The sequence below is a fragment of the Somniosus microcephalus genome, chromosome 2 (assembly GCF_052327205.1).
Source record: "Somniosus microcephalus isolate GS21.2 chromosome 2, FLI_Smic_1.0, whole genome shotgun sequence".
Lineage (NCBI taxonomy): Eukaryota > Metazoa > Chordata > Chondrichthyes > Squaliformes > Somniosidae > Somniosus > Somniosus microcephalus.
In genome coordinates, this window is record NC_140988.1 from 221,332,123 (window position 1) to 221,620,480 (window position 288,358).

The following is a 288,358-nucleotide window of genomic DNA, read 5'->3' on the forward strand; positions in this document are numbered from 1 at the left end:
TCTCATTCTTCTGAACTCCAATGAGTAGAGGCCCAACCTACTCAACCTTTCCTCATACATCAACCCCCTCATCACTGGAATCAACCGAGTGAACCTTCTCTGAACTGCCTCGAGAGCAAGTATATCTTTTCTTAAATATGGAAACCAAAACTGCACGCAGTATTCCAGGTGTGGCCTCACCAATACCCTGTATAACTGCAGAAAGACTTCCCTGTTTTTATACTCCATCCCCCTTGCAATAAAAGCCAAGATTCCATTGGCCTTCCTGATCACCTGCTGCACCTGCATACTAACTTTTTGTGTTTCATGCACCAGGACCCCCAGATCCCTTTGTACTGTAGCATTTTGCAGTTTCTCTCCATTTAGATAATAACTTGCTCTTTGATTTTTTCTGCCAAAGTGCATAACCTCACACTTTCCAACATTGTATTGCATCTGCCAAATCTCTGCCCACTCACGTAGCCTGTCTATGTCCTTTTGCAGGTTTTTTATGTCCACCTCACTCACTGCTTTCCCTCCCATCTTTGTATCATTGGCAAACTTGGATATGTTGCACTCGGTCCCTTCCTCCAAATCGTTAATATAGATTGTAAAGAGTTGGGGTCCCAGCACTGACCCCTGCGGAACACCACTAGTTACTGATTGCCAGCCTGAGAACGAACCATTTATCCCAACTCTTTGTTTTCTGTTAGATAGCCAATCTTCCACCCATGCCAGTATATTACCCCCAATCCCGTGATTTTTTATCTTGATCAGTAATCTTTCATATATTCAAGACAGAGTTTGATAGATTTTTGAATATTAAAGGAATCAAGGGATATGGGGATAGTGCAGGAAAGTGGAGATGAGGTAGAAGATTAGCCAAGATATTATGTATAGTGGAGCAGGCTCGAAGGCCCAAATGGACAACCGCTGCTCCTATTTCTTATGTTCAACTATTCACTGTATTTAGTAATGACTTAGATGATGTAAGGGGTGGTGTGTGGGTCAGCTTCACCTCTGACTTATGAGCGGTTCGAATCGCTCCCACTCCCTTGGTTCTAGACCTGGGACTTATTTGGGTGTTGTGATGAAAAGTGCAGCAGACAACTGAATCTTGGTGAATGAAATAAGATCTTTATTTGAGAAAGAAAATATACAACACAATAGTCTTAATGCTCTAAATTGGGGGAACACTTCGGAATATACGAGGGAAAATAACAATAGACAGAATACTTCACCCCTCCCAATCCCACTTCACTAGCTAAGTTGGGCTCCAGAGGATCAGGGGTGATGCTCACCAAAACGACTTCCTTTGACAGTTGTAGAGGTTCGCAATTTTGGGGTTCTCTAGATGTGTCGGTTGGGGCCTGCCGTACCCCGGATGCGGTAGAGGACTTCACCTGCGTGGCTGGTCAGTCTTCACGTGTCCGCTGTTGCGGTCGGGTGCGTATTGGATCTATCAGGTGAGTACCAATTTCTTTTGGTTAGAAGTAGGGTTTAGAGTCTTTTCAGTAAAATCTTACCGAGGGGTAACTCAGGATAGTTTGTAGAGTGGATAAACTTGCGGATCTTCGGTTCTCTTCCAAGTTGGGTTTTGTTGGTCGTGGTGGCCCAATATTACCCGGTTGCTGGTAATATTTGGTTGTTTGTTTCATGGGGCCCTGGTCTACCGCGAGGTCTCTGATGGTGTGTTACTTCTTCGAGAGGGAGAACTGCTTCGAGATGCTTCTTCTTGGATTGGGCTGAACTTGATGACTTGAATTGAGATGAACGATGAACTGAACTTCCTCCAGCACTGCTTTCTTGAACTCTTTTCTTCCACTGTTTGCCCCCTTCCCACCATTTTGAACTCCTTGAAGTGACTGCTGTAAAAACAGGCCTTCAATTATACTGTTTGAGGCCTGCTAATCTGCTCTGTCTCATTGTTAGTTTTGGCGGGCTCGTTAACATTGATGGGTTAAAAATTGTTTAATAGGTTTCGGGATGGTCCCATCGATCTTAATTGGTTTAGGATTGTGTGAAGTGGTTTCGGGATGGTCCCATCGATTCTTAAGTGTTTTTAAGTGATTGTTAAACCTCTTGTTTAATTGCAGTAACATTTGTCTTTTCCTGTGGGGGCCAAGGTTCTTTTGTTGGTTGGTGGCATGTTCTGCATTATGTATACTTTGGCTGGTTCTGTAATTTTGGGCGGGAACTGCTCTTCTGTTGGCCTATTGTCATTATGTAAAATGACTGAGACAGTCCAGATAGTCCTCAGACAGCTTGGCTAATGCCAATACCCAAAACTGTCCATTTACAGAGGCCAATCCCAATTCCTTTGTTGCAGCCCCCTTTTCTTCCACAGGCTCAAACATGCTTTTAAAATAAAAACCAAAATCCTGGGGTCCTTGATTTTTAAATCTCCCTTTGGCCCAATATTCTTATACCATTCTGACATGGTTTATTAATAGTCCAAAAATCTCTTCTTTAGGATAATCTTCTTGGTTTTGGGGAATCTGTTGAATTTTGCGAACCTTACAATGATGGGCTAGAAAGGCACATATCCAAATATGTTAATGACACAAAGATTGGCGGTATTGTAAGCAGTGTAGACGAAAGCATAAAATTACAAAGAGGTATTGAAAAGTGAAGTAAATGGGCAAAACTGTGGCAAATTGATTTCAATGTAGGCAAATATGAGGTCATCCACTTTGGAACTAAAAAGGATTGAACAGGGTACTTTCTAAATGGTGAAAATCTAAACCCAGGACGGAATAGCCTGTTTCTGTGTTGTATATTCTATGTAATTCTATGCATGAATTGATTCCATCTGCAAGGATTTAAAGTCTTGATGGGAAGAGAATGTTCACAGTCTAATAATTCCATTTACGTTAATTTTAAGTACTAAGCAGGTTTCCTGCTTTTAGAGCCCAGGGCTAGGCACTAAAGTGAAGCAGTTACCCAAAACCAGAAAACATATTATTGGGGAACCTTTGGCAATCATGTTTCAGACAGCATGGACACTACTGATGGAAAGATTTAATTACACTTGGCAGAAAGTACATTTCCCCAGCTGAAATTATCTGAAGTCAAGTGCGCCGGCTAAGTCTCGCAGGGAAGGCCAGAAGAGCCAAACTGACACTGTAAAAAACGCAGCTCAAAAGGTTATATTAGACCACAGCATTGAAAGAACAGCAGGAGGAATCTGGGGACAGATGGTATTAACTAAGATGTGCATACACGTCAAACCCAGAGAATGAGCGAAAACCAAATCAACAGCTTCAAAAAAGCTAACAATTCGAAAACAACCCTGTGTTTATGCCTATGACATGCAGTTAGACTGAAAGTACTGCGGAACTGCTGGGGAGGGTTTAAATTAGCTTGGCAGGGGGGTGGGAATCTGAGCGTAAATTCAGAAGGGCAAGAAGCAAAGCTGGAAATGGAAGGTAGTAAATTAGTAAGTGAGTTTGGAAGGCAAAGGAAACAAAGGCTAGAAAATAGACAACAAAGGGGCTTGGCAGTGCTTAATGGTATATACTTGTAAGGGGTTTTTGCTAGGTCTCTCTCTCTGGTGAGGCCTCTCTCTCTTTTGCACAGTAATTTACCGAGTGGTTCGACCCACTCACCCCTTAGGTTCTGTACACTGGACTTTGAGGCAGGAACTACAATGCAGAGAATACTCTGTAGACCAAGTTTAATGAAACAAAGTGAAATTTTATTGCATAAAGGAAAAATTGAATGTAAGCCAATAAGGTACATGGGAGGGAAAAACAAATCATAATACAGTACTAACCAATATATCTACAGGCATATTATACTTGACATGGTTCACCATGAAATAGGGAAACACACGGAACATCGAGGGACAACAGCTCATTGTTAATTATCCCCTAAAATGTCCACCCCCTAAACCTAGCTAGATTAGATTATGAGGGGCCAGAAACATGCTCACCAGTCCCAGTTAGAAAATAGAGGTTTTTGAAGTCTGCGTTTTGGTCCTCTCAGGCACCCTGTCTCCACGTGGTCAGCGGAACGCAGCGGGCTGCGACACACTCTTTTCTCCCTCGAGGTGATGGACACGGACAGGCTGGATGTTAGCAGGCCTGGAGATCGGCGTGGAGAGAGACCAACTGTTTGGCCATTTTCATATAGGTTTCCTCTTGGAGGGTCGCCGTCTTTTCATCTCGTCAAATGGCCCGGGGTTTGTCGATGATCTCCCGATAGCTACCCCGGGTCTGGGCGCTGACTCGATCATCCCTCTCGAACCTCTCTCTCCAACCTCCCTCTCAAACATCTAACTCGATCATCTCCCGATAGCTACCCCGGGTCTGCAGTTATACTTCTCATCGAGGCCCTTATCTCCCGCCATATCATTTTTTAAAAAGTACTTTTGGGATGGCCAGTAACTGCCATTACTGGTCTGGAATGACCTTGTATTGTCTTTAATGGGTCTTGAAGTTCCCCTTTGAATTTGAGGCTGTTTCCCTTTGTCTGGGTAAACATTTTGATGGCCTTTATCTACAGGCCGATCTGATTTGATCTGCATCCAATCCATATGTATGGGGTTCTGTCTGGTTTCGCATTCTCCGAAATTGCATTCCAGAACTTACTGTGGGCTGAATCCACAAAAGCTGTCTGTGGACTACAGGTACCATTTTAAAATGTCCCAAAAAGCTTGTCATGGGGTCTGGTGGCCATTTTGTGTGCCCCTTTTTCTGGGCTTCTTTTAAAACAGTCTTTAAAATTAAGACCTTTTCTGCCAATAGAACCTTATAGGACAATGTTCAATTTTGCGAATCATACAGTCCACCCTGATGTTACTATAACTTGCTTGAAGTATCATAATTCAGGGTGAGCAAAGTTTTCTGACTCTCCATAATCAAACCATCCCCTGTAATTACCTATCTATGACCCCATGATACATGCACTTCCCATTTCAGAAAACCCACAGTGTACATTAAGTATCTGTAGATGGCAATACATTGGAGTTAAAATCTGACACACATATTTTCACATGTTACCTTTTATTAATAACAACACACATAATAAACTTCAATAAAAATAATAAAGAAAGAAAATACACACAAAATCACACGTGAATACTATCAAAAATAGAGGAGGGAGGGAAACTCTAGCTCTATACATAGCAGCAAAATTTAAATGGTGTCTCCTCGTCTACCCACACATAATGCTCCCTCCACTCTCCTCTGTTCTCATACTTCTGGAAACGTTTGTCCCTCTTACACTGTACAAAGAGTAAATAAATCACAATAAAAATCTGACATACTACGAGGATGTGGGAGGCTATCCTAATCCATGAAGGGACTTCTATATTAGTGAACAGGTCCCACCACTGTGGGGTCACTACATCTAATATGTCTGCCCCTATTTCTAATGTCTTCTGCTCCAGCATGTAAAAATGTTTCTGTGAAACGGCAACGGCTTTTAGTATCTTGGTGAGGTGTTCAGGGAGAGGGGGAATGATGTAGCCAAAATGTGCAACGAATCGTTGCAGATTGGTGAAATTTTCTTTGACAGTAAGGTGAACAGTGGAAGGTTCAGGAATAGGGACAATTCGCTCTTGGGCCACTTGAACTTCTGCCTTGGGTTTGAAGCAGAAACTGCTGTCACAGACCGGACACCAGCCGTGCTGTCCATGTTGGTAGTGGGGCACTGCAGTGGTGACACAGTATCACAGAATCACAGAATCACAGAATCTACAGTGCAGATAGAGGCCATTTCGGCCCATCGAGCCTGCACTGACACATATCCCACCCTATCCCCGTAACCCCACGTATTTAATCCCCTAACACTAAGGGTCAATTTATCATAGCCAAATCAACCTAACCTGCACATCTTTGGACTGTGGGAGGAAACCGGAGCACCCGGAGGAAACCCACGCAGACACAGGGAGAATGTGCAAACTCCACACAGACAGTCGCCCGAGGCCAGATTTGAACCCGGGTCCCTGGTGCTGTGAGGCAACAGTGCTAACCACTATGTCCCACCTCCTATATATGCCACCTGCGGGGGCACATGGCTTTGTGCCATTGACTCCATGGTGCAATTTATAGGCTTCGCGCTAGCAGTTCTGAACCCGCACTGTGGTTTCGAATAGGCATTCAAGTGCTGGGGACACAGGATGATGTGTGCTCCCCGGCTCCGGCACCCCGAGAGGTTGGTACCCGTCATTGCATGCTCCCATCGAATGACGTAAGGTGGGACTACTGTGTAGCGAATGTGTGCACCCCCCTGAATGACTCCAATGTTCTCCACCCTGTATACAGGGGCGGGTTTAGCTGTCTTTCCCATAACCAGCATTCTTACCACTATACCCATAATGGTGTGATTAGACCATGCACTGTCCACTGGGACTGGGTAGGCCTCTGAAGCTAGTCTGAGCTGGCACGGACTTAATGCGTTCTCAAAAGGGTGGAGGGCTGCGAGGTGCTTATTGCTGATCCAGGAGGGGGGCAAACCTTGTTTTAAATCCTCCAGATTACTGCGGCCCTCGTCCAGTAACCATGCCCCGTACAGCACGCACGTCTCATTCTGCGCAGCCTGATCTGACGCATTCCGATCCTCTCTGATGAGAGCATTTACCGTTTTAGCATGTTTCTCCAGCTCAGCTATGATTTCTTTTAAGTGTAGTTTCATGGCCTGGTCCTCATGTAACTCAGAACCCACTACCTTATTCCCATCCGTCAGTATTTTTCTTAACTGCGCTTTTAAACCATTGATCTGGCTTTGCAGCTCCACGTCATCCAGAGTGTTGATGACGGAAGTCCCTGTGTTAAAGGCGGTAAAAATATCATTGACTGTGCCCCTTCTTTGTCTCCCTACCCTGTCCAAGACCTCATGTGGTGGTACAATCTGACTCTTTCGACATCGGCAAAGTCGAACTCATAAAATTGTCTGAACATACTTGTTAACAGGACCTGGTACAATTGCTCCGTTTCCTTGGGGCACCACTCTGGCAATCACACCTCGGTGAGGTTTAAAATCACCGAGGCTACCGCATAGTGCACCCCTTGGTACAGCACCTGACCTGTGGGTACCAATACCAGTCCATTCCCCGGGTACCTTGGTAGTGGCAGGGCACCCTTCCTTGCGGGCTTTGGCTACCGGAATTGTGGGCAGGGGCTTGCGGGGGCAGGTGATGAGCTCAGTGGCATTCGCCGAGATTGGAGAGTATGGGACTCCGCACGCCCGCGTGCTGACGTCCCACCTCATCCCTTTCCCAGCATCCTGCCACTGTCTCTGGAAAAAGATGGAGACGCCTGTGGGGCAGACACGTTCTGAACCCCACATGCAGATGTAAATCCCCTCATCTTGTTCCCACCACTTGTCCCAACAGACACTCAATCCCGCATGAGTCCCCGTAATAGTCCGATGGGTATCCGAAGCCACAACTACTTCACGTGGAATCATTTTTTTGGATTCCTTCAGGAAGTCTATGTGACTTGCCTTTGGGCTTATGAGGCATACCATGCCTTTTGCCTTAGCCAGGGCCATTCTTAGGTCTTCTACCGCCTTCTGGCAGGGGCCGTGGTCTGCGCTTTCAAACCCCTGCTCAATGGCCAGCCTGTAAGCTGCCTTAACATCAACTACTTTCTCCTCCTGCACTCTTAGCTGTTGTGCGAGGCGGGCGCTTTGCTCACATACTCTTGCTTCATTAATTTTTGCCTCAGTAAACTGGCATTCCAGGTACTCTACTTTAGCCTGATGTTGGCTGGCTACAGTTTGGCGTTCCTGATTCAGCGCACGAAGTGCTGCGATCAGCTTTTCCCCACCCATGGCCTTTTCCTCTATTTCTGATGCCTGGGTTTTGATCTTGGCTGCCTGCGCTGCAACGACTCTGTCCAAAATCTGGACTTGTCTTTTGTAGCACATCAACCACACTGCCTTCTCTACTGACCTTTTATGTTCTTTACTCTCTGTCCACCTGACGGCTACGTCTAACGGACACCCATCCAGTAAGGGATCGGAAATCCACTGCTTAGTGACATTTACCTTACCAAAAACATAATCCGCTATCCTCTCATCCATAATATTTCGTCCATTTAAACCTGGGTCTAATACATTGCAAACCTGCTGCCAATGCCCTGCTGTGGTCGCCATTTTCTGTAAGGGGTTTTTGCTAGGTCTCTCTCTCTGGTGAGACCTCTCTCTCTTTTGCACAGTAATTTACCGAGTGGTTCGACCCACTCACCCCTTAGGTTCTGTACACTGGACTTTGAGGCAGGAACTACAATGCAGAGAATACTCTGTAGACCAAGTTCAATGAACAAAGTGAAATTTTATTGCATAAAGGAAAAATTGAATGCAAGCCAATAAGGTACATGGGAGGGAAAAACAAATCATAATACAGTACTAACCAATATATCTACAGGCATATTATACTTTACACAATTCACCATGAAATAGGGAAACACACGGAACATCGAGGGACAACAACTAATTGTTAATTATCCCCTGAAATGTCCACCCCCTAAACCTAGCTAGATTAGATTATGAGGGGCCAGAAACATGCTCACCAGTCCCAGTTAGAAAATAGAGGTTTTTGAAGTCTGCGTTTTGGTCCTCTCAGGCGTCCTGTCTCCACGTGGTCAGCGGAACGCAGCGGGCTGTGACACACTCTTTTCTCCCTCAAGGTGATGGACACGGACAGGCTGGATGTTAGCAGGCCTGGACGTCGGCGTGGAGAGAGACCAACTGTTTGACCATTTTCATATAGGTTTCCTCTTGGAGGGTCGCCGTCTTTTCGTCTCGTCAAATGGCCCGGGGTTTGTCAATGATCTCCCGATAGCTACCCCGGGTCTGGGCGCTGACTCAATCTTCCCTCTCGAATCTCTCTCTCCAACCTCCCTCTCGAACATCCAACTCGATCATCTCCCGATAGCTACTCCGGGTCTCCAGTTATACTTCTCATCGAGGCCCTTATCTCCCGCCATATCAAGGTTAGTCTTTGTTTAACTTTTGGCGGGCTTGTAGCACAGAGGGGTAGTCATTGGGGCAGTAATTCCTCCCCAAACGCGTGAGTACGGAAGGGGTACTCACGCGTCTGGCCGGAGGAAATGCCGGTTTTCAGCATGCACAGCGCATGCGCTGAAAACCGGCATTTCCTCTCCTCTAACCCAAGAGGTGAAGAGGCTAGCGCGTGCGCTGTAGGGGGCAGCACGTGCGTCTTGGATTTCCTCTGTTTTGGGGGATTTGCGCATGTCTAAAGGCCTCCGGTCTTTACGCTTGTAAAAAGCACACGTAAGTATTTATTTTTACAGGTAAGTGGTGTTTTAGTGTAAGTTAGAATTTTTTTTCCACAGGTTTATTATTTTAAAGAATCTGCAATAAGGTAAATTTAGTTTTAGGCCCGTTTTATTAAAAATTTATTTTTTTCAAAAAAAAAATTGTTTAAATTATTTTTTTAAACTTATTTATACTTAACTAGCTGAAGTGCCCGGCGGTGCCGAGGCTTTTTCGAGGGCATGTTGTTGTTGGAAGAGAGAGAGAGAGCGACTGGGGGGAAGAGAGAGAGTGACTGGGGGGAAGAGAGCGAGCGACTGGGGGGAAGAGAGAGAACGACTGGGGGGAAAGAGAGAGAGCGACTGGGGGGAAGAGAGAGAGCGACGGGGGGAAAGAGAGAGAGCGACTGGGGGAAAGAGAGAGAGCGACTGGGGGAAGAGAGGGCGGGGAGGGCAGGGAGGCGGAGGGAGGGCAGGGAGAGGGAGGGCGGGGGGGAGGGGAGGGGAGGGGGGTAGGGGAGGGGGGAGGAGAGGGAGGAGGAGGGGAGAAGGGGGGAGGGAGTGGGGGAGAGAAGGGGGGTGAGGAGGGGGGAGGGAGTGGGGAGAGAAGGGGGAGCAAAGGGGCGTGAGAAGGGGAGAGAAGGGGGGAGCGGGGGAGAGAAGGGGGGAAGGGGGGGAGAGAAGGGGGGGAGGGGGGAGAGGGGGAGAGAGACAGAGGGAAGGAGAGAGAGAGGGCGAGTGGCCCGCGGCCGCAAATGGAGCCAAGCCCCGAGAACAGGCATGAGCCGGCTTGAGGCTGAGAGACGGCCACGCCCGGTTGCCGGGGTAACCCTTCCCCCCCTTCCGAGCCCCCGTCCTCCCGAGCACCGGCCGCGCTGCCCTGCCCCGCCCCCCACTCCTGAGAGCCCCGCCCGCCCCGCACTCCCGAGAGCCCCGCTCTCCGAGCCCCAGCCACCCCGCCCCGCACTCCCGAGAGCCCCGCTCTCCGAGCCCCACCCCGCACTCCCGAGAGCCCAGCTGTCCGAGCCCCGGCCGCCCCGCCCCGCACTCCCGAGAGCCCCGCTCTCCAAGCCCCGCCCCCCCGGCCGAGCCGGCTTGAAGTCCGCCAATTGCGGCTTTGAGAGACGGCCGGCGGGCTCGGTTGCCGGGGTAACCCTTCCCGCTCACCAAGCCCCGCCCGAGATCCGCACTCCCGAGAGCCCCGCCCCCCCGCCCGAGCCGAGCGGGGAATCGAGAGAGACGCCGCGTCTCAGCTGCTCCTGCTGCGCGCGCACCCTGACCCTCGTGGCTGACGCCGTTGCCCCGGGTAACGTGACACCGGGGGCGGGGGCAGGGGCGGGGGGGTTGAGGAGCTTAGCAGAAGCCGTGGGACAATTACCTAGCTCGGGCCTGGCTGGGCAAAAAAGGCCCAGGCTTTGAGGCCTAACAAAAATGGGGAAAGGGAGGAAAAAGAATCTTCAGGTTAGAGAAAATATTTACAAATGAATGAAGTTTTTTTTAAAACAACTTAATAAAAGCAATTTTATTTTGCTGGCAATGTATATTTGAAAAGAAAGACGCAGAAAGTATGAAAAAGAATGGAAGCAAGATGGCGGCTACTCACCTCGGTTCAGAACGATAAGGCCCGCCCACACACGCATCGATTGGTCGACCGTCAGGTCACCAAAGCATAGGATTGGTCAATCGTCCCGTCACTCGACCGTAGGAGGGCCCGGCCGCATGCGCCAGCAACCCGGCGTACGATTGGTCGACCTCGAGGTCACTCTGTCGCTAATGAGCGGATAATGAGATGCTAATGAGCGGAATGTTGAAGGTTTTTCAGCTACCACGGGTGCGATTTTCATCCGGCTGAAACGTAAATACGCTTACCAGCGTTTCGGAAAGGTAAGCTTTCTTTCGACGTAACGCACGCGTAGGTACGCTCTGTAACTTTCGAGCGCATAGCCGGACAGACGCACACCCGAGGACAGACAGAAGGACAGACAGAAGGACAGACAGAAGGACAGACAGATCGACTCCTTTATATATATAGACTAGCTGGAGTGCCCGGCGGTGCCGAGGCTTTTTCGAGGGCATGTTGCTGTTGGAAGAGAGAGAGAGCACGACTGGGGGGGCGGTGGGGGAAGAGAGAGAGAGAGAGAGCGACGGGGAGGGAAGAGAGAGAGCGACTGGGGGGGGAAGAGAGAGCGACTGGGGGGAAGAGAGAGAGCAACTGGGGGGAAGGGGGGGAAGGGGAGGGGAGGGAAGTGGGGAAGATGGGGGGAAGGGGAGGGGGGAAGAGGGGGGAAGGGGAGGGGTGGGGGTGGAAGGGGAGGGGAGGGAAGGGGAGGGGAGGGGGGGAAGGGGAGGGGGAAGGGGAGGGGGGAAGGGGGAAGGGGAGGGGGAAGGGGGGAAGGGGAGGGGGAAGGGGGGAAGGGGAGGGGAGGGAAGGGGGGAAGGGGAGGGGGGAGGGGAGGGAGGGGGAGAGTACCCGCGCCCCCCGATCTCCCAAGCCCCGCCCCCTCCAATCACCCGAGCCCCGCCCCCGTTCTCCCGAGCCCCGCCCCCGATCTCCCGAGCCCCGCCCCCCTGATCTCCCGAGCCCCGCCCCCCCCGATCTCCCGAACCCCGCCCCCCTGATCTCCCGCGCCCCGCCCCCCCCAGATCTCCCGATTTCCCGCCCCCCCGATCTCCCGATCCCCGCCCCCCCCGATCCCTGCCCCCCCGATCTCCCGAGCCTCGCCCCCCCGATCTCCCGAGCCCCGCCCCCCCCCGATCTCCCGCGCCCCGCCCCCCCCGATTTCCCTTGCCCCGACCCCCCGATCTCCCGAGCCCCGCCCCCGATCTCCCTAGCCCCGCCCCCCGATCTCCCTATCTCCGCCCCCCCGATCTCCCGAGGTCCCGCCCCGCAATCTCCCGATGTCCCACCCCGCGATCTCCCTATGTCCCGCCCCCCGATCTCCCGCCCCCCGATCTCCCGATGTCCCGCCTCCCGATGTTGCGAGCCCCGCCCCCCCCGATGTCCCGAGCCCTGCCCTCCCGAGCACTGGCATCCCGCTCTCCGGAGCCCCGCCCTCCCGCTCTCCGGAGTCCCGACCTCCCGAGCAGGCTTCAAGACAGCCGATTGCGGCTGTGAGAGACGGCCAGCGGGCCCGGTTGCCGGGGTAACCCTTCTCACTCTCCAAGCCGATTGCGGCTGTGGGAGATGGCCGGCAGGCCCGGTTGCCGGGGTAACCCTTGCCGCTCTCTAAGCCCCGCCCAAGATCTGCACTCCCGAGAGCCCCGCCCCCCTGCCCGAGCTGAGCGGGGAACAGAGAGAGACGCCGCGTCTGAGCTGCTCCTGCTGCGCGCGCACCCTGTATGTCCCATGACCCTCGTGGCTGATGCCGTTGCCCCGGGTAACGTGACACCGCGTGGGGGGGGGGAGCTTAGCAGAAGCCGTGGGACAATTACCTAGCTCGGGCGTGGCTGGGCAGGAGTGGCCCAGGCTTTGAGCCTAGGCTCTGTGGCCTTACAAAAACGGGGAAAGGTAGGAAAAAGAATGTTCAGGTAAGAGAAAATATTTACAAATTAATGAAGTTTTTTTAAAAACAATTTAATAAAAGCAATTTTTTTTTGCTGGAAATGTATATTTGAAAAGAAAGACGCAGAAAGCGGGAAAAAGAATGGAAGCAAGATGGCGGCTACTCACCTCGGTTCAGAACGATAAGGCCCGCCCACACATGCACCGATTGGTCCACCGTCAGGTCACCGATGCGTAGGATTGGTCAATCGTCCCATCAGTCGGCTGTAGGAGGGCCCGCCCGCACGTGCCAGGAACCCGGCATACGATTGGTCGACCTCGAAGTCACTCTGTCGCTAATGAGCGGATAATGAGATGCTAATGAGTGGAATTTTGACCGTTTTTCAGATACCGCGGGCGCAATTTTTGTCCGGCCGAAACGTAAATACGCTTACCATCGTTTTGGAACAGTGAGCTTTCTTTCGACGTAACCCGCGCGTAGGTACGCTCTGTAACTTTCGAACGCATAGCCGGACAGACGCACACCCGAGGACAGACAGAAGGACAGACAGAAGGACAGACAGAAGGACAGACAGACAGAAAGAACGATCCATTTATATATATAGATAGATTTAATGATTGGGATGTTTTTTAAATTTTTATTTAAAGTTTAAATAGTGTTTTGGGCCCCCGTAGCTTTCATGAGTTTGACAGTTCTTACTCTCAAACTCATGAATGGACCTTCCCCTCCCCTGATTGGATGTACAGTGCTCACCTGATCCCAGTCGGCACATTGCACTAACTACGCCGCTGGATCAGGTAAGCACTGCGCGCTGACATCTAAACCGGGCCTGTCACAGGAAATGCAAGCAGGCCCGGGCTTCAGATGTCAGCGCGCAGGGTGAGTGCAGATCGGGGGCTTGCACGCGCGACAAGCCCCCGACACCAAGTTCTGGGCCATTGTGTTTAAAGTACTTTTGGGATGGCCGGTAACTGCCATCTCTGGTCTGGAATGACCTTGTATTGTCTTTAATGGGTCTTGAAGTTCCCCTTTGAATTTGAGGCTGTTTCCCTTTGTCTGGGTAAACATTTTGATGGCCTTTATCTACAGGCCGATCTGATTGGATCTGCATCCAATCCATATGTATGGGGTTCTGTCTGGTTTCGCATTCTTTGAAATTGCATTCCAGAACTTACTGTGGGCTGAATCCACAAAAGCTGTCTGTGGGCTGCAGGAACCATTTTAAAATGTCCCAAAAAGCTGGTCACGGGGTCTGGTGGCCATTTTGTGTGCCCCTTTTTCTGGGCTTCTTTTAAAACAGTCTTTAAAATTAAGGCCTTTTCTGCCAATAGACCCTTATAGGGCAATGTTAAATTTTGCGAATCCTACAACTTCAATGCAAGGAGTCTAGTGAATAAGGCAGGTGAGCTGAGGGCACAGAGAGACACATGGAAGTATGATATTTTAGCTATTCCTGAGACATGGCTGAAAGAAGGACAGGAATGGCAGCTCAACATTCCTGGTTACAGGGTTTCAGATGAGATAGGGAGGTGGATAAATGGAGGGGGGGGGGTCACAATATTGATTAAAGAAACAGCTGTGAGGAGGGATGATATGTTAGAAGGATCATCAAATGAGGCCATATGGGTTGTGTTAGATCCGTGTGCTAATGGAGACATGGAATGCAGGAGTTGATTTAACAAGTGTTTACTGAACAAAGTCTGGAGGTGAACTAACAACACAAGACGCTACACAGGCTTATATACCCGAGTGGTCACTACTGGTACCACAGTATACAGGGGCTTCAAAAACATAGTTCCTCTTAAAGGTACATACACTACAATTCCTCCCCTTTTAGATAAATAGTACATAACATTTTAAGTAATCATTAAATAACATTTTTACAAGAACAATAATATACACATTTGCTGAAGTTAATCAATTGCAAATTCAGTCTCTCTGGAGGCTTCCTGACTCGGTCCGGATAACGCCTCGGTGGTGTAGTAGGTTCTTTTGACAAGGTCGATTCGGCTTCAATGCTAGTGTCGGGTTCATCCGGTTCCAGTATCACCGGATTGGAGGTAGATACTATGGGTATCTCTGCTTCATCACTAGGCGTATAGAGTTGTGGTGTAGGTTGTCCTTTTTTGGATGACTCTATGATCTGGTCAGCATGGCGCCTTATTATGTTTTCTCCAATGTCCATGGTATACATCAGCAGTCCTAGTCGTGTGCAAATAGTTCCAGGCTGCCATTTCTCGGTACGGTAGTCCTGGGCCAAAACTGGTTGACCTATCTGGAAGGTTCTAGTTGGCTTTTCATTCATGCATTGAAATTGCCGGTTCTCTACGTCCCTTCTGACGTTTGGCTTGACCAAATCCAGCCGGCATCTTAGTCTTCTATTGAAAAACATCATGGCGGGGGTTTGGTTTGTAACCACATGTGTTGCATTCCTGTACGCAAACAAGAAGTTATCTACCTTATGTTGTAGATTTAGGTCTTCATTACCCATGGCCTTTATGGCCTTCTTGAAGGTCTGGACAAACCTTTCAGCCAATCCATTGGTGGCGGGATGGTATGGGGCGGACGTGTAGTGCTTAACCCCATTGTTTTTTAAGAACTTCCTGAATTCTTCGGATACAAATTGCAGTCCATTATCAGAACAGATCTGTTCAGGCAGCTCATTCCTGGCGAATATGGTCCTTAATACTGTGATGGTTTTTTCTGTGGTGGTGGAGGACATCTTTATTACCTCCGGCCACTTGGAGTGTGCATCCACCGCGATTAAGAACATTGAGTGTATAAATGGACCAGCAAAGTCGATATGTACCCTTTGCCATGGAGATGAGGGCCACTCCCATGGATGTAGAGGGGCTTGTGGTGGGGCGTTTTGGACCTTCTGGCATCCTAGACAGCTCTTGGTCATTTCTTCGGTGTCTCCATCGATACCTGGCCACCACACAAATGCTCTGGCTAAGATCTTCATTTTCACTCCACCCAGATGCCCCTCGTGAAGCTCCTTTAGCACTCTATCCTTGAGTTTGGGTGGAATCACCACTCTGGATCCACACATCAAGGTTCCTCGGCACACTGACAGCTGTTCTCTTCTTTGCGAGAATGCTGGCAACAGTGGTTCGCCATGTGCTGGCCATCCCTTCACTGTTAAATCGTAGACTCGTGAGAGAGTCGGGTCATTTTGCGTTTCCTTTTCAATGGTAGAATTTGTCACCGGTAGACATTCCACTATGGTCGAGTGGAATATCTCCACTGGGTCCACTGTAGGCGCCTCTTCCTCCGTTGGCAACGGTAGGCGCGATAACCCGTCAGCATTCCCATGCTGTTTTGTTCCTTTGTACTCTATGTCATATTGGTGTGCCCCTAGGAAAAGGGACCACCTCTGTAGCCTTTGCGCTGTCATAATGGGAACGCCCTTTTTAGGGTTGAATATGGAGACGAGGGATTGATGGTCAGTCAACAAGGTAAACTTTTGTCCGTGTAGGTAATGGTTGAATTTCTTCACCCCCCACACCAGACTGAGTGCCTCCCTGTCGACCTGGGCATAGTTACGCTCAGCTGAGTTCAATGAGCGTGACGCAAAAGCTATCTGCCGCTCCGAGCCATCAGGGAATCTATGCGATAATACCGCTCCCACGCCGTAAGGGGATGCATCGCACGCCAGTCTGATTGGCAGTGATGGGTTGTAATGAGCCAACACTTCCCTGGACGTGATCAAGCCTTTGCATTTATGGAAGGCACGTTTACACTCTTTGCTCCATTTCCAAACTACTCCCGTTTGTAGCAGTGCGTTACGCGGGTGCAGAACCGTCGACAAGTTTGGTAAAAATTTATGATAGTAATTTACTAATCCCAGGAACAACCTTAATTATGAGACATTTTCAGGCGCTGGGGCCTTTACGACCGCTTCAAGTTTTTCAGGTGACTTATGCAACCCTTCTTCGTTAATGACATAGCCACAATATGATATTTGTTTCTGGACAAATTCGCATTTGGGGCGATTTGCTCGTAGGCCCCATTCTCTCAGCCTTGTGAGCACCTGCTCCAAGTTGGCAAGGTGCTCGTTGTCGTTTTCTCCTGTTACAAGGATGTCGTCTAGGTAGCATTGAGTCCCCGGAATCCCTTGCAGGACTTGCTCCATAGCTCTTTGCCAGATAGCCGGAGCTGATGCCACTCCGAAAACCAGTCGATTGTACTGCTACAGGCCTTTGTGTGTGTTTATCGTGAGATACTTTTTAGAGGCCTCCTCAACCTCCATCTGTAGATATGCCTGTGCTAAGTCAATTTTGGTGAAACGTTTCCCTCCGGATAGTGAGGCGAAAATATCTTCTATCCTCGGAAGAGGATACTGTACCGTGTGAAGAACCGGGTTTACAGTCACCTTGAAGTCCCCACAGATGCGAACTTTTCTCTGTTCTTCAGATTTATCATTATTCAACGTTTTCTTCATGACCGGGACAATGGGTGTTGCCCACTCGCTCCAATCTACCTTGGCTAGCACGCCTGCCTTTTCCAAACTCTCCAGCTCTGCCTCGACGGCTGGATGAATTGCATATGGCACCGGCCTTGCCTTAAAAAACTTGGGAATTGCCACATCTTCCACTTTTATTGAGGCGGTGGCGCCTTTCAGGGTTCCTAGTTCCTGTTGATACACTTCTTTGGCGTTAGCCAAGATTTCTTTTAATCGTCCAGGTATGACGTCATCATCGTTTTTTTTCTTAATGGTCACTGTCAGTGCCTGAATGGAGTGCCAGTCTAAACGTATCTTTCTGATCCATTCACGTCCCAACAATGGTGGACCACCATCTTGCAGAACGTATAAATACAACTTCTGTATTTCCTTGCCGTTGTATACAACAGGCACCCTTATTTTCCCTCTGGGGTATACTTTCTGCCCCGTATATGTCTTCAAGACAATGGATGTGACTTTCAAAGGTATATGCGGAAATAGCCGCTCGTAATCCCGTCGACTCATGACGGTCAGAGCTGATCCTGTATCTAGCTCCATTTTGACTGGGGACCCCGCTATCATGATGGTAACCCAAATGGTCTGGTAATCTTCTTTGGCAATTACATTATGTAATTTGAGACAGCTTAGTCTCTTGTTTCCGGAGTCGCTATCGCTCTTCTGGTCTTCGGAGCTACTGTCCGTCATCATTTGTACCTTTCTGTACTTTTCCTTATTGACCTTTTTACTGTCAGCGGATTTCTTTCCAGATCTGCATACATGTGCAATGTGTCCCATCTTTCCGCATTGCCTGCATGCTTTGTCCTTGAACCAGCAGTCCTTCTGGTCATGGGTGGATCTGCCGCAGCGATAACATCTCTCGAAACCTTGTGTCATTTCATGGGTGCCGAAGTCCTGTGGCTTTTGCTGTATCTCTGCAGCTCCTCTTGCTGCTGCTTCGTATGATACAGCCACACTGAAAGCCTTGTCCAGTGTCAAATCTTTCTCAGAAAGTAGTCTTTTCTGTGTTCCTTTGCTTAGGAAACCACAGACGAATTTGTCTCGTAGAGAATCTGCCAGTCCTGCCCCGAATTGGCAGTGCTTTGTCAGCTTTCGTAATTCGGTGAGGTAATCAGCGTTACTTTCATTCTTGTGCTGATTCCTCCTGAAGAATTTGAATCGTTCCGCTATCAGCGGTGTTGGGTTTAAGTGCTCCTGTAAGGTATCAACAATCTCCTTTAAATTCTTGTCCATCGGTTTAGCTGGAGTGATCAAGTTTCGTAACAGCCCGTATGTCCTTGCGCCCATCAGATTTAGAAGTACCAATGCCTTTTTATCATCCGCTACTTCATTCGCCTTACAATATACCTCCACTCTTTCCACATATGTGGTCCAATCTTCTATATCACTATCGAAAGCAGTAATATTGCCAGTCTTTGGCATCTTGAAAATCTAAAATGGCGCTTCCCGTGCTTTTCTTTCTTCCCCACCGAGTTAAGATGGCGCCTCCTGCGCTTTCCCACCGCTGCCGCTGCTGCCAACGCTGTTCTCTGCGGTTCCTGTTGTGACCTGTAGCTTTTCGCGGTATTTCTATTTTTTTTTATATATCGCTTCAATAGTTTCTCCGTTACTTGGAGAACCGTTCCCGTCATGGAGCGGACCCTCTGGGACTTTCCCCTCCCTCTGCTTGGTCTGAACGCTGACCTGCTTTGGAGCACCGGCCGCGTCCTGAGTGCTCCACCCTCTCTCTCTCTTTGATTCTGCTTCCCGACTCGCTGCCCAGCCCCATTGCAGAGCCACCCGATTGAGCTCTAGCCCGCCACAGCCCAGGAAGGATCAGTGCACTACCTGCCACCAGCCCGTTTAGCTGGGGAAACCACAGACTGGAGACCAAGCCTGGCCCTCATTTTCGAGTTATTTTTTTTTCCTTGCTTCTGGCTTCGACCTTCGTCTGAGGAATCGATCCCCTTGAGGTGCTGCCGAATTGCAGGTAAGTTCGTTTCTAACTCGTCGCCACTGTTAGATCCGTGTGTTAATGGAGACACGGAATGCAGGAGTTGATTTAACAAGTGTTTACTGAACAAAGTCTGGAGATTAACTAACAACACAAGACGCTACACAGTCTTATATACCCGAGTTGTCACTACTGGTACTACAGTATACAGGGACTTCAAAACCATAGTTCCTCTTAAAGGTACATACACTACAGGTTGAACTGAGGAACAAAAATGGGGCAATCATACTGTCAGAGGGAGATAGAAGAGCAAATATGTAGGCAGGTTTCTGAGAGATGCAAAACAACTAAGGCAATAATAATAGGGGATTTCAAATACCCTAATATTAACTGGGATAGAATCAGTGTAAAAGGTATAGAGGGCGCAGAGTTCTTAAAATGAATTCAGGAATTTTGTTTTAGCCAGTACGTAGAAAGCCCAACAAGAGAAGGGGCGATTCTGGACTGAGTTTTAGGGAATGAAGCTGGGTAGGTTGAAGTGTGCACGAAACAGATATGGAGACTAAATACTGCAGAAAGTCTCTAGGAGTATAGAAAGTGCAGGGGTGAAATTAAAAAGGAAATTAGGAAAGCAAAGAGAGGGCATGAAAAAATATTGGCAAGTAAAATCAAGGAAAACCCAAAGATGTTTTATAAGTACCTAAAGAGCAAAAGGATAACTAAGGAAACAGTAGGGCTTTTTTGGACACCAAAAAAGTAATCAATGCTAGAAGCGGAAAATGTGGGTATGGCTCTTAATGAATACTTTGCGTCTGTCTTCACAAAAGAGAGGGACAATGCAAACGTTGCAGTTAAGGAGGAAGAGTGTGAAATATTAGATGATATAAACATAGTGAGAGAGAAAATATGAAGGAGTTTAGCATCTTTGAAAGTAGATAAATCACCAGGCCCGGATGAAATATATCCCAAGTTGCTAAGAGAAGCAAGGGAGGAAATAGTGGAGGTCTGAGCATCATTTTCCAATCCTCTCTGGCTGCAGGCGTGGTGCCGGAGGACTGGAGGACTGATAATGTGTGTATGAGGAGAGATTGTGTCGATTGGGCTTATACTCACTGGAGTTTAGAAGATTGAGAGGGGATCTCATCGAAACCTATAAAATTCTGTCAGGCCTAGACAGACTAGATGCAGGAAGGATGTTTCTGATGGCCGGGGAGTCCAGAACCAGGGGTCACAGTCTAAGGATAAGGGGTAAGCCATTTAGGACTGAAATGATGAGGAATTTCTTCACCCAGAGAGTGGTGAACCTGTGGAATTCTCTGCCACAGAGGGCGGTGGAGGCCAGTTCATTAAGTATATTCAAGAAAGAGTTGGATATATTTCTTAAGGCTAAAGGGATCAAGGGATATGAGGAGAAGGCAGGGACAGGGTACTGAATTTGGGTGATCAGCCATGATCTCATTGAATGGCGGAGCAGGCTCGAAGGGCCGAATGGCCTACTCCTGCTCCTATCTTCTATGTTTCTATGTTTCTATGTTCTATCATTGTTTAAAAAGGAGGAAAGGAATAGACCGAGTAATTACAAGCCCTTCAGTTAACCCTCGGTGGTGGGCAAATTACTGGAAAAAATTGCGGTCAACTATATTAATCGTCATTTAGAAAGGCACGAGTTAATCAAGGAATGTAAGCATGGACTTATTAAGAGAATGTCGTGTCTGACTAACTTGATTGAATTTTTTGAGGAGGTAACAAGGAGAGTTATGAGGGCAGCGCATTTGATGTAGTCGACATGGATTTTAGTAAGGATTTTGACAAGGTCCCACATGGCAGACCGGTCAGAAAGGTAAAAGCCCATGGGGTCCAAGGGAAAGTGGCAAGTTGGATCCAAAATTGGCTCAGTGGTAGGAAGCAAAGGGTAATGTTCGACAGGTGTTTTTGTGACTGGAAGACTGTTTCCAGTGGGGTTTCTGCAGGGCTCTGTACTAGGTCCCTTGCTTTTTGTGGTATTTTTCAGTGATTTAGACTTCAATGTAGGGGGCATGATTAAAAAGTTTGCAGAGGATACAAGAATTGGCAGTGTGGTTGATAGTGAGGAAAATAGCAGTAAACTGCAGGAAAATATTTTATTTCTGCCACCTTCGCCTCTGTGCCCACTTCTTTGGCCAGAAGTCTTCCCCCCACACGGCTGACCCTTTCTCCCGCTTTCAGAATTCTCGTTCTACCTGGACCCCTCCCTCTGGCCTCTTACCCTCTCTAGATCTTTTCATTGCAAACTGCAAACATCGGCCGTCTCCATTTCTCTGCACCCCTCACTCACTCCAACCTACCTCCCTCTGAACTTGCTGCGCTCCATTCTCTCAGATCCAACCCTGACATTGTCATTAAACCTGCTGACAAGGGTAGTGCTGTTGTTGCTTGGTGAACTGACCTCTACCTAGCGGAAGCTGAACGCCAACTCTCCAACACCTCCTCCTACCTCCAGCTGGACCATGACCCCACTACCGAACATCAAGCCACCATTTCCAAGACTGTCACTGACCTCATCTCCTCTGGAGATCTTCCCCCCATGGCCGCCAACCTCATAGTCTCCCAACCCCGCACAGTGTTGAGATACCGCGGCAAACGTGGGAGTCGAGACCAGAGCTAGTAAAACAGAACAGCTTTTTATTTCAGCCTCATGGCAAAACAGGAACTGGAAGAGCCCGCGCCTGACTTAAATACTCCCCAGACAGGAAGTGCTCCCGGCAGCCTGTCCCTGTGGGAAACAAGTTGCTGGAGGAAAGGGCCCCCGGTTGGGGGCGTCTGCTTAAACTGTCCGTACCGCCGTGAGCGGATTGTGTCCAGTGGTGGCGTGTCGCCACAGAGCTCCCCCCAGAATCCGCTTAGGAGGAGTGGACGAGTCGTGACGGTGGTCTGATGGTTCTGCCGCAGTGGCTCTGCGTGATCGCCGGTCTAGTTGGCGGGGCCTGGCGGTTCGCCGCCGGCTGTGCTGGCTTGCTGGCGGGACGGCCTCTAGTTGGAGGCCGGGCCATGGGGACCTGTTCCCCTGGTTCTGTGTGTGCTGGTTTGAGCCGGTCGATGGAGACTGTCTCGACCCTGTCGCCGAGTCGCAGCTTGAAGACCTTGTCCCCGGTTTGTAGTACTTCGTACGGTCCGTCGTACGGGGGTCGCAGGGGTCCATGGTGCGCGTCGTGTCGCATGAAGACGAAGCGCGCCTGCTGTAAATTTGGCGGAACGTGAGGTGCGAGTTCGCCGTGTCGGTTGACCGGAAGTGGGGCGAACTGCTGAGCGGAAGAGAAAAAGTTGAGCCGCTGCTGGTCGGCCGACCAAGGCGTGGTAGCCTCCGGAAGGAATTCGCCTGGGACGCGCAGCGGTTGTCCGTAGACTAACTCCGCTGCCGAGGACTGGAGCACTTCTTTGACCGCGGTGCGTAGGCCTAGTAGTACTGTCCTGCAGGCCGGTGCGGAGTGAGGCCTTGAGTGACCGGTGGAAGCGTTCACAAAGCCCGTTGGCCTGCGGGTGGTACGCCGTGGTTCGGTGGAGCGTCACACCGAGGTTGCGTGCTGTGGCCATCCAGAGTTCGGAGGTGAACTGGGCGCCTCTGTCGGAAGTTATGTCAGCCGGTACGCCGAACCTCGCTACCCAGGTGTTAACGAATGCCCTGGCGATGTCGGCTGTGGTGGTCGAGGTCAGCAGCACTGCCTCAGGCCAGCGTGTGTAGCGGTCGACCATCGTGAGGAGATAAGTCTGGCCTTGCGATGGCGGCAGGGGCCCGACGATGTCGACGTGTACGTGGTCAAAGCGGCGGCTGGGTACCTCGAAGTCTCCCAGGGGTGCTTTTGTATGCCGTTGTACCTTAGCCCGTTGGCAGGTGAGGCAGGAGGTGGCCCAAGTCCGAACATCTCTGCTGAGGCCACGCCAGACGAAACGCTGGGAGAAGAGTTTGATAGACGCGCGGGAACCCGGGTGGGAGAGCCCATGGAGCGCGTCGAAGACGCGGTGGCGCCAGGTTTCAGGGACGATCGGCCTGGGTTGGCTGAGTGTGATGTCGCAAGTAACTGCCGTGGCTTCGGGCCCGTGCGCGAACTTGGCTAGGCGTAGCCCTGGCAGGCTGGTAGCCGCCGAGAGGAGGTCTGGGTCCGTGAGCTGGGCCGCTGCTAGTTGCGCGTAGTCGACCGCGAGGTGATTCGCGCAGATGGCGGGACGGGAAAGGCAGTCGGCGACAACGTTGTCTCTACCGGAGACGTGCTGGATTTCCGTGGTAAACTCGGACACGGCCGCGAGCTGGCATTGCTGCCGAGCGGACCAGGGTTTGGTGTGCTTGGCCATCGCATATGTGAGTGGCTTGTGGTCCACGTACGCGGTGAAGGGGCGGCCTTCCAAGAGGAACCTGAAATGGCGGACCGACAGGTGGAGCGCGAGAAGCTCGTGGTCGAAAGTGGAGTATTTGACCTCCGGGGGGCGCAGTTGGCGGCTGTAGAAGGAAAGTGGCTGCCACGCGCCATTAACCCACTGCTCGAACACGGCCCCAACCGCGTGGTCGGAGGCGTCGGTGGTGAGCACAACCCGGGCGTCAGCCCTCGGGTGCGCGAGCAGAGTGGCGTCGGCGAGCGCGTTTTTGGTGGCATCGAAGGCGGCTGATGTGTCAGTGGTCCAGGCTATGGCCATCTTGCTGGATTTACCTCAGAGGGAGTCGTATAGGGGCTTCATGAGGGCTGCAGCTCTGGGGATGAACCTGTTGTAGAAGTTCACCATCCCGAGGAACTCCTGGAGGCCCTTGATGGTTGTGGGGTGGGGGAACTGCGGAACTCCTGGAGGCCCTTGATGGTTGTGGGGTGGGGGAACTGCTGGACGGCCTGCACCTTGTTGGGCAGGGGGATGGCCCCAGCAGGGGTGATGTGGTGACCGAGAAAATCGATCTTGGTTAGGCCGAATTGGCACTTCGCCGGGCTGAGGATGAGCCCGTGTTGGGCTAGGCGCCCGAACAGGACGCGAAGGTGTTCGAGGTGTTCCTGTTTGGAGGAGCTGGCCATGAGAATGTCATCTAGATAGACGAATAGGAAGTTCAGGTCCCGCAGGACCGAGTCCATAAGGCGCTGGAAAGCCTGGGCTGCATTCTTGAGGCCGAAGGGCATCCTGAGGAACTCGAACAGGCCGAATGGGGTGATGACGGCCGTTTTGGGGATGTGCGCGGGGTGTACGGGGACTTGGTGGTAACCACGCACCAGGTCGACTTTGGAAAAGACGGTTCGTCCGGCCAGTCGGGCCGAGAAGTCCTGGATGTGAGGCACCGGGTATCGGTCGGGGGTGGTGGCGTCATTAAGGCGGCGGTAGTCCCCACAAGGGCGCCAGCCTCTGCCGGGCTTAGGGGCGATGTGGAGGGGCGAGGCCCAGGGGCTGCTGGAGCGGCGGATGATGCCGAGTTGTTCCATGGTGGTGAACTCGGCCCGCGCGATTTCCAGCTTGGCCGGATTGAGCCTGCGGGCGTGGGCAGAAACTGGAGGGCCGGTGGTGGGGATATAGTGCTCCACCCCGTGTTTGGCGGCTTTGGCCGAAAAGGTCGGGTTGGTGAGGGCGGGAAACTCGGCTAGGAGTGCCGAGTAGTCGTCCACGGCCCTGGCGAGGCAGTCGGTCGTCAGGCCGGCCGAACGGTCCGGGTTAAAGGCGCCGGGGATGGTGGCCATAGTGTTGACGTCGACGAGGCGGTGCCTCGGAATGTCGACAAGGAGGCCGTGGGCGCATAGGAAGTCGGCGCCGACGAGTGGGCAGAGGACCTCGGCGGTGAGGAACTCCCAGCGGTAGCGGCGGCCCGCGAGGTCGAGCGTGACCATGCGGGTGCCATATGTGCGGATGTCCGAGCCATTGGCGGCGGCCAGCGTGATACCTTGTGTGCCGCGTTGGATTTCGAGGGCGGAGGCGGGGGTGATGCTGTGCTGGGCCCCTGTGTCGCACAGAAATCGGCGGTTGGTTCTGTTGTCAGTGACGTACAGTAGAGGCCCCTTTTGCCCCACGGCCATCGCGGGGGCCGGTGCGGGGGGGGAATTGAAGGTACACGGTGGCGTGCAGCGTTGGGCCTTAGTGCCAAAACGGGTGTGGTAGTAACAGTGGCCCGGAGTGGTAGGGCGGGCGGGCCTGGTGGGCCGGGGAGACCGCGTGGTCGTTGCCGCGAGGTCGGGCGTGACGTCGCGCGCGGACTGTGCAGAGAGCAGCCGGTCGGCCTTTCCTGCTATGTCATTCAGGTCCGTGGAGCCGGACTCCACAATGAGTGGGCGGATGCTGGCGGGAAGCTGCCGAATGAAAAGCGTGTGAAAGAGGGCGCCGGGGGGCTTGTCGTCCGCGAGGGACAGCATGTGGGAAAGCAGGTCTGATGGTGAAGCGTCACCGAGACCGGGGAGGTCAAGGAGTTGGCAGTGGCGCTGGTAAGAGGACGTTTGAAATTTTTTAAGGAGCGCAGCCTTCAGATGTTCGTACTTGCCAGTCTGTGGTGGGTCCTGCAGCGCTGCCCAAACTTTGGGGACGGTAGCGTACGTGAGCGAGGAGACGAGGTAGTCGTACTTCGTGGTGTCACCTGTGATGCCTTTCAGCCGGAATCTGGACTCGGCTTGAACGAACCAGGCTTCGGCCAAGTTTTCCCAAAAGTCTGGTAATTTAACCGTGACTGCGTTTGTATCCGCCATGCTAGCTTAGGATTTGTCCTGAGCGTCGGGGTCACCAGTGTTGAGATACCGCGGCAAACGTGGGAGTCGAGACCAGAGCTAGTAAAACAGAACAGCTTTTTATTTCAGCCTCATGGCAAAACAGGAACGAAAGAGCCCGCGCCTGACTTAAATACTCCCCAGACAGGAAGTGCTCCCGGCAGCCTGTCCCTGTGGGAAACAAGTTGCTGGAGGAAAGGGCCCCCGGTTGGGGGCATTTGCTTAAACTGTCCGTACCGCTGTGAGCGGATTGTGTCCAGTGGTGGCGTGTCGCCACAACAGCCCACTTCTACCTCCTTCCCAAGATCCACAAACAGGACTGCCCCAGTAGACCTGTCGTTTCAGCCTGTTCTTGCCCCATGGAACTTATCTCTTCCTATCTTGACTCTATCTTTTCTCCCCTTGTCCTGTCTCTTCCCACCGACATCCGCGACTCTTCCGACGCCCTCCGCCACTTTAACAGTTTCCAGTTCCCCGTCCCCAACCGCCTACTTTTCACTACGGATGTCCAATCCCTCTACACCTCCATCCCCCACTGGGATGGCCTGAGGGCACTCCACTTCTTCCTTGAACAGAGACCCAACAAGTCCCCATCCACCACCACCTTCCTCCGCCTGGCTGAACTTGTTCTCACATTGAACAACTTCTCCTTTGACTCCACTCATTTCCTCCAAATCAAAGGTGTTGCTATTGGTACCCGCATGGGTCCTAGCTATGCCTGCCTTTTCGTGGGATATGTGGAACACTCTTTGTTCCAGTCCTACTCGGGTCCCCTCCCTCACGTCTTTTTCTGGTACATTGATGACTGTATCAGTGCCATTTCCTGCTCTCGCCCTGAACCAGAAAGTTTCATTCACTTTGCTTCCAATTTCCACCCTTCCTTCACCTTCACAGGGTCCATCTCCGACTCTTCCCTTCCTTTCATCGACTTCTCCGTCTCCATCTCTGGGGATAGGTTATTGACAAACATGCACTACAAGCCCAATGACTCCCACAGCTACCTGGACTACACTTTCTCCCACCCCGCCTCCTGTAAGGACTCTATTCCATTCTCCCAGTTTCTCCATCTCCGCCGCATCTGCTCCGATGATACCACCTTCCATACCAGTACTTCCGACATGTTTTCCTTTTTCCTCAATGGAGGATTCCCCTCTACTGTGGTTGACACGGCCCTCAACCATGTCCGTTCTATCTCCCGCATTTCTGCCCTCACCCCTGCCCCTCCCACCCGGAACCACGATAGAGTTCCCCTTGTCCTCACCTTTCACCCCACCAGCCTCCACATTCAACGGATCATCCTCCGTCATTTCCACCACCTCCAGCGTGATCCCACCCCACCAAACGCATCTTCACCTCACCTCCCCTTTCAGCACTCCGTAGGGACCGCTACCTCTGCGACACCCTAGTCCACTCCTCTACCACCCCCAGCACCCCTTCCCCTTCGCTCGGCACCTTCCTGTGCAAGTGCAGGAGATGCAACACATGCCCTTATACCTCCGCGCTTCCCACTGTCCAGGGCCCCAAACACCCCTTCCAGGTGAAACAGCAATTTACTTGTACTTCTTGCAATTTAGTATACTGTATTCGCTGCTCACGATGTGGTCTCCTCTACACTGGGGAGACCAAACGCAGATTGGGTGCCCACTTTGCGGAACACCTCCGTTCACTCCGTAAGGGGGACCCCGAGCTTCCGGTGGCCTGTCACTTTAATTCACCGCTCCATTCCCACTCAGACCTCACCATCCTCGGCCTCTTGCATTGTTCCACGGAAGCTCAGCATAAGATCGAGGAACAGCATCTCATCTTTCGATTAGGCACTCTACAGCCCTCTGGACTCAACATAGAGTTCAACAATTTCAGATCATATCCTCGGTCCCTATCACATATATATATATACTAGCTCAAGTGCCCGGCGGTGCCGAGGGATTTTTGAGGGCATGTTGTTGTTGGAAGAGAGAGAGAGAGAGCGACTGGGGGAACAGAGAGCACGACTGGGGGAAGAGAGAGCGCGACTGGGGGAAAGAAAGAGAGCAACTGGGGGAAGAGAGAGAGCGACTGGGTGGAAGAGAGAGAGCGCGACTGGGGAAGAGACAGCGTGACTGGGGGGAAGGGGGGAAGGGGGAGGAGGGGGGGTAAAGGGGAGGCGAGGGGGGAGGAGGGGGAGGGGGGGTGGAGGGGGTGGGAGGGAGGAGGAGGGGGGAGGAGGAGGAGGAGGGGAGGAGGAGGGGAGGGGGGAGGAGGGGAGGGGAGGAAGGAGGGGAGGGGAGGAGGAGGGGGGAGGAAGGGGGGAGGAAGGGGAGGGGGGAGGGGGAGGAGGGAGGGGGAGGAGGGGGGAAGGGGAGGGGGGGAGGGGGGAGGGGGAAGGGGGGAGGAGGAGAGGGGAGGGAGAGGGAGGGGGAGGGGAGGGGGAGGGAAGGGGGAGAGGAGGGGGGGAGGGGGGGGTGGGGGAAGGAGGGGGGGAGAAAGGGAGGGGGAGCCAGCAGACCCTCTCCCCTCTGCCGGTGATGGGGGGGAAGGGGGAAGGAGGGGGAGAGGGGGGAAGGGGGTAGGAGGGGGAGGAGGGGGGCGTCCCCGAGCCCCGCCCCCCGATCTCCCGATGTCCCGCCCCCCAATCTCCCGATGTCCCGCCCCCCGATCTCCCGATGTCCCGCCCCCCCGATCTCCCGATGTCCCGAGCCCCGCCCCCCAATGTCCCGAGCCCCGCCCCCCCACCCTCCTGAGGCCCGATCTCACGAGGCCCGATCTCCCGAGCCCCGCCCCCCGATCTCCCGAGCTCCGATCTCCCAAGGCCCGATCTCCGATCTCACGAGCCCCGCCCCCCCCAGCCCCGATCTGCCGAACCCCAAGCCCCACCCCCCACCCGAGCCGGCTTCAAGAGCAGAGAGAGAGGCGCCACCACGCAACCTACCGCATGAGGCCGGGCCGGACTCAAGTCGCGCGCGCTGACTCCTGCCCCACCCGCCTTTACTAAGATGGCGGCGGTGGCGACGCTCGGCTCAGGCCCGCCCCCTCCAGCCTTCACAAAGATGGCGGCGATCGCGAGCTGCTTGTTGAGCGCGCCGGGTGGTGCCTAGCTCGGGCGTGGCTGGGCAACAGAGGCCCAGGCTTACAGGCCTGGAAAAATGGTGAAAGGTAGGAAAATTCTAGATGTTAGAGAAAAGATTTACAAATTAATTAACTTTTTTTAAAAACAATTTGTGTTTTAAAAGCAACTTTTTTTTTGCTGGAAATGTAGATTTGAAAAGAAACACGCAGAAAGTGGGAAAAAGAAATGAAAAGTTTGGAATCAAGATGGCGGCGACTCACCTCGGTTCAGAATGATAAGGCCCGCCCACACACGCACTGATTGGTCAACTGTCAGGTCACTGAACTGTAGGATTGGTCAATCATCACGTCACTCAACTGTAGGATGGCCCGCCAGCACACACAATGAACCCACCCCCACTCGATGCAAATGAGCGGATAATGAGAGGAATTTTGAACGTTTTTTGGATACCGTTGGCACAATTTTTGTCCGACCGTTGGCACAATTTTTGTCTGAGCAAAAAGTAAATACACTTACAAGAGTCCCCTAATGATGAGCTTTCTTTTGATATAACATATGTGTAGGTACGCTCTATAACTTTTGATTGTATAGCGGGCCAGAGAGACAGACAGAGAGACAGACAGAGAGACAGACAGAGAGACAGACAGATAGACATATCCTTTTATATATATAGATTTTATTTTATTTTATCCACACTTTTTGTTTGGCCTTTTTTTCTTCCCTCCCACATGGCAGCTGTCCTTCATTCTGCCAGCGCAATTCACACTTCATCTGGAGCCATCCTTTGTTCCTTAACCTGTCCCATTACCACCTCCTCTTGCCTCGAATATCTCTTAATGTCTCTCAATGTCTCTTAATCTCTCCTGCTTTTTATCCTATCACTGACCTTCCCTTTTGTTCTTTCATCACTTCCCCCTTTTCCCAGCCCCTAAACTTGCTTTCCATTTCCTGCTTTTTTCCAGTTTTGACGAAAGGTCTTCGACCTGAAACATTAACTCTGTTTCTCTCTCCACAGATGCTGCCTGGCCTGCTGAGTATTTCCAGCATTTTCTGTTGTTATTTTGGATAGGTTGGGGTTGTTTTCTTTGGTACAGAGGAGGCTGAGGGGAGACTTAATTGAGATGTATAAAATTATAAGCGGCCTAGATAGAGTGGATAGGAAGGACCTATTTCCCTTAGCAAACAGGTCAATAACCAGGGGGTATAGATTTAAAGTGTTTGTTTGAAGGATTAACAGCGTGTTGAGGAGAAATGTTGTCACCTAGAGGGTGGTATGGGTCTGGAACTCATTGTCTGAAAGGATGATAGAGGCAGAAACCCTTTTGGATATACACTTGAAGTGCCATAACCTACAGGGCTACAGACCAAAAGCTGGAAAGTGGGATTAAGCTAGATAGCTCTTTTTCAGCCGGCATAGACATGATGGGCCAAATGGCCTCCTCTATGCCATAAATTTCTATGATTCTATGATTTAAAAGCAGCCTGCATCTCTGAAAGGGGAGGTGCGATTTTCCAGTACTATATTTTTCTGTGCTTAAATGTGAAGAATGCAGTCAGAGTCAATACTGCAAGGACCCCACGGTTTCAGGCCAACACTGTGGATGTCCTTATGAAGGAGGTCAATAAGACAAAGGAGGTTCTGTTTCCATCTGATGGGAGAATGGTGCCAAGGCAAATCTCTATTTCTAAATATTTAATTGCTAAGTGACATTCATTTGGGATGTAAATAAATGTTTAACATCACTGTGTCCTAATATGCTTGACAGCCATGCATTTTGGCCACAAACATTAACACCTCTAGCAGAGTGAGTGAACAAAAAGTAAATTACCATTTAAAAGATTATGTAGACAATACCAAAACACTACTATATAATCTGACTATCCTAATGTAAGTAGAGTACAAGCTGTCAGAAAGCCAAGTAAACAGCAAACAATGGTTTCGGTATATCCATTGAGCTGATACAACCCAGAGAATTGCTGACTGTAAAATATACACCATGGCAAAATCAGCAGAACCTATACATCTCCCATAGGGGATAGTTTCAAGGTCACCAGCAATTTCCTTTATTGGAACTACATGGCTTAAGAAGTAAAACAATACCAAGGCTAGTTTATAATTGGATCTATGGTTGCACTGTTTACACATATTCAGAATCTATTGTTTTATCTCTGTGGCATAGTCGAAAAGGTTTTGTTTAATTGAAACCTCACTGGAACATAATTTCTTCACCACATTAGATATTGTAGTCTTTCTTGTACAGGACTGTCGTTACTGTAGAAACCAGATCTAATAAGTTGTGCAGTGGCATGATTACCATAGAAATACTTTATTTTCCTTCACTCTTAAATCCCTGGACAGTAATTGTGATTGCTCACATTTGCTGACTTGTGCTTCCATTGTATTTGATGAAACATTTAGTGGGACACCCACAAACACTGTAAATAGCTTGAGTGTATCTGAAAAATGAAGCACTAATTAAGAAGCGACAACTCAAAAAAGCATTATCATTTCTAATTCCTACAGCGATAATATATAAGCTGTAAAAAAATTAACCTTGCTGTTTGTGGATTCTCCAATTTAATTGAGAATGCATTAGAGAATTTTTTCTATTTACCTGAGGTTGAATGTAAAAATTTCAACATAATATGCAAAACCATTCTTTATTGCTTTAAGCAAAGGTTTTAGTGATCTCTTTCTCAAAGTAAATTGCTATTGTAATTGCGGAAGGCCAAGGGAACAGCATTAAAATTGTACAGTTTATACGCTTGTTTGTACTGAACACTGTGTTTGTGGCCTCTGTACTAACATTGCATAAATTTAACATGATTCACGGAGAGCTCAATGAATTTGAGCTATAGCTCTGCACAAGTTTTTATGACCTATTGACTTGAGGGTGTGATGCCTACACCGTATTTTATGGGAATAATCAATCATTGCATAGCATACAATCATTAGTGACTATCACCTCTAGCAAAGGGAAATACATGGGCCTATTTTATATAGCTTAATAACAACTCAGCTAAACCTTTTTCTTAGCCTATTGAATACAAATATCACATTATATCTGACCATAACGAACATCAAGCCATCGTTTCTCAGACTGTCACTGACCTCATCTCCTCTGAAGATCTTCACCCAGCATCCCCCCTCCCCCGCACCACCTCCAACCTCATAGTCCCCCAAACTCACACAGCCCTCTTTTACTTCCTTCCCGAGATCCACAAACAGGACTGTTTTACAGGACCGGTAAACCTATCGTTTCAGCTTGTTCCTTCCCCATGGAACTTGTTTTTCTTATCTCAACACTATTTTTTCTCCCCTTCTCCAGCCTTTTCATACCTACATCCGTGACTCTTCCAAAGCGTCCGCCATTTTAACCATTTTCAGTTTCCTGTCTTCTTTTCGCCATGGACGTCCAGTCTCTCTACACTTCCATCCCCCACCAGGAAAGCCTGCGTGTCCTCTGCTTCTTCCTTGAATGAGGGCCCAACTAATTCCCATCCACTACCACCCTCCTCCGCCTGGCTGAACTTGTTCTTACATTGATCAACTTCTCCTTTGACTCCACTCAATCCCTCCAAATAAAAGATGTTGCTATGGGAACCCATATGGGTCCTAGCTATGCCTGCCTTTTCGTGAGATCTATGGAATATTCTTTGTTCCAGTCTTGCACAGGTACCCTCATTAACCTCTTTTGGTAACTGTGTCAGTGCCACTTCCTGCTCCTGCCCTGAACTGGAAAATGTCATCAACTTTGCTTTTAGCTTCCACCCCTCCCTTATCTTCACATGATCCATCTCTGACTCTTCCCTTCCTCTATCTTCATTTTTGGTGGTAGACTGTCTATCAATGTCTGCTACAAGCCCACCGACTCCCACAGCTACCTTGATTATACTTCCTCCCACCCTGCTTTCTGAAAGGACACTATTCCATCTCCCAGTTTCTCGGTCTCTGTCGCATCTATTTTGACGATGTCACCTTCCATACCAGAGCTTCCAAAATGTCTTCTTTTTCCTCAACCGAGAAGTCGCCTCCACTGTGGCTGACGGAATGCTTAACTGTGTCCATCCCATTTCTTGCACTTCCACCCTCACTCTTCTCCTCCATTTGAGAACCATGATAGGATCCTTCTTGTCCACACGTTCCACCCTATCAGCCTCCTCAATGGATCATCCTCTGCCATTTCCACTAACTCCAGCGCGATGCCACCATGAAACACATCTTCCTCTCCCCTCCCCTTTCAGCATTCCAAGGGAACTATTCCCTCCGTGACACCCTGGTCCACTCTTCCATCACCCCAACACCTGCTCCGCTTCCCAAGGCACTACCCGTGCAAGCGCAGGAGATGCAGCACATGCCCTTTTACCTCCTCCCTTCCCACCATCCATAGCCCCAAACACTCCTTTCAGGTGAAACAGCAATTTACTTGTACTTCTTCCAACTTAGTACACTGTATTCACTGCTCACAATGTGGTTTCCACTACACTGGGGAGATTGTTTTGTTGAACACCTCCATTTAGTCCACAAGTATGACCCTGAGCTTCTGCTCACATGCCAATTTAATTCTCCATCCCAGTCCAATTCTGACCTCTCTGTCCTAGGCCTCCTACACTGTACCAATGAACCTTAGCGAAATCTTGGGGAACAGCACCTCATCTTACTAGTAGGCACTTTACAGCCTTCCTGCCTTAACATTGAATTTAACAACTTTAGAACTTAACCACCATTCCCATTTTCTCTCAAACAACAGGTGCTGGTGGTGGGAGTGGAGCAGGTTTGGACTGCTGCTTAGGGTGGGATCCTCAATAAGTACACGGCTTGTGGGGTAGTTGTGGCTCCTGGGGTCTAGCTGCCTTTTTTACGACATACTCCCTGGCCACGGGAGCCTTCCTACCTTTGCTATGCTTCCTGCCTCCTCCTCTGTGTAGGGGGTGGCGTGTGGTGGTGTTTGGCACGTGCGCCCAGTCAGTTATGCCGCTGACTGTTTATGAATGGTTCGAATCGCTCCCACGCCCCTGGGTTCTAGTCACCGGACTTAGGTACAAGGCGACGGTACAGAGAAGACTCAAGTAGACAGGTGGTTGGATGTAAACAAAAACCAAGATTTTATTGAAGAGGAAAAACTGATACAATCTTATGGAAAATTACTAGTGTACACTTCTACAGGCAAAATACACCAAAGAATAACTATACTTATACAGGGAATGGGGAACACACGGCACATCGAGGCAAAACAACTATCTTAACAATCCCTTTATCCTTATCCCACCCCCTATACCTAACTAGGTTCAGCTATGAGGGGTCAGAAATTCATGCTCACCAATCAAAAGGTTTGTTGGACTCAAAATAAGGGTTGGGTTCGGGGTTCGCTCTTGGTGCTCTCTGGAGCCTGCCATCGTCACGTGGTCTCCAGGCACTGCAAGGGCATTGTCCAGGTTCGAGTACCCCAAAGTTAAAGTCTCTGTTTGGGTAGTTTACCTTGCAGGGATGATTCCTCGTCGCCAGCCGACATATTGAGTTGTTGTGCAGATATTCGAAGGTCGGCTGAGGCTGAAGGCCCGATAATTCGAAGCCTCCCCTCAGTTCGTCTCCTCAGTTGGTCTTCTTCAGCCGGTCTTCCTCAGGTAGCCTTCCCTCCAGTGGTCTTCCCTCCTCCCTTCGTCGCGTCCGCCTGACCCAGTGCCGGGGCGATTCCAGATGGAGTGGGGAAAGGCACGACCAAAGGCCAAGGGGTAAGCGCGGGACGGGGAAAGAGCGGCAGCCACGAGGGCGAGGGGCCGAAGAGCAGAGAGAGCAGCAGCACCAGCATACTGATTGCTACCCGGGGGCCGTCAATTATACCTTTTTCAAAAACCCTTATCTGCACGCCAAATCAGGTTAGTTCTTTGTCTTAATCTTGGCGGGCTATTTTAAATAATGGTAGCAATCCATACTAACTGGTTTTAGATGGCTGGTAATTGCGTCTACCGGCCACATAATCGACTTGTATTTTCATGAAAGTTCCTTGATGGGCCTGCCCAGCCTCGATGGCTCTGTTAATCTGTTTGCGATTATATATGTAGACTGCTTGATGGCCTTAACTATAGGCCTAAACTGAACTTAGATTTGTCTCCAATTCGGCCTAATGCATAATTCAGAGTCCTGTCTGGTTTCAAAATACAAAGCCTCTCTTCACAGAAACCTGCAGCTTGAGTTTTGATCCACAAACTATCTGCATTGCAGAGTCCATTTTAAAATCTCACAGGCTTTCTACCATGAGGCACGGATGTCATCTTGGGTACCCGTTTTGATTTAAAATGTCCACGCAGGGTCCCGTTTATTAATAACAGCCTTCGGGGAAATGCAGAAATTTTGCAAATCTTACACTCCCCCCTGTGATACTAAAACTTGCTTGAAGTATTATACTTTAAAGGTGAGCCAAATTTTTCTGACCCTCCATAGTCAACCTTCCCCTGTAATTATCTATCTAATACACCCACGACACATGCACTTCCCATTCCGCGAAAATGTAGTGTACATCAGCATACAGAGAGTAAAATTACAGACTTTACACACACATCCAAGCATGGAGGGGGTCCAACACACCTGCACCACTTGGTACACACATCTTTATTAAACCACGTCGCAAAAAGACAACAGAAGAAAAACCTTTATTAAAAATAACAAACACAAAGAAACGACAATCCTTTACTTATAATACAAGGAAAAGACTTAAATCTCCCTCCACCTTTACATAATGTTCTTTCCAAATCCTTTGGTTTCGGAATTCTGACCACCGGCCTTTTCCCTTACACTGGATACAAACTAAATACAACACTATCCCTAACTGGCAAACCACGAGAATGTGGGAAGCCAGTCTGAGTCCCGAAGGGACCTCTATGTTACTGAAAATGTTCCACCAGGGTGGAGTCACAATATCCAATATCTTAGTCCCTATCTCTACTGTTTTCTGTTCGAATGTATAAAAATGTTTCTGCGAAACTATAACGGCTTTGAGTATTTTGGTCAGATGTTCAGGGAGAGGGGGAATTTTGTAGCCAAAGTGCGCTACGTACTTTTGCAAATCCGTAAAATTCTCCTTCACAGTGAGGTGAACAGTGGAGGGTTCAGGAGTGGAGACAATTCGCTCCTGGGCCACTTGAACTTCTGCCTCGGGTTTAAAACAGAAACTGCTGTCACTAACCGGACACCAACTATGCTGTCCATGCTGGTAGTGGGACACGCCGGTGGTGACGCAATATGTCCCACCTCCTATATATGCTACCTGCAGGGGAACATGGCCTTGTGCCATTGCCTCCATGGTACAATTTATAGGTTTCACACCAGCAGCTCTGAACCCACACTGTAGTTTTGAATAGGCATTCAAGTGCTGGCGACACAGGATTATGTGTGCTCCCCGGCTCCGGCACCCTGAGAGGTCAGTACCTGTCATAGCGTGCTCCCACTTAATGACGTACGGCGGGACCGCTGTGAAACGAATGTGTGCACCCCCTTGAATGACTCCAATGTTCTCAACCCTTTATACCGGTGCGGGTCGGGCTGTCCTACCCATGACCGGCATCCTAACTACTACTCCCATGATTGTGTGGTTGGACCGCCCACAATCCACGGGGACTGGATAGGCTTCGGAGGCTAGCCGGAGTTGGCGCGAGCTCAATGCATTCTCAAAAGGGTGGAGGGCTGCGAAGTGCTTGTTGCTAATCCAGGAGGGGACCAAACCTTGTTTTAAATCCTCCAGACTACTGCGGCCCTCACCCAATAACCATGCCCCATATAACACGCACACCTCATTCTGCGTAACCTGGTCAGAAGGATTTCTGTCCTCCCTTATGAGAGCATTCACCATCTTTGCGTGCTTTTGCAACTCGGCTATGATCTCCTTTAAATGTACTGTCATAGCCTGGTCCTCATGCAACTCCGAGCCCACTACCTTGTTCTCATCCAGTAATATCACTTTTAACTGTGTTTTTAAACCGTTTATCTGGGTCTACAGCTCTATCCAAGCTGTTGATGACAGAGACCCAGTATTTAACGCAGTAAAAACATCATTCCACACACCCATTCATTGTCTCCCTGCATTACCCAAAAATTCTCGGTGTGTGGTGTAGAGTTCGGTCTTGTCCACGTGGGCAAAATCGAACTTGTAAAACTTCTTGAACATGTCCTTTAATAGGGCCTGGTATAACTGTTCTGTTTCTTTGGGGCACCACTCCGGTAAATGTATCTCCGTGAGATTTAAAATCACGGAGGCTACCGCGTAGTGTACCCCCTGGTACAGCATCTGATCAGTGGGGACTAGTACCAACCCATTCCCTGGTCCCTTGGTGGCGGTGGGGCAATCTTCCCTGGATAACCCCGCCACCTGTGCCGTGGGCAGGGGCTTACCAGGGTGGGTTACCAGCTCAGCGGTGTTGACTGAGATCGGGGAGAATGGAACTGCGCACAGCTTCAGGCTGGTATCCCACCTCATCCCATCCCCGGCGTCTTGCCACTGCCGGTGGAAAATGATAGCTATGCCTGCGGGGCAGACCTTGTCTGACCCCCACATACAGATGTAAATTCCTTGATCCGGCTCCCACCACTTGTCCCAACACATGCTTAGTCCTCCATGTGTCCCGGTGATCGTCCGATGGGTGTTGTCCCCCAACCGTTCCCACTCGACTTCAGGGTTCCTCATGTCCTTGCTCAACTTTCTGAGCCACCACCACCTATCCAGTGGAATGTGTCCTTTACACATCAAATATATTTGCTTTCCAACAGTGGCTCTGACCCTCGTGGTAACGACTCGTACCCTGTGGCACAGGAGGGAGGCCTCCCCGTATGTGAATCCGGTTTGGCTGGAGTACTGAGACGAGTTGGACCCTAGCCATCCTGGCCACCTCCCATCGTGGAAGTAAACGGTAGCTTCCTCCGCATCCAGTTCACCGATCCCATGGATTTCTAGGGGCGCCTTGTCTCCCGAACACCCATAGATGTGGGAGTCCTGGACGTCGCCCCTCCTCTCCACACTCATCCCGATCAGGGCGACTAGGATCACGATCCATTCCATCCCAAAAATCTTTCTGCAAAAAGATGTAAAAACATGCAGCCAGGTCCTCAAGAGATTCTCTGGCTCGGTGAAGCATGGTCGGGATCTGCAACGTCGACCCAAATATACACTCGTAACAGACTACTTACATAAAACTACCAATCACCTTATTTAACTTAAATTATAAACACCCAAACTTAAGCTAAATAATTACACTTTACTTAACCTTAACTTAAACTAAGCTATATACATCCGCCGCCCATCTCCGGGCGGCCAGGCTAATCGCTGGTCGGACTGAGGCTCGCCACTACCCCCGGTGTGACCGCACCGTCCTTCGCTGTTGGTCCCTCGCAGCCCGTGGCTGCTGGCTGAGGACCTGTGTCCTTGGACCTCTCCCTGGCTCGAGGGGCGGCCCTTGGTAACTGGAGGGCTGGTGACCATGGTTTTCTCGGCTGGAGCGTCCGTGGGGACCATCTAGGGGCTTTGACGGGTGGGGCTTTCTTGGCCGCTGGGCCTTTTAACCGAACTGCTGCTCCCCCAGGCTTGACCCCTCCCGAACCTGGGCTGGGGGCAGGTAACTTTTCACAGCCTGCTGCTGCGAGCTGAGAGTCTCTGCCCCCAGGTCCATGGCTGGGTCCGGGGCAGGGTTTTCTGTTAGATCCGTGTATTTTTGATGTAGTGTGTGCTTCAATAACTAGACACGAGACTGCAGGAACAATCAACAGGTATTTACTGGATGAGGGTTACTCTAAAACTAACGTACAGATCCCTACTCAGGGATTATATACAGGTGTGGTTACTGCTGGTACTACAGTATACAGGAGCTGTAAAAAGTAGTTCTCCCCTTAAAGGTACATACACTACAATTCCTCCCCTTTTAGATTGACAGTACCATAACATTCATTTAACAATTAACACTATTAACATGCACATTAACTGAAAATAGTCCATTTATAAATTCAGTCTTTGGGGCGGCTTCCTGATCCTTTCTGGATAGCGCCTTTCCTGAGTGTCTTGTTCTTGGTGCGGAGGCCCCCTGTCGTCAATTGGTTCATCAGCTTCCGATGCTACTGTTTCTGGGGTAGATGCTACCTGTATGTCGGGTTCATCACCAGGTGCGCGAGACATGGGGTTGACTCGTTCCTGTGACTCTAGGATCTGGTCGACATGGCGGCTCACAATGTTCTCCCCAACATCCACTGTGTACATTAATGGCCCCTGCCGTGTGCATATCGTTCCTGGTTGCAGTTTCTCTGTTCAGTAGTCGCAGGCCAAGACTGGTTGCCCTATATTGAAGCTCCTTGTTGGCTTCTCATTGATGTGCTGGAATTGCTTATTCTCAACATCTCTTCGTACATTTGGTCTGAGCAAATCCAGACGAGATCTCAACCTTCGGTTAAAGAACATCATGGCCAGGGTCTGGTTGGTGACTGCATGTGTCGCATTTCTGTAGGCTAACAGGAAATTGTCCACCTTATGCTGCAGTGGAATGTCGTCATCGCACATGGCCTTTACTGCTTTTTTAAAGGTTTGTACGAACCTCTCAGCCAATCCATTTGTGGCTGGATGATACGGGGCGAATGTGTAATGCCTTACCCCATTCCTTTTCATGAATCTTCGAAACTCTTCGGACACAAACTGTGGTCCGTTATCAGAGCAAATCTGCTCTGGCAAGCCGTTCCTGGCAAATATGGTCCATAGGACTGCAATAGTTTTCTCCGTGGTGGTGGACGACATTTTGATCACCTCAGGCCATTTCTGTTAGATCCGTGATTCTGAGAGTATGATGTTTTTCAATAACCACACGGATGCTGTAACTTAACAATCAACAGGTATTTACTGGTGTAGGGTAGTCTCAAGACTGGGGTACAGAGGCATGCTCAAGGCTTATATACAGGTGTGGTCACTGCCGGTACTACAGTATACAGGAGCTGTAAAAGTAGTTCTCTCTTAAAGGTACATACACTACAAATCCTCCCCTTTTAGATTAGTAGTACCCATAATATTCAAATAACAATTAACACTTTAACATGTACATTAAACAACAATAGTCCATTTTATAGATTCAGTCTTTGGGGCGGCTTCCTGATCCTTTCAGGATAGCGCCTTTCCTGAGGTTCTTGTTCTTGGTGCGGAGGCGATTCTGGCCCCTTTTCGCCGGTTAGTTCATCGGTTTCCACTGCTACTGGTTTGGATGTAGATGCTACCGGTATGTCGGGTTCATCCCCAGGTACTCGAGACATGGGGTTGACTCGTTCCTGTGACGCTAAGATCTGATCGACGTGGCATCTCACAATGTTCTCCCCGACATCCACTGTGTACCTTAATGGCCCCTGCCTTGTGCATATCGTTCCGGGTTGCCATTTCTCTGTTCGGTAGTCACGGACCAAGACTGGTTGTCCTACATTGAAGCTCCTTGTCGGCTTCTCATTGATGTGCTGGAATTGTTTATCCTCAACATTTCTTCGCACATTTGGTCTGAGCAAATCCAGACGAGATCTCAACCTTCGGTTAAAGAACATCATGGCCGGGGTCTGGTTGGTGACTGCATGTGTCGCATTTCTGTAGGCTAATAGGAAATTGTCCACCTTATGCTTTAGTGGAATTTCATCATTGCACATGGCCTTTATCACCTTTTTAAAGGTTTGTACGAACCTCTCAGCCAATCCATTTGTGGCTGGATGATACGGGGCGGATGCGTAATGCCTGACCCCATTCCTTCTCATAAATTTCCAAAACTCTTCGGACACAAACTGTGGTCCATTATCAGAGCAAATCTGCTCTGGCAAGCCGTTCCTGGCAACTATGGTCCGCAGGACTGCAATCGTTTTCTCTGTAGTGGTTGAGGACATTTTTATCACCTCAGGCCATTTTGAGTGAGCATCCACTGCTATTAAGAACATTGAGTCCATGAATGGACCAGCAAAATCAATGTGCACCCATTGCCATGGAGAGGTGGGCCACTCCCATGGGTGTAGAGGGGCATGTGGTGGTGCATTTTGGACCTTCTGGCATCCTGAGCAGCTCTTGGTTAGGTCCTCAATTTTTTGATCGATCCCCGGCCACCACACATAAGCCCTAGCAAGGCTTATCATTTTCACCCCTCCCAGATGACCTTCATGAAGCTCATTTAGCACTCTCTCCCTTAACTTGGGTGGAATCACCACTCGGGATCCACACATCACTGTCCCCTGGCATACTGACAGCTGTTCTCTTCTGGATGAGAATTCTGGCAACAGTGAGTCGCCATGTGTTGGCCATCCCCTCACCATCAAATCATATACCCGAGACAATGTTGGATCACTGCGGGTCTCCTTCTCTATATCCGCGTTCGTTACTAGCAATCATTCAATTATTGACGAATAAAATATCTCGATAGGGTCCACTGCTGGTGCTTCCTCCACAGTAGGCAATGGCAGGTGTGATAGCCCATCAGCGTTTCCATGTTGTTTCGTGCCTTTATATTCTATTTCATATTGATTCACCCCTAGAAACAGGGACCATCTTTGTAACCATTGTGCAGTCATCACTGGAACGCCCTTCTTAGGATTAAAGATGGAGACAAGTGGTTGGTGGTCAGTCAGCAAGGTGAACTTCTGCCCATGCAGATAGTGGTTGAATTTTTTTACTTCCCATACTAGGCTGAGGGCCTCCCTGTCAATCTGGGCGTAGTTGCGCTCAGCTGAGGTTAGTGACCGAGACGCAAAGGCTACTGGCCTCTCCAACCCGTCTGGGAATTTGTGTGACAGCACCGCTCCAATACCATAGGGTGATGCATCACATGCCAAACGAATTGGTAGTGCTGGTTGAAATGGGCCAACACCTCTTTTGATGTGATCAATTCTTTACACTTCTGGAAAGCTCGTCTATGTTCATCATTCCACTTCCATGGTACCCCTGTTTGCAGTAGGGTGTACAGTGGGTGTAATACCGTGGACAAATTTGGTAAGAACTTATGGTAGTAGTTTACCAGCCCAAGGAACGACCTCAATTGTGACACATTTTCCGGTGCTGGAGCCTTGACTACTGCCTCAATCTTTTCAGGGGACTTATGTAACCTCTCTTCATCGATGACGTGGCCACAATACGAGATCTGCTTCTGGAAAAACTCGCACTTGTGGCGATTAGCTCGTAGCCCATATTCCTTTAATCTGGTGAGCACCTTCTCCAAGTTGGCGAGGTGATCACTTTCATTTTCGCCCGTGACCAGGATGTCATCCAAATAACACTGGGTCCCTGGAATCCCTTGCAGGACTTGATCCATCGCCCTTTGCCAAATAGCCGGAGCCGCTGCTACCCCGAACACCAGCCAGTTGTATTGATGGAGACCTTTAAGAGTGTTAATCGTAAGGTATTGTTTTGAGGCTTCTTCTACCTCCATTTGCAAGTACGCCTGGGCTAGATCAATTTTGGTGAAGCGTTTACCTCCAGATAGCGAGGCGAAAATATCCTCAATTCGTGGAAGCGGATATTGTACCGTGTGAAGGACTGGGTTCACTGTCACCTTAAAATCCCCACAGATGCGGATCTTCTTTGGTTCCCCAGGCGTATTACTCAATGACCTCATAATTACAGGAACGATGGGTGTAGCCCACTCGCTCCAGTCTACTTTGAACAGTACTCCTGAACGTTCCAACCCTTCCAGCTCTGCTTCGACAGCTGGTCTGATCGCATAAGGCACTGGTCTGACCTTAAGAAACTTTGGGCTTGCATTTTCCTCTATTTTAATCATTGCTGTTATGCCTTTTAGTGTTCCGAGTCCCTCCTGGAACACTTCTTTTACGTCAGTTAGCATTTTTGACAGTCGTCCAGGTGTGACATCATCATCCTTTTTGGCCTCAACCTTCAGTGCCTGTATGGAATGCCAATCTAATTGTATCTTCCGGATCCATTCACGTCCTAGTAGTGGTGGTCCTCCATCTGGCAATACATATATGTCCATTTTAGGTATTTCCTGGCCTTTATATATCACTTTCACCCTTATTTTTCCTTTGGGGTAGACTTTTTGCCCCGTGTACGTCTCTGTAGCTTTCAAGGGTATATGTGAAAATAGCCGCTTGTAGTCCCTTTGGTTTATGACTGTTAGGGCTGATGCTGTGTCCAATTCCATTTTCACTTGGACTCCGTCTACCTTGAGTGTAACCCAGATAGTCTGGTGATCCTTCATTTTGATTACCTTATGTAGTTTCAGACAACCCAGCTCCTTGCTTCTGGAGTCTGTGTCACTTTTCTGTTCGTCTGAACTACTGTCCATCACCTTGTGTACATTTTTGTACTTCTCCTGTGGAGATTTCTTACTGTTGGTTTTCTTCCCAGACCTGCAGACTCTTGCTATGTGTCCTGCTTTTCCACACTGTCTGCACACTTGGTCCTTGAACCAGCAATCCTTCTGGTTGTGTGTTGTTCTGCCGCAGCGATAGCACTTCCCTGTCCCATAGGACATTATATTGGTGCCATATTCTTGCAGTCTCCGTTGTATCTCTGCAGTGCCCCTTGCGGCTGCTTCGTGTGATACTGCCATACTGAAAGCCTTGTCCAGCGTAAGATCCTTTTCTGATAGAAGCCGTTTCTCGCTTCCTTCACTTTGCAGCCCACACACAAACTTGTCCCTTAACGTATCTGCCAATCCCGCTCCAAACTGGCAGTGTTTTGATAGCTTGCGCAGTTCCGTTATGTACTCAGCATTGCTTTCGTCTTTGTGTTGGTTCCTTTTATGGAACTTAAATCGTTCTGCTATCAGCAGCGGTGTGGGGTTTAAGTGGTCTTGTAGGATTTCTACGATGCTTTCGAAATTCTTGTTCACAGGCTTCTCTGGGGTTATTAGGTTTCGCAGTAACCCATAAGTTTTTGCACCCATGGAATTTAACAAAACCAGTGCTTTCCTAGCATCTGGCACTTCATTCGACCTGCAGTACACCTCCATACATTCCACATATGTTGCCCAATCTTCGACTTCATTGTCGAACGTAGAGATACTGCCATATTCGGCATCCCTGGGTGTGATTTAACTGTCAAAAATGGTGTCTCCCGCGCTTCCCCTTCTACTCCGCAGGCACAAAATGGCGTCTCCCGCGCTTTCCTTCCTTCCCGCGCTCACCCTTCTTCTCCGCTGCGGCTTCTAAAAATGGCGTCTCCCACGCTCTTCCTTCTTCTCCGTGGCTCAATGGCGTCTCCCGCGCTCTCCCTTCTTCTCCCCGTGGACACTGTGCAGCCCTTGAGCCCTGGCTGTGCTCTGCGCGTTCTTTTTTTTTTTTTTGTTCGCCTTTCCCATTTCCGCCGCTCGGTCCTGAACCCGGCTGCTGTTTCACCCTCTCTCTCTCCGTTTTGTTTTCCCTCGACGCCGCTCGGTTTTCAACCCCCCGGCTGCGCCCTGTGCGCTTCACCCTTTGTCTTACCCCGTCGACGCTGCTCGGCTTTCTCTCCGCCGTCGGTCGGCTCACGCCGCCGCTGTCCAGGAAGGGTCTGCGCTGTATCTGTCGTCAGTCTATTGCTGATCGTCGTGGCTGGGGAACCAAGCCTCACTCTCCACAGCCTCCGCTGCGATGTTCACTCTCTGCCGGATGACTGGGCGGTTGATCGTGGTCGACACCCGTGCTTCTGGCCTCGACTTTCTTCCACCGGCCTCCCGGAGCGAATCCTCGAAGGGAAATGCAGAGTTGCAGGTGGATTCGAATCGACACTCGTTGCCACTGTTAGATCCGTGATTCTGAGAGTATGATGTTTTTCAATAACCACACGGATGCTGTAACTTAACAATCAACAGGTATTTACTGGAGTAGGGTAGTCTCAAGACTGGGGTACAGAGGCATGCTCAAGGCTTATATACAGGTGTGGTCACTGCCGGTACTACAGTATACAGGAGCTGTAAAAGTAGTTCTCTCTTAAAGGTAGATACACTACAATTTTGAGTGCGCATCCACGGCGATTAGAAACATTGAGTCCATGAATGGACCAGCAAAATCAATATGCACCCATTGCTATGGAGATGAGGGCCACTCCCATGGGTGTAGAGGGGCATGTGGTGGTGCATTTTGGAACTTCTGGCATCCTGAGCAGCTCTTTGTCAGGTCCTCGATTTGCTGATCGATCCCCGGCGACCACACATAAGCCCTAGCAAGGCTTTTCATTTTTACCCCTCCCAGATGGCCTTCCTGAAGTTCATTGAGCACTCTCTCCCTTAACTTGGGTGGAATTACCACTCGGGATCCACACATCAAGGTACCCTGGCATACTGACAGCTGTTCTCTTCTGGATGAGAATGCTGGCAACAGTGAGTCGCCATGTGTTGGCCATCACTTCACCGTCAAGTCATATACCTGAGACAGTGTTGGGTCATTTCGGGTCTCCTTCTCTATATCAGCGTTAGTTACTGGCAAGCGTTCAATTATAGTCGAATGAAATATTTCGACAGGGTCCACTGCTGGTGTTTCCTCCGCAGTAGGCAGTGGCAGGCGTGATAGCCCATCAGCGTTTCCATGCTGTTTCGTGCCCCTATACTCGATTTCATATTGGTTCACCCCTAGAAAAAGCGACCATCTTTGTAGCCGTTGCGCAGTCATCACCGACACGCCCTTCTTTGGATTAAAGATGGAGACAAGTGGTTGGTGGTCCGTCAGCAAGGTTAACTTCTGCCCGTGCAGATAGTGGTTGAACTTTTTCACTCCCCACACTAGGCTGAGGGCCCCCCTGTCAATCTGGGCGTAGTTACGCTCGGCTGAGGTTAGTGACCGAGACGCAAAGGCTACCGGCCTCTCCGAGCCGTCCGGGAAAATGTACGACAGCACCGCTCCAATGCCATAGGGTGATGCATCACATGCCAACCGAATTGGTAGTGCTGGGTTGAAATGAGCCAACACCTCTTTTGATGTGATCAATTCTTTGCACTTCTGGAAAGCTCGTTTACATTCGTCATTCCACTTCCATGGTACCCCCGTTTGCAGTAGGGTGTTCAGTGGGTGTAGTAATGTAGACAAATTCGGCAAGAATTTATGGTAGTAGTTCACCAGCCCGAGGAACGACCTCAGTTGTGACACATTTTCCGGTGCTGGAGCCTTGACTACTGCCTCAATCTTTTCAGGGGACTTATGTAACCCCTCTTCATCAATAACGTGGCCACAATACGAGATCTGCTTCTGAAAAAACTCGCATTTGTGGCAATTAGCTCGGAGCCCATATTCCTTCAATCTAGTGAGCACCTGCTCCAGGTTGGCAAGGTGAGCACTGTCATTTTCGCCCGTGACCAGGATGTCGTCCAAATAACACTGGGTCCCTGGAATCCCTTGCAGGACTTGATCCATTGCCCTTTGCCAAATAGCCGGAGCTGACGCTACCCCGAACACCAGCCGGTTGTATTGGTAGAGACCTTTATGAGTGTTGATCGTGAGGTACTGTTTCGAGGCTTCTTCTACCTCCATTTGCAGGTACGCCTGGGCCAGATCAATCTTAGTGAAGTGTTTCCCTCCAGATAGCGAGGTGAAAATATCTTCAATCCGCGGAAGCGGATATTGACCGTGTGAAGGACTGGGTTCACTGCCACCTTAAAGTCCCCACAGATGCGAACTTTCTTTGGTTCCCCAGGCGTGTTACTCAACGACCTCTTCATTACAGGAACGATGGGTGTGGTCCACTCGCTCCAGTCCACTTTGGTCAGTACTCCTGAACATTCCAAACCTTCCAGCTCTGCTTCGATGGCTGGGCAGATCGCATAAGACACCGGTCTGGCCTTAAAAATTTTTGGGCTTGCATTTTCCTCTATTTTGATCGTCGCTGTTATGCCTTTTAGTGTTCCAAGTCCCTCCTAGAACACTTCTTTTGCGTCAGTTAGCATTTTTGAGAGTCGTCCAGGTGTGGCGTCGTCATCCTTCTTGGCATCTACAGTCAGTGCTTGTATGGAATGCCAATCTAGCTGTATCTTCCAGATCCATTCACATCCTAGTCGTGGTGGTCCTCCATCTGGCAATACATATAGGTCCATTTTTGGTGTATCCTTACCGTTATATACAATGTTCACCCTTATTTTTCCTTTGGGGTAGACTTTTTGCCCCGTGTACATCTTCAAGACAATCTCTGTATCTCTCAAGGGTATTTGTGAGAATAGCCGCTTGTAGTCCCTTCGGTTTATGACTGTTAGGGCTGAACCTGTGTCCAATTCCATTTTCACTTGGACTCCAGCTATCTTGAGCGTGACCCAGATAGTTTGATGATCCTCCATTTGGATCACCTTATATATTTTCAGACAGCCCAGCTCCTTGCTTCCGGAGTCTGTATCACTTTTCTGTTCGTCTGAACTACTCTCCGTCACCTTATGTACCTTCTTGTACTTCTCCTGTGGAGATTGCTTGCTGCTGGTTTTCTTTCCCGACCTGCAGAATCTTGCTATGTGTCCTACTTTTCCACACTGTCTGCACACTTTGTCCTTAAACCAGCAATCATTATGGTCATGTGTTGTTCTGCCGCAGCGATAACACTTCACTGTTCCGTATGACATTTCATTTGTGCCATATTCTTGCGGTCTCCATTGTATCTCTGCTGCGCCCCGTGCGGCTGTTTCGTGTGATACTGCCATGCTGAAATCCTTTTCCAGCGTAAGGTCCTTTTCAGATAAAAGCCATTTCTGGGTTCCTTCACTTTGAAGCCCACAGTGTGGAGATGCCGGAGTTGGACTGGGGTGGACAAATGTAAGAAATCACACAACACCAGGTTATAGTCCAACAGCTTTATTTGAAATCACAAGCTTTCGGAGCACTGCTCCTTCTTCAGGTGAAGTGGAGAAATGCATAAAGACACAGCTTATATAGTCAGAGAATCATGTCAGATGTTTACAGGTAACCTTTCCAACTGCCATTTATCACACCTCGGCAGAGAGATAATCACAGCAGTCAAAGGTGTGAATGGTGTCCAAATAGGTCAGTCAGGGAAACATTACATCAAAGAACAATGAGGTGGGGTCACAAGGGGTCAAATATTGCAGATGCTGGGGTCTGTGTGAAAAACAAAAAAACAGACAAAAAACATTTTTTTTTTGACTGGAAATCACAGCAGGTCCAGCCGCATCTGTGTAGAGAGAACAAGCCAATGTCGACTCGAGTCTGGATGACCCTGCATCAGGTGGGGTTACATGTAGCGTGACATGAACCCAAGATCTCGGTTAAGGCTGTCCTCATGGGTGCGGAACTTGGCTATCAGTTTCTGCTTGACGATTTTGCGTTGTCATGTGTCTCGAAGGCCACCTTGGAGAATGCTTACCCGAAGATCGGAGGCTGAATGTCCTTGACTGCTGAAGTGTTCCCCGACTGGGAGGGAACACTCCTGCCTGGTGATTGTTGCGCGGTGTCCGTTCATCCGTTGTCGCAGTGTCTGCATGGTCTCGCCGATGTACCATGCTCCGGGGCATCCTTTCCTGCAACGTATGAGGTAGACAACGTTGGCCGAGTCACATGAGTATGTACCATGTACCTGGTGGGTGGTGTCCTCACGTGTGATGATGATATCTGTGTTGATGATCTGGCATGTCTTGCAGAGGTTGCTGTGGCAGGGTTGTGTGGTGTCGTGGTCGCTTGTGTTTGGGTAAAGACCAGTTCTTTACCCAAACACACGGAACAGCCATGGGGACCAAATTCGCACCCCAATACGCAAACATCTTCATGCACAAGTTCGAGCAAGACTTCTTCGCTGCACAGGACCTCCAACCAACGCTATACACCAGATACATCGACGACATTTTCTTCCTATGGACCCACGGCGAAGAATCACTGAAAAGACTACACGATAACATCAACAAGTTCCATCCCACCATCAAACTCACCATGGACTACTCCTCAGAATCAGTCTCATTCCTGGACACACGAATCTCCATCAAAGACGGACACCTCAGCACTTCACTCTACCGCAAGCCCACGGACAACCTCACGATGCTTCACTTCTCCAGCTTCCACCCTAACCACGTTAAAGAAGCCATCCCCTATGGACAAGCCCTGCGAATACACAGGATCTGCTCAGACGAGGAGGAACGCGATGGACACCTACAGACACTGAAAGACGCCCTTGTAAGAACGGGATATGATGCTCGACTCGTCGATCGACAGTTCCGACGGGCCACAGCGAAAAATCGCATAGACCTCCTCAGAAGACAAACACGGGACACAACCAACAGAGTACCCTTCGTCGTCCAGTACTTCCCCGGAGCGGAGAAACTACGCCATGTTCTTCGCAGCCTTCAACATGTCATCGATGACGATGAACACCTCGCTAAGGCCACCCCCACGCCTCCACTACTCGCTTTCAAACAGCCGCCTAACCTCAAACAGACCATCGTTCGCAGCAAATTACCCAGCTTCCAGGAGAACAGCGACCACGACACCACACAACCCTGCCACAGCAACCTCTGCAAGACATGCCAGATCATCAACACAGATACCATCATCACACGTGAGGACACCACCCACCAGGTACATGGTACATACTCATGTGACTCGGCCAACGTTGTCTACCTCATACGTTGCAGGAAAGGATGCCCCGGAGCATGGTACATCGGCGAGACCATGCAGACACTGCGACAACGGATGAACGGACACCGCGCAACAATCACCAGGCAGGAGTGTTCCCTCCCAGTCGGGGAACACTTCAGCAGTCAAGGACATTCAGCCTCCGATCTTCGGGTAAGCATTCTCCAAGGTGGCCTTCGAGACACATGACAACGCAAAATCGTCGAGCAGAAACTGATAGCCAAGTTCCGCACCCATGAGGATGGCCTTAACCGAGATCTTGGGTTCATGTCACGCTACATGTAACCCCACCTGATGCAGGGTCATCCAGACTCGAGTCGACATTGGCTTGTTCTCTCTACACAGATGCGGCTGGACCTGCTGTGATTTCCAGTCAAAAAAAAATGTTTTTTGTCTGTTTTTTTGTTTTTCATACAGACCCCAGCATCTGCAATATTTGACCCCTTGTGACCCCACCTCATTGTTCTTTGATGTAATGTTTCCCTGACTGACCTATTTGGACACCATTCACACCTTTGACTGCTGTGATTATCTCTCTGCCGAGGTGTGATAAATGGCAGTTGGAAAGGTTACCTGTAAACATCTGACATGATTCTCTGACTATATAAGCTGTGTCTTTATGCATTTCTCCACTTCACCTGAAGAAGGAGCAGCGCTCCGAAAGCTTGTGATTTCAAATAAAGCTGTTGGACTATAACCTGGTGTTGTGTGATTTCTTACATTTGAAGCCCACACACAAACTTGTCCCTTAAGGTATCTGCCAGTCCCGCTCCAAACTGGCAGTGTTTCGATAGCTTATGCAGTTCCGTTAAATACTCAGCATTACTTTCATCTTTATGCTGGTTCCTTTTGTGAAAGTTAATTCTTTCTGCTATCAGCAGCGGTGTGTGGTTTAAGTGGTTCTGTAGGGTTGACACTATGTTTCCAAAATCCTTGTCCACTGGCTGTTCTGGGGTTACTAGGTTTCGCAGTAAGCCATACGTTTTTGCACCCATGGAATTCAACAATACCAGCGCTTTCCTCTCATCTGGCACTTCATTCGCCTTGCAGTACACTTCTATGCGTTCGACATATGTCGTCCAATCTTCGACTTCATTGTCGAATGCTGTGATACTGCCACTCTTCGACATCCCTGGGTGTGGTTAGACTGGCTCAAAATGGCGTTTTCCCGCGCTTCCCTTCTTCTCCGCTGCGGCTCAAAATGGCGTTTTCCCGCGCTCTCCCTTCTTCTCCGCTGTGGCTCAAAATGGTGTTTTCCCGCGCTCTCCCTTCTTCTCTGCTGTGGCTCAAAATGGCGTCTCCCGTGCTCTCCCTTCTTCTCCGCTGCGGCTGCTCGGCCCTTGAACACTGGCTGCGCTCTGCACGTTTCCCTTTCTTCCCCGCTGACGCTGCTCGTCCCTTGAACACCGGCTGCGCTCTGCGCGTTTTCTTTCACGCCTCTCTCTCTTCTCCTGTCGACGCCGTTTGGTCCTGAACACTGGCTGCGCCCTGTGCGCTCTACCCTCTCTCTTCTCCCGCTGATGCCGTCGGTCCTGAACACCGGCTGCGCCCTGTGCGCACTACCCACTCTCTTCTCCCGTAGACGCTGCTCAGCCTTTTCTGTGCCGTCGGTCAGCTCTAGCCGCTGCTGTCCGGGAAGGGCCTGCGCCGTACCTGTTGCCAGCCCGTTTCGCTGGACCACCGTGACTGGAGAACCAAGCCCAGCTCTCAACAACCTCCCATGCGATGCTCAATCTCTGCTGGATGACTGGGCGGTTGCTTGTGGTCGACGCCCGTGCTTCTGGCCTCAACTTTCTTCCACTGTTCTCCAGGAGCGAATCCCTGGGAGGTAATGCAGAGTTGCAGGTAAGTTCGAATCTGCCTCGTCGTCACTGTTAGGTCCGTGTATTTTTGATGTAGTGTGTCCTTCAATAACTAGACACGAGACTGCAGGAACAATCAACAGGTATTTACTGGATGAGGGTTACTCTAAAACTAACGTACAGATCCCTGCTCAGGGTTTATATACAGGTGTGGTCACTGCCGGTACTAGTGTATACAGGAGCTGTAAAAAGTAGTTCTCCCCTTAAAGGTACATACACTACATTTCGACCTCAGGTCCCTCCCTCTCTACACCTGGGTTAGGGGCGGGGTATTCGCCCCCAGGTCCTTCCCCTTCGCCTGGATCCCAGACGAGTGGGGGAGTGTCCCAATCGATGGGCGGGATGGTCCCTCCCTTCAAGCAAGCCACAGCGCCTGCCTGTGCAGCCTGTGAACTCGCTCCTGCTGCAGGCTGAAGATCTTTATCCTCAGACCCTTTTCCAACTGGCTGCTTTCCCCTTTCAGGTGTAAACAGCTTACACTGGTTGATATAACCAGCAGCCTGTTTTAGAACCTCGTCCACTGCCCCGAACGGGCCTTCTAGGGATTCCCCATTCTCTTTCCCCACCGGGACGGTCTTACAGACGGTATCTTGAGCCCGGACCCTCTTTAGGTCCAGGGCCAAAACTAACCCCCGTGTGCCTCCCTTGTCCCGGACTGCGGCTTCCGGGCCTGCCCGATAGGGGTCCCGGGTCTCTCCTTCCCCAGCCTTATCTATGGCCCTTTCTCCAGCGCGCACAGTCAGACCGAGGAATTTCACCTCCTGCTGGCCGATCTGCGCCTTCTTGGGATTTACCTTGAAACCCTTCTGTCCTAACAGCTCCAGCAGTTCGGCCAATAACGGGCCATGCTCCTCTTTCGAATCAGTGAACAGCAGCAGGTCATCCACATATTGAACCAACTGTCTGGGCTAGCTAAAATCCTTCAAACTGTCGGCCATGCACTGATGGAAAATGCTGGGGCTGTTGTGGAAGCCCTGTGGCAAACAGTTCCACGTGTACTGTTGCCCTTTAAACAGGGATGGACCAAAACCCATTTGAAATATCCAGCACTGTGAAAGTTGTCGCGGATGCTGGAATACTCCCGATGAGGTCGGCAACTGCTGCTACTGTGGGTGTGCAGGCTGGGATGTTGCTATTGAGCACCCAATAGTCCACCGTGGCCCTTCAGGAATTGTCCGGCTTTCTGACCGGCCATAACGGAGAATTCACGTGGGTAGCTATCGGTCTCAGAACACCCTGCTGTACTAACGAGGACATGGCTGCTTCCATGTCCGGCTCTGCTTCCCTGGGGAAGTTATACTTGTTCTGTGGTCGGGCCATGGGGTCCCCGTCTACGCTGACCTCAAACCCTGTGACCCTCCCGCAGTCGTGCTGGTGAGTGGCAAATGTGGCCAGGTGGGCCTGCACAAATACCTGGAACTCTGGTGGGGTGTTGTTGACCATGAGCCCGAGGTTATAATCCTCTTTGGGCTTCATGGTGCAGAGGGTCCCCTTCCCTTCCTTTCCCAGGATTACTACAACTTCTCCGTTCTTTACTTTTCCTGCCCCCCAAAGGCAGTGATTCCTCAAATCCACCAGGATCCCGTGGCCTACAATAAAGTCGGCTCCCAGGACCCCTCTTACATCCTCCACGTCCCATTTCATCAGGATACACGTCCACTTGGAGCGGAGCGGTCCTATCCGAATGGAGAGTGGGATGGAAACCGAGCCAGCCTGTTCCCTACCCGTGAACCCCGATAGACTGTATGGGACCCCGCTGGAGAGAGGTGAGGTGATGGGGTTAGCTGAGGAGATCACGGTGCGCGATGCCCCCGTGTCCAACAGATAGGTCCCTGTCACCTTCTCCACCTCCATCTCCAAAAGGGGTCTTCTCCACTCATCATATCGGAGCGAACACAGATAAACAGGCTGCACTGGCTCTAGTCATGGCTGTGGCTTGGATGGGGCTGATGGGGTAAGAGCACCGGTGGCGGCTGCTACTCTCCCCTGGCCAGTCAGTAAGGCCCTCATGGCGTCCAAACGTGACTCGATCTCTGCGGAAGGGATCCCTTTCCCCGCCTTTTGGGCTGGGGCTGTGAGATGCTTTCCCTTGTATCCTTCCAAGGGTTTTTGCACTCCTTCCGCCAGTGACCATCCTTTCCACACCCATAACAATTGGTCTTTGTGTTGGGGGGGTTACTCCCTTCCTGGTGCCACTCTTTCCTACTCTGCACTCCTGGTTTTATCTCATGCAACTTCCCCCTGGGTGGGTGTGCATCGGTTCCCCTGCCGTTTTTGTAGGCTAGGGTTAGCTGCCGAATTACCGTGAACTCTGTGGTCTGGGGATCTTTGGGGTCGAAGCAGTTTTCTGCCTTGGCCCGGACCTGTGGCAAGCTGTTCGCCACCAGGCAACAGAGCCAATGCGTCAGGGAATCCCTGTTCAGGAACATCCGGCCTGGCTTCCCCAGGAAGCTTTCCGGTACACCGGCCATAGCCGGTCCGCAAAAGCCTGCGGGGTTTCCCCAGAAAGCTGGATCATCTTCGCCACGCGGGAGAAGGTACTTCCCTCATCCATCCCCATGGCCTCTAGAACTGCATCTCTAAGCTCCTCATACCCGCTCTGCCCCCTTTTACACTCGTCAGAGAGGGATTGGAGGAGATTACTCTCTAGGGTGAATAGCAGCATCTTTGCCTTCTCAGCGTCATCGCAGTCGTTGACGCTGGCGGTCTGCTCTATTTCCCTGAAGTGGATCGAGGGGTCTCCCTTGACGGAAAGCTTTGAGATATGGTTGACCATAACCCTGAGCTGTTGGGTGTTAAAGGGTAATACGAACTGGTTTTGGAGGAGTCCATCATTGTCGCCATTGGCGGGTGGGCCGAACCTCCGATGCCGCACTGGGCACATCGGTCCCGACTCCGGCCTCTCGGGCGGGAGTTGCTCTACCTCCGCCTCCACCTCTGGCTCTGCTTCGGGTTCCACCCCCGGTTCCACCACCCCTTGCTGCCAAACCTCACTGAAACTTGACACTACGGGTGGTAGCCGTGAGGTCTCCTCTCTCTCAACCGGGTCGTCTCTAGGCACCACCAGTGACGTTGGAACTGTCCTCCCCTCATTCCCCAGAAAATCTACCTGGCCTGCCTTTGGGCTTATGAGGCATACCATGCCTTTTGCCTTCTGGAAGGCCCGGCTCAGATTTTCTATCCTCTCTCTACAGGGGCCGTGGTCTGCCTCCTCAAACCCCTGTTCACTTGCTAGCTTGTAAGCGGCTTTTACCTCCTGTACTTTCTCTTCCTGTTCCCTAATCTGCCTTGCCAAGCGGGCATTTTTCTCCCGCAACCTTAACTCATTTCCCTTAGCCTCGGTGACTTGGCACCGTAGGTATTCCAACTGGGCCTTGTTTTCTCCTACTAAATGTTCTCTCTCTTGGTTCAAAGCCTGCAAAGCTACTAATAACTTCTCCCCTGCGAGAGCCTTATCCTGGATCTCCAGGGCTGACTCCCTTAACTCAACTGCCTGTGCTGCAACGAGCCTGCCCAAGAGCTGGACCTGCTTTTTAAAGCACATCAGCCAAACTGCCTTCTCTAAGGACTCCTTGTGTTCCTTTCCCTCTGTCGACTTAGCTGCTGCATCTATCGGATGCCCAGCCCTTAACAGAGTGGTGATCCACTTCTTAGTGATATTCACCTTGCTAAACACAGAATCAGAAATCCTCTCCTCCATCACGGTTCGCTCATCCGAACCACTGTCCACTGCATCGCAACCTTGTTGCCAGTGTCCTGCCACGGTCGCCATTTCTGTAGGGGGTGGCGTGTGGTGGTGTTTGGCGCGTGCGCCCAGTCACTTATGCCACTGACTGTCTATTAGCGGTTCAAATCGCTCCCACTCCCCTGGGTTCTAGACACCGGGCTTAGGTGCAAGGCGGCGGTACAGAGACAACTCGAGTAGACAGTAAGATTCGAAATTTTTCATTATATAATCACACGAGACAACAGGATTAATAACACAGCTTTATTGACCAAAAGAAGCTTGTACAGATAAAACCTTTGATAAAAGGGCACACAAAATGGCCGCCGGACCTCGTGATCAGTTTCTTGGACCATTTGATTTCTATTACTGCAAGCCAGACAGGCTTGTGGATTGAGAACAGTAAGCCCGCGAAAGCCAGTATTGGGAAAACGAAACTCAGGGAAATGGGCATATATATTCAATTGGATTCTAAGTACAAGACAGTTTCAGGCAAACAGGATGGGGCCCATCAAGATATGGGCAGACAATGCATGAACACTTAAACCCATTTAATGTACAAAGGAAAAACCATTTAACAGCCATCAAGGGAAATCTCCAGACCGATCAATATGCGAACCGAGTTACGGTGACAAAGTAAAAGACATTATTGGCCAGGAAGGCCAGTTAAAGCTATCACCGGCTCCCGTTACAAGACAAAGCGCCCCTGCAGAGATTTCTGCCCGCCAAAATTATTACAAAGACTGGACTATGATCTGGCGGGAGATAAGGCTGGCCCAAAAGGGTATAACTATGGATTTTGAAAAGTCCATCAGCGCCTCTTCTACCTCGGTAGCTTCGGAATTCGATCAGGATGTTTCGGACGGACATTTCGGAAAGGACAACGTGGTCGGTGTTCAGCCAGACAAGGCTCAGCCACGACGAGAAGACAACGAGGGTGGCCCGGGTACCGTTGTCGGGAGATCATCGACGACCCAGGCCGAAGAAGAAGACACCCTCGGGAAAACCGACGATCCAGGCCGGAGGGAAAGGACATTCCGGGCCTAGCACTTCCGTGCCTCAACATCCCATTCTCGAGGTGTTTTCCTGTTCCATGAATCCAAATCCACAACAGACTTAGTGGATTTCAGCCATGACGAGCGCTCACCGAGGCTGTGTCCACTGCCTCATCGCCTGAGAGAGAGAGAGAAAAACAAGCTGCACCAGAAGTTTCCAAATCCACGTGACGACGGAAAGCTGTGCCAAAAAGGCTGCGAACCCCTCCTTTTTGCGAGTTTGAAAGTGGTGAGCATGATCCCGAGTTCCTCAAGTCGAAACTTAGTTTAGGTATAAGGGGAGGGAGAGGGTAAGGGTAATCGTAGTGTGTTTCCCCTTTTTCGATGTGCCGTGTGTTTCCCATTTCCATGGAATCAAGTTTATTGATATGTGCATGCTTGTAGTCGCTTTGATTTGTGCTTATGATATGTATTTTGTAATGCTGAAAACTGTTTAATAATAAAAGCATCCATTTCGTGCTATTCAACCTGGTCTATTGAGTCTTTCTCTGCACTACAGTTCCCTGCACCTAAGTCCAAGGTCTAGAACCGTAGGGAAGAGTGGGTCGAACCACTCAAGGGTAATTATTGCACGAAGCCTGGTAGGAGACCAGAACGAGCAATAGAAACCCCCTACAGAAATGGCGACCGCGGCAGGACCTTGGCAGCAGGAATGTAGCGTGTTAGATCAAGATTTAAATAAACAAAATGTGATGGATGAGAGGATAGCGGATTATGTTTTTGGGAAGGTAAACCTTACAAAACAATGGATATCTGACCTATTAAGGGATAGGCACCCGCTACACGCAGCCATCAAGTGGACAAAAGGCAAAGAGCACAAAAGATCTGTAGAAAAGGCGGTCTGGCTGATGTGTTACAAGAAGCAAGTCCAGCTTTTGGACCAGGTCGTTGTAGCACAGACAGCCCAGATCAAAGGGCAGCTCACAGAAGTAGAGGAAAAGGTTGCGGGAGGTCAGAAGCTGATTCAATCGCTTAACGCACTGAATCAGGAACGCAAATCCGCAACCCACCGCCATGAGACCCGGATAGAGTATTTGGAATGTCAGGTCATTGAGGCCAAGGCCAGTGAAGGTAGAATGAGAGAGAGATGTTTCCGCCTAGCCAAGCAGGTAGCGACACAGGAGGAAAGTATCTTGGGGGCCAGGGCAGCATATAAGATGGCCATGCAGGATAGGTCTGAGAACACCAACCATAGCGCTTGCCACCGGGAGCTAGAGGACCTGAGAATGGCCCTAGCCAATGCAAATGGATTGGTGTGTCTCATAAACCCGCCAGCGAGCCAGCTACTGTTAGCCAAGGAATCCAAAAGACCGATTCCACAAGAGACAGTTAGGGTACCAACCCCCGAGCCCTCAGCACCTCCTGCCTATGATGAGTCTTGGACTCCGGGGAAGGAAACGGAGGAGTCAGACACAGGGGTTCTTGAGGCAGAGCAACCCCAGGTAGCAGAGTCAGGACCGGCACCGGTGTGGCCCACGCGACACCGGAGGCTCGGTCCGGACCAAGCGAATGGCGATGATGGACCCCTTGTGAATCAGATCATAATGCCCCATAGCGCATGACAGCTAAGGGAAATGATCAGTGACATCCCAAAACTCTCCGAGTCAGGAGATCCCTCAGTGCATTTTCGGGACGTGGAGCAAACCGCAGCAGTTAATGACTGCGACGGGGCCGAAATGTTCAAAATGCTGCTGTTCTCCCTGGACAGCTCACTCCTCCAATGTCTCCCTGACGAGAGCAAGAGAGGGCGAAAAACGTACGAGGAGATATGGAATGAGATCCTGGAGGTTATAGGGGAGGGTGATGGAAGTCCGTTCCTCCGATTGGAAAGGACGATACAGCTAGCGGGAGAACCCCCACGGGTTTTCGCCGGAAGGTTGTGGCCAGTGTACCGGCGCAGCTGCCCGGGAGGACCGGACTGGGACGCGCTAGATGATGACCAAAGGGCTCATTGGCTCCGGTGTCTGGTCGCCAATTGCTTGCCGTCGGTGAGGGAGCAGGCCAAAGCATGGTTTGACCCCACTAATCCCCGCTCCATGGAGGAAATAGTACTTGATCAGCTCACGATAGGTTACAGGAACAACAAGAGTAGGAGTGTGCCTTCCTCAAAGGGAAAGGTACATGAGGTGAGGCCTGCAGCTCCTGCTAAAAAGGAATGGCATCAGGAGGGGAATCGCGCCCCCCAAGCCAAGAGCAGTTGCTACGGGTGTGGAAAGGAGGGTCATTGGTGCTGGGACTGTAGAAATCCGTGGAAGGATAATAGAGGGAAATTTCCAGCAGTCCAAGCCCAAGCCCAGACCGCTGCCCCAGCACCAGCCCAAAACCAAACCGTAGCTCCTGCCCCAGCACCGACCCAAAGCCAAACTGTAGCCCCTGCCCCAGCACCAGGTGCTGGTGCAGTTGTGGATCCCGCCGCGATTGAGTCGATTTTACAGACAATACGGTCCCTAATGACCTCGCAGGGGAAGGTGGCAGTTGTCAACAACCCTGTTGCTCCCCCAGCCCCAACCGCAGCGCCCCAATGACTGAAGCCCGCGCAGCCCGTCTACCTGTGTCCGCTCCGTTATGACGCGTGGAGAAGACCCGTTGTGGAGATGGAGGTGGAGAAGGAAAAGGGTAGTTGCCTGTTGGATACGGGAGCATCATGCACCGTGATCCACACAGCTAAGCCTTTTGCCTCACCTCTATCTACCCAGGCTCCAGTCTCAGTAGCGGGTTTCACAGGCAGAGAACAGGCTGGCGCGTACTCCATCCCGCTCTCCATTCATTTGGGAGCACTCCACACCACATGGACGTGTATCCTATTGAAGTGGAATGAGGGGGGTGGGAAAGGCACCCTCGGGGCTGACTTCTTGGTGGAACACGGGATCCTTGTGGACCTTAGAAATCACTGTCTCTGGGGAGCCGAGAATGGATTAGGTAAGGTAGTTGTGATCCCAGGGAAGGGAGAAAAAGGGGCCCTGTGCACCATGAAGCCGTCAGGGGGTTACGACCTCGAGCTTCTGGTCGCGGACGTCCCAACGGACTTGCAAGCGTTTGTGTCGGACAACCTGACCGCGTTTGCCACCCACAAGCACGACTGTGGGAGGGTCACTGGGTTTGAGGTCAGCGTAGACGGGGACCCCATGATCCGGCCCCAAAAGCAGTATAACTTCCCCAAGGAAGCAGGACCCGACATGGAGACAGCAATATCTTCCTTGGTGCAGCAGGGCGTATTGAGACAAATAGCCACTCACGTGAACTCCCCATTATGGCCGGTAAAGAAGCCGGACAATTCATGGAGGGCCACGGTGGACTATAGAGCCCTCAACAGTAACATCCCAGCCTACGCGCCCACGGTAGCAGCAGTTGCCGACCTAATAGGGAGTATTCCAGCCTCCGCGACCACGTTCACAGTGTTGGATATCTCGAACGGTTTTTGGTCCATTCCGTTGCGGCGGGAGGATCAGTACAAGTTTGCCTTTACTTTTAAAGGGCAACAGTACACTTGGAACTGCTTGCCGCAGGGTTTTCACAACAGCCCCAGCATTTTCCATCAATGTATGGCGGGAAGTTTAAAAGAATTTAGCCAGCCCAATCAGATAGTGCAGTATGTGGACGACTTACTCCTGTTCACGGACTCAAGGGAGGAGCACGGCCCACTATTAGCCGAATTATTGGAGCTGCTGGAAAGGAAGGGTTTTAAAGTAAACCCAAAGAAAGCACAGATCGGCCTGCAGGAGGTGAAATTCCTGGGTCTGGCCATCCGTGCCGGGGAAAGGGCCATAGATAAGGCTAGACGGGAATCGGTGCAAGATCTACCGATCCCTAACACAGTAACGGGTGTAAGGTCCTTTTTGGGGTTGACCGGGTACTGCAGGGATTTCATCGATGACTATGCAGCCACAGCAGCCCCGCTACTCCGACTCTTACACAAGGGAGTCGAGTGGTCTTGGGATGAGGGGTGTCAGGCAGCATTCGAGAAGTTGAAAAGGGATCTGCAGACCGCGCCAGCCTTAGGGGCCATAGATGGGGGAGAGGAGTTCTTCCTGGAAGTAGCCGCTAGTGGGGATAGCCTGAGCGCCGTGCTGCTCCAGGAGCGACACGGCAAGCTGAGACCAGTGGTCTATTCCTCCAGGGTACTCACGGATGTGGAGAGGAGTTTTTCCAATTGCGAACGGCATCTCCTGGCCATGCATTGGGCTGTGAACAGATCAGTGATCTTCACAGGAACCTCTCCCATCACCCTCCTCACCCATCACACCCCCACAAAGATGCTTCTGGATGGAAGGATTAAGGATGGGACTGTAAGCAGCGCCCGGATTGCGCGCTGGACCCTCCTCCTTTCCCAGATGGATCTCAAAGTTAAAGGTCTCTGCGAGCCGAAGCTCGCAGCCAACATGGTATATCCCGGAACAGCCCATCGGTGTTCCGTCGAAGGGGTATGGGAGGTTAACATAGGTTTACGGGCCGGGATACACCCCACAGGCCACGAGATCTATGTAGACGGTTCCAGCACGGTATCTGCTGGCGAACGACTCACAGGGTGTGGAGTTTATGACCCTGCGGCAAACATTGCCTTAGCAATTAAGCTCCCCAGCACGATGAGCGCACAGCAAGCTGAACTGTCCACGGTGGCGTACGTGGTCACCCACCCCGAAATCTTCCCTACCCCATACACTATTTGCTCGGACAGCATGTTCACGTGTAATTCGTGTACGGAATACCTCGCCATCTGGTCCCGCCGCGGATATACCTCCGCGGACGGACGGCCTTTAACAGTTAAGCCCTTGCTGGAAAAGATCCTGGCAGCTGTGGGGGAGGAAGGGGAGGTGTTCATCCACAAGGTGAAGGCTCATTCCACCACAGAACCCCGCAGTCAGGGCAACCAGCAGGCGGATGCGCTAGCCAGGGAGGGTGCCCGCAACGGCATTCTCTGGGACCCCTATGGACCCGGACCCGTGGCGGCGATCCAAGGCGGGGAGGGGACTCCAGGGAACACAGGGGTGACACCGCCCCTAGACCTAAAAACCGTCCAAACCCTGGATCCCGCCCTCAAAACGGTCCTAAAAGCCATTGTTGAGGGCAAGCAGGTAGAGGGTCCGTACAGTACGGCAGCCCTCTCAGTCAAGGAAGGCATGCTGTTCCGAGAGGAGCAGTGGGTTGTGCCGCAGCAGCACCGGAGGGAATTCCTTCAACTGGCCCATGAGGGTCCAGGGGCAGGACACCCCGGGCCTGAGGTTACTTGGCAACGGGTAGAGCAGGCGGGATGGTGGCCGGGACTTAGAGACGATGTCCGCGAGTTCTGTGCGAGCTGTCTTGTGTGCGCTGCAAACAACCCAGACCCCCAGAAAAGGAAGGTGCCCATGGGACACATCAGGAGGGTAGAGGGACCGTGGCAGTCGATTCAGGTCGACTACATAGGGCCCCTGCCCGCCGCCCAGGTCGGGTATAAGTATTGCCTTGTTCTGGTGGACGTGTTCACCAAATGGGTAGAAGCTTTCCCGTGCAGAACAGCTACGGCACTGGGTACTGCCAAGATCTTGATCCGGGAAGTGTTCTCACGGTGGGGACTCCCCCGTTTTGTTGAGTCCGATCAAGGGAGTCAGTTCACCGGTCAAGTGATGCAGAACGCCCTCATGCTCTTGGGCATTGAAGGGAAGTGGCACGTAGCTTACAATTCCCAGTCGTCCGGGATTGTTGAGCGCATGAACCAGACCCTCAAGGAAAAGCTGAGGAAAGAGACAATGGGCTCGCCCCAGAAATGGGCGGAGGTCCTGCCTTTAGTCCTCATGGGGATCCGAGCCAACCAGTCCAAAAGTACGGGATACTCCCCGCACGAATTAATGACTGGGAGGATCATGCGAACACCCACCCATTTACTAGCCCCGGTGCTCACTGAGGGCCAACTCCAAGAGGTGAAACGAGACAAGTTCGTCCAGACCCTTTTGGAGCGCCTGAAACAGATTTATGGGCAGGCGGCTGGGAACATAGGGAGACAGCATCAGGGCAATCGACTGTTGCTGGAACCTCGTAAGCAACAAGAGTGGGAAGTCGGAGACCAGGTCATGGTTAGGAACTATGCCCGGGTGGGGAGTTTTGAACCACTGTACATGGGGCCTTACAGCATTGTAGACAAGGCCAGCCCCATGGTTTATGCAGTGAAGGTGCCCCGACGTACAAAATGGTTTCACATTAACCAGTGCAAACTGTTTAAGGTGGGTGCACAAGGGCCAACAACAGTGGCCAGGTCTGAGGACAAAAATCCCCAGCCTGCGACAGAGTCACAGACCACACAGGCTGGAACAGTGGCCTGCGTGAAGGGAGGAGTCATCCCATTGGAGTGGGAGGTCTCCCCTCTGATTTGGGATTCGGACGGGGAGGAGGCCGAACAGCTCGACCCCGCCCTTGACCCGATCACGGAGGAGGATGAGTCAGAGGGCGAAGATTCCGCCCTCGACTCAAGCTCAGGGGAGGTAGGGATTGGGGGAGGAGACTCACAACCTGTAGGGACAGGTGAGGTAGAGTCGGATACCACAAATCCCGGCCCCGGGGGGGCGGAGCCAGAGGGAAGGGAGCCGGAGCCGGCAGCTGTGGTGGGACCACAGGCTGTGACGGTGAAAGTCCCAACCCCCGGTCCGTCAGCCCTGGGAGCCTCACCCAAGGCAGCCCCTCGTAGGTCGACTCGAAAGCCCCAGCCCAGAAAGCAATGGTCCAACTCTCCCTATCTTCCCCAACCTCGATACAGAGCAGCCCGAGAGAGGCACGATTCCCATTCAGCAGAGACAGGCTGCGGGGGATCAAAGCCAAAGGTCAGTGCAGCCCCGCCACAGGAAGCGGCGCGCTGCAGCCCTCACAGGAATTAGGTAGGCCGCCCGAAAGAGGGCGGCGCTGTATATAGGTTTAGGTGATGATGTTCAAGTATAATTCATTTTAATGTCAGTCTCGGATGGGAAAAGTTTGCAATGACGGAATGTTTATAGAATAGTTTTCAAAGTCTGCCCAGTATGTGTGGTTGTTTGGAAGCAGGGTCAAGGGACCCGCGCGTCCGTTTAATTAAGCCAGCACTTGTCGGGAGCCTGGCTACATCATCTTGTCGATTACAGGAACCAGGGATACAATGGAAAGGATTCTCGTAGGGATGGCGGTGATCGGGTGCGGGCTGGCCTACCGGGGCCGCACCAAGGACGTCATCGTGTTCGGGTGTTCCGGGGACACAGCCCCCATCGCGACGGATGGGACGGGGAAGCGAGAGGTTGAGGAAACCGCCACCTACTTCCACCAAGGGAGATGGCCAGGATGGCTGGGGACAAATTCTACGGAATACTCCAGCAATTTCGGTTTCGCCTACCAAGAGACTTCATTAATGTGCCCTCGGGTGAGGATCCTTGCACCCAGAGTCAGCGTTACAGTGGGAAAGAAGATCTGTTTGGTGTGTAATGGAACGTACCACTAAGTCGATGCTGGTGGTTACGAAAGCTGGGAAAGGACATGAAAAACTCTACTATCGAGTGGGAGCGACTGGGTAACAATACCCATCGGACAATTACGGGGACTCACGGACAGTTACGTGTGTGTTGGGACAAATGGTGGGAACCAGATGAAGGAATATATGTCTGTATGTGGGGTTCGAAGCGCGTCGGCCCCAAGGGCGTATCCATCTTTTTCCAGAGGCAGTGGCAGGACGAAGGAAAGGGGATGAGATGGGATGTCAGCACTCGGGCGTGCGGAGCCCCATACTCCCCGATTCCGGTAAACGCCACTGAACTCATCACCCGCCCATGCAAGCCCCTGCCCACAATCCCGGTAGCATTAGCCCAGAAGGAAGGGTGCCCCACCACCACAAAGGGACCCGGGAACGGGTTACTATTGGTACCCACCGGTCAGGTGCTGTACCAAGGGATACACTACGCGGTGGCCTCAGTGATTTTAAACCTCACTGAGGTACGATTGCCGGAGTGGTGTCCCAGAGAGACGGAACAGTTGTACCAGGTACTGTTAACCCGAATGTTCAGACAATTTTACGAGTTTGACTTTGCCGACATCGACAAGGCCAAGTTATACACCACACCACAGGAAGTTTTGGATCGGGTAGGGAGGCAAAGAAGGGGTACTGTAAATGACATTTTCACTGCTTTTAACACCGGAACATCTGTTGTCAACGCTCTAGACAACGTGGAGCTGCAGACACTGATCAATGGTTTAAAAACCCAGTTGAGGAACATACTGACAAGCGAAAATAAGGTAGTGGGTTCTGAGCTGCATTAAGACCAAGCCATGACACTACACTTAAAGGAAATAATTGCCGAGCTGGAGAAGCACGCTAGGACAGTAAATGCGCTCATTAAGGAGGATCGGAATGCGTCCGATCAGGCTGCGCAGAACGAGGCTTGTGTGCTATACGGAGCGTGGTTACTGGGCGAGGGCCGCAGTAATCTGGAGGATTTAAAACAAGGTTTGGTCCCGTCCTGGATCAGCAACAAGCACTTGCAAGCGCTCCACCCTTTCGAGAACGCATTAAGTCCGTGCCAGCTCAGACTAGCCGCAGAGGCGTACCCAGTCCCAGTGGACTGCGGACGCTCGAATCACACTATCATGGGAATCGTAATAAGGATGCCGGTGTTGGGTCCCGCAGCTAGGCCCGCCCCGGTATACAGGGTGGAGAACATTGGAGTCATTCAGGGGGGTGCGCACATTCGTTACGCAGTGGTTCCGCCTTATGTCATCAGATGGGAGCGTACGATGACAGGCACCGACCTCTCGGGGTGTCGTAGCCGGGGAGCACACATCATCCTGTGCCCCCAACATTTGAATGCCTTTTTGAAACCACAGTGTGGGTTCAGAGCCGCTAGCACGAAGCCAATAAATTGCACCATGGAGGCAATGGCAAAGGACCATGTGCCCCCGCAGGTGGCATACATCGGAGGTGGGACATACTGTGTCACCACTGCAGCGCCTCACTACCACCATGGACAGCACGAGGGGTGTCCGGTCAGTGACAGCAGTTTCTGTTTCAAACCCAGGGCTGAAGTTCAAGTGGCACAACAACGGATTGTCCCCATTCCTGCACCCTCCACCGTTCATCTCACTGTAAAAGAGAATTTCAAGGACTTGAAGCGAATCGTCGCGCATTTTGGTTATGTCATTCCCCCTCTCCCCGAACACCTCACCAAGATTTTAAAAGCCGTTATAGTTTCACAGAAGCATTTCTACACACTGGAGCAGAAGACAATAGAGATAGGGAAAGACATATTGGACATAGTCACCCCACCATGGTGGGACCTGTTCACCAATATAGAAATCCCGGCCTGGATTAGAATAGCATCCCGCATCCTAGTAGTGTGTCAGGTTTTAATTGTAATATTTTTATTGTTCGTGCATTGCAAGAGAGGCAAACGCCTCCAGAGGCACGAGAACACAGGAGAATGGAGAGAACGCTATGTACGAGTGGGGGAGGAGGACACCCCTGTGTAAACAGCTAGCGTTAAAGTTATAAGCGTCCCTCCATTTTTAGATTTTCAGATACTGCAGGGTTTAAGTGTGTGAATATTGTAATGTTACAGCCGTTTGGTGAAGTTTGTTTTTTTGATTAATAAAAGGTGTATACAGGTGGCGCAAGGAGCATTGGGCCGTTCACATCTGAAAGATTTAGTGTGTTATAGTTTAAGGTAATACTGCCTATAATTGTCCAATTGTACACAAGGTAATTTTCTGAAATGGGAACTGCATGTGTCATGGGGGTCATGGATAGTTAAATACCGGGAATGTTTGGACGTGAGGAATCGGGAAAAATTTGCTCACCAAGGATTATTGATACTGTAAGCAAGCTATCAGTATCACAGGGGGTCTGTAAGATTCGAAATTTTTCATTATATAATCACACGAGACAACAGGATTAATAACACAGCTTTATTGACCAAAAGAAGCTTGTACAGATAAAACCTTTGATAAAAGGGCACACAAAATGGCCACCGGACCTCGTGATCAGTTTCTTGGATCATTTGATTTCTGTTACTGCAAGCCAGACAGGCTTGTGGATTGAGAACAGTAAGCCCGCGAAAGCCAGTATCGGGAAACCGAAACTCAGGGAAATAGGCATACATATTCAATTGGATTCTAAGTACAAGACAGTTTCAGGCAAACAGGATGGGGCCCATCAAGATATGGGCGGACAATGCATGAACACTTAAACCCATTTAATGTACAAAGGAAAAACCGTTTAACAGCCATCAAGGGAAATCTCCAGACCGATCAATATGCGAACCGAGTTACGGTGACAAAGTAAAAGACATTATTGGCCAGGAAGGCCAGTTAAAGTTATCACCAGCTCCCGTTACAAGACAAAGCGCCCCTGCAGAGATTTCTGCCCGCCAAAATTATTACAAAGACTGGAGTATGATCTGGCGGGAGATAAGGCTGGCCCAAAAGGGTATAACTATGGATTTTGAAAAGTCCATCAGCGCCTCTTCTACCTCGGTAGCTTCGGAATTCGATCAGGACGTTTCGGACGGACATTTCGGAAAGGACAACGTGGTCGGTGTTCAGCCAGACAAGGCTCGGCCACGACGAGAAGACGACAAGGGTGGCCCGGGTACCGTTGTCGGGAGATCACGACGACCCAGGCCGAAGAAGAAGACACCCTCGGGAAAACCGACGATCCAGGCCGGAGGGAAAGGACATTCCGGGCCTAGCACTTCCGTGCCTCAACATCCCATTCTCGAGGTGTTTTCCTGTTCCATGAATCCAAATCCACAACAGACTTAGTGGATTTCAGCCATGACGAGCGCTCACCGAGGCTGTGTCCACTGCCTCATCGCCTGAGAGAGAGAGAGAAAAACAAGCTGCGCCAGAAGTTTCCAAATCCACGTGACGACAGAAAGCTGTGCCAAAAAGGCTGCGAACCCCTCCTTTTCGCGAGTTTGAAAGTGGTGAGCATGATCCCGAGTTCCTCAAGTTGAAACTTAGTTTAGGCATAAGGGGAGGGAGAGGTTAAGGGTAATCGTAATGTGTTTCCCCTTTTTCGATGTGCCGTGTGTTTCCCATTTCCATGGAATCAAGTTTATAGATATGTGCATGCTTGTAGTCGCTTTGATTTGTGCTTATGATATGTATTTTGTAATGCTGCAAACTGTTTAATAATAAAAGCATCCATTTCATGCTATTTAACCTGGTCTATTGAGTCTTTCTCTGCACTAAAGTTCCCTGCACCTAAGTCCAAGGTCTAGAACCGTAGGGAAGAGTGGGTCGAACCACTCAAGGGTAATTATTGCATGAAGCCAGGTAGGAGACCAGAACGAGCAAGAGAAACCCCCTACAAGACAGGTGGTTGGATGTAAACAAAAACCAAGATTTTATTGAAGAGGAAAAACTGATACAATCTTATGGAAAATTACTAGTGTACACTTCTACAGGCAAAATACACGAAAGAATAATTATACTTATAGAGGGAATGGGGAACACACAGCACATTGAGGAAAAACAACAATCTTAACAATCCCCTTATCCTTATCCCACCCCCTATACCTAACTAGGTTCAGCTATGAGGGGTCAGAACTTCATGCTCACCAATCAAAACTTTTGTTGGACTCAAAACAGCGGTGGGGTTTGGGGTTCGCTCTGGGTGCTCTCTGGAGCCTGCCGTCATCACGTGGTCTCCGTGCGCTGCAAGGGCGTTGTCCAGGTTCGAGTACCCCAAAGTTAAAGTCTCCGTTTGGGTACTTTACCTTGCAGGGATGATTCTTCGTCACCAGCCGACAGTTTGAGTTGGTGTGCAGATATTGGAAGGTCGGCTGAGGCTGAAGGCCCGATAATTCGAAGCCTCCCCTCAGTTCGTCTCCTCAGTTGGTCTTCTTCAGGCGGTCTTCCTCAGGTGGCCTTCCCTCCGGTGGTCTTCCCTCCTCCCCTCGTCGCGTCCCGCCTCGCCTGGCCTGAATTGTCCATGTCCGCCCGACCCGGTGCCGGGGCGATTCCAGATGGAGTGGGGAAAGGCACGAGCAAAGGCCAGGGTGTAAGCGCGGGATGGGGAAAGAGTGGCAGCCACGAGGGCGAGGGGCTGAAGAGCAGAGAGAGCAGCAACACCAGCACACCGATTGCTACCCGGGGGCCTTCAATTATACCTTTTTCGAAAACCCTTATCTGCACGCCAAATCAGGTTAGTTCTTTTTCTTAAACTTGGCGGGCTATTTTAAATAATGGTAGCAATCAATACTAACTGGTTTTAGATGGCCGGTAATCGCGTCTACCGGCCCGATAATCGACTTGTATTGTCATGAATTTTCCTTGATGGGCCTGCCCAGCCTCGATGGCTCTGTTAATCTGTTTGCGATTATATATGTAGACTGCTTGATGGCCTTAACTATAGGCCTAAACTGAATTTAGATTTGTCTCCAATTTGGTCTAATGCAGCATTCAGAGTCCTGTTTGGTTTCAAAATACAAAGTCTCTCTACACAGAAACCTGCAGCTTGGGTTTCGATCCACAAGCTCTCTGCATTGCAGAGTCCATTTTGAAATCTCACAGGCTTTCTGCCACGAGGCACAGATGCCATCTTGGGTACCTTTTTTGATTTAAAATGTTGACGCAGGGTCCCGTTTATTAATAACAGCCTTCGGGGAAATGCAGAAATATTGCAAATCTTACATCTGCTATTCTGCTGTAATCATTTAAATATCTGGATCTCATTATCATCTCATTTTACCTTGCTTCATCATCACTTTCATCATTTAATCATTCCTACCATCCACCCTAACCCAGATCTCTCTCTTTTGTTCTTTTCCTGCCTCCTTTTCCTTGGCTTTGAACTTGCTAAAACGCTGTGTTTTTTAAAATTTGTTTATGGGATATGGGTGTGAGTGGCAAGACCAGCATTTATTGCCCATCCCTAATTGCCCTTGAGGAGGTGGTGGGGAGCCGACTTCTTGAACTGCTGCAGTCTGTGTGGTGAAGGTACTCCAACAGTGCTGGAGTTCCTGGATTTTGACCCAGCGACGATGAAGGTTGGGCGATATACTTCCAAGTCAGGATGGTGTGTGACTGTAAGATTTGCAAAATTGAATATTGTATTATAAGGGTCGAATGGCAGAAGAGGCCATGATTTTAAAGACTGTTTTAAAAGAAGCCCAGAAAAAGGGGCATTAAAAATGGCCGCCAGACCCTGTGACCAACTTATTGGGACATTTTAAAATGGTTCCTGCAGTCCTCAGACAGCTTTGTGGATTCAACCCACAGTAAGTTCTGGAATCCGTTTCTGAGAAAACGAAACCAGACATGAACACATATACATAAAGATTGGATGCAGATCCAGTCAGATCGGCCTGTAGATAAAGGCCATCTAAATGTTTACCCAGACAAAGGAAAACAGCTACACATTCATGAGAAGAGCATCAAGGACCCATTAAGGACATCAACAGGGCATTAAAAACAATGAAGGTCATTCCAGACCAGAGATAGCCCTTTACCAGCCATCCCGAATGTACTTTAAATATAATAACTATCCCATTGTGCAACCAGCCCACCAAAATTAAAACAAAAGACTAACCTGATTTAGTGGGAGATAAGGTCTCGATTGAGAAGTATAACTGGGAGACACCCGGGGTAGAGGGAAAAAAATAAACAAGACATGTAGCTGTAATGTATATACCTTTAAGGGGGGAACTACTTTTTACAGCTCATGTATAATGTAGTACCGGCAGTGACCACACCTGTATAAAGCACTGAGTAGTAATCTGTACAGTTCAGTTCCAGAGTGAGCCACATTGAGTAAACACCTGTTGTACCGTTCTCCTGCAGTCTGTGTCTTACTACTGACGGACACAACATTGGCGGCGAGGCAAATTCGATCATACCTGCAACTCTGCATCACCTCCCAGGGATTCGTTCCGGGAGTCCAGTACATTGGAGGTCAAGGCCAGAGAAACGGGCGTCGACCACGGGCAACCGCCCAGTCATCCAGCAGAGACTCGAGAATTGCTGGGGAGGCTGTTGAGAGCCAGGCTTGGCTTTCCATTCACGGTGGTCCAGCGAAACGGGCTGGCAACAGGTAGTGCGCAGACCCTTCCTGGGCAGCGGCGGGCGGGAGCCCGACCGAGCGGCACAGCAAAGGGCCGAGCAGCGTCGACGGGAGAGAGAGAGAGAGGGCAGAGCGCACAGGGCGCAGCCAGTGTTCAGGGGCCGAGCAGCATCAAGGAGAGGGAGAGAGACACGCAGAAACCCGCGAGGCACCGCCATTGCCACGAGGACCGCCGAGAGTGGCGTTGGCAGCAGCGCAGGAGAAGCGCGCGAAACCTACAGGGCGCCGCCATTGCCACGAGGACCGCCGAGAGCGGCATTGGCAGCAGCGCAGGAGAAGCGTGTGAAACCTACAGGGCGCCGCCATTGCCACGAGGACCGCCGAGAGCGGCGTTGGCAGCAGCGGGGGAGGAAGGAAAGTGCGGTAGACGTCATTTTAAGCCATTTTAAACCACACCCAAAATGCTGAAGAGTGGCAGTATCACTGCATTTGAAAATTAAGTCGAAAATTGGACTACATATGTCGAACGAATAGAAGTATACTGCAAGGCAAATGAGGTGTCAGATGACAAGAAAGCACCGGTATTGTTAAATTTAATGGGTGCAAAGACATATGGTTTATTACGAAATCTAGTAACCCCAGCAAAGCCAGTGGAAAAGAGTTTTGGAGACATAGTGATGTTACTACAGGAACATTTAAATCCCACACCGCTGCTGATAGCAGAAAGATTCAAGTTTCACAAACGGAACCAGCATAAGGACGAAAGCAATGCTGAATATTTAACAGAACTGCACAAACTATCGAAACACTGCCAGTTTGGAACGGGACTGGCAGATACCTTAAGGGACAAGTTTGTGTGTGGGCTTCAAAGTGAAGGAACCCAGAAACGGCTTTTATCTGAAAAGGACCTTGCGCTGGACAAGGCTTTCAGCATTGTGATATCATATGAAGCAGCAGCACGGGGCGCTGCAGAGATACAACAGAGACCGCAAGAATATGGCACAAACGAAATGTCATACAGAACAGAGAAGTGCTATCGCTGCGGCAGAACAACACACGACCACAATGATTGCTGGTTCAAAGACAAAGTGTGCAGACAGTGTGGAAAAGTAGGACACATAGCACGAGTCTGCAGATCGGAAAAGAAAACCAGCAATAAGAAATCTCCAAAAGAAAAGTACAAGAAGGTACATAAGGTGACGGAGAATAGTTCAGATGAACAAAAGAGTGATACCGACTCCGAAAGCAGGGAGCTGAGTTGTCTGAAACTACATAATGAGATCAAAACGGAGGATCACCGAACCATTTGGGTCACTCTCAAGATAGCAGGAGTCCAAGTAAAAATGGAATTGGACACAGGATCAGCCCTAACAGTCATAAACTGACGGGACTACGAGCGGCTATTCTCACACATACCCTTGAGAGACACAAAAATGATTTTGAAGACGTACACGGGGCAAAAAGTCTACCCCAAAGGAAAAATAAGGGTGACCGTTATATATAACGGTAAGGAACTACCAAAACTAGACCTGTATGTATTGCCAGATGGAGGACCACCATTACTGGGACGTGAATGGATCCGGAAAATACAGCTGGATTGGCATTCCATACAAGCACTGACTGTGGCTGTCAAAAAGGATGACGACGTCACACCTGGGCGACTGTCAAAGATTCTAACCGACGCGCAAGAAGTGTTCCAGCAAGGACTCGGAACACTGAAAGGCATGACAGCAACAATTAAAATTGAAGAAAACGCAGGCCCAAAATTTTTTAAGGCCAGACCGGTGCGATCTGCCCAGCTGCCGAAGCAGAGCTGGAGAGTTTGGAATGTTCAGGAGTACTGTCCAAGGTAGACTGGAGCGAGTGGGCTACACCCATCGTCCCTGTGATGAAAAAGTCGTTGAGCAGCACACCTGGGGAACCAAGGAAGGTTCGCATCTGTGGTGACTTTAAGGTAACATTGAACCCAGTCCTTCACACCGCGCAATATCCACTTCCGCGGATTGAAGATATTTTCGCCTCGCTATCTGGAGGGAAACGCTTCACTAAGATTGATCTGGCCCAGGCGTATCTGCAAATGGAGGTAGAAGATGCATCAAAAAAAGACTTCACAATCAACACCCATAAAGGTCTCTACCAATACAACCGGCTGGTATTCGGGGTAGCATCAGCTCCGGCTATTTGGCAAAGGGCAATGGAACAAGTCCTGCAAGGGATCCCAGGGACCCAGTGTTATTTGGAAGACATCCTGGTCACGGACAAAAATGACAGTGATCACCTCGCCAACCTGAAACAGGTGCTCACTAGATTGAAGGAATATGGGCTCCGAGCTAACCACCCCAAATGCGAGTTTTAAAAAAAACAGATCTTGTATTGTGGCCACGTTATCGATAAAGAGGTGTTACATAAGTCCCCAGAAAAGATTGAGGCAGTAGTCAAGGCTCCAGGACCGGAAAACGTGTCACAACTGAGGTCGTTCCTCAGGCTGGTAAACTACTACCATAAGTTCTTGCCAAATTTGTCTACAATACTGCACCCACTGAACACCCTACTGCAAACTGGAGTGCCATGGAAGTGGAGTGATGAATGTAAACGAGCTTTCCAGAAGAGCAAAACACTAATCACATCGAAAGAGGTATTGGCCCATTTCAACCCAGCACTACCAATTCGGTTGGCATGTGATGCGTTACCCTACGGCATTGGAGCAGTGCTGTCGCACAAATTCTCTGGCGGCTCAGAGAGGCCAATAGCCTTTGCGTCACGATCACTAACCTCAGCCGAGCGTAACTACGCCCAGATTGATAGGGAGGCCCTCAGCCTAGTGTGGGGAGTGAAAAAGTTCAATCACTATCTGCATGGGCAGAAATTCACCTTGCTGACTGGCCACCAGCCTCTTGTCTCCATTTTTAATCCGAAGAAGGGCGTTCCGGTGATGACTGCGCAACGACTACAAAGATTGTCACTCTTTCTAGGGGAGCACCACTATGAGATTGAATATAAGGGCACGAAACAGCATGGAAATGCTGATGGGCTATCACGCCTGCCACTGCCTACTGCGGAGGAAGCACCAGCAGTGGATCCTGTCGAAATATTTCATTCGACTATAGTTGAATACCTACAGGTAACTAACGCTCGTATAGAGAAGGAGACCCGAAATGACCCGACACTGTCTCGGGTATAAGATTTGACGGTGAAGGGATGGCCAGCACATGGCGACTCACTGTTGCCAGCATTCTCGACAAGAAAATAACAGCTGTCAGTGTGCCGGGGGACCTTGATGTGTGGATCCCGAGTGGAAATTCCACCCAAGTTAAGGGATAGAGTGCTCAATGAGCTTCATGAGGGTCATCTGGGAGGGGTAAAAATGAAAAGCCTTGCCTGGGCTTATGTGTGGTGTCTGGGAATCGATAACCAAATCGAGGACCTGACCAAGAGCTGCTCAGGATGCCAGAAAGTCCAAAATGCACCACCACATGCCCCTCTACACCCATGGGAGTGGCCCTCATCTCCATGGCAACGGGTGCATATTGATTTTGCTGGTCCATTCATGGACTCAATGTTTTTAATAGCCGTGGATGCGCACTCGAAATGGCCTGAGGTCATCAAAATGTCCTCCACAACCACGGAGAAAATTATTGCAGTCCTACGGACCATTTTTGCCAGGAACGGCTTGCCAGAACAGATTTGCTCCGACATCGGACCACAGTTTGTGTCCGAAGAGTTCCAGAGGTTTATGAAGAAGAATGGGGTAAGGCATTACACATCCGCCCCGTATCATCCAGCCACAAATGGATTGGCTGAGAGGTTCGTACAAACCTTTAAGAAGGCAATAAAGGCTATGTACAATGACAACATTCCGCTGCAGCATAAGGTGGACAATTTCCTGTTCGTCTACCGGAATGCAACACATGCAGTCACCAACCAGGCCCCGGCCATGATATTCTTTAACCAAAGGTCAAGATCTCGCCTGGATTTGCTCAGACCAAACGTACGAAGAGATGTTGAGAGCAAGCAATTCCAGCACATCCATGAGAAGCCAACAAGGAGCTTCAAAGTAGGGCAACCAGTCTTGGCCCGCGACTACCGAAAAGAAAAATGGCAGCCAGGAATGATATGCACACGGCAGGGCCCACTAATGTACACAGTGGACGTTGTGGAGAACATCGTGCGATGCCATGCTGACCAGATCCTAGAGTCACAGGAACAAGTCAACCCCATGCCTCGCCCATATGTACCTGGGAGGAACCCGATGTACAGGTCGAATCTACCCCAGAAACAGTAGCATCGGAAGCTGATGACCCAACCGACGACAGGGTGCCAGAATTGCCTCCGCACCAAGAGCGAGACACTCGGGAAAGGCGCTATCCAGAAAGGATCAGAAAGCCTCCCCAAAGACTGAATATATAAATGGACTATTTTCAGCTAACGTTGTATGTTAAAAGTGTTAATTGTAATTAGTTTGATATTTAATTGTTAAATGAGTGTTATGGTACTGTTAATCTAAAAGGGGAGGAATTGTAATGTATTAACCTTTAAGGGGGGGACTAGTTTTTACAGCTCATGTATGCTGTAGTACCGGCAGTGACCACAACTGTATATAGCACTGAGTAGTAAGCTGTACAGTTCAGTTCCAGAGTGAGCCACGTTGAGTAAACACCTGTTGTACCGTTCTCCTGCAGTCTGTGTCTTACTACTGACGGACACACCAGTAGCTTCTTGAACATGACAGAGAGGTGCTGCTTTGAGGAGATCAGCGTGGCTCCATCATCGGAGAGAAAGAAGAAGAAAACAAGGCAGCCATCAAGAAGGTAGTCCAGATCCTGGCCCGGGGTAATAGTCGGGAGGTCATCAACCAACCCCGGACCGTTGAAGAGACAATAAAAACCTACAGACGAAACCTTTTAAAATGGGGGCCAGCCCGAGGCTCCTCTAACTGGGGTTGAGCAGACAATCCCCGACCCCGCCGACATCCAGGCCAGCCAGCGTCCAGCCGTCCCTGACCTCCACCTCAGGAGAGAGGTGTGGCGCAGCTCGCTGGGGCTCCACGAACCACGTGGAGACAGGACGCCTGAAAGGATTGATGTGCCTCAATAATCCCGAGACTCGATGTTAGCGAAACAAAACAAGGCTTTTATTAACTTAGAAGATAACACGCAGTGGAGAGAGGTTTCTTCCCTGGAGGTCTGCAGTACTGGCTGTGAGGCCAGACTGAGCTGGCTTACATAGAGGCCAGGTATGGGCGGAGCCCTACACACAACACATTCCATACATTCCAATACACAATACAATGGTGAGGAGAAACCTGAAACCAACCACAGTCACAGGCAATACAATGGTAAGGGGGAACCTGAAACCAACCACAGTCACAGGCAGTGATGAATGGAATATTTCATCACATTCACCCCTTCTATAGATTTAGTCTGTTTGGGGGTTTGGTAGTCCTCTGCGACCGACGTGGCTGTTGTGGTGTCGCGGGTGCCAGCTGGGTGTCCCCGGTGGCCTCCTGGGTCTCTGCCGGGGGTGCCGCCAGGGTTGTTGAAGGGGTAGTTGGTGGGGGTGCCGTTGGTCGATGTTCTTCCGGGGATGATGAAAGAGTAGTGGGTGGGTAAGAGTTGCTGTGGTCGTTGTTGCTGCTATTGCCGTGGTTGTTGTCGTTACCGGCTGGGGCGACGTCTTTTATTGACACGGTGTCCTCCCTTCCGTCGGCGTGCCGCACATACGCGTATTGGGGGTTGGCGTGGAGTAGGTGCACTGGCTCCACGAGAGGGTCCGTCTTATGGCCCCTCACATGCCTTCGCACGAGTACCGGACCCGGGGTGGAGAGCCATGACGGCATGGATATGCCTGAGGTGGATTTCCGGGGGAAGCTAAACATTCGTTCATGAGGCGTGGCATTAGTGGCAGTACACAATAGCGACCGTATCAAATGGAGCACATCTGAGAGGACTTCCTGCCAGCGGGAGATCGGGAGGCCCTTGGTCCTTAGAGCTAGAGTGACTGCTTTCCATACTGTCCCGTTCTCTCGCTCCACTTGACCGTTACCCCGGGGGTTGTAGCTGGTGGTACGTCTCGTGGCGATACCCCTGGACAGCATGTACTGGCGTAGCTCTTCACTCATGAAGGACGCCCCCCTATCCGTGTGGATGTAGCTCGGCATACCGAACAGGCAGAACAGGCTGTTGAGGCATTTAATGACCGTGGCGCTGGTCATGTCTGGGCAGGGGAAGGCGAATGGGAACCGGGAGTATTCGTCCACAATGTTCAGGAAGTAAACATTGCGGTCGACGGACGGGAGGGGGCCCTTGAAATCTAAGCTGAGCCGCTCAAAGGGCCGTGTAGCTTTGATTAAGTGGGCTCTATCAGGGTGGTAGAACCGAGGCTTGCAATCAGCGCAAGTGCGGCAGTTCCTGGTCAGAGACCGAACTTCCTCAATCGAGTAGGGTAAGTTGCGGGACTTTATGAAGTGGAACAGCCGCGTGACCCCTGGGTGGCAGAGGTCGTTGTGGAGGGTCTGTAGCCGATCCCCGGTGGCGCTGGCACACATCCCTCGTGAGAGGGCATCTGGGGATTCGTTAAGGGCCCCTGGCCGGTAAATGATGTCATACTCGAAGGTGGAGAGCTCAATCCGCCACCTAAGAATCTTATCATTTTTGATCTTCCCCCTCTGTTTATTATTGAACATAAACGCTACCGACCGCTGGTCGGTAAGTAGGGTGAAGCGTTTGCCGGCTAGGTAGTGGCGCCAGTGGCGCACTGCCTCCACGATGGCTTGGGCCTCCTTTTCCACGGAGGAGTGTCTGATCTCGGGCCCTTGGAGGGTCCTCGAGAAGAAAGCTACGGGCCGCCCCGCCTGGTTGAGGGTGGCCGCCAAGGCAAAGTCAGACGCATCACTTTCCACTTGAAATGGAGTGTTCTCGTCCACTGCCTGTAGCGTGGCCTGCTCAATATCCTGCTTAATGCTTTTGAAGGCGGCGTGGGCCTCAGCAGAGAGCGGAAAAGAGGATGCTTTCAAGAGGGGGCGGGCTTTGTCGGAGTAGTTGGGGACCCATTGGGAATAATAAGAAAATAACCCCAGGCACCTTTTCAGGGCTTTGGGAGTGTTGGGCAGGGGCAGCTCCCGTAGGGGGCGCAATCGGTCGGGGTCTGGTCCGATTTCCCCATTCTCCACCATGCTGCCTAGTATGCAGAGGCGCGTGGTGTTGAAAACGCACTTGTCCTCGTTGTAGGTGAGGTTGAGTTTTTGTGCGGTTTTCAGGAACTTCTCGAGGTTCGAGTCGTGATCCTGCTGGTTGTGACCGCAGATGGTGACGTTGTCGAGGTAGGGGAAGGTTGCCTGCAAGTGGTGGTCATCGACCATGCGATCCATCTCCCTCTGGAAGACCGAGACCCCATTCGTCACCCCAAAGGGGACTCTGAGGAATTGGTAGAGGCGTCCGTTTGCCTCGAAGGCAGTGTACGGGCGGTCCTCTGGTCTGATAGGGAGCTGGTGGTACGCTGGCTTGAGGTCGATGGTGGAGAACACCCGGTATTGGGCGATTTGGTTCACCATTTCTGATATGCGGGTAGCGGGTAGGCGTCTAGTTGGGTGTACCTGTTGATCGTTTGGCTATAGTCGATCACCATCCGTTTCTTCTCGCTACCCCTTACCACCACCACTTGGGCGCGCCACGGGCTATTGCTGCATTCAATAATGCGCTCTTTCAGGAGCCTGTCTACCTCGGTTGCGATAAACCGCCTGTCCTCCCAGCTGTACCTCCTGCTTTTGGTCGCTATTGGCCGGCAGTTAGGGGTAAGGTTCGCGAATAGCGAAGGCGGCTTTACCTTCAGGGTAGCCAGGCCGCACACTGTGAGGGGCGGCTGGGACCCACCGTACTTGAGCGTGATGCTTTGGTGGTTGCACTGGAAATCCAGGCCCAAGATCACGCTCGCGCATAGATTCTTCATGATTAATACTTTAAAATTATCGTATACAGTCCCGTTAACGGACAATTGTACCGTGCAGTAACCCAGAATGGTCGATGTCTGGGTTTTATCAGCCATAGAGATGGTACCCCGAGTAGGGACCACCTTTAGGGAGAGTTGTCGTGCCAGTTCCGGGTGGATAAAACTCTCCGTGCTTCCACTGTCAATTAAACATTTAACCCCGCACCCGTTTACCTCGATGTCCACCATTGATTTGGATAGCGGGTGGGGCCTGGTCTGGTCCACTGTGACCGATGCCACTGTAGGGCCCTGATCGAGACAAGATGGCATCCGCGCTGTCTGCTCACAAGATGGCGGACCCCACGAGGCCGGGCAAGATGGCGTCCAAGATGGCCGCTCCCACGGCGCACACGCGGCGGTGGCGGGTTTTGGTTTTCCAGCGGGGTTCCCTCTGCACACCTTCCCAAAGTGCCCCTTCTTACCGCACTTAAAGCAGGTGGTGCCTTTCACCGGGCACAGGTTTCTGGTGTGCTTTGGCTGCCCGCAGAAGTAGCAGTTGGGTCCCCGACGCGTCGCGGCTGTCGTAGGGCTTCTGGGGGGAGAGCGGGGCCCCGACGGTGTCGAGCTGCCGGGCGGGGAAGATGCCTTCCATGATGGTGGCGCCCTTGGTGCACACGTGGCGGCGTGGATGGCGTGGGCTGAAGAGTAGGCGTCTGAGTTTCTCTGGGCCACATCCAGGGATCGCGCGGTGTCCGCAGCCTGTTTCAGGTCCAATCCCGTTTTTTTCCAGCAGTCTTTGCCGGATGTAAGTGGAGCTGAGGCCTGTGATAAAGGCATCGCGAACAAGCTCGTCGGTGTACACTGCGGCTTTTACATCTCGGCACTTGCAGTCTTTGCCAAGCATTTTCAGGGTGCCTAGGAACTCCTCCACCGATTCCCCAGGTCGCTGTGCGCGAGTGGCGAGCAGATGCCTAGCATACACCTCATTCGTAGGCAGCTGGTAATGCGCCTTTAAGATGTCGCAGGCGGCCAGGTACGTGTCGGCGTCTTGGATGAGGGGGTAAACCCGGTGGCTTACCCAATTCCGCAGAATTCCGAGTTTCATACTCGCAGCGTCCGTAGCGTCTTTGACGGCTGCGGAATTGTCCAGGAAGAATTCCATACACATAAACCAGTGTCCGAAGCGTGCTGATGCGTCCGGAGCATGCTGATCCAAATCCAAACGTTCGTGTTTCAGGAGTTGATCCATTGTGTTGAAAAATAAGTTAATACAATTGATGTGCCTCAATAATCCCGAGACTCGATGTTAGCGAAACAAAACAAGGCTTTTATTAACTTAGAATATAACACGCAGTGGAGAGAGGTATCTTCCCTGGAGGTCTGCAGTACTGGCTGTGAGGCCAGACTGAGCTGGCTTACATAGAGGCCAGGTATGGGCGGAGCCCTACACACAACACATTTCATACATTCCAATACACAATACAATGGTGAGGAGAAACCTGAAACCAACCACAGTCACAGGCAATACAATGGTAAGGGGGATCCTGAAACCAACCACAGTCACAGGCAGTGATGAATGGAATATTTCATCACAAGGATCAAAACGCAAGACTTCAAAACTCTATACATTTCCAATTGGGCTGGTGAGCATGTTTCTGGCCCTTCACAATCAGATCTAGATAGGGTTAAGGGGGTGGGCATTTTGGGTATAATTGACATGAGTTGTTGTCCCTCGATTTTCTGTGTGTTTCCCCATTTCTTGATGAATCTTGTAAAGTATAAAATGCCTGTATCCATTGTAGCTAGTACTGTATTGTTATGATTTGTTTTTCCCTCCCATGTACCCTCTTATTTGTTTGCATTTGATTTGTTTTTCATTATGCAATAAAATATCATTTCGTTTTCATTAAACCTGGTCTATAAGAGTATTCTCTACATTGTAGTTCCTGCACCTAACCCAGTGTCTAGAATCTAAGGGGCGAGTGGGTCAAGCCACTCAAGGTTTTACTGTGCAAAAGTGAGAGAGAGAGAGAGAGAGAGGCCTCTGGGAGAGAGAAACCTCTGCGATCTGCGAATCTCTAGAGAGAGAAAACCCCTTAAAGAAAATGGTGACCGCGGCAGGGCACTGGCAGCAGGATTGCAATGGTTTAGACCCAGGTTTGAATGGGCGAAATGTTATGGATGAGAGGATAGCGGATTATGTCTTTGGCAAGGTAAATCTCACTAAGCAGTGGATTTCCGATCTCTTACTGGATGGATGTTCAGTGGACGCAGCCATCAGGTGGACAGAGAGCAAAGAGCATAAAAAGTCAGTGGAGAAGGCAGTGTGGCTGATGTGTTACAAGAAACAAGTCCAGGCTCTGGACAGAGTCGTTGCAGCACAGGCAGCCAGGATCACAACCTAGGCAGCAGAGATAGAGGAAAAGGCCATGGGTGGGGAAAAACTTATCACAGCGCTTCACTCGCTGAATCAGAAATGCCAAGTGGTAGCCAGCCAACATCAGGCTAGAATAGAGTATCTGGAATGCCAGGTTACTGAGGCAAAGACTCAGGAAGCGAGACCATGGGAGAAAAACGCCCACCTCGCACAACAGCTAAGAGCGCAGGAGGAGAGAGTAGTGGAGGTGAAGGCAGCTTACAAGCTGGCCCTCGAGCACGGGTTTGAGAGCACAGACCACGGCCCCTGCCAAAGAACCATAGAGGACCTGAGAATGGCCCTGGTTAAGGCAAAAGACATGGTCTGCCTCGTAAGCCCAAATGCCGGTCACATGGACTTTTTACAGGAATCCCCAAAACCGATTCCATACGAAGCAGTTGTAGCACCAGCCATCGAGCCCTCAGCACCGCCGAGCTACAGCGAGGCTTGGCCCGAAAAAGGGGGGGTGGTAAATGAGGAGGTAGCCGAGGTGGACCAGGAGGAGGAACAGCCCCTGGTAGCAAAGCCGGAGCCGGCACCAATGTGTCCTGCTCAGCACCAGAGGTTCGGTCCCAACGCCGACAATGGCGATGCCGGACCCCACCTGAACCAGCTCGTGGTGCCCTACGGTGCCCAACAATTAAGATCCATGGTGAGCCACCTCCCCAGGCTCACAGTAAAGGGAGATCCGTCAGTTCATTTCAGGGAGATAGAGGAGACAGCCACCATTAATGATTGTGATGATCCGGAACAGGCAAAGATGCTGCTCTTCTCCCTGGATAGCATAATCCTTCAGTGCCTCTCAGACGATAGTAAGAGGGGATGAAAAGGGTATACGGATCTCAGGGATGAGGTCTTGGAAGTTATGGGAGTGGACGATGGTAATCCGTTCCAATGGGTGGAAGGGACTGTGCAGCTAGCTGGAGAACCCCCGCGGGTTTTCGCAGAAAGGCTGTGGCCAGTGTATCGACGCAGTTGTCCGGGCATGCCTGAATGGGTTGCAATGAACGCCGAACAGCGGGTTCATTGGCTCCGTTGCCTGGTTGCCAACAGCTTGCCACAGATACAGGCCCTAGCCAAATCTTGGTTTGACCCCCAAGGTCCCAGTGTCACGGAGGAAACAGTGCTCTGCCAGCTCACCGTAGCATACAAGAATTGTAGAGGTCAGGAGACACCTCCCTCTAAGGGAAAGGTGCATGAGGCAAAACCCGCAGCCCCAAGTAAGAAGGAGTGGCGTCAGGAGGGGAATCGCCCTACCCAAGCCAAGCTCAATTGCTACGGGTGTGGGAAGGATGGACATTGGCGCAAGGACTGTAAAAATCCGTGGAAGGATAATAAGGGAAGATCTCCTGCAGCCCAAGCCCAAGCCGCAGCTCCTGTCCCAGCAAAGGGGGCCGGTGCGGCTATGGATCCCGCTGTGATTGAATCAATTTTAGAGACAATGCGGTCTCTTATGATCATGCAGGGGAAGATAGCTGTCAGCACTGGCCTTGTCGCTCCCGCAGCCCCAACCGCTGCACCCAAATGACTAGAACTGGCGCAGCCCATTTACTTGTGTGCGCTGCGATATGATGTATGGAGGCGACCCCTCATGGAGATGGAGGTGGAAGAGGTGAAGGGGATCTATCTGTTGGATACGGGGGCATCATGCACAGTGATCCATGCAGACAACCCCGTCACCTCACCTCTATCCACCGGGGTTCCATATATTCTGTCAGGCTTCACAGGCATGGAACAGGCTGGCACACATTCCATTCCCCTCTCCATTCATTTAGGACCACTCCGCACCAAGTGGAGGTGTATACTGATGAAGTGGGAGGTGGAGGGTGGAAAGGGGATCCTCGGGTCCGATTTCTTGGCAGAACACGGGATCCTCGTGGACCTAAGAAATCATTGTCTTTGGGGAGCGAGTAAGGGTAAACCGGGCGAAGTAGTCGTCATCCCAGGGAAGGGAGAAAGAGGGACCCTGTGTACCGTGAAGCCAAAAGAGGGCTACGACCTCGAGCTCATGGTCGCAAGCATCAGACAAGATCTGCAGGCATTCGTGTCAGACCACCTGACCACGTTTGCCACTCACAAGCACGATTGCGGGAGGGTCACCGGGTTTGAGGTCAGAGTAGACGGAGACCCCATGGCCCGACCCCAAAAACAGTACAACATCCCCAAGGAAGCGGAGCCCGACATGGAGACAGCAATGTCTTCACTGGTGCAGCAGGGTGTGTTGAAACCGATAGCCACCCATGTAAACTCTCCTTTGTGGCCGGTGAGGAAGCCGGACGATTCATGGAGAGCCACGGTGGACTACAGAGTCCTCAATAGTAACATCCCAGCCTGCGCGCCGACAGTAGCAGCAGTTGCAGACCTGACAGTGAGTATCCCAGCCTCCGCGACCACGTTCACGGTGCTGGATTTTTCCAACGAGTTTTGATCCATCCCTTTAAGGAGGGAGGACCAGTACAAGTTTGCCTTTACCTTTAAAGGGCAACAGTACACCTGGAACTGCTTGCCACAGGGTTTCCACAACAGCCCCAGCATTTTCCACCAGTGCATGGCAGGGAGTTTAAAAGAGTTCAGCCAGCCCAATCAGCTAGTGCAGTATGTGGACGACCTGCTCCTGTTCACAGGTTCCAGAGAGGAGCACGGCCCACTATTAGCCGAGTTATTGGAGCTGTTAGGCAGAAAGGGTTTTAAGGTAAACCCAAAGAAGGCACGGATCGGCCAGCAGGAAGTAAAATTCCTGGGTCTGACCATCCGCGCTGGCGAGAGAGCCATAGACAAAGCCAGACGGGAATCGGTGCAAGATCTACCGGTCCCCACCACCGTGGCACAGGAGTGGGAAATTGGAGACAAGGTCATGGTGGGGAGCTGCGACTATTGGATCCGTGTGTTAATGGAGACACGGAATGCAGGAGTTGGTTTAACAAGTCTTTACTGAATGGAGACAACTTGGACACTGAAACTACAGAAGCCTGCTAGGGCCTTTTATACAGGGGTGGTCACTGCCGGTACTGCAGTCTGAGACCAGTTATTCTCTTAAAGGGACATACACAATCCCTCCCCTTTTAGATAAACAATACATAACATTCATTTAACAACTAAATAATAAATAATTACAATTACAATTACGGTTGCTAGATACATTGGTTGAAGTTAAGCAATTATAAGTTCAGTCTTTGAGGAGGCTTCCTGATTCTGTCTGGATAACGCCTCTTTGGGATATCAGGTTCTTCTGGCAAGGTTGAGTCGGGATCAATGTCGTTGTTTGGTTCGTCTGCTTCCAATATCACCGATTCGGCGGTAGATGCAATTGGTACTTCGGTTTCATCGCCAGGTGTATCAGATCATGGTGTGGAGTTGACGTTTTTCAGTGACTCTAGAATCTGGTCAGCATGGCGTCTTACAATGCTCTCTCCAACATCCACGGTATACATTAGAGTTCCTTGCCATGTACAGATCGTTCCTGGCTGCCATTTCTCTGTGCGGTAGTCCCGGGCTAAAACTGGTTGACCTATCTTAAAACTCCTGGTCGGCCTTTCATTCATATTCTGAAACTGCCTGTTCTCCACATCTCTTCTGACGTTTGGCTTAACCAAATCCAAGCGGCATCGTAGTCTTCGATTGAAGAACATCATGGCTGGAGTTTGGTTGGTAACCGCATGTGTCGCGGTTAGCCACCTTGTGTTGTAGGGGTATATCTTCATTACACATTGCCTTGATAGCCTTCTTGAATGTTTGAACAAACCTCTCGGCCAATCCATTAGTGGCTGGATGATATGGGGCGGATGTGCAATGCTTAACACCATTGTTCTTTAAGAACCTCCGGAACTCTTCAGACACTAACTGTGGTCCATTGTCAGAGCAAATCTGTTCAGGCAGCCCATTCCTGGCGAATATGGTTCGTAAGACTGTGATAGTTTTTTCTGTGGTGGTTGAGGACATTTTTATTACCTCTGGCCACTTTGAATGTGCATCCACCGCAATTAAAAATATCGAGTCCATAAAGGGACCAGCAAAATCAATGTGCACCCTTTGCCATGGAGATGAGGGCCACTCCCATGGATGTAGAGGGGCTTGTCGTGGGGCGTTTTGGACCTTCTGGCATCCTGTACAGCTCTTGGTCATCTCTTCGATTTCTCTATCGATTCCCGGCCACCAAACAAACGCTCTGGCTAAGTTCTTCATTTTTACCCCTCCCAGATGACCCTCATGAAGCTCATTGAGCACTCTATCCTTCAATTTGGGTGGAATTACTACACTGGATCCACACATCAAGGTTCCTCTGCACACTGACAGCTGTTCTCTTCTCGGCGAGAATGCTGGCAGCAGTGGTTCGCCATGTGCTGGCCATCCCTTCACCGTTAAATCATAGACCCAGGAGAGTGTCGGGACATTTCGTGTTTCCTTTTCTATGTTTGCATTCGTCACAGGGAGACATTCGACTATAGTCGAGTGGAATAACTCCACTGGATCCACTGCCAGTTCTTCCACCGTCGGCAATGGTAGGCGCGACAATCCATCAGCATTCCCATGCTGTTTAGTTCCTTTGTACTCGATGTCATATTGGTGTGCCCCTAGGAAAAGGGACCACCTCTGTAGCCGTTGTGCCGTCATTATTGGTACGCCCTTCTGAGGGTTGAAAATGGAGACAAGAGGTTGATGATCAGTTAGTGGAGTAAATTTCTGACCGTGCAGGTAGTGATTGAACTTCTTCACCCCCCACACCAGGCTGAGGGCCTCTCTGTCAATCTGGGCGTAGTTACACTCGGCTGAAGTTAACAAGCGTGACGCAAAAGCTATCGGCCTCTCTGAACCATCAAGGAGTTTATGTGACAGTACCGCCCCAATGCCGTAGGGAGACACATCACACGCCAATCTTATCGGTAGTGATGGGTTGTAGTGAGCCAATACTTCTCTTGAATTGATTAGGTCCTTACTCTTCTGAAAGGCCCGCTTACATTCATCGCACCATTTCCATGCTACTCCCGTTCGTAGTAGGGCGTTCAGTGGATGCAGAATTGTGGACAAATTCGGCAAAAACTTATGATAGTAATTCACCAATCCGAGGAATGACCTCAGTTGCGACACATTATCAGGCGCTGGAGCCTTAACTACCACTTCAATTTTGTCAGGGGACTTATGCAACCCCTCTTCATCAATCACGTGGCCACAATATGGTATGTTTCTTAAAAAACTCGCACTTGGGGCGATTGCCTCGTAGCCCATGTTCACATAGTCTAGTGAGCACCTGCTCTAGGTTGGCAAGGTGTTCACTGTCATCTTCACCTGTCACTAGGATCTCGTCCAAGTAACACTGAGTCCCCGGAATCCCTAGCAGGACTTGTTCCATCGCTCTTTGCCATATCGCCGGAGCTGATGCTACTCCGAATACCAGTCGATTATACTGGTAAACACCTTTGTGAGTGTTTATCATGAGATACTTCCTAGAGGATTCTTCAACCTCCATCTGCAAATATGCTTGTGCTAGGTCAATTTTTGTAAAACACTTCCCTCCAGGTAGTGAGGCGAAGATATCTTCTATCCTTGGAAGAGGATATTGTACTGTGTGAAGGACTGGGTTCACCGTCACCTTGAAATCCCCACAGATGCGAACCTTCCTTGGCTCCTCAGATTATTGTTTAACTTTTTCTTCATGACAGGAACGATGGGTGTCGCCCACTCGCTCCAGTCTACCTTAGATAACACGCCTGCATTCTCCAGATTCTCCAGCTCTGCCTCGACGGCTGGGCGAATTGCATATGGTACCGGTCTTGCTTTGAAAAACTTGAGAATTGCATTCTCCTCTATTTTTATCGAGGCGGTTACGCCTTTAAGGGTGCCCAGTTCTTATTGAAATACCTCTTTGGCGTCAGCTAAGATTGTTGACAATCGTCCAGGCGTGATGTCGTCATCCTTTTTACCAGCCACCGTCAGTGCCTGAATGGAGTGCCAGCCTAAACTTATCTTTCTGATCCATTCACGTCCCAATAACGGTGGTCCACCATCTTGCAGAATGTAGAGATACAATCTCCGTATTTTCTTGTCGTTGTATTCGACAGGCATACTTATTTTTCCTCTGGGGTATATTTTTTGCCCCGTATACGTCCTCAAGACAATGGATGTCTCTCTCAAGGGTATGTGTGAGAATAGCCGCTCATAGTCTCGTCGATTCATGATGGTTAGAGCTGATCCTGTATCCAATTCCATTTTGACTTGGGACCCTGCTATCGTGAGGGTGACCCAAATGGTTTGGTGATCCTCTTTTGCGATTACGTTGTGAAGTTTGAGACAGCTTAGTCTCTTGTTCCCGGATTCACTATCGATCATCTGGTCTTCGGAACTACTGTCCGTCATCTTTTGTACTTGCCTGTACGGTTCCTTAGTAGCCTTTTTGTTGTCGTTGGTCTTCTTCCCAGACCTGCAAACTCGTGCAATGTGTCCCATCTTTCCGCATTGCCTGCATATTTTGTCCTTGGACCAGCAGTCCTTCTGGTCATGTTTTGTTCTGCCGCAGCGATAACATTTTGCAAATCCCCGTGTCATTTCGTGGGTGCCGTATTCCTGTGGTTTTTGTTGTATTTCCGCAGCTCCCCTTGCTGCTGCTTCGTACGATACTGCCACGCTGAAAGCCTTATCTAGCGTCAGCTCTTTCTCTGAGAGTAACCTCTTCTGGGTTCCTTCACTCAGGAGTCCACAGACAATTTTGTCCCGTAAGATATCTGCCAGTCCTGCTCCGAACTGGCAGTGCTTTGATAGCTTGCGTAGTTTCGTAAGGTAATCAGCATTGCTCTCATTTTTATGCTGATTTCTCCTGTGGAATTTAAATCTTTCTGCTATCAGCAGCGGTGTAGGATTTAGGTGTTCCTGTAGGATAGCAACAATTTCGTTAAAACTCTTCGCCTTCGGTTTGGCTGGAGTAATCAGGTCCCGCAATAGGCCGTACGTTCTTTTGTCCATTAAATTTAGCAATACCGATGCCTTTTTCTCATGGCTATTTCGTTTGCCTCACAATATACCTCGACTCTTTCCACATACATGGTCCAGTCTTCTATTGCATTATCGAAGGCAGTCATATCGCCAGTCTTTGGCATCTTAAAAATCTAAAATGGTGCCTCCCGCGCTTTTCCTTCGTCCCCGATGGATCAAAATGGCGCCTCCCGCGCTTTTCCTTCTTCCCTGCCGAGTTAAGATGGCGCCTCCCGCGCTTTCCCGCCGCTGCCGCTGCTGCCAACGCTGTTCTCCGCGGTATTTTTATTTTTCTATCGCGCTTCAATATTTGCTCTGTTAATTGAAGAACTGTTCCCGTCGTGGAGCGGACCCTCTGGGACACTTCCCTCCCTCTTCTTAGGTCCGAACGCTGCCCGGCTTCGAAGCACCGGCTGCGCCCTGTGTGCTCCACCCTCTCTCTCTCTCTTTGCTTCCCGACTCGCTGCCCGGCCCCGTTGCAGAGCCACCCGATCGAGCTCTAGCCCGCCGCGGCACAGGAAGGATCAGTGCACTACCTGCCACCAGCCCGATTAGCTGGGAAACCACAGACTGGAGAACGAAGCCTGGCTCTTGAGTCTCTCCTGCAAGTTTTCAATCCGATGATTTGGAGGGCGGTTGCCCACGGTCGACGCCCGTTTCTCGAGTTTCTTTGGATTATTTTTTTTTCTTTCTTCTGGCTTCGACCTTCAATAATGTCGTCTGAGGTGCTGCCGAGTTGCAGGTAGGTTCGTTTCTTACTCATTGCCAGTATTGGATCCGTGTATTAATGGAGACACGGAATGCAGGATTTGGTTCAACAAGTCTTTACTGAATGGAGACAACCTGGAAACTGAAACTACAGAAGCCTGCTAGGGCCTTTTATACAGGGGTGTTCACTGCCGGTACTGCAGTCTGAGACCAGTTATTCCCTTAAAGGGACATACACAACAGCGACCAAGAGGGGAACCTAGAACCACTGTACGTGGGGCCCTACAGGATTGTAGACAAAGCCAGCCCCATGGTGTACGCAGTGAAGTTGCCCCGGTGCACTAAATGGTTTCACATCAATCACTGCAAATTGTTTAAGCCGGGAGCAAACCAACCAGCAACTGAAGCCAGGTCTGAGGGTGAAAATCCTCAGCCTGAGGCGTGCAACAAGTCACAGACCACACAGGCTGGTACCGCAGCTTGCTTGAAGGGAGAAGCTGTCCCGCACAGCTGGGAGGTTTCCCCTATGGCCTGGGACTCGGACGAGGAGGAGCCCGAAGATCAAGGCCCTCCCCCTTATCCGAACGCCATCGGGGGGGAACCCGAACAGGAGGGGGAGCCCGAACAGCTAGACCCCACCCTTGGTACGATTCTGGAGGAGGTGGAGTCAGAGGACAGAGATCCCGCCCTCGACTCAAGCTTAGGGGAGGTAGAAATTGGTGGCGGAGATCCTCCACCTGTAAGGACAGGTGAGGAGGAATCATCTGCCACAGACCCAAATCCCAAAGGGGCGGAGCCTGAGGGAGGGGAGCTGAAGCCGGCGGTCGTGGAGGTGTCACGGGCTGTGAGGGCTAAAGTCCCAACCGAAAGTCCACTCACGATGGGAGCCACGCCCAAAGTACTCCTCCGCAGGTCGTCTCGAATGCCTCAGCCAAAGAAACCTTGGCCCGATCCCCCCAACTTCAGTAAACGCTGACTTGGGAAATCCTTAGCAGAACGCAGTCCCCAACCGACAGCGAAAGGCTGCGGGGAACCCAAGCCACAGGTCACTACAGCCCCGCCACAGGGAACGGTGAGCTGCAGTCCAAACAGGGATTAGGCAAGCCGCCCGGGGACGGGCGGCGCTGTACATCATTTTAGTTAAGTTTAAGTTTAATTAAGTTTAAGGTGTGTACATATTAAAGTGATTAATGTTGTAAGTAGTCTTGGAACCTGCCCAGTATGTGTGTTTGCTTGGATCGAGGTCGAAAGACCCGATCATGTCTTCACCGAGGCCAGAATCTCTCGGGAGCCTGGCTGTATTGTTTAATTTGTTACAAGAACCAAGAGGATGATGAAGGAAATGCTCGTCGCACTCACGGTGATCGGGTGTGGCTTGGCATAACGGGGCCGCACCAAGGACTCCACGGTCTACGGGTGCTCGGGAGTCACAGCCCCCATTGCGACCGATGGGATGGGCACCCGGGCCGTTGAGGAGTTAGCCACCTAGTTCCATGACGGAATGTGGCCAGGATGGCTGGGGTCGAACTCTACGGAATACTCCAGCCGGTTTGGTTTTAAGTACCGAGAGACTTCTTTGATGTGTCCCCGAGTAAGGATCATCGGACCCAGAGTCAGCTTTACCATCGGGAAAAGGATTTGTTTGAAATGCCTCGGACATGTTCCTTTGGATCGCTGGTGGTGGTTGTGCAAGCTGAGCAAAACCATGAAGAACTCTACGGTCGAGTGGGAGAGACTGGGTGACAATACCCTTCGGACTATTGCGGGGACTCATGGGGGATTGAGTATCTGTTGGGACAAATGGTGGGAACCAGATGAGGGGATTTACATCTGTATGTGGGGTTCAGAACGCGCCTGCCCCACAGGCGTCTCCATCTTTTTCCAAAGACAGTGGCAGGATGCTGGACAAGGGATGAGGTGGGACGTCAGCACACGGGCGTGCGGAGTCCCATACTCTCAGATCCCAGTAAATGCCACCGAGCTCATTACCCGCCCATGCAAGCCCCTACCCATGATTCCGGTAGGCAAAACCCGCAAGGAAGGGTGCCCCACCACTACCAAGGGACCCGGGAACGGATTGGTGTTAGTACCCACAGGTCAGGTGCTGTACCAAGGGGTGCAATACGCGGTGGCCTCGGTGATTTTAAACCTCACCGAGGTGCGATTGCCAGAGTGGTGCCCAAAGGAAACGGAGCAATTGTATCAGGTCCTATTAACAAACATGTTGTTTACAATTTTATGAATTCGACTTTGCCAATGTCGACAGAGCCGAATTGTACACCACACCACATGAGGCCTTGGACAGGATAGGGAGACAAAGAAGGGGTACAGTAAATGATATTTTTACCGCTTTTAACACAGGGACTTCCGTCATCAACACTCTGGATGATGTGGAGCTGCAGACCCAGGTCAATGGTTTAAAAACACAGTTAAGAAAGATACTGACTGATGAGAATAAGGTAGTGGGTTCTGAGTTACATGAGGACCAGGCCATGACACTACACTTAAAAGAAATAATAGCTGAGCTGGAGAAACACGCTAAAATGGTAAATGCTCTCATCAGGGAGGATCGGAATGCGTCCGATCAGGCTGCGCAGAACGAAGCGTGTGTGCTGTACGGGGCGTGGTTACTGGGCGAGGGCCGCAGTAATCTGGAGGATTTAAAACAAGGATTAGTCCCCTCCTGGATCAGCAAAAAGCACCTCGCAGCCCTCCACCCTTTTGAGAGCGCATTGAGTCCGTGCCAGCTCAGACTAGCTTCAGAGGCCTACTCAGTCCCAGTGGACTGTGGACGGTCTAATCACACCATTATGGGTATAGTGGTAAGAATGCCGGTTATGGGTAAGACAGCTAAACCCGCCCCGGTATACAGGGTGCAGAACATTGGAGTCATTCAGGGGGGTGCACACATTCGCTACACAGCGGTCCCACCTTAGGTCATTCGATGGGAGCATGCAATGATGGGTACCGACCTCTCGGGGTGCCGGAGCCGGGGAGCACACATCATCCTGTGTCCCCAGCACTTGAATGCCTATTCGAAACCACAGTGCGGGTTCAGAACTGTTGGCGCGAAGCCTATAAATTGCACCATGGAGGCAATGGCACAAGGCCATGTGCCCCCGCAGGTGGCATATATAGGAGGTGGGACATACTATGTCACCACTGCAGCGCCCCACTACCAACATGGACAGTACGGCTGGTGTCCGGTGAGTGACAGCAGTTTCTGCTTCAAACCCAGGGCAGAAGTTCAAATGGCCCAAGAGCGAATCGTCCCCATCCCTGAACCTTCCACTGTTCACATCACTGTTAAAGAGAATTTCACCGACCTGCAACAATTTGTTGCACATTTTGGATATATCATTCCCCCTCTCCCTGAACACCTCACCAAGATATTAAAGGCTGTTGTTGTTTCACAGAAACATTTTTACACACTGGAGCAGAAGACGTTAGAAATAGGGGCAGACATATTGGATATAGTAACCCCACTCTGGTGGGACCTGTTCACTAATATAGAAGTCCCTTCTTGGATCAGGATAGCCTCTCACATCCTGGTAGTGTGTCAAGTTTTTATTCTGATTTATTTACTGTTTGTACACTGTAAAAAGGTAAAACATTCACCGAAGTACGAGAACAGGGGAGAATGGAGGGAGCATTATGTGCGGGTAGAAGAAGAGACACCCGTTTAGATTTATGCTGCTATGTATAAGGTTAAAGATTTTCCCTCCCTCCTCTATGTTGATTAATATTCGTGTGCGATTTTGTGTATCTTGCTCTTTATTGTTGAAGTTTATTAAGTAAGTTGTGATTATTAAAGATAATAAGGTGTATGAACCAGGTGGTGTAGGGGTATTAGGCCCCCCTCCACACCTGGAAGAATGTGTTTCAAAGTTTAAACCCAATGTATTGCCATCCATAGATGCTTTATGTGCACTGTAGGTTTTCTGAAATGGGAAATGCATGTGTCGTGGGATCATGGATAGGTAAATGCAGGGGATGGTTTGATTGTGGAGAGTCAGAAAATTTTGTTCACCCAGAATTATGATACTTCAAGCAAGTTATAGTATCATCAGGGCGGACTGTAAGATTTGCTAAATTGAATATTGTATTATAAGGTTCGAATGGCAGAAGAGGCCATGATTTTAAAGACTGTTTTAAAAGAAGCCCAGAAAAAGGGGCATTAAAAATGGCCGCCAGACCCCGTGACCAACTTATTGGGACATTTTAAAATGGTTCCTGCAGTCCTCAGACAGCTTTGTGGATTCAACCCACAGTAAGTTCTGGAATCCGTTTCTGAGAAAACGAAACCAGACATGAACACATACAAATATAGATTGGATGCAGATCCAGTCAGATCGGCCTGTAGATAAAGGCCATCTAAATGTTTACCCAGACAAAGGAAAACAGCTACACATTCATGAGAAGAGCATCAAGGGCCCGTTAAGGACATCACCAGGACATTAAAAACAATGAAGGTCATTCCAGACCAGAGATGGCCCTTTACCGGCCATCCCGAATGTACTTTAAATATAATAACTACCCCGTTGTGCAACCAGCCCGCCAAAATTAAAACAAAAGACTAACCTGATTTAGCGGGAGATAAGGTCTCGATTGAGAAGTATAACTGGGAGACACCCGGGGTAGAGGGAAAAAAAGAAAGAAGACACGTAGCTTCTTGAACTTGACAGAGAGGTGCTGCTTTGAGGAGATCAGCGTGGCTCCATCATCGGAGAGGAAGGAGAAAACAAGGCAGCCATCAAGAAGGTAGTCCGGATCCTGGCCCGGGGTAATTGTCGGGAGGTCATCGACCAACCCCGGACCGTTGAAGAGACAATAAAAACCTACAGAAGAAACCTTTTAAAATGGGGGCCAGCCCGAGGCTCCTCTAACCGGGGTCGAGCAGACGATCCCCGACCCTGTCGACATCCAGGCCAGCCAGCGTCCAGCTGTCCCCGACCTCCACCTCAGGAGAGAGGTGTGGTGCAGCTCGCTGGGGCTCCACGAACCACGTGGAGACAGGACGCCTGAAAGGATCAAAACGCAAGACTTCAAAACTCTATGGCCTAGAAATTCAGTTGGTTGCGCCAGCCGGTAGCGCCTTAGGAGGGGTAGATGTCGGGCGCTAGGCGGCTAGCGGCCGGGCGCAGCGCGATCTGCGCTTCGCCCCAACTTCACTAGAGATTTAGCGGCGGCGCAAAGTCTTTGCACGCGCTCAGCTGCGCGCGCAGATCATGACGTCATTTCCTCGTGCAACTCCCTTTGTGCGCCCCCAACCGGAAATTCAGTCGCGACGCCCCATTGTGCGCCTGGCGCCCCTAGCGACTGTTAGAGTGGAACGGTGCTCAGTCGATGCGGGGCGCGGGGGGCGCAAATTAAAGGGCACTCCTCCTGCACTATAAAAGGCTGCCATTTCGCAGCACTCCTTCTTGAGAAACGGATCTTTGGAGAGAGACCAAGGTAGATAGCTTTCTGCTTTGGCCCAACACTCGGACAGGTACTTGTGGCTTCAGGCCACAGCTTTCCACTTGTCTTTGCCTTCATTGACATCTCATTGTTTGCCAGCATATTATGGGGGCTGCAATGGGTGTAAACGCTGGCTTTCTCAATTACATCCAAAGGGCTCACAGATGCCGTGAGAGAGTGGCAGACCTGGCTAGACGGAGAGGGGGCAACAGGCATCGGGAAAGGAGGCCTTACCCACCCAGGGTATACCGCCAGCAGTTCTTCTATCTCAACATGTCTGAGGAGCAGTGTGTTCGGAGGCTGCGATTCAGAAGGGAGGTGGTCACAGAGATCTGCCACCTGCTTGGCGGTGATCTGATGCAACAGCTGAGGAGCAGGACGTCTCTGTCGGTGGCAGTGAAGGTGACGGTGGCTCTCAACATCTATGCCACCGGCTCCTTCCAATCCGCTACTGGGGACATTGCCAACATCTCCCAGTTCGCCGTGCATTGCTGCATCCGCCAGGTGACCAATGCCCTTTTCAAAAGGAGACGTCAGTTCATCTCCTTCTCCATGGCCCTTGCCAAGCAGCAACAGCGTGCAATGGGCTTTGCAGCATTCGCGGGCTTCCCCATGGTGCAGGGCGCCATTGACTGCACGCATGTGGCTTTGCGGGCACCTCTGGAGAATGCCGAGGATTACCGCAACCGGAAGGGCTACCATTCGCTGAACGTCCAGCTGGTGTGTGACCACAGGCAGCTCATCCTAGCTGTCAATGCTCGCTTTCCAGGCAGCAGCCACGATGCCTTCATCCTGCGACAGACTTCTGTGGCAGACATGTTCCAGGCACAGCCTCACCCACGAGGATGGCTTATCGGGGACAAAGGCTATCCTTTGTGTACCTGGCTGATGACCCCGCTCCGTGCGCCCAGCACCCCTGCTGAAGAGGGATACAATGAGAGCCATCAAGCGACCAGGAACATCATCGAACAAACAATCGGCGTCCTGAAGCAACGGTTCCGCTGTCTGGATCGTTCTGGTGGAGCCCTACAGTATTCGCTGGACCGAGTCTCCCATTTCGTGGTCGTTTGCTGCATGCTGCACAACCTGGCTATCCGCAGGACTCAGGCACTGCCACCAGAGATTGGAGGACCACCTCAGGAGGAGGAGGAGGAGGAGGAGGAGGAGGACCAGCACAGGAGGGAGGCAGAAAGTGCAAGGGCCGCCCGTCGCTGGCTTATTGAACGTCGGTTCTAGGCCCCCTCTCAGGGAATGGCTTGTGCCAATGTCAGCAGATGAATGTAGCTGCTCCACAAGCCCTCAGCCGAGCAGGGCAACCAGGACTTAACCAAAAAACCATGCACACTGCAATTTAACAACAATAATTTATTGCAAACCTCTGCCCTTCCCACATTACATCCTCATGTGGAGAAGCCCCCTCCAAAAACACAAAACTACCAGTCTCGGCCTTACAAAAAGAAAGAAAGACACCAGTCTCGGCCTTACAAAAACACAACTGCACCAGTCTCGGCCTTACAAAAAGAAAGAAAGACACCAGTCTCGGCCTTACAAAAACACAACTGCACCAGTCTCGGCCTTACAAAAAGAAAGAAAGACACCAGTCTCGGCCTTACAAAAACACAACTGCACCAGTCTCGGCCTTACAAAAACACAACTGCACCAGTCTCGGCCTTACAAAAAGCACCAGGCATTTGTGCATTCCTTCTACTTTTTGCCCTGCAAGGGCGATGCCTTTCGCATCCTTGCCTGGCCCCTGCCCGCCCTGCAGCTCCTCCTCAATGGGAGGCCAGTGGCTGCAGCAAGGCTGGGGGAAGGCTGCTGAGGGGCAGATGGCGAGACGGCAGATGCCCTTGGGGGTCGGCCTGCACCAGCTCTGGCCTTGGAGTGGCCGGCTGCTGACTGCTCCAACTTTGGCTGGGCGGCAGCAGTCTGTCCAGCGGCTTGTGGCAGCTGCAATGGCGGAGTGGCAGTGTCAGCTGCAGGAATGGTGCCAACCTGGCAGATCGCAGGTGCTCGCTGGTCGCCTGAGACATTGGCACTCGCACGGGCCAGCACTGCAGCATGCGCAGCAAACAGCTGAAGAACAGACTGCTGGGCTGCTGCTGCGCGGTGAGTGCCCTGGCGATGCCTGGCTAATCCAGCGAGGGTGGCAGCAGTTAGTGCCCGTGTGGCCCTGTTCTGTGTCCGCATGACAACAGCCAGTGAATGGACGGCACGACTGAGCACTTGGCTCGACGCCGCCTGTTCTGCCGCGAAGTCCTGTAGACTCCTGGCCTGTGCTGCTCCAAATTGCTGCACACTCCTTGACAAAGCCTCAATGGAGTCAGGCATCCTTGCCACTGCAGCCATGAGCTCATTGTGCCTGCGCTCAGCCTGGACGGCCATTTACTCCAGGAGCCGCACCTCCTCTGCGCTGACCGTCGCAGGACTGGAGGCCGCACTCACCCTCTGGGGAGAAGTCCGCCGAGCTTCCCCACCCCTCCCGCGTTGCTGCAGGCCGCTGGGCCCCGGAGCTTCACTCTCCTCCGACCCTTCCCCCCGGCTCCCCTCCAGGGAAGACGTGTCCCCTACATTGTCATGGGCTGGCGCGGCTGAGGGTGGCACTGATGGGCCGGCTTCCTCTTCCTCCTCCTCGTTTTCCGAAGCACTGACAGTGGCAGCTTGAGGGCCCGCCTCCTCACCTGGCGATTCACCATCTGAAAGCAGGAAGGCACAAGAGTAGCTTTAGAGTGAGGACAGGGCGGCAGCGAGGGAGGCATGAGTGGTGCCATTCACTGCATTGGTCGGACAGTGGCAAAGGATGCTGATCTGAGGCGCAAGTGGAACGAGCGAGGTCAAAAAGGTGATGCCCTTACCATTGGTGCCCAGAACAGGGTCGGCATCTCCACTGGCGACGGGTCCAATCAGCCGGCCTGCCATAATGCGCTCCACACGCTGGTCGAGGTCGGAGAGCTCTTTAACGTCAGGGCGGCCTCCCCCAGTGTCAATTCGTTTCCGCCGGTTGTGCGCCACCTTGGCCTGCAAGAGAAAGGACGGCCTCTAAGTACAGTGTGAAGCCCTGATCTTGTCTGCACTGCCTCCCATGGTGGACTGGCCCTGACAGTGTGAAGCCCTGATCTTGTCTGCACTGCCTCCCATGGTCGAATAGCTTGTACAGTGTGAAGCCCTGATCTTGTCTGCAATGCCTCCCATGGTCGAATAGCTTGTACAGTGTGTAAAGTGCTGAATGTGCAAGTGATTTTCATGACAGTCCCATAGCTGCTGGATGAGGGCTGGCCATTAGGGCTTTCAGGTCCCTTTGCCCATAAAGTGAGGTGCACATGCAGGGATGAGGAGGACACTGGAAAGGGTACTCACCCTGACAACCCGAGTGAGGTCGTTGAACTTCTTCCGGCATTGCACAGGAGTCCTGGCAACCACGCTGTTGGAAGACACCCTGTTTGAGACCTCCCTCCAGGCTTTCCGGTAGGCGCTGGGCAGCGGCCTCTTGCCACCTTCTGGGAACAGAACATGGCGCCTGCGCTCCACTCCGCCAACCAGCAGCCTCAGGTCCCCGTCGCTGAAGCACTGCGCTCTCTCCCTGGCCTTCTCCATAGCCCTGGGCGTTGTGCAGGTGAAGCTGAAGTGGTCAGGCCTAGGTTGAGGGCTGCAGTGTGCAGGGCGTGGCAGGCAAACAAATCCACCCTCCCCCTTTAAGAGCTAACCGGCGCCAGAGTGTCTGCCGGCAATCAGCAACTCGCCGCACCGGCGCTGCGCCCGGCCTCGGGGGTATCGCTCAGCACCGCCGCCTTAGCGCCTAAAGATAGTCGTGCATCGCCTGTTTTAGCGCAGCAGCAACCTCTTGGGGCGATGCAACTGAATATCGGCAAAGGGGGCGCGACTTTGCGCCGGGCGCAAACTTTAGCGGCCGCCCGACTTTACCGCCCCAAAAGTGGCTATACTGAATTTCTAGGCCTATACGTTTCCAATTGGGCTGGTGAGCATGTTTCTGGCCTTTCACAATCAGAGCTAGATAGGGTTAAGGGGGTGGGCATTTTGGGTATAATTAACATGAGTTGTTGTCCCTCGATGTTCCGTGTGTTTCCCCATTTCTTGATGAATCTTGTAAAGTATAAAATGCTTGTATCCACTGTAGCTGGTACTGTATTGTTATGATTTGTTTTTCCCTCCCATGTACCCTCTTATTTGCTTGCATTTGATTTGTTTTTGCTTATGCAATAAAATATCATTTCGTTTTCATTAAACCTGGTCTATAAGATTATTTTCTACATTTTAGTTCCTGCACCTAAGTCTGGTGTCTAGAACCTAAGGGGCGAGTGGGTCAAGGTTTTACTGTGCAAAAGTGAGAGAGAGAGAGGCCTCTGAGAGAGAGAAACCTCTGCGATCTGTGAATCTCCAGAGAGAGAAAACCCCTTACAGACTTGGAGGGGAACTTGGAGGTGGTGCTGTTCCCATATGCCTGCTGTCCTTGTCCTTCAAAGTGGCAGAGGTTGCACATTTGGAAGGGGCTGCCAAAGTGACCTTGGCGAGTTGCTGCAGTGCATCTTGTTGATGATACACACTGCAGCCACAGTACGCCGGTTGTGGAAGGAATGGATGTTTAAGGTGGTGGATGGGGTGCCAATCAAGTATGCTGCTTTGTCCTGGATGGTGTCGAGCTTCTTCAGTGTTGTTGGAGCTGCACTCATCCAGGCAAGTGGAAAGTATTGTATCACACTCCTTACTTGTGCCTTGTAGATGGTGGAAATGCTTTGGGGAGTCATGAGGTGAGACACTCACTGCAGAATACCTAGCCTCTAACTTTTGTAAATCCATATTGACTTTGTCCGATCCTGTCACTGTTTTCGAAGTGCTCTGCTATTACATCTTTTATAATGGACTCTAGCAGAACCAGGCCTGGTTAGTACCTGGAGGGGTGACCATCAGGGAAGACCAGGTGCAGAAGGTCACGGAAGGAGCCCCGAGGAGGGGCGGTTGGTGAGAATGTCATGGAAGGGGGAGCGGCTGGTGAGCAGGCCCGGGCGTTGGGCTGAAGATTGTCGGACAGGAGGAATGGTGGAAATGGAATGGCGGCGCGCACCGACGCAGCGGCTTTGCTTCTCCCAGTCATGGGAGCTTGCAAGATCACATTTCGTTGTTCATGTACTTGTGCAATGACAATAAAGTTGAATTATTATTATTTTCTCTCTACCACCTTTTTTAAATAGTGGGGTTATATTAGCTACCCTCCAATCCATGGGAACTGTGCCAGAGTCTATAGAATTTTGCAAAATGACCAGCAATGCATCAACTATTTCTAGGGCCACTTCCTTAAGTAACCTAGGATGTAAATTATCAGGCCATGGGGATTTATCAGCCTTCAATCCTGTCAATTTCCCTAACACCATTTCCCTACAAATACTGATTTCATTCAGTTCCTCCCTCTCATTAGACCCTATGTTCCCTGACATCTCTGGGAGGTTATTTGTGTCCTCCTTTGTGAAGACAGAACCAAAATATGTATTTAATTGGTCAGCCATTTCTTTGTTCCCCATTATAATTCCCCTGATTCTGACTGCAAGGGACCTACGCTTGACTTCACCCATTTTTTTCTCTTCACATATCTATAAGAGCTTTTACAGTCAGTTTTTATATTCCCTGAACGCTTACTCTCATACTCTATTTTCCCCCTCTTAATTAATCCTTATGTCCTCCTTTGCTGAATCCTAAACTGCTCCCAATCCTCAGGCTTGCTGGTTTTTCTGGCCAATTTATATGTCCTCTCCTTGGATCTTATGCTATCCCTAATTTCCCTTGTTAGCCATGCTTGAGCCAACTTTTTTGTTTTATTTTTATGCCAGACAGGGATGAACAAATTTTGTAGTTCATCCATGGATCTTTAAATGTTTGCCATTGCCTATTCTCCGTCAACCCTTTAAGTAACGTTCCCCAATCCATCCTAGCCAACTCGCACCTCATACCATTGTAGCTTCCTTTATTTAAATTTAGGACCCTAGGCCTAGAAATTCATTGACGCCACTTTTGGGGCGCTAAAGTGGGGCGTCCGCTAAAGTTTGCGGCCGCCACCAAATCTAAGCCACTTCTCCGATATTCATTAGCTTCGCCCTACTAGTTCGGGCGAGCGCTAAAACTGCTGCTGGACGCCTCTCTTTGGGCGCTAAGCCGGAGGTGGTGATCGATAGCGCCGAGGCCGGGCGCAGCACAGGTGCGGCCATCTCGTGATTGACAGCAGACACCCTGGCGCCGGCCAGCTCTTAAGGGGGAAGGGTCGACTGTGTCTGCTGCCACGCCCTGGATAGTGGAGCCCTCCAGCTAGGCCTGAACACTGCTGCTGGACCCAAATAGCGCCTGAAGACATGGAGAAGGCCCGTGAACGTGCGCAGCGCTTCTCAGAGCGTGATCTGAGTGTGCTGCTTGCTGCTGTGGAGAAGAGGCGCCATGTTTTGTACCCGGACAATGGCAAGAAGGCGACGGTCCGCGTCTACAGGAGAGCCTGGAGGCATGTCGCCAGCAAGCTGTCAGCCAACAGCGACATCCCCAGGACCGGTGCCCAATGCCGCAAAAAGTTAAATGACCTCACACGCATTGTCAGGGTGAGTACCCTTTCCAATGACCTCCTCATCCTTGCATGTGCACCTCACATTATGGGCAAAGGGACCTGAAAGCTCTAATGGCCAGCCTTCATCCAGCAGCTATGGGACAGGCATGAGCATCAATTGCACATTCTGCAGTTAACACACTGGCCAGGCTATTCCACCATGGGAGGCAGTGCACACCAGATCATGGCGACACACTGGCCAGGCTATTCCACCATGGGAGACAGTGCACACCAGATCATGGCGACACACTGGCCAGGCTATTCCACCATGGGAGGCAGTGCACACCAGATCATGGCGACACACTGGCCAGGCTATTCCACCATGGGAGGCAGTGCACACCAGATCACGGCGACACACTGTACTTAGAGGCCGTCCTTTCTCTTGCAGGCCAAGCTGGCGGATAATCGCAAGAGCCGGACTGCAACCGGGGGAGGACGACCCCATATCCAGCCACTCACCGACCTGCAACATCGCGTGGAGCGCCTTATGGGTGGCCGGGTGATTAGGCCCGTTGCATGTGGAGATGCCGGCCCTGTTCTGGGCAGCAATGGTAAGGACATCACCTTTTGCACCTCTCTCGTCCCACTTGTGCATCAGATCTACATCCTTTGCCACTGTCCGACCAATGCGCTGAATGCCACCACTCATGCATCCCGCACTGACGCCCGCTCCTCACTCTAAAGCTACTCTTGTGCCTTCCTGCTTTCAGATGGTCAAGAGGAGGTCCCTCAACTTGCCAGTGACAGACCCTCCGAGGAGGAGCAGGAGGAGGAGCAAGAGGAAGGCGGCCCATCAGGGGAACCCTCAGCTGCGGCCACCCAGGCCAATGTAGGGGACACGTCTTCCCTGGAGGGCAGCGTGGCGGAAGTGTCGAAGGGGAGGGGAGCTCCTGGGACCTGCGTGCTGCAGAAAGGCGGGAGGGGGGTGGAAGCTCGGCGGCCTTCTCCCCAGAGGGGGGATGCGTCAGAGGGGAGTCCAATTGCTGGGCCCAGCGGCCTCCAGCAACGCAGGAAGGGTCGGCCAGCTCGGCGGCCTTCTCCCCAGAGGGAGAGTCCGGCCTCCAGTCAGGAGATGGTCTTCGCCGAGGAGATGGAACGCCTCGAAGACTTGTCCACGGACTCGGAGCGCCGGCACACGGAGCTCATGGCGGCAGTGGCACGGTTGCCTGAGTCCATCGATTCCCTCTCTCGGAGTGTGGCCGAGTTCGGGCCCTTAGAGGCCACCAGTCGGGCGGAATACCGAGCAGATCTGTCAGCGACTGGCCAGGTGATCAGTGGTGCCGTCCAGTCACTGGCTGCTCTGCTGCGGTCAGTGAACAGGTCAACACGGGCACTCACTGCTGCCACACTCGCTGTGTCAGCCAGGCATCGCCAGGGTACCCGGCGCGCTGCAGCAGCACAGCGGTCTGTCCCTCGGCAGATTGGTGCGCATGCTGCAGTGCTGGCCCGGGCGAGTGCCAGTGTCTCAGGCGACCAGCGAGCGCCTGCCATCCGCCAGCTTGCCGCCATTCCTCCAGCCGCCACTGCCACTCCCCCAGTGGAGCTGCCAGGAGCTGCTGCAGTGACTGATGCTGGCCAGCCACAGCTGCAGCAATCAACAGCCGCCCGCTCGACGGCCAGACCTCGACTAGGCCGACCCCCAAGGGCATCTGCCGTCACGACATGTGCCCCTCAGGAGCCTGCCCCCAGCCTTGCAGCAGCCAATGGCCTTAATTTGAGGAGGAGCAGCAGGGCGGGCAGGGGCCACCCAAAGATGGCCAAGACATCGCCCTAGCGGGCCAAATAGTCGAATGTGTGGCCATTTGTGTTTGTTTCTTGAGGCCGAGAATTGGATGTTTGTTTTTTGAAGGCCGATGATGTGATGTTTGTTTTGGACGAAGGCCGAGAATGACGGCCATTTTAGTTGCCCTATTTTGTTAACCCTCTCCAGGTTGTGGGAGCGAGTAATATGTTTGAGTGTTTTTTGGGGGTTTCGTCTGTTTTTGGTTTTCATGTGGGAAGGGCCCAGAGTTTGTACAATAAAGCATTTTATTTATTCACATTGTCCATGTTTGATCTTTGAAGTGTTTGTTGCCTTAACCGGCTGAGGGCTTGCGGAGCGGCTGCAATCATGTTCTATCATTGGCACAAGCCATTCCCTGACAGGGGGCCTAGAAGTGACGTTCAATAAGCCGCCGACGGGCGGCCCTTGGACCTTGTGCGTCCCTCCTGGGCTGGTACTCCTCGTCCTCATCGTCCTCATGCTCCTCCTGCTCCTCCTCCTGAGGTGGTGGTCCAACGTGAGGTGGCAGTGCCTGAGTCCTGCGGATAGCCAGGTTGTGCAGCATGCAGCAAACGACGACGAATTGGGAGACTCGATCCTGCGAATACTGGAGGGCTCCCCCGGAGCAATCGAGACAGCGGAACCGTTGCTTGAGCACGCCGATTGTTTGTTCTATGAGGTTCCTCGTCGCTTGATGGCTCTCGTTGTATGCCTCTTCAGCAGGGGTCGTGGGCGCGCGGAGCGGGGTCATGAGCCAGGTACACAAAGGGTAGCGTTTGTCCCCGATAAGCCATCCTCTTGGGGGAGGCTGTGCCTGGAACATGTCAGCCACAGTTGTCTGTCGCAGGATAAAGGCATCATGGCTGCTGCCTGGAAAGCGGGCATTGACAGCTAGGATGCGCTGCCTGTGGTCACACACCAGCTGTACATTGAAGGAATAGTAACCCTTCCGGTTGCGGTACTCCTCGGCATGCTCAAGAGGTGCCCGCAAAGCCACATGCGTGCAGTCAATGGCGCCCTGCACCATGGGGAAGCCCGCTATTCTTGCAAACCCCACTGCACGCTGCTGCTGCTTGTCCAGGGTCATGGGGAAGGAGATGAATTGATGTCTCCTTCTGAAAAGGGCTTCGGTCACCTGGCGGATGCAGCAATGCACGGCGAACTGGGAGATGTTAGCGATGTCCCCAGTAGCGGATTGGAAGGAGCCGGAGGCATAGAAGTTGAGAGCCACCGTCACCTTCACTGCCACCGACAGAGACGCCCTGCGCATCAGCTGTGGCTGCAGATCTCTCTGAAGCAGCCGGCAGATGTCTGCAACCACCTCCCTTCGGAATCGCAGCCTCCTAACACACATCGCGGCAGACATGGTCAGATAGGAGGTCTGCTGGCGGTATACCCTGCGTGGGTAAGGCCTCAGTTGGCGACGCCTGTTGCCCCCTCTGCGTCTAGCCAGGGCTGCCACTCTCTCACGGCGTCTGTAAGCCCTTCTGGCATAAGGCTGAAATTCAGCGTTGCCACCCAATGCAGCCCCCATTATATGCTGGCAAACACTGAGCTCTGAATGAAGGCAAAGATAATTGGTAAGCTCTGGCCTGAGCCAAAAATACCTGTCCAAGTGTTGGTCCAAACCAGTAAACTCTCCTCCTTGGTCTCTGTCCAAAAAACCGTTGCTCAAGAGTGAATGCTGCAAAATGGCTGGCCTTTATACTGCTGGGTAAGTGCCCTTTAATTAGCGCCCCCCGCGGCCCGGCTGGCCTGTGTACCGTTCCACTTCACAGTCGCTCGGGTCGCCCGGCGCACAATGGGCCGGCGCGAGTGAAGTTCCGGTTTGGGGCGTACAAAGGGCGTTGCACTATTAAATGACGTCATGATCTGCGCGCGCAGCAGGGCGCGCGCTAAGACTTTGCGCCGGCGCTAAATGTGTCCTGAAGTTGGGGAGAGGCGCAGATCGCGCTGCGCCCGGGCGATAAGCGCCTAGTGCTCGAGATCTACTCCTCCTAAGGCGCTAACGGCTGGCGCGCCCAACTGAATTTCTAGGCCCTAGTCTCTGAGTCAACGACTTCACTCTCCATCTTAATGAAGAATTCTATCATATTATGATCGCTCCTCCCCAAGGGGCCTCGTACAGCAAGATTGCTGGTCAATCCTTTCTCATTACACAATACCCAGTCTAAGATGGCCTGATCTCGAGTTGGTTCCTCGACATATTGGTCTAGGAAACCATCCCGTATACACTCTAGGAATTCCTCCTCCACAGTATTGTTACTAATTTGGTTAGCCCAATCTATATGTAGATTAAAGTCACCCATGATAACTGTTGTGCCCTTATTGCATGCATCTCTAATTTTTTGTTTAATGCCATCCCCAAACTCAGCATTACTGTTTGAGGGTCTGTATATAACTCCCACTAACGTTTTCTGCCCCTTGGTATTTCTCAGCTCTACCCATACAGATTCCACATCATCAGAGCTAATATCCTTCCTTACTATTGTGTTAATCTCCTCTTTAACCAGCAATGCTACCACACCTTCTTTTCATTTTTGCCTGTTCTTCCTGAATATTGAGGGCAGTTGGGGCCTCGATTTAACATCTCACCCAAAAGACATCACCTCTGACTTTCAGCACTCCCTCGGTACTGCACTCAAGTTTCAGCCTAGATTCAGTGCTAAATCCTCTGGACTGGGGTTTGAACTGACAGTCTTCTGACTCAAAGGCAAGAGTCTACCACTGAGCCAAGGCTGATATTTTCTGTCATTGTCTTGGGTGAAGTGATGATATACAATACAGATAAATATGGGTGCTGTTCCACACAATCGGCAATAGTTTTAATCATTATCCAGCGTAGAGTCCATGGCCCTGATATTCCACAGGAGTTCCTCCAGTTTCCTGCTGTAACACTTGGCGGGAGTCCAGCAGATCCTCGAAAGAACTGATGTAAATGGCCATTTGTAGCCACTTTCACTGTTTCCCTGGAGTTTCACTGGACCCTGCTGGAGCTACAGTGGGAGACCAGGAGAATGTCTGCGGCATTTCAGGCCCCAGGTATTATACATGAGACACAGACCACTGTAACTGTCGAGTAGTTTGCCATCACTCACTGCCAAGGCTCACACATAAAGAACGGTCACTTGAGTGTGGTTCTGGGAGGATCCTTGTGAAATCATACTTCAAGAGATGAGAGAAGGAAAGGGATGAAACAAGCAAAAAAATTTAAAAAATAAATTTACTAGCTAAAAATGAACTTATTAAAAAAAGGTAGAAGTGTCAGCTTGGCTCAGTTGCTAGCACTCACATTACTGAGTTAGAAGTTAAGGGCCAAAGCCCCACCGCAGGGTTTAAAGCATGTAATCTGTGCTAAAATTTCAACTATATTTTGAGGGAGTGCTGCAGATATGCTGTCTTTTATTTGAGACATTAAATGAAAGCCCCATCTGTCTGTTCGAAAAAGAAAAGAAAGACTTGCATTTATATAGCGCCTTTCACAACCACCAGGCGTCCCAATGCGCTTTATTGCCAATGAAGTACTTTTTGAAGTGTAGTCACTGTTGTAATGTAGGAAACGTGGCAGCCAGTATGTGTGTAGCAAGCTCCCACAAACAGCAATGTAATAATGAGCAGATAATCTATTTTAGTGATGTTGATTGAGGGATAAATATTGGCCAGAACACCAGGGAGAACTCCCCTGCTCTTCTTCGTAATAGTGCCGTGGGATCTTTTACATCCACCTGAGAGCAGACGGGGCCTCGGTTTAACGTCTCATCCAAATGACGGCACCTCCAACAGTGCAGCACTCCCTCAGTCCCGCACTGGAGGGTCAGCCGACATTTTTGTGCTTAAGTCTCTGGAGCGGGACTTGAACCCACAGCCTTCTGACTCAGTGGTGAGGATGCTACCAACTGAGACACAGTTAAATGTGAAGGTTTTCATGGAATTATTGAAAGAAAAATAGGTTTTCCTAATGCCCTGACCAACATTCCTTCTTCTCACCAACACCACCAAAACCAAATTAGCTGGTCATTCATCTCAACGATGTTTGTGGGACCTTGCTGTGTGCAAAGTTCCTCTTTTGCTTGCCTTCATTACAACAGTGACTAAAGTAATTCATTGGCTGTGAAGTGCTTTGGTACTTCCTGAGGATGTGAAATGTGCCATTTAAATGCAAGTTCTTTCTTTACATTGTAGGTGCTTATCATGTGGTATTGTCTGCAATTCAAAATCCTAGTGCTGATCAAAAACATTTATGCAATATCTTTCGTATTATTCAGAGATAAATTCCAGAGTACCTGATTGGGCCAATGTTGCTTCCTACCTAGTAGATGCTTGTGGTTTTTTGTGTTTCTATCTCAGTGGGTAATTTTGCTTTTACTTAAAGATTTCTAACATAAACCTCTGCCTACTGTTTGTGACTCATAATGGATTAATCCGATAAATGAAATTTCTATTTGGAGCTCATGACTCCAGTTGTTCGTGATGTAATGTTAAAAATGGAGAACATTTCTTGGATCTTAAATTATGCTTTGGTTATTCTGGGCAGGCAAATAATGCAAAAAATCTGCATTTCAGAGTTTTAGCTTTTACAGTTTTAGGTTTTATGATAGTAATGAAACACAATTCTTTTATCCAATACTTTCTGATTGTTTATGCAGTAGAGTTGTAAATCTGTCTCTCATGAAACAATTACATTTTTCAATTATTATGCTTAGTTAATAAAAACTGTAGTATTTCTTGGTGTTATACCAGCCACCAATAATATTAAAGGACATAGAGACCGCAAAGTTCGACACCTTAGCGGCGGCTGTTAAGGCCAGTTTCAGCAAAAAAATGGTGGCTGTCTCGCTTCTGCCCACTTCCAGTGTGGGCCGCAGCGGCCACCATTTTGGGCAGGTCAGTAGCGCAGCCATTGCCTGCGTTCGCCAAAAGAATGCTAATGATGCACATCGTGACATCATTCAGCATGCAACACTAATTTGACACATGACCTGCTATTTTGGACGTTGCTGCTCGACTGCACACCCTCTCCAAAATATGCATTCAGCTGCACGAGGGACCAGCCTTCAGTGGTATTTAAAGCGATCATCAACAACTTTCAAGTGACTTGTTTTTTGATTTCTACTAGCTCTGTGTAAGTTTGTGCAACTGTTTGGAGCTTTCTACGGTTATTTAAAATTGGTGAAGTGACAGGGAGTGGTGCTGCAAGTGGAGAAGGCTTTGCGTCTGAATTCAAGAGTTCTGCTCAGACCACTTGCAGACCACCCAGTCATGGGGGCTATACTTACAATACCCCTCGCACTGCAGCATGACAGGGAAATGGAGCAAAGAAGAGGACAAGCTGCTCGCAGAGCGATGAGGAGGAGGGGGAAAATGGCTCTCAGCAGGAGGACTTACCCACCAAGGGTGTTCCGAGAGCACTTTTCCTACCTGCACTTAAGCCAGCTTGCTGTCCATCGCTGCATCCGAGAGGTCACAGAAGCTCAGTATTCCAGGAGAAGGGACTTCATTGTCTTCTCTCTAAAGAGAGAAAAGCAGGAGGAGCGCACATGCGGGTTTGCCAGGATATCAGGCTTCTCCATGGTACAGGGCGCTATCGACTGCATACACGTAGCATTGCGGCACTGCATATCAATCCTGAGATGTAACGCAACCGCAAAGATTACCACTCACTTAAAGTGCAGTTGCTGTGTGACCTCACCCAGCACATCATGATGGTGAACGCCAAGTATCCTGGCAGAGTCATGATGCATTCACCCTGTGCCAGTCCGGTGTGCCAGCAACCTTCCAGCCAACACGTTGAACCTGAGGATGGCTGCTCAGAGACAAGGGCTATTCACTCTACACCTGGATGCCACACTGCCATGAGAATTGTCATCGAGCAGACCATCGGGGTGCTAAAGCAACAGTTCCGCTGCATTGACCGCTCTGGAGGAGTCCCTCCAGTACACGCCCATTTTGTGGTGGTCTGCTGCATCCTCCACAACTTGGCCTTCATGTGGGCGCAGCCCTTGCCACCACGAGTTCCATGACCACCTCAGGAGGAGGAGGAAGAGGAGGAGGAAGGGAGGAGGCAGGTAGCAGATCTCCATTCTGAACGGACTGTCCGTGAGCGCCTCATCAGACTCCGGTTCCAATGAATAAAACCCCAGAACCCCATTGCTCACCACATCCCCACCTTACCATCCCTCTGTCATGGAAGATCACAGCATCGTCTTGGGCACAAAGCTGAAATGAGAGCCACCACAAAACAAACATGCAAACATAATTTAGAAATGATTCAATGCAATACGACATAACAAAGTCAACTAATCACCCTTGTGCAGTCCTTAGTATCTGATTTTCATATTCCTCTGCGTATTCTAGTGCTACCCCAGTAGCTGCAGCATGGCTGGTGGAAGGCTGCTGACTTTCAGTTGGTGAGACTGCAGATGGCCCTGCACGGCGACCTCGAGCAGCTCTGAGCCTAGAAGGCCCGGCTGCAGACTGCATCATCTCGGCATGGGCAGCAGCAATCTGGGCTGGTCGGCTGACAGGCAGCAGCAAGGGCGCAAGGGTGCAAGGGAACTGGTGGAGTGGCAGTGGTGGGAGGACAATTGCTGTCATCCTGAGAAAGGACAGCAGGTTTGTGCTCCACGGAACCACTGCCACTCCCCCAGGGCGATGCCTCAGCATTCCTAGCCATCTGTTGGAGCACAGATTGCTGGACTGCTGTGAAACCTTGCAAGCCCCTTTCAACACTCGTAAACCCAGCCATAATGGCAGCTGTCTGAGCCTACATGAGAGCAGTCTGAGCTTCCACTGCAGCACTCACTCTTTGTGTCACCTCCGCTTGTGCTGCAATGGAAGCTGCGACATCGCCCATCACACCCAGTATCGTGGTTGGGTCCACAAGTGCTTCAATGGAGTTGCCCATCACTTCCATCCTGGATATCATGGGCTCCAAGCTCTGTGCAAAGGCCCGTGCAATGCTAGAGCCAGACTCCGACAAGAGGCTGTCTGGCAGGCCTGCCATTGCACCAAGCATTTCTATGTGCATGCTCATCACCCTTCTTCTGAAGGCTGCCCCATCAAAGTCCTCATCTGAGTCCTGTGCAACAGAACTCTTGAATGAATTCACCCTCCGGCGAGCTGACACCCAAGCTATCCTTTCCCCCTGTCCTGGCTGTAGCCCACTCATGCCCAGTGGCTCACCACATGCAGATCCCGCCTCTATACTACCCTCTAAAGTTCGTGCAGCGCCTTTTTCTGAGCTGGTGCCTGGGAGTGTCAGATCGAGTGATGGTGGCTCTTCTTCTCCATCGCTCTTCTCTTCTGCTTGGTCATCATAATATAGTCAAGCAGAGTCAGCATGGTTTTATGAAAGGGAAATCATGTTTGACAAATTTGCTGGCGTTCTTTGAGGATGTAACGAGCAGGGTGGATAAAGGGGAACGTGTAGATGTCATGTATTTGGAATTCCAGAAGGCATTCGATAAGGTGCCACATAAAATGTTACTACACAAGATAAGAGCTCACGGGGCTGGAGGTAATACATTAGCATGAATAGAGGATTGGCTAACTAACAGAAAACAGAGAGTCGAGAAAAATGGGTAATGTTCCGGTTGGCAAACTGTAATTAGTTTGTCCCTGCATCTAATCTGTCTAGTCCTGTTAGAATTTTATAAGTTTCAATGAGATCCCCTCTCATTCTTCTAAACTCCAGCAAGTATAAGCCCAATCGACCCAATCTCTCTTCATACGTCATTCCTGCCATAGAAACATAGAAGATAGGAGCAGGAGTAGGCCATTCGGGCCCTCGAGCCTGTTTCATCATTTAATGAGATCATGGCTGATCATCCAAATTCAGTGCCCTGTCCCTGCTTTCTCCCCATATCCCTTGATCGCTTTAGCCTTAAGAAATATATCTAACTCCTTCTTGAATATATTTAATGAATTGGCTTCAACTGCCTTCTGTGGTAGAGAATTCCATAAGTTCATCACTCTCTGGGTGAAGAAATCTCTCCTCATCTCAGTCCTAAATGGCTTACCCCTTATCTTGAGATTGTGACCCTTGGTTCTGGATGCCCCCGCCATCAGGAACATCCTTCCTGCATCTAGTCTGTCTAGTCCTGTTAGAATTTTATAAGTTTCAATGAGATCCCCTCACATTCTTCTAAACTCCAGTGAATATAAGCCCAATCGACCCAATCTCTCCTCATACGTCATTTCTGCCATCCCAGGTATCAGTCTGGTGAATCTTCGCTGCACTCCCTCCATGGCAAGAACATCCTTCCTCAGATAAGGCAACCAAAACTGCACACAATACTCAAGGTGTGGTCTCACCAAGGCCCTGTACAACTGCAGCAAGACATCCTTGCTCCTGTACTCGAATCCTCTCGCTATGAAGGCCAACATACCATTTGCCTTCTTAACCACCTGCTGCACCTGCATGCTTACTTTCAGCGACTGGTGAACAAGGACACCCAGGTCTCGTTGCACTTCCCCTTCTCCCAATCTATTGCATTTCAAATAATAATCTGCCTTCCTGTTTTTGCCACCAAAGTGGATAACCTCGCATTTATCCACATTATACTGCAACTGCCATGCATCTGCCCAATCACCCAACCTGTCCAAATCATACTGGAGTTTCTCTGCATCCTCCTCACAGCAGACATACCCACCCAGCTTTGTGTCAACTGCAAATTTGGAGATATTACATCTAGTTTCCTCATCTAGATCACTAATATATATTGTGAATAGCTGGGGTCCTAGCACCGATCCCTGCGGTACCCCACTAGTCACTGCCTGCCACTCAGAAAAAGACCCGTTTATTCCAACTCTTTGCTTCCTGTCTGCCAACCAGTTCTATATCCAAGTCAGTACCTTGCCCCCAATCTCATGTGCATTAAATTTGCATGCCAATCTACGATACGGGACCTTATCGAAAGCCTTCTGAAAGTAGAAATACACCACATCCACAGGTTCTCTCTTATCTATTCCACCAGTTACATCCTCAAAAAATTCCAGTAGATTAGTCAAGCATGATTTACCTTTTGTAAATCCATGTTGATTTGTCCGATCTTGTCACTGTTTTCCAAGTGCTCTGCTATTACGTCTTTTATAATGGACTCTAACATTTTCCCCACTACTGATGTCAGACTTACCGGTCTATAATTCCCCATTTTCTCTCTACCACCTTTTGTAAATAGTGGGGTTACATTAGCTACCCTCCAATCCATGGGAACTGTTCCAGAATCTATAGAATTTTGGAAGATGATCAGCAATGCGTCTACTATTTCTAGGGCCACTTCCTTAAGTACCCTAGGATGTAGATTATCTGGCCCTGCGGAATTATTGGACTTCAATCCCGTCAATTTCCCAAACACCAATTCCCTACAAATACTGATTTCATTCAGTTCCTCCCTCTCATTAGACCCTATGTTCCCTGACATCTCTGGGAGGTTATTTGTGTCCTCCTTTGTGAAGACAGAACCAAAATATGTATTTAATTGGTCAGCCATTTCTTTGTTCCCCATTATAATTCCCCTGATTCTGACTGCAAGGGACCTACGCTTGACTTCACCCATTTTTTTCTCTTCACATATCTATAAGAGCTTTTACAGTCAGTTTTTATATTCCATGCAAGCTTACTCTCATATTCTATTTTGCCCTTCTTAATTAATCCCTTTATCCTCCTTTGTTAAATCCTAAACTGCTCCCAATCCTCAGGTTTACTGCTTTTTCTGGTCAATTTATATGTCCTCTCCTTAGATCTTATGCTATCCCTAATTTCCCTTGTTAGCCACAGTTGAGTCACCTTTTTTGTTTTATTTTTATGCCAAACTGGGATGCACAAATTATGTAGTTGCATTGGAAGCAGTTCAAAGAATGTTCAGTAGGTTGATTCCTGAGATGAAGGGGTTGTCTTATGAAGAAAGGTTAAGCAGGTTGAGCCTATACTCATTGGAGTTTAGAAGAATGAGAGGTGATCTTATTGAAACATATAAGATGCTGAGGGAGCTTGACAATGTAGGTGCAGAGAGGATGTTTCCTCTCATGGGGGAATCTAGAAATAGGGGGCACAGTTTCAGAATAAAGGGTCGCCCATTTAAAACGGAGATGAGGAGGATTTTTTTCTCTCAGAGTGTCGTGAATCTGTGGAATTCTCTACCCCAGAGAGCTGTGGAGGCTGGGTCATTGAATATGTTTAAGGTGGAGATAGATAGATTTTTGAACAATAAGGGAGTCAAGGGTTAGGGGGAGCAGTCAGGGAGGTGGCGCTGAGGCCAAGATCAGATCAGCCATGATCTTATTGAATGGCGGAGCAGACTCAAGGGGCCAAATGGCCTACTCCTGCTCCTATTTCTTATGTTCTTATGTTCTTATATTCTTATTCACTCACCTTGATCACTCGTGTGAGGTTATTAAACTTCTTGCAGCACTGGATCCAGATCCTGGGGGCAACATTGGTGGCACTGACGGCTTGGGCTATCTCCTCCCACTGCCTTCTGGCCTTTTGTATGGAGTGCCTCCTATCCTCCTGTGGGTAGAGAACCTATCTTCACTGGAGGCCTTGGTCCCCCAGGACCAAGGCCTCAGTGCTGCATCTGAGAAGTGCCTTGCCCTTTCTCTTCCCTGCTGTGACATGGCTGCATCCACAATGACAATGAGGTGCTTCTGCAACATAACATCTCCCCTTTAAGAAGTGCAGAGAGCCTAGGCAAAATTTTATTTGCCAGTAGACTGCACCCAATTCCACCCCACCCCCCACCCCACCCCGAGCGCTGAGCCAACCAGCAGTGCGTTCATTGCTGAACTCAGCGCTCCAATCATTATAATGAGCAGGCAGCATGAATTTTGCGTGCTGCTTGCACACTTTGATCAAGCGCGGGCAGATTGTGTTTCATGATCCCCGTGCCCAATTTCAGGACAAATCAAATTTTACTCCCAGATGATTTATTCTAATTGATGAATTTAACATGATAGACTAGAAATTGCTATTGGTGCTGTAATCAAGGGTTAACTTGAGATTTTTAAGTGTTACAAGGTAAGCTGTTTAATGCTCGATTTTACTGATAATAGCGTGCTGAAGCGTGAGCTTTAATGCTGCACAGCAGGTCATTTAATGTGAAATCACATTAATTAATGGAAAGTGGCACTTATTAAGTGCAATGATCAGTTATATAAGTCTTGAAATGGTGCAGAGGAGCACAGGCCAGCTGCTACTGCAGCAATTTTGCTGAGGAATGCAGAAATCTAGGTAGTGGAGAGCCAGATCCACAGATAAGACTCCCCAAAGCATTTCCACCATCTACCAGGCACAAGTAAGGATTGTGATGGAATACTCTCCACTTGCCTGGATGAGTGCAGCTCCAACAACACTCAAGAAGCTCGACAGCATCCAGGACAAAGCAGCCCGCTTGATTAGCACCCCTTCTACCACCTTAAACATTCACTCCCTCCACCACCGGCATACCGTGGCTGCAGTGTGTACCATCTACAAGATGCACTGCAGCAACTCACCAAGGCTTCTTCCGCAGCACCTCCCAAAACCTCAACCTCTTCCACCTAGAAGGACAAGGGCAGCAGATGCATGGGAACATCACCACCTCCAAGTTCCCCTCCAAGTCACACACCATCCTGACTTGGAAGTATATCGCCGATCCTTCATCGTCGCTTGGTCAAAATCCTGGAACTCCCTCCCTAACAGCACTGTGAGAGTACCTTCACCACACGGACTGCAGCGGATCAAGAAGGCGGCTCACCACCACCTTCTTAACGGCAGTTAAGGATGGGCAATAAATGTTGGCCTTGCCAGTGATGCCCACATCCCATAAACAAATTTAAAAAAAACTGCTTAGTGTTTTCAGAATTTTCTGTTTTTATTTCTGATTTCCAGCCTCTTTAGTAATTTGCTTTAGTTTTATGTGCTCAAAGCTTCTGCTCCGCCTCTGTAACTTCGGTAGAAATCCCAGTTCCGCAGGTCTTCCACCGGCACAATGGGAGAATCCTCAAGGAATTTCCTGGCGCTGGAATGGGGCTTGAACTCACATTTTTCTAACTCAGAGCCCCACTGCAGGACTTCAGCACATAATCTAGGCTGACACTTTGAATAAGGTGTAAAACTAAGGCCCCATCTGCTGAGGTGGATGTGAAAGATCTCATGGCACTATTCAAACAAGAGCAGGGGAGTTTCCTCAGTGTCCTGGCCAACATTTATCCCTCGACCAACATCAGTGAAACAGATTATTTGGTCATTCATCTCCTTGCTGTGCTCAAATTGGCTGCCACGTTTGCCCACTAAACATCAGTGACTACACTCCAAAAGTAATTCAGCGGCTATGAAGTGCTTTGGAACATCCTGGGGTCATGAAAGGCTTTTTCTAAGGGCAAGTGTGCTACCAACTGAGCCAATCAGACAGTAATAATGCATAAACAACACATTGCTGGAGTTGACAGAAATCAACAGGCTGAGACTTTTCTTTAAGCAAAAACAAAACGTGTCTTATTTTAATCACTCTCCACGAGGTCTGAAGGCTCAGCCCCGTGCAGGGGCTATGACGTCATCATGCAACCGACGTCATGATGTCATCACGTTCCTGACGCTCTTAAAGGGACCCTGCACCAATAATCCAACCCAGCATGTACATATCACAACATTGCTATACAAGGTGAATTATGTTTAGGTACATATAACAGCATTGGCTATACATTGTGTTATTGTCCCTATGTGGTCTCCGCCATATACGTCCCCCCAGAATTCACTAGTACTGGCAGTGTCAGTCGTTGGGGGGACTGGATCATACGGTTGGAACGGCTCCTCAATTCCGGGGTGGGGACCGGGGTTTCGTCGGAGGGACCTCGGGCGCTCGGTGGTGGATTGAGTGTGTGGAAACCGGAGGACGGCCCCGTCTCGGGGGCTGTGCCAACTCAACGGGTCAGTCCAGATCCAGGTGGGCCGGCTTAAGACAGTCCACGGAAATGCAGTCCGGCTTACCGCCGACATCCACGACGAAGGTCTGGTCCCCGGTTTCCAGGACGCGGAATGGTCCATCGTAGGGTGGCTGAAGACGTCCCGGGTGGGCGTCGTGGCGGACGAAAACGTACACCGCCGCACGAAGGTCGAGCGGGATGTGGGACTGCGGGAGGCCGTGCTGCGATGTGGGCACCGGAGCGAAAACCTTGGCGTTGTCCAGAAGGTCGGACCGCTGATGGGCTGCGGACCAAGGCTCCGTTGTGTTGGGGACGAAATCCCCAGGAACCCGCAGCGGCTGCCCGTAGACGAGCTCAGTGGATGAGGATAGGAGGTCCTCCTTAGGAGCGGTCCTGAGTCCCAGCATGACCCACGGGAGTCTGTCGATCCAGCCGTCGTCCCGGAGTCTGGCTCGGAGCGCGACCTTCATGGAGCGATGAAACCATTCGCACAGCCCGTTAGCCTAAGGGTGGTAAGCTGTGGTGCGGTGGAGTTTTAACCCGAGGCCTCGGGCGACAGCGTTCCAGAGCTCTGATGTGAACTGGGGCCCCCGGTCGGAGAAAAGGTCAGATGGGGCGCCGAACCGGGCGACCCAAGTGCTGATGAACGCCCGAGCCACATCGGCGGCCGTCGTTGAAGACAGCGGGACGGCTTCCGGCCATCGGGTGGTTCTGTCGACCATTGTGAGGAGGTGGGTGAACCCGCGAAAGGGCGGCAGGGGCCCCACCTGGTCCACGTTAACGTGGTCGAACCGCCTCTCGGGCACCGCGAAAGGCGCCAACGGGGCCTTAGTATGGCGATGTACATTCGAGCGTTGGCATACCATGCAGGTGCTGGCCCAGTCGCGAACGTCTTTCCTGAGCCCGTGCCAGACGAACTTGGCCGCTACCAGCTTCTGTGACGGCTTCCTGCCCAGGTGGGAAATGTAATGTATGTACCTTTAAGGGGGAGAACTACTTTTTACAGCTCCTGTATCCTTTAGTACCGGCAGTGACCACACCTGTATATAAAACCTGAGTAGTGATCTGTACAGTCAGTTGCAGTTTGAATCCTCATTCAGTAAACACCTGTTGGTCATTCCCTGCAGTCTGTTGTCTGATTATTGAAGGACACAACATTAAGATACACGGATATAACATTGCCGACGACGCAGATTCGAACCTACCTGCAACTCTGCATCACCTCCCAGGGATTCGCTCCTGGAGAACAGTGGAAGGAGGTCGAGTCCAGAAGCACGGGCGTCGACCACGGGCAACCGCCCAGTCATCCAGCGGAGATTTGAGCATCACAGGGGAGGCTGTCGAGAGCCAGGCTTGGCTTTCCAGTCATGGTGGTCCAGCAAAACGGGCTGGCAACAGGTACTGCGCAGACACTTCCTGGACTGCGGCAGCTAGAGCCGACCGAGCAGCACAGAAAAAGGCCGAGCAGTGTCTGTAAAGTATGTGACTATACTTAATACAATAATGAGGAGACAGCTTGGAAGGTTCAACTTAGGTCTTTACTTCATACCAACAGGCGGGAACTGAGGGGAGATCAGTACCCACAGTACTATTTATACCCCTATGGCCAGGAGTGGTACTACGGTATCACTACGCCCTACAAAGTAGTGCTGCCCTGGCCATAGGTTTAAAGTAACATACATATTACATACACAACATTCCTCCCCTTTTAATTAAAACGTACCCGTGCAATTAAATCAACAGATGCACCATAACTAGGGCTAATAACATTTGGTAACACAACATACATAACATATTTACATCAGAGTTGTCTACCTATATATATATATAAAAAGAAACATGTTATAGATTCAGTCTCTGAGGAGGCCTCCTGTCTCCACTAGGATAACGTCTTTCTCTAGTCAGTCTCGGTGTAGGCGGCGGTACTTCCGTCACCACTTCATCGCTGGAGTCGTCGGTGTCTGATGGCACATCCTGTGCCGTGGAGCTCACTGGAGTGATGAACTCCTCGCAATCCTGAGACTTCTGTAGCGACGAGCTGGGCCGTGATTCCGCTGGAACAATGTGCTGAGACGTTTGAGGTAGTGAATCAGTTGGGTTTCTGGACTCCACAAGTTGATCAGCATGCCGTCTGATTATGCCGTCCCCTGTATCCACTGTGTACATCAAGGGTCCCTGGCGGGCCTTTATCGTACCAGACCGCCACTTTTCATTTCTATAATCACGGGCCTACACTTGCTGCCCCACCTCGAAGCTCCGTGTCTGTCTGTCAGGAGCCCTACGAAATACTCGGTTTTCCACATCTCTCCGGATGTTTGGTCTGAGCAATTCAAGGCGCGACCTTCTATTAAAGAACATGACGGCGGGGGCCTGGTTGGTCACCGTATGTGCAGCATTACGGTACGCGAATAGGAAATTGTCCACCTTGTGTTGTAGTGGCAACCTTTCCTCCCCCCATCGCCTTGATGGCCTTTTTAAAAGTCTGTACAAATCGTTCTGCCAGCCCATTTGTAGCCGGATGATATGGTGCGGACGTATAATGTCGCACTCCATTCCTTTTTAGGAATGCTTGAAATTCTTCTGCCACAAATTGTGGCCCATTGTCCGAACAGACTTGCTCGGGCACCCCGTTTCGGGCAAAAATGGTCCTTAAGGCTGCGACCGTCTTTTCGGCTGTCGTTGATGACATCTTTATGACCTCCGGCCATTTTGAGTGGGCGTCCACTACAATAAGGAACATCGCATCCAGGAAGGGCCCAGCGAAGTCCACGTGGGTCCTTTGCCACGGCGTTGAGGGCCACTCCCACGGATGTAGTGGGGCTTGGGGTGGTACGTTCTGTACCATCTGGCACCCTTGGCATGCTTTTGCTACTTCCTCGATGTCCCTGTCAATGCCGGGCCACCAGACGTAGGCTCTGGCGAGGCTTTTCATTTTGACACCCCCCAGATGACCTTCGTGTAAGTCCCGCAACACTTTATGTTGTAATTTTTGAGGGACCACCACCCTGGCTCCGCACATCAATGTGCCCTGGCAGACAGACAACTGGTCTTTCCTTGCCGAAAACGCCGGCAATGATGCGTCACCCTGCGCCGGCCAGCCTTTCACAGTCAATTCGTAAACCCTTGCCAGTGTCGGGTCGTTCTGTGTTTCCCGCTCGATACATTGGCTGGTGATGGGCAAGTGTTCCATAACAGCCGTATGATATATTTCCACGGGGTCCTGTACTATCTCTTCGATCTCGGCAGGCAATGGTAGCCGCGACAGGCCATCCGCATTGCCATGCTGTTTGGTACCCTTATATTCGATAAGGTACTGGTGTGCTCCTAAGAACAGTGACCATCTCTGTAGCCTTTGGGCCGTCATCAGGGGCACCCCTTTTGTTGGATTAAATATGGACACCAACGGTTGATGATCCGTCAGTAGTGTGAAACGTTGCCCATGTAGATAGTGGTGGAATTTTTTTACACCCCACACCAGACTGAGGGCCTCCCTGTCGATTTGCGCGTAGTTTCTTTCAGCTGTAGTTAACGACCTTGAGGCAAATGCTATTGGCCTCTCCGTCCCATTGGGAAATTTGTGTGACAACACTGCCCCTATACCATACGGGGCGGCGTCACATGCCAACCTCATTGGCATTTTTGGGTCAAAGTGTGCGAGCACTTCCTTTGATGTAATGAGTTGTTTACCCTTTTTAAAAGCAGCCTCACACATTTCGTCCCAATTCCAGGAGACACCCTTTTGCAGCAATGAATTTAGTGGATGTAAAATGGACGATAAGTTCGGGAGGAACTTATGGTAATAGTTTATAAGGCCTAAGAATGATCGTAACTGAGATACATTCTCAGGGGGCGGGGCCTTCACTACTGCCTCGATCTTTTCCGGGGACTTATGCAGGCCTTCCTTATCTATAATGTGACCACAGTATGAGATACGTTCCTGGAAAAACTCACATTTCTGCTTGTTCGCCCTGAGTCCGTATTGTTGCAACCGTAGAAGTACTCGCTCCAGGTTAGCGAGGTGGTCGTTATCCGTTTGTCCTGTCACCAGGATGTCATCCAGGTAGCACTGCGTTCCTGGAATGCCCTGTAGGACCTGTTCCATGGTCCTCTGCCATATTGCTGGGGCGGACGCCACACCAAATACCAGGCGATTGTACTGGTACAATCCCTTGTGTGTGTTAATCGTTAGGAGCTTTTTCGAGTCCTGCTCCACCTCCATCTGTAAATAAGCTTGACAAAGGTCAATCTTCGTAAAGTGTCTACCCCCAGCTAACGATGCGAATATGTCCTCTATCCGCGGCAGCGGATACTGTACCGTGTGCAGGACTGGGTTAATAGTTATCTTAAAATCCCCGCAAATGCGAACCTTCTTTGGTTCCCCCGGCGTGTTATTTGCAGATTTCTTTATAACTAGGATGATGGGCGTGGCCCACTCACTCCACTCAATCTTTGTAAGGACACCTGCACTCTCTAAGGCATCCAGTTCTGCTTCCACAGCTGGCCGAATGGCGTAAGGCACCGGTCTGGCCTTACAAAACTTGGGGTTTGCGTCTTGAGCAATAGTTATTTTTGCTCTAATGTCCTTTAAGGTCCCCAGCCCTTGTTGGAACACCTCTGGTGTTTTTGCCAATATTTTCGACAGCCTGCTTGTAATGGTTGTATCATCCTTGGTGGTTTCTACTTTTATCTCGTGTATCGACTTCCAGTCGAAATGGATTTTTCTTATCCATTCCCTACCCAAAAGTGGTGGTCCACCATTTGGTAGGACGTATAAATAAAGTCCTGGCACTTTTCTGCCATTGTATTTAACTGTTACTTGCATTTTTTCCTTCGGGTAAACTTTTTGTCCCGTATATGGTTTTAATTTGATTTCGGTATCCTTTAAGGGAATGCGTTTGAACAGCCTGTTATAATCTTGTTCATTAATTACTGATAGGGCTGAACCCGTGTCCAGCTCCATATTAACTTCAACGCCTGCTACCTTCATTTTAACCCACATTGTGCTGTGGTCCTCCGTTTTGTCTACACCATATAACTTGAGACATCCCAGACCTTTAGGCTCTGCTTTTGTGCCTTCCTGTGACTCGTCTGAGCTACTGTCAGATATCTTATGTATTTTTGTCCTTGCCTTGGTACTGCTCGGATTGCCCCCACTATTGGGTTTCGTACCAGACCGACAAACTTTCGCTATATGCCCCTTTTTCCCACACTGCCGGCATATTTTATCACGAAACCAACAATTAATTTGGTCGTGGGTGGTTTTGCCACAACAGTAGCATTTACCTTTGTGAAATATCACCTCATGGGTGTCATAGCCGGTTGTGTTTTGTCGTATTTGAGCAGCACCCTGTGCTGCTGCTTCATGTGCCGATGCTATTTCCATCGCCTGATCTAGGCTGAGCTGTTTCTTGGCCAGCAACCGTTTTCGTGTACTCTCATTTAACATGCCACAGACAAATCTGTCTCTGATTGCTTCCGCCAAAAAGGCTCCAAACTGGCAATGTTTGGACAACCGTCTGAGCTCAGTCAAATAGGCTGCCTGCGACTCATCATTCCTTTGGTCATGTCTGTAGAAGCGGTACCTTTCCGCTATAAATGGTGGCTTAGGGTTTAAATGTTCCTTTAACGTATCAACAATTTGGGCATACGTTTTGTCTGCTGGCTTTTCTGGAGTAAGAAGATTCCTCAGCAGACCGTATGTTTTTGCCCCCATAGAATTTAATAAGGTTGCTGCCTTTTCGTCATCTTTCGCCTTGTTTGCTACGCAATAAAGTTCATGCCTTTCGACATATGCGTCCCATTCTTCTGTGTCCGCAACAAATTCTGACAACCAAGCTTCTCTGGACATTTTAAAACTGAAGAGGTTTTCCCACCTTTTTCCACTAGATGGCATTTGTTTTTATTTTAAACTGCTGAAGAGAAAAACTTTTCCCCCTTTGTCCACTAGATGGCGCTGTTTTTTTTAAAATGTTAAACTGCTGAAGAGAAAAACTTTTCCCCTTTGTCCACTAGATGGCGCTTTTCCCGCCTTTTCTCCCTCTGCTGTCAACGACCTCTCCTCCAGTGTCGTAATTTTTTTTTTTTCTTGCAGCTCCCGTTATTGCCACCGCCGCTATTACAACGACCTTCCCCTCTCGTGGCCCGCTAGTCCTCGTGGCTCCGTTTGTTCCCCAGATCGCCTGCCCGTTCTGGCCCTTGCAGCTCGCGTTCCCCGGGAAGGATTGCAGTTTACCTGGCCCTGGGTGGACTTTTGCCCCGTGTCTGGAGCGCCCGTTCAGCCTCTTCTCTCAGCTGCTGCAGCCTCCGCTGGAAACCTCTCTCTCTCGCTCCGTTGCTGCCGCTCCTCCCGAACTGGGCGGCCTCCTTCGGTCGACACTGGACTCCGCAGGCTGGCTGGTAAGAAGCTTCTCTCCTTCTCTCTCCGTACTGCTACCGATCCTTTGTTGCACCGTGTACTGGTGAGTTCGAACGTAACTCGTCGCCAGTGTAAAGTATGTGACTATACTTAATACAATAATGAGGAGGCAGCTTGGAAGGTTCAACTTAGGTCTTTACTTCATACCAACAGGCGGGAACTGAGGGGAGATCAGTACCCACAGTACTATTTATACCCCTATGGCCAGGAGTGGTGCTACGGTATCACTACGCCCTACAAAGTAGTGCTGCCCTGGCCATAGGTTTAAAGTAACATACATATTACATACACAACAGCGTCGACGGGGGAGAGAGAGCAGGCAGAGCGCACAGGGCACAGCCAGTGTTCAGGACCGAGCGGCGTCAATGGGGAGAGAGATGAGAGGGAGCAGAGCGCAGCCGGTGTTCAAGGGCCGAGCAGCGTCAACGGGGGAGAGAGGCGTGCAGGAAAACACGAGGCGCTGCCATTGCCACGAGGACCACAGAGAGCGGCATTGGCAGCAGCGCAGGAGCAGCGCACAAAACCCACAGGGCGTCGCCATTTGCCACGAGGACCGCTGAGAGCGTCGTTGGCAGCAGCGCGGGACACGCCATTTTAAGCCGCAGCGGGGAAGAAAGGAAAGCGCGGGAGACGCAATTTTAATTCACAGCGGAGAAGAAAGGAAAGCGCGGGAGACGCCATTTTAAGCCTGTCTAACCACACCCAAAAATGCCGAAGAGTGGCAGTATCACAGCGTTCGACAATGAAGTCGAAGATTGGACGACATATGTCAAATGCATAGAAGTATACTGCAAGGTGAATGAAGAGCCAAATGACAAGAAAGCGCTGGTATTGTTGAATTCAATGGGTGCAAAAATGTATGGCTTACTACAAAATCTAGTAACCCCAGAGAAGCCAGTAGAAAAGGACTTTGAAAACATAGTGTCAATCCTACAGGACCACTTAAACCCCACAACGCTGCTGATAGCAGAAAGATTTAAGTTTCACAAAAGGAACCAGCATAAAGATGAAAGTAATGCTGAGTATTTAACGGAACTGTGCAAGCTATTGAAACACTGTCAGTTTGGAACGGGATTAGCAGATACTTTAAGGGACAAGTTTGTGTGTGGGCTTCAAAGTGAAGGAACCCAGAAACAGCATCTATCAGAAAAGGATCTTACGCTGGATAAGGCTTTCAGCATTGCAGTTTCACACGAAGCAGCAGCATGGGGCGCTGCAGAGATACAATGTAGACCGCAAGAATATGGCACAAATGAAATGTCATACGGAACAGTGAAGTGCTATCGCTGCGGCAGAACAACACATGACCATAATGATTGCTGGTTCAAGGACAAAGTGTGCAGACAGTGTAGAAAAGTAGAACACATAGCAAGAGTCTGCAGGTCAGGAAAGAAAACCAGCAGCAAGAAATCTCCACAGGAGAAGTACAAGAAGGTACATAAGGTGACGGAGAGTAGTTCAGACGAACAGAAGAGTGATACAGACTCCGGAAGCAAGGAGCTGGGTTATCTGAAACTACATAAAGTGATCAAAACGGAGGATCACCAAACTATCTGGGTCACGCTCAAGATAGCAGGAGTCCAAGTGAAAATGGAATTGGACACAGGATCAGCCCTAACAGTCATAAACCGAAGGGACGACAAGCGGTTATTCTCACATATACCCTTGAGAGATACAAAGATTGTCTTGAAGACGTACACAGGGCAAAAAGTCTACCCCAAAGGAAAAATAAGGGTGAACGTTATATATAACGGCGAGGAAACACCAAAAATGGATCTATATGTATTGCCAGATGGAGGACCACCACTACTAGGATGTGAATGGATCCAGAAGATACAGCTAGATTGGCATTCCATACAAGCACTGACTGTAGATGCCAAAAAGGATGACGAAGTCACACCTGGACAGCTGTCAAAAATGCTAACTGACGCGCAAGAAGTGTTCCAGCAGGGACTCGGAACACTAAAAGGCATAACAGCGACGATCAAAATAGAGGAAAATGCAAGCCCAAAGTTTTTTAAGGCCAGACCGGTACCTTATGCGATCCGCCCAGCCATCGAAGCAGAGCTGGAATGTTTGGAACGTTCAGGAGTACTGTCCAAAGTGGACTGGAGCGAGTGGGCTACACCCATCGTTCCTGTAATGAAGAGGTAGTTGAGTAATTTGCCTGGGGAGCCAAAGAAGGTTCGCATCTGTGGGGACTTTAAGGTGACAGTGAACCCAGTCCTTCACATTGTACAATATCCGCTTCTGCGGATTGAAGATATTTTCGCCTCGCTATCTGGAGGGAAACGCTTCACTAAGATTGATCTGGCCCAGGCATACCTGCAAATGGAGGTAGAAGAAGCCTCGAAACAGTACCTCACAATCAACACCCATAAAGGTCTCTACCAATACAACCGGCTGGTGTTCGGGGTAGCATCAGCTCCAACTATTTGGCAAAGGGCAATGGAACAAGTCCTGCAAGGAATTCCAGGGACCCAGTGTTATTTGGACGACATCCGGTCACGGGCAAAAATGAAAGTGATCACCTCGCCAACCTGGAGCAGGTGCTCACTAGATTGAAGGAATATGGGCTCTGAGCTAATCGCCACAAATGCGAGTTTTTCCAGAAGCAGATCTCATATTGTGGCCACGTTATTGATAAAGAGGGGTTACATAAGTCCCCTGAAAAGATTCAGGCAGTAGTCAAGGCTCCAGCACCGGAAAATGTGTCACAACTGAGGTCGTTCCTCGGGCTGGTGAACTACTACCATAAGTTCTTGCCAAATTTGTCTACCGTACTACACCCACTGAACACCCTACTGCAAACGGGGGTACCATGGAGGTGGAATGACAAATGTAAATGAGCTTTCCAGAAGTGCAAAGAATTGATCACATCAAAAGAGGTGTTGGCTCATTTCAACCCAGCACTACCAATTCGGTTGGTGTGTGATGCATCACCCTATGGCATTGGAGCGGTGCTGTCGCACAAGTTCCCGGACAGCTCAGAGAGGCCGGTAGCCTTTGCGTCTCGGTCACTAACCTCAGCCGAGCGTAACTACGCCCAGATTGACAGGGAGGCCCTCAGCCTAGTGTGGGGAGTGAAAAAGTTCAACCACTATCTGCACGGGCAGAAGTTCACCTTGCTGACTGACCACCAACCACTTGTCTCCATCTTTAATCCAAAGAAGGGCGTTCCGGTGATGACTGCGCAACGGCTACAAAGATGGTCCCTTTTTCTAGGGGCGAACCAATATGAAATTGAGTATAAGGGCACGAAACAGCATGGAAACGCTGATGGGCTATCACGCCTGCCACTGCCTACTGCGGAGGAAGCACCAGCAGTGGACCCTGTCGAAATGTTTTATTCGACTATAATTGAACGCTTGCCAGTAACTAACGCTGGTATAGAGAAGGAGACCCGAAATGACCCGACACTGTCTCGGGTATATGACTTGACGGTGAAGGGATGGCCAACACATGGCGACTCACTGTTGCCAGTATTCTCATCCAGAAGAGAACAGCTGTCAGTATGCCAGGGGACCTTGATGTGTGGATCCCGAGTGGTAATTCCACCCAATTTAAGGGAGAGAGTGCTAAATGAGCTTCACGAAGGCCATCTGGGAGGGGTGAAAATGAAAAGCCTTGCTAGGGCTTATGTGTGGTGGCCGGGGATCGATCAGCAAATTGAGGACCTGACAAAGAGCTGCTCAGGATGCCAGAAGGTCCAAAATGCACCACCACATGCCCCTCTACACCAATGGGAGTGGTCCTCATCTCCATGGCAATGGGTGCATATTGATTTTGCTGGTCCATTCATGGACTCAATGTTTTTAATAGCCGTGGGTGCGCACTCGTAATGGCCTGAGGTGATCAAAATGTCCTCCACCACCATGGAGAAAACTATTGCAGTCCTACGGACCATTTTTGCCAGGAACAGCTTGCCAGAGCAGATTTGCTCTGATAACGGACCACAGTTTGTGTCCGAAGAGTTTCGAAGATTTATGAAAAGGAATGGGGTAAGGCATTACACATCCGCCCCGTATCATCCAGACACAAATGGATTGGCTGAGAGGTTCGTACAAACCTTTAAAAAAGCAGTAAAGGCCATGTGCGATGACGGCATTCCACTGCAGCATAAGGTGGACAATTTCCTGTTAGCCTACAGAAATGCGACACATGCAGTCACCAACCAGGCCCCGGCCATGATGTTCTTTAACCGAAGGTTGAGATCTCGTCTGGATTTGCTCAGACCAAATGTACGAAGAGATGTTGAGAGTAAGCAATTCCAGCACATCAATGAGAAGCCGACAAGGAGCTTTAATGTAGGGCAACCAGTCTTGGCCCGCGACTACCGAACAGAGAAATGGCAACCAGGAACGATATGCACACGGCAGGGGTCACTAATGTACACAGTGGATGTTGGGGAGAACATTGTGAGACGCCATGCTGACCAGATCCGAGAGTCACAGGAATGAGTCAACCCCATGTCTTGGCCATACGTACCTGGTGAGGAACCCGACGTACAGGTCGCATCTACCTCAGAAACAATAGCATTGGAAGCTGATGAATCAACTGACGACAGGGTGTTAGAATCGCCTCTGCACCAAGAGCGAGACACTCGGGAAAGGCGTTATCCAGAAAGAATCAGGAAGCCTCCCCAAAGACTGAATTTATCAATAGACTATTTTCAGTTAATGTTGCATGTTAAAAGTGTTAATTGTAATTAGTTTGATATTTAATTGTTAAATGAGTGTTATGGTACTGTTAATCTAAAAGGGGAGGAATTGTAATGTATGTACCTTTAAGGGGGAGAACTACTTTTTACAGCTCCTGTATCCTGTAGTATCGGCAGTGATCACACCTGTGCATAAACCCTGAGTAGTGATCTGTACAGTCAGTTGCAGTTTGAACCCTCATTCAGTAAACACCTGTTGATCGTTCCCTGCAGTCTGTTGTTTGATTATTGAAGGACACAACATTAAGATACACGGATATAACAGGAAAGATTATGTACGGCGTCAAATACTTGCCGTCTCCACCCTTCAGGCACGACGGGACGTGGCTACCCAATGGAGACGTCACACAGGAGTGTGGTGCCGGCAGCATTGAACGCGATGCCTGCTAGTTGAAGGCCCATGACCGCCGTTCTGTAGGCCTGGACATCCGGGTCAGAGGCCTGGTCGGCCACCATGTGGGTGTAGTCGATGCCGAGGTGCACGGTGCTGGTGACGGCTCGGGAGAGACAGTTGGCGACGGGGTTGTCTTTCTCAGCCAAATGCTGGGTGTCCATTGTAAACTCCGAAATGAAGGCCAACTGGCGTTGCTGACGGGCCGACCATGGCTCGGAGGCTTTGGCCATGGTGAAGGTCAACGGCTTGTGGTCCACAAATGCCGTGAACGGGCTGGCCTCCAGCAGGAAACGGAAGTGTCGGACGGCGAGGTAGAGGCTGAGAAGCTCGCGATCAAAGGTGCTGTACTTCCGCTCATTGGGGCGGAGCTGCCGGCTGAAGAAGGCGAGCAGCTGCCAGGTGCCATTGACCCACTATTCACGGACGGCGCCGACCGCATAGTCCGAGACGTCGGTGGTGAGAGCGATCGGCGCATCGGGCAATGGATGCGCTAGCATGGTCGCGTCAGCCAGAGCCCTTTTCATGTCTGTGAAAGAATTGGCCATCTGATCAGACCAGTTGATGGCGAGTTTGTCGGGCTTGCCTTTGACGGCCTCGTAAAGGGGCCACATAAGCTGGGCTGCTCGGGGGACGAAACGGTGGTAAAAGTTCACCATGCCCAAAAACTCCTGCAGGGCCTTCACGGTGAGGGGTCGCGGGAAGTCCATCATGGCCTCTGATGTAAGAAAAAGGAGACTTACCATCAAGTAACTTTAAAGTAAGCTTTAAGTAACTTATAAACACACTATATACAAGAGAGGTCTTTACCATGCCTCTGGTAGAAGCCTCTTACAATACTGAACAGACCAGTATTTATACCAGTCCAACAGGAAGTGACATGACAGGAAGTGAGGTATGTACACAGTTCATAGTTCATAGTTCACAGGAAGTGATGACATAACTTCCCGGAAGTTATTATTTTTATCACATTCTTCCCTCCTGCAGGTTTAGGAGGCTGTGGTCTACCTTTTGGTCCGCAGCCGCCGAACAAGGAAGAGTCGCACCCGTTTGGATTCCCGTCGTTGAGGGTCGCTGGTCCGCTTACATGCGGTTGGCCATTGGCCAGAGTCCGTGTGGCCTGGATTGCCCTGTGAAGGGTCGGGGAGATCATGGCTTCGAGTACGAGCCCCAATAGGTTCAAAGTCAGACTGCCTCTGTTCAGAGGGAGGTGCAGAGCTGGTCTGTGGCGGATCAGTACTTTCATGCGCGGTACTGGGAGGGTCGCAACCTTGAGCACGGGGTTCTACCGGCACCAAGCTAGTTGGTGTCCGATCAGGATCCTGGAGAGGGGTACCCGATAGGTCCCAAGAGTTTCCTGGTGAAATGCCATCACCCGATGTCCCACTAGGTCCTGGTGGGCAGGGAGCCAGATCCCGTAATGATACGGTAGATTCTCGGCCGTCGGAATATCGTATGTTTGCATAGGTGGGGTTGGCATCGGTTAGTTCGACCTCATCTACAAGAGGGTCATTTTTAGACGTCCGAACGTATCTTCGGAGTAATACAGGTCCAGGAGTAGTTAGCCATGACGGGAGTGATGTCCCATGAGATGAGCGACGCTGGAATCCAAAGAACCGCTCATGAGGTGTAGTATTTGTGGCTGTAGAAAGCAGGGACCGTATAGAGTGCAATGCATCCGGAAGCACTGTTTCCCATTGCTGGTCTGGTAGGCCCCGAGATCTTAAAGCGAGACGTACGGAATTCCAGATGATACCGTTATACCTCTCTACCTGCCCATTTCCGATGGGATGGTATGGTGTTGTTTTGCTTGTAGCAATTCCCCGTTCTGAGAGGTAGTCCTTGAGTTCCCTTGACATAAAGGATGGACCCCGATCTGAGTGAATATAAGCCGGCATGCCACAGAGAGAAAATACCTGCTCAAGGCAGCAGATTACTGTGGACGCCAGCATACTGGAGCAGGGGAAGGCAAACGGAAAACGTGAATATTCGTCGATCATGGTGAGCAAATATGTGTTCCGAGTTGAAGAGGGCACTGGGCCCTTAAAATCGATGCTAAGTCGTTGCATCGGTTGGGTTGCATGTATGAGTATACCATCTGAGGGGCGGAAGAACTGAGGTTTTAATTCCGCACAAAGCCGGCATTCTGAGCATATTTTCTTTACATCTCCAGTGGAAAAAGGGAGATTCCGTGATCGTACGAAATGTAGCATGTGCGTAACGCCAGGATGACACAAACCATTGTGGACATCCATGAGAGTGGAGGATGACATAGTGGAGCAGAATGCCCGTGTGAGGGTGTCCGGGGCCACATTCTCCTTGCCAGGCCGATAGAGAATGGTATAACCAAAAGAGGCCAGTTCCATCCTCCAAAGTTGTATTTTATTATTCTTAATTTTGGTTCGTTTTCGATTATCGAGCATGAAGGCGACTGATCGTTGGTCCGTGATCAATGTAAAGTGCTGGCGAGCTAGAAAATGGTTCCACTTCCGTACTGCCTCTATGATGGCTGTGGCTTCTTTCTCAACCGGAGGATAATGTAGCTCGGCACCTTGTAAGGTCCTGGACATAAATGCTACAGGACGACCTTCCTGATTCAGAGTAGCCGAGATTGCCACCTCCGAGGCATCACATTCAACCACGAAAGGGAGATTCTCATCAATGGAGTGAAGAGCCGCTTTCTCCAACTGTTTTTTGAGAAGGTTAAAGGCTGCAACAGCCGCTGTTCCCAGTGGAAATGATCTAGCATGCAGCAAGGGTTGGATTTTGTCCGAAAAATGAGGAATCCATTTAGCGTAGTATGCAAACAGACCGAGAGCCCGACGTAAAGAAGCCGGATTCTTAGGTGACGGGAGCTCTTGGAGCGGGCGAAGTCTTTCTGGGTCTGGCTTAATGATACCATTGCCTACGCAGTAGCCAAGGATGTTGATGGTCGGTTGCGACTCAACAGATTTGGATTCATTCAGGGTCAAATTACGGTGATGGAGGGCATCCCGAAATTTTTGGAGGTTGGAGTTGTGTTCCTGTTGATCGTGACCTGCAATGGTAATGTTATCAAGATAGGGAAAAGTGTCCCTTAGGTTTTCCTGCTGAACCAGGCCATCCATTGCCCGTTGAAAGACAGCCACTCCATTAGTAACCCCGAATGGGAGGCGACGAAATTGGTACAGCCGTCCATTAGCCTCAAAGGCTGTGTACTGCTTATCTGAGACCTTCAAGGGTAACTGATGATAGGCACTTTTTAAATCGTAAGTTGAGAACACTTTGTATTCGGCCAGTTTATTAACCATATCATCAATGCGTGGCAATGGGTAGGCGTCCAAGTCGGTATATTGATTGATGGTTTGCGAATAATCGATGCATAGTCGCCGTTTGTGAGGTTTTAGAGGGTTCTTGACAATGACGACTTGAGCCCGCCAGGGCGACGAACATGGTTCAATGATATCCTCTGCTAGAAGTCGAGAGATTTCAGCCGCAATAAAAGATTGGTCTTCCTGATTAAAGCGCCGCGATTTCGTTATTATCGGTTGGCATTGAGGCGGAATACTGGCAAATAATGAGGGTTCATCAAGTGAAGCTGCTGACAATGCACAAAATGGTAATTTAGACGGTATATTAGAAATAGTAAGTCCGGGTTTGGATCCACCAAACTCAATGGTGAGTTTCTTATGCTGTTTTTGGAAGTCCAGCCCTAAGAGGAGATCACTACATAAGTCCTTGAGCACTGAAAGTCGGGTGGAGGGATACATACGACCATGAAGTGTCATATCAACAACACAAAAGCCGGAGATTCTGGTATTAAGTGATGACTGGGCCATCGCAATTGCCTGGTCCGATGGGAAGACATGTAGTTTCAATTTCGCAACAATCTGTTCCTTAATGAAACTATCAGTACTTCCTGAGTCAATTAAGGCATCTAAGGTATGCCCTTTAATTGAAATTTTTGTGGCTGCTTGAGACAGGTTCTGTGGGCAAGCAGCTGTAATTGGTGTCGTTGCACAGAGAGTGGCTAAAACTCTCGGTGTGCTTCTTCGGGAGAGAGCTCGAGAGAAAGCTTGATAGGTCCTAGCTGGAGCATCTTGATAGGCCCTAATTGGGGCAGTTCGGTAGGCCTTAGCTGGATTGGCCCTCGTAGAGGCCCTTGATAGGCAAACTTTAGCAAAGTGTCCTTTTTTCCCGCAATAACTGCAGATTGCATTGCGAGCAGGGCAGGTTTTCCTAGGGTGAAAAGCATCTCCACAAAAGAAGCATTCCTTCTTAGATTGCCAAGAGGCTGCTAAAGTGGGGTCGTCCTCCTCTTCTTCATCAGAATTATCAGAATTAGATTCCCCCATGATAGGGTTCACCTGAGACCGCTTGAATTGTCTGGTTGCAGCTACAGCAGCAGATCGAGATCTGGGCAGCTGATAGAGGTCTGCATTTCTCTTTGCCAAATCCAGTGAACAAGCTAGGTCAAAAGCTTTTTGTAGCTCAAGTGTTTTACTTTCTAGTAGACGCTGGCGTATAAATGGAGAGGCAATCCCGCAGATGAAAGCATCACGAATCATTTCTTGGCGGTACAGCTCAGCTGAGGCTGCCTGAAAGTTACAATCTACGCTGAGCCTGCGAAGTTCTTGCAGGAATTCGTCAATTGATTCCCCTGGCCCTTGTCGGGCTGTGGCCAGTAGATGTCTAGCATAGACCTCATTTGGGGTCTTCGCATACAGTTTCTTAAGTGCCCGAATCACCTCTTCGTAATTATCCCATTCATCAACATATTCGAACACTTTTGGGGTCACATAATTGACAAGTATCTTCAATTTAGCAGGAGCATCCACTTTACATTCATCCAGAAAATTCTCAAAAGTACGATACCAATGCTTCCATACCCTGCCAGCTGCTGGTGTATTCGGGTCCAAGTCCAGACGAATAGGTCTAAGGATTTTCTCCATGATGGGTGGTTCCCTGGATCCTTAACTTCTGAGTTTGTCTGAAGGTCTAGTATTTGTCAGTGTAAATACTAAGTTACTTAAATTGATGTAAGAAAAAGGAGACTTACCATCAAGTAACTTTAAAGTAAGCTTTAAGTAACTTATAAACACACTATATACAAGAGAGGTCTTTACCATGCCTCTGGTAGAAGCCTCTTACAATACTGAACAGACCAGTATTTATACCAGTCCAACAGGAAGTGACATGACAGGAAGTGAGGTATGTACACAGTTCATAGTTCATAGTTCACAGGAAGTGATGACATAACTTCCCGGAAGTTATTATTTTTATCACAGCCTCCACTTTCGATGGGAGTGGCACCGTCCCGTCCTTCATGATGCGGTGCCCGAGAAAGTCGATTGAGGACAGCCCGAACTGGCACTTGGCCGGGTTGACGATTAGGCCGTGTTGGCTGAGTCATTCGAAAAGAGTCCGGAGGTGAGACACATGTTCCGTCCTGGAGGCGCTGGCGATGAGGATGTCGTCCAGGTATACGAACAGGAACGTCAGGTCCTGTAACATGGTGTCCATTAGGCGTTGAAAAGCCTGTCCGGCATTTTTGAGGCAGAATGGCATGCAGAGAAATTTGAATAGCCCGAACGGGGTGATCACCGCGGTTTTCGGGACGCCCTGTGGCCGGACGGGGTCCTGGTGATAACCCCGGACAAGGTCCACTTTCGAGAATACCACTTTCCCGGCCAGGCGGGCGGAAAAGTCCTGGATATGTGAAATCGGATAGCGGTCGGGGGTCGTCGCGTCATTGAGGCGCCGGTAGTCTCCGCACGGGCGCCACCTGCCGCCTGGTTTCGGGGCGATGTGGAGGGGCGAAGCCCATGGACTGTTCGACCGGCGGATGATGCTGAGGCGCTCCATGGTGTCAAACTCGGCTTTGGCGATAGCGAGCTTCCCCGGGTCGAGGCGCCGAGTGCAGGCATAGACGGGCGGACCGGTGGTCGAAATGTGGTGTTCTACCCTGTGTTTAATGGCAGCGGACGAGAACATGGGTTTCATAAGGTCCGGGAACTGGGCGAGGAGGCGGGAAAACTCGTCGGAGGCTGAGAGTGCGCTGGACAACTGTGTCGTGCTGGACCCGCGGACGGAACATGGGAGCAAGCTGAAGGTTTCCGCGTTGATGAGACATCGGTTCTTGACGTCCACCAAAAGGCCATTGGCGCAGAGGAAGTCAGCGCCGAGAAGGGGGGTGGTCACTTTTGCTGTGACAAAGTACCAGGTGAACCATTGCCCACCAAAACAAAGCGCCACGTTCCGTTTCCCGAAGGTGCGGATGGAACTGCCGTTGGCAGCTTCGAGGAAGGGGCCATGGTTTCCCCCTTGAAAGCCTATGGTTGACGCGGGCAGGATGCTTACCTGGGCGCCCGTGTCGCCAAGGAAACGACGTCCGGAGTCGGTGTCTGTAATAAACAACAAACTGCCTGAACGGCTGACAGCCATAGCATCCGTCGACTGGTCTTTAGTGTGCTTCGACGCGGGAAAATTGCATGGGGGCCGGCACTTCCTGGCTTTGGGGCCGAACTGCGCATGATAAAAGCAGAGGCTTGAGGGTTGCCGCCGTTGGGCTGTATCAGTGGGGGCAGGGCTCCGCGTAGCCACGCAGTACTGTTGCCTGGTGGAGAAAAATTTGTCGGCCTCCTTGGCCAGGTCGCGAAAATCGGTAGAGGAAGAGTTGGCTAACGCCGACCGTACCTGACCTGGCAGCTGTTGGAGGAACAGTTCCTTGAACAGGAAGCACGGCGTGTGTGTGCCCAGGAGGGCCAGCATGTGGTCCATCAGCTCCGGGTAGAGAGAAAAGCCGGCGTGCGCGTTCGGCTTCGGTGAGTCCGAAAGTTCGTAAGAGGTGCGCCTTCAGCGTTTCGTATTTGTTGAGCTCCGGGGGGTTTTCGAGCAGGTTCACGATTCTGGCTGCGGTGGAGCTGCCAAGAGCAGAGACGACGTAGTGGTACCTTGTGCCGTCCGCGGTGATGTCCCGGATCACAAATTGAGCCTCGGCGAACCAAGCAGCAGCCTGTTGTTCCCAAAACTCGGGTAATTTAACGGAAATGGCGTTCGCCGCCATTTCAGATGAGGTCTTTGGAATCGTCCAAAAGAGCAGCGGGGTCACCAATGTTGGAGTCGACAGAAATCAACAGGCTGAGACTTTTCTTTAAGCAAAGGCAAAACGTGTCTTACTTTAATCACTCTCCACGAGGTCTGAAGGCTCAGCCCCGTGCAGGGGCTATGACGTCATCACGCAACCAACGTCATGACATCATCATGTTCCCAACGCTCTTAAAGGGACCCTGCACCAATAACATAACCCAGCATGTACATTTCACAACATTGCTATACAAGGTGAATTATGTTTTGGAACATATAACAGCATTGGCTATACATTGTGTTATTGTCCCTATGTGGTCTCCGCCACAACATAAAGAAACTACTGCAGATGCTGGAAACCTGAAATAAAAACAGAAAATGCTGGAGATACTCAGCAGGTCAGGCAGCATCTGTGAAGAGAAAAACAAAGTTAACGTTTCAGGTCGATGAACTTTCGGCAGAACTGGAAAAAAGCAGGAAATGGAACAGATTTTTAAGCAAGGGTAGGGGCTGGGAAATGGGGGCGGGGATGAAGGTACAAAAGGGAAGGTCTGTGATAGGATGGAAGTCAGGAGAAGTTAAGAGACATTAAGATATATTCAAGGCAAAAGGAGATGGTAATGGGACAGGTCAAGAAACAATGGATGGCTCTAGATGAAGTGTAAATTTCACTGGCAGAATGAAAGACAGCTGCCATATGGGAGAGAACAGAAGGCACAAACAAAAAGTGTGGATAAAAAATATATATATATATGATCAGGGCCAGGTTATGATCTGAAATTGTTGAACTCTATGTTGAGTCCAGAAGGCTGTAAAGTGCCGAATCGAAAGATGAGGTGCTGTTCCTCGAGCTTACGCTGAGCTTCCATGGAACATAGAAACATAGAAGAGAGGAGCAGGAGTAGGCCATTCGGCCCCTCGAGCCTACTCCGCCATTCAATGAGATCATGGCTGATCATCCAAATTCAGTACCCTGTTCCTGCCTTCTCCCCATATTCCTTGATCCCTTTAGCCTTAAGAAATATATCTAACTCCTTCTTGAATATATTTAATGAATTGGCCTCTACTGCCTTCTTTGGTAGAGAATTCCACAGGGTGAAGAAATTCATCTCAGTCCTAAATGGCTTACCCCTTAGCTTTAGACTGTGACCCCTGGTTCTGGACTCCCCGACCATCGGGAACATCCTTCCTGCATCTAGTCTGTCTAGTCCTGTTAGAATTTTATAAGTTTCAATGAGATCCCCTCTCATTCTTCTAAACTCCAGCGAGTACGAGCCCAATCGACCCAATCTCTCCTCATACGTCATTCCTGCCATCCCAGGTATCAGCCTGGTGAATCATTGTTGCACTCCTTCCATGGCAAGCACATCCTTCCTCAGATAAGGCGACCAAAACTGCACACAATACTCAAGATGTGGACTCACCAAGGCCCTGTACAACTGCAGCAAGACATCCTTGTTCCTGTACTCGAACCCTCTCTCTACGAAGGCCAACATACCATTTGCCTTCTTAGCTGCCTGCTGCACCTGCATGCTTACCTTCAGCGACTGGTGCACAAGGACGCCCAGGTCTCGTTGCACTTCCCCTTCTCCCAATCTATTGCCATTCAGATAATAATCTGCCTTCCTGTTTTTGCCACCAAAGTGGATAACCTCGCATTTACCCACGTTATATTGCATCTGCCATGCTTCTGCCCAATCACCCAGCCTGTCCAAATCATACTGGAGTTTCTCGGCATTCTCCTCAAAGCACACACGCCCACCCAGCTTTGTGTCATCTGCAAACTTGGAGATATTACATCTAGGAACAATGCAAGAGGCCGAGGATGGTGAGGTCTGAGTGGGGGTGGAGTGCTGAATTAAAGTGACAGGCGACCGGAAACTCAGGGTCCCCCTTAAGGACTGAACAGAAGTGTTTCCGCAAAGCGGTCACCCAATCTGCATTTGGTGTCCCCAATGTAGAGGAGACCACATCGTGAGCAGCGAATACAGTATACTAAATTGCACGAAGTACAAGCAAATCGCTGTTTCACCTGGAAGGGGTGTTTGGGACCATGGACAGTGGGAAGGGGGGAGGTATAAGGACATGTGTTGCATCTCCTGCGCTTGCACGGGAAGGTGCTGGGCAAAGGGAAAGGGGTGTTGGAGGTGAGAGAGGAGTGGACTAGGGTGTCACGGAGGGAGTGGTCCCTCCGGAATACTGAAAGGGGAGGTGAGGGGAAGATGCGTTTGGTGGTGGGATCAAGCTGGAGGTGGCGGAAATGGCGGAGAATGATCAGTTGAATGTGGAGGCTGGTGGGGTGAAAGGTAAGGACAAGGGGAATTCTATTGTGGTTCCGGGAGGGAGGGGCAGGGGTGAGGGCAGAAGTGCGGGAGATAGAACAGACACGGTCAAGGGCCGTGTCAACCACTGTAGAGTGGAATCCTCAGTTGAGGAAAAAGGAAGACATGTAGGAAGCACTGGTATGGAAGGTGGCATCATTAGAGCAGATGCGGCAGAGACAGAGAAACTGGTAGAATGGAATAGAGTCCTTACAGGAGGCGGGGTAGGAGGAAATGTAGTCCAGGTAGCTGTGGGAGTCAGTGGGTTTGTAGTGAATGTTTGTCAATAACCTATCCCCAGAGATGGAGACGGAGAAGTCGAGGAAGGGAAGCGAAGAGTCGGAGATGGACCATGTAAAGATGAGGGAAGGGTGAAAATTGGAAGCAAAGTGAATGAAATTATCTAGTTCAGGGCGAGAGCAGGAAACGGCACCGATACAGTCATCAATGTACCAGAAAAAGAGGTGAGGGAGGGGACTCGAGTAGGACTGGAACAAAGAGTGTTCCACATACCCCATGAAAAGGCAGGCATAGCTAATAATAATGCATGCTCTGCTGAAACCATATGAAATGCATTTGGTCAGAATTGCAATTAATTGTGGTTCAGAGTTTTGCTGGATTACCTTCAGGCTGGGTTCCAGAAGAAATTTCTCAGAGCTTTTTCTTCTTACCTGCGGTTGGGCTGCGTCCCTTAGGAGCCTAAGTGTATCACATAGAGCCCATGGTGAGCCTAATTATATATGGCCAATGGAGCAGATAGACTTGAATGACCTTTTCTCATAAGAACACGGCATTAATTCCAAGTGCAGACAACATGGGGGAGAAATTCAATATCGCGCCGTTTGGGGTGCTACTTTTGGCGGTGCGCAAAGGTTAGCGCTTGGCGCTAATTATCACCTCCAACAGCAAACTTGGCTTTTATCGCCCCTGAATGTGATTGGAGCGCTAAATCAGGCGCTACACACCTCTCTTAAGGCGCTAAGGCCGAGTAGCGAGGCGCTACCTCACAGCGCTGGCGAAGCTCATGTGATTTCAGTCTGCAATGGAACAGACACACTGGCACCATCCAATTCTTAAAGAGGAGTTCTGACGAATGGCCATCGACCTGAAACGTTAAATCTGTTTCTCTCTTCACAGATGCTGCTTGAGCTGCTGAGTTCCTCCTGCATTTTCTGTTTTTATCTTAAAGGGGAGGGTTGATCTTGCTCTCCATCCACATCCTGCTCATTGCAGCCTTGAATCTCAGCCTGAATCTTGGCCTGGAGAGACCTGTACATCAAATCTGCTGGAAATAACAATGGAGAGAACCAGGGGCTCACAGTGCAGACCCCATAGTCTCTTCTAAATCGATACAAGGAAGGGCAAATCAAAACCAACCTGCAAAGTGCTGCTCAGTACCCAAAACTCATTCACACAGCGTTGAATCTCTCCAGAAGTCTCTCTCTCTCTCTCAGAATGTGTGGTGCAAAAATGTCACCGACAAAAAAAGGCAGGAAGTGGTCGCCTTTAAATAGCGCCCCCATAGTCCCTTTCTGACAGCATAACGCTCCCCTCAACCTGTCGTTGCTAGCGGCAGGCAGTAAGGCAGAGGGCGCCACTTAATTTCCGGTCCGAGGTGCTAACGGGGCGTTGCGCACTCTACTGACGTCACGATCTGCCGGCGCAGGAGATCGTGGCGGTATTGTTTAGCACCACCGCAAAATGTCCGGTCAATTTCGCGAGAGGCGCAGATACCCCTGCGCCCGGGCGCTAGTTGCTTTGCGCCCCACTTAACGCCCTCTTAAGGCGTTAACGGGTGGCGCTACCAACTGAATTTTTCCCCACATATGTTATGTCTGTTTTAAAGGGGAAGATGTTTGCAGTGAGAGAAGCTGGGCTAGAGCCACGTAAGCCAATCTGCGGCCAATTTTCCACCGGATTGCGGCAGTAACTCATGATGCTAAGTGGCCCAATTTCTAGGCTAATATTTTTTTAATGTTTGATTCAGCATTTTTTCTCATCATTTTTGTATTTCAGTAACTAATATACAGAGTAAGGGTTTTCTTACAATTCCTGGGTTATGTAATGAATAATTAGATAATGGACAGAAAGTGCTTACAGTAACAGATTTCTTCAAGTCTAACTTCTTCCTAATATCCGTGCCTTTGTGGTACAGCAGATAACGTTAAGCCTTTCAATGATTTGTCCCATGCCTACTGCACCTGGTGCGAATGGGAGTCATATAGGCCAGAGCAGGTAAGGATGCCAGATTCACATTAGAGGGCCCCGACAACAGACCGGCTGTCCTGCTGAAGACTTGTGCTCCAGAACTAGCTGCGCCTCTAGCCAAGCTTTTCCAGTACAACTACAATACTGGCATCTATCCGACAATGTGGAAAACTGCCCAGGTATGTCCTGTTGACAAAAAGCAGGACAAATCCAATCAGGCCAATTACAGCCCCATCAGTCTAATCTCAATCAGCAGCAAAGTGATGGAAGGTGTCGCCGACAGTGCTTTCAAGCAACACTTACTCACCAGTAACCTGCTCACTGATGCCCAGTTTGGGTTCTGCCAGGACCACTCGGCTCCAGACCTCATTACAGCCTTGGTCCAAACATGGACAAAAGAACTGAATTCCAGAGGTGAGGTGAGAGTGACGGCCCTTGACATCAAGGCAGCATTTGACCGAGTGTGGCATCAAGGAGCCCTAGTAAAACTGAAGTCAATGGGAATCGGGGGGAAAAGTCTCCACTGGCTGGAGTCATACCTAGCACAAAGGAAGATGGTTGTGGTGGTTGAAGGTCAATCATCACAGCCCCAGGACATCGCTGCAGGAGTTCCTCAGGGCAGTGTCCTAGGCCCAAACATCTTCAGCTGCTTCATCAATGACCTTCCCTCGATCATAAGATCAGAAGTGGGGATGTTCACTGATTACTGCACAGTGTTCAGTGCCATTTGCAACTCCTCAGATAATGAAGCAGTCCATGCCCTGCAGCAAGAACTGGATGACATTCAGGCTTGGGCTGATAAGTGGCAGGTAACATTCATGCCACACAAGTGTCAGGCAATGACTATCTCCAAAAGTGAGAGTCTAACCACCACCCCTTGATATTCAACGGCATTACCATTGCCGAATCTCCCACCATCAATATTCTGAGGGGTCACCATTGACCAGAAACTTAACTGGACCAGCCACATAAATACTGTGGCTACAAGAGCAGGTCAGAGGCTGAGTATTCTGTGGTGAGTGTCTCACCTCCTGACTCCCGAAACCCTTTCCACCATCTACAAGGCACATGTCAGGAGTGTGATGGAATTCTCTCCACTTGCCTGGATGTGTGCAGCTCCAACAACACTGAAGAAGCTCGAAACCATCCAAGACAAAGCAGCCCATTTGATAGGCACCCCATTCACCACCTTAAACATTCACTCACTCCACCACCGGCATACCGTGGCTGCAGTGTGTACCATCTACAAGATGCACTGCAGCAACTTGCAAAGTCTTCTTCGGCAGCACCTCCCAAACCCATGACCTCTACCACCTAGAAGGGCAAGGGCAGCAGGTGCATGGGAACATCACCACCTCCAAGTTCCCCTCCAAGTCACACACCATCCTGACTTGGAAGTATATCACCGTTAATTCATCATGGCTGGGTGAAAATCCTGGAACTCCCTCCCTAACAGCACTATGGGAGTACCTTCGCCACACGGATTGCAGCGGTTCAAGAAGGCGGCTCACCCCCACCTTCTGCAAGGGCAACTAGGAATGGGCAATTAATGCTGGCCTTGCAGCGACACCCACATCCCATGAACGAATAAAAAAAATCTATCATCAGAACCAGTAGATATTACAGATGAACAACTTTCCTCCTTATTACCTGTTCATCTTTAATATCTCCCGGTTCTGACGCAAAGTCAACTACCTGAAATTTTAACTTGACCTTCGCCTCAGTTGCTACCTGAACTGCCGAGTGTTTCCAGCATTTTCTGTTTTTACTTGAGCACATAATCCAGGCTGACACTCCAGTGCAGTCCTGGTTGCATTGTTGAAGGTGCTGTTCTTCAGATGAGATTTTAAAACAATGCCCTATCTGCCTGTTCCTGCGTTTCGGATGATGTGAAAGATCCCATGGTTCTATTTGAAAATGAGCATGGAGTTCTCATGGTGTCCAGACAAACATTCCTTCTTCAACTGTTGTCCAAATCCAAAAGCAAACTAAGTATTAATATACGTCCTTGTAATGCTATCACTAGTTAGAACGATTGATATTCTAGAAAGCTGGTTTGAATATAATTATAATTACAAATAAACACGAAGAAAAAAAAACATTTATCTCATTGTACTTTGCGTTTGCCTACATAGCAGCAGTCATTTCATTTCAGAAACATTTCATTATGTGTTTGGTATGTCTGTGATCAGGTCTTTCATAAATGGAAACCTTTCCTTCATAGTGTTTATTTCTAATTATAATTATATTCAAACCAGTTTTCTAGAATATAAATCATTGTAACTGGTGATGGCATTACTGTAGGATTCGCAAAATTGGACTTTGTATTAATAAGGGTCAAATGGCAGAAGAGGCCGTGATTTTAAAGGCTGTTTTAAAAGGGGCATACAAAATGGCCGCCATACCATGTGACTGGCTTATTGGGACACTTTAAAATGGTTCCTGCGAATCCTCAGACAGCTTTGTGGCTTCAACCCACAGCAAGTTCTGGAAGCCGTTTCTGAGAGAACGAAACCAGACCCACACACATACATATGGATTAGATGCAGATCCAGTCAAGGTTGGCCTGGAGACAGAGGCCATCTAAATGTTGACCCAGACAAAAGGGGACAATTTCATATTCATGAGAACAGCACCAAGGACTAGATAACGAGATCAGCAGGACATTAAAAACAATGAAGGTCATTCCAGACCAGAGATGGGCCTTTACCGGCCATCGAAAGCATTAAAAAATATAATAACTACCCCGCTGTGCTCCCAGCCTGCCAAAAGTTAAACAAAGACTAACCTGATTTTGGGCGGGAAGTGGAAGCTTCTGGGGGAAAAGTAAAACTGGAGGATTTGGAGTTGTACAGACACTCGGGAAACTCTGAAGGAGATACCGGAGTTGTAGTAGCGGAGTAAGCGATGGGTGAAGAGGAGTCGCTTCGGGGGAAGATCAGCAACCTCCTCTCCACCACCGGAGGAGGAAGAAGAATTAAGCCAACATCAAGAAGGCCGCTCGAGCCGGCGTCCCGCCCCGGGGAAACACATCGGGAGATCATCGACCATCCCCGGGCCGTTGCCGAAAGGAGAGGCCATCGACCCAACTTGGGAGAAGAAACAAAAAAATAAAACCCCAAGAGAAGAAACCTTCCAGCCACTCCAGCTCGGGAAGAGACGAAAATTAAACTGGGGGCCAGCCCAAGGCTCCGCTGACCAGGGTCAAGCCGATGATCCTCGACCCTGCCGACATCCAGGCCCGCCGGTGTCCAGCCGCCCCCCAACCCCCACCTCAGGAGAGAGGTGTGGCGCAGCTCGCTGGGGCTCCGTGATCCACGTGGAGCCGGAACGCCTGAAAGGGTCAAACACAGACTGGTTCAAAACCTTGCACTTCCTAGTGGGATTGGTGAGCATGTTTCTGGCCCTTCACAATCAGATCTAGATAGGTTTAATAAGGGGGTGGATTTAAGGGTACAATTAACATGAGTTGTTGTCCCTCGATATTCCGTGTGTTTCCTTATTTCATGATGATCTTTGTAGAGTATAAGATGCCTGTATTTGCCTTAGTTAGTACTGTGTCATTATGATTTGTTTGTGTTTTTCCCTCCCATGTACTCTCTTATCTGCTAGCATTTGATTTGATATTTTTCCTTATGCAATAAAATGTCATTTTGTTTCATCAAACTTGGTCTACAAGAGTTTTCTCTACATTTTAGTTCCGGCCCCAAAGTCCAAGTATAGAATCTAAGGGGCGAGTGGGTCGAACCACTCAAGGTTTTACTGTGCAAGAGAGAGAGGCCTCTCGAGAGAGAAACCTCAGAGACATCTCTCAAGGAAAACCCCTCACAGAAAATGGCGACCGCGGCAGGAATCTGGCAGCAGGATTTCAATGTAGTAGATCCAAGTTTGAATGATCAAAATGCAATGGATGAGAGGATAGCGGATTATGTCTTTGGCAAGGTAAATCTCACTAAACAGTGGATTTCCGATCTCTTGCTGGATGGGCGTCCGGTGGACGCAGCCATCAGGTGGACAGAGAGCAAAGAGCATAAGAAGTCAGTGGAGAAGACAATGTGGCTGATGTGTTACAAGAAGCAGGTCCAGATCTTGGACCGGGTCGTTGCAGCACAGGCAGCCAGGGTCACAACCCAGGCAGCAAAGATAGAGGAAAAGGCCATGGGAGGGGAAAAACTCATCACAGCACTTCACGCGCTGAATCAGGAACGCCAAGTGGTAGCTAGTCAACATCAGGCCAGGATAGAGTACCTGGAGTGCCAGGTTACTGAGGCAAAGATTAATGAAACGAGGATACGGGAGAAAAACGCCTGCCTCGCACAACAGCTAAGCGCGCAGGAGGAGAGAGTAGTGGAGGTTAAGGCAGCTTACAAGCTGGCCTTCGAGCACGGGTTTGAGAGCACAGACCACGGCCCCTGCCAAAAGACCATAGAGGACCTAAGAACGGCCCTGGTTAAGGCAAAAGGCATGTTGTGTCTCGTCAGCCCGAAAGCTAGTCACATGGACTTTTTAAAGGAATCAAAACAGCTGATTCCAGCTGAGGTAATTGTGGTACCAGCCACCGAGCCCTCAGCACTGCCGAGCTATAGTGAGACTTGGCCGGAAAAGGAGGGGGTAGTGAATGAGGAGGTAGCCGAGGTGGAGTGTGAGGAAGGACCACTGGCCGCAAAGCCGGGACCGGCACCAATTTGTCCCGCTCGGCACCAGAGGTTCGGTCCCAACGCTGCCGATGGCGGTATCGGACCCCACCAGAACCACCTCGTGGTGGCCTACGCTGGCCCGCAATTAAGGTCCATGGTGAGCCACCTCGCATGACTCACAGTAAAGGGAGATCCCTCGCTTCATTTCAGGGAGATAGAGGAAATAGCAGCCATTAATGACTGTGATGATCAGGAACAGGTGAAACTGTTGCTTTTCTCCCTGGATTGCACAATCCTTCAGTGCCTCTCAGAGGATAGTAAGAGGGGACGGAAAGGGTATGCGGATCTCAGGGAGGAAGTTTTAGAAGTAATGGAGTGGACGAAGGTAGTCCGTTCGACCGTGTGGAAGGGACCGTGCAGCTATCTGGAGAACCCCCACGGGTTTTCGCAGAAAGGCTGTGGCCAGTGTATCGACGCAGCTGTCCAGGTATGCCTGAAGGGTCTGTAATGAGCGACGAACAGCGGGTTCATTGGTTCCGTTGCTTGGTTACCAACAGTTTGCCGCAGATACGGGCCTTAGCCAGATCTTGGTTTGATCCGCAAGGTCCCGGTGTCACGGAGGAGACGGTGCTCCGTCAGCTCAATGTGGCGTACAAGAATTGTAGAGGTCAGGAAACACCTCCCCAGCAGGGAAAGGTGCATGAGGCAAAACCCACAGCCCCAAGCAAGAAGGAGGGGAATCGCCCTGTCCAAGCCAAGCTCAATTGCTACGGGTGTGGGAAGGATGGACATTGGCGCAAGGACTGTAGAAATCCGTGGAAGGATAATAAAGGGAGATTTCCCGCAGCCCAAGCCCAAGCCCAGACTACCGCCCCAGCACCAGCCAAAACCCAAGCCATAGCTCCTGCCCAGCACAAGGAGCTGGTGCAGTTAGGGATCCCGCTGCGATTCAATCGATCATAGAGACAATGCGGTCTCTGATGATTTCACAGGGGAAAATAGCTGTCACCATCGGTCTTGTCACTCCCGAAACCCCGACCGCTGTGCCCAAGTGACTAGAGTTGGCGCAGCCCGTCTACCTGTGTGCGCTGCGATATGATGTATGGAGACAACCCCTCATGGAGATGGAAGTGGAGGAGGTGAAAGGGACCTATCTGTTGGATACGGGAGCATCCTGCACCATAATCCACGCAGATAACCCCACCACCTCGCCTCTGTCCACTGGGGTCCCATACCTTCTGTCGGGCTTCACGGGCGAAGAACAGGCTGGCGCACATTCCCTTCCCCTCTCCATTCGTTTAGGACCACTCCGCACCATGTGGAAGTGTACACTAATGAAGTGGGAGGTGGGAAGTGGAACGGGAGTCCTGGGGTCTGATTTCTTGGTGGACCACGGGATCCACGTGGACCTGAGAAATCATTGTCTCTCGGGAGCGGATACTAGTGTGATGGAGATAGAGAGTGTTAAGGAAAACCCTACGAAGGCGCGGGTTGGCCGGCGAGAAGTAAAATTCTTGGGTCGAACCCTATGCGCTGGCGAGAGAGCCGTAGACCAGGAGAATAGACCGGAATCAGTGGAAAATCCACCGGTCTACGCCACTCACACAGTGGAGGTGTCCCGACGCAACAAGTGGTTTCGCATGAAGCAGTGCAAACTGTTTAAACCGGGTGCAAGAACATCAGCAACCGAAGCCAGGTCTGAGGGTAAAGATCCTCAGCCTGAGGCGCGCGATGAGTCACAGACCACACAAGCTGGCGTTGTAGCCTGCTTGGAAGGAGAAGCAGTCCCGCCCACCTGGGGGGAGCTTTCCCCGATGGCCTGGGACTCGGACGAGGAGGGGCCCGAACAACAAGGTCCCGCCCTCGACACGATTCTGGAGGACGTGGAGTCGGAGGACGGAGGTCCCGCCCTCAACTCAAGTGTGGGGGAGGTAGAAATTTTGGGGCAGAGATTCTCCACCTGTAGGGACAGATGAGGAGGAGCCGACTGCCACAGGCCCAATTCCTGAAGGGGCGGAGCCTGAGGGGAGGGAGCCGAAGCCTACAGTCGTGGAAGAGCCACGGGCTGTGAGAGCTAAAGTCCCACCCAAAGGTCCACTCGCCAAGGGAACCTGCCCAAATCCCAAAGGGGCAGAGCCTGAGGGAAGGGAGCCGAAGACCACAGTCATTGAAGAGCCACGGACTGTGAGAGCTAAGGTCCCACCCGAAGGTCCACTCGCTAAGGGAGCCACGCCCAAAGCACCTTTTCGCAGATCGACTCGTACGCCTCAGCCAGTAAAACCTTGGCCCGAGTCCCCCATTCTCAGTAAACGCCGACTTCAGAAATCCATGAAAAAGCACAGTCCCCGATTAACAGCAAAAGGCTGCGGGGAACCCGAGCCACAGTTCACTGCAGCCCCGCCACAGGGAGCGGTGAGCTGCAGTCCAATCAGGGATTAGGCAAGCCGCCCAGGGATGGGCGGCGCTGTACATAAGTTTAGGTTTAAGTTTAAGGTGTGTAAATATTAAAATGATTAGAGTTTAAGTAGTTTTAAATCTGCCCAGTATGTGTGTTTTTGGATCGAGGTCGAAAGACCTGATCATGTCGTCACCTAAGCCAGAATCTCTCGGGAGCCTGGCTATATTGTTTGATTTATTACAGAAGCCAGTAAAGATGAGAGGGATCCTCGTCGCGTTCGTGACAATCGGGTGGAGCTGGGCCTATCGGGGCCGCACTAAGGACTCTACCATCTACGGGTGCTCTGGCAACAGAGGCCCCATCGCGACTGATGGAACCGGCCCACGGGACGCTGAAGATACTGCTGTCTACTTCCATGAAGGAAGGTGGCCAGGCTGACTGGGGTCGAACTCTGCTGAATACTCCAGCCAGATGGGGTTTGCGTACAGAGAAACATCTCTGATGTGCCCCAGGGTGTGGATCATTGCACCCAGGATCAGCGTCACCGTGGGCAAGAAGATTTGCTTGAACTGTCTGGGACATGTACCTTTGGTTCGTTGGTGGTGGCTGCGCAAGTTGAGCAGCACCATGAAGAACTCCACTGTGGAGTGGGAGAGACTGGGTAATAACACCCATCAGATTATAACGGGAACTCATGACGGGTTGAGTGTCTGTTGGGACAAATGGTGGGAACCAGATGAGGGGATCTACATCTGTATGTTGGGTTCAGAACACGCTTGCCCCACAGGCATCTCCATCTTTTCCCAAAGACAGTGGCAGGATGCTGGACAAGGAATGAGGTGGGACGTCAGCACACGGGCGTGTGGAGTCCCATATTCTCAGATCCCAGTAAACACCACTGAGCTCATCACCCGACCCTGCAAGCCCCTGCCCACAATTTCAGTAGCTAAAGCCCTCAAGGAAGGGTGCCCCACCACGACAAAGGGACCCGGGAATGGATTGGTATTGGTACCCACAGGTCAGGTACTGTAACAAGGGGTCCACTATGCGGTGGCTTCGGTGATTTTAAACCTCACCGAGGTACGATTGCCAGCGTGGTGCCCCAGGGAAACGGAGCAATTATCCCAGGTCCTGTTAACAAACATGTTTAAACAGTTTTACGAATTCGACTTTGCCGATGTCGATAGAGCCGAATTGTACACCACACCACATGAGGTCTTGGACAAAATAGGGATGCAAAGAAGGGGTGCAGTAAATGATATTTTCACAGCTTTTAATACAGGAACTTCCGTCATCAACACACTGGATGACGTGGAGCTGCAAACCCAAATCAATGGGTTAAAAACACAGTTAAGAAAGATACTGACTGATAAGGATAAGGTAGTGGGTTCTGAGTTACATGAGGACCAGGCCATGATACTACGCTTAAAAGAGATAATAGCTGAGCTGGAGAAACACGCCAGAACGGTAAATGCCCTCATTAGGGAGGATCGGAATGCATCCGATCAGGCTGCGCAGAACGAAGCTTGTGTGCTATAAGGGGCGTGTTTACTGGGCGAGGGCCGCAGTAAACTGGAGGATTTAAAGCAAGGTTTAGTCCCCTCCTGGATCAGCAACAAGCACCTCGCAGCCCTCCACCCTTTTGAGAATGCATTGAGTCCGTGCCAGCTCAGACTAGCTTCAGAGGCCTACCCAGTCCCAGTGGACTGTGGACGGTCTAATCACACCATTATGGGTATAGTGGTAAGAATGCCGGTGATGGGAAAGACAGCAAAACCCGCCCTGGTATACGGGGTGGAGAACATTGGAGTCATTCAGAGGGGTGCGCACATTCGCTACACAGGGGTCCCACCTTACGTCATTTGATGGGAGCATGCAATGACGGGTACCGAACTCTCGGGGTGCCGGCGCCGGGGAGCACACATCATCCTGTGTCACCAGCACTTGAATGCCCATTCAAAACCACAGTGCGGGTTTAGAACTGCTGGCGCAAAGCTTATAAATTGCACCATGGAGGCAATGGCACAAGGCCACGTGCCCCCGCAGTTGGCATATACAGGAGGTGGGACATACTGTGTCACCACTGCAGCGCCCCACTACCAGCATGGACAGCACGGTTGGTGTCCGGTTAGTGACAGCAGCTTCTGTTTCAAGCTCAGGGCAGAAGTTCAAGTGGCCCAAGAGCGAATTGTCCCCATTTCTGAACCTTCCACTGTTCACATCACTGTGAAAGAGAAATTCACCGATCTGTAGCGATTCGTTGCACATTTTGGATATATCATTCCCCCTCTCCCTGAACACCTCACCAAGATATTAAAAGCCATTGTTGTTTCACAGAAACACTTCTACACACTGGAGCAGAAGACTTTAGAGATAGGGGCAGACATATTGGACATAGTGACCCCACCGTGGTGGGACTGTTCACTAATATAGAAGTCCCTTCTTGGATTAGGTTAGCCTCCCATGTTCTTGTAGTGTGCCAGGTTATCATTGTAGTTTATTTGCTGTTTGTACACTGTAAAAAGGTCAAACATTCGCAAAAGTATGAGAATAGAGGGAATGGAGGGAGCATTATGTGCGGGTAGAAGAAGAGACACCCGTTCAGATTTTTGCTGCTTTGTATAAAGTTAAAGTTTTCCCTCCCTCCTCTGTATTATTTTTGATATGTATTCATGTGCATTTTTGAATTTTTCGTGTGTATTTTATTTTATTATTGAAGTCTTATTAGATGTGATGTTATTATTAGAAGGTAATGTGCATGCACTAGGTGATGTAGGGGTAATAGGCCCCCCTCCACGCCTGGAAGTAAGTTGTTAGATTTTAACTCCAAGGTATTGCCATCTATAGATGCTTAATGTAAAATAGATTTTTCTGAAATGGGTAATGCATGTGTTGTGGGGTCATAGACAGGTAAATACTGGGGATGGTTAGATTGTGGAAAGTCAGAAAATTTTGCTCACCCAGAATTATGACACTTTAAGCAAGTTACAGTATCATCAGGGGGGAGTGTAAGATTCGCAAAATTGGACTTTGTATTAATAAGGGTCAAATGGCAGAAGAGGCTGTGATTTTAAAGATTGTTTTAAAAGAAGCCCAGAAAAAGGGGCAAACAAAATGGCCACCATACCATGTGACCGGCTTATTGGGACACTTTAAAATGGTTCCTGCGAATCCTCAGACAACTTTGTGGATTCAACCCACAGCAAGTTCTGGAAGCCATTTCTGAGAGAACGAAACCAGACCCACACATATACATATGGATTAGATGCAGATCCAGTCAAGATCGGCCTGGAGACAGAGGCCATCTAAATATTGACCCAGACAAAAGGGGACAATTTCATATTCATGAGAACAGCACCAAGGACTAGATAACGAGATCAGCAGGACATTAAAAACAATGAAGCCCATTCCAGACCAGAGATGGGCCTTTACCGGCCATCAAAAACATTTTAAAATATAATAACTACCCCACTGTGCTCCCAGCCTGCCAAAAGTTAAACAAAGACTAACCTGATTTTGGGCGGGAAGTGGAAGCTTCTGGGGGAAAAGTATAACTGGAGGAGTTGGAGTTGTACAGACACTCGGGAAACTCTGAAGGAGACACCGGAGTTGTAGTTGCGGAGACAGCGGTGGGTGAAGAGGAGTCGCTTCGGGAGAAGATCAGCAAACTCCTCTCCACCACCGGAGGAGGAAGAAGAATTAAGCCAACATCAAGAAGGCCGCTCAAGCCGGCGTCCCGCCCCGGGGAAACACATCGTGAGATCATCGACCATCCCCGGGCCATTCGAAAGGAGAGGCCATCGACCCAACTTGGGAGAAGAAACAAAAAAATAAAACCCCAAGAGAAGAAACCTTCCAACCACTCCGGCTTGGGAAGAGACGAAAATTAAACTGGGGGCCAGCCCAAGGCTCCTCTGACCAGGGTCGAGCCAACGGTCCTTGACCCCGCCGACATCCAGGCCCGCCCCCGACCCCCACCTCAGGAGAGAGGTGTGGCGCAGCTCGCTGGGGCTCCACGATCCACGTGGAGACAGAATGCCTGAAAGGATCAAACGCAGACTGGTTCAAAACCTTGCACTTCCTAGTGGGATTGGTGAGCATGTTTCTGGCCCTTCACAATCAGAGCTAGATAGGTTTAATAAGGGGGTGGATTTAAGGGTACATTTAACAGTGCGAGAATCGGCGGGAATCGCGGGCTGAGCGGCTGTATAAAGGCTCCCGAGACCCAGGTAAGGCCTCAGTGCGAGAATCGGTGGGAATTGCGGGCTGAGCGGCTGTATAAAGGCTCCCGAGACCCAGGTAAGGCCTCAGTGCGAGAATCGGCGGGAACCGCGGGCTGAGCGGCTGTATAAAGGCTCCCGAGACCCAGGTAAGGCCTCAGTGCGAGAATCAGCGGGAATCGCGGGCTGAGCGGCTGTATAAAGGCTCCCGAGACCCAGGTAAGGCCTCAGTGTGAGAATCGGCGGGAATCGCAGGCTGAGCGGCTGTATAAAGGCTCCCGAGACACAGGTAAAGCCTCAGTGCGAGAATCGGCGGGAATCGCGGGCTGAGCGGCTGTATAAAGGCTCCCAAGACCCAGGTAAGACCTCAGTGCGAGAATTGGCGGGAATCGCGGGCTGAGCGGCTGTATAAAGGCTCCCGAGCCCCAGGTAAGTCCTCAGTGCGAGAATCGACGGGAATCGCGGGTTGAGCGGCTGTGTAAAGGCTCCCGAGACCCAGGTAAGGTGTACCAATCTCCAATCTTGGAGCTCAGGGGGAAGGAGAGAGGTAAAAAGTAATCCAAGTGTGACGTCACCAGAAAGTGGGTAAGTGATTGGTTGGTGAGTATTTCTCTCTTTTTTAAGCTTAAACTCTGTGGTTTATAGTTTCTAAGGTGCGATATTCATCATCTAGGATCGGGGCAGAGGGTATTTAAGAATAATATTAATAAATTTAATTAATTACATAGAATGGGAGATCAGGTGATGTGTTGCTGCTGCAATATGTGGGAGCTGGTGGACACCATTGATGCTCACGGTGATCACATTTGCAGTAAGTGTTGGCTACTCGAGGAATTCCGGTTCCGTGTTGAAGAGCTGGAGTCCGAGCTTCAAACACTGAGACACATCAGGGAGGGGGAGAGTTACCTGGGCTCTGTGTATCAGGAGGTAGTCACACCAATTAGATTAATTAATTCAGATGTAGTCCGTGGCCAGGGTCAGGATGGTATGACTAGAAGTGAGGCAGGTACGGGGATCCAGGAGGTAGTGTTGGAGGAGCCGCAGCCCTTGCTCTTGTCCAACAAGTTTGAGGCTCTTATTCCCTGTGAGGATGGGAACGGGGACTGCGGGGAGGATGAGCAACCGAGCCACAGCACCGTGGAGCGGGGGGCCATTCAAGTGGGGGGAGATAAAAGAAATGTTGTCGTGGTAGGGGATAGTATCATTAGGGGGATAGATAGAGTTCTTTGCAGCCGAGAGCGAGAGTCCCGAAGGCTGTGCTGCCTGTCCGGTGCCAGGGTTAAGGACATCTCCTCTGGGCTGGAGAGAAACTTGGAGTGGGAGGGGGAGGATCCAGTTGTCGTGGTCCATGTTGGTACCAACGACATAGATAGGACAAGGAAGGAGGTTCTGCTGAGGGAGTTTGAGCAGCTAGGGGCCAAATTAAAAAGCAGAATCACAAGGGTAATAATCTCTGGATTACTACCTGAGCCACGTGCAAATTTGGCTAGGGTAAATAAAATTAGAGAGTTAAATGTGTGGCTCAAAGACTGGTGTGGGAGAAATGGGTTTTGCTTCCTGAGACACTGGCATCAGTACTGGGACAGGAGAGAGCCGTTCCGTTGGGACAGACTTCACTTGGCCAGTGCTGGGACTAGAGTCCTGGCGAATCGAATAACTAGGGCTGTAGAGAGGGCTTTAAACTAATTAGTGGGGGGAGGTTTTAAGAGAGCGAAAAATAAAAATGACAGCGGAGAAGGCAATAGAGCAAGGTAGCAGTGGGGGAATTAAAAACCAGAGCGTGTCAGGAAGGGACAGAATGTATAATGATAAAGGTAAAGTAGTAAAAGGGGTAAAAGCAGGAATAAATTGTCAGAAAACATATTTGAAAGTTCTTTATCTGAATGCACGCAGCATTCGTAACAAAATTGACGAGTTGACAGTACAAATAACTACACATGGGTATGATCTGGTGGCCATTGCGGAAACATGGCTGCAAGATAATCATGACTGGGAACTAAACATACAAGGGTATTTGACAATTAGGAAGGACAGACAGGAAGGAATGGGAGGTGGGGTTGCTATGTTAATCAAGGATGGAATCACTGCAATAGTCAGAAATGATATTGGGTCAAAGGATCAGGATAGTGAAATAGTTTGGGTGGAGATAAGGAATAATAAGGGGAAAAAGTCACTAGTGGGCGTAGTCTATAGGCCTCCGAACAGTTGCAACTCTGTTGGTCGGAGTATAAATCAGGAAATAGTTGGGGCTTGTAATAAGGGAACAGCTATAATCATGGGGGATTTTAACTTTCATATTGACTGGACTAATCAAATTGGGTATGGCAGCCTTAAGGAAGAGTTCATAGAATGTATTAGGGACGGGTTCCTTGAGCAGTATGTAACTGAACCAACCAGGGGGCAGGCAATCTTAGATCTGGTCATGTGTAATGAGACAGGATTAATAAAAAATGACCTAGTAAAGGATCCCCTTGGAATGAGCGACCATAATATGGTTGAATTCCAAATTCAGTTTGAGGATGAGAGAATTGGATCTCAAACCAACGTACTGAGCTTAAATAAAGGAGACTATGAAGGTATGAGAGTAGAATTGACTAAAGTGGACTGGGAAAACAGATTAAAGTGTAAGACGGTACAAGAGCAGTGGTCTACATTCAAGGAGATATTTCACATCTTTCAAGATAAATATATTCCACTGAGGAAGAAGGGGAATAAAAAAAAAGACAGCCATCCGTGGCTTAGTAAAGTAATAAAGGATAGTATCATACTGAAAACAAGGGCATATAAAGTAGCCAAATCTAGTGGGAGGATAGAAGATTGGGAAGCATTTAAAAGCCAGCAAACAATAACTAAAAGATTAATTAAGAAAGGGAAGATAGATTATGAAAGTAAACTAGCAAAAAATATAAAAAGAGATAGCAAGAGTTTCTACAGCTATATAAAAAGAAAAAGGGTGGCTAAAGTGAACGTTGGTCCCTTAGAGGATGGGACCGGGAAACTAGTGGTGGGGAACATGGAGATGGCAAAGACGCTGAACAAATATTTTGTATCAGTCTTTACAGTAGAGGGCACTAAAAATATCCCAACACTGGACAAACAGGGGGCAATGGGGGCCGGGAGGAGCTAAACATGATTAAAATCACTAAGGAGATGGTACTCAGTAAAATAATGGGGCTTAAGGCGGATAAATCCCCCGGACCTGATGGCCTACATCCTAGGGTCTTGAGAGAAGTGACGGTAGGGATTGTGGATGCATTGGCGATTATTGTCCAGAACTCCCTGGACTCAGGAAAGGTCCCGGCAGATTGGAAAACTGCTAATGTAAAACCCTTATTTAAGAAGGGAAGTAGACAAAAAGCTGGAAACTATAGACCATTTAGCCTAACATCTGTGGTTGGCAAAATGTTGGAGTCCATTATTAAGGAAACAGTAACAGAGCATTTGGATATACATAATTTAATAGGACAGAGTCAGCATGGTTTTATGAAGGGGAAGTCATGTTTGACAAATTTGCTCGAATTCTTTGAGGATGTAACATACAGGGTGGATAAAGGGGAACCAGTGGATGTAGTGTATTTGGACTTCCAAAAGGCATTTGACCAGGTTCCACACAAAAGATTACTGATCAAGATAAGAAATCACGGGATTGGGAGTAATATACTGGCATGGGTGGAAGATTGGCTATCTAACAGAAAACAAAGAGTTGGGATAAATGGTTCATTCTCGGGCTGGCAATCAGTAACTAGTGGTGTTCCGCAGGGGTCAGTGCTGGGACCCCAACTCTTTACAATCTATATTAACAATTTGGAGGAAGGGACCGAGTGCAACATATCCAAGTTTGCCGACGATACAAAGATGGGAGGGAAAGCAGTGAGTGAGGAGGACATAAAAAACCTGCAAAAGGACATAGACAGGCTAAGTGAGTGGGCAGAGATTTGGCAGATGCAATATAATGTTGGAAAGTGTGAGGTTATGCACTTTGGCAGAAAAAATCAAAGAGCAAGTTATTATCTAAATGGAGAGAAACTGCAAAGTGCTACAGTACAAAGGGACCTGGGGGTCCTGGTGCATGAAACACAAAAAGTTAGTATGCAGGTGCAGCAGGTGATCAGGAAGGCCAATGGAATCTTGGCTTTTATTGCAAGGGGGATGGAGTATAAAAGCAGGGAAGTCTTTCTGCAGTTATATAGGGCATTGGTGAGGCCACACCTGGAAAACTGCGTGCAGTTTTGGTTTCCATATTTAAGAAAAGATATACTTGCTCTCGAGGCGGTTCAGAGAAGGTTCACTCGGTTGATTCCGGAGATGAGGGGGGTGACGTATGAGGAAAGGTTGAGTAGGTTGGGACTCTACTCATTGGAATTCAGAAGAATGAGAGGCGATCTTATCGAAACATATAAGATTGTGAGGGGGCTTGATCGGGTGGATGCAGTGAGGATGTTTCCACTGATGGGTGAGACTAGAACTAGGGGGCATAATCTTAGAATAAGGGGCTGCCCTTTCAAAACTGAGATGAGGAGAAACTTCTTCACTCAGAGGGTAGTAAATCTATGGAATTTGCTACCTCAGAGAGCTGTGGAAGCTGCAACATTAAATAAATTTAAAATGGAGATAGACAGTTTCCTAGCAGATAAGGGTATTAGGGGTTACGGGGAGAGGGCAGGGAAGTGGACGTGAGTCTAGATTCGGATCAGCCATAATCCTATTGAATGGCGGAGCAGGCCCGATGGGCCGTATGTCCTACTCCTGCTCCTACTTCTTATGTAACATGAGTTGTTGTCCCTCGATGTTCCGTGTGTTTCCTTATTTCATGATGATCTTTGTAGAGCATAAGATGCCTGTATTTGCCTTAGTTAGTACTGTGTCGTTATGATTTGTTTGTGTTTTTCCCTCCCATGTACTCTCTTATCTGCTTGCATTTGATTTGATATTTTTCCTTATGCAATAAAATTTCATTTTGTTTCATCAAACTTGGTCTACAAGAGTTTTTTCTACATTGTAGTTCCTGCCCCAAAGGCCAGATTATAGAATCTAAGGGGCGAGTGGGTCGAACCACTCAAGGTTTTACTGTGCAAGAGAGAGAGGCCTCTAGAGAGAGAAACATCAGAGACATCTCTCAAGGAAAACCCCTTACATTACAAGGACGCATATTAGTGTTTAGTTTTGCTTATCGGGCTGGATTTTGATACTGGGGCGGGCTGGGGTTGTGTAATCCGCATTTTGTGTTAGCCACCTGATTCTAACTCGATGTGGGAGAATGATGCGATTTTAACTTAATTGGCCAATTGAGTTCCAACGTTTGGGAACCCATGGCCAATGAGTTTTTCCAGTCTGAAAGTCACCTCCGATGATGTCATCATTGCTGCTGCATTTAAGGTCTGCAACAAGCCTTGTTTCTTCTGCAGACTGCCAACCTTTTGGCCTTTGCAGTGAGAGGCACCTGCAGGAAGAAGGGCCAGCCAGAGACCTAGGTCTGCACCCCACTTCGATGACGTTGCCCTGCAGGCTTTAGTGGAGGGAGCAAGAGCACATAAAGAGGTGCTCTTCCCTTCTTCAGGGAGGAAGAAGCCTCCACAGCAAACCAAGGCTGTGTGGATCCAGGTGGCAGAATAGTTTAACTCTTTGTCAGTAATCCGCAGAACCTGGCTTCAGTGCAGGAAGAGATTTCATGACCTTCTGCGCACTGGAAAAGTGAGTATGAATTTCCCATCACCCTCAATCTGATCCCCATTGCCTCTCCTCACCAGCACTCAGCTTTAGCAATCTCTTCCTCCACATCCCACTTGACACTGACATCCATGTACCCTTACCCATTCCTTCTCTCTCTATGGTCACATTCACATAACTATTCGACCATCCAGCCCTCACACTACCTATCACTGTGATGCTATGAAAACAACTGACAACACACAGGGAGGGCCCTTGGTCTTGCCACATCACTCGATCTTTGTCTCCTTTTAAGCAATTATGCTATGGATCCTCTACACTTACTCCGTCATTCTCACTCAACCTCCACTTGTCTCCCTCATTGCAGGAAAAGAGAGCTCACAATAAGAGAGAAAGAGCGAGGACAGGAGGAGGGCCACCCTCAGTAGCCCACCTCACTCCCTGGGAGGATGCGGTCCTGGAGATCGTGGGAGTGGAGGACGATGCGCAAGTGCGGGATGGACAGACAGGTGTATCACAGCAAGCTGGTGACAGAATAGTTTTCCATCTCTCTCAATGACATTGCATGAGTCGCTGATAATGATTCTGAAGCTCTAACTGATGCACTTATGATCATCTGCAATATGCAATGTGCATGTAACCTTGGCATCACATCTCTGACTCTTTCCTTTACTCCCCCACAGGACCATCGATAGCACCTGTCCCTACTAGCCAGGAGGAAGAGCCTGAGCATCCAGACTCCTCAGAGGAATCTGCAACCTCTGAGGGCGCAGCGTCCGCAGAATTCAGTGCACCCAGCACCAGCGCAGACACTCACACCTCGGTGGGACCATCGCGAGATAGAGTAGTGTTGTCACCTGGTGTATCACAGCTCACAAGTGAGCATCAGCAGATTGTGGAGACAGGGACAGCAGTGGAGAGTCCTAGTCGGAGGGCACAGGACTCTGCCAGCTCAGTTCAGCTGCATGTCGACCCTCTGCCTTTGGGTCCATCTATAAGATCAGCGGTGCTGGAACTCCAGGAACAGATGCAGGAGTTTCTGGCAGGTTTTGTCTCCAGGGTCACTGCAAGTGTGGAGCGAATGGAGGAGTCCATTGTGAACATGAGCACAGCCTTTGTGGAGTCATTGGCACATGAACACATCACCATGGAAAGGATGGCAACCTCCATGGAGGTGATAAGTTGCCAGAGTGCAGAAAGCATGGTGAGTGTTCTGAATAGAATGACATCTCTTGAGGAGCGATGTTCATCTATTGAACAGAGAAACCAGACCTTCATGGAAGTCCTTCTGAGTAGGACTGCCAGTGCAGATATGGGTCCCCATGGCCCCCCTGATGTGCAGCAAGGTGCTCTCAAGCCACTTGCAAGCGCTGAGGGGGACCTGACCCATGAGAGGGAAGTTGGTGGCAGACATCAAGGAAGTGGGGGCGCCTCTCCAAGCGCTTACACTTCCATGCCACTGCAGAGCCCTCGGTCAGAGCCCCACCAGAGTCCACACCCATCTGAGATCGGCGTCTCAACCCCTGCACAGCCACAGGAGCAGCAGACTGTTGATGAGCCCTCACAGGTTCACAACCCCAGAGGACGCCAGCCAAAGGTGTCGAGACAGGAGCAGCAAGAAAGTGAGCAAGGGGCCTCCACATCTGCTGAAGCCACAGGGGAAGCACCACGTAGGAGCACACGTGAGAGAAAGATACTGCACAAATAGTCGCAAGGGTAGTCACTTGGGTGAAATTTGATGCTTTATGTTAATAAGCCATCAGATGATTACTCTAAATAAAAAATCTGTTGGCTACTGCTGTAGTTGTGGCATGTGTCATTTTGCGAATGGGACTTCCACATTGAGGGCTTAGGATTACTTGGTATGTGCCTCAGTTGAGGAAGCGCTCAGTGAAGGTGGCGAGAGGGGTTTCCCAGGAGGTCACACTGGTGATGAGTGTCAGGCTCCAAACTTCCACCGTTCTGGTTATGCCTTCTAAAAGCTCCCCCAGACCTGAGACAACAAGTCCTGCCACCTGGAAATGATGGCTGAGCAAATATCCTGTTTAATGGTGGAGCTGCAGCTAATATTCAGCAATCCAATTGGGCTACCACCAGGTTTCACTGTCATGTTTCAGAACAGGCGTGCTTCACGTCGGGAAAGGGTTAAAATCACCAAGGCCTATCAAAATGGCATTATAGAGGCCATTTATTGCTTGTTAAGGGCCTTAACGGCCTATCCCGCCTCTTGGAGGCGGGACGGAGATGGGACCAGTAGACACGATTTAATAAAAATTGCTTGGAGGCAGGATGGAGGTGGGGTTGGGCCCGCCTGCCAGTTTTTGCAATTTTAACCCCCACACGCCTCTAATCCTGCCTCAACAGCCCGCTGAAAATCGAGCCCAATGTCTTTGGAGCAAGTTCCATCAAAATGAAAATAGCGCAAAATGGTGTGAGCACTTAGTAAGGTAGAAGTTTAGGGCCTATAGTTTAGACTAGCTCAGATGCCTGTGTTACAATAGAAGAAGCACTAAAATTACATGGGTGTAAGATATTTTAAATAATTGCAGCAGTGGAAGAGCTATTAAAAACCATCTATTGGTATTGGCTTTGAGAATTCTGGCTTTTTTTTAGATCAAAATAAGTCAAAGCACCAAACTGAGGCCATTCAGCTGATCCTAACTTGTTTTTCATCTTTCCCAAATGATATACTTCACATGGATACAATGAACTTTAACATTCCATATTTGTATTTAAATGCCTTCAGAATAGAGTTGAATAGGCATTAACATGGAGATGGGAAAGCTAGCTACCACAAATGTATTAACACTAGAGTATATTATGACCGGATTGCTGTTGATAGTGTCTAATGACAGTTAATGCACAGATGTGACTGAGCATAATCGCATTAAATAAATCTAGCCCTTGGAGAGCCAAAGCAATTAAAGGGAGCAGCTGTATGAAGCGTAAAATGCAATCTGCGCCCAATGTTTAATGTTACAGAACTTTAACAATGATTATTAGCACAAAGGTTTATCATGCTATTCTCACTTATTGGCAAAAAATTATAAGAGTACTTAATCTTGCTGGGGATGAGACATGTTTTCCCTGTTAAAAATTTAAATTATTCAAGTGAAAATGTGAGAATTACATATTCTTTCTTGATATAAGGCAAGTCCTCCATTTCTTTAAGTTTACTTTATTTAAATTACTGTAGTAACAGTAAAATGAAAATAAAGTTACTTACCAACTGTACATGTTGCCCACATGCGTCCGAATTTCATTAAAGCATTGATTATGCAGTCTAATGCATTGTCTGTTTGAGTGTGGTTTTGCATGATATCCTGTATAGAATAGGATCCTGTTATTTCCATGTGTGCACATGCTTTTACATTTATACCATTTTGCTGCAGTTTCTGCAGCTCTTCCGCCACAGTTACAGAGGATGAGCAGGAGAATCCCCGCCAAAATTTTCATATATCAAATAAGGACCATGTAAGAAAATTCAAAAGTAAGAACAAAACATTCAAAACATGTTGGATGTTTATTAGTCTGGCTAGATTATTGTAGATTGCCAAGACTAAGGCAGAATTTGGCAATGACCCCATGCAGGGCATGCTAGCCCATAGTGACTTGTGATAAAATTTTGACTTGTAACCAAAAAGGCCCCATGGAAAAGAAAGACCAAAATGAATCTGCCCATGTTCCAAGATGTGTTGAAAAAGTTAATCTCAAACAGGATTTTATCTTCTAGGGGTGGCTTTGAATGGAATCTACTGTATTTGCCATTGTCTCAGGCACTAAAGTTTCTGAGTGCACTCTGGTAGTGGGTGAGGTGCCGTACTCAGATAATAACCCCTTGATCTCATCATGGGAATTATTAATAATCATCCTAAACACACAAAAGTTCATACTGAATGGGTTGCCATTATTCCTCTGAGACTCCTGTTGGGATCAGAGCAATGCCACCTTCCACCACTTGTGCTCGGAACCATCTGGGGTGTGAAATCAGGTTTGAGAAGAGATTTATTGGACCTTCTGGGCACGTGATTAAATTACCACAGAGCCTTTTTATTGCAAAAGTGCATGCTTTCAAAATTTAAAGAAAATTTCAGGCTAGGAAGTGGAGCTCTGTTTGTGCATGCTCTGAATTTCACGGGAGGCATTAGCTGCACCGCATCTGGGCGCTAGGTGCTTTGTGCCCCAGGGTGCTAACAGGAGGCACAAATAACCAAATTTTTCCCCCTTAGTTTTAAGTTCATTTCTGTAAGTTAGTTAATAGTCTATTAAATAGAGGCACAGCAGGGCAGCTCAGTCCCATGGAATGCACATCCTGTGCCGAGTGAGAAATCCAGGATGCTTCCTGTGTCCTGGACAACCACGTGTGCAGGAAGTGTCGTCAGCTGGAGGATCTCGAGCTCCGGGTTTCAGAGCTTGAGCAGCAGCTGGCGTCACTGTGGTGCATCCGTGACACTAAGAGCTTCGTGGATAACATGCTTTAGGAGGTGGTCACCCCGCAGCTAAGGAGTGTGCAGGCAGAGAGGGAATGGGTGACTGCTGGGCAGAAGAGGAGGGCCAGGCAGGTAGTGCAGGTGCCCGCTGTGTGCATCTCGTTCTCCAACCAGTATTCGGTCATGAGTACTGGTGAGGGCGATGGTTCCTCTGGAGAGTACAGCCAGAGCCAAGTCTGCAGCACCTCGGGTAGCTCAGCTGTACAAGGTGGGAGGAAAAAGCATGGGATATCAATAATGGTAGGGGATTCGATATTTAGGGGGAGCAGACAGGCGTTTCTGCGGCCGCAGACGTGACTCCAGGATGGTATATTGCCTCCCTGGTGCCAGGGTTAAGGTTGTCTCTGAGCGGCTGCAGAACATTCTGAGGGGAAAGGGTGAACAGCCAGATGTCATGGTCCACATTGGTACCAATGACATAGGTAGAAAGAGGGATGAGGTCCTGCAGGCAGATTTTAGGGAGTGAGGAAAGAGATTAAAAAGCAGGACCTCAAACGTAGTAATCTCCGGATTACTCCCGGTGCCACGCACAAGTGAGTATAGAAATAGGAGGATAGAGCAGGCGAATGTGTGGCTGGAGAGATGGTGCAGAAGGGAGGGCTTCAGATTCCTGGGGCATTGGGACTGGTTTTGGGGGAGGTGGGACCTTTACAGGCCGGACGGGTTGCACCTCAACAGGGCCGGAACCAATATCCTCGCGGGGAGGTTTACTAGTGCTGTTGGGGAAGGTTTAAACTAATTTGGCTGGGGGATGGGCACCAGGATGTAACATTAGAAAGGGGAAATAAAGTGCTTAAAGTATTGGGAGAGGCAGAGAGCACTAAAGTAAGAAATAGTAAGTTATTAGGTGATGTCAAACTAAGAGAGAATACAGGATGGTCTAAGATAGGTTTACAGTGTATGTATGTGAATGCCTGAAGCGTAGTAGACTAGGTAAGTGAGCTACAAGCACAAATAGCCACATGGGAATATGATGTTGTGACAATAACTGAGACCTGGCTCAAACAAGGGCAGGATTGGATATTAAATATTCCTGCTTATAAGGTGTTCAGGAAAGATAGGAAAGGAAAGATAGGAGGTGGTGTGGCAGTATTGGTTAAGGAGAATGTTACAGTGCTGGAGAGGGAGGAAGTCTATATGCCTAGAGTTAAGAAATAATAGAGGTGCCATTACACTACTAGGTGTATTCTTTAGACCTCCAAATAGTGGGAAAGTTATGGAGGAGCAATATTGCTGAGAAATTACGGAGAGGTGCAAGAACTATAGAGTAGCAACAATGGGGGACTTCAATTATCCTAATATAGACTGGGATCATAACAGTGTAAAGGGCAGAGAAGGGGAAGAATTTCTGAAGTGTGTTCAGGAGAACGTTCTTGATCAGTATGTTTCCGGCCCGATGAGGGAAGAGGCATTGCTGGTTTTGGTTTTGGGGAATTAGGTCGGTCAAGTGGAGCAAGTGTCAGTGAGTGAACATTTAGGGAACAGTGATCATAGTATCATAAGGTTTAGATTAGCTATGGAAAAGGGCAGGGAGCAAACTAGAGTAAAAATAAGTAATTGGAGGAAGGCCAAATTCAGTGGGATGAGAATGGATAATTGGAATCAAAAATAACAACAGAAAATGCTGGAAAAACTCAGCAGGCCAGGCAACTACCCTCCTCCGCCTGACTGAACTTGTTCTCACATTGAACAACTTCTCCTTTAACTCCACTCATTTCCTCCAAATCAAAGGTGTTGCTATGGGTACCCGCATGGGTCCTAGCTATGCCTGCCTTTTCATGAGATATGTGGAACACTCTTTGTTCCAGTCCTACTCAGGTCCCCTCCCTCACCTCTTTTTCCGATACATTGATGACTGTATCAGTGCCGTTTCCTGCTCTCGCCCTGAACTAGACAATTTCATTCACTTTGCCTCCAATTTCCACCCTTCCCTCACCTTCACATGGTCCATCTCTGACTCTGCCCTTCCCTTCCTCGACTTCTCCGTCTCCATCTCTGGGGATAGGTTATTGACCAATATTCACTACAAGCCCACTGATTCCCACAGCTACCTGGACTACACTTCCTCCCACCCCGCCTCCTGTAAGAACTCCATTCCATTCTCCCAGTTTCTCCGTCTCCGCCGCATCTGCTCCGACGATGCCACCTTCCACACCAGTGCTTCCAACATGTCTTCCTTTTTCCTCAACCGAGGATTCCCCTCTACCGTTGTTGACACGGCCCTCGACCGTGTCCGTTCTATCTCCCGCACTTCTGCCCTCACCCCTGCCCCTCCCTCCCGGAACCACGATAGGGTTCCCCTTGTCCTCACCTTTCACTCCACCAGCCTCCACATTCAACAGATCATCCTCCGCCATTTCCGCTACCTCCAAAGTGATCCCACCACCAAACGCATCTTCCCCTCCCCTCCCCTTTCAGCATTCCGTAGGGACCGCTCCCTCCGAGACACCCTAGTCCACCCCTCTATCACCCCCAGCACCCCTTCCCCTTCGCCCGGCACCTTCACGTGCAAGTGCAGGAGATGTAACACCTGCCCCTATACCTCCCCCCTTCCCACTGTCCAGGGCACCAAACACCCCTTCCAGGTGAAACAGTGATTTACTTGTACTTCTTGCAATCTAGTGCACTGTATTCGCTGCTCACGATGCAGTCTACTCTACATTTGGGAGACCAAACGCAGATTGGGTGACTGCTTTGCGGAACACCTCCGTTCAGTCCGTAAGGGTGAACCCGAGCTTCCGGTCGCCTGTCATTTTAATTTACCGCTCCATTCGCACTCGGACATCACCATCCTTGGCCTCTTGCATTGTTCCATGGAAGCTCAAAGTAAACTCAACGAACAGCACCTCATCTTCTGTTTAGGCACTTTGCAGCCTTCCGGACTCAATATCGAGTTCAACAATTTCAGATCATAACTTCGGCCCCTGTTACATTTTTACTTATATTTTTTTATCCACCCCTTTGTTTTGGTTTTTCCCTCCCCCCCTTACCTATTTTTTCTCTCTCCCACATGGCAGCTGTCTCTCATTATGCCAGAACATTTCACACCTAATCTGAGCCGTCTTTTGTCTCCACTAGTCCTATCACCATCTCGTCTCGTTTTGAATACCTCTTAATGTCTCTCCACTTCTTTTGTTCTCTCCCAGCCCTGCCTTTCGATCTATTTCATTTCCTTTCCAGTTTTGAAAAAGGGTTAGACCCGAAACGTCGACTCTAATTTCTCTCCACGGATATTACCTGGCCTGCTGAGTTTTTCCAGCATTTTCTGTTGTTACTTCGGATTTCCAGCATCTGCAGTATTTTGCTATTGTAATTGGAATCAAAGATTGGCAGGCAAAACTGTAATGGAACAATGGGCTACCTTTAAAGAGGAAATAGTTCAAGTACAGCTAAGGTACATTCCCACTTGGGGGAAAGGCAGGGCAACTAAAATCAGGGCTCCCTTGGTGACGAGAGAGCTAGAGAATATGATGAAGCAGAAAAAAGCGCATATGACAGATGTCAGGTTGCAAATACATCTGATAATCAGGCTATATATAGAAAGGTCAGAGGAGAAGTGAAAAAGAAATTAAGAGGGGCACAGCGAGGGTATGAGAATAGAATGGTAGCCAACATAAAAGGTAATCCAAAAGCCTTCTACAGGCATATAAATAGTAAAAGGCTAGTAAGAGGAGGGGTGGGGCCGATTAGGGACCAAAAAGGAGACCTATGCATGGAGGCAGAGGGTATGGCTGAGGTACTAAATGAGTACTTTGCATCTGTCTTCACCAAGGAAGAGGATGCTGCCATAGACATAATGAAGGAGGAGGCAGTGGAGACACTTGTTAGGATCAAAATTGATATAGAGGTATTAGAAAGGCTGACTGTACTTAAAGTTAATAAATCACCAGGAGCGGATCGGATGCATCTTAGGATGCTGAGGGAATTGAGGGCAGAAATCGCAGAGGCACTGGCTATAATATTCCAATCCACCATATATACGGGGGTAATGCCAGAGGACAGGAGAATTGCAAATGTTACACCATTGTTCAAAAAAGGGTGTAAAGATAAACCTAACAAGTACAGGCCAGTCAGTTTAACCTTATTAGTCAGGACGCATTTAGAAACAGTAATCAGGGACAAAAGTTACAGTCACTTGGATAGGTATGGATTAACTAAGGCAAGCCATCACGGAGGAGAGTGATAGACTTCAGGAACACATAGACAGGCTGGTGAAATGGGCGGACATGTGGCAGATGAAATGTAATGCAGAAAATTGTGAAATGATACATTTTGGTAGAAAGATGATCAGCCATGATCGCATTGAATGGCGGAGCAGGCTCGAGGGGCTGAATGGCCTACTCCTGCTCCTATCTTCTATGTTTCTATGAAAGAACAAGGAGAGGCCATATAAACTAAATGGTGCAAATCTAAAGGGGGTGCACGAACAGAGAGACTAGGGGTATGCGTGCACAAAGTGTTGAAGGTGGCAGGGCAGGTTGAGAAAGCAGTTAAAAAGGCTTAAAGCATCCTGGTCTTCATAAATAGAGGTTTAGAGTACAAAAGTGTGAAAATTATGATGAACCTGTATAAAACACTGGTTTGGTGCTAACTGGAGTACTGTGTCCAATTCTGGGCACCACACTTTAGGCCTTGTGAAGGCCTTAGAGAAGGTGCAGAAAAGGTTTACGAGAATGATTCCAGGAATTAGGAACTTCAGTTATGTTGATAGACTGGAGAAGCTTGAGTTGTTCTCCTTGGAGTAGAGAAGATTGAGAGGAGATTTGATAGAGGTGTTCAAAAGCATGAGGGGTCTGGTCAGAGTAGATAGAGAGAAACTAAAGGGTCGAGAATCAGAGGACACAGATTTAAGGTGATTGGCAAAAGAACCAAAGGTGACGTAAGAAAAAGCTTTTTTACGCAGCGAGTGTTTAAGATCTGGAATGCACTGCCTGAAAGGGAGGTGGAGACAGACTCAATCTTATCTTTCAAAAGGGAGTTGGATAAGTATCTGAAGGATAAAAATTTGCAGGGCTATGGGGAATGGCCAGGGGAGTGGGACTAGCTGAGAGTCGGCACGGGCCCAATGGGCCAAATGGCCTTCTTAACATAAGAACATAAGAAGTAAGAGCAGGAGTAGGCCATACGGCCCCTCAAGCCTGCTCCGCCATTCAATAAGATCATGGCTGATCATCGATCTCAACTCCACTTTCTCACCGATCTCCATATCCTTTGATTCCCCAGAGTCCAAAAATCTATCTATCTCAGACTTGAATATACTCAAAGACTCAGCATTCACAGCCCTCTGGGGCAGAGAATCCCAAAGATTCACAACCCCCTGAGTGAAAAAATTCTTCCTCATCTCAGTCTTAAATGACCTACCCCTTATCCTGAGACTATGCCCCTTTGTTCTAGACCCTCCAGCCAGCGGAAACAACCTCTCAGCATCTACCCTGTCAATCCCCTTCAGAATCTTGTATGTTTCAATGCGATCACCTCTCATTCTTCTAAACTCCATGAGTATAGGCCCATTCTACACAACCTCTCATCATAGGACAGCCCTCTCAACCCAGGAATCAATGCAGTGAACCTTCGTTGCACCGCCTCCAAGGCAAGTATATCATTCCTTAGATAAGGAGACCAAAACTGTGCACAGTACTCCAGGTGTGGTCTCACCAAGGCCCAGTGCAATTGTAGCAAGACCTCTTATACGCCAACCCCCTTGCAATAAAGGCCAACATGCCATTTGCCTTCCTTATTGCTTGCTGTACCTGCATGCTAGCTTTCTGTGTTTCTTGCATAAGGACACCCAAATCTCTCTGAACATCAACATTTGAAAGTTTCTCACCATTTAAAAAATATTCTGTTTTTCTATTCTTCCTACCAAAGTGAATAACCTCACATTTCCCTACATTATACTCCATCTGCCACCTTACTGCGCACTCACTTAGTCTATCTATATCCCTTTGCAGACTCTTTGGCCTCGATTTTCATTGAGCCGTGGAGGTGGGCTTGGAGGTGTGCGGGGGGTTAAAATTGCAAAAACTGGTGGGCGGGACCCCCCCTGCCTGGTTCCCGACTCCGAGCAATTTTAACTCAGTCGTGTCTGATGGTCCCGACTCCGCCCCGCATCCAACAGGCGGGACTGGTCTTTAAGGCCCATAACAACCACTAAATGGCCTCTATAATCCTATTTTGAAAGGCCCTTGCAAATGTAACCCTTTTCCCACATGAAACACGCCTGGTGGGAAACACGAATGTGAAACCTGGCGGGAGCACTATTGGATTGCTGACTATCAACTGCAGGTCAACCATTAAAGAGGAGATTTGATCAGCTATGATTTGCAGGTGGCAGGACTTAGTGGTCTCAGGTCTGGGGCAACTTTTAGAAGGCTTAATCACACCTGTGGAAGGTTGGAGCCTCACACCCATCTCCAGTGTGACCTCCTGGGAAACCCCTCTCGCCACCTTCACTCAGCGCTTCCTCAACAGAGGCATATACCAGAAGCATGGGAGCCATTTATTTCCTTCCCATCTGGGCATTAGAGGAGCTCGAGCACCAGCCGTGGCAGCAGCAGAACCAGGAACAACAGCAGCACCAGCAGCAGCAGCAGGAGAGCTGCTGCTCACCCGCCTGAAGCTGCACAGGTCAGAAGGGGCCAGCGCCTGGAAGCCCATCAGTGCAGGAGATACCCCCCAAACAGGGTCTACAGACGCAGGGTCAGCTACCTCAACATGTCTGAGCAGCAGTGCCAAAGGCGGCTCTGACTTTCGCGAGAGGTAGTGACTGACATCTGCGCAATGCTACAGCAAGACCTGCTGCCCAGAGGATCAGGTGGACAAGCATTACCAGTGGCCGTCAAAGTCACCACCACACTCAACTTTTTTGCCTCAGGCTCATTCCAGGGATCAGCAGCAGACATCAGCGGCATCTCCCAGGCGGCCGCACACACTTGCATCATGCAGGTAACCGATGCCCTCTTTGCCCTCGCGCACAATCACATCCATTTCACCAAGGATCGAGTAAGTGTCACGGCGCGAGCGGTTGGATTTGCTAATTTGGCAGGCTTTCGAAGGGTGCAGGGCGCGTTGACTGCACACATGTGTCCCGTAGGGCACCCCATCGCAATCCAGGTATTTTTGTCAACCGCAAGGGCTTCCACTCCCTCAATGTTCAGCTGGTGTGTGACCACAAGAAGGAAATTTTGCATGTTTGTGCCATGTACCCTGGCAGTTGCCATGACTCCTTCATACTGTGTCAGTCTAGTGTGCCTCCGCTATTCAGTCCACCAGACCAACTTAACGGATGGCTACTTGGAGGTAAGGGCTATCCCCTGAGGATGTGGTTAATGACGCCATTGAGGAGGCCAGCCAACGAAGCTGAGGAGCGCGACAACTGCAGCCACATTTCCACCAGATCCATTATCAAGCAAACCATCGGTTTGCTGAAGATGCGCTTCAGATGCCTGGATAGATCAGGTGGAGCCTTACAGTACTCAGCAGCCTGGGTCTCCAGAATCGTCGTGGTTTGCTGTGCAATTCACAACATGGCACAGCGTCGTGGCTTGCAGATTCCTGAGAACCAAGTGGATCCTCACATATCCTCCTCAGATGAGGAGGAGGAGGAAGAGGAGAAGGAGGAGGAGAAGTGCGAAAACGAACATACTGCCGAGGCCCATCAACCAGCGGCAGCATTACGCGCGAACATTGCTGCCCAAGATGCAAGGAATGCACTCATCCTGGCCAGACTTGCTTAATCTAGTCAATCAAACACTTTTGCCTCGCTGCTTCTTACCAGAGCTTTGACAATGGCCAAGAACCAGAGGATTCCTAGCACTCTGACCACCATACTGACAGTTGCAAGTATTCCTAAGGACTCAATGTAGAAGTCCCAATAGCAAAATGACAGACGCCACAACTGCAACATTTGCCATCAGAATTTTTATGTTCAATAACGACATGATGGCATTTTTACAATAAACACAAAATTGCACCCAAATGACTACCCTTGTGACAATTTGTGCAGAATTTTCCTCTTACGCGTGCTCCTAAGTCATGCCTCCCCTGTGGCTTCATCAGATGTGGAGGCCCCTTGCTCACTTTCCTGCTGCTCCTGTCTCAACACCTTTGGCGGGTGTCCTCTGGGGTTGCGAGCCTGTGAGGGCTCGTCAACAGTCTGCTGCTCCTGCGGCAGTGCAGGGGTTGAGACGTCTATCTCACTTGGGTGTGGAATCCAGTGGGGCTCTGACCGAGGGCTCTGCAGTAGCATGGAAGTGTGAGCGCTTGGAGAGGAGGCCCCACTTCCTTGAGGTCTGCCACCAACCTCCCTCTTATGGGTCAGGTCCCCCTCAGCGCCTGCAAGTGGCTGGAGAGCACCGTGCTGCACATCAGGGGGGCCATGGGGGTCCGTATCTGCAATGGCAGTCCTACTCAGAAGGACTTCCATGAAGGTCTGGTTTCTCTGCTCAATAGATGCCCATCGCTCCTCAAGGGATGTCATTCTATTCTGAACAATGACCATGTTTTCCATACCCTGGCGACTAAGCTCCTCCATGACTGTAGCCATCCTCTCCTGTACCGTAGCCTTCCTCTCCTCTATGGTAGCCAGCCTTACCATGGAGGTAGCAATCCTTACCACGGAGGTAGCCACCCTTTCCGTGGTGATGCGTTCATGCGCCAATGGCTCCACAAAGGCTCTGCTCATGTTCACTATGGACTCCTCCATTCGCTCCACACTCGCAGTGACCCGAGAGACAAAACCTGCCGGAGACTCCTGCATCTGTGCCTGGAGTTCCGTCACCTCCGATCTTATGGATGGAAAACAGTGACAGTGACAGTAACAGTGACAGGATCGGACAAAGTCAACATGGATTTACAAAAGTAAATCGTGCTTGACTAATCTACTGGAATTTTTTGAGGATGTAACTGGTAAAAGAGATAAGGGAGAACCAGTGGATGTGGTGTATTTGGACTTTCAGAAGGTTTTCGATAAGGTCCTTCATAAGAGATTAGCGTGTAAAGTTAAGGCACATGGGATTGGGGGAAAGGTATTGACTTGGATAGAGAACTGGTTGGCAGACAGAAAGCAAAGAGTTGGAATAAACGGGACTTTTTCCGAGTGGCAGGCAGTGACTAGTGGGGTACCGCAGGGATTGGTCCTTGGACCCCAGCTATTCACAATATATATTAATGATCTAGACAAGGGAACTGTGAGGGTGCCAGTCAGTTCCTTCTGTAGTCTCTAGATGGCACCTTCACTTTGTTTCCCTTGGTTAATTGTTTCTAGTCCTTTGGGTTTATTAGTTAACTGCCTGTTATCTGTTCATGGGTTTCACCTGGTTTTGTTAGTATATAAGTTCTGTGGTTTCTTCCCTCTGTGCTCAGTCCTCACAAGGGAGTTAGTCTTGACAAGGTTCTCTGTCTTGACTAGGTGCTCTGTCTTGACTAGCCTTTGCTCTGTGGCAGCTTGCCTTGACAAGCTGGTTGCTATGGTTTTTGCTTGTATTTAAGATGTATCTAAGTCTGTTGTTCTGCCTTTTGTGCTTAGTCTTGATAAGGTGCTGTTTGGACAAGCATGTTGCTATGTGGAAGCTTGTCTTGAGCTCGGTATTGATAAGCCGATTACCCCTGTGGTAGCTTGTCTCGAGTCTCGTCTCGGCAAGCCGGTTGCCTTTGTGGTGGCTTATCTCGAGCTCCGTCTGGACAAGTGGGTTGCCTCATGGAAGCTGTCCTGAGTTCCTATCTTGACTAGCCGTTTGGTAGCTTGTCTTAAGTTCTTATGTTTGTTGCTGTGTTCCTTGTGTGAATCTAGTTATGTGTGAATCTAGTAAAGTTCAAACAAAGTTACTGGATATTTGCCTCTCGCCTCGTTTCTGCACTTGGGTCCAGAACCTACCTCGCCCGGACAGCACGGCCCCGTGTCTACACGGCCCTGTGGCTCCCAACCCCTCTCACAGGAACTAGATGTAATATCTCCAAATTTGCAGATGACACAAAGCTGCGTTGGCGTGTGTGCTGTGAGGAGGATGCCGAGAAACTCCAGGATGATTTGGAAAGGTTGGTTGATTGGGCAAAAGCATGGCAGATGCAATATAATGTGGATAAATGTGAGGTTATCCACTTTAGTGGCAAAAACAGGAAGGCAGATTATTATCTGAATGGCAATAGATTGGGAGAAGGGGAAGTGCAACGAGACCTGGGTGTCCTTGTGCACCAGTCATTGAAGGTAAGCATGCAGGTGCAGCAGGCAGCTAAGAAGACAAATGGATTTTGGCCTTCGTAGCGAGAGGGTTTGAGTACAGGAACAAGGATGTCTTGCTGCAGTTGTACAGGGCCTTGGTGAGACCACATCTTGAGTATTGTGTGCAATTTTGGTCGCCTTATCTGAGGAAGGATGTTCTTGCCATGGAGGGAGTTCAGCGAAGATTCACCAGGCTGATACCTGGGATGGCAGGAATGACGTATGAGGAGAGATTGGGTCAATTGGGCTTGTACTCGCTGGAGTTTATAAGAATGAGAGGGGATCTCATTGAAACTTATAAAATTCTGACAGGACTGGACAGACTAGATGCAGGAAGGATGTTCCCGATGGTCGGGGAGTCCAGAACCAGGGGTCGCAGTCTAAGGATAAGGGATAGGCCATTTAGGACAGAAATGAAGAGTTTGGAATCAAGATGGCGGCCACTCACCTCAACTCAGAAGCATTAGGCCTGCCCACACACGCACTGATTGGCCAACGGTCAGGTCACTGAACTGTAGGATTGGTCAACCGTCACGTCACTCGACTCTAGGATGGCCCGCCCACACACGCAATGAACCCGCCCCCGTGTCGCAGTGATTGGTCGACCGTCGGGTCGCTCGACTGTACGATTGGTCAACCTTCACGTCACTCGATGCTAATGAGCGGATAATGAGCGGAATTTTGAATGTTTTTTGGATACTGTCGGCACAAGTTTTGTCCGACCAAAAAGTAAATATGCCTCTGAGAGTCCCCTAATGATAAGCTTTCTTTTGATATAACATATGTGTAGGTACGCTCTATAACTTTTGATTGTATAGCCGGACAGAGAGACAGACAGAGAGACAGACAGAGAGACAGACAGACAGAGAGACAGACAGAGAGACATACTTATTTATATATATAGATATAGATATTCAAGGAGTTGGATATATTTCTTAAGGCTAAAGGGATCAAGGGGAATGGGGAGAAAGCAGGGATCGGGTACTGAATTTGGATGATCAGCCATGATCGCTGTAGTGTATGTAACTGTTCTACCTTTAAGAGAACTATTGTATGTAACCGTTCACCTTTAAGAGAACTATTTTAGGTGTGGCACTACTTTATCTTGGCTGCTGTATACTGTAATACCGACGGTGACCACACCAGTATATAAGTGCTGTGTCAGGATTTATTGGGCAGATTCGCCCTGACCTTCGAATAGTAAAGTCCTGTTTAAGTTACTCTTGTAGTCTGTGTATTACTTCGCTATACAACCCACAGACTTTACAGTGGCGACGAGTTCGATCTTACCCTGCGGCAACAATACTTCTGAAGAAGTAAACGAGCGTCGAGAAGAGACACCCGCCCTCGTCGTTTTGCTGAGAGAAAACTCGAGTCTGCAGACCAAGAAAGGAGGAAGATTTCAAACACGAAGTCTTCCATCAGCAACAGGCACGGATTGTCCCTTCTGCCATGGTGGTGAGTGAGCCGATCAACACGAGAAGCAAGTCGGCCACGGTGACTGTGAGTAAAGGGAAAATAGAAACAAATAAACGGAGGATAAGGGCGGTGCACTCGACCACGGTCGAGGGGGAAAGGAGCCGGACAGAAGTCGGGCCCAGAGGCGCTGAGACTGGGGCAGCGTGGAGCAGAAGCCGCGGTACAAGCGGGCTGGGGAGCGTCGTGAGACGGCTAGACCGCGACGGCGAAAAAGGCCGGACAACTACTGCGACCACGAGGCGCTGCAACCGGGATCGTAAGGCGCGGGAAGATATAAAAATAAATAAGCCACGGAGAACTCCGCCGCAGCCGGGGAGGAAAGCACCGGACTGCGAGAAGCTGGGAGGCGCGATTGGGGTGAAAAAGGCCAGACAGTGATTGAGGCCACGAAGCGCTGCGACCGGATCGTAAAGCGCGGGACGATATAAAATAAATAAACCGTGGAGAACATAGCCGCAGCCGGGGAGGGAAGCACCGGACTGCGAGAGGGCTGGAGGCGCGATTGGGAGCCCGAGCGAGCGGGAGAGACAGAGCCCGAGCGAGGAAGGCTGAGCGAGATCCAGCCCAGCGGCTGAAACTGTTCGCCGCCAACGGGTTGTACCCAGCACCGGCTGCCCTGCCGAGAGAAGGGAACGCGCTGAAGCCGACGCGCAGGCTGCAAACCCAAAAGCCAGCGGCCGTCGCCCGAGGGAAGCTTACCCCTCCTGCCAGGGGAAGAAACGCGGGAAGCCGCCAGTAGGCGGGGAAGAAGACAGAAGCGGGAACCGCCATTTTTAAAGTGGGCGGGGAAAGAAGATAAGTGCGGGAAACCGCCATCTGGAAAAAAAAATGTTAAAGAATATTGTTGTTGTTTCTCAGGAAGAGTGTGAAGATGCTTAAGCATAGTAACAGCAACGGTTTCAATGCCGAGGTGGAAGACTGGCCCACGTATGTAGAACGCATCGAGATATATTGTACGGCTAATAAGATAGCAAATTATGAAAAAGCTCTAACCTTATTAAACTCAATGGGTGCGAGGACATACGGGTTATTGAAGCATCTTCTATCACCAGCTAAACCGGCGGATCAGTCTTTCGATGATATTGTTGCTGTCCTGAAGGATCATTTTAACCCCGCACCGCTGATGTTAGCGGAACGATCTAAATTTTACGGGAGAATGCAACGAAAAGAGGAAAGCAACGTGGAGTACTTGGTCGAGCTGCGTAGACTAGCGAAATACTGCCAGTTTAGAGGAAATCTGACAGAGGCATTGCGAGACAAGTTCGTGTGTGGATTGTCGAAGGAAGGAACGCAAAAACGACTACTCGAAGAGAACGATCTTACACTTGATAAGGCTGTCCTTATTGCAGCATCGCACGAAGCCGCAGCGAGAGGCACGGCGGAAATGCAGCGGAAGACAGCGGTACTCAGTGTGGATCAAATGACTTCGGGTACAACGAAATGTTCTCGTTGTGGGAAGACAACACACGACCAGAACCAATGCTGGGTTAAAAACCAGGACTGTAGGAAATGTGGCAAGCTTGGCCACATAGCTAAGGTATGCCGGTCAGGAAAGAAGAACAACAATAATAAGTCACCGCAGAAGAAGTACAGAAAGGTACATGAGGTGACTGGGAAGAGTCCAGATGAACAGAATTCGGACTCCAGCAGCAAGGCACTGGGTAGTCTGAGGATTCATAATGTGAGTAAAGAAGCTGACCGACAAACTATCTGGATCACACTACAGATTGCAAAAGTTCAAGTGAAGATGGAAGTGGACACCGGATCGGCGTTGACGGTCATGAATAAGCATGATTACAAAAAGTTATTCAAACATATTCCCCTACGGGATACGGAGATAGTATTGCAGACATACACGGGGCACAAAGTATACCCCATCGGAAAGATAGAAGTCAAGGTGAGATACAAAGACAAAGATCACCAAAGGATGGACTTGTATGTGCTGCCCGAGGGAGGTCCACCACTTCTGGGACGGGAGTGGATCAGGAAAATAAAGATAGACTGGCATTCACTAAACACAATGACGGTAGATTCCGGGAAGGAAGAGGTCAAACCTGAATGGTTGTCCAGAATATTGGACGAAGCTAAAGAGGTATTCCAGCAAGGACTGGGAACACTGAGAGGAATTAAAGCAAAAATCAAGATTGCAGAACATGCAAGCCCAAAATTTTTCAAAGCCAGATCGGTACCTTATGCGATACGACCTGCTGTGGAGGCAGAACTGGAAGAGCTTGAACGTTCAGGGGTACTGTCTAAGGTGGACTGGAGTGAGTGGGCCACGCCCATTGTTCCCGTCATGAAGTCTTCATCAAGTAACAAGCCAGGGGGACTGGGGAAGGTCCGCATTTGCGGAGATTTCAAGATCACAGTTAATCCGGTGCTTCACACGGTACAATACCCACTTCCGCGGATTGAGGATATCTTTGCTTCATTGTCTGGCGGGCAACACTTCACCAAGATAGACCTGGCACAGGCATACTTACAAATGGAAGTCGAGGAAGAGTCACGCCAGTATCTCACAATCAACACGCACAGAGGCTTGTATCGTTATAATAGACTGGTTTTTGGAGTAGCTTCGGCTCCAGCAATTTGGCAGAGGGCAATGGAGCAGGTCTTACAAGGTGTTCCAAGCACGCAGTGTTACTTGGACGATATCCTGATTACGGGAGAAGACGAGGAGGAACACCTCACAAATTTGAAACTGGTGCTCACCAGGCTGAAGGAATATGGCCTTCGAGTTAATCGCCAGAAATGTGAGTTCTTCCAGAAACGGATCTCGTACTGCGGTCATGTCATTGACCAAGAGGGGCTGCACAAGTCGCCTGATAAGATAGAAGCTGTCGTGAAGGCCCCCGCTCCGGAAAACGTTTCACAGTTGAGATCGTTTCTGGGGTTGATTAATTATTATCACAAGTTTCTGCCAAATTTATCCACGGTGCTACATCCGCTGAATGCTCTGTTACGGAAAGAAGTGCCATGGAAGTGGAGCGAGGACTGTAGAAAGGCCTTTCGCAGAAGCAAGGCGTTGATTACCTCTGAGGAAGTGTTGGCTCATTGCAACCCAACGTTACCTCTTCGTCTAGCTTGTGATGCTTCCCCTTATGGAATTGGAGCAGTACTTTCACACAAGTTACCAAATGGCTCGGAAAGGCCAGTCGCATTTGCGTCCCGATCGTTGACCTCCGCGGAGCGAAATTACGCTCAGATAGACAGGGAGGCCCTCAGCCTTGTGTGGGGAGTAAAGAAATTCAATCATTACCTGCAGGGCAAGAAGTTCACATTACTGACAGACCACCAGCCGTTGGTGTCCATATTCAACCCTAACAAGGCCGTTTCCACTATGACAGCGCAAAGGTTACAGAGGTGGTCCGTGTTACTTGGGGCACACCAATATGACATTGAATACAAAAGCTCCAAACAGCATGGAAATGCTGATGGGTTATCGCGCCTGCCGTTGCCGGTAGTAGAAGAGGCGGCTACAATGGACCCGGTAGAGATGTTCCACTCATCCATAGTAGAATGTCTACCAGTAACCAATTCGATGATCGAGAATGAAACAAGAAATGACCCGACTCTCTCATGGGTCTACGATCTAACAGTGGAGGGATGGCCAGCACATGGCGAACCAACACTGCCAGCATTTTCGCAACGGAAAGAACAGCTGTCAGTGTGCCGAGGAACCTTGATGTGTGGATCGAGAGTGGTGATTCCACCCAAACTTCAGCATAAGGTGCTAAAGGAACTTCACGAGGGGCATCTGGGTGGAGTGAAAATGAAGAACCTAGCAAGAGCGTTTGTGTGGTGGCCAGGTATTGATGGAGACATCGAGGAAATAACCAAGAGTTGTCTAGGATGCCAGAAGGTCCAAAACGCGCCACCACAAGCTCCTCTGCATCCATGGGAGTGGCCCTCATCTCCTTGGCAAAGGGTACACATCGACTTTGCTGGTCCATTTATGGACTCAATGTTTCTAATAGCGGTGGATGCACACTCCAAGTGGCCGGAGGTAATAAAGATGTCCTCCACCACCACGGAAAAAACCATCACAGTATTAAGGACAATGTTTGCCAGGAATGGGCTGCCGGAACAGGTCTGTTCTGATAATGGACCACAATTTGTGTCCGAAGAATTCAGGAAGTTCTTAAAAAGCAATGGGGTCAAGCACTACACATCAGCCCCATACCATCCCGCCACCAATGGCTTAGCTGAAAGGTTTGTCCAGACCTTCAAGAAGGCCATAAAGGCCATGGGTAATGAGAACATCAACTTACAACATAAGGTAGATAACTTCTTGTTGGCGTACAGGAATGCAACACATGCGGTCACAAATCAAACTCCCGCCATGATGTTTTTCAATAGAAGACTAAGATGCCGGCTGGATTTGATTAAGCCAAACGTCAGAAGGGACGTAGAGAACCGGCAATTCCAGGGCATGAATGAAAGGCCAACTAGATCTTTTCAGACAGGTCAACAAGTTTTGGCCCGGGACTACCGTACCGAGAAATGGCAGCCTGGAACTATTGTAAAAAGGCTAGGGCCGCTGCTGTATACAGCATAATAAGGCGCCATGTTGACCAGATCATACGGTCATCCACAAAGAGCCAACCTACTCCACAACCTTACACGGCTAATGTAGAAACAGAGATACCCAGAGCACCTACCTCCGATCTGGTAATACTGGAATCAGATGATCCAGACCCTGTCCTTCAAGCTGAATCGGCCTTGCCGGAAGAACCTACTACCCCGCCGAAAACTACTACACCACCGAGTCGTTATCCGGACAGAGTCAGGAGACCTCCAGAGAGACTGAATCTGTGAACTGTTTTACATAATTTGTATATATGTTCTAATGATATGGTTAATGGGGAATAAGTATGTTGTAAGCTAAAAAAGGAGGATTGTAGTGTATGTAACTGTTCTACCTTTAAGAGAACTATTGTATGTAACCGTTCACCTTTAAGAGAACTATTTTAGGTGTGGCACTACTTTATCTTGGCTGCTGTATACTGTAATACCGACGGTGACCACACCAGTATATAAGTGCTGTGTCAGGATTTATTGGGCAGATTCGCCCTGACCTTCGAATAGTAAAGTCCTGTTTAAGTTACTCTTGTAGCCTGTGTATTACTTCGCTATACAACCCACAGACTTTACAATCGCATTGAATGGCGGAGCAGGCTCGAGGGGCCGAATGACCTAATCCTGCTCCTATCTTCTATGTTTCTATGGATGGACCCAGAGGCAGAGGGTCGACATGCTGCTGAGCCGAGCTGGCAGAGTCCTGCGCCCTCTGACTAGAACTCTCCACTGCTGTCCCTTTCTCCACAATCTGCTGATGCTCACTTGTTAGCTGTGATGCACCACGTGACAGCACTACTCTATGTCCCGAAAGTCCCACCGAGGTGTGAGTGTCTGCGCTGGTGCTGGGTGCGCTGAATTCTGCTGACGCTGCGCCCTCCGAGGTTGCAGCTTCCTCTGAGTAGTCTGGCTGCTCAGTCTCTTCTACCTGGCAAGGGGAGACGGATGCTTGTGATGGTCCTGTGGGGGTGTAAAGGAAAGAGTCAGAGATGTGATGCAAAGGCTACATGCACATAGCTTTTTGCAGATGCTAATAAGTCCATCTGTTACAGCTTCACAATCATTATCAGCGACTCATGCAATGTCAAAGAGAGAGATGGGAATCTTTTCTGTCACCAGCTTGCTGTGTTACACATGTATGTCCATCCCCCATGCGCAAATCATCCTCTATTCCCATAATTTCCAGGACGGCCTCCTCCCAGGGGGTCACGTGGGCTATTGAGGCTGTCCCTCCTCCTGTCCTGGCTTGCTCTCTTTTTTTGTGAGCTTTCTTTTCCTGCAATGAGGGAGACAAGTGGAGGTTGAGTGAGAATGAATGAGTGAGTGTAGAGATTGCATAGCATAGATACTTAGAAGGAGACAAAGATGGAGTGAGGTTGCAAGACCAAGGGCCCTCCCTGTGTGTTGTCAGTTGTGTTCAAAGCATCAGAGTGATAGGGAGTGTGAGGGCTGCATGGTCGAATAGTTATGGGAATGTGAGCATAGAGAGAGAGAGAATGGGTAAGGGTGCATGGATGTCAGTGTCAAGTGGGATGTGGAGGAAGAGATTGCTAAAGCTGAGTGCTGGTGAGGAAATGCAATGGGGATCAGTTTGAGGGTAATGGGAAATTTATACTCACTTTTCCAGTGCGCTGCAGGTCATGAAATATTTTCCTGCACTGTATCCAGGTTCTGCGTGTGACTCCCAAGGAGTTGACCTCCTCAGCCAGCTGCACCCACACTGCCTTGGTCTGAGTGGGAGGCCTCTTCCTCCCTGATGAAAGGAAGAGCACCTCCCTGTTGGCCCTAGCCCCATCCATTAATGCCTGCAGTGCCACCTCATCAAAGCGAGGAGCTGATCTGGCCCTCCTGCTTGTCATATTTGCTGCAGCTCCCTCACACTGCACAGTCAAGAAGCTTGGCAGTCTGCAGAAGAAGCAAGGCTTGCTGTGGACCTTAAATGCAGCAGCAATGATGATGTCATCGGAGGGGACTTTCAGTCATGAAAAACCCATTTGCAAAGGCTTCCCACATGTTGGAAATCAATTGGCCAATTCAGTTAAAATTGCATCAATCTCCCACATCCATTTAGATTTTTGTGGGAAACACAAAATTCGGATAACACGACACCATCCCGCACCTGAGTTAGAATCCCCCCCTTTGTGTTCTCCTCACAGCTTACTGTCCCGCATAGCTTTGTATCATCAGCAAACTTGGATACATTACACTGGGTTGCTTCATCTAGATCATTAATATAGATTGCAAATAGCTGAGGCCCCAACACTGATCCTTGCGTCACCCCACTAGTTACAGCCTGCCAATCTGAAAAAGATCAGTTTATCCCTACTCTCTGTTTTCTGTCCGTTAACCAATCCTCTATCCATGCTACTATATTACCCCCAACCCCATGAGCCCTAATCTTGTGTAATAACCTTTTATGTGGCACCTTATCGAATGTCTTTTGGAAATCCAAATATACTACATCCACTGGTTCCCCTTTATCTACCCTGTTAGTCACATCCTTAAATAACTCTAATAAATTTGTCAAACACGATTTCCCTTTCATAAAAGCATGTTGACTCTGCCTAATCATGTTATGATTTTCTAAGTGACTTGATACCACTTCCTTAACAATGGATTGCAGTATTTTCCCGATGACTGATGTCAGGCTAACTGGCCTGTAGTTCTCCATTTCTTCTCACTCTCCTTTCTTGAATAGCAGTGTTACATTTGCGACCTTTCAATCCACTGGGGCCATTCCAGAATCTAGGGAATTTTTCAAGTTCAAACCCAATGCATCCACTATCTCTTCAGCCACCTCTTTTAGAACCCTAAGATGTAGGCCGTCAGGTCCAGGGGATTTGTCAGCTTTTAGTCCCATTAGTATCTCTAGTACTTTTTCACTACTTATATTAATTACGTTAAGTTCCTCACCCTCATTCGACCCTTGGATCCCCACCATTTTTGGTGTGCTTTTTCTGTCTTCTACTGTGAAGCCACATACAAAATATTTGTTTGATGTTTCAGCCATTTCCTTATTCCCATAATAATTTCTCCTGTCTCAGCCTGTAAGGGACCAACATTTACTTTTGCTACTCTTTTCCTTTTTACATACTTGTAGAAACTCTTACAATCTGCTTTTATATTGCTTGCTAGTTTTTTCTCACATTCAATTTTTTCCCTTTTTATCATTTTTTGGTCAATCTTTGCTGGTGTCTGAAACTCTCCTAATCCTCAGGCTTACTATTATTATTTGCAACATTATAAGCTTCTCCTTTCAATCTAATGCTATTCTTAATTTCTTTAGTTAGCCACAGTTGGATCACTTTTCCCATGGAGTTTTTGTTTCTCAATGGAATGTATTTTTGTTGAGAATTATGAAATATTTCTTTAAATGCTAGCCACTGCTTATCTACCATCATACTTTTTAATCTATTTTTACAATCTACCTTAGCCAACTCGCCCCTCATACCTATGTATTTGGCTTTATTTAAGTTTAGGACTCTAGTTTTGGACTTTGGCAAGTCACTCTCAAAATTAACATGAAATTCTATCATATTATGATCACTCTGCCCCAGAGGATCCTTTACTATGAGATTGCTAATTAACCCTGTCATTTTACACAGTACAAGATCTAAAATAATCTGTCCCCTGGTTGATTCCATGACATATTGTTCTAGGAAACTATCCCGAATGCATTCCATGAACTCGTCCTCCAGATTACCTTTGCCAATTTTATTTGTCCAGTCTATATGAAGATTAATGTGCCCCAAGATTATTGCATTACCTTTGTTGCAAGCTCCTACTATTTCTTGATTAATATTCTGTCCAATGGTATAGCTACTGTTAGGGGGCCTATATACTACTCCTACCAATGTTTTCTGCCCCTTGTTATTCCTTATCTCCACCCATACTGATTCTACTTCCTGATCTTCTGAGCCAAGATCCTTTCTCGCTACTGTAACCATTCTCGTGCTGTAACCCTTCTATGATTCTAGAATTCTATGATGTTGCCAGTTGCACTTTGCATTCTACAGATTATCAGTATAGTACGATTGTAGCCAAAGCAATAACAAGCTAACTCCTGTACTATGAAATGCTGGTGGTCTTTATTAGATAATGTTTGGTGAACGATTTTACTTTTTTTCAAATTCTTGACTTGATGATGTAATTTGTGTCAAGTCCCTTCACGAAATCATTGAAACATCAAGGAATTTGTTGCTTGTGACATCATCACAACAACAATGAAATTCAGAGTTTTCTCCTCCCCCATGATGAAAACAGGATCCTGTTAACATACAGCTTTCAGTTGTTAGCGTCAGCCGCTCGCACCTTAGGAGGAGGAGAAGTGGGGCGCTAAGCAGCTAGCGCCCGGGCGCAGCGCGATCTGCGCCTCTCGCGAACTTCACTTAAGATTTAGCGGTGGTGCAAAACCGCAGCGCCTGCTCAGCTGCGCGCGCAGATCCTGATGTCATTTCATGGCACAACGCCCTTGGTGCGCCCCGAACCGGAACTTCAGTGGCGCCGCCCTTATGTGCGCCTGGCACCCCCAGCGACTGGTAGAGGGGAATGGTTCCCAGTCGCTGCGGGGCGCGGAGGGCACTACTTAAAGGGAACTCCTCCTGCAGTATAAGTGGCAGCCATTTTGTACCACTCCTTCTTTGTGAGAGACGGATATTTGGAGAGAGACAAAGGGAGAGAGCTTTATGGCTTGACTCAACGCTCGCACAGATACTTCTGGCTTCAGGCCAGAGCTTTGCACTTGGATTTAACTTTCAGTGCCATAGCCTTGATTTGAAACATATAATGGGGGCTGCAATGGGTGGAAACATTGGCTTACTGCATTGCATTCAAAGGGCTCAGACGCCGTGAGAGAGTGCCAGTCATGGCCAGATGGAGAAGGGCCAACAGACGTTGGCACAGGAGGCCTTACCCATCCAGGGTATACCACCAGCAGTTCTCATATCTGAGCATGTCTGAGGAACAGTGTGTTTGGAGGCTGCGATTCAGAAGGGAGGTGTTCACTGAGATCTGCCACCTGCTTCGCAGAGATCTGCAGCCGCAGCTGAGGAGCAGGGCGTCTCTGTCGGTGGCAGTGAAGGTGACGGTGGCTCTCAACTTCTATGCCACCGGCTCCTTCCAATCCGCTACTGGGGACATTGCCAACATATCCCAGTTCGCGGTACATTGCTGCATCTGCCAGGTGACCAATGCCCTTTTCAGAAGGAGACGTCAGTTCGTCTCCTTCCCCATGACCCTGGACAAGCAGCAAGAGCGTGCAATGGGATTTGCAGCATTAGCGGGCTTCCCCATGGTGCAGGGCGCCATTGACTGCATGCATGTGGCTTTGCGGCACCTCCACAGAATGCCGAGGATTACCGCAACCGGAAGGGCTACCATTCGCTCAACGTGCAGTTGGTGTGTGACCACAGGCAGCTCATACTAGCTGTCAATGCCCGCTTTCCAGGCAGCAGCCACGATGCCTTTATCCTGCGCCAGACTTCTGTGGCAGACATTTTCAAAGCCCAGGCTCACCCACAAGGATGGCTTCTCAGGGACAAAGGCTATCCTTTGTGCACCTGGCTGATGACCCCGCTCCGTGCACCCAGCACCCCTGCTGAAGAGCGATACAATGACAGCCATCAAGCAACCAGGAACATCATTGAGCACACAATCAGCATGCTCAAGCAACGGTTCCGCTGTCTGGATCGTTCCCGGGGAGCCCTACAGTACTCGCCTGAGTGAGTCTCCCATTTTGTTGTAGTGTGCTGCATGCTGCACAACCTGGCTATCCGCAGGACTCAGCCACTGCCAGCAGACATTGGAGGACCACCAGAGGAGGAGGAGGAGGAAGAGGAGGAGGAGGAGGAACACCAACACAGGAGGGAGGCAACCCGGTTCGAGGCCCCCTCTCAGGGAATGGCTTGTGCCAATGAAAGAAGATGAATGTAGCCGCTTCGCAAGTCCTCAGCCGGTCAAGGCAACAAATACTTCCAAAAGCAAACATGGACAATGCGATTAAAGAAAATGTTTTACTGTGCAAACTCTGTGCCCTTCCCGCATGACAAACTAATTCAGAGAAACCCCCCAAAAAACAGTCAGAGACATAACTGGCTCTCACAACCTTCAGAAAATGCAAAAAGCAGTTGAACAAAAATGACCATGATCCTCGGCCTTTACAAAATACAAACACAACAGTCTTGGCCTTCATATATAAAAGAACACAACAGTCTCGGCCTTCATATATAAAAGAACACAGCAGTCTCGGCCTTCATATATAAAAGAACACAGCAGTCTCAGCCTTCATATATAAAAAATCCCTCTCGGCCTAAAGAAATGCGGTTTGCATTCGGCACAGGTTTGGCAGTTCCTGGTCATGGTCCTGACCTCCTCAATGGAGTAGGGCAGGTTGCGGGCCTTAATGAAGTGGTAAAGTCTGGTGACCCCGGGGTGGCAGAGGTCATTGTGGAGGGTCTGCAGTCTATCAATTTGCGCGTTGGCGCATGTACTTTGTGATAGAGCATCTGGGGGTTCGTTCAGTTTACCAGGTCAGTACAAGATATCATAATCATAGGTGGAGAGCTCGATTCTCCACCTCAAGATCTTGTCGTTCTTGATTTTGCCCCTCAGCTTGTTATTAAACATAAAAGCGACTGAACGCTGGTCGGTGAGGAGGGTAAATCGTTTGCCTGCCAGGTAATGCCTCCAGCGTCTTACTGCCTCCACGATCGCCTGGGCCTCCTTCTCGACTGAAGAGTGTCGGATCTCAGGGCCCTGGAGGGTCCTTGAGAAGAAGGCCACAGGTCTCCCCGCCTGGTTAAGGGTTGCTGCTAGGGCGAAGTCGGATGCATCGCTCTCCACTTGGAAAGGGATAGACTCATCCACCGCGTGCATTGTGGCCTTAGCAATGTCTCCCTTTATGAGGGAGAAGGCTGCGCACGCTTCTGCCGTCAGGGGGAAGGAGGTGGACTTCATGAGGGGTCTGGCTTTGTCCGCATAATTCGGCACCCATTGGGCATAGTAGGCGAAGAGCCCCAGGGTTCTCTTCAGCGCCTTTGGACAGTGGGGGAGGGGTAGCTCCATGAGGGGGTGCATTCTTTCGGGGTCGGGGCCGATGACCCCGTTCTCTACTACGCAGCCGAGGATGGCGAGACGCGAGGTGTTAAACACACATTTCTCCTTATTGTAAGTGAGGTTCAGCCGTTCGGCCGTACGGAGGAATTTCTCCAGATTAACATCGTGGTCCTGCCGGTCGCGGCCGCAGATGGTGACGTTATCTAGATAAGGGAACGTGGCCTGCAGCCCGTTCTGGTCAACCATCCGGTCCATCTCCCTTTGGAAGACCGAAACCCCGTTGGTGACGCCGAAGGGAACCCTAAGGAAGTGGTAGAGGCGGCCATTCGCCTCGAAGGCGGTATACTGGCGGTCCTCAGGGCGGATAGGGAGTTGGTGGTAGGCCGACTTAAGGTCGATGGTGGAGAATACCCGGTACTGTGCAATCTGATTGACCATATCAGATATGCGGGGAAGGGGGTATGCGTCCAGCTGGGTGTACCGGTTTATGGTTTGGCTGTAGTCGATGACCAGGCGGTTTTAATTGCCGGTCTTAACGGCTACGACCTGGGCACGCCAGGGGCTGTTGCTCCTCTCGATGATGCCCTCCTTCAGGAGACGCTGCACCTCAGAGCTAATAAAAGCTCTGTCCTCGGCGCTGTACCGCCTGCTCTTGGTGGCGACGGGTTTACAGTCGCGGGTGAGGTTAGCGAACAGGGAGGGGGGCGGGACCTTGAGGGTGGATAGGCCGCAGCTGGTATGCGGTGGGCGGTTTAAAGGCTGCTGGTTGTCGACTGTGAGTGGGGGGAGGGGTCCACCGTAGGCCAAAGTGACACTTTGAAGGTGGGATTGGAAGTCCAGCCCTAGTAGGATGGCAGCGCAGAGCTGGGGCAGGACGAGGAGTTTAAAATTTTTATACTCCGTGCCCCTAACCGACAGGGTCACAACACAGTAGCCGCTGATGTCTGTAGAATGGGACCTCAACGCCATCGAGATCCGTTGCGCGTTGGCCGGACAGTGAGGGAGTAGTGGCTCACCGTGTCTGGATGGATGAAACTCTCCGTGCTTCCGCTGTCGAACAGGCAGGTCGTGGCGTGGCCGTTTACTTTGATGTCCATCATGGACTTGGACAGGTGATGCGGGCGAGCTTGGTCCAGTGTGACGGAGGCTAGTGTATGGCTGAGCGAGCTGCTGTAGTCTGCGGGTGAGGCGGTGGTCGGGTCTGGAGGCAAGGTGGCGGTCGAGTGTGGTGGACAAAATGGCGGCGCCCACGAGGTTGAATAAAATGGCGGAGAAGATGGCCGCCCCCACAACTCACATGCGGCACTGCTGGTGTCGGTGGCCTTGATCAAAGATGGCCGCCCCCACGACTCACACGAGGGGATACTGGCATCTGTGGCCTTGATGAAAGATGGCCGCCCCCACAACTCGCATGAGGCACTGCTGGCGTCTGTGGCTCTCCCCCTGCAGGCCTTAACGAAGTGGCCTTTCTTGTGGCAATCGGAGCAAGTCGCGTTTCTTGCAGGGCAGCGCGTCCTCGGGTGTTTCGCCTGGCCACAGAAGAAGCAGCCGGCGGCCCGATCGCGGGGCTCCGATGTTGCAGCCGGTACCGGGGGTGGCGGTCCCGATCGATTCTGGGACGCCGACGCTGAGGTAGGTCCCAGAGTCGGCGGTGCGAGGGGTATTGCAGCCGGGGTCGGGCCGGAGTCCCAGGGTCGCGCAGCACAGTACCTGGAATACGCCTCGAGGTCCCGATGGGCCACTTCCAGAGAGCGAGCGAGGGCTGCAGTTGTATTCAGGTCGAGGTCCTCTGATTCGAGCAGTCTTTGCCGTGAGTAATCAGACCGAAGGCCTTTCGCGAAGGCATCGCGGATATTCCCTTCAGTATTTTCTGCAGCCGTTACAGCTTTAAAGTCACAGTCCCTGCCGAGTGTTTGTCACGCCCGTAAAAATTCATCTACTGACTCTCCTGGCTGTTGCGAGCGGGATCTTAGGAGATGTCTGGCATACATAGAGTTTACCGGGCTCCGGTACTGTTCTTTCAGCAGGTTGAGGGCGTCCTCGTATGTAGTAAGGTCCTGGATGATTGCAAATACTTTAGGGCTCACTTGGGCGGTCAGAACTCTTAATTTGGATCCTGGAGGCACGCCGGATTCTCCCAGGTAGGATTCGAAACAGCTCAGCCAGTGTTTGAAGTCGAGGGCTGAGTTCGCTGCCTGTGGGTTTAGATCCAGGTACGGCGGTCGGAGGGCTCGCAGCCAGGCCAGCTGCTGTGGCTGTTGTAGCTGGCCGTTTGGCTGGTTGTTTGGCTGCTCCGATCCACTCATTTCAAAATTTAGCCAATAAAATTGATATACCTATCGATTCATTCAATGAAAAGCGACGAGTTAAGATGGTAACTATAGGTTTTTATTGGCTATATAACAGAGCCCACCCTCATGGGTGATCGGGTCCAACAAGGAGGAATACCAGCCAGTCGACCACCTTTATACCTGGGCAAGCAGGCGGAGTCATGGGCGGAGTCAGCTGTGGTCAGCCCAGGTATAACAGCGTGACAAGAGGTGACCTTGTGTAGTGATACAACAGTGTAAACAGTGATAACCATAGTGTAACGATATAAACAGTGATAACCATAGTGTAACGATACTGAACGATAAAAGTGGTTTACCACACCCCCTTAAAGGTATATACATTACAATTCCCATTTGCTGTTATTACCCCTTTCAAACTGACCGTAACTTCAGAATTTTTAAGAAACTTTAAAATTATTTTACTTAAAAAAAATTTTTGTTCATCTTTATTTCGCCTTTGCCTTTTCCACATGTGAGTGCTCCAACCTTTGTTTGCTTTTTATAACATTTTTCAAAAATTAGAATCAAAGCAGGTCGTTCACTTCCTGGTTCCCCGTCTGTGAGAATTTTGCATTGTGATTGGCTGCTTAGAGAGCTTGTTGATGTCACAGTAGCTCACGCTATGGATTTCCCACCCCACTGCACTGATCTCAATTGAAAGCCAAACTTCACGCCACAGAGGTGGCGAGATCTGTTTGGGAAACTTTCTTTGGGGCCAGCGGTGCATGCCTTTGCTTCACTGTGGACTGCAAATTACTGGTTCAGAAGTTGGAAGTTAAAAAAAATTAAACTACGGATCTTTCAAAGTGGAAATTAACCACAACAAGGTACATTTATGTAGTACTCCTCACATCGCTGAATGTCTCAGACACTTTACAAGGGGAAGAAACAGGCAATGAAGGAATTCGGTGGCTTAGAATGACCGAAGGTTTGGAAATATATAGTGAAATATTAATTAAAACAGCTCAGTGGTTTTAATTAAATCCAATGCTCCAAAACAAGTCTTGTCTTATATTTAATTCAATTATCTAAATATTCTAGTGAGGACTGTATTAGCAGTCACAATCATTTGTGGCATTTAACAGCTCCAGTTAGAGGACTAATTATTCTACATAAAGTCTGACCAATTTTCACCGCAGACCCGATCAATACTCAACAATTGCTTGTAAATTAACAATCAGTAACAAAAGTATCAAACAGGAAATTTTCTTCCGCCAGTTATGTGCAAGTATTATATACTGTATTTTTCTCTATCAAAATTAGACTCAAATATAGAGTTTAATCATAGGGAAATTAAATAGTAATACTGAGATCTATCACACGAGCTAAATCAACCTTAACAGGAGCAATTATATCAATTATATAAAGGGAATAGATTTCATCAAATGTTAGACAGCATTAAATTGCATTAGTCATCTCCATCCAGTTGTTTTGTCTCATTCTACCAATATATCTATTAGTTTGAAAATATTATTCCTTTCATTAATTTTAGGCAATAAGTCACTTCCACCAAAAAAAATTCAGCTCAGAAGGTGTGACGGTCTGAGTTGTAACAATTTGTATCATTCAGTGATTGGAGGATTTGTAAGTCTAAGGTTCTCAAAATTCCCACACACCCTGAAATTATGGATCAAGGGACCTTGTTTTGGACAAGTTATTAAAAACAGGGTACCCAAAATGGCTTCTGCAGCCTCGTGACCAAACCGACAGGTTTTTTAAAACAGGGCTCTGTAGGCAGGCAGGCCCAGAGATGAAACTTAACATGCAGGAGTCTGTGAGAAGGACTCTGTGGAGACAGACAGCCAAAGTAAACACAGAATATGCATTCATTTGACTTGTAACAAATCAAGCTAGAATGGGCCTAAAATCGTAGCCATTAGGTTTCTGCATATTTAATCAGTAACAGCTCACAGTAGCCATCAAGACAGGATGGGGACAATTAAGTTTCATCCATGACCAACAACCAGGACATCGGGGCCATTAGACCCGGTGACAGCCACTCCGCAAGTTGTTAAAATAGATGGCTGTAATCAGTTTAAACGAGCCCGCCAAAAGTAAAACAAAGGACTGACCTGATTTGGCGCGCAGATAAGGAGTTGAAGAACGGGTATAATTGTAGGCCCATCAGTGGAAATCACTCTCTTAGCTCCCTTAGCTCTTGCTCTGGCCTCTCATCATTTGGCTTTTGGCCTGTTGCCGCTCGTTCTCGTGCCCTGGCCTCGTGGCGGGCTCTCTTCTCGCTCCCCGCACTGCTTAACAACCAAGGACGCCCATTACACCGGGGCCAAATGTGGGAGGAGAACGAGACCCGAGTTCAAAATCCACACAGGACACACAGGCCACAAACGGGCAGATGAGACAACACGAGACGAAGAAGAAGGTAAACCGATAAAAGCAGAGAAGGACAGCGAAAGACGCATTGGGGAAAACCAAATGCCTAGTTATAAGCTGGCTTTTGGTGAATAAGTTGGCATTGCATGTGTGGACACTACGAATAAGCTGGTGTTCGAAGAGTGGGTAGCAGCGCCCGTGACGAATAAACTAGCATTCCAAGCATGGGTAATAAAATCTTTTAAACGGTAAAAACCGCCAACCGACCCCCGACCGTGACGTTACCGCTGCCGACCGCCCGAGGGAGAAGAAGAAGAGAACTCATCGCGACTCGAAGACGACGGTAGCTGAGGAAAAGGAGGGTGCTTCGCTTCAACAACTCTAACACCGCGCCCTGAGACCACGTGGCGACGGGATACTCCAAAGGACAGCAAGAACAGATCCCAAAATTCACAACCGTTAAAGCAACAGGTTCTGGATTGGTGAGCATGAATTCCTGGCCCCTTATAGTTTAACCTAGTTAGGTTTATGGGGTGGGATTAAGGATAAGGGGATTGTTAATGTAATTGTTTTCCCTCGATGTGCCGTGTGTTCCCCATTCCCATATAAGTGTAATTGTTTATGCCTGTAATTTTCACACCAGTAATTTCCATAAGATTGTTGTATTCTGCTTGTAATAAAATTTTGGTTTTTTACACCAAACCACTTGTCTACTCGATTTTCTGTATCGCCGCCTGTACTTAAGTCCAGTGTTTAGAACCAAGGGGTGTGGGAGCAATTCGAACCACTCAAAGGAGAGTCAGAGGTGAAGCTGACTGGGCGCACACACCACACCCCCTTACAGAAATGGCGACCGCGGCAGGACTCCGGCAACAGGGGTGCGATACAGTAGACAATGGTTCGGATGAGCAAACCATGATGGAGGAAAGGATTTCTGATTATGTGTTTAGCAAGGTGAATATCACAAAGATGTGGATCACCACTCTGTTAAGGGCTGGGCATCTGGTAGATGTAGCAGCTAAGTGGACAGAGGGGAGGGAACACAAGAAGTCCTTAGAGAAGGCAGTCTGGCTGATGTGTTTCAAAAAGCAGGTCCACCTTTTGGACAGGCTCGTTGCAGCACAGGCAGCCGAGTTAAATGTGTCAGCCCTGGAGATCCAGGATAAGACTTGTAGGGGGTTTCTCTTGCTTGCTCTGGTCTCCTGCCAGGCTTCTTGCAATAATTACCCGTGAGTGGTTCGACCCACTCGCCCCTACGGTTCTCGACCTTGGACTTAGGTGCAGGGAGCTGTAGTGCAGAAAAAACTCAATAGACCAGGTCGAATAGCACGAAATGGATGCCTTTATTGAACAGTTTGCAACATTATAAAATACATGTCATATGCACAGATTAAAGAAACTACAAGCATGCACACACCTGTCAACTTAACTCTATGGAAATGGGGAACACACGGCACATCGTAAAAGGGGTAACACATTACAACTACCCTTAACCCCCTCCCCTAGACCTAACTAAGTTTCGATTTGAGGAACTCGGGATCATGCTCACCACTTTAAGAATCGCGAAACAGGGGTTTTGCAGCCTTTTGGCACAGCTTTCCGTCGTCACGTGGGTTTGGAAAGTTCTGGCGCAGCTTGTTTTCCTCTTGGTTCTCCTGCGATGAGGCAGTCGATACAGCCTTGGTGAGCGCTCGCCATGGATGAATCCGTTACCGACGTGACTTTAAGAACTGGATGCACATGGGTGAATCCATTACCGATGTGATGTTGAGACACTGGAGTGCCGGGCCCTGAGTGTCCTCTTATACAGTCATAATGATTGTCCTTCTGAGGGTGTCTTCTTCTTCGGCCTGGGTCGTCGATGATCTCCCGACCAAAGTACCCGGGCCACCCTCGTCGTCTTCTCGTCGTTGCCGGGCCTTGCCTGCCCGAACACCGAACACGGTCCGAACTGAAATGCTGCTTGGTTCCGATGGAGTCTGTCCCGAAGCGTTTTTGAAGCGTCCAAGAAGTGAAGCCGAAGTGAAGCTCGAAGTGAAACGTAGTGAATCGTGAAGTGAAGCGTCAAGTGAAGCGTCAAGTGAAGCGTACTGATGGACTTTTTCAATCCACAGTTATACCTTTTTGGAACATTCTTATCTCCCGCCAAATCATAGTCCTGTCTTTGTAATAATTTTGGCGGGCAGAACTCTCTGCAGGGGTGTTTTGTCTTCATAACGGGAGTCGGTGATAGCTGAACTGGCCTTCCTGGGCCGATAATGTCTTTGCTTTGTCACCGTAACTCGGCTTGTATATTGATCGGTCTGGAGATGGCCCTTGATGGCTGTTAAACGGCTTTTCCTTTGTACAGTAAATGGGTTAAAGTGTTCATTCAATTGTCCGCCCATTTCTTGATGGGCGTCATCCTGCTACTCAAATCTGTCCTGTACTTATAATCTAATCAATATGTATACTCAGTTCCATGAGTTTCGGTTTCCCGAAACTGGTTTTCGCAGGCTTTAATGTCCTTAATCCACAAGCCTGTCTGGCTTGCAGTAACAGAAATTCAAATGGTCCCAGAAGCTGGTCACGAGGTCTGGCGGCCATTTTGTGTGTCCTTTTATCAAAGGTTTCTCTGTACAAGCTTCTTTTTGGTCAATAAAGCTGTTTTATTAACCCTAACTTCTTGTGTGATTACTCATGAAAATTTCGCGAATTCTACAGGCTCCAGCAGGGGAGAAGTTACTGGTGGCATTGCAGGCCCTGAATCAGGAGAGGCTGCATTTAATGGGTGAACATAAGGCCAAGTTGGAATACCTACAGTGCCAAGCCACCGAAGCCAAGGGTAATGAGTTAAGGTTGTGGGAAAAGAACGCCCACCTAGCAAGGCAAGTTAGAGAGCAGGAGGAGAAAGTAAAAGAGGTTAGGGCAGCTTACAAGCTAGCGAGTGAACAGGGGTTTGAAGATGCAGATCATGGCCCCTGCAAGGAACAGACAGAGAATCTGAGCCTTGTCCTAAGGAGGGCAAAGGGCATGGTGTGCCTCAGAAGCCCGAAGGCAGCCCAGGTCGACTTTACAGGGAACAAGGGGAGGACAGTTCAAACATCACTCATAGTGCCCAGGGACGGCCCGGTTGAGGAACAGGAGGTCTCATGACCACCGCCCATAGCGCCAGGTTTCAGCAAGGTCTGGCAGCAAGGGGGGGTGGAGTCAGAGTTGGGAGCAGAGGTGGAGCAACCCCCATCAGAGAGGCCGGAGCCGGGACCGATGTGCCCAGCCCGGCATCGGAGGTTCAGCCCACCCATCAATGGTGACGATGAGGGACCCCTCCAAAACCAGTTCGTATTACCCTATAGCACCCAACAGCTTAGGGCTATGGTGAGCCATATCCCGAGGCTCTCCGAAAAAGTGGACCCCTCGATCCACTTCAGGGAAGTAGAGCAGGCAGCCAGCGTCAATGACTGCGATGGTGCTGAGCAGGCCAAAATGCTGCTATTCTCCCTGGAGAGGAGGCTCCTCCAATCCCTCTCTGATGAGTGTAAGAAGGGGCAGTGCAGGTATGAGGAGCTCAGGGATGAAGTTCTGGAGGCCATGGGATGAATGAGGGAAGTTTTTTCTCCCGTGTGGAGAAGCCGGTGCAGCTTGCAGGGGAAACCCCGCAAGCTTTCGCGGACAGGTTATGGCCGGTGTACCGGAGTGCCTGTCCGGGGTCACCTAACCGGGCGTTCCTGAACGGGGATCCACCGGCCCACTGGCTCTGTTGCCTGGCGGCAAGCAGCTTGCCACAGGTCCGGGCCAAGGCGGAAGTCTGGTTCGACCCCAAGAATCCACAGACCACCGAACTTACGGTGATCAGACAGTTGGCCCTAGCCTATAAGAACGGTAGGGGAACCTATGCACACACACCTAAGGGGAAGGTGCATGAGGTAAAACCCAGACAGGGTAGGAAAGAGTGGCATCAGGAAGGGAATAACGCCCCCAACACAAAGACAAATTGTTACGGGTGTGGGAAGGACGGTCATTGGCGGAAGGAGTGCAAAAACCCTTGGAAAGACAACAAGGGAAAGAATTCCACAGCCCCAGCCCAAAAGGTACAGGCAGGGATCCCTCCCGCCATGGTCGAGTCAGTGTTGGACATCATGAGGTCCATATTGACTGGCCAGGGGAGAGTAGCAGCCGCTGCTGGTGCTCTGACCTCATCAGCCCCGTCCAACTCGTGGCCCTGACTGGAACCAGCACAGCCTGTCGACCTGTGTCCCCCTGAAAACGACGAGGGGAGCAGGCCCTGTATTAAGGCACGGGTGGAGTCGGTGCAGGGGAGATATTCGGTGTACACTGGAGCTTCCAGCATGGTGGTCCATTCGGAAGACCCGACCAATCCACCCAGGTCTAACAAGGCCCCATTTAGCCCAATGGGAGTCACAGGGAACGAGCAGGCTGGGGAAATGGCCAAACTTTTAGCCATAGTTTTAGGATCCCTCCCTATCACGTGGGAGGATAACCAAAGGACCAACGTGGTGACCAAGCAGGGGGCCAGGGAAGAAGAGTTCTGGGATCCCTGTAGAGCAGGCCCGGTAGCCGCAGTCCGGGACAAAGGAGGCACACAGGGGGTAGCCTTGGCCCTGGACCTAAAGCAGGTCCAAGAAGATCCCATCTGTAAGGCTGCCCCGGTAAGGAAAGAGAATGGGAAGTCCCTAGAAGGCCCGTTCGGGGCAGCGGACGAGGTTTTAAAACAGGCTGCTGGTTATATTAATCAGTGTAAACTGTTTAAACCCAAAAAGAGAAAACAGCCAGTTGGGGTAGGGTCTGAGGATAGAGATCCTCAGCCGGCAGCGGGGACAAGTCCACAGACTGCACAAGCAGGCGCTGTGGCTTGTTTAAGGGCATGGGCCATCCTGCCCATTGATTGGGACACTCCCCCACTCTTCAGGGATCCAGATGAGGAGGCACCCGAGGGCGAAGGCCCCGCCCCTGACCTAGGTTTAGAGGGGGAGGGACCCGAGGGCGAAGACCCCGCCCCGGACCCAGGTTTAGAGGAGGAGGGACCCGAGGGCGAAGACCCCGCCCCGGACCCAGGTTTGGGACCTGGGGGCGGAGACTCTCAGCCTGGAGCAACAGGCTGCAAAGAGTTACCTACCCCTAGCCCAGGTTCGGGAGAGGTAAAGCCTGAGGAAGAAGATCCCCGGCCGGCGGCAGTGGTAAGCCAACAGACCGCACCGGAGGGGACGGCGGTTCGGGTTAAAGGCCCACCAGCCAAGAAAACCCCACCCGCCAAAGTCCCTAGAAGGTCCCCACCGACGCCCCAGCCAAGGAATCCCTGGTCACCGGCTCCCCATTTTAAAGGGGCAGCCTCCCAAGTCAGGGGAAAGTCCAAAGATAGAGGCCCCCAGCCAGCAGCCGCAGGCTGCGAGGGACCGGAAGTGCAGGACAGTGCGGCCACACCGAAGGGAGTGGTGTGCCGCAGCCCTAACAGGGATTAGGCTGGCTGCCCGGAGATGGGCGGCGAATGTATATAGTTTAGGTAATTTAAGTTTCGGTAATTTAAGTTTAGGTATTTAGCTTAAGTCTGGGTGTTTAGCTTAAGCATTAAATAAGGTGATGGGTAGTTTTAATTAAGTAGTAATCTGCTAAGAGTGTGTGTATTTGAGTCGAGGTCGCGAGACCCGACTATGCTTCACCCAAGCCAGAGAATCTCTTGGGGACCTGGCTGTATGTTTTTGTATCTGTTGCAGAAGGACTTTCAGGATGGAGGGGGGCGTAATCCTACTCGCCCTGATAGGACTGAGCATTGGAAAGAGAGGTGACGTGGAGGAATCCCACATCTATGGGTGCTCATGAGAGAGAGCACCTATAGTAACCGATGGAAGTGGCGAACGGGACGTGGAGGAGACCACCTTCTATGTCCACGAGGGAAGGTGGCTAGGGTGGCTGGGGTCCAATTCATCTCAGTACTCCAGCCAGACCGGGTTCACGTACGGGTGGCCTCCCTCCTATGCCCCAGGGTACAGGTCGTTACCACAAGGGTTAGTGTCACCGTAGGGAAACTTATATGTTTAACGTGCAAGGGACACATTCCTTTGGATAGGTGGTGGTGGCTCAGAAAGCTGAGCAAAGATACGAGGGACCCCGCAGTCGAGTGAGAACGGTTGGGGAACAATACCCACCGGACGATTACAGGGACTCACTGGGGATTAAGTGTGTGCTGGGACAAGTGGTGGGAACCGGATCAAGGGATTTATATCTGTATGTGGGGGTCAGAGAGGGTCTGCCCCACAGGCATATCCATCATTTTCCACCGGCAGTGGCGAGACGCCGGGAAGGGGATGATGTGTGACACCAGCCTGAAGGTGTGCGCGGTCCCATGCTTCCTGATTCCAGTCAATGCCACTGAGCTTGTAACCCGCCCCCGTAAGCCCCTGCCCACGACCCAGGCAGCGAGGACACACAGGGTGTAGGGGGCAGCCTGTGGGGTCCAGTCAGTTATGCCTCTGTCTGTTTATGAGCAGTTCGAATCGCTCCCACGCCCCTGGGTTCTAGACACTGGACTTAGGTACAAGGCGACGGTGCAGAGACGACTCGAGTAGACAGGTGATTGTATTTAAATAAAAACCCCAGTTTTATTGAAGAGGAAAAATGGATACAATCTTATGGAAAATTACTAGCGTACACTTCTACAGGCAAAAATACCAAAGAATAACTTTACTTATATAAGGAATGGGGAACACACAGCACATCGAGGGAAAACTACTATCTTAAAAATCCCCTTATCCTTATCCCACCCCCTATACCTAACTAGGTTAAGCTATGAGGGGTCAGAACTTCATTCTCACCAATCAAAAGGGTTTGTTGGACTCAAAACAGCGGCGGGGTTCGGGGGTCGCTCTTGGTGCTCTCTGGAGCCTGCTGTCATCACGTGGTCTCCGGGTGCTGCAAGGGCATTGTCCAGGTTCGAGTACCCCAAAGTTAAAGTCTCTGTTTGGGTACTTTACCTTGCAGGGATGATTCTTCATCGCCAGCCGACAGTTTGAGTTGGTGTGCAGATATTCGCAGGTCAGCCAAGGCTGAAGGCCCGATAATTCGACGCCTACCCTCAGCCCGTCTCCTCAGTTCGTCTCCAGTTGGTCTTCCTCAGGTGGTCTTCTCTCGTCCCCTCGTCACGTCCCGCCTTGCCTGGCCTGAATTGTCCATGTCCGCCCGATACTGTGCCGGGGCGATTCCAGGTGGAGTGGGAAAAGGCACGGGCAAAGGCCAGGGGGTAAGCGTGGGATGGGGAAAGAGCAGCAGTCACGAGGGCGAGGGGCCGAAGAGCGGAGAGAGAAGAGCGTGATTGCTACCCGGGGGCCTTCAATTATACCCTTTTCGAAAACCCTTATCTGCGCGCCAAATCAGGTTAGTTCTTTGTCTTAATCTTGGCGGGCTATTTTAAATAATGGTAGCAATCCATACTAACTGTTTTTAGATGGCCAGTAATCGCGTCTACCGGCCCAATAATCGACTTGTATTGTCATGAATGTTCCTTGATGGGCCTGTCCAGCCTCGATGGTTCTTTTAATCTGTTTGCGATTATATATGTAGACTGCTTGATGGCCTTAACTATAGGCCTAAACTGATTTTAGATTTGTCTCCAATTCGGTCTAATGCATAATTCAGAGTCCTGTCTGGTTTCAAAATACAAAGTCTCTCTTCACAGAAACCTGCAGCTTGGGTTTCGATCCACAAACTGTCTGCATTGCAGAAACCATTAAAAAATCTCACAGGCTTTCTGCCACGAGGCATGGACGCCATCTTGGGTACCCTTTTTGATTTAAAATTTCCACGCAGGGTCCCGTTTATTAATAACAACCTTCGGGGAAAAGTAGAAATTTTGCAAATCTTACATTCCTCCCTGTGATACTAAAACTTGCTTGAAGTATCATACTTTTAAGGTGAGCAAAATTTTTCTGACCCTCCATAGTCAACCTTCCCCTGTAATTACCTATCCAATATACCCACGACGCATGCACTTCCCATTCCGCAAAAATGTAGTTTACATCAGCATACAGAGAGTAAACTTACAGACTTTGCACACTCATCCAAGCATGGAGGGATCCAACACCCCTGCACCACTTGGTACACATATCTTTATTAAACCGCGTCGCAAAAAAACAACAAAAGAAAAACCTTTATTAAAAATAACAAACACAAAGAAACAACAATCTTTAATCAACATACAGGGAAAGGACTTAAACCGGCGTATCTCCCTCCACCTTTACATAGTGTTCCTTCCAAAATCTGTGGTTTCGGAATTCTGACCACCGATCTTTTCCCTTACACTGGATACAAACCAAATACAACACTATCCCTAACTGGCAAACCATGAGAATGTGGGAAGCCAGTCTGAACCACGAAGGGACCTCTATGTTATTGAAATTGATCCACCAGGGTGGAGTCACAATATCCAATATCTTAGTCCCTATCTCTACTGTTTTCTGTTCGAGTGTATTAAAATGTTTCTGCGAAACTATAACGGCTTTGAGTGTTTTGGTCAGATGTTCAGGGAGAGCGGGAATTTCATAGCCAAAGTGCACTACGTACTTTTGCAAATTCGTAAAATTCTCCTTCACAGTGAGGTGAACAGTGGAGGGTTCAGGAATGGGGACAATTCGCTCCTGGGCCACTTGAACTCCTGCCTCGGGTTTAAAACAAAAGCTGCTGTCACTAACCGGACACCAACTATGCTGTCCATGCTGGTAGTGGGACGCACCGGTGGTGACGCAATATGTCCCACCTCCTATATATGCTACCTGCGGGGGAACATGGCCTTGTGCCATTGCCTCCATGGTAAAATTTATAGGTTTCGCGCCAGCAGCTCTGAACCCGCACTGTGGTTTTGAATAGGCATTCAAGTGCTGGGAATACAGGATTATGTGTGCTCCCCGGCTCCGGCACCCTGAGAGGTCAGTACCTGTCATAGCGTGCTCCCACTTAATGATGTAAGGCGGGACCGCTGTGAAACAAATGTGTGCACCCGCTTGAATGACTCCAATGTTCTCAACCCTGTATACCGGCGTGAGTCGGGCCGTCCTACCCATGACCGGCATCCTAACGCCTACTCCCATAATTGTGTGGTTGGACTGCTCACAATCCATGGGGACTGGATAGGCTTCGGAGGCTAGCCGGAGCTGGCACGGGCTTAATGCATTCTCAAAAGGGTGGAGGGCTGCAAGGTGCTTGTTGCTAATCCAGGAGGGGACTAAACCCTGTTTTAAATCCTCCAGATTACTGCGGCCCTCGCCTAGTAACCACGCCCTGTATAACACGCACACCTCATTCTGTGCAGCCTGGTCAGAAGCATTTCTGTCCTCCCTTATGAGAGCATTTACCGTCTTTGCATGCTTTTCCAACTCGGCTATGATCTCCTTTAAGTGGACCGTCATGGCCTGGTCCTCATGCAACTCCAAGCCCACTACCTTGTTCTCATCCAGTAATATCCTTTTTAACTGTGTTTTTAAACCCTTTATCTGGGTCTGCAGCTCTATGTCATCCAAGCTGTTGATGACAGAGGACCCAGTATTTAACGCAGTAAAAACATCATTCCATACTCCCCTTCTTTGCCTCCCTGCATTACTCAAAAATTCTCGGTGTGTGGTGTACAGTTCGGTCTTGTCCACTTGGGCAAAATCGAACTCGTAAAACTTATTGAACATGTTCTTTAATATAACTGCTCTGTTTCTTTGGGGCACCACTCCGGTAAATGTACCTCGGTGAGATTTAAAATCACGGAGGCTACCGCGTAGTGTACCCCCTGGTACAGCATCTGATCGGTGGGGACTAGTACCAACCCATTCCCTGGTCCCTTGGTGGTGGTGGGGCAATCTTCCCTGGATAACCGCGCTGCCTGCGCCGTGGGTAGGGGCTTACAGGGGCGGGTTACCAGCTCAGTGGCGTTGACTGGGGTCGGGGAGAATGGGACGGCGCACGCCTTCAGGCTGGTATCCCACCTCATCCCATCCCCGGCGTCTTGCCACTGCCAGTGGAAAATAATTGATATGCCTGCGGGGCAGATCTTCTCTGACCCCCACATACAGATGTAAATCCCTTGATCCGGTTCCCACCACTTGTCCCAACACACGCTTAGTCCTCCATGACTCCCGGTGATCGTCCGATGGTTGTTGTTTCCCAACCGTTCCCACTCAACTTCAGGGTTCCTCATGTCCTTGCTCAACTTCCTGAGCCACCACCACCTATCCAGTGGAATGTGTCCTTTACATGTCAAACATATTCACTTTCCAACGGTGACGCTGACCCTCGTGGTAATGACTCGTACCCTGGGGCACAGGAGGGAGACCTCCCCGTACGTGAATCCGGTTTGGCTGGGGTACTGAGACGAATTGGACCCCAGCCACCCTGGCCACCTTCCCTCGTGGAAGTAGACGGCGGTTTCCTCCGCATCCCGTTCACCGTTCCCACCGATCGCTCGGGGCGCCTTGTTTCCCGAACACCCGTAGATGTGGGAGTCCTGGACCTCGCTCCTCCTCTCCACACTCATGCCGATCAGGGCGAATAGGATCACGATACATTCCATCCCGAAAGTCTTTCTGCAAAAAGATGTAAAAACATGCAGCCAGGTCCCCAAGAGTTTCTCTGGCTTGGTGAAGCATGGTCGGGTCCCGCGACCTCGACCCAAATATACACTCTTAACAGACTACTTACATAAAACTACCCATCACCTTATTTAAATTAAATTATAAACACTCAAACTTAAGCTAAATAATTACACTTTACTTAAAACTTAACTTAAACTAAAACTACATACATCCGCCGCCCATCTCTGGGCGGCCAGGCTAATCCCTGGTCGGACTACGGCTCGCCGCTACCCCCGGTGTGACCGCACCGCCCTTCGCTGTTGGTCCCTCGCAGCCCGTGGCTGCTGGCTGAGGACCTGTGTCCTTGGACCTCTCCCTGGCTCGAGGGGCGGCCCTTGGTAACTGGAGGGCTGGTGACCATGGCTTTCTTGGCTGGGGCGTCCGTGGGGACCTTCTCGGGGCTTTGACGGGTGGGGCTTTCTTGGCCGCTGGGCCTTTTAACCGAACCGTTGCTCCCCCAGGCTTGACCCCTCCCGAACCTGGGCTGGGGGCAGGTAACTTTTTGCAGCCTGCTGCCTCGAGCTGAGAGTCTCCGCCCCCAGGTCCCATGGCTGGGTCCGGGGCTGGGTTTTCGAGCTCAGGTCCCTCCCTCTCTACAACTGGGTTAGGGGCGGGGTTTTCGCCCTCAGGTCTCTCCCCCTCATCTGGATGCCAGAATAGTGGGGGAGTGTCCCAATCGATGGGCGGGATGGCCCCTCCCTGCAAGCAAGCCACAGCGCCTGCCTGTGCAGTCTGTGAACTCGCTCCTGCTACAGGCTGAGGATCTTTATCCTCAGACCTTTCCCTAACTGGCTGCTTTCCCCTTTCAGGCGTAAACAGCTTACACTGGTTGATATAACCAGCGGCCTGTTTTAAAGCCTGTGCTGAAGGCTCGCCCGCTGCCCTGAACGGACCTTCTAGGGGCTCCCCTTTCTCCTTCCTCACCGGGACGGTCTTACAGAGGGGATCTTGGGCCCGGACCCGCTTTAGGTCCGGGGCCAAAACTACCCCCCGTGTGCCACCCTTGTCCCGGACCGCGGCTTTCGGACCTGCCCGATAGTGATCCCGGGACTCTCCTTCCCCAGCCTTATCTATGGCCCTCTCTCCAGCATGCTTGGCAGACCGAGGAATTTCACCTCCTGCTGGCCGATCTGCGCCTTCTTGGGATTTACCTTGAAACCCTTCTGTCCTAGCAGCTCCAGCAGTTCGGCCAATAGCGGGCCATGCTCATTTTTCGAATCAGTGAACAGGAGCAGGTTATCCACATATTGAACCAACTGTCTGGGCTGGCTAAAATCCTTCAAACTGTCAGCCATGCACTGATGGAAAAAGCTGGGGCTGTTGTGGAAGCCCTGTGACAAACAGTTCCACGTGTACTGTTGCCCTTTAAACGTAAAGGCTATCCTCCCTCCTTACAGGGATGGACCAAAACCCATTTGAAATATCCAGCACTGTGAAAGTGGTCACGGATGCTGGAATACTCCCGATGAGGTCGGCAACTGCTGCTACTGTGGGTGCGCAGGCTGGGATGTTGCTATTGAGCACCCAATAGTCCACTGTGGCCCTTCAGGAATTGTCTGGCTTTCTGACCAGCCATAACGGAGAATTCACGTGTGCAGCTATCGGTCTCAGAACTCCCTGCTGCACTAACGAGGACATGGCTGCTTCCATGTCCGGCTCTGCTTCCCTGGGGAAGTTATACTGGTTCTGTGGTCGGGCCATGGGGTCCCCGTCTACGCTGACCTCAAACCCTGTGACCCTCCCGCAGTCATGTTTGTGAGTGGCAAATGTGGCCAGGTGGGCCTGCACAAATGCCTGGAACTCTGGTGGGGTGTTGCTGACCATGAGCCCCAGGTTATAATCCTCTTTGGGCTTCATGGTGCAGAGGGTCCCCTTCCCTTCCTTACCCAGGATAACTACGATCTCTCCGTTCTTTACTTTATCTGCCCCCCAAAGGCAGTGATTCCTCAAATCCACTAGGATCCCATGACCTACGAAAAAGTCGGCCCCCAGGACCCCTCTTCCACCCTCCACGTCCCATTTCATCAGGACACACGTCCACTTGGAGCGGAGCGGTTCTATCCAAATGGCGAGCAACATGGAAACTGAGCCAGCCTGTTCCTTACCCGTGAACCCCGATAGACTGTATGGGACCCCGCTGGAGAGAGGTGAGGTGGTGGGGTTAGCTGAGTAGATCACGGTGCGCGATGCCCCCATGTCCAACAGATAGGTCCCTGTCACCTTCTCCACCTCCATCCCCAAAAGGGGTCTTCTCCACTCATCATATCGGAGCGAACACAGATAAATAGGCTGCGCTGGCTCTAGTCATGGCTGTGGGTTGGACGGGGCTGACGGGGTGAGAGCACCGGTGGCGGCTGCTACTCTCCCCTGGCCAGTCAGTAAGGACCTCATGGCATGCAAAAGTGACTCGACCTCTGTGGAAGGTGTCCCTACCCCCGCCTATTGGGCTGGGGCTGTGGGATGCTTTCCCTTGTTATACTTCCAAGGGTTTTTGCACTCCTTCCGCCAGTGACCATCCTTCCCACACCCGTAACAATTGGTCTTTGTGTTGGGGGGGTTACTCCCTTCCTGGTGCCACTCTTTCCTACTCTGCACTCCTGGTTTTATCTCATGCATCTTCCCCTTGGGTGGGTGTGCATCGGTTCCCCTGCTGTTTTTGTAGGCTAGGGTTAGCTGCCTAACTACCGTGAGCTCTGTGGTCTGGGGATCTTTGGGGTCGAACCAGGCTTCTGCCTTGGCCCAGACCTGTGGCAAGCTGTTCGCCACCAGGCAACGGAGCCAATGCGTCAGGGAATCCCCGTTCAGGAATGTCCGGCCTGGTGTCCCCGGGCAAGCTTTCCGGCACACCGGCCATAGCCGGTCCGCAAAAGCCTGCGGGGTTTCCCCAGAAAGCTGGATCGTCTTCTACACGCGGGAGAAGGGACTTCCCTCATCCATCCCCATGGCCTCTAGAGCCGCATCTCTAAGCTCCTCATACCCGCTCTGCCCCCTGTTACACTCGTCAGAGAGGGATTGGAGGAGATTACTCTCCAGGGAGAATAGCAGCATTATGGCCTTCTCTGCGTCATCGCAGTCGTTGATGCTGGCGGTCTGCTCTATTTCCCTGAAGTGGATCGAGGGGTCTCTCTTTTCGGAGAGCCTCGGGAGATGGCTGACTATCGCCCTAAGCTGTTGGGTGTTAAAGGGTAACACAAACTGATTTTGGAGGGGTCCCCCAATGTCGCCATTAGCGGGTGGGCCGAACCTCCGATGCCATGCTGGGCACATCGGTCCCGGCTCCGGCCTCTCGGGCAGGGTTTGCTCTACCTCCGCCTCCACCTCTGGCTCCACTTCGGGTTCCACCCCCGGTTCCACCCCGCCTTTCTGCCAAACCTTGCTGAAACTTGGCGCTACGGGTGGCGGTCGTGTGGTCTCCTCTCTCTCAACTGGGTCACCCCTAAGCACTACCGGTGACGTTGGAACTGTCCTCCACTCGTTCCCCATAAAATCTGCCTGGCCTGCCTTTGGGACTATGAGGCATACCATGCCTTTTGCCTTCCGGAGGGCCCGGCTCAGATTTTCTATCCTCTCTCTACAGGGGCCATGGTTTGCCTCCTCAAACCCCTGTTCACTTGCTAGCTTGTAAGCGGCTTTTACCTCCTGCACTCTCTCTTCCTGTTCCCTAATCTGCCTTGCCAAGCGGGCGTTTTTCTCCCGCAACCTTAACTCATTTCCCTTGGCCTCGGTGACTTGCCACCGTAGGTATTCCAACTGGGCCTTGTGTTCTCCCACTAAATGCACTCTTTCTTGGTTCAAAGCCTGCAAAGCTAATAATAACTTCTCCTCTGTGAGAGCCTTATCCTGGATCTCCAGGGCTGACTCCCTTAACTCAACTGCCTGTGCTGCAACGAGCCCGTCCAAAAGCTGGGCCTGCTTTTTAAAGCACATCAGCCAAACTGCCTTCCCTAAGGACTTCTTGTGTTCCTTTCCCTCTGTCCACTTAGCTGCTGCATCTATCGGACGCCCAGCCCTTAACAGAGTGGTGATCCACTTCTTACTGATATTCACCTTGCTAAACACATAATCAGAAATCCTTTCCTCCATCATAGTTCGCTCATCCGAACCACTGTCCACTGCATCGCAACCTTGTTGCCAGTGTCCTGCCACGGTCACCATTTCTGTAGGGGGTGGACTGTGGGGTCCAGTCAGTTATGCCTCTGACTGTTTATGAGCGGTTCGAATCACTCCCACGCCCCTGGGTTCTAGACACCGGACTTAGGTACAAGGCGACGGTACAGAGAAGAATCGAGTAGACAGGTGATTGGATTTAAACAAAAACCCTGGTTTTATTGAAGAGGAAAAATTGATACAATCTTATGGAAAATTACTAGCGTACACTACTACAGGCAAAAATACCAAAGAATAACTATACTTATACAGGGAATGGGGAACACACAGCACATCGAGGGAAAACAACTATCTTAACAATCCCTTATCCTTATCCCACCCTCTATACTTAACTAGGTTAAGCTATGAGGGGTCAGAACTTCATGCTCACCAATCAAAAGGGTTTGTTGGACTCAAAACAGCGGAGTGGTTCGGGGTTCGCTCTTGGTGCTCTCTGGAGCCTGCCGTCGTCACGTTGTCTCCGGGCACTGCAAGGGCGTTGTCCAAGTTTGAGTACCCCAAAGTTAAAGTCTCTGTTTGGGTACTTTACCTTGCAGGGATGATTCTTCGTCGCCAGCCAACAGTTTGAGTTGGTGTGCAGATATTCGCAGGTCAGCCAAGGCTGAAGGCCCGATAATTTGATGCCTACCCTCAGCCCATCTCCTCAGTTCGTCTCCTCAGTTGGTCTTCCTCAGGTGGTCTTCCCTCCTCCCCTCGTCGCATCCCGCCTCGCCTGGCCTGAATTGCCCATGTCCGCCCGATACGGTGCCGGGGCGATTCCAGAGGGAGTGGGGAAAGGCACGGGCAAAGGCCAGGGGGTAAGTGCGGGATGGAGAAAGAGCGGCAGCCACGAGGGCGAGGGGCCGAAGAGCGGAGAGAGAAGAGCGCGATTGCTACCCGGGGGCCTTCAATTATACCCTTTTTGAAAACCCTTATCTGTGCGCCAAATCAGGTTAATTCTTTGTCTTAATCTTGGCGGGCTATTTTAAATAATGGTAGCAATCCATACTAACTGTTTTTAGATGGCCGATAATCGCATCTACCAGCCCGATAATCGACTTGTATTGTCATGAATGTTGCTTGATGGGCCTGTCCAGCCTCGATGGTTCTTTTAATCTATTTGCGATTATATATGTAGACTGCTTGATGGCCTTAACTATAGGCCTAAACTGATTTTAGTTTTGTCTCCAATTTGGTCTAATGCACAATTCAGAGTCCTGTCTGGTTTCAAAATACAAAGTCTCTCTTCAAAGACACTGCAGCTTGCGTTTCGATCCACAAGCAGTCTGCTTTGCAGAATCCATTTTAAAATCTCACAGGCTTTCTGCCATGAGGCACGGACGCCATCTTGGGTACAGTTTTTGATTTAAAATGTCCATGCAGGGTCCCGTTTATTAATAACAACCTTCGGGGAAAAGTAGAAATTTTGCAAATCTTACAAGGGAAGGGTGCTCTGCCACCACCAAGGGACCAGGGAATGGGCTGGTACCAGTGCCTACTGATCAGGTGCTGTACCAGGGGGTACACTACGCAGCAACCTCTGTGATTTTAAATCTCACCGAGGTACACTTACCGGAGTGGTGCCCCAAAGAAACAGAGCAGCTATACCAGGCCCTATTAAAGGAGATGTTCAGAAAATTTTATGACTTTGATTTCGGCAATGTTGATAAAACCAAACTGTACACCACACTCCATGAGTTTTTGGATAATGCAGGGAGACAAAGGAGGGTGTTAGATCCGTGATTCTGAGAGTATGATGTTTTTAAATAACTACACGGATGCTGTAATTTAACAATCAACAGGTATTTAGTGGAGTAGGGTAGTCTCAAGACTGGAGGTACAGAGGCATGCTCAAGGCTTATATACAGGTGTGGTCACTGCCGGTACTACAGTATACAGGAGCTGTAAAAGTAGTTCTCTCTTAAAGGTACATACACTACAATTCCTCCCCTTTTAGATTAGCAGCACCCATAATATTCAAATAACAATTAACACTTTAACATGTACATTAAACAACAATAGTCCATTTATAGATTCAGTCTTTGGGGCGGCTTCCTGATCCTTTCGGGATAGCGCCTTTCCTGAGGTTCTTGTTCTTGGTGCAGAGGCGATTCTGGCCCCTTTTCGTCGGTTAGTTCATCGGTTTCCACTGCTAATGGTTTGGAGGCAGATGCTTCCGGTATGTCGGGTTCATCCCCAGGTACGCGAGACATGGGGTTGACTCATTCCTGTGACACTAAGATCTGATCGACGTGGCGTCTCACAATGTTCTCCCCGACATCCACTGTGTACATTAATGGCCCCTGCCTTGTGCATAACCTTCCGGGTTGCCATTTCTCTGTTCGGTAGTCACGGGCCAAGACTGGTTGTCCTACGTTGAAGCTCCTTGTCGGCTTCTCATTGATGTGCTGGAATTGTTTATCCTCAACATTTCTTCGCACATTTGGTCTGAGCAAATCCAGACGAGATCTCAACCTTCGGTTAAAGAACATCATGGCCGGGGTCTGGTTGGTAACTGCATGTGTCGCATTTCGGTAGGCTAATAAGAAATTGTCCACCTTATGCTGTAGTGGAATTTCATCGTCGCACATGGCCTTTATCACCTTTTTAAAGGTTTGTACGAACTTCTCAGCCAATCCATTTGTGGCTGGATGATACGGGGCGGATGTGTAATGCCTTACCCCATTCCTTCTCATAAATTTCCGAAACTCTTCGGACACAAACTGTGGTCCATTATCAGAGCAAATCTGCTCTGGCAAGCCGTTCCTGGCAAATATGGTCCATAGGACTGCAATCGTTTTCTCTGTAGTGGTTGAGGACATTTTTAATACCTCAGGCCATTTCGAATGAGCATCCACTGCTATTAAGAACATTGAGTCCATGAATGGACCAGCAAAATCAATATGCACCCGTTGCCATGGAGAGGAGGGCCACTCCCATGGGTGTAGAGGAGCATGTGGTGGTGCATTTTGGACCTTCTGGCATCCTGAGCAGCTCTTGGTTGGGTCCTCGATTTGTTGATCGATTCCCAGCCACTACACATAAGCCCTAGCAAGGCTTTTCATTTTCACTCCCCCCAGATGACCTTCATGAAGCTCATTTAGCACTCTCTCCCTTAACTTGGGCGGAATCACCACTCTGGATCCACACATCATACTGACAGCTGTTCTCTCCTGGATGAGAATGCTTGCAACAGTGAGTCACCATGTGTTGGCCATCCCCTCACCGTCAAATCATATACCCGAGACAGCGTCGGATCATTGTGGGTCTCCTTCTCTATATCCGCGTTCGTTACTGGCAATCGTTCAATTATTGACGAATAAAATATCTCGATAGGGTCCACTGCTGGTGCTTCCTCCACAGTAGACAGTGGCAGGCATGATAGCCCATCAGCGTTTCCATGCTGTTTCGTGCCTTTATATTCTATTTCATATTGATTCGCCCCTAGAAACAGGGACCATCTTTGTAACCGTTGTGCAGTCATCACTGGAACACCCTTCTTAGGATTAAAGATGGAGACAAGTGGTTGGTGGTCAGTCAGCAAGGTGAACTTCTGCCCATGCAGATAGTGGTTGAATTTTTTTACTCCCCATACTAGGCTGAGGGCCTCCCTGTCAGTCTGGGTATAGTTGCGCTCAGCTGAGGTTAGTGACCGAGACGCAAAGGCTACTGGCCTCTCCAAACCGTCTGGGAATTTGTGCGACAGCACCGCTCCAATACCATAGGGTGATGCATCACATGCCAAACGAATTGGTAGTGCTGGGTTGAAATTGGTCAACAGCTCTTTTGATGTGATCAATTCTTTGCACTTCTGGAAAGCTCGTTTACGTTCATCATTCCCTTCCATGGTACCCCTGTTTGCAGTAGTGTGTTCAGTGGGTGTAATACCGTAGACAAATTTGGTAAGAACTTATGGTAGTTGTAAAGTCTGTGGGTTGTGCAGTTAATAAATACACAGACTTCAGAAGTAACAAACAAACAGGTCTTTACTATTCGAAGGTCCGGGCGAATCTGCCCAATAACTCCTGGCACAACACTTATATACTGGTGTGGTCACTATCGGTATTACAGTATACAGAAGCCAAACAAATAGTGCCACACCTAAAGTAGTTCCCTTAAAGGTGAACGGTTACATTCAATAGTTCCCTTAAAGATAGACGGGTACATACACTACAATCCTCCCTTTTTAGCTTATTACTTACAGAGTCCCCGTTAAACATACATATCTTCAACTTCCTATAAAACAAATTACAGATATAATCTCGGTGGAGTCAATGTCATATAAAACAATTTACAAATATAATCTCGGTGGAAACAGTTCACAGGTTCAGTCTCTGCGGAAACAGTTCATAGATTCAGTCTCTGATCTTGACTCGTTCCGAACAACATTTCTTTGGTGTAGCCGGATTACCTGGCTAGCGTGACTCCTCCATAGCCTTTTTCTTGACGTAACAGCTTGAACCTTCGTCCTGTTGAACCAGCAGTGCGGACTTTTACAACCAACTGGCTGTCTTGACATTTTCCAGTTTTTCAACTAATTTAGCTCCTTTCGTAATGTCCCGCCTGGAATGGTAGAAGTGCTAATATTTTAGACAGTTATTATCTTCTGCTTCTTCTTTTTCTTTTCTGCCTTTTTGAAACTCTCGGAGCTCCTTTCTCGGCTGCCAGCTGTAGCGCCACCAATTCTCTATGTTCCTTAGACCTTAAGTGCTTCCTCCGGATTTCAGCACTTTGAGAGTTTTCATCACAAGCTGGGCAGACCACATCCTCGTAATATTCAGTGTCACTCAACAGGTCATGGTAACATTCGGGTTCGTCCTGAGTTAGGCCAGCGAGAGAGACTTCTTCTTCCTCCTCACCCGTCTGGACGTTAGCTGACGGTGGTTCCTTCCCTAAACATCTTTCTTGAAAAGCCATCTTCATGCATTCATATTCATCCCGCTCTTCCTGGATTATCTGCCATTCCTTCACGACGGACCTCATTTGTGAGTTCAATACCTTCCTTTCCATCGGTAATTGCGTTATCAGGCTATTTAACCCTTCTACTGAAGTAACGGTTTCCACATTCTTCTGTTCACCTTGACGTGATTCAACGTACTTTTGGCATCCTTGTAAAATTTGTGTTGCCACCTCAGCTATCTCCGTGACTTTTGAGAGCTCCGAACTCGCTCCCCCTGAAGATTGAAGCTCGTGTTCAGATTGTTCCCCTTGCAGAGTCTTGTCCTTCAGCATATGAAGGAGTTGGCTGACCGTTAACTCTTCCCTGGGAACACGGTGGATCAGAGTCTTCTCCATTTCCTCCACCTCTTCCTCCAATACTTCCACCTTACGTTCCTCTTGAACTTTGGCTTTCAGCGCTCGGAAAAGTTGCGCCCTGATGCTCTCTAGTTCATGTTCAGGGACCATTCTTACAGTGTCGTGTTCTTCCACTGAAAGGATTCCCAGTTGAATCTGTTCTTCAAGTTGTTGAACCTCGGTCATTGCCGCCTCATGTTTGTCTTGGGTGTCCTTCAATGTTTTTATAAGTTCTTGGACATCCAGGCCTAGAAATTGAGTTCTGGCTTAGCCAGGGCTTTAGCGCCGGAAGTTAGTGCCGGCGCTAAGTCCCCCTGCGCGCGCCAAAAATTCAGCAGGGCCGCGCCCAAACGGCTGCCGGCGCTACTGAAGGGTCTTTGCGGCGGTAAATCGGTGCTAACTGCCGTTTCGCGCCGCAATTCCGGCGCTGCGGCACCCGATGCGGTGCGGCAGGCTCGGGAAGTGCAGGCCTCCTCCTTCCCTTAAGGAGGAGCTGCCTGCACCCGGCCGCGGCCCGCGAAAATCTTTTTAAAAATGAGCCCGGCACCTCGGACAAGTGCCGGGCTTGCTTCTGTTCCGGGGGGGGGGGGGGGGAAGTCCGGGGAGGGAGCTGCGGCCAGGCGGCCGGCGGGAAAGCGGCCGGCCGCCGCGGGGCCTTTAATGCGCCGGCGCAAAGACTTGTAAGACTCTGTTGCCAGAGTCTCAGTTGCAGCTGCCACGGGCGAGGCGGCCGCAACTGAATTTCGGCGCTGGGGCCCGTCGGCATGGCAACCGGGACGCTGCGCACACCGATGACGTCATCGGTGCCGGCGCAGCGCTACCGGTCTACCGCGGCGGAAGGGCCCCAGGCAATTTCGGCGCCGGCGCCAATTGCAGCGCTAGGCCCTCTAGCGCCGCAAAATCGGCGCTAAGGGCACTCAATTTCTAGGCCCCTGTCTTTCATGCTCTGCCATGATTTTCACCTCTAATTTCTCATCTATGGATGGATCTCCTACCGATGAGTCTGTCTTGGCCTTGAGCTCATCAAGAATTTCCTGCAGCCTTTGGACTTCTTGCTCATGTTCAACCTTTAGTTGTTCATATGCTTCTACTGAAACTAGCTTTTCGGAGGCTGCCGAGTTAACCCCCTCCAGAATTGTAGCCTGGGCCTGTTCATACTGTTCTTTCAACTTCTCACACTCTGCTTGTAAGGAGTCGTAGAGAAGAACTGGAATAAAATCCTGGCTCCCTGAAGATTCCTCTTCCTTTGGTTCATTCTGTAAATATTCTAGTTCCTGAACAGCATCAGGGGAATGTGATTGGTATTTGACCACGATGGCTCTATGGTCGCTCTCTGCTTGAGCTAGCTGTCTCTGTAGTCTTTCCAGGTTCTCCCATTCGGTGTCCCAGAACCTTTCCATATTTTTCATCTCTTGTACGAGACGGCCACTCAACTGTTCTAATTGTTGTCGTACTTTGACATAAGTTTGCGTCCGAGCTCGGTGTTCTTCCGTCATGGATGAATCCTTTGCTTGAACAGGCTCAGAATTCTCTGTCAACCTGGAGTTCTGCTCTGCAGCTTTATTCTTCTTGGTACCATAAGTCCTTCTGCATGTCTTCGTTTTCTTTCCCATCGTCGGCAAGTCCCTTTTAGCCTTGTCTTCCATATTCGACTTGGTCTTATCATCATCCATTTCAGAATCTGAGCTAATAGCTTGCACCGAGTCCTCCCTCATTATGGCTTTTAGGTAATGCCATTCCATGTCTATTTTCTTAATCCACTCCCGTCCTAGAAGTGGTGGTCCTCCCTCAGGTAATACGTACAAGTTCATTCTTGGGTGTTCTTTACCCCTATCTCTCACCTTGACTCTTATTTTCCCCACGGGTTATACGTTATGCCCCGTGTATGTCTGTAATACGAACTTGGTATTTCTTAAAGGTATGTGAGAGAATAGCCGGTGGTAGTCCCTTCGGTTGATGACTGATAGAGCTGATCCAGTGTCCAGCTCCATTCTTACTTGGACTCCAGCTATTTTTAGTATGACCCAGATGGCCTGTAGATCCGTTTCTTTACCCACATTGTGGATTCTCAGCCTACCCAGCTCCTGGTTGTTTGGGTCTGAGTCTGAATTCTGTTCGTCTGAACTCTTCTCAGCCACCTTGTGTACCTTGTTGTACTTTTCTGGTGGTGGCTTCCTTTGATTATTGGTCTTTTTCCCGGACCGGCATACCTTCGCGATGTGACCCAGTTTGCCACATTTCCTACACTCTTGGTTCTTAAACCAGCATTGATTCTGGTCATGCGTTGTCTTCCCACAACGGTAGCATTTTGTTGTGCTTGAAGTAATTTGGTCCACCCCGAGTGCCGCCGCCTTTAGTTGCATTTCCACCGTTCCTTTCGCTGCGGCTTCGTGCGATGCAGCTATAAGGACAGCCCTGTCCAGTGTGAGGTCGTTCTCTTCCAGTAGTCGCTTCTGCGTCCCTTCTTTGGACAATCCGCATACGAACTTGTCCCGCAGTGCTTCTGTCAGATTCCCTCCGAACTGGCAGTATTTCGCTAGCCTACGCAGTTCGACCAAGTATTCCGCATTGCTTTCATCTTTCTTCTGCGTTCTTGCGTAGAATTTGAATCGTTCAGCCAGCATCAGCGGTGTGGGGTTCAAGTGGTCCTTCAGCACAGCCACAATCTCTTCGAAGGTCTGATCCGCTGGTTTATTTGGTGCTATTAGATGCTTCAAGATCCCGTATGTTTTTGCCCCCATCGAGTTTAGCAATGTTATCGCCTTGTCGTCTTCCTCTATTTTGTTGGCTTCGCAATAGATCTCTATGCGTTCCACGTACGTGGCCCAGTCTTCTATTTCCGAATTAAAGTCGTTAATATTCCCTCGCTTAGGCATTTTTCTTCCCTTGGGAGCAGCACCAGTATTTCTTTAAGTATTCTTATTTATTTGTTTGTTTCTAAGATGGCAGTTTTCCCGCGAAATGGCGGTTTCCCGCTCTTCCTTTCTCGCCCCGCCCACTTCAATGGCGGTTTCCCGCTTCTGGCGTCTTCTCCGCCTAATGGCGGCTTCCCGCGTTTCTTCCCGGTGGAAGGGGTACGCTTCCCCCACAGCGGACAGGTTCTGCCGCTGGCTGGCTTCCGCAGAGCTCCCCTTACTCGTCTATGTCTTTTCCTCCCGCCCGCACGGCTCTACCGGCGCTGGGTACACCCCGTTAACGGAGGACAGTTCAGCCGCTGGACTGGCTCTCGCGCAGCCTCTCTCTCCGTACCCGGCTCTGTCGCTCTCTCACCCGCACGTTCGGTGCTACCGGCCCTGGGTACCCCGTTGGTGGAGAACAGTTCAGCCGCTGGACTGGCTCTCGCGCAGTCTCTCACCCCGTTTTCGGCTGTGTCTCTCACCCACTCCCGCACGTTCGGTTTTTTTGCCGGCTCTGAGTACCCCGTTGGTGGAGAACAGCTCAGCCGCTGGACTGGCTCCTCGCAGTCTCTCTCTCCACACCCGGCTCTCACCCGCACGGTTCCCGTTCGCCTCCCCAGCCCTCTCGCAGACCGGTGTTTCCCTCCCCGGCTGCGGCTGGGTTTCTCTTCCCGCGCCTACTCGCAGGCTCAGCGCTTCGTGGCTGCGGTCGCTGCCCGGATTTTCCCCGCCGATCGCGGTCCGGCTGTCACCCGACGCCGTTGGACCTGACTTTTGGCCGGCACAGCTCCCCCTCGACCAAGGTCGAGTGCTCTGCCCTTATCCTCCGGATACTTCTACACCTTCCCCTACTCACAGTCTCTTCGGCCACCTTGTTCCCTGCTGACCGGCTCACTCCGTACCGTGGTAGAAGGGTAGTCAGTGCCTGTTGCTAATGGAAGCTTTTGTTGCTAAAGTCTTCCACCTTTTTCCTGCTGCAGCCTCGTGTTTTCTTCCAGCAGCACGACGAGGGCCGTTGCCTCTCTTCGACGCTCTTCTTGCTTTGGTAATCTTGCCGCAGGGTACGATCGGACTCGTCGCCACTGTAAAGTCTGTGGGTTGTGCAGTTAATAAATACACAGACTTCAGAAGTAACAAACAAACAGGTCTTTACTATTCGAAGGTCCGGGCGAATCTGCCCAATAACTCCTGGCACAACACTTATATACTGGTGTGGTTACTATCGGTATTACAGTATACAGAAGCCAAACAAATAGTGCCACACCTAAAGTAGTTCTCTTAAAGGTGAACGGTTACATTCAATAGTTCCCTTAAAGATAGACGGGTACACACACTACAGTAGTAGTTCACCAGCCCGAGGAATGACCTCAGTTGTGACACATTTTCCGGTGCTGGAGCCTTGACTACTGCCTCAATCTTTTCAGGGGACTTATGTAACCCCTCTTCATCGATGACGTGGCCACAATACGAGATCTGCTTCTGGAAAAACTCGCACTTGTGGCGATTAGCTCGTAGCCCATATTCCTTTAATCTGGTGAGCACCTTCTCCAAGTTGGCGAGGTGATCACTGTCATTTTCGCCCGTGACCAGGATGTCGTCCAAATAACACTGGGTCCCTGGAATCCCTTGCAGGACTTGATCCATCGCCCTTTGCCAAATAGCCAGAGCTGATGCTACCCCGAACACCAGCCGGTTGTATTTGTAGAGACCTTTATGAGTGTTGATCGTGAGTTATTGTTTCGAGGCTTCTTCTACCTCCATTTGCAAGTACGGCTGGGCTAGATCAATTTTGGTGAAGCGTTTACCTCCAGATAGCGAGGCGAAAATATCCTCAATTCGTGGAAGTGGATATTGTACTGTGTGAAGGGCTGGGTTCACTGTCACCTTAAAGTCCCCACAGATGCGAACCTTCTTTGGTTCCCCAGGCGTATTACTCAACGACCTCTTCATTACAGGAACGATGGGTGTAGCCCACTCGCTCCAGTCTACTTTGGACAGTACTCCTGAACGTTCCAACCCTTCCAGCTCTGCTTCAACAGCTGGTCTGATCGCATAAGGCACTGGTCTGGCCTTAAGAAACTTTGGGCTTGCTTTTTCCTCTATTTTAATCATTGCTGTTATGCCTTTTAGTGTTCCGAGTCCCTCCTGGAACACTTATTTTGCATCAGTTAGCATTTTTGACAGTCGTCCAGGTGTGACGTCATCATCCTTTTTGGCCTCAACCTTCAGTGCCTGTATGGAATGCCAATCTAATTGTATCTTCCGGATCCATTCACGTCCTAGCAGTGGTGGTCCTCCATCTGGCAAAACATATAAGTCCATTTTAGGTATTTCCTGGCCTTTGTATATCACTTTCACCCTTATTTTTCCTTTGGGGTAGACTTTTTGCCCCGTGTACGTCTTCAAGACAATCTCTGTAGCTTTCAAGGGTATATGTGAAAATAGCCGCTTGTAGCCCCTTTGGTTTATAACTGTTAGGGCTGATCCTGTGTCCAATTCCATTTTCACTTGGACTCCGTCTATCTTGAGTGTAACCCAGATAGTCTGGTGATCCTCCATTTTGGTTACCTTATGTAGTTTCAGACAGCCCAGCTCCTTGCTTCCGGAGTCTGTGTCACTTTTCTGTTCATCTGAACTACTGTCCATCACCTTATGTACCTTTTTGTACTTCTCCTGTGGAGATTTCTTGCTGTTGGTTTTCTTCCCAGACCTGCAGACCCTTGCTATGTGTCCTGCTTTTCCACACTGTCTGCACACTTGGTCCTTGAACCAACAATCCTTCTGGTCGTGTGTTGTTCTGCCGCAGCGATAACACTTCCCTGTTCCATAGGACATTTCATTGGTGCCATATTCTTGCGGCCTCCGTTGTATCTCTGCAGCGCCCCTTGCGGCTGCTTCGTGTGATACTGCCATACTGAAAGCTTTGTCCAGCGTAAGATCCTTTTCTGATAGAAACCATTTCTTGGTTCCTTCACTTTGAAGCCCACACACAAACTTGTCCCTTAACGTATCTGCTAGTCCCACTGCAAACTGGCAGTGTTTCGATAGCTTGCGCAGTTCCATTAAGTACTCAGCATTGCTTTCGTCTTTGTGTTGGTTCCTTTTATGGAACTTAAATCGTTCTGCTATCAGCAGCGGTGTGGGGTTTAAGTGGTCCTGTAGGATTTCTACTATGCTTTCAAAATTCTTATTCACGGGCTTCTCTGGGGTTATTAGGTTTTGCAGTAACCCATAAGTTTTTGCACCCATGGAATTTAACAAAACTAGTGCTTTCCTAGCATCTGGCACTTCATTCGCCCTGCAGTACAACTCAATACGTTCCACTTATGTCACCCAATCTTCGACTTCATTGTCGAACGTAGAGATACTGCCACTCTTCGGCATCCCTGGGTGTGATTTAACTGTCAAAAATGGCGTCTCCCGCGCTCTCCCTTCTTCTCCGCTGGCGCAAAATGGCGTCTCCCGCGCTTTCCTTTCTTCCCGCGCTCGCCCTCCTTCTCCGCTGCGGCTTCCAAAAATGGCATCTCCCGCACTCTACCTTCATCTCCGCGGCTCAATGGCATCTCCCACGCTCTCCCTTCTTCTCCCCGCGGACACTGTTCAGCCCTTGAGCCCTGGCTGTGCTCTGCTTTTTTTTTTTCTGTGCTCCTTTCCCGTTTCCGCCGCTCGGTCCTGAACCCGGCTGCTGCTTTACCCTCTCTCTCTCCGTTTTGTTTTTCCTCGACGCCGCTCGGTTTTCAACCCCCGGCTGCGCCCTGTGCGCTTCGCCCTCTATCTTACCCCGTCGACGCTGCTCGGCTTTTTCTCTGCCGTCGGTCGGATGTTCACTCTCTGCCGGACGACTGGGCGGTTGCTCGTGGTCGACGCCCGTGCTTCTGGCCTCGACTTTCTTCCACTGCCCTCCCGGAGTGAATCCTCGAAGGGAAATGCAGAGTTGCAGGTAGATTCGAATCGACACTCGTCGCCACTGTTAGATCCGTGATTCTGAGAGTATGATGTTTTTCAATAACTACACGGATGCTGTAACTTAACAATCAACAGGTATCTACTGGAGTAGGGTAGTCTCAAGACTCGGGGTACAGAGGCATGCTCAAGGCTTATATACAGGTGTGGTCACTGCCGGTACTACAGTATACAGGAGCTGTAAAAGTAGTTCTCTCTTAAAGGTACATACACTACAGAGGGAAGCATGGAATGATGTTTTTACTGCGTTTAACACTGGGTCCTCTGTCATCAACAGTTTGGATGTCATAGAATTACAGACCCAGATAAACGGTTTGAAAACTCAGTTAAAGAAAATCCTAATGGATAAGAACAAGGTAGTGGGCTCAGAGTTACATAAGGACCAAGCCATGACGGGCCATTTAAAAGAGATTATAGCGGAGTTGGAGAAGCACGCAAAGACCGTAAATGTCCTCATAAGAGAGGACAGAAATGCTTCGGACCAGGCTGCGTAGAATGAGGTGTGCATGCTGTACGGGGGTGTGATTGCTGGGCGAGGGCTGCAGTAACCTGGAGGATTTAAAACAGTGTTTAGTCCCCTCCTGGATCAGCATCAAGCACCTCGCAGCCCTCCATCCATTTGAGAATGCATTAAGCCCATGCCAACTCCGGCTAGCTTCTGAAGCCTACCCAGTCCCATTGGATTGTGGACGGTCCAACCACACCATTATGGGTATAGTAGTTAGGATGCCAGTCATGGGTAGGACAGCCTGACCCGCGCCAGAATACAGGGTTGAGAATATTGGACTCATTCAAGGGAGTGCACACATTCGTTTCACAGCGGTCCCACCTTACGTCATAAAGTGGGAGCACACTATGACAGGTACTGACCTCTCAGGGTGCCGGAGCCGGGGAGCACACATAATCCTGTATTCCCAGCACTTGAACGCCTATTCAAAACCACAGTGCGGGTTCAGAGCTGCTGGCGCGAAACCTATACATTTTACCATGGAGGCAATGGCACAAGGCCATGTTCCCCCGCAGGTAGCATATATAGGAGGTGGGACATATTGTGTCACCACAGGAGCACCTGTACTGCATACAGTTTTGGTGTCCATACTTAAGAAAAGACATACTTGCTCTCGAGTCAGTACAAAGAAGGTTGACTCGGTTAATCCCGGGGATGAGGGGATGGACATATGAGGAGAGGTTGAGTAGATTGGGACTCTACTCATTGGAGTTCAGAAGAATGAGAGGCGATCTTATTGAAACATATAAGATTGTGAAGGGGTTGGATCGGGTGGATGCGGGGAGGATGTTCCCGATGATGGGTGAAACTAGAACTAGGGGGCATAGTCTTAGAATAAGGGGCTGCTCTTTCAAAACTGAGATGAGGAGGAACTACTTCACTCAGAGGGTGGTAGGTCCATGGAATATGCTGCCCCAAAAAGCTGTAGAAGCTACATCATTACATAAATTTAAAACAGAAATAGACAGTTTCCTAGAAGTAAAGGGAATTAAGGGTTACGGGGAGCGGGCAGGAATTTGGACATGAGTCTAGCTTCGGATCGGACATGGCCCTGTGGGTAACGGAGTGGGCCCAGGGGCCGTGTAGCCTGATCCTGCTCCTATTTCATGTGTCTAATTCTGTTAGATTCAGGAGATGGTTCTGTGATAGTAGATTGGCGGTTAGGATCAGATCAGCCATGATCTTATTGAATGGCGGAGCAGGCTCGAGAGGCCGATTGGCCTACTCCTGCTCCTATTTCTTATGTTCTTATGTTCACCCCACCCATAGCTGGTGTCCGGTAAGTGACAGCAGTTTCGGCTTTAAACCTGAGGCAGAAGTTCAAGTTGTCCAGGAACGAATTGTCCCCATTCCTGAACCCTCCACTGTTCACCTCACTGTAAAAGAGAATTTTACCAAACTGCAAAAGTACAAAGCGCATTTTGGCTATGAAATTTCCCCTCTGTGAGAACACCTTACCAAGATACTCAAAGCAGTTATAGTTTCACAGAAACATTTTTACACTCTGGAGCAGAAAACAGTACAGATAGGGGCTAAGATATTGGACATTGTAGTTTGTAGGATTCGCAAAATTGAACATTGTCCTATAAGGGTCTATTGGCAGGAAAGGCCTTAATTTTATAGACTGTTTTAAAAGAAGGCCAGAAAAAGGGGCACACAAAATGGCCACCAGACCCCATGACCAGCTTTTTGGGACATTTTAAAATGGTTCCTGCAGTCCACAGACAGCTTTTGTGGATTCAGCCCACAGTAAGTTCTGGAATGCAATTTTGGAGAATGCGAAACCAGACACAACCCCATACATATGGATTGGATGCAGATCCAATCAGATCGGCCTGTAGATAAAGGCCATCAAAATGTTTACCCAGACAAAGGGAAGCAGCTTCAAATTCAAAGAGGGGACATTAAGACCCATTAAAGACAATACAAGGTCATTCCAGACCAGAGATGGCAGTTACCGGCCATCCCGAAAGTACTTTAAGCACAATAACTACACCTTTGTGCTACAAGCCCGCCAAAATTTAAACAAAGACTAACCTTGATATGGCGGGAGATAAGGGCCTCCATGAGAAGTATAACTGGAGACCCGGGGTAGCTATCGGGAGAGGATCGAGAGATGATCGAGAGAGTTGATCGAGAAAGAGCATTGTAGAGATCATTTTCGAGAGATCGTTCGGGGGTCCGAAGAAGGCACAGTTCGGTTACGAGTTCGGGTTCGGTAGAGAGGCCATTCAGGCTTGGAAGAAGAACACGATTCGGTAGACGATTGGGATCGGAGATGTTTTGAAGACTCAGAGTAGCCATTGGTGGTTCAGATTGAGTCAGCGTCCAGACCCGGGGTAGCTATCGGGAGATCATCGACAAACCCCGGGCCATTGACGAGACGAAAAGACGACGACCGTCCAAGAAGAAACCTCATGAACATGGTCAAACAGATGGGCTCTCTCCACGCCGACGTCCAGGCCTGCTAACATCCAGCCTGTCCATGTCCATTACCTCGAGGGAGAAAAGAGTGTGTCACAGCCCACTGCGTTCCGCTGACCACGTGGAGACAGGACGCCTGAGAGGACCAAAACGCAGACGTCAAAACCTTTATTTTCTAACTGGGACTGGTGAGCATGTTTCTGGCCCCTCATAATCTAATCTAGCTAGGTTTAGGAGGTGGGCATTTTAGGGGATAATTAACAATGAGTTGTTGTCCCTCGATGTTCCGTGTGTTTCCCTATTTCATGGTGAGCCTTGTAAAGTATAATATGCCTGTGGATATATTGGTTAGTACTGTATTATGATTTGTTTTTCCCTCCCATGTACCTTATTGGCTTACATTCAATTTTTCCTTTATGCAATAAAATTTCACAAAGGAGTGGAGTGGTCCTGGGATCAGGGTTGCCAGGCAGCATTTGAAAAACTCAAGGGGGACTTGCAGACCGCGCCAGCTCTGGGGGCCATAGATGGGGGAATAGAGTTTTTCCTGGAGGTAGCGGCTAGCGGGGATAGCCTGAGTGCTGTACTGCTCCAAGAGCAACACGGCAGGCTAAGGCCGATGGTTTACTCCTCCAGGGTGCGCACAGATTTGGAAAGGAGCTTTTCCAATTGCGAGCGGCATCTTTTGCCCATGCATTGGGCTGTGAAAATGTCTTTAATCTTCACAGGCACCTCTCCCATCACTCTCCTCACCCATCACACACCCACCCGGATGCTTCTGGATGGAAGGATTAAGGATGGGACAGTAAGCAGTGCCCGCATTGCGCGCTGGACCGTCCTCCTTTCCCAGATGGATCTGAAGGTGAAGGGTCTCTGCGAGCCCAAGCTCGCGGCCAACATGGTATATCCCGGAACAGCCCATCGGTGTTCCGTAGAAGGGGTATGGGAAGTAAACTTAGGTTTACGGGCCGGGATACATCCCACGGGCTGCGAGATCTACGTAGATGGTTCCAGCACAGTATCCGCTGGTGAACGACACACAGGGTGTGGAGTTTATGACCCCGCGGCAAACATTGCCCTGGCAATTAAGCTCCCCAGCACTATGAGCGCCCAGCAGGCTGAACTGTCCGCGGTGGCGTACGTGGTTACACACCCCGAGATCTTCCCCACCTCATACACGATTTGCTCGGACAGCATGTTCACATACAACTCGTGTATGGAGTACCTGGCCATCTGGTCTCGCCGCGGATATACCTCTGCGGACGGGCAACCCTTGACAGTAAAGCCCCTACTAGAAAAGGTCCTGGCCGCAGTGGGGGAGGAAGGGAAATCTTTATCCACAAGGTGAAGGCCCATTCCTCCACGGAACCCCGCAACCAGGTTAACCAGCGAGCAGATACGCTAGCCAGGGGGGGTGCCCGCACCGGCACTTTCTGGGATCCCTATGGGTCCAAACCCATGCAAGTAATCCGAGGCAGGGATGGGACTCAGGGGGCCACGGGGTAACACTGTAAGGGGTTTTCCTTGAGAGGTTTCCCTGAGGTTTCTCTCTCTAGAGGCCTCGCTTTCTTGCACAGTAAAACCTTGAGTGGTTCGACCCACTCGCCCCTTAGATTCTGTACTCTGGTCTTATGGGCAGGAACTACAATGTAGAGAAAACTCTTGTAGACCAAGTTTGATGAAACAAAATGAAATTTTATTGCATAAGGAAAAATATCAAATCAAATGCAAGCAGATAAGGGAGTACATGGGAGGGAAAAACACACAAGCAAATCATAATGACACAGTACTAACTAAAGCAAATACAGGCATCTTATACTCTACAAAGATCATCACGAAATAAGGAAACACATGGAACATCGAGGGACAAAAACTCATGTTAATTGTAACCTTAAAATCCACCCCCTTATTAAACCTATCTAGATCTGATTGTGAAGGGCCAGAAACATGCTCACCAATCCCACTAGGAAGTGCAAGGTTTTGAACCAGTCTGCGTTTGATCCTTTCAGGCGTTCCGTCTCCACGTGGATCGTGGAGCCCCAGCGAGCTGCGCCACACCTCTCTCCTGAAGTGGGGGTCGGGGGCGGGCCTGGACGTCGGCAGGGTCGAGGACCGTCGGCTCGACCCTGGTTAGAGGAGCCTTGGGCTGGCTCCCATCACTTCTGCAGTTTCTTTTCTCTTCTCCCGAGCCGGGGTGGCTGGAAGGTTTCTCCTCTTGGGGTTTTTATTTTTTTGTCTCTTTTCCCAAGTTGGGTCGATGGCCTCTCGCTCCGGCAACGGCCCGGGGATGGTCGATGATCTCCCGATGTGTTTCCCCGGGGCGGAACGCTGGTTTCGAGACGGCCTTTTCGATGTTGGCTTTCTTCTTCCTCCTGCGATTGCCTGCTTCTTCTTCTGGGTGTCCGGATTCAAGCTGCGTGTTTCCAGCTCTCCAACCCTGCGTGTCCTCCAACTGCCAAAAAGCCTTCCAGATATACTTTCTTCCAGAAACTTCCATCTCCCGCCCAAAATCAGGTTAGTCTTTGTTTTACTTTTGGCAGGCTGGGAGCACAGCGGGGTAGTTATTATATTTTAAAATGTCTTAAACGGCTGGTAAAGGCCCATCTCTGGTCTGGAATTACCTTTATTGTTTTTAATGTCCTGCTGATCTCATTATCTAGTCCTGGGTGCTGTTCTCATGAATATGAAATTGTCCCCTTTTGTCTGGGTCAACATTTTGATGGCCTCTGTCTCCAGGCCGATCTTGACTAGATCTGCATCTAATCCATATGCACACGTGTGTGTCTGGTTTCGATCTCTCAGAAATGGCTTCCAGAACTTGCTGTAGGTTGAATCCACAAAGCTGTCTGAGATTGCGCAGGAACCATTTTAAAGTGTCCCAATAAGCTGGTCACATGGTACGGCAGCCATTTTTATGCCCCTTTTCTGGGCTTCTTTTTAAACAGTCTTTAAAATCATGGCCTGTTCTGCCATTTGACCCTTATTAATATAAAGTCCAATTTTGTGAATCCAACACTCCCCCCTGATGATACTGTAACATGCTTGAAGTATCATAATTCTGGGTGAGCAAAATTTTCTGACTTTCCACAATCTAACCATCCCCAGTATTTACCTATCTATGACCCTACGACATATGCATTTCCCATTTCAGAAAAATCTAGTGTACATTAAGCATCTATCGACGGCAATACCTTGGAGTTAAAAATCGAACAATTATTTCCAGGCGTGGAGGGGTCCTTATACCCCTACATCACCTAGTGCATACACATTACTTTCTAATAACAACATCACATCTAATAAAACTTCAATAACGAAAATAAAGTACATACACGAAAAATTCAAGCGTACATGAATACATATCAAAAATAATACAGAGGAGGGAGGGAAAACTTTAACTTTATATAAAGCAGCAAAATCTAAAGGGGTGTCTCTTCTTCTACCCGCACATAATGCTCCCTCCATTCCCCTCTATTCTCATACTTTTGCGAATGCTTGACCTATTTACAGTGTACAAACAGTAAATAAACTACAATGACAACCTGGCACACTACAAGAATGTGGGAGGCTATCCTAATCCAGGAAGGGACTTCTATATTAGTGAACAGGTCCCACCATGGTGGGGTCACTATATCCAATATGTCTGCCCCTATCTCTAGAGTTTTCTGCTCCAGTGTGTAGAAGTGCTTTTGTGAAACAACAACGGCTTTTATTATCTTGGTGAGGTGTTCAGGGAGAGGGGGAATGATATATCCAAAATGTGCAATGAATCACTGCAGATCGGTGAAATTCTCTTTCACAGTGATGTGAACAGTGGAAGGTTCAGGAATGGGGACAATTCGCTCTTGGGCCACTTGAACTTCTGCCCTGGGCTTGAAACAGAAGCTGCTGTCACTAACCGGACACCAACTGTGCTGTCCATGCTGGTAGTGGGGCGCTGCAGTGGTGACACAGTATGTCCCACCTCCTATATATGCCACCTGCGGGGGCACATGGCCTTGTGCCATTGCCTCCATGGTGCAATTTATAGGCTTTGCGCCAGCAGTTCTGAACCCGCACTGTGGTTTTGAATGGGCATTCAAGTGCTGGGGACACAGGATGATGTGTGCTCCCCGGCTCCGGCACCCCGAGAGGTCGGTACCCGTCATTGCATGCTCCCATCAAATGACGTAAGGTGGGACCCCTGTGTAGCGAATGTGCGCACCCCCCTGAATGACTCCAATGTTCTCCACCCTGTATACCGGGGCGGGCTTGGCTGTCTTTCCCATCACCGGCATTCTTGCCACTATACCCATAATGGTGTGATTAGACCGTCCACAGTCCACTGGGACTGGGTAGGCCTCTGAAGCTAGTCTGAGCTGGCACGGACTCAATGTATTCTCAAAAGGGTGGAGGGCTGCGAGGTGCTTGTTGCTGATCCTGGGGGGGACTAAACCTTGCTTTAAATCCTTCAGATTACTGCGGCCCTCGCCCACTAACCACGCCCCTTATAGCACACAAGCTTCGTTCTGCGCAGCCTGATCGGAAGCATTCCGATCCTCCCTGATGAGAGCATTTACCGTTTTCGCGTGTTTCTCCAGCTCAGCTATAATCTCTTTTATGTGTAGTGTCATGGCCTGGTCCTCATGTAACTCAGAACCCACTACCTTATTCTCATCAGTCAGTATCTTTATTAACTGTGTTTTCAAACCATTGATCTGGGTTTGCAGCTCCATGTCATCCAGTGTGTTGATGACGGAAGTTCCTGTATTAAAAGCTGTGAAAATACCATTTACTGCACCCCTTCTTTGTCTCCCTACTCTGTCCAAGACCTCATGTGGTGTGGTGTACAATTCAGCTCTGTCGACATCGGCAAAGTCGAATTCGTAAAACTGTTTAAACATGTTTGTTAACAGGACCTGGTATAATTGCTCCGTTTCCCTGGGGCACCACGCTGGCAATGTTATTTCGGTGAGATTTAAAATCACCGAAGCCACTGCGTAGTGGACCCCTTGGTACAGTACCTGATCTGTGGGTACCAATACCAACCTGTTCCTGGGTCCCTTTGTCGTGGTGGGGCACCCTTCCTTGAGGGCTTTAGCTACCAGAACTGTGGGCAGGGGCTTGCGGGGTCGGGTGATGAGCTCAGTGGCATTTACTGGGATCTGTGAGTATGGGACTCCGCACGCCCGTGAGCTGACGTCCCACCTCATTCCTTGTCCAGCATCCTGCCACTGTCTTTGGAAAAAGATGGAAACGCCTGTGGCGCAAGCGCGTTCTGAACCCCACATGCAGATGTAGATCCCCTCATCTGGTTCCCACCATTTGTCCCAACAGACACTCAACCCCCCGTGCGTTCCCGTTATTGTCCGATGGGTGTTATTACCCAATCTTTCCCACTCCACCGTTGAATTCTTCATGGTGCTGCTCAACTTGCGCAGCCACCACCAGCAGTCCAAAGGTACATGTCCCAAACAAACAAGGCAAATCTTCTTGCCCACGGTGACGCTGATTCTGGGCGCAATGATCCGCACCCTGGGGCACATCAGAGACGTTTCTCTGTATGCAAACCCCGTCTGGCTGGAGTATTCAGTAGAGTTCGACTCCAGCCAGCCTGGCCATCTCCCTTCATGGAAGTAGGCAGCAGTCTCTTCAGCGTCCCGTGAGCCGGTTCCGTCAGTCGCGATGGGGCCTCTATTTCCAGAGCACCCGTAGACGGTGGAGTCCTTGGTGCAGCCCCGATAGGCCCAGCTCCATCCGACCATCATGAACGCGATGAGGATTCCTCTCATCGTTCTCCTGGTTCCTGCAATAAATCAAACAATATAGCCAGGCTCCCGAGAGATTCTGGCTTAGGTGACGGCATGATCGGGTCTTTCGACCTCGATCCAAAACACACACATATACTGGGCAGATTTTAAAACTACTTAAACTCTAATCATCTTAATTTTTACAGACCTTAAACTTAAACTTAAACTTAAACGTCGGCTCGACCCTGGTTAGAGGAGCCTTGGGCTGGCTCCCATCGCTTCTTCAGTTTCTTTTCTCTTCTCCCGAGCCGGGGTGGCTGGAAGGTTTCTCCTCTTGGGGTTTTTATTTTTTTGTCTCTTCTCCCAAGTTGGTTCGATGGCCTCTCGCTCCGGCAACGGCCCGGGGATGGTCGATGATCTCCCGATGTGTTTCCCCAGGGGGAAACGCTGGTTTCGAGACGGCCTTTTCGATGTTGACTTTCTTCTTCCTCCTGCGATTGCCTGCTTCTTCTTCTGGGTGTCCGGATTCAAGCTGCGTGTTTCCAGCTCTCCAACCCTGCGTGTCCTCCAACTGCCGAAAAGCCTTCCAGATATACTTTCTTCCAGAAACTTCCGTCTCCCGCCCAAAATCAGGTTAGTCTTTGTTTTACTTTTGGCAGGCTGGGAGCACAGCGGAGTAGTTATTATATTTTAAAATGTCTTAAACGGCTGGTAAAGGCCCATCTCTGGTCTGGAATGACCTTCATTGTTTTTAATGTCCTGCTGATCTCGTTATCTAGTCCTGGGTGCTGTTCTCATGAATATGAAATTGTCCCCTTTTGTCTGGGTCAACATTTGATGGCCTCTGTCTCCAGGCTGATCTTGACTAGATCTGCATCTAATCCATATGCATACGTGTGGGTCTGGTTTTGTTCTCTCAGAAACGGCTTCCAGAACTTGCTGTAGCTTGAATCCACAAAGCTGTCTGAGGTTGCGCAGGAACCATTTTAAAGTGTCCCAATAAGCTGGTCACATGGTACGGCGGCCATTTTGTATGCCCTTTTTCCTGGGCTTCTTTTTAAACAGTCTTTAAAATCATGGCCTCTTCTGCCATTTGACCCTTATTAATATAAAGTCCAATTTTGCGAATCCTACAACACTGCCCCCAGACCTCAAGACCGTCCAAACCCTAGATCCCGCCCTAAAAACTGTCCTCAATGCCATCACTGAGGGCAAGGAAGTAGAGGGTCCATACGGTGCAGCAGCCCTCTCCATCAAGGAAGGCATGCTGTTCCGAGGGGAACAGTGGGTTGTGCTGCAGCAGCACCGGAGGGAATTCCTTCAACTGGCCCATGAGGGTCGAGGAGCGGGACACCCCGGGCCTGAGGTCACCTGGCAACGGGTAGAACAGGCGGGATGGTGGCCGGGACTTCGGGATGATATCCGCGAGTTCTGTGCTAATTGTCTTGTGTGCGCTGCAAACAACCCAGACCCCCAGAAAAAGAAGGTGCCCATGGGACACATCAGGAGAGTAGAGGGACAATGGCAGTCGATACAGGTCGACTACATCGGGCCCCTGCCCACCGCCCAGGGAGGCTAATAGTATTGCCTTGTGCTCCTAGGCATCGAAGGGAAGTGGCACGTGGCACACAATCCTCAGTCATCCGGGATTGTGGAACGCATGAACCGCCCCCTCAAAGAAAAACTGAGGAAAGAGACGATGGACTCGCCCCATAAATGGGCGGAGGTCCTGCCTTTAGTCCTCATGGGGATCCGGGCTAGCCAGCCTAAAAGTACGGGGTACTCCCCGCATGAATTAATGGCTGGGAGTGTCATGCGAACCCCCACCCATGTACTAGCCCCGGTGCTCACTGAGGGTCAGCTCCGAGAGGTAAATTGGAGCGCCTGAAACAGATTTATGGGCAAGCGGCTGGGAACATGGGAAAGCAGCATCAGGGCAACCGACTGCTGCTCGAACCCCGTAAGACACAGGAGTGGGAAGTTGGAGATCAGGTCATAGTGAGAAACTACGCCCGAGTGGGGAGTTTAGAACCACTGTACATGGGGCCCTACAGTATCTATATATTTCAAAGGATAGTGGTGTCTGTCCGTCTGTCTGTCCGTCTGTCTGTCTGTCCGTCTGTCTGTATGTCTGTCTGTCCGCTATACACTCAAATGTTATAGAGCGTACCTACACATATGTTATATCAAAAGAAAGCTGATGATCAGGGGAGTGTCATAGGCATATCGACTCTTTGGTCAGACAAAAATTGTTCGGACAGTATACAAAAAACGTTCATAAGTCCGCTCATTAGCGGTTGACCAATCCTACCGCTTATTAGCATTGAGTGACGTGATGTTTGACCAATCCTACAGTTCAGTGACCTGATGGTTGAACAATCGGTGCGTCATGGGCGGGACCTAATCCTGCAGCCTCCCAAAACGTTGCCGCCATTTTTTCCCCTGCTTTTACCAGCTGCGGCGGCCTGCCGGAGCAGGAGGTGAGTTGGGGTCACTCGGGCCCATGGGGTCACTCGGGCCGGGCCTGACAACCGCTCGGCCTGAGACACAGAGCGGGGGAGTGGCAGCGGCCGGCCGTCAACCACGCGGCCCGAGACACAGAGCGTGGGAGCGGCAGCAGCCGGCCGTCAACCACGCGGCCCTCTAAATTGCCCTGGCAATGCCGGGCCCCCCCAGCCAGTTGTAGATAAAGCCAGCCCCATGGTGTACGCAGTGAAGTTGCCCCGGCACACTAAATGGTTTCACGTAAACCAGTGCAAACTATTTAAACTGGGTGCAAAAGAGCCAACAACCGAGGCCAGGTCTGAGGGTAGAAATCCTCAGCCTGAGGCGTGCAATAAGTCACAGACCACACAGGCTGGCACCGCCTGTGTGGTCTGTGACTTATTGCCCGCCCACCTGGGAGGTTTCCCCATTGGCCTAGGACTCGGACGGGGAGGAGCCCGAAGACCAAGGCCCTTCCCCTGACCCGAGCACAGTTAGGGTGGAGCCCAAACAGCTAGGCCCCGCCCCGACACGATTCTGGAGGAGGTGGAGTCGGAGGACGGAGGTCCCGCCCTCGGCTCAAGCTTAGGGGAGGTAGAACTTGGGGGCGGAGAGTCTCCACCTGTAGGGACAGGTAGGGAGGAGTCGTCTGCCACAGACCCAAATCCCAAAGGGGTGGAGTCTGAGGGAAGGGAGCCGAAGCCAACAGTCGTGGAGAACCAACGGGCTGTGAGGGCTAAAGTCCCAACCAAAGGTCCACTCGCAAAGGGAGCCTCGCCCGAAGTACCCCCTCGCAGGTCATCTCGGATGCCTCAGCCAATAAAGCTCTGGCCTGATTCCCCCTACTTCAGCAGACACCGACTTGGGAAATCCCTAGAAAGACGCAGTCCCCAATTGGCAGCAAAAGGCTGCGGGGGACTCAAGCTACAAGTCAGTGCGGCCCCGCCAAAGGGAGCGGTGAGCTGCAGTCCGAACAGGGATTAGGCAGGCCGCCCGGGGACCGGCGGCGCTGTACATAAGTTTAGTTAAGTTTAAGTTTGGTTAAGTATAAGGTGTGCAAATTTTTAAGGTGATGGGTGTTATAAGAAATAGTTTTAGAATCTGCCCAGCATGGGTGTTTGTTTTGGATCGAGGTCGAAAGATCCAATCATGCCTTCACCTAGGCCAGAATCTCTCGGGAGGCTGGCTGTATCGTTTAATCTGTTGCAGGAACCAAAGGTACCATGGAGAGCATTCTCATCGTGTTCGCGGTGATCGGGTGTAGCTTCATCTATCGGGGCTACACCAAGGTCTCCATCGTGTATGGATGCTCCGGGGACACAGCCCCCATCAGGACTGAAGGGACAGGTGATCGGGACATTGAGGAAACAGCCACCTACTTCCACGAAGTGAGGTGGCCAGGATGGCTGGGGTCGAACTCTACGGAATACTCCAGCCAGTCCGGGTTTGCATATGGAGAGACTTCTCTAATTTGTCCCAGAGTGAGGATCATCGCGCCCAGAGTCAGCGTAACTGTCGGGTGGAAGATTTGTTTAGTATGCAACGGACATGTTCCTTTGGACAGATGGTGGTGGCTTCGGAAGCTGAGTGAGACCATGAAAAACTCCAAGGTCGATTGGGAGCGACTGGGTAACAATACCCATCGGACTATTACGGGGACTCATGGGGGATTGAGTGTCTGTTGGGACAAATGTTGGGAACCAGATGAGGGGATTTACATCTGCATGTGGGGTTCAGAACGCGTCTGCCCCACAGGCGACTCAATTTTTTTTCCAGAGACGGTGGCGGGATGCTGGGAAAGGGATGAGGTGGGACGTCAGCATGCGGGCGTGCAGAGGCCCATACTCTCCGATCCCGGTGAATGCCACTGAGCTCATCACCCACCCCCGCAAACCCCTGCCCACGATTCCGGTAGCCAAAGCCGGCAAGGAAGGGTGCCCTGCCACTACCAAGGGACCCGGGAACGGACTGGTATTGGTACCCACAGGTCAGGTGCTGTACCAAGGGGTGCACTATGCGGTAGCCTCGGTGATTTTAAACCTCACCGAGGTGTGATTGCCAGAATGGTGCCCCAAGGAAATGGAGCAATTGTACCAGGTCCTGTTAACAAATATGTTGAGACAATTTTATGAGTTTGACTTTGCCGATGTCCAAAGAGCCGGATTGTACACCACATCACATGAGGTCTTGGACAGGGTAGGGAGACAAAGAAGGGGCACAGTCAATGACATTTTTACCGCCTTTAACACAGGGATTTTGGTCATCAACACTCTGGATGACGTGGAGCTGCAGACCCAGATCAATGGTTTAAAAGCGCAGTTAAGAAAGATACTGACGGATGAGAATAAGGTAGTAGATTCTGAGTTACATGAGGACCAGGCCATGACACTACACTTAAAAGAAATCATAGCTGAGCTGGAGAAACACGCTAAAACGGTAAATGCTCTCATCAGAGAGGATCGGAATGCGTCAGATCAGGCTACGCAGAATGAGGCGTGCGTGCTGTACGGGGCGTGGTTACTGGGTGAGGGCCGCAGTAATCTGGATGATTTAAAACAAGGATTGGTCCCCTCCAGGATCAGCAATAAGCACCTCACAGCCCTCCACCCTTTTGAGAATGCATTAAGTCCATGCCAGCTCAGACTAGCTTCAGAGGCCTACCCAGTCCCAGTGGACTGTGGGCGGTCTAATCACACCATTATGGGTATAGTGGTAAGAATGCCGGTTATGGGAAAGAAAGCTAAACCTGCCCCGGTATACAGGGTGGAGAACATTGGAGTCATTCAAGGAGGTGCACACATTCGCTACACAGCGGTCCCACCGTACGTCATTCGATGGGAGCATGCAATGATGGGTACTGACCTATCGGGGTGCCAGAGCTGGGGAGCACACATCATCCTGTGTCCCCAGCACTTGAATGCCTATTCGAAACCACAGTGCGGGTTCAGAACTGCTGGCGCGAAGCCTATAAATTGCACCATGGAGGCAATGGCACAAAGCCATGTGCCCCCGCAGGTGGCATATATAGGAGGTGGGACATACTGTGTCACCACTGCAGCGCCCCACTACCAACATGGACAGCACGGCTGGTGTCCGGTCAGTGACAGCAGTTTCTGCTTCAAACCCAAGGCAGAAGTTCAAGTGGCCCAAGAGCGAATTGTCCCTATTCCTGAACCTTCCACTGTTCACCTCACTGTCAAAGAAAATGTCACCGATCTGCAATGATTCATTGCACATTTTGGCTACATCATTCCCCCTCTCCCTGAACACCTCACCAAGATACTAAGAGCGTTGCCGTTTCACAGAAACATTTTTACACGCTGGAGCAGAAGACATTAGAAATGGGGCAGACATATTAGATATAGTGACCCCACAGTGGTGGGACCTGTTCACTAATATAGAAGTCCCTTCATGGATTAGGATAGCCTCCCACATCCTCGTAGCATGTCAGATTTTTATTGTGATTTATTTACTCTTTGTACATTGTAAAAGGGACAAACGTTTCCAGAAGTATGAGAACAGAGGAGAATGGAGGGAGCATTATATGCGGGCAGACAAGGAGACACCCGTTTAAATTTTGCTGCTATGTATAGAGTTAAAGTTTCCCTCCCTCCTCTATTTTTGATAGTATTCATGTGTGATTTTGTGTGTATTTTTCTTTCTTTATTATTTTTATTGAAATTTATTACGTGTGTTGTTATTAATAAAAGATAATATGTATGAACCAGGTGGTGTAGGGGTATTAGGCCCCCATCCACACCTGGAAATATGTGTGTCAGATTTTAACTCCAATGTATTGCCATCTATAGATGCTTAATGTACACTGTGGGTTTTCTGAAATGGGAAATGCATGTGTCGTGGGGTCATAGATAGGTAATTACAGGGGATGGTTTGATTATGGAGAGTCAGAAAATTTTGCTCACCCAGAATTATGATACTTCAAGCAAGTTATAATGTCATCAGGGGGAACTGTAGGATTTGCAAAATTGACCATTGTCCTATAAGGGTCTATTGGCAGAAAAGGCCTTAATTTTAAAGACTGTTTTAAAAGAAGCCTAGAAAAAGGGGCACACAAAATGCCTGCCAGACCCCGTGACCAGCTTTTTGGGACATTTTTTAAATGGTTCCTGCAGTCCACAGACAGCTTTTGTGGATTCAGCCCACAGTAAGTTCTGGAATGCAATTTCGGAGAATGCGAAACCAGACAGAACCCCATACATATGGATTGGATGCAGATCCAATCAGATCAGCCTGTAGATAAAGGCCATCAAAATGTTTACCCAGACAAATGGAAACAGCTTCAAATTCAAAGAGGGGACATCAAGACCCATTAAAGACAATACAATTCATTCCAGACCAGTTACTGGCCATCTCGAAAGTACTTTAAACACAATAACTAACCCTCTGTGCTACAAGCCCGCCAATATTTAAACAAAGACTAACCTTGATATGACGGGAGATAAGGGCCTCGATGAGAAGTGCAACTGGAGACCCGGGGTAGCTATCAGGAGAGGATTGAGAGATGATCGAGAGAGTTGATTGAGAAAGAGCATTGTAGAGATCATTTTTGAGAGATCATTCGGGTGTCCGTAGAAGGCGCAGTTCGGTTAGGAGTTCGGGTTCGGTAGAGAGGCCATTCAGACTCGGAAGAAGAAGACGATTCGGTAGACGATTGGGATCGGAGATGTTTTGAAGACTCAGAGTAGCCATTGGTGGTTCAGGTTGAGTCAGCGTCCAGACCCGGGGTAGCTATCGGGAGATCATCGACAAACCCCGGGCCATTGATGAGACGAGAAGACGACGACCCTCCAAGAGGAAACCTCATGAATATGGTCAAACAGATGAGCTCTCTCCATGCCGACGTCCAGGCCTGCTAACATCCAGCCTGTCCGTGTCCATTACCTCGAGGGAGAAAAGAGTGTGTCACAGCCCGCTGCGTTCCGCTGACCACGTGGAAACAGGACGCCTGAGAGGACCAAAACGCAGACTTCAAAACCTCTATTTTCTAACTGGGACTGGTGAGCATGTTTCTGGCCCCTCATAATCTAATCTAGCTAGGTTTAGGGGGTGGGCATTTTAGGGGATAATTAACAAAGAGTTGTTGTCCCGCGATGTTCCGTGTATTTCCCTATTTCATGGTGAACCTTGTCAAGTATAATATGCCTGTAGATATATTGGTTAGTACTGTATTATGATTTTTTTCCCCTCCCATGTACCTTATTGGCTTACATTCAATTTTCCCTTTGTGCAATAAAATTTCACTTTGTTTCATTAAACTTGGTCTGCAGAGTATTCTCTGCATTGTAGTTCCTGCCTGAAAGTCCAGTGTACAGAACCTAAGGGGTGAGTGGGTCGAACCACTCGGTAAATTATTGTGCAAAAGAGAGAGAGGTCTCACCAGAGAGAGAGACCTAGCAAAAACCCCTTACAAGTTCCACCCTGGTGGGACATTTTCATGAATATAGAGGTCCCTTTGTGGATCAGACTGGCTGGTCAGGGAAAAGGTCAGATACTAGAATTCCAAAACCAAAGGATCTGGAAGGAACAATACATTAAGGTGAAGGGAGATACACCTGTTTGAGATTGCTGTTTGTATCATTGATTAAAGATTGTTGTTTTTTTTATGTTCTTTTATTGTTTTTAATAAAGATGTTCAGCATGTTGTTTGTAATAAAGATGATGTGTACCAAGTGGTGCAGGTGTGTCGGACCCCCTCCGTGCTTGGATGTGTGTAAACGATTGTAATTATTCTATGTATGCTTATGTACACTACATTTTTACAGAATGGGAAATGCATGTGTCGTGGGTATCTTAGATAATTACAGGGGAAGGTTGACTATGGAAGGTCGGAAATTTTGCTCACCTCATCAGGATGATACTTAAAGCAAGTTTAGTATCAACAGGGGGGAGTGTAAGTCGAGGGTTCTCAAAATTCCCGCACTCCCCGAAATTATGGATCAAGGGACCCTGTTTTGGACAAGTTATTAAAAACAGGGTACCCAAAATGGCTTCTGCAGCCTCGTGACCAAACCGGCAGGATTTTTAAAACAGGGCTCTGCAGACAGGCAGGCCCGGAGACATAACTTAAAAAGCAGGAATCTGTGAGAAGGACTCTGTGGAGACAGCCAGCCAAAGTAAACACAGAATATGCATTCATTTGACTTGTAGCAAATCAAGCTAGAATGGGCCTAAAATCGTGGCCATTAGGTTTCTGCCTATTTAATCGGTAACAGCTCACAGTAGCCATCAAGTCAGGATGGGGACAATTAAGTTTCATCCATGACAAACAACCAGGACATCGGGGCCATTAGACCCAGAGACAACCACTCCACAAGTCGTAAAAATAGATGGATGTAATCAGTTTAAACGAGTCCGCCAAAAGTAAAACAAAGGACTGACCTGATTTGGCATGCAGATAAGGAGTTGAAGAACAGGTATAATTGTAGGCCCATCAGTGGAAATCACTCTCTTTGCTCTCTTAGCTCTTGCTCTGGCCTCTCATCATTTGGCTTTTGGCCTGCTGCCGCTCATTCTCGTGCCCTGGCCTCGTGGCGGGCTCTCTTCTCGCTCCCCGCACCGCTCAACAACCAAGGACGCCCATTACACCGGGGCCAAAGGCGGGAGGAGAACGAGACCCGAGTTCAAAAACCACACAGGACACACAGGCCACAAACGGGCAGACGAGACGAGACGAGACGAAGAAGAAGGTAAACCGATAAAAGCAGAGAAGGGCAGCGAAAGACGCATTGGGGAAAACCAAACGCCTAGTTATAAGCTGGCATTTGGTGAATAAGTTGGCGTTGCATCCATGGACAGTACGAATAAGCTGGTGTTCAAAGAGTGGGTAGCAGCGCCCGTGATGAATAAACTAGCATTCGAAGCATGGGTAGTAAAATCTTTTAAATGGTAAAAACTGCCAACCGACCACCGACCGTGACGGTACCGCTGACGACCGCACGAGGGAGAAGAAGAAGAGAACCCATCGCGACTCGACGATGACGGTAGCTGAGGAAAAGGAGGGTGCTTCACATCAGCAACTCCAACACCGCGCCCTAAGACCACGTGGCGACGGGATACCCCAAAGGACAACAAGAACAGACCCCAAAACTCACAACCGTTAAAGCAACAAGTTCTGGATTGGTGAGCATGAATTCCTGGCCCCTTATAGTTTAACCTAGTTAGGTTTATGGGGTGGGATTAAGGATAAGGGGATTGTTAATGTAATTGAGTTCCCTCGATGTGCTGTGTGTTCCCCATTCCGATATAAGTGTAATTGTTTATGCCTGTAATTTTCACACCAGTAATTTTCATAAGATGGTTGTATTCTGCTTGTAATAAAATTTTGGTTTTCTTACACCAAACCACTTGTCTACTCGATTTTCTGTATCGCCGCCTGTACCTAAGTCCAGTGTCTAGAACCCAGGGGTGTGGGAGTGATTTGAACCACTCAAAGGACAGTCAGAGGCTGTAGTGTATGTACCTTTAAGGGGAGAACTACTTTTTACAGCTCCTGTATACTGTAGTACCGGCAGTGACCACACCTGTATATAAACCCTGAGTAGGGATCTGTATGTTTAGTTTTAGAGTAACCCTCATCCAGTAAACACCTGTTGACTGTTCCCTGCAGTCTCGTGTCTAGTTATTGAAGGACACATAACATCAATATACACAGATCTAATATTGGCGACGAGGCAAATTCGAACCTACCTGCAACTCTGCATCACCTCCCAGGGATTCGCTCCTGGAGAACAGTGGAAGAAGGTCGAGGCCAGAAGCACGGGCGTCGACCACGAACAACCGCCCAGTCATCCAGCGGAGATTTGAGCATCGCAGGGGAGGCTGTTGAGAGCTGGGCTTGGTTCTCCAGTCACAGTGGTCCAGCGAAACGGGCTGGCAACAGGTACGGTGCAGACGCTTCCCGGACAGCGGCGGCTAGAGCCGACCGACGGCACAGAAAAGGCCGAGCAGTGTCGATGGGAGAAGAGAGAGGGTAGAGCGCACAGGGCGCAGCCGGTGTTCAGGACCGAGCGGCGTCGATGGGAGAAGAGAGAGGGTAGAGCGCACAGGGCGCAGCCAGTGTTCAGGACCGAATGGCGTCGATGGGAGAAGAGAGAGGGTAGAGAGCACAGGGCGCAGCTGGTGTTCAGGACTGAACGGCGTCGAAGGGAGAAGAGAGAGAGGCGCGAAGGAAAATGCGCAGAGCGCAGCCGGTGTTCAAGGGCCGAGCAGCCGCAGCGGAGAAGAAGGGAGAGCGCTGGTAACGCCATTTTGAGCCAAAGCGGAGAAGAAGGGGGAGCGCGGGAAAATGCCATTTTGAGCCGCGAGAAGAAGGGAGAGCACGGGAAAATGCCACTTTGAGCCAATCTAACCACACCCAGGGATGCCGAAGTGTGGCGGTATCACAGCGTTCGACCATGAATTCGAAGATTGGACCACATATGTCAAACGCATAGAAGTGTACTGCAAGGCGAATGAAGTGCCAGATGAGAGGAAAGCGCTGGTATTGTTGAATTCCATGGGTGCACAAACGTATGGCTTACTGCGTAACCTAGTAACCCCAGAGAGGCCAGTGGAAAAGGATTTTGGAAACATAGTGTCAATCCTACAGGGCCACTTAAACCCCACACCACTGCTGATAGCAGCAAGATTTAAGTTCCACAAAAGGAACCAGCATAAAGATGAAAGTAATGCTGAGTATTTAACAGAACTGCGCAAGCTATCGAAACACTGCCAGTTTGGAACGGGACTAGCAGATACCTTAAGGGATAAGTTTGTGTGTGGGCTTCAAAGTGAAGGAACCCAGAAACGGCTTCTATCAGAAAAGGATCTTACGCTGGACAAGGCTTTCAGCATGGCAGTATCACATGAAGCAGCCACACAGGGTGCTGCAGAGATACAACGGAGACCGCAAGAATATGGCACAAATGAAATGTCATACGGAACAGTGAAGTGCTATCGCTGCGGCAGAACAACACACGACCATAATGATTGCTGGTTCAAGGACAAAGTGTGCAGACAGTGTGGAAAAGTAGGACACATAGCAAGAGTCTGCAGGTCGGGAAAGAAAACCAGCAGCAAGAAATCTCCACAGGAGAAGTACAAGAAGGTACATAAGGTGACGGAGAGAAGTTCAGATGAACAGAAAAGTGATACACACTCTGGAAGCAAGGAGCTGGGTTATCTGAAACTACATAAGGTGATCAAAACAGAGGATCACCAAACTATCCGGGTCACGCTCAAGATAGCAGGAGTCCAAGTGAAAATGGAATTGGACACAGGATCAGCCCTAACAGTCATAAACCGAAGGGACTACAAGCGGCTATTCTCAAATATACACTTGAGAGATACAGAGGTTGTCTTGAAGACGTATACGGGGCAAAAAGTCTACCCCAAAGGAAAAATAAGGGTGAACGTTATATATAACGGCAAGGAAACAACAAAAATGGACCTATATGTATTGCCAGATGGAGGACCACCACTACTAGCACGTGAATGGATCCGGAAGATACAGCTAGATTGGCATTCCATACAAGCACTGACTGTAGATGCCAAAAAGGATGATGACGTCACACCTGGACGACTGTCAAAAATGCTAACTGATGCACAAGAAGTGTTCCAGGAGGGACTCGGAACACTAAAAGGCATAACAGCGATGATCAAAATAGAGGAATATGCAGCCCAAAGTTTTTTAAGGCCAGACCGGTGCCTTATGCAATCCGCCCAGCCATCGAAGCAGAGCTGGAAGGTTTGGAACGTTCAGGTGTACTGTCCAAAGTGGACTGGAGCGAGTGGGCTACACCCATCGTTCCTGTAATGAAGAGGTCGTTGAGTAATACGCCTGGGGAACCAAAGAAGGTTCGCATCTGTGGGGACTGTAAGGTGACAGTGAACCCAGTCCTTCACACGGTACAATATCCGCTTCCACGGAGTGAAGATATTATCGCCTCGCTATCTGGATGGAAATGCTTCACTAAGATTGATCTGGCCCAGGCGTACCTGCAAATGGAGGTAGAAGAAGCCTCGAAACAGTACCTCACAATCAACACTCATTAAGGTCTCTACCAATACAACCAGCTGGTGTTCGGGGTAGCATCAGCTCCGGCTATTTGGCAAAGGGCAATGGATCAAGTCCTGCAAGGGATTCCAGGGACCCAGTGTTATTTGGACGACATCCTGGTCATGAGCGAAAATGACAGTGATCACCTTGCCAACCTGGAGCAGGTGCTCACTAGATTGAAGGAATATGGGCTCCGAGCAAATCGCCACAAATACGAGTTTTTCCAGAAGCAGATCTCGTATTGTGGCCACATTATTGATGAAGAAAGGTTACATAAGTCCCCTCAAAAGATTGAGGCAGTAGTCAAGGCTCCAGCACCGGAAAATGTGTCACAACTGAGGTCGTTCCTTGGGCTGGTGAACTACTACCATAAGTTCTTGCCGAATTTGTCGACAGTACTACACCCACTGAACACCCTACTGCAAACGGGGGTACCATGGAAGTGGAATGACGAATGTAAACGAGCTTTCCAGAAGTGCAAAGAATTGATCACATCAAAAGAGGTGTTGGCTCATTTCAACCCAGCACTACCAATTCGGTTGGCGTGTGATGCATCACCCTATGGCATTGGAGCGGTGCTGTCGCACAAGTTCCCGGACAGCTCGGAGAGGCCGGTAGCCTTTGCGTCTCGGTCACTAACCTCAGCCGAGCGTAACTACACCCAGATTGACAGGGAGGCCCTCAGCTTAGTGTGGGGAGTGAAAAAGTTCAACCATTATCTGCACGGGCAGAAGTTCACCTTGCTGACTGATCACCAACCAATTGTCTCCATCTTTAATCCAAAGAAGGGCGTTCTGGTGATGACTACAAAGATGGTCCCTTTTTCTAGGGGCGAACCAATATGAAATCGAGTATAAGGGCACGAAACAGCATGGAAACGCTGATGGGCTATCACGCCTGTCACTGCCTACTGCGGAGGAAGCACCAGCAGTGGACCCTGTCGAAATATTTTATTCGACTATAATTGAACGCTTGCCAGTAACTAACGCTGATATAGAGAAGGAGACCCGAAATGACCCGACACTGTCTAGGGTATATGAATTGACGGTGAAGGGATGGCCAACACATGGCGACTCACTGTTGCCAGCATTCTCATCCAGAAGAGAACAGCTGTCAGTATGCCAGGGGACAGTGATGTGTGGATCCCGAGTGGTAATTCCACCCAAGTTAAGGGAGAGAGTGCTAAATGAGCTTCACGAAGGCCATCTGGGAGGGGTGAAAATGAAAAGCCTTGCTAGGGCTTATGTGTGGTGGCCGGGGGTCGATCAGCAAATTGAGGACCTGACAAAGCTCTGCGCAGGATTCCAGAAGGTCCAAAATGCACCACCACATGCCCCTCTCCACCCCTGGGAGTGGCCCTCATCTCCATGGCAATGGGTGCATATTGATTTTGCTGGTCCATTCATGAGCTCAATGTTTTTAATAGCCGTGGATGCGCACTCGAAATGGCCTGAGGTGATCAAAATGTCGTCCACCACCACGGAGAAAACTATTGCAGTCCTACGGTCCATATTTGCCAGGAACGGCTTGCCAGAGCAGATTTGCTCTGATAACGGACCACAGTTTGTGTCCGAACAGTTTCGAAGATTCATGAAAAGGAATGGGGTAAGGCATTACACATCCGCCCCGTATCATCCAGCCACAAATGGATTGGCTGAGAGGTTTGTACAAACCCTTAAGAAAGCAGTAAGGGCCATGTGCGATGATGACATTCCACTGCAGCATAAGGTGGACAATTTCCTGTTAGCCTACAGAAATGCGACACATGCAGTCACCAACCAGACCCCGGCCATGATGTTCTTTAACCGAAGGTTGAGATCTCGTCTGGATTTGCTCAGACCAAATGTACGAAGAGATGTTGAGAATAAGCAATTCCAGCACTTCAATGAGAAGCCGACAAGGAGCTTCAATGTAGGGCAACCAGTCTTGGCCCGCGGCTACCGAACAGAGAAATGGCAACCAGGAACGATATGCACACGGCAGGGGCCACTAATGTACACAGTGGATGTTGGGGAGAACATTGTGAGATGCCATGTCGACCAGATCCTAGAGTCACAGGAACGAGTCAACCCCATGTCTCGTGCACCTGGTGATGAACCCGACATACAGGTAGCATCTATCCCAGAAACAGTAGCATCGGAAGCTGATGAACCAACTGACGACAGGGGGCCTCCGCACCAAGAGCAAGACACTCAGGAAAGGCACTATCCAGACAGGATCAGGAAGCCGCCCCAAAGACTGAATTTATAAATGGACTATTTTCAGTTAATGTGCATGTTAAAAGTGTTAATTGTTAAATGAATGTTATGGTACTGTTAATCTAAAAGGGGAGGAATTTTAGTGTATGTACCTTTAAGGGGAGAACTACTTTTTACAGCTCCTGTATACTGTAGTACCGGCAGTGACCACACCTGTATATAAACCCTGAGTAGGAATCTGTACGTTTAGTTTTAGAGTAACCCTCATCCAGTCAACACCTGTTGATTGTTCCCTGCATTCTCGTGTCTAGTTATTAAAGGGCACATAACATCAAGATACACGGCTCTAACAGAGGCGAAGCTGACTGGGCGCACATGCCATCCCCTTACAGATTCGAGCTGATTAGTATGTTCAGGAACCCTGCAGGATAGTGAATGTGATCCTGATATTCAAATGGGAGGTATAAATAAAGGAATTTTAACTCATCTCGCTTACTGTTTGCAGGTGTTAAAGTGCTCGAGAGCATTATACAGGATTCTATTAGTATTCATTCAAAGCACACACAGACCGTAGGAGTAGTTGGCATGAGTTTAGAAGCAATAGGTCATGTCACATTAATCTGCTAGAATTACGTAAGAAATAGGAGCAAGAGTAAGTGATTTGGCTCCTCGAGTCTGCTCCACCATTCAATAAGATCATGGCTGATCTGGTCTTGGCCTCAACTCCACTTTCCTGCCCGCTCCCCATAACCCTTGACTCCCTTACCTTTCAAACATCTGTCTATCTCCATCTTCAATGACTCAGCCTCCGCAGCTCTCTCGGGTAGAGAATTCCAAAGGTTCACGACCCTCTGAGAGCAGAAATCGCTCCTCATCTCCATTTTAAATGGGCAACCCCTTATTCTGAAACTATGCTCCCTAGTTCTAGATTCCCCCACGAGGGGAAACATCCTCTCTGCATCTACCCTGTCAAGCCCCCTCAGAATCTTATATGTTTCAATAAGATCGCCGTTCTTCTAAACTCCAATGAGTATAGGCCCAACCTGCTCAACCTTTCTTCATAAGACAACCTCTTCAACTCAGGAATCAACCTAGTGAACCTTCTCTGAACTGCCTCCAATTCAAGTATATCCCTCTTTAAATAAGGAGACCAAAACTGCACGCATTACTCCAGGTGTGGTCTCACCAGCACCCTGTACAGTAGTAGCAAGACTTCCCTTCTTTTATACTCCATCCCCCTGGCAATAAAGGCCAACAGTCCATCTTCCTAATTATTGCTCTGCCTGCATGCTAACTTTTTCTGTTTCATGTACAAGAACCCTCAGATCCCTTTGTACTGCAGCATTTTGTAGTCTCTCTCCATTTAAATAATAATTTGCTTTTTTATTCGTCCTACCAAAGCAGATAACCTCACATTTTCCCACATTATACTCCATCTGCCAAATGTTTGCCCACTCACTTAACCTGTCTATATCCCTTTGCAGATTCTTTGTGTCCTCTTCACAACTTGCTTTCCCACCCCTCCTTGTATCATCAGCAAATTTGGCTACATTATACTTGGCCTGTTCATCCAATTCAATAATATAGATTGTAAACAGCTGAGGCCCCAGCACTGATCCCCGTGGCACCCCATTAGTTACAGTTTGCCAACCTGAAAATGAACCATTTATCCCGACTCTCCGTTTCCTGTTAGTTAGCCAATCCTCTATCCAATCTAACATATTACCCCCAACCCCATGAGCTCTTATCTTGTGCAGTAACCTTTTATGTGGCACCTTATCGAATGTCTTCTGGAAATCCAAATACACTACATCTACTGGTTCCCCTTTACCCACCCTGCTCGTTACATCCTCAAAGAACTCTAGCAAATTTGTCAAACATGATTTCCCTTTCATAAAACCATGCTGATTCTGCTTGACTGTATTATGATTTTTGAAATGTCCTGCTACTACTTCCTGAATAATGGACTCCAGCATTTTCCCAATGACAGATGTTAGGCAAACTGGTCTATAGTTTCCTGCTTTCTTTCTCCCTCCTTTGTTGAATAGGGGTGTTACATTTGAGGTTTTCCAATCCACTGGGACTTCTCCAGAATCCAAGGAATTTTGGTAGGTTACAACCTATGCATCCACTATCTCTGCAGCCACTTATTTTAAGACCCTGGGATGCAGGCCATCAGGTCCAGGGGACTTGTCCACCTTTAGTCCCATAAGTTTGCCTAATAAGGCGCCAAACACCTCGGTGTCTCTTCAGCAAGAGCAAGCGGAAGCCAAGCGCAAGCAGCGCAAGGAGTGCACGTCAACCCAAATACCCCACACTCACCCGCCCCTTCAACCACTGTCTGCCCCACCTGTGACAGAGACTGTAGGTCCCGCATTGGACTCATCAGTCACCTGAAAACTCATTTTTAATGTGGAAGCAAGTCATCCTCAGTTCCGAGGGATTGCCTAAGAAGATGAAGAGTGCCATAAGTTTGCCTAGTACTTTTTCTCTAGTGATAGTGATTGTTTTAAGTTCCCCCCTCCCGATAGCCCCTTGATTGTCTATTATTATTGGGATGCTTTTAGCGTCTTCTACCATGAAGACCGATACAAAATATTTGTTCAACATCTCTGCCATTTCCCTGTTTCCCATTATTAATTCTCTAGTCTCATCCTCTAAGGGACCAATGTTTACTTTAGTTGCTCTCTTCCTTTTTATATACCTGTAGAAGCTCTTACTGTCTGTTTTTATATTTCTTGCTAGTTTACTTTCATAATCTATCTTCTCTCTATTATTTTTAGTCATCCTTTGCTGGTTGCTAAAGATTTCCCAATCATCTGGCCTACCACTAATTTTTGCATCATTGAATGCCTTTGTTTTCAATTTAATACCATCCTTAACTTCCTTAGTTAGCCAAGAATGCGTCATTCTTCTCTTAGAGTCTTTCCTTCTCACTGGAATATATCTTTGCTGAGAGTTATGAAATATCTCCTTAAATGTATGCCACTTCTTATCTACCGTCTTACCCTTTAATATATTTTCCCAGTCCACTTTATCCAACTCTGTCTTCATACCTTTGTAATTACCTTTATTTAAGTTCCTGACACTAGTTTGAGACTCAAGTATCTCACCCTCAAACTGAATTTGAAATTCTACCATGCTATGATCACTCTTCCCTAGAGGATCCTTTACTATGAGATCATTAATTAATCCTATCTCGTTACACATTACCAGATCTAAAACAGCCTGCTCCCTGGTTGGTTCCACAATGTATTGTTCTAAGAAACCATCCCAAATACACTCTATGAACTCGTCCTCAAGGCTACCTTTGCCAATTTGATTTGTCCAATCTATATGAAGATTAAAATCACCCATGGTTATTGCAGTACCTTTCTTACAAGCATCCATTATTTCTTGATTTATACTCTGTCCTACAGTGTAGCTACTGTTAGGGGGCCTATAGGTTACTCCCACCAGTGACTTATTTCCCTTATTATTTCTTATCGCCACCCAAACTGATTCTACATCTTGATCTTCTGAGCCAATATCATTTCTCACCACAGCACTGATCTCATCCTTTATTAACAGAGCTACCCTACCTCCTTTTCCTTTCTGCCTATTCTTCCAAAATGTCAAATACCCCTGAATATCCAGTTCCCGGCCTTGGTCACCTTGCAATCACGTCTCTATAATTGCTATCTGATCATACCCATTTATTTATATTTGTGCCGTCATCTTATCTATCTTGTTAGGAATGCAGCGTGCATTCAGAAAAAGAGCTTTTACTTTTGTCTTTTTACCATTTTTCCCTACTCTGACTCTATTTTCTGATGCACTCTTATGCTTATATGTTCTGTCTTTTCCTGGGGGGGTTTAAACTAACTTGGCAGGGGGATGGGATACAGAGGGGAGCTGAAATAGGGGGGGATGTGCTGCCAATTATAGAGAAAAAAACAAGTCAGCTTGGTAGACAGGGCAAATATATAAGGGCAAGGCTGGATGGCATCTATTTTAATGCAAGGAGTCTTGCAAATAAGGTGGATGAACTGAAGGTGTTGATAAACACATGGGAGTATGATATTGTTGCTATCACGGAGACATGGTTGAGGGAAGGGCAAGACTGGCAGCTCAATATTCCGGGGTACAGAATCTTCAGGCGAGACAGAGGGGGAGGTATAAGAGGAGGGGGTGTCGCAATATTAATTAAGGAGTCAATTACTGCAGTAAGGAGGGATGATATATTAGCAGGGTCCTCTAATGAGGCCATATGGGTGGAGCTTAAAAACAAAAAGGGGGCAAGCACTTTGCTGGGAGTGTACTATAGGCCTCCAAACAGTCAGGGGGAGATAGAGGAACAGATATGTAGGCAAATCTCAGAGAAATGTGCAAATAATAGGGTAATAATAATGGGGGATTTCAACTTCCCCAATATTAACTGGGATAGTCAGAGTGTGAAAGGCTCAGAGGGTGTAGAATTCTTAAAGTGCATCCAGGAGAGCTTTTTGAGCCAGCATGTAGAAAGTCCTACAAGAGAGGGGGCGGTACTGGACCTAATTCTAGGGAATGTGGCCGGCCAAGTGGAAAAAGTGCTAGTAGGTGAGCACTTTGGTGATAGTGACCATAATATGGTAAGATTTAAGGTGGTCATGGAAAAGGACAGGGATGGGCCGGAAATAAAGGTTCTAAATTGGGGGAAGGCCGATTTTAATAGGATAAGGCAGGATCTGGCCAAAATGGACTGGGATCAGCTACTTGTAGGAAAATCCGCATCGGAGCAATGGGAGGCTTTCAGAAGGGAGATTGAGATCATACAATGGCAACATGTTCCCGTAAAGGTCAAGGGTGGTTCCAAAAACCACAGGGAACCTTGGATGTCAGGGGATATACGAGAATGGATTAGGAAAAAAAGGAGGGCTTTTGGTAGATACAAAAGGCTAAAGACGGAGGAAGCCCTAGAGGAGTACAAAAAGTGCAGGGGGATACTTAAAAAAGAAATTAGGAGATCAAGGAGGGGCCATGAAATAACACTGGCAAGCAAAATAAAGGAAAATCCGAAGATGTTTTATAAGTATATTAAGGGTAAGAGGATAACTAGGGAAAAAATAGGGCCCATTAGGGACAAAAGTGGCAATCTGTGTGTGGAGCCGGAAGATGTAGGAGGGGTTCTAAATGAATTTTTTGCATCTGTTTTCACTATGGAGAAGGACGATGTAGACATAGAAATAGGGCGGGGGGACTGTGATATGCTCGAACATATTAACATCGAGAGGGAGGAGGTATTGGCGGTTTTAGCTGGCCTAAAAATGGATAAATCCCCAGGCCCAGATGAAATGTATCCCAGGCTGCTGTGTGAGGCAAAGGAGGAGATTGCGGGGGCTCTAACACATATATTCAGGACCTCTCTGGCCACAGGGGATGTGCCAGAGGACTGGAGAACCGCTAATGTAGTACCATTATTCAAGAAGGGTAGTAGGGAAAAACCGGGGAACTACAGGCCAGTGAGCCTAACATCAGTGGTAGGAAAATTATTGGAAAAAATCCTGAGGGACAAAATTTGTCTCCACTTGGAGAGGCAAGGATTAATCAGGGATAGTCAACATGGCTTTGTCAAGGGAAGATCATGTCTGACTAATTTGATTGAATTTTTTGAGGGGGTGACTAGGTGTGTGGATGAGGGTAACGCAGTGGATGTGGTATACATGGATTTCAGTAAGGCCTTCGATAAAGTCCCGCACAGGAGACTGGTCAAGAAGGTAAGAGCCCATGGAATCCAGGGTGCCTTGGCACATTGGATACAAAACTGGCTTAGTGGCAGAAGGCAGAGGGTGATGGTCGAAGGTTGTTTTTGTGACTGGAAGCCTGTGGCCAGTGGGGTACCACAGGGATCGGTGCTGGGTCCCTTGCTGTTTGTGGTCTACATTAATGACTTGGATATGAATGTAAAGGGTATGATCAGTAAGTTCGCGGATGATACAAAAATTGGTAGGGTGGTAAATAGCGAGGAGGGTAGCCTCAGTCTGCAGGACGATATAGATGGGTTGGTCAGATGGGCGGAACAGTGGCAAATGGAATTTAACCCGGAAAAGTGCGAGGTGATGCACTTTGGGGGGACTAACAAGGCAAAGGAATACACAATGAATGGAAAGACCCTAGGCAAGACGGAGGGTCAGAGGGATCTGGGTGTGCAAGTACACAGATCCCTGAAGGCGGCGGAACAGGTGGATAAGGTGGTAAAAAAGGCATATGGGATACTTGCCTTCATTAGCCGAGGCATTGAATATAAGAGCAAGGAGGTTATGATGGAGCTGTATAAAACACTGGTTAGGCCACAGCTGGAATACTGTGTGCAGTTCTGGTCGCCACACTACAGGAAGGATGTGATCGCGTTAGAGAGGGTGCAGAGGAGGTTCACCAGGATGTTACCAGGGCTGGAGCGCTTCAGCTATGAAGAGAGACTGGGCAGATTGGGTTTGTTTTCCTTGGAGCAGAGGAGGCTGAGGGGGGACATGATTGAGGTGTACAAAATTATGAGGGGCATAGATAGGATGGATGCTGAGGAGCTTTTTCCCTTAGTAGAGGGGTCAATAACTAGGGGGCATAGATTCAAGGTAAAGGGCGGGAGGTTTAGAGGGGATTTGAGAAAGAACTTTTTCACCCAGAGGGTGGTTGGAGTCTGGAACTCACTGCCTGAAAGGGTTGTGGAGGCAGAAACCCTCACAACATTTAAGAAGCATTTGGATGTGCACTTGAAATGCCATAGCATACAAGGCTACGGGCCAAATGCTGGAATATGGGATTAGATTAGACAGGGCTTGATGGCCGGCGCGGACACGATGGGCCGAAGGGCCTCTACCCGTGCTGTATTACTCTATGACTCTATGACTCTATGACTCTGGTTATCATTACCCCTATCGCTACCCTGAACTATTGCCTTCTCCTTTCTCTTTGACATTTTAAGTTTCTCCTCACCTGAATCCCACTATTTAGTTTAAAGACCTATCTACAGCCCTAGTTATTCAAATCACCAGGTCACTGGACCCAGCATTGTTTAAGTGAAGCCCATCTCAACGGAAAAACTCCCTCTTACCCCAGTACTGGTTCTTCAAAGACGTCACTAAATTAGTGGATGTGGGCTATCCAGTGGATATAAATGACTTAGATTTTCAGAAGGCATTTAAAGAAGATTAAGGCAAAATTTATCAATGCAAATCAAGCTCGCTGGATTGAAACCAGGTTTGGGAGTCGAAAGCAGAAGTTAAACAAATGGAGAAGATTCTGTGAAGCACTGACTTTTGGACTTACGCATGAATCTATTCTAGGTTTCCTGATATTAATCTAATCATGAACAATATGAAACACTTTCAGTAATATAAAACTTGCCCAAGTTATATGGCTAGATGATGAGTGTGAGATTAATAGCATTTAAGAGAACTGGACAAATTCAACATTGAACAGAAAATACAAATGGGAGGAGAGGTGACTCAGGTGTTTAAAATGTTAGCAGGGTACAGAAAATGTAAGCCTAAATAGTTGATTTTACTTTGTTATAATCAGAGAAACAAAAGACAGGCTGTAGGAAAACTCACTGATGCTGCGTTGATTAATCCCTTTAAAAAGGAGTTGAATGCATGTGTAGTTTAGATCAGGATTGAAGAATCTAACGATAAACACAATGATGAAATTAAATATTCTGCAGAACACAATGGTGAAAGAATCCCTCCATGTTCTATATGCAGCAGGGTCATAAGTACATGTATAAAAAACACATTTAGAATTTTGCTATAAATAGTGAACAGACGAAATTGTCTCCTTATGGGATTGTGTCCCATTGGCACTGATACGATTGACATCTCTGAAATGCATCTGTTCAGGAGTGAATAAAGTGGGCTTTAACGTTCGACTCATACCCTGAAATCTTTACTGGATTATTTTGAGGGCTGGAAGAACTTGCAGTTACTCCACTCTCCTGGGGGAAACATTAATGACAGTTGAGGTTGTATGCTGTCTATAGGAAGGAGCAGGGTGTCTAGAGAAATGGCTTTTTCTTGCTGCATATTTTCTCACGCTCTTATTGTTATCTCGTCTGAAAACTTTTAGAAGTACATCAAATTATTCTGTTTGAGAGGTCCACAAGTTGGGTCTTGATCACGGAGGGAGGGGTTCCAGGGCGACCTTGATCATTTTTGTGGATAATATCAAACTTACCTTGGCTGAGTTTTTTTGGCTCTCGTCTGTGGAAATGATCGAAGGGAGTTCCAGAGCTTAGGGCCTAAGTAGCTGAAGGCACGGCCACCAATGGTGAAGTGATGAAAACCGGGGATTACAGTACTCCTGAGGCTGGACTTATAAAAACAATACAATTCTAGCGCTTGTCATTCCTGCTTATGCCTGAAGGGCTAACAGCACCTAAACAGTATGGCAAACGGCACATACTTTATAACTCCATCAAACCGAGTTCAAAGGGAAAGACCTTCCCTGCTATCTTTTAACCCTGAATTTTTTTTTCACTAGTCTCCCAAGTAGGTTATGAAACCCTTGCATTCAAGAGAATAGGGTGGGCAGCCTGTCTCCCCCTCCTTTGCTAATGCCAATCCTAATCATCCAACAAAACCCATGCAAGAATTGTCTAAAGGAGATCACTCATCCAATTACCTAACTCCTTTATCCATTGCAGGGAAGCTCGTGGCTGCCTTACTGTTTCTCCCACACTAGTGTAGCTGAGTTTGGGAACTATTCAGAGTGGAAAAATAAAATGCTGCATCTCACTATTCTTTGGTAGCGTGTATTGGTGCTCTAATTCATTGGACAAGATGTAACTGAAGTAACAGCCAACATATTTTATGTATACTGTAGTGTATGTAACCTGTACTACTTTAAAAGGATACCTTAAGGGATGGACTACTTTTCAATGGCTCCTGTACATTGTAGTACCGGTGGTGACCAGACCGGTATATAAACCCTGTGGAGTAAAGTGTACCTCAGTTCCGCCCTGACCCTCAATCACTACAGACCTGTTTACTTACTTCTGTAGTCTGTGTCCTGTTATTCAGTATAACTGCACTTGTAGACACAGACTCAACAGTGGCGACGAGGATGATCGTACCTAGCGGCAGTTTTGCATCCAAGGAAGCTTCGTCCTCAGGAATGGGCGTCGAAAAAGGGCATCCGCCCTCAACATCCTGCTGAGCACTGCATCGCACGGGAGGCCATCGGGAACCCGGGTTGGTTTTCTGGCCATGAAGTCCAACATCGGCAACAGGCAGTGATCATCCCTTCTACGACAGCGGCGGGTAAGCCCGATCGAGCGGCACAGGGGGGGAAGTCGGCTGAGTTGTCAGTGGGAGAAGGGGAGGGAAAATGAAGAAAAGGGCGGAGAACACGCCCGCAGCCGGTGTCAGGGGCCGGACTGCAATCGGGGCAGAGACGCGCAGCAGCGCAAGGAAAATAAAGGCAGGAAGGACCGCTGGGAGGCGTGGACGGCAACAGCGCGGGAATCAACATCTTGAGTCGGCGGGGGAAGAAGACAAGCGCGGGAAAAGCCGCCAAGCGTGGGAAAAGCCGCCATCTTAAATAAAAAAAATAAAAAGAATGTCATCATATTAAATAATATCCAAAGGGAAAGGAGAAACTCAGCAAGGATGCCAAAAATGGGTAACATCACTGCTTTTGATAACGATGTGGAAGATTGGGCCACTTATGTGGAATGCATCGAAGTTTACTGTACAATGAATGATGTACCGGATGATAAGAAAGCACTAACCCTATTAAACTCGATGGGTGCGAAGATGTACAGGTTATTAAGGAACCTGGTAACCCCAGTCAAACCGGTAGGGAAGAGTTTCACGGATATTGTTACTATCCTGCAAGAGCATTTAAACCCCACACCGCTGCTGATAGCGGAACGATTTAAATTCTACAAAAGAATTCAACTTAAAGAAGAAAGCAACGCTGAATTCCTAACAGAACTGCGCAAGTTATCAAAGTACTGCCAGTTCGGAACAGGACTAGCAGACGCACTGAGAGATAAGTTTGTGTGTGGGCTCCTAAGGGAAGGAACCCAGAAGCGACTGCTAGAGGAAAAGGATCTTACGCTGGACAAAGCTTTCAGCATCGCAGCATCCCACGAGGTAGCAGCACGGGGTGCTGCAGAGATACAGCAGAGGCCACTGGAATTCAGCACCAATGAAATGGCATTGGACGCAGTAAAGTGCTATCATTGCGGAAGGACAACGCATGACCAGAACCAGTGCTGGTTCAAAGACAAAGAATGCAGGCAATGTGGCAAACTTGGTCACATAGCGAGAGTATGCCAGTCAGGAAAGAAGACCAGCAGCAAAAAGTCACCGCAGGAGAAGTACAAAAAAAGTACACAAGGTGACAGAGAACAGTTCGGATGAACAGAAGACAGATTCAGACTCCAGCAGTAAGGAACTGGGTTGTCTGAAAATACATAATGTGGGTAACACAGCAGACCACCAAACTATCTGGGTCATGCTCCGGATAGCAGGAGTTCAAGTGAAGATGGATTTGGACACAGGGTCGGCATTAACGGTCATGAATAAGCAAGATTACAAAAGGTTATTCTCGCACATTCCCCTGAGGGATACAGAGATTGTATTGAAAACATACACGGGGCAAATAGTATACCCCAAAGGAAAGATAAAAGTAAATGTGGTCTACAATGGTAAAGAAAGTCAGAAAATTGACTTGTATGTGTTACCTGATGGAGGTCCGCCACTACTGGGACGGGAATGGATCCGGAGAATAAATTTGGACTGGCATTCCATACAAGCACTGACTGTGGATGCTTGTAAGGAGGACGACATCAAACCTAAACGACTGTCCAAAATCTTAGACGATGCTAAGGAGGTGTTCCAACAGGGACTTGGAACACTGAAAGGAATTACGGCAACCATCAAGGTTGAAGAACATGCAAACCCAAAATATTTCAAAGCCATGCGATACGACCTGCTGTGGAAGCAGAGCTGGAAGGGCTAGAACATTCAGGGGTACTGCCCAAGGTGGACTGGAGCGAATGGGCTACACCCATTGTTCCTGTCATGAAGCATTCGTTGAGCAACAAGCCGGGGGAACCTGGGAAGGTTCGCATCTGTGGCGATTTCAAGATCACTGTTAATCCAGTTCTTCACACGGTGCAATATCCGCTTCCGCGGATTGAAGATATCTTCGCTTCGCTGTCGGGCGGGAAGCACTTCACCAAGATAGACCTGGCGCAGGCGTACCTACAGATGGAAGTTGATGAAGCGTCACGACAGTATCTCACGATCAACACACATAAGGGCTTGTATCGGTATAATAGGCTGGTTTTTGGAGTGGCATCGGCTCCAGCGATTTGGCAAAGGGCCATGGAGCAGGTATTGCAGGGAATCCCAGGCACACAATGCTACCTGGATGACATCCTGATTACAGGAGATAACGATAATGATCACCTCGCGAATTTGGAGCAGGTGCTCATCAGATTGAAAGAATATGGGCTAAGAGCTAATCGCCAGAAATGCGAGTTCTTTCAAAAGCGAATCTCGTACTGCGGCCACGTCATTGACCAGGAGGGGCTCCATAAGTCACCTGACAAGATCGAAGCTGTTGTCAAAGCTCCAGCACTGGAAAATGTATCCCAGTTGAGGTCGTTCCTCGGGTTGGTTAACTATTACCACAAGTTTCTTCCAAATTTATCCACGGTGTTACACCCGCTAAACACTCTTTTGCAAATGGGAATACCATGGAAGTGGAGCGATGATTGTAAGCGGGCTTTTCGAAAGAGCAAGGCACTGATCACCTCTAAGGAAGTGTTGGCTCACTTTAGCCCAACGCTGCCTATTCGCTTAGCTTGTGATGCTTCTCCATATGGTATCGGGGCACTGCTCTCACATAAGTTTCCAGATGGCTCGGAATGGCCAGTCGCTTTCGCATCCAGATCATTGACCTCCGCTGAGCGCAACTATGCTCAGATAGATAGGGAGGCTCTCAGCCTAGTGTGGGGAGTTAAGAAATTTAACCATTACCTGCAAGGCCAAAAGTTTACGCTGCTGACAGATCACCAGCCGTTGGTTTCCATTTTCAACCCTAAGAAGGGTGTTCCGGTAATGACGGTGCAGAGGCTTCAGAGATGGTCCCTTTTCCTAGGGGCACATCAATATGATATTGAATTCAAAGGTACAAAGCAACATGGAAATGCTGATGGGCTGTCGCGCCTGCCACTACCTACATCGGAAGAGGCACCGGTAGTTGACCCTGTCGAGATATTTCACTCGACCATCATCGAATGCTTACCAGTCACCAATGCGGGTATTGAGAGAGAGGCCCGAAATGACCCGACACTGTCTCGGGTCTACGACTTGACAGTGAAGGGATGGCCAGCACATGGCGACCCACTGTTACCAGCATTCTCAGCCAGACAAGAACAGCTGTCCGTATGTCAAGGAACATTGATGTATGGAACAAGGGTGATTCTTCCTCCTAAATTAAGGAGAGGGTTCTTAAAGAATTGCACGAAGGTCATCTGGGGGGAGTCAAGATGAAAAGCCTTGCTAGGGCTTATGTGTGGTGGCCAGGTATCGACAAACAAATAGAGGATCTGACTAAAAGCTGCTCAGGGTGCCAAAAAGTTCAGAACGCACCTCCAATTGCACCGTTGCATCCGTGGGAATGGCCTTCAGCCCCATGGCAACGTGTGCATATCGACTTTGCAGGTCCATTCATGGATTCCATGTTTTTGATAGCAGTAGACGCACATTCTAAATGGCCAGAAGTGATTAAGATGTCGACCACTACCTCTGAGAAGACGATTGCAGTTCTAAGAACCATATTTGCAAGGAATGGATTGCCGGAGCAAATATGTTCAGACAACGGACCACAGTTCGTGTCAGAAGAATTCCAGAAATTCATGAAAAAGAATGGGGTGAAACACTATACATCTGCCCCATATCATCCGGCTACAAATGGGTTGGCCGAGAGAATTGTACAAACATTCAAAAAGGCGATAAAGGCCATGAGTGAAGATCATATTCCACTACAACACAAGGTGGACAATTTCCTAATGGCGTATCGAAACGCCACGCATGCAGTGACATATCAAAGCCCTGCCATAATGTTCTATAACAGAAGGTTGCGGTCCCGGTTGGATTTGTTAAAACCCAATGTGCGACGGGAAGTCGAAAACAAGCAATTCCAGCATGTAAATAAAAAGGCCACTCGTAGTTTTGAAATAGGACAACCAGTGTTGGCCAGGGACTATAGGGATGATAAATGGCAACCTGGGACAATTCGTGCACGACAGGGACCCTTGATGTACACGGTAGACATTGGAGAGAACGTAATATGACATCATGCTGACCAACTTGTGGAATCGAGAACAAGGGTCGACCCCATGTCTACGGCAGAGACACCAGTTGAAGAACTTATTGAGCCTGTAGCATCTACCTCAGACTTGAACGTATTGGATGATGTTGAATCCATAGGAGATCAAGTGGATGAGTCACCCCAGCAACGGGAACCAGAGATCCCTGAAAGGCGTTATCCGGGCCGGATCAGGAGGCCTCCTCAGAGACTGAATCTTTGAACAGTTATTGTGTGTAAATTGTATATATGTTATCCATGTTGTGTTTAAATTGGGGTGTCCACTGTTAAGCTAAAAGGGGAGGAATTGTAGTGTATGTAACCTGTACTACCTTAAGAGGATACCTTAAGGGATGGACTACTTTTCAATGGCTCCTGTACATTGTAGTACCGGTGGTGACCACACCAGTATATAAACCCTGCGGAGCAAAGTGTACCTCAGTTCCGCCCTGACCCTCAATCACTAAAGACCTGTTTACTTACTTCTGTAGTCTGCGTCCTGTTATTCAGTATAACTGCACTTGTAGACACAGACTCAACATATACAATAGACGTTCTTAAGTAATATAAATTAAACTCCTTTCTTCATGCCCTTTAGTGTTTCTAGTGTTTCACTTAACACAAACTTGCAGTCTCTGGCCCTTGTGGCACATTAACAAGATCTGTCTGCTAATAAAAGTACTCTTGGGAGACTGATCCATTGCACATACTGCATTCAAAATTGAAATACTGTACATTTCACTTTCAATCGTCTACAAATAAAAACAGACAGCAAGCAGAATTCATATTCTATTCTAAGAGTATTCGAACATAAAAGTCAACTTTATACCCCATTCAGTTTTTTGGAAGGAATTAGTTGATGAAATTTAGGGTAATGGTTTTGATACTGGACTATTTTTTTGAATGAATTTTATGTAGTGACATTCTTTGCTGGGAAAAATATTGCTTGATTCTATTTTGGCTTGCATTCCAGATGATTTTGTGATTCTCTGGTCCGCGTGGACATCTTGAGAATTTGTAGTCTCACTGACTTTAGAGGGCACATAGGAAGAACAGGAGCAGAAAAAACTCTGAAGTTCATCTCCTTGGTCCCCAAAACTATTACCTCTTAATTACCCACTCCCCCAAATACCTATTCAACTCTCCTTTACAATATTCCATACTATCTACCTCCCTGGGCAGTCCATTCCAGATGCATAAAATAGTTTGCAAAATCACAAGGGGTTATTGGATGAGGAAGCCCATTTGGCCCAGTTGGTTCATCCATCCAGAAAGACCATAGATTATATCCATTGCAGTATCCAGTTGTCTCTTATGTAATTCCAGGGTTTTCACCCCCACTGCTCTACCAGAAGCCCATCACATGTGTTGGTCACTCTTTGTGTGAAGAAGAGCTTCCTGATATCAGTTCTAAATTTGCTATTTATCAGGTTGAAATATATCTGGCTCCTACAATTTAGTTTAAAGTAATTTTCCAAATGTAACTTTACCTATTTTATACTTCAATAAGATCACCTCTTAAATGTCTCCTTTCAAGGATGATTAGCCTAATTTTGTCCAGTTGTTTTCTTACAAATCAGACCTCTAATGCTAGGAACCATCTCGTGAAAGGGATCAGCCTCATAACTTTCCTGCATTATCTCCATCATGTCAATGTTTTCACTATGTTTTGATGACCAAAATGAACACAGTACTCGAGGTGTGGTCTGACCAAAGTACTATACATTATTTAAGCAGGGAGGAAGAGGGAAGCCATGTAACTATAGACCATTCAGTTTATTTGTTGCATGGAAGTAACTGGAATCTATCATCAGCAACAGAGTGAGCATTTGGACAAGTATGAGCTGATCAGAGAGTCAGCATGGATTTGTGAAAGATAGATTAAGTAAGTGGACAAAACTGTGGCACATGGGCCAGATTTTGCTGTAGCAGGGAATCTAATAGTGTTTGCCATTAGTTCGACTTGCCCCTGCACCCTTCAGCTTAACAAATTTTGCCCACAAAGTTGCTGAAAGTGCGAGCTGATAATGGTGCAGTGAGGGAAACAGGGCATCTGGGACCTGAGTGAACAGGGTACCTCCTTAACCAATGAGATTTAAGGATTGGGAAATAAATACAGGAAGGAGTGAGAGGGAGGGTGAATTAAAGGGGATGAATTCAATGTCAAATCAGGTAAATAAAGAGTAATAAAATGAAGGAAAGAAAGATTGGTTTGTGAGAGAGAGAAGAAAGAGACAGAAGGAAAAGTAAGAAAAAAAAATTAATATTTAACATTTTATAAATCTCCCCAATAAATTCAATACCTGAAGGAATGAGATTCCACACTTGTACTAGTTGATTTTCTGTGTCAGTGAGGTTGATTGGCAGTAATTAGCACTCAGCATGTCGTTGCAAGAGTTCTTACACTTGTGATTACTAGCCCTAATATCTGGGGTGGGCTTAGCTCGGATATTCACACCACAGCAACTTCATGCTGTTCAAAGTATGTCAACGGTGAGGCAAACAGCGAGAAGCCATTTTCGTGAAGCTAATGGCAGGGAGATGCAACTTGGACAGCAACTTTTCGATATTCACATTTAACCGTGCATCTGCTCCTCACCTGAAGTTGCTGAACCATTGGCGCATAAATAATGGTTAGTGCCATTATCCTAACAATTATTTTGACAGCAAAATCTGACTCATGGAGTTCAATGTGAGCAAGTGTGAGATCATCCACTTTAGATCTGGGAAAGAGAAATTGGAATATTTTCTTAATGGTGAGAGACTGGAGCTGTGGTGGAGCAAAGGAATTTAGATGTCCATGTATACAAATCACGAAAAGGTAGTGCACAGGTACAAAAAGCAATCGAAAATGCTAATAGAATATTGACATTTATCTCACTGGGGTTGGAATATTGAAATGCTCTCCTGGCGGGGAGCCTTACCTGCCGGGAATGCATGTCAGGAAGTTGGGCCCTTGTTTTTCTGTCCACCTGTTCTAATGGCCAGAAATCCAAATGGCCAGTGAATAGGATCACTGACCTCTGTGCTAGAGTTTATGATTTGCTGTCCATATTGGGAGCAGAGCCTCCTGATTTTAAGGCTTAAATGTAATGTGTGCTCTTTATTTAAATGATCAAACAGAAGGAGGAGGTTTGCTCGGAGGATACAATAAACCCAGTAAATTAGTTGGATAAGGAGTTTTCGGTATTGGGGCAATGTTTTGCAGTGTTGCTGGAAATTTTTAGCCAATCAAATATTAAGAAATAAAAATAAAAGGAAATGCTGAAATGCAGGTCCATCAGTATCCATAAAGAGAAACAATAGGCTATTGCTGCCTTTACAGCCAATCAAGTACTTTTGAAGTGGAGTCACTGTTGTAATGTGGGAAATGTGGCAGCCAATTTGCGCACAGCAAGCTCCCACAAACAGCAATGTGATAATGACCAGGTAATCTGTTTTAGTGATGTTGATTGAGGGATAAATATTGGCCAGGACACCAGGGATAACTCCCCTGCTCTTCTTCAAAATAGTGCCACGAGATCTTTTACATCCACCTGAGAGAGCAATCGGGTCCTTGTTTTAACGTCTCATCTGAAAGATGGCACCTCTGTCAGTGCAGCACTCCCTCAGCACTGCATTGGAGTGTCAGTGAGGTAGAGCTGGGTGTCATCAGAGTAGATGTGGAAACTGACGCTGTGTTTTCGGATGATGCCCCATTGAGAAATAGGAGGGGACCAAGGATAGATCCTTGGGGGGCGCCAGAGGTAATGATGCGGGAGCGGGAAGAGAAGTCATTGCAGGTGATTCTCTGGCTATAATTAGATAGATAAGAATGGAACCAAGCGAGTGCAGTCCCTCCCAGCTGGACGACGGTGGAGAGGAGTTGAAGGATGGAGTGGTCAACCGTGTCAAAGGCTGCAGATAAGTCAAGAAGGACGAGGAGGGATAGTTTATCTTTGTCACAGTCACAAAGGATATCTTTTGTGACTTTGATGAGAGCTGGTTTGGTACTGTGCCAGGGGCGGAAACCTCATGGGAGGGATTCAAATATTTGCGGAACACCTCCGTTCAGTCCGTAAGGGTGACCCCGAGCTTCCGGTCGCCTGTCATTTCAATTCACCGCTCCATTCCCACTCGGACCTCACCGTCCTTGGCCTCTTGTACTGTTCCACGGAAGCTCAACGTAAACTCGAGGAACAGCACCTCATCTTCCGATTAGGCACTCTGCAGCCTTCCGGTCTCAATATTGAGTTCAACAATTTCAGATCATAACCTCGGCCCCTATTTCATTTTCACTTATATTTTTCCACTCCTTTCCTTCCCCCCCCCCTTTCCTTTTGTTTCTCTCTCACACCTGGCAGCTATCTTTTACCCTGCCAGTACACTTTACACCTAATCACAGCCTATTACCATCTCGTCTAGCTTCTAATCTCTTTTACTTCTTTTGGTTCTTTTATTCTTTTGTCCGATCGCAGCCCTGCCTTCGATCTAGTTCCTTTTCTCTCCAGTTTTGAAGAAGGGTCAAACCCGAAACGTCAACTCAAATTTCTCTCCACGGATGTTGCCTGACTTGCTGAGTTTTTCCAGCATTTTCTGTTGTTATTTCGGATTTCCAACATCTGCAGTATTTTGCTATCGTCATTCAAATATAGAGTTGTGGGAAAGAGTGGCACTGATTTGGGAAGCGACAATACATTCAAGGACTTTGGAGAGGAAAGGGAGGTTGGAGATGGGGCAGTAGTTTGCAAGAATGGAGGGGTCAAGGGTTGTTTTTTTGAGGAGAGGGGTGATGATGGCAGATTTGAGGGAGAGGGGGACAGTACCTGAGGAGAGAGAACTGTTAACAATATCAGCTAACATGGGAGCCAGAAAAGGAAGTGGTCAGCAGTTTGGTGGGAATAGGGTCGAGGGAGCAGGAAGTGGGTTTCATGTACAAGATGAGCGCAGAGTGGCCATGAGGGGAGATTGGAGATAAACTGGAGAAAGATGTGAGTTCAGGGCTAGGGCAGGGGGGAACATTAGAGGAAGTTTGGCCCGGTGGGCTAGGGGAAGGAAGGGAAGTGGCAGAGGCAGCTTAACGGACAGTCTCAATCTTAGAGACAAAGAAGTCCATGAGATCCTCAGACTTGTTGTCGGAGGTGAGGGTGGAAGAGACAGGGGAAAGGGTTTCCAGAAGATGGTTAGCAGTGGAGAATGGAAGCCGGGGTTTATCTTTGCATTCCAGAATGATTATGGAAAAATTAGCAATTTCGGCAGACGAGAGCAGGACCTGATAATGCTTTATGTGATCCAGCTAGATCTGGCGGTGAATGGCTAAACCGGTTGTCCACCATATCTGTTCATGTCTGCGTCCTTTGGACTTAAGGAGCGAAGATGAGGGCCATACCAGGGGGAACGGCCAGGGTGAGAGAGAGTAATGGTTTTAATAGGGACTAGGGCATCAAAGGGGGTGGTGAGGATGTAATTGAGCACTGCAGAAGCCACTCTCACCACATTGCTAGTTACTATCACAACATTGAGGGATTGGCCCTCTGATCTCCACTTTACCTGCCATCTGTTACATCAGCATGGGTGCTGCTTATGCTGTCTCACCTTGGACCTCAGAATCAGACCAAGATGAGCCACAGCACCAACAACACCAGCCACACCAGCAGCAGCAGGCACAACATCAGCAGCAACAGCAATCACAACAGCAACCTTCTCCATAATGAACTGATGCTGCACAGGAGAGAAGGGGTCTGCACAGGGCTGCACTGCAGTGGAGGTGATACCTGTAGGGGTTCGCAAAGTCCCTTAAATCCCTGAAGATCGGCAAACATTGGTCCACATTGTGGACGACGAATTGTGTGATTTGAATTGCCTCTGGGTTGGACAATGTTTTTTAAAACATACCCAGAATCGTGAAAGGCTGCATTGGGCAGAGCAGCACTTGGGCAACATCAGGATCTAAGATAGTACATTTTATTAAAAATCGTACTTTTGAGTTTTGAACTGTGTATATTGTAAAGAGGTTTGAAAATGGCCACCATAAAAGCATGGCAGAGACAGTGGTGCTTGGAAAAAGCAGCTCGCAGCTCGTGGATGTCTGTGTAAGTGGGAGGATCAAGCAGTGGCAGTCAGACCTGTCAATCAAACCAGGGAGTTTTCCTTCTACAGAGGCAAGGTTTGTTTACCCGAAACTGCAGGATATTGACATAAGGGATTACAACCACTTGAGACTAACCGCAGAACAATCGGTTTCTGTTTACACAGCAATCCAGCCCCATTCAAACCTCTTACACACATTGAGGCACTATTGAAAATCTGGAAAAGGACTTTTGAAAGAGAGCAGTTTAGGAATGAATGGGTTTTTGAATCACCCATTTCTGAACAATAGGGCAGTTGGATTCCCTTTTGTTTTAGCCCAGGTGAACTCTGGATGTGGGCGGGTACACTTCGGCCCCAGAAGGTAGACACATCCAAACCACTCCAACCACTCTGAGTCAGCCAATCAGGGTCTTTCCCTTGTGTATTGGAACATTGGGCACGAATTTTGCACACAGGCCTTTTCAGCGCCAAACAGCAGGAGTTGGCAGGATATAAAAGATAGCTCCTGACAAGCTATCTCTCTCTTACTTCACTGGACCACAGGTGAGCAGGTTGTCTGACTCCTCAGCAAGGCAACCTAGTAAGGAGTTAAAGGGGGGTTGGTAATTTAGGGGAAATTGCTAAGATTGTTTAATCAACATTGTAGCCATTAATCCCTCATTTTTGCCGTCTGCCTTCCCCCATTTAAGCAATTTTACTGTCATTACTGTGTTCGTGTGGTATAGTTTAAATTTGATTATAGTTTCTTTAGTTTAATAAAAGTTGACTTTCTCACATCCAGATCAGTTGTCCGTTTTTAATATATCATTAATTATAAGTTCCTCCAGTCAGAACTGGAAGGTGGGGTAGCGATTCAAAACCGCTGTTTAAATTGGTTTACAGTGTAGCAGCAAAAGGCTTCCTGACCAGGTGAATTACCGTAAACCAGGTAAAAGGTTGGAATTGGTCAGAGTGCAGGCAAAGGCTGCCTGACCAGGTAAATTACCGTAAACCAGTTAAAAGATGCCCCCCTACATACCCCAACACCGGGTATACAGGCAGAGGATGAGCTTCCTGGACATGACTGAGCAGCAGTGCTTCAGGAGGCTCAGGCTATCGCTCCACATCATCGCAGACATTTGTAGCTTGCTGGCACAAGGCCTGCTGAGCAGAGGACCTGTTGGACATGCCTTACCAGTGGCTGTCAAAGTCACCACAGCCCTCAACTTCTTTGCCTCAGGCTCCTTCCAGGGATCTGCAGCAGACACTTGTAGGATCTCGCAGTCGGCCGCCCACAAATCCATCACCCAGGTGACCGATACCATGTTTGAAAAGTCAGCCACTTATGTCAACATTGCCACTGATGAAGCCAGTATTACTGTGCGGGCCCTTAGCTTTGTGGCACCGGCTGGCTTTCCACAGGTGCAGGGCGTCATCGACTGCACACTGGTGGCCATTAAAGCACCCCCAGATCACCCAGGAGTGTTTGTGAACTGCAAGAGCTTCCAGTCTGCAACCATAAAAAGATCATCATGCATGTGTGCGCCAGATTCCCAGGGAGCTGTCATGACTCTTTTGTGCTGCACCAGTCCATCCTCCCTCAGCTCTTTGTGTACCTCCAAATAGACTTACTGGCTGGCTGCTTGGAGAAAAGGGCCATCTACTGAAAATGTGGCTCATGGCACCTTTGAAGAGGCCAAGTACTGGGGCCCAGGAACATTATAATGAGTCACATGTCCACCAGATGTGTCATAGAGCAAGCAATAGGCATGCTGAAGATGCACTTCAGGTGTCTTGACAGATCTGGAGGAGCCCTTCAGTACGCACCAGCCAGGGTCTCCAGAATCATCGTCATTTGCTGCACGCTGCACAACATAGTGCAGCAGCAAGGATTGGAGCTGCAGGAGCAGCAAGGCACAGAGCGCACATCCTCTTCAGAGGAGAAGGAAGACAAACCTGAGGTGGAGATGGCACCAGCAGTGGAGCACATTACTGCCTGGGAGTCCCGGGATGGCTTCATAATGGCTAGATTTACTTAACTTGCTCCAATGCACCCATATGGCTGCCACATGCTGTACTAAGATCCCCCCCACCCAACAACACCATAAAGCATCTCTACAATAGAAACATAGAAACATAGAAGATAGGAGCAGGAGTAGGCCATTCGGCCCTTCGAGCCTGCTCTGCCATTCAACGAGATCATGGCTGATCATCCAAACACTAGCACCCGGTCCCTACACCGACAGCCATCCCACCCAAGCCCTATCCCCGTAACCCCATAACCCCACGTATTTAATCCCCCCTAACACTAAGGGCCAATTTTTACTTTTTTATCATGGCCAATCAACCTAACCCGCACATCTTTGGACTGTGGGAGGAAACCGGAGCACCCGGAGGAAACCCACGCAAACACGGGGAGAATGACCAAGCCATTCCTCTCACATAAACCCCCATTGTTTGAGGTGAAGTAATGTCTCAGCATTCACTCCAAGTGACAAAGACACTTCCAAGGCAGCAGGCAAAAATGTTGCAAAGTGGAAAGTGGTGCAAAGAAATACATTTATCTGTGTCATAAAAATAACTGCAACTTATCACTAACATTTGCTCATACACCCATGTGCGTACTCTTGTGCATCTAGGATTGTGTCTTTTTTCTTTTCTGAGTGCTTCTACGAGGTTCAACCCTTGTGGCTTTAGCAGAGGTAGAGGCAGGCTGCTCACTTCCCTGCTGTGACTCCTTAGACACTTTTGGTGGGCATCTTCTGGGTTTTGGAGCCTGTGAGAGCCTCACCAAAGACAGCTCTTCCTGCAACTGTGCAGGGACAGACTCAGCCATCGGGATCTGAAGAAGCATGTGGGACTCTGCCTGAGAGGGAGACAATGGGGCAAAAGTGGGAATGCTTTGAGAAGAGGCCCCATTTCCATGTCCCCTCTCGCCATCATTCCTTTCACGGGCCACCCGCACTTCCCTACTAGCAAGGAGCTGGAGAGCACCTTGCTGCACAGCAGTGGGGGGATGAATGCCTAAATCTACGTTTATACCCCTCCTCGAGCTGAGGTCTATGAGCGTCTGCCATCTGTTGTCCACAGCAAGCATGTGCTCCTGTGACTGGTGCATTTGCTGCTCCATGCAGGTGGCCATCCTTTCCATGGAACAGGACATCATCGCCATCGCCTGTGACTTGGTGGTGCTCATGTTGGAGATGGACTCCTCCATTCTCTTCACATGTGAAGACATTGCGGCTGCAAAAGCTGCCAGAGCCTCATGCAATTATTGCTGCCCCTCCAAGATCACCGTGTTTCTCGATGACAGAGCTTGGAGCATCCTACGTCCTCCAGCGAGGAGTCTCCACTGCTGTCCCTGTCAACACCATCTGCTCTTGCTCACTTGTGCAGAGTGAGCCACCAGATGATAACACTTCTCTATCTTGCACAGGACCCACCAAGGTGCGCATGTCTGTGCTGCTGCTGGGTACGCTTGGGTCTGTTGATGCTGCACCCTCAGAGGCTGGAGCTTCCTCTGATGAATGATCTTCCTCCTCCAGCTGGACAGTTGGTGGGGGGGGGACCCTTGATGGACCTGTGGGAGAGTAAAGAGATGATTTGGAAGTGTTATATTAAGAATGGTAACATTACCATTATGCACATGATGAAATTTCACTGGCTGCTGACATCAGTCACCATATGACTAATCTACTGGAATTTTTTGAGGATGTAACTGGTAGAATAGATCAGGGAGAATGAGTGGATGTGGTGTATTTGGACTATCAGAAGGCTTTCGATAAGGTCCCACATAAGAGATTAGCGTGTAAAGTTAAGGTGCATGGGATTGGGGGCAAGGTACTGACTTGGATGGAGAACTGGTTGGCAGACAGGAGCAAAGAGTTGGAATAAACGGGTCTTTTTCCGAGTGGCAGGCAGTGACTAGTAGGGTACCGCAGGGATCTGTCCTAGGACCCCAGCTGTTCACAATATATATAAATGATCTAGATGAGGGAACTAGATGTAATACCTCCAAGTTTGCAACGACACAAAGTTGGGTGGGCGTGTGTGCTGTGAGGAGGATGCCGAGAAACTCCAGTTTAATTTGGACAGGTTGGGTGATTGGGCAGAAGCATGGCAGATGCAGTATAATGTGGATAAATGTGAGGTTATCCGCTTTGGTGGCAAAAACAGGAAGGCAGATTATTATCTGAATGGCAATAGATTGGGAGAAAGGGAAGTGCAATGAGACCTGAGTGTCCTTGTGCACCAGTCGCTGAAGGTAAGCATGCAGGTGCAGCAGGTGGTTAAGAAGACAAATGGTATGTTGGCCTTTGTAGCGAGAGGGTTCGAGTACAGGAACAAGGATGTCTTGCTGCAGTTGTACAGGGCCTTGGTGAGACCACATCTTGAGTATTGTGTGCAGTTTTGGTCGCCTTATCTGAGGAAAGATGTTCTTGCCATGGAGGGAGTGCAGCGAAGATTCACCAGACTGATACCTGGGATGGCAGGAATGACGTATGAGGAGAGATTGGGTCGATTGGGCTTATACTCGCTGGAGTTTAGAAGAATGAGAGGGGATCTCTTTGAAACTTATAAAATTCTAACAGGACTAGACAGACTAGATGCAGGAAGGATGTTCCCGATGGCTGGGGTGTCCAGAACCAGGGGTCACAATCTAAGGATAAGGGGTAAGCCATTTATGACAGAGATGAGGAGGAATTACTTCACCCAGAGAGTGGTGAACCTGTGGAATTCTCTACCACAGAAGGCAGTGGAGGCCAATTCATTAAATATATTCAAGAAGGAGTTAAATATATTTCTTAAGGCTAAAGGGATCAAGGGATATGGGTAGAAGGCAGGGACAGGGTACTGAATTTGGATGATCAGCCATGATCTCATTGAATGGCGGAGCAGGCTTGAGGGGCCGGATGGCCGACTCCTGCTCTTATCTTCTTTGTTTCTATGTTTCACTATTTCTATATGAGTGACTGTTGTATGCCATGTGGCTGTATGAGATGTAATTCTATCACCAGGTTTCTGGGAGGTCCCACTCTCTCCGTCTCCCACTGCCAGCAGCTCGACAACTCCAGCGATCTCCAGGGCCTCTGTAAGACCTCACTCCTGAGATCTACAGGGTAATGATTTGTACTTGAGATTCATGAGAAATTACACGAGACACAGTGGTTCCATCTTTAAGATTTTATTGTCCTTCAAACAGATTGGAAAACCCTATCACTATTGCTATGAATTCGAGCAGTACACCAATAATGTTACAAGAGATCACACGCAGATGATCAGGTCAGCGTTGATTGGAGGTCCTCGTAGGCAAGATGACTGGCCAGGCCACCTCCTTCCGACTGCAGTGCTGATATATTTTAGTCACTGTCTTTTATACAGTTCATGTTCTTCTGAGCAAATTTCCATCATGAAGGGGCTGTAAGGGGCGTTCCTCCAATGTTCGGCTTGAGTTATCTGAGCTGCGTAAGAATAAAAATATATGTTTTGTATGTGTGATGGACTCGAGACTATTAATATAAGATGTATGTAATAAAGATAAATTTGTTGTGTATGGATCTCTCCTGGGTAAGGCAACGGCGCAAAACTTAACAAAGGAAACTTGCATAACAGGATAACTCCCACAGAGACACCATCGAAACTCACCATCGAAACTCAAGAGTCACTAAAAGGTGTCAACAAACTTAAGCAAGAAAAGGCACCAGCCACTGCAGACAGATACATGTTCAAAGGAAAGCCAATCAAGAACTGCCATGAATCTAAGACCCAATCCTGGGGTCTTAGCAATTTAGACTAGAGACAGTGGACTTAAAAAGATATAAAACAAGGAACCCAAAGGCTCTCTCTCTCTCTCTCTCTGGATGACCACGTGGAAAAGCAAGAATCCCTCCCTCTACAGACCAGACCAAGAAGCAAGGAAAAATGTCGCTTGACTCAGGGAAGTACCAGTCTGTGTAAATCTAACCCATTATCTTACGTGTTGTAATTGAGTAGAGTCCATAAATACTAGTAGGCTATTGTTTAGATGTGCATGAGTGTGTGTGTTTAATAAACTTGCATGAGTTTGTGTGTTTAATAAATTTATTCCAAATTGTTTCAAAAGAATCAGTCCAGCCAGATTTGACGGTGAATGGCTAAACCAGTTGTCCGCCTTATCCGTTCAAGTCTGGCAGAGAGAGGGCTCCCAGATTTTTGGTTGCAGCACTCGAGGTCCCTGGTGTAGGAACTGCACAGGAGGAGAGATGCCCTGCATCCACAGGGGCCAGGAGGTTCCACAGATAGACACTGATAAGGGAATGGGAGCAGACAGTTGTTGCTGTCAATGCAAACAGCGTAGCCCCGAAGACATGGATGCAGTGCAGGAAGATTTTTAATGACCTTGCATGAATGGTCAAGGTTAGTGAATTCATCTTCAAATAAATTATCCCACTAACGGCACCACTAGCCTCACACACCGCTGAATTCATTGTACCCCATTACTCACCTACAAACAATCTCTATCAATCACGACTCATACCTCACATTCATATGCTCTATCTCACCCTCACACACTTACCACTGCTGCAAGCCTCACACCCACATCCCACAGCTTGCATACACTGCCAGTCACATTAGCCTAACTCAGTGAACCACACTCACTGACAAATTTTCCTCTCTTTTGCAGGACAAGATGGTGCACAATCGCGGGCAGCTACAACTAACTATAGGGGGACAGGCATGCCTCCTTACCCTGACTCTGCTCGAGGAGACCGTGCTCGCCATAAATGGAGTGGCTGTGACTGAGGCCATGGCCAGCGGCAGCGCTGAAACCATTGAAGATGACGGTATCTTCATACCTAATCCTCCTTCTCACATCCAGCTTTCCCCTCATCCCACAATCTGTTGTGACGTACAAGCTGTAGATGGTGTAAGCATGCACCTCTTGCTTTACCCCCATCCCCATCTCCCCCCTCACCACAACCCTATCCTTGTGCCTTTCTCATTTCAGAGACCCAAGAAACCCAACCTGGCCAGGCAATCAGGCAAGAGGGAGAGGACAGTGATGATGAAGAAGAAGCAATGTCACTCAATCTGACAGTCGCAGCTACCAGCTCAGATACCGGCACTGTGTGGACTTTAGAGGGTAGCTTAGAGGCAGATTCTGCACGTGGTGAGTGGGCTGCAGCCAGGGCAGGGGGAAAGGGTTGCTTCGGTGCCAGTTCCCCAGAGGACGAGGTCGTACACGAGTTCTGATGCACAGGACTCAGATGAGGACATTGATGGGGCGGCCTACAGAAGAACGCTGATGGGTATGCACAACAAAATGCTTGTTACAATTTCAGAAGGCAGAGAGTTGGGATAAATGGTTCATTCTCAGACTGGCAATCAGTAACTAGTGGTGTTCCACAGGGGTCAGTGCTGGGTCCCCAACTCTTTACAATCTATATTAACGATTTGGAGGAGGGGACCGAGTGTAACATATCAAAGTTTGCAGATGATACTAAGATGGGAGGGAAAGTAGTGAGTGAGGAGGACATAAAAACCTGCAAGGGGACATAGACAGGCTAAGTAAGTGGGCAGAGATTTGGCAGATGGAATACAATGCTGGAAAGTGTGAGGTTATGCACTTTGGCAGGAAAAATCGTAGAGCAAGTTATTATCTTAATGGCAAGAAACTGGAAAGTACTGAAGCACAAAGGGATCTGGGGGTCCTGGTACACGAAACTGAAAAGGTTAGTATGCAGGTGTAGCAAGTGATTAAGAAGGCCAATGGAATGTTGGCTTTCATTGCTAGGGGGATAGAATATAAAAATAGGGCGGTATTGCTTCAGTTGTACAAGGTATTGGTGAGACCACACCTGGAATACTGCATACAGTTTTGGTGTCCATACTTAAGAAAAGACATACTTGCTCTCGAGTCAGTACAAAGAAGGTTCACTCGGTTAATCCCGGGGATGAGGGGATGGACATATGAGGAGAGGTTGAGTAGATTGGGACTCTACTCATTGGAGTTCAGAAGAATGAGAGGCGATCTTATTGAAACATATAAGATTGTGAAGGGGTTGGATCGGGTGGATGCGGGGAGGATGTTCCCGATGATGGGTGAAACTAGAACTAGGGAGCATAGTCTTAGAATAAGGGGCTGCTCTTTCAAAACTGAGATGAGGAGGAACTACTTCACTCAGATGGTGGTAGGTCCATGGAATATGCTGCCCCAAAAAGCTGTAGAAGCTACATCATTACATAAATTTAAAACAGAAATAGACAGTTTCCTAGAAGTAAAGGGAATTAAGGGTTACGGGGAGCGGGCAGGAATTTGGACATGAGTCTAGGTTCGGATCGGACATGGCCCTGTGGGTAGCGGAGCGGGCCCAGGGGCTGTGTGGCCTTATCCTGCTGCTATTTCGTGTGTCTAATTCTGTTAGATTCAGGAGATGGTTCTGTTCAGATCAGCCATGATCTTATTGAATGGCGGAGCAGTTTCGAGGGGCCGATTGGCCTACTCCTGCTCCTATTTTTTATGTTCTTAGGCCTGCCAGAAAGCCTGAATACAATGTCAAGGAGCATGGATGTGTCCAGCTCCAACCTTGCACTGTGCATTGCACACAGCGTGGAGCCCATCCTTTATGGCGTGGAAGGGTTGGGCAGATCCATTAGTGTACTTGTGGACCCAACCATCATGCAGCGTCTGATGGCTGATGTCTCAGTTTCCACTGAAGCACAGGCAGAAGCCACCCACCATCTGTAAGGGGTTCTTAGAGATCGCAGAGGTCTCTCTCTCTCTCTCTTGCACAGTAAGCTTTTGAGTGGTTCGACCCACTCCCCCTTAGATTCTATACACTGGACTTTGAGGCAGAAACTACAATGCAGAGAAAACTCTATAGACCAGGTTTAATGAAAACGAAAGGAAACTTTATTGCATAAAGGAACAAATCAAACTGCAAGCCAGTAAGGTACATGGGAGGGAAAAACAAATCATAATACAGTACTGGCTAAGATATATACAGCCATATTATACTTTACAAAAGTCATCACGAAATGGGGAAACACACAGAACATCGAGGGACAACAACTCATTGTTAAAATTACCCCTTAAATGCCCACCCCCTAAGCCTATCTAGATCAGATTGTGAGGGGCCAGAAACATGCTCACCAATCCAGTTGGAAAGTATAGAGTTTTGAAAAAGGTCTGTGTTTTGATCCTTTCAGGTGTTCTGTCTCCACATGGTCAGCGGAACGCAGCGGGCTGCGACACACCTTCTTCTCCCTCGAGGTGAAGATCACGGACAGGCTGGATGTCAGCAGGCCTGGAAGTCGGTGCGGGGAGAACCCAACTGTTTTACCATCTTCACATGGGTTTCGTCGCACAGCCCAGTTGGTTTACCGTTTTCATATAGGTTTCACCTATCCTTGTCAGCGTCCCGGGGTTGGTCGATGATCTCCCGATAGTTACCCCGGGGCTAGATGCTGACATGATCTCCCATCTCGAACCTCGATCCTCCATCATCTCCACTCGGACTCTGCACCGAACAGGCTGCGTTTTTCGATGGCTGGCGATGTAAAGATGTAGAAGCCCAGCTGAAGCAGAAGATGAAGCCCCTCCGAATCCTCAAACTTTCTCCAAATATCGATCGCTACCCCGGGTTCCCAGATATACTTCTCAAAAGAGGCCTTTACCTCCCGCCAAATCAAGGTTTGTCTTTGTTTAACTTTTGGCGGGCTTGTAGCACAGCGGGGTAGTTATTATGTTTTAAACTACTTTGGGATGGTCGGTAACGGCCATCTCTGGCCTGGAATGACCCTGTATTTTTTTTATGTCCTTCTGATGTCTTTAACGGTTCTTGATGTTCCCCCTATGAATTTGAAACTGTTTTCCTTTGTCTGGGTAAACATCTAGATGGCCTTTATCTGCAGGCCGATCTGACTGGATCTGCATCCAATCCATATGTATGTGGTTCTGTCTGGTTTCATTTTCTCCGAAACGGCCTTCCAGAACTTACTGTGGGCTGAATCCACAAAGGCTGTCTGGGGACTGCAGGAACTATTTTAAAGTGTCCCAAAAAGCTGGTCACGGGGTCTGGTGGCCATTTTGTATGCCCCTTTTTCTGGGCTTCTTTTAAAACAGCCTTTAAAATTAAGGCCTCTTCTGCCAATAGACCCTTATAGGACAATGTTCAATTTTGTGAATCTTACACATCTGAGTGCTGCAATGCAAGTTCAAGCTGAAGTCATGCAAGCTCAGCTTGCCATCATTCAAGCACAGACTGCTGCAATCATGGCTGGGTTTAGCAGTGTTGAAAGAAGCTTGCAGGGTGTCACAGCAGTCCAGAAATTTGTCTTCCAACAGATTAGTAGGATTGCTGAGGCCCCGCCCAGGGAGAGTGGCAGTGGCTCCATGGAGCATGAACCTGCTGTCCTCTCTCTGGACGAGAGCATTCGTCCTCCCACCCCTGACACTCCACCTGTGCCCTTGCTGTTGCCTGTCAGCCAGCCAGCCCAGACTGCTGCCGCCCACACTGGGATGGTACAGTCTGCAGCTGGGCCTTGTAGGCCAAGAGCTGCTTGAGCTCATCCTGCAAGGCCATCTGCGCAAGGTAGCACTGCGTAGGCGCACTAAGACAGACAAAGGCAGAATGAAGACAGACACTAAGGGAATGCACAAGGGTGATTAGTTGACTTTTCAATGAAATACTGTAATGATTTGATTTATAAAATTGGTTTAGATTGTTTGTTTTGTGGTGGCTTTTATTGTAGCATTGTGGCCAAAATGACACTTTGAGGGTCAGTAACAGAGGGAAGGTAAGGTGTGGGACTATTGTTGAATGTGGAATTGGGGTTGCATTCATGGGTACCACAGTCAGATGAATTGACCCCGGACAACCGGGGCAGAGATGGGCTGTCTAGATTGCCTCCTCCCTTCCGCTTCCTCCTCTTCCATTTCCTCCTCCTTCTCTTCCTCCTCCTCCTTAGCTGGTCACCGTATGCCTGGTGGCAATGGCTATGCCCTCATGATGGCAAGGTTGTGGAGCATGCAGCAGATCATGACGAATCTTGAGACGTGCTCTGGGCGAGTACTGCAAGCTCCTCCAGGGCGGTCCAGACAGCGGAAATGTTGTTTAAGGATGCTCTATCAGATTCTGTGTGGCAGCACTGCTTTCGTTATGCACGCTATCCATGTTTGCATGGGTTGTGCAACAGATGGTCAGCAGATAGCTGTTGTCACCCAGTAGCCATCCTCTGGTTTGTTGTGGTGGTTCAAATGCTGATGGTACAGCGGACTGCCGCAGAATGAAGGCATCATGGCTGCTGCCAGGATACCGAGCATTGACTTGCACGATGCGCTGAGTATGGTCACACACCATTGAGGGAGTGGAATCCCTTCCGGTTGCGGTGCATCTCCAAATTGAAATGTAATGACTGCAACGTGACGTGTGTGTAGTCAATGGCACCCTGCACCATGGGGATGGCTGCCATCCTGGTGAAGCCACGCGCTCGCTCTGTCTGCTTGTCTCTAGCCTGAGAGATGAAATGTATTCAGCTGTCCTTATGTACATAGCCTCACTCACCTCCCTTATACAGGAGTGAATGGTGAACTGGGAGATGATACAGATGTCGCCTGCTCCAGCCTGGAAGGAGCCCGGCATGAAGAAGTTCAAGGCCACGGTCACCTTTACAGCCACTGGCAATGTCGTCCTCACCCTGGACTGAGGTGGCAGGTCTGCCTGCAGCAGGTGACAGATTTCAGTGAGTACTTCCTTAGTAACATGGAGATGTCACTTGCACTGTTTGTCACTGAGGTTGAGGTTAGAGAATTGCTCCCTGAAGACTCTGGGTGGATATGGCCTCCTGCTGAGAGCCCTTCTCCTCCTCCTCCTCCTCCCTCTTCTAGCAGCTTGTCCTGCTCTGTGTCGCCTCTGCTCATTCTCCCTGTCATGCTGCAGGCCAAGGGGGATACAAACTAATGCACCCGTGTCTGGGAGCAACTGGTCTGAGCAGGCCCCTTGCAAGTCAGTACCTTGAGCACATGCCACACAACTCCTTGTAGACTTTAGGCAACGTTAAAGAAGTCTAGAAACCACCAATCATTTCTGCAAACACAGCTGGCGTCAAATCACCATTATACGCTGATTGCCATCATGATCTGCATACTCTGCCTACTTACGGCACACGCTCCCAGCGCCCTCACCAAAATGGCACCTGGCCCGGCCCGGCCTGCACCAAAAGTTTAGCCCAACATGCCTCAAATTACTCAATAACTGCATTCACAAAAATTACACACTGAAAGAAATCTAATTTGCATTGAATCAGTACTATCTGCTTCCACCATCACCCAAGGGAGCCTTTTCCATAGATTGAGCACTCGCTCACTGAAATAATGGCTGGAATTTTCCAGTAAGGTAACGGGCGCGATCGGAGGTGGGTCGAGTGGGAAAGTTGTTATTTTTGGGAGCAGGTCGGGAACCCGCTGTTATCCTGCCCCCACATGCCTTTCCCCCAGGCGTGTCTGTCAGCGTGGACCCGACCTGACCAGCAGAGGCGGGTGACCCAATTTAAATTATTAGTAGCTAGTTGTCAGACCCTGAAGAGTGGTTTTAACTTTACCTTTTAATGTAACTTGAATAGTCACAGGAAACACGCTGCTTGGGAACTACATCTGTTAACCTGAGGCTGGAGTTCAGTGGCCATTGCTCCAGCTGATTTTTTGACAGCATCAAATGTACTATAAAGGCTCCCACCTGACAGATCATCACTTTCCTCAGCAGAAGCTGTTTCTCACTGCATTCCCAGCACAGATGCTGCAGGCTGCATTCTTTCCAGCAAAGTCTCCATCCAGTGTCACCTCATTGGAACAACCTCTCTCACCATTGACAGAGTGTTTCTGTCATCTCTACTTCACCTGCCATCTATTCCATCAGCATGGATACCATTTATACTGTCTCACCTTGGTCCTCAGAATCAGACGACAATCAGCCCCAATACCAGCAGCACCAGGCACACCAGCAGCACCAACAATAACAACACTAACATTCTCTGCAATCACCTGATGCTGCACAGGACAGAGGGCATCAGCACTCAACCACATTGCTGCCCGGGAGGCCAGGGATGGCCTCATTATGGCCAGATTTACTTCACCTGATGCTGTATACCCATCTCTGTCCAACATCGGAAAGTGTTGAAAATATAGATTTTTATGCTTGATTGCACATTAATGGAAATTTTACATAAACATTGGATAAAACACCCAAGTGGCTACCCTTGTGAATCTACTTGTGTGTTATTTTTCTCTTCCACGTTTCTATGAGTTGCCAGCCCTGTGGCTTCAGCAGAGGTAGAGGCAGACTGCTCACTTCCCTGCTGCCAAGGAGCTGGAGCTCATGCACATTAGTGGGGCCATGAGAACCCCTGTCTACGCTGACATCCCTCCTAGAGAGGAGGTTTATGAGTCTCTGCCATCTATTCTCCATAACCATCTATTCTCCAAAGAGACCATGTGCTCCTGTGAATGGCACATTAGCTGCTTCATGCAGGTGGCCATCCTATCCATGGAGGAGCCTACAGTCGCCATTGCCTGTGACACAGTGGTGCTCATGCTGGAGATGGACTCCTCCATTCTCTGCACATTTGCAGACATTGCACTCGCAAAACCTGTTAGAACCTCTTGCACTTCTTCTTGCACCTCCAGGATCGCCCTCTTTCTGTATGGCCCCTGAGGCTCAGCGTCTGCATGCAGCTGAGCAGAGCGGGGAGTGTCCTGCACCCTCCGGTGAGGAGTCTCCACTGCTGTCCCTGTCTCCACCATCTGTTCTTGCTCACTTGTGAGTTGTGAGACCCCAGGTGACAACACTACTCTATCTCGCGTGGCACTCACCATGGTGTACGTATCTGCGCAGGTGCTGGGTGCACTTATGTCTGGTGATGGTGCACCCTCAGAGGCTGGAGACTCTTCTGAGGAGTCATCTTCCTCTTGCTCCTGGACAGTTGGGGGTGTGTGGTCCTCTTGATGAACCTGTGGGAGAGTAAAAAGATGAGTTAAATATGTCATATGAAGAATGGGTACAGATACCATTATGCACATGATGACCATTCAATGGCTGCTGACATCAGTGTCCACTGACATCAGTGTCCATATGAGTGACATCAGTGTCCATATGAGTGACTGATATATGCCATGTAGCTGTATAATATGTAATTCTGTCACCAGGTTGCTGAGATATCCCCCTTTCTCCATCTCCCACCTCCAGCTGCTCAGTGACGCCAGATATTTCTAAAGCAGCCTCCTCTGCTGTTGTAAGGTTTGCAAATGATGGAGTGCGACCCCCAGTTCTCCCCCTCTCCCTCCTATTTTGGGCTCTCTTTTCCTGCAAGGAGGGAAAGAAGAGAAGGTTGAGTGAGACTGATTGAATGAGTGCAAGGAATAGATGGGTTGGATCTTTAGAGGGTAACTATAATGGAATGGGGCGCCAAAGCCAAGTGGCTTCCTTCTGTGTTGTTAGTTGGTATGATTGCACTAGAATGAGGGTGAGTGTGAGGGGTGGCTAATGAGATGGGGATGTGATAATGTAGATAGAGAGGGATGGGTGGATGTGCAAGGTATGTTGGTGTTAATAAGGATGTGCAGGGGTAGGCTTGGGAAGGCAGAGTGATGGGGATGTGATGAGAGGCACGGCAGGATGAAGGTTAGTGTGACTTTGTACTAATGTTTCCTGATCTAATGAGATCATTGAAATGTTTGCGGTACTGCACCCAGGTCCTCCTTGCCACATCCTTGCTGGTGACCTCCTCTGCAATCTCCAACCAGGCTGGTTTGGTGTCCTGGGGAAGTCTCTTCAGCCCATTGGAAGGGAAGAGGAGCTCCATGCGTGCTCTGACTCCCTCCATAGCATATCAGAGAACCTGGGTGCAGCTCTTTGCCTCTGTGCAGTCATTGTCAGTGTTTGCAGCACTCCAATGCTGTAGTGCACTGACAGCACAATGTTACATTGCCATTCAAATCCAATATGGCCATGGCCCCTTTAAAGATCCTGGCTGAAAATGTATCATCAATGACATCACCAGACCCACACCATTTAATTGGGGCAGGTAACATGCAGAGTGGTCTTAATAGGCCCCATTAAGGGAAAGTCATTTTCAGCAGCAGGATGGAGCCAGCAGTGGGGTCGCGACTCCCCATGGCCACCGCCCACACCGGATTCGCCCAGGTAGGCAAAATTCCGCCCATTGTTTCCGCAGATTAGTTTTGAGTTTACTCCCTTCACATGTTTATTAAAGAATCACAAAAAAAATTATTTCACTTTTCATCGTACAAATATGAAGAAAGACTTGAATAATTGGGTCCTCTTTGTTAGAACAATGGGATGGGATGATAGAAGTGTTTAAAATCATGAAAGAGATGGAAAGGGTAGAAAAAAGCAGACTGTTTCCAGTAATTGAGGGATTGAGAACGAGGGGCCGTACATACCACATAGAAGATTACTAAAGAAGATTAAAGGCTTTGAAATTAAGGGGAGGATATCAAGCTAGAATAAAAACTGCTTAGAAACAAGAAATCAGAGGATAGGAGTTAAGTGCAATCTCTTTGAGTGTTTGAAAGTGGGTAGTGGTATCCCACAGGGTTCAGTTCTCCAGCTGCTTCTGTTCACTGTGTTCATCAATGATTTGGATATAGGGATAGAGGGAGTCAGGAAAACTGTCCCCATTGGAGGAAATGAGCTGCTTAAGTGAGGTGAATTGTGTCACTGATTCCACTGTCTTGTATGGTTCATCATCTATTATGAAGCTCGCTGAAATGATATCCTGTCCGAGTGATTACTCTTGCATGTTGTTCCAACTGACCTGAAGACCAAGGCTAGATGTCCCTTGGTCAAAGATTCCTCGGGCTTCAGTGAGGGTGTCCACAAAATCCAGATCTGGATACATATAGTCATTGCACAGGCTGATCCCACATCCTCTTTCTGTGGTTGACTTCATGATATAGTCAACACCTGACAAGAATAAGGTAGGAAGAACACAGCCCTGATGTATCCGTTATTAAACTCTAGAAGCTCAGACAACTTTCTGTCAATACTACTTGCATGTACACAAAACTCTCTGATTAATGCTATAAATTTGATCGGAATACCTAGAGACTGTAACACATATATGGAGATCGAACATAAGTTGTAATTTCAAAGTACAGCCCCTAGAAAATGACGCTAGAGTGACTGGTGTCCTTACCAAAGGGGTTTAATTGGTACCTACCATTGAAGTTAAGGTGATGGAAGCTCCAAGGAAATTTACCCCCATAATATCTGCTGTTACTGACAATTTTATTGTGTTGGATAAATAGTTCAGTCTACAACCTTCTGTTCAATAAGGTGAGCATTGAAGGTGCTGTAATCTTTCCTGTGCTGGCAATAATTCAGAATGAAATATCATATCACATATCATTTGAAATCACTTTTAGTGTGTTCTGATTTCTTTAGTAGATCTCAAGAGAAAAGATTTGGACAGACAAGGCAATTTCCTTTCTGCTATAATCTGTGGTAATTTATAATAGACTCTTCTATCCTGAAATTCCCTGAAGTGTACCAGCGTAAACAGAGCAGCAGTTCAGAAGTGACTTTCATTCTGAATAAAACATCAATTCCAGTAGGCCACAGACTCATTAGCAATGCCTGAACTTGATGCTGGTTAGATTTCCATCGAGTTTCAGTCTTTCAGAGAGTGAAATTGGCATTCAAAGAGGTACAAACAGGGTGCTGTTGAAGACTTATTCACAGGAATCAGGTTTAATAAATCTTTTGGACCAGAAGCTATTAGTGCAATCTTAATAGTTCTTCCTGATTTCCGTGTGCCTTGACTTGTTTACTTGCAATCATTTTGAAAATACCCGCGACTTGCTGCTATTGCCTGAGTATCATAGATTTATCTTTCTTTTCAATTACTGCAGCAATGGAATGATTTTGAAGTCAGTTCCTGATTTTCCAATGTAGTGTTTACAATATGTATTGGAAAAGGTTATCAACCTAGCTGTGTAATCAGGGACATGTGTTGAGCTTCCAATGATTTCCCTTGTTTCACTTGCCTTGTTCGTATGACTACAAATATATTGCATGAGCACAACTGTCTATTTATACAGTTGTCAGTGGTTTAACTTTGATCCACTCTATTGAGTTTTCTAATGAACTTGTTCATATTGATTTTATTATACACCTCCTCTGTTGACATCAAATGGCTCTTAATAATTTACAGCACAATGTAATTGGCCACTTTCAACTGTAATAATATACTGATGGAAAAAAATTACAAAAATGTTAAAAACAAAGCCTAAATTAAGCTTTAATAGGAAAACATTCACAACATCTGCTGGATTTTGACCCCAGTGGAAGTTCTAGGATCCAAACACTGCTGTCCGTATCCTAATTCGCACTAGGTCCCATTCACCCTGTGCTTGTTAACCTACACTGGCTGCCTGTCCGGCAACACCTCAAATTTAAAATTCTCTTCTATGTGTTCAAATGCCTCCCTGGCCTCGCTCCTTCATATCTCTGGCCAATATTTCTCCCTCAACCAACATAACAAAAACAGATTATCTGGTCATTATCACATTGCTGCTTGTGGGAGCTTGCTGTGCATAAATTGGCTGCTGCGTTTCCCACATTACAATGGTGACTACACTTCAAAAGTACTTTGTTGGCTGTCAAGCACTTTGAGACGTCCGGTGGTCATGAAAGGCACTATATAAATGTGAGTCGTTCTTTTTCTTTCTTTCTCTGTAATCTCCTCCAGCCTTACAACCTTCCGAGATCTCTGCGGACCTCCAATTTTGGCCTCTTGCGCACCCCAATTTTCATCATTACACCATAAGTTCTGGAATTCCTTCCTAAACCTCTCTGCCTTTCTACCTCATTCCCTGCAATTAAGTTGCTCCTTAAAACCTAGGTCTTTGACCATACTTTTGGTCATCTGTCCTAATATCTCCTTATGTGGCTTGTTGTCAAATTTTGTCTGATGATGCTCCTGTGAAATGCCTTGGGATGTTTTACTATGTTAAAGGCATGATATAAAAGCAAGTTGTTGTTGGTGTTGTTGATCTGAACACCTGCTGGGACATGTAGAGGTGATCCACTGGCATATATGCTAGCAGCTTCCAGTTCCAGAAGCTTTTGTGAAAGGGTCTGTTTTTAACAACATTGAGTTTAGCAACTTCAGATCATAACCTCTGTCCCCATTTTTTCAGATGGCAGCTGTTGCTGATGATTTTGATATTCCCCTTTACACCTCTGCTAGATCCATCTTTTGTTTCTTTACTAGTCCTATTATCATCTCCTTTCACCATGCACCATTATCCCTTCTGTCATTTAATTTATCCTGCCTTCCACCCTATCACAAAACTTCCCTTTGGTTCTTTCTTCCCCTTCCCCTTTCCTTGCCTCTGTACTTGCTTAAAAGCTGTTACATCTGTAAGTTTCCCAGTTCTGATGAAAAGTCCTCGACCTGAAATGTTAACTCTGTTTCTTTCTCCACAGATGCTGCCTGACCTGCTGAATATTTCCAAATTTTTCTGTTGTTATGTCTGTTTTTAAATACTGGTAGCCTTTGACTTCAGGGGTCCAGGCCAAAGCCCACACCTCCAATCCCAGGAAGGCCCTACCTCTGCCAACTGGCAGGCTGGTAAATCTCCTCTCATCTGCTATACCCAGGGATCTTATGCCAGGGATAAGGAAATTCCAGATCTGAGAGTCCCCTCCCCCAGCCATGCCACAGGAGACTTTGTTTGGTGTAGGCGGAGGTTCCCCATTGGAAGCACGGACTCATGAAATGATTCCATTAATGTTAAGTTATTATACGTCTTTCCTGTGCTCTTTCAACTCCCTCAGGAGATTCAATAAATTGGGAATAGACCATTATAGTGCAAGTTGTATGTGGTCTGATAGAAGGCTTTGCACCTTCCTTGCTTGCTTCTACAGGGCTGGCTTTCAGCAGTCATGACTCACCGCAAAAGGAACACTGCCACTCAGAATGCAAAATTGGAAAATACCCCGTCACAGATCAGGGCTTTGTCTGTCTCACAGTCACTCACTCATTATTGCTCCCAGATGCACCATTGATTTCTTCTGAGTCCAAGGGTGGGGAAATGTAAGTCGTTTCTTGCCAGGCTATGTTCACTTTTGTCTGCTCCTTGATTCAGCGCAGCTTGGTTTAAATGAAAGTCATGGAATGAATAAAACCTGAGTAAAGTAACACCCATTTGTTAAAATTTCCTCATAGGGAGAAAATAGCCTCAGTGTTTGACAAGTGCCATTAAAACTCATTTCCTCCCAATGATCATCAAGAATTCTGTTCAACAGAAACAAAAGCTTTCCAGAAATAAATTACAATTATTCCGTTCAATGGCTCAAACAAATGCTTTGTGTCACTGAATAGAGCAGACAAAAGAATACCTAGAGGAGCTGTGAAACACATCCGCCACATCCATGTAAATATCCGTCTCAAAAATAGAATTCAGCTCATGTCAATCACTATACTGTGGAATAAGGCAACACATTGCATTCTTATTGGTGCACAGCACATGTTGGCATTGGCACACACTGAAATAAAAGGAATTTGGTATGCACAATAAATTGTGACAATTAATTTACCTCAAACAATTTTGAGAATGACACTAGTTGATGGACATTAATATTGTTCCAGTTATGGTTAATATGAATCACTGCACACAGACCACAAGAATAACTTTAACAGGTCTTTACTAGTCGAAGGTCAGGGCTGAACTACTCAGCAAATTACTACACAGCACTTACATACCGGTGTGGTCACCACCGGTATTACCGTATACAGCAGCCAGAGAAAGTAGTACATCTCTTAAGGTGGAACAGGTTAAAGTTCTCTTAAGGTGGAACAAGTTACATACACCACAATCCTCCCTTTTTAGCTTAACAGTTATATCCCCATTTAACATAACATAATAACATATATACATATACAACTTCATGTAGAAACAGTTCAAAGGTTCAGTCTCTCAGGAGGCCTCCTGATTCGAGTTGGGTAATGCCTTTCAGGGGTCTCTGATTCTTGTTGCTTAGGTGACTCCTCTAGTTGGTCTCTTATGTCTTGGACATCATCATCAGGTACGTTCACTGCCGAGGTAGATGCTTCAGGTTCACTAACTTCTTCCACGGTTGTCTCTGTCGTAACCATGGGTTCGACCCTTGTTCTCGATTCTACCAGTTGGTCAGCATGACGCCGTATTACATTTTTACCAACATCTACCGTGTACATCAGGGGTCCTTGTCTGGCCCGAATTGTTCCGGATTGCCATTTCTCGTTTCCATAGTCCCTGGCCAACACTGGTTGTCCTACCTCGAAACTCCGAGTGGTCTTGTTATTTATATGCTGGAACTGTTTGTTTTCAACTTCCCTCCTCACATTTGGTTTTAACAAGTCCAACCTGGACCGCAACCTCCTGTTATAAAACATCATGGCAGGACTTTGGTTTGTCACTGCATGAGCGGCGTTTCGATATGCCAGTAGAAACTTGTCCACCTTATGTTGTAGTGGAATCTGATCTTCGCTCATGGCCTTTATTGCCTTTTTGAATGTTTGTACAAATCTCTCGGCCAACCCATTTGTAGCCGGATGATATGGGGCAGAGGTATAATGTTTCACCCCATTATTCTTTAAGAATTTTTGGAATTCTTCTGACACGAACTGTGGTCCGTTGTCGGAACATATTTGTTCTGGCAATCCGTTCCTTGCGAATATCGTTCTTAACACCGCAATTGTCTTTTCTGAAGTAGTGGTAGTCATCTTGATCACTTCTGGCCATTTAGAATGTGCGTCCACCGCAATTAGAAACATGGAGTCCATGAATGGACCAGCAAAGTCAATATGTACGCATTGCCATGGGGCTGAAGGCCATTCCCATGGATGCAGCGGTGCAATCGGAGATGCATTTTGCACTTTTTGGCACCCTGAGCAGCTTTTCGTCAGCTCCTCTATCTGTTGGTCGATACCCGGCCACCACACATAAGCCCTAGCAAGGCTTTTCATCTTGACTCCCCCCAGATGACCTTCATGCAGTTCCTTTAGAACTTTTTCCCTTAACTTAGGAGGAATAATCACTCTCGTTCCATACATCAATGTCCCTTGACAGACGGACAGCTGGTCTCGTCTTGCCGAGAATGCCGGTAGCAGAGAATCACCATGTGCTGGCCATCCCTTCACTGTCACCTCGTAGACTTGGGACAGTGTTGGGTCGTTCCTGGTTTCTCTTTCAATACTTGCATTGGTGACTGGTAAACACTCGATGATGGTCGAGTGAAATAACTCAACAGGGTCAACCTTCGTTGTCTCCTCTTCTTCAGGTAGTGGCAGGCGCGACAGCCCATCAGCATTACCATGCTGCTTTGTACCTTTGAATTCTATCTGATATTGATGTGCCCCTAGGAAAAGGGACCATCTCTGGAGTCTCTGTGCTGTCATCACCGACACACCCTTCTTAGGGTTAAAAATGGATACCAACGGCTGATGGTCTGTCAGAAGCGTAAACTTTTGGCCCTGCAGGTAATGATTAAACTTCTTTACTCCCCACACAAGGCTGAGAGCCTCCCTATCTATCTGAGCATAGTTGCGCTCAGCGGAGGTCAATGATCTGGATGCAAACGCGACTGGCCTCTCCGTGCCATTTGGCAACTTGTGTGAGAGTACTGCCCCAATACCATATGGAGAAGCATCACAAGCCAAACGAACAGGCAGTGTTGGGTTAAAGTGAGCCAACACTTCCTCTGAGGTTATCAATTCCTTGCTTTTGCGAAAGGCCTTCTTACAGTCCTCGCTCCACTCCCATGGTACTCCCTTCTGCAAAAGAGCGTTCAGCGGGTGCAGTACCGTGGATAAATTTGGCAGAAACTTATGGTAATAGTTAATCAATCCTAGGAACGACCTCAACTGAGATACATTAACCGGAGCGGGAGCCTTCACAACCGCTTCGATCTTGTCAGGAGACTTATGAAGTCCCTCCTGGTCAATGACATGGCCACAGTACAAGATCTGCTTCTGAAAGAACTCACATTTCTGCCGATTAACTCGAAGTCCATATTCTTTCAATCTGATGAGCATCAGTTCCAAATTTGCGAGGTGTTCCTCGTCACCCTCTCCTGTAATCAGAATATCGTCCAGGTAACATTGTGTGCCTGGAATTCCCTGTAATAGCTGCTCCATGGCCCTCTGCCAAATTGCTGGAGCCGATGCCACTCCAAAAACCAGTCTATTATACCGGTACAAGCCTCTATGCGTGTTGATCGTGAGGTACTGGCGTGACTCTTCCTCAACTTCCATCTGTAAGTACGCCTGCACCAGGTCTATCTTGGTGAAGTGTTTCCCACCCGACAATGAAGCGAAGATATCCTCAATCCGCGGAAGTGGATACTGCACCGTGTGAAGCACCGGATTAACAGTGATCTTGAAATCTCCACAGATGCGAACCTTCCCTGGTTCTCCCGGCTTGTTGCTCGAAGGACGTTTCATCACGGGAACAATGGGCGTAGCCCACTCACTCCAGTCTACCTTAGACAGTACTCCTGAACGTTCTAGCGCTTCCAGCTCCGCTTCCACAGCAGGTCGTATCGCATAGGGTACCGGTCTGGCTTTGAAAAATTTTGGTTGTGCATGTTCTTCAATCTTGATGTTTGCCGTAATTCCTTTCTGTGTTCCCAGTCCCTGCTGGAACACCTCTTTAGCATCGTCCAATATCCTGGACAATCGTTTAGGTTTGACATCTGTTTCCCTGGCATCTACCGTTAGTGCTTTTAAGGAATGCCAGTCCATACTCATTTTTCTAATCCACTCCCGTCCCAGTAGTGGTGGACCTCCTTCAGGTAGCACATATAAGTCCATTCCTCGGCTTTCTTTGCCCTTGTGGACCACCTTTACCTCTATCTTTCCGATGGGGTATACTCTTTGCCCCGTGTATGTTTTCAATACAATCTCCGTATCCCGTAGGGGAATATGTTGGAATAACCTTTTGTAATCTTTCTTATTCATGACCGTCAATGCCGATCCAGTGTCCAATTCCATCTTCACTTGGACTCCTGCTATCTGAAGTGTGACCCAAATTGTCTGGAGGTCTGCTTCCTTACCAACGTTGTGTACTCTTAAGCTACCCAGTTCATTACCGCTGGCGTCTGAATCTGACTTCTGTTCGTTCGAACTGTTCTCTGTCACCTTGTGTACCTTTCTGTACTTTCCCTGCGGTGACTTTTTGTTGCTGGTCTTCTCTCCTGACCGGCATACTTTAGCTATGTGACCAAGCCTGCCACATTTTCTGCATTCCTTATTTTTGAACCAGCGCTGGTTCTGATTGTGCGTTGTCTTTCCACAACGATAACATTTTACTGTACCCAAGACCATTTGATTTGTGCTGAGTTCTGGTGACCTTAGCTGCATTACCGCCGTGCCTCTCGCTGCGGCTTCGTGCGATGCTGCCACAGCGACAGCTTTATCAAGCGTCAGCTCATTCTCCTCAAGCAGTCGCTTTTGTGTCTCCTCTTTTAACAATCCACACACAAATTTATCTCTTAGCGCATCTGTTAGTCCTGTTCCAAACTGACAGTACTTTGCTAGCTTATGCAATTCAATTAAAAATTCAGCATTGCTTTCATCTTTCAGCTGCTTTCTGCTGTAAAATTTAAATCGTTCCACTAGCATCATCAGCGGCGTGGGGCTTAAGTGATTTTTCAGGACAGTAACAATATCCGCGAAAGTCTTATCCGCCGGTTTCTCTGGTGATAGAAGGTGTTTCAATTGCCCATATGCCTTCGCACCCGTTAAGTTTAATAAGGTTAGTGCTTTATCCTCATCTGATATCTTATTTGCTTTACAATAAACTTCTATGCGTTCTACATACGTGGCCCAATCTTCAACATCGGCATCAAAATTGTTGATGTTACCACGCTTAGGCATCCTTGCAATCTTCTTGAGAAACAAAAAAAAAATTTCTTTTATTTATTTATTTATTTTCTTTTATTTTAAAATGGCGGTTTCCCGCGCTTGTCTTCTTCCCCCGCCTATGAAAATGGCGGCTTCCCACATTTGCCTTTCTCCCCCGCTGGCTGTAATGGTGATTGCCGTATTGTTGCCATTCGCGCCTCCCCAGCGGTTCTCAATTCGTGCCTCCCAGCCCCTCTAGTCCGGTCCTTTCCACCGGCTGCGGCTGAGTTCTCCGCGGTTTTTTAAAATTTTCTCCCGCGCCTTACGCTGTCCCAGTCGCTGCGCCTCGCGGCCTCGGTAGCTGTCCGGCATTTTTCACCGGTCGCGGTCGAGCTCTCTCTCGATGCTGTTGCGTCTCCCAGCCCGCTTGCAGCCCGGTCTTTTACACCGGCTGCGTTTGCATTCACCGCGGCTCCCGTGCCTTACGCTGCCCCAGTCTCAGCGCCTCTGGTCCCGACTTCTGTCCGGCTCTTTTCCCCGGCCGTGGTCGAGTTCTCCGCCCTTATATCCTCCGTTTTCCCTCCCCTACTCCACAGCCAACGTGGCCGACTTGCTGCTTGTCGCTGATCGGCTTACCCACCACCGTGGTAGAAAGGATGATCACTGCCTGTCGCTGATGGAAGGCTTCGTGTCAGGATTCTTCCTTTGCTCTTCAGACCCGAGTCTTTTCTCAGCAGGATGATGAGGGCGGATGCCTCTTCTCGATGCCCGTTAAACTGCCTTGGATGTATCTCTGCCACAGGGTAAGATCGTACTCATTGCCACTGTTAAGTCTGTGTGTTCCAGTTATGGTTAATATGAATCACTGCACACAGACCACAAGAATAACTTTAACAGGTCTTTACTAGTCGAAGGTCAGGGCTGAACTACTCAGCAAATTACTACACAGCACTTATATACCGGTGTGGTCACCACCGGTATTACCGTATACAGCAGCCAGAGAAAGTAGTACATCTCTTAAGGTGGAACAGGTTTAAGTTCTCTTAAGGTGGAACAAGTTACATACACCACAAATATCATTGTGTGAAAATAATGTGGTGGGGGGGGGTGGATTTTCAGCTTGTAACCTCTCTGATTTAGGGTGGGAAGTGAGAGAGAAGAGGAAAGAAAATCGGGCGTAACTCATTCCCACTCAGTTACAGTCATGCTCGATATTTGAGTCAGGCCTGGGACAGGCATCTGAAGCTCCAGTCAGAAACAGATGGGAGCTTCATTATTGTATTAATCAGGGGGCAGGGAAAGGCTCTGTACCAGTATTGGCCCCAGCAGAGTGCTTCAGTGCACCAGTGAAACCTGGTGGTGGACAGGACCTACAAACAGGAGGGCATTTGAAAGGCCCTTACATATATACAGTGTTAAAGACCCTTCTTGTAGATTTTGTAGCCCTCCTGCTCTCACCTACACCACACCCTAAACTTTGGCAGATGGTGGTGGAGGAGGCTCTTCTTCCCAATGACGTTGTGCCAGCAGACCCCAAGTGGCATCACAGTGAGATGTGAAGGCCTGTCTAACCCTCATGCTGTGAAGGTTCTTCAGTAGCCTCCCAATCTCAACATTCATGTTTTGCATGGTCTTCCATTAAAGAGGGCATGGCAGGGTGATCAAGAGCCAGAATTTCCTGACCAATCTGTGGGTTCATGGAAACCCACCTGAGAATGACTGTGGTAACCTGCCTTCTCAGAGTCTGGATCAGCAGAGGGGAAGAAGATTTCAAGCTCTGCCAGCTGCTGCAAGGACACCGGTGGCTACCATGAAGCACAGAGCTTGCACATGTGCAGGTCAGCTGTGGCCTGAAACTTGACTCACCTAATTGCAGACATACTGCGGTGCTGACCTATGAGAGGAAAAGAAAAAACAGTAGGGGAAAAACTTCCTTGCAAGGATCTGACTCAGCACCAACTCAACTTCAGCAGCCATCAAAGATGAGGCCAGGTGCAGGGCTGTATTGTCACTTGTCTGCAGACTCAGTAATGCCAACCCCACTGTCTCCTAAATCATGAGACAACATCTTAAAAATCATGAGATTTGGTATAGAAATCATGAGTTGCTATTTTTTTCCCAACCCAATGTAGTGATCAATAGCATGTCATTCTATAGTGGACACTAGGTGGAGCCGTAGAGCTGTATGTAGCTGTATGTATAAGACTACACTACCCAGCTATATATTATATTAAGACTACATTACCCATGAGGCTAGGCTAACCACAAGGCAGCAGTCAAGATGGAAGCCTCTACAAGATGCTGTACAAGTCCACATGTGCTCAATAAAATAACTAGCAAAAGCTAGCTGTGTTTATAATAAGAATGTCTATTTATTAATGAACATAACATGGTACCAGGGTGGTGAAGATCTGCTGAAAATTGTGACAAGCGACATGGAGAATTTGAAGACACCAGAGTGTTTGAAACTCACAGAAAAAATCAACTACAATTGGCAGACTTTTAAACAGCAATTCGAACTCTACATTGCAGCCATCAGATTCGGTACGAAGCCAGACGCAAGGAAGATAGCGTTGCTGCTTACGGTTGCAGGCCCACAGGCGATAGAGGTATTTAATATATTTGTATTTAATCCAGCGGAGAACAGAGACAAATTAGACGATGTGCTACAGAAATTTGATGCACATTGTTCTCCCAAAAAGAATGAGACATATGAAAGATACATCTTCCGTTCTCGGACAGAGTAACAAAATGAGACTTTTGATAGCTTTATAACTGATCTGAAACTGAAAGCACAGACATGTAATTTCTCTGAGCTCAAAGCATCCATGATTCGTGACCAGGTTGTGTTTGGCATTCATGATAAAAAAGTCAGGGAACGTCTGTTGAGAGAAACCGAACTAAATTTGGAAAATGCGGTGAAAATATGCCAAGCCAGCGAGCTAGCTCGAAATCACGCGAAGACTTTCAGTGAAATCAATAATGATGCGAATGTAATGAGTGATAATGCTGCTGTCGGTGCTGTGTCCTACAAGGGGAAGAAACGTGGGCAGAACAGAAATGAAAAGCAATCGGAGGGTGAAATTTTTAATTGTAAACGCTGTGGTTACAAACACCAGTTAAGACAATGCCCAGCATTTGGAAAAATGTGCACAAAGTGCAATGGAAAGAATCACTTTGCCAAACAATGCTTTTCAAAAGTAAAAATGACGAAAGGGCAACGAGTTAATGTGATTGAGGACACTGATGTAAGTGAGACATTTTTTGTAGGAATGGTGTCATGTGACGATATCAAAAAAGATACAGAAAATGTGCAGCCCTCAGAAATAGACAATGCTGAACATAAAGTTAATGCAGTAAAAGAGGACAAATGGATGATCCCACTGCAGATAAATGGAGCATTAGTTACATTGAAAGTGGACACTGGGGCAAAAGCAAACTTAATCAGTATGAGTGACATTAACAATATGAAAGAAAAGCCCAAAATACAGAAAAAGTCAGTACTACTGAAGGACTATAATGGACAGAAAATAGATAGCTTAGGTGTATGCAGACTTAAAGTGACAGTCAAAGACAAAGTGCATCATCTCATGTTTTCTGTTGTGGCTGAAAGGCTTGATTCACTACTGGGTGACAAAGCTTGTGAGGACTTAGAACTGGTCAAAAGAGTCTACCGTATAAACTGTGCCATAAGCAGACCAGATGACTCAGTGGATTCTGTAGTGAATAATTTCCAGGATGTGTTCAAAGGATTTGGAGTTCTACCATTCACTTACAAGATCCAGCTAAAGCAGGATGCTCAGCCAGTGGTACATGCTCCACGAAGAGTTCCAGCACCCCTGCGTGACCGGCTCAAGAATGAACTGGACAGAATGACCACACTAGGAGTCATCAGGAAAGTCGAAGAGCCAACAGACTGGGTTAACTCCATGGTATGTGTAAAGAAAAAGAACAATGATCTAAGATATGCATGGATCCAAAGGACTTAAATGCAAACATAAAACGTGAACACTACCAGATTCCCAAGCGAGAAGAAATCACCAGTGAAATGTCAGGTGCCAGATACTTTAGAAAGCTCGATGCCTCACAAGGATTTTGGCAACTAAAACTGGATGAAGAGAGCACCAAATACTGTACCTTCAACACACCATTTGGCAGGTATTGTTTCCTCAGAATGCCTTTCGGGATAATATCTGCATCTGAAATCTTTCATAGAGCGATGGAACACATAATTGAAGGTCTGGAAGGAGTTCGGGTCTATGTTGATGACATCATCATCTGGGGCTCCACACTGAAAGAACACAATGAGAGACTGACTAAAGTGCTACAGAGCATATGCCGGAATGGACTGAAGCTCAACAAAGCCAAGTGTCAGTTTGGCATCCAGGAAGTCACTTTCCTACGAGATAATCTGTCTGGTAAAGAAATAGAGCCAGATATGGAAAAAGTAAACGCCATACTCAAAATGCCCCAACCCACTGACAAAAAAGGAGTGCTACGCATCATGGGGATGATAAACTTCATTGGAAAGTTCATTCCTAACTTGTCAGCCAAGACAGCCTGTCTGCGAGACCTGCTACATAAAACAAATGAGTTCGCATGGACAGAAAGACATGAACAAGAGTGGATAAACCTCAAAACAGTGCTGACAACCACACCTGTACTCACCTTCTTTGACCCAACCAAAAGAATCAAAGTGTCAACGGGTGCATCAAAAGATGGCCTAGGTGCGGTCTTGCTACAAGCAGAGGGTGAAGATTGTTGCCTATGCCTATGCCTATGCCTCCAGGTCTATGACTGATACTGAGTGTCGATACGCCCAGATTGAAAAGGAATGTCTAGGCTTGGTAGTTGGACTAGAAAAGTTTCATGGCTACATATATGGACTTCCCACCTTCACAGTTAAGACAGACCACAGCCCTCTGGTTGCCATCATAAAAAAAAACCTGAATGAGATGTCTCCAAGGATTCAACGACTCATGATGAAGCTGCAAAGATATGACTTTGAACTGATCTACACACCAGGCAAATACATGGTGTTAGCAGATGCACTATCCCGAACACCCACAATGAGTTATGTGAGCTCTACTGAAGAAGACGTGGATGTTCATGTGAGTATGGTCACTGCTGCGCTGCCCGTGTCAGACACAAAATCAAAGCAAATAGCAGAAGAAACAGTAAAAGATACAGTATTACAAACAGTAATAGAGAACATTCATCATGGTTGGCCAAAAGGTTCCTGTCCAAAATATTTTCACATAAGGTCAGAATTGAGTGTCGCAAGTGGACTATTACTAAAACAGAACAGAATAGTCATTCCACAGGCTCTACGTCAAGACATGCTCAAAAGGATTCATTAGGGACACCTCGGAATTGAAAAATGCAAAAGGAGAGCAAGAGACACTGTTTATTGGCCTGGCATAAATAAGGACATTGAGAACATGATAGGCAAATGTGAGACATGTCAGAAACACCAAAACAAACAAGCAAACGAACCAATGATAGTAGCTGACATACCAACAGCAGCATGGCAAAAGGTTGGTATGGACATTTTTCATTTAAATGGTAAAGACTACCTAATAGTGATTGACTACTATTCTAACTATCCTGAGATGGCACTGCTCTCAAGCACCACAGCAAGCAGTGTCATAATGCATGTGAAATCCATCTTCGCCAGACATGGAATTCCCAGGATTGCCGTTAGCGACAATGGTCCGTGCTTCAACTGTAAGGAGTGGCAACAGTTTGCAGCACATTATGACTTTCAGCACATCACATCCAGTCCTTTGTATGCTCAGTCAAATGGTAAGGCAGAGAAAGGTGTTCAAGTTCTCAAGCAGCTACTGAAGAAAGTGACAGAAAGCAAGTGTGATCCTTATCTCGCCCTGCTGAGCTACTGAGCCTCACCTTTAGACTGTGGTTCTTCACCTGCTGAACTACTAATGGGTCACAAGTTGCGCACCACGCTACCCTGCTGTGCAAAAGAACAGGAAAGTGAGGAACTGAGACAGAGACTTCAACTGTTAAAGCTGAAACAGAAATCATACTATGACAAGTCATCCAAAACTCTAAAACCATTGACAAAGGATGATGTTGTCAGGATTGAGGATCCAGATGCATGTAACAGGAAAGCTACAGTTCTTGAGGAAGTAGGACCAAGGTCATACATTGTTAGAACTGAGGAAGGACCGATTCTCAGGAGGAACCGTCGTTCCCTCCTAAAAACACAAGAGACTGTTCAAGACCAGATTGATGACAATGCCGCAACTGCATCTTGTCATTCACCGCCAGAACAATCTCATGAAGACACATCAGACTTACCCGTGTTGAGAAGATCCACACGTGAAGTAAAAGAGCCTGATAGACTTAATCTTTGAGTACAATGTAAAGCTTTGAAAATGTGTTGACTGTTTTGAAAATGTTTATGTTTATAGAGCACTAACAAAAGTGTTACTGATATTATCTTTATTGTTTTCTTGAAAGTTGATTGATATTGATTTTGTTAAACCTCAAAGAAAGGGGGATGTAGTGATCAATAGCATGTCATTCTATAGTGGACACTAGGTGGAGCCATAGAGCTGTATATAGCTGTATTTATAAGACTACACTACCCAGCTATATATTATATTAAGACTACATTACCCATGAGGCTAGGCTACCCACAAGGCAGCAGTCAAGATGGAAGCCTCTACAAGATGCTGTACAAGTCCACATGTGCTCAATAAAATAACTAGCAAAAGCTAGCTGTGTTCATAATAAGAATGTCTATTTATTAATGAACATAACACCCAACCCCTCGCTGACCTTTGCTCCTGGACAGGAAGCACATTCAGCAACCTTTGCTCCTGAACAGGAAGCACATTCAGCAACCTTTGCTCCTGGACAGGAAGCACATTCAGCATCTTTTGCTCCTGGACAGGAAGCACATTCAGCAACCTTTGCTCCTGAACAGGAAGCACATTCAGCAACCTTTGCTCCTGAACAGGAAGCACATTCAGCATATTTTGCTCCTGGACAGGAAGCACATTCAGCAACCTTTGCTCCTGGACAGGAAGCACACTCAGCAACCTTTGCTCCTGGACAGGAAGCACATTCAGCATCTTTTGCTCCTGGACAGGAAGCGCATTCAGCAACCTTTGCTCCTGGACAGGAAGCACATTCAGCAACCTTTGCTCCTGGACAGGAAGCACATTCAGCATCTTTTGCTCCTGGACAGGAAGCACATTCAGCATCTTTTGCTCCTGGACAGGAAGCACATTCAGCAACCTTTGCTCCTGGACAGGAAGCACATTCAGCAACCTTTGCTCCTGAACAGGAAGCACATTCAGCAACCTTTGCTCCTGAACAGGAAGCGCATTCAGCAACCTTTGCTCCTGAACAGGAAGCGCATTCAGCAACCTTTGCTCCTGGACAGGAAGCACATTCAGCAACCTTTGCTCCTGGACAGGAAGCACATTCAGCAACCTTTGCTCCTGGGCAGGAAGCACATTCAGCAACCTTTGCTCCTGGACAGGAAGCACATTTAG